Genomic DNA, 288,358 nt, shown 5'->3' on the forward strand with positions numbered 1-288,358 from the left:
GAGTTTGCCGTGTGGGGGTGGATATATTTTTATATTTTCTCTATATTATTTTAGAACTGTTGCGTAGCAAGCGTCTAGGGGTGTAGAGTCCTCTATTGCAGAGTCCGGCGTGACTCGGTAATTTGTAAAGCCTCGAGCTGCCTCGTCTGCATGCAGGTTTCCGGTGACGCCGTCGTGGCCCGGTGTCAAGGTCACAGTTTGGATGTATTCAACTGTGGGGTCCGACCCAGTCCCGACATGTATTCGGAGCGCCTGTGCTCAAATTTTGCCCCTAAATACTTTCTGCAAGCTTTCTTTGAGTCAGTGATTATTGTTAATGGAGCTTTTCACGTCCAGCCCTCTTTTATTTCGAGAGCATTTGCAGCCTCTTCCGCTTCTGTTGTAGAGGCGCGATCTATTGAAGCGCAGGCTGTAATCTCCCCCTCCCCCCCCCACGCGGTCTGTGACCACCGCTACCGCCCTCATTGCGTCTTTCCCAGCATGCAGTGTAGGATCCATGTTATTAGGTATTGGGGATACCGTGCACTCTAAGTCCATTGGGTACCTCTTTAGTTTCTTTATGTTTTTGTATTAGTGCATCGCTCCCCAACTTCTCTGCCTGTTGGAGTCTCGAGTAGGGGATTTTCTTGTGTTCGTAGCTGCGCTTCGGTTAATTCTTCAATCGTGTTGCGTAGACGAGGCGTCAGTAGCTTGTCGAAAACGGAGTCGCACACAGCGGCATGAACCCCACTTGGCACCGTTGATGACGGCGTGGTGAGCGCAGGGGGCCAGGTATAACGTCGTGGGAGCATTTCGACAGGACAACAAACTGGTCTGTATGCAGATCATCCAGAATAACGACCCGCGCTGTGCACTCCGCGAGAAGTCGGATTCGTTGCGCGCTCGCAGTGCTCAGAATAAAGCCAGGAAGGGGCGTTGTAACTTTTCGGCGTTCATGGCACAGTTTCTCACTCACAACACACACTGCGGCTCCCGTGTCGACAAGAGCTAGGACGGAGACATCTTCGACAGAGACGGCAACTACATTATATGGGGAAAGCTAGGTCTTGAAAACTTTGCGTGCGGCGCACTTCTTGCCCCTGGAACTGCGGCTGTTATAGTTTCCCACCGGGACGGGTTGAGGCCGAACGGCGACGTAGGGAAGGTGATCGGCATATATTGTAGTTTAGGTTTGTCGAAGAGAAGGAGTTCGCAGGTGGGCCAGATGAAAAATTCTGCGGTGTGGGCGCAAGATGATAGTTGTTTGGGTGGACGTCTTCACTTGAGAGAAAGCCATTCGGGCGACAAATAAGCATATGGGGTCATTCCTGCGACAGACTGCCCGAGAAACACATGTGGTGGTTGTGCTCCACGGGTTTTCAAAAGTGGTGCCGGTCGGTAGATTGAACGGCCAGCCTCCGGTTGAGGGGACGCAAGAAAACGTGCGGGCACGTAGCAGTTCTTGGCAATGGAAGGACGAGGCCTGACCGTGGCTTCGGCGTAAGTCAGCGGAGCAGCCACAAGTAACGTAGGGGCTGCGGTCACCACCTCGGCAACTTGCTCTTGAACGACGCGTCGGATCATGGAAGGTGGCGCAGATCGGGCAGGATCAACGGTACAAGGAAGAAGGGAGAGCTGGCGTGAAACCTCCTCGCGTACGTACAAACTACTTTTTCTCGCGAAGTAACCAAGAGTGATCCGCCGCAAGATCAGCAGGTGTTAATGCCGAAATTATTTCTTCGGGTGAGCAGGCGCGGCGAGTGGACTCACGTCGCCTCCCCAGCTCCTCATAGCTTTGACATAGTGCAGTGACATCCACTACCGCTTAGCATCTGGAATACATCATCTGTGTGACACCTTTCACGACGTGTTTGATCTACTCGGCATTCGTCATGGATGGGTTGACACGCTTGCAAAGGTCTACCGCATCCTCAATATAGCTAGCGCAGGTTTCTACACGTTGCTGAGCTCGTTCTCGCAACCGCCGTTCGACACGCAACTTGCGAACGGCTGGATGGCCGAAGAGTTCCGTAAATTCACGTTCTGACGGCGGACCAGATAGTAACATGTCTCGTCGTTACAGAACCACAGATTGGCGACGTCAGTCAAATAAAAGGCTACAATGTTGAGCGTCGTTGTATCGGCCCAGTCGTTGTGCTTGCTTACCTGGTCGTGTGATACGAGCCAATCGTCGACGTAACTTATTATTACAGAATTATGACACTGGCTCTCGGCTTCTACGAGTAGCGCCGGTCTTCGTCATTACAATCTGAATATATATATATATATATATATATATATATATATATATATATATATATATATATATATATATATATATATATATATATATATATATATATATATATATATATATATGTGTGTGTGTGTGTGTGTGTGTGTGTGTGTGTGTGTGTGTGTGTGTGTGTGTGTGTGTGTGTATATGATCGTGAGACGGAAATAATCAGAAGAATAAGAATGGGCTGGGGTGCGTTTGGCAGGCATTCTCCGATCATGAACAGCAGGTTGCCATTATCCCTCAAGAGAAAAGTGTATAATAGCTGTGTCTTACCAGTACTCACCTACAGGGCAGAAACCTGGAGGCTTACGAAAAGGGTTCTACTCAAACTGAGGACGACGCAACGAGCTATGGAAAGAAGAATGACAGGTGTAACGTTAAGGGATAAGAAAAGAGCAGATTGGGTGAGGGAACAAACGCGAGTTAATGACATCTTAGTTTAAATCAAGAAAAAGAAATCGGCATGGCCAGGACATGCAATGAGGAGGGAAGATAACCGATGCTCATTAAGGGTTACGGACTGGATTCCAAGGGAAGGGAAGCGTAGCAGGCGGCGGCATAAAGTTAGGTGGGCGTATGAGATTAAGAAGTTTGCAGGGACGACATGGCCACAATTAGTACAAGACCGTGGTTGTTGGAGAAGTATGAGAGGGGCCTTCGCCCTCTCATACTTCTCATATATATATATATATATATATATATATATATATATATATATATATATATATATATATATATATATATATATATATATATATATATATATACATGTCCATACATATCTCAATTGCCACTCATGTCAACACATGCGGTACGCGTTTTCATTACATTGTATACCTACAATATTTGACGGGAGAGCATTCCACTCCCGCGTGGTCCTATAAAAAATGCATAACGCGATGCGTCACCTTTAAAGGTAAATTCATGAAGATTCAAGGCATGGTCTCTCCTGCAAGATATATGATGGTAATTAATATATTTGTTCCTGTCAATGCCTGTTTTAGGGTGATAAACGCTGTGAAAAAATTTGAGTCTGAGGCTCTTTCTTCTGTCCTTTAGATTCTGCCAATGATGTCTGCACTTGCTTCCGGTGATACTGAGGTTTTTCTCGTAATTCCAAAGAACGAATCGAACCGACCTATTCTGAATTTTTTTAAAGTAAATCGACTAATTGACACGTATAAGGATGCCAGCAGATACACGCGCACTGAAATACCCAACGTACGTGAGGGAAATACAGCCGTTCTTTCAATTTACTAGGTAATTGGTCAAAACTTCGACGTAGGAAACCCAACTTTCGTGCCGCCTTCCTCCTTGCCTCCTGCACTGCCTGTCCCATCTTAAATCCGAAGCAACCAAAACTCCTAAGTATTTGCATTCCGTAACCCTACGTAGAGTAAAGTGATTTAATTTGTACTCATATCCCTAGTATCAATGTTTTCTTGTAAATGTGATCTTTAAACATCTTGAAACGTTAGGCGACATTTTCCATTTCGCACACCAAGTTGAAACTTTCTGTATATCACTCTGAAGTGCATGAAAATCACAATCACTATCAATAACCCTATACACTACGCAGTCATCTGCAAATATCCTGAAAGATGACGCAATATCATTAGGGATGTAATTTATGTACAATAAAAATAAGAGAGGCCCCAAGACAGAGCCTTGCGGTACTTCAGAGGTCACTGCAGCAAGATTAGAGGAGATGCCATTGAGAACCACAGACTGTTGTCTATGTGAAAGATATGCAGATATTCATGCAATTACATTTTTGTGCAATTTGTAGGCGTGTAATTTGCTAATAAGTAAGTCAACGTCAAAAGCTTTACGAAAGTCTAGAAAGATTCAATTAATTATTTGCGTTTTGTCTACTGCTAGGTCCAAATCGTGAGTGAATACTAAAAGCTGTGTAGTACAAGAAAAACTCGGCCGAAATCCGTGTTGGTTTGCACTTAATCATCATCATCATCATCATCATCATCAGCCTGGTTACGCCCACTGCAGGGCAAAGGCCTCTCCCATATTTCTCCAACAACCCCGGTCATGTACTAATTGTGGCCATGCCGTCCCTGCAAACTTCTTAATCTCATCCGCCCACCTAACTTTCTGCCGTCCCCTGCTACGCTTCCCTTCCCTTGGAATCCAGTCCGTAACCCTTAATGACCATCGGTTATCTTCCCTCCTCATTACATGTCCTGCCCATGCCCATTTCTTTTTCTTGATTTCACCTAAGATGTCATTAACTCGCGTTTGTTCCCTCACCCAATCTGCTCTTTTCTTATCCCTTAACGTTACACCTATCATTCTTCTTTCCATAGCTCGTTGCGTCGTCCTCAATTTGAGTAGAACCCTTTTCGTAAGCCTCCAGGTTTCTGCCCCGTAGGTGAGTACTGGTAAGACACAGCTATTATACACTTTTCTCTTGAGGGATAATGGCAACCTGCTCTTCATGATCTGAGAATGCCTGCCAAACGCACCCCAGCCCATTCTTATTCTTCTGATTATTTCTGTCTCATGATCCGGATCCGCAGTCACTACCTGCCCTAAGTAGATGTATTCCCTTACGACTTCCAGTGTCTCGCTGCCTATTGTAAACTGCTGTTCTCTTCCGAGACTGTTAAACATTACTTTAGTTTTCTGCAGATTAATTTTTAGACCCACTCTTCTGCTTTGCCTCTCCAGGTCAGTGAGCATGCATTGCAGTTGGTCCCCTGAGTTACTAAGCAAGGCAATATCATCAGCGAATCGCAAGTTACTAAGGTATTCTCCATTAACTTTTATCCCCATTTCTTCCCAATCCAGGTCTCTGAATACCTCCTGTAAACACGCTGTGAATAGCATTGGAGAGATCGTATCTCCCTGCCTGACGCCTTTCTTTATTGGGATTTTGTTGCTTTCTTTATGGAGGACTGTGGTGGCTGTGGAGCCGCTATAGATATTTTTCAGTATTTTTACATATGGCTCGTCTACACCCTGATTTCGTAATGCCTCCATGACTGCTGAGGTTTCGACAGAATCAAATGCTTTCTCGTAATCAATGAAAGCTATATATAAGGGTTGGTTATATTCCGCACATTTCTCTATCACCTGATGGATAGTGTGAATATGATCTATTGTTGAGGAGCCTTTACGGAATCCTGCCTGGTCCTTTGCTTGACAGAAGTCTAAGGTGTTCCTGATTCTATTTGCGATTACCTTAGTAAATAGTTTGTAGGCAACGGACAGTAAGCTGATTGGTCTATAATTTTTCAAGTCTTTGGCGTCCCCTTTCTTATGGATTAGGATTATGTTAGCATTTTTCCAAGATTCGGGTACGGTCGAAGTCATGAGGCATTGCGTATACAGGGTGGCCAGTTTCTCTAGAACAATCTGTCCACCATCCTTCAACAAATCTGCTGTTACCTGATCCTCCCCAGCTGCCTTCCCCCTTTGCATATCTCCCAAGGCTTTCTTTACTTCTTCCGGCGTTACCTGTGGGATTTCGAATTCCTCTAGACTATTTTCTCTTCCATTATCGTCGTGGGTGGCACTGGTACTGTACAAATCTCTATAGAACTCCTCAGCCACTTGTACTATCTCATCCATATTAGTAATGATATTGCCGGCTTTGTCTCTTAACGCATACATCTGATTCTTGCCAATTCCTAGTTTCTTCTTCACTGTTTTTAGGCTTCCTCCGTTCCTGAGAGCATGTTCAATTCTATCCATATTATACTTCCTTATGTCAGCTGTCTTACGCTTGTTGATTAACTTCGAAAGTTCTGCCAGTTCTATTCTAGCTGTAGGGTTAGAGGCTTTCATACATTGGCGTTTCTTGATCAGATCTTTCGTCTCCTGCGATAGTTTACTGGTATCCTGCCTAACGGAGTTACCACCGACTTCCATTGCACACTCCTTAATGATGTCCACAAGATTGTCGTTCATTGCTTCAACACTAAGGTCCTCTTCCTGAGTTAAAGCCGAATACCTGTTCTGTAGCTTGATCTGGAATTGCTCTATTTTCCCTCTTACCGCTAACTCATTGATGGGCTTCTTATGTACCAGTTTCTTCCGTTCCCTTCTCAGGTCTAGGCTAATTCGAGTTCTTACCATCCTGTGGTCACTGCAGCGCACCTTGCCGAGCACGTCCACATCTTTTATGATGCCACTTAATAGATGTGTTTAACTATATGCGCCATAACACAAATATATATCACGTGTTCCATTATTTTAAATGTAATACTAGTCAAGGACACTGGCCTGCAGTTCTGAACGCAGTTTTTAGAACCACTTTTGTATACAGGCCCAACATTTGCCAATTTCCAGTCGGTAGCTACGGCACCCATATCTTAGCACTTTTGGAAAAGACGGCATAAATACAGGCATAATGATTCACAACAACTAATAATAATATATAATATATGGGGTTTTACGTGCCAAAACCACTTTCTGATTATGAGGCACGCCGTAGTGGAGGACTCCGGAAATTTCGACCACCTGGGGTTCTTTAACGTGCACCTAAATCTAAGTACACGGGTGTTTTCGCATTTCGCCTCCATCGAAATGCGGCCGCCGTGGCCGGGATTCGATCCCGCGACCTCGTGCTCAGCAGCCTAACACCATAGCCACTGAGCATTCACAACAACTACTAAGCATTGCTGCTGCCATATCATCTGGCCCATTTGCCTTTCCGGGAAAAACATTTGCTTGAGAGCTTACGTACACCTTCCAAAGCAAACTTAACTTCCGGCATTTCTTCATTGCATAGCGAAAGATCCACACTTACAACCCGGAATTGAAGCTCACTAAATACGGAAGAAAAATAACTAGTAAATGCTTCAACTTTGCGCTTATCATCATCGACTACCGTGCCTAAGTATTCAAGAGGAGGGACAGAATTCTCGTTCTGTCCATTACGCCGAATATACTTCCAAAATTCTTTGGAATCTCCTACCAACCGTTCCCAAAGATGAGCAAAATAAGATTCCTTAGCCGATTTGGCTGAATTCTCAAAATCAAACTTCAGCCTCTTTAGTTCGGGTAAGTTTTCCAGGGACCTGTGTTTTTTATACTTTAAGTATACCCTCCGCACCCTGCGCAGCAAGATGCGCTGTTCCTGATGAAACCATGGTTTATCTTTATCACGTTTAGATGAAAGCATCCGCGTCAGAACGAATTTATCTCGAAGACAGAAGAGCTTTTTTTTTAAGCTTTCTCACAACTGTTCAACGCTCAAATCACCCGCTAATGTGTCAAAAGTTGGGAAGTATGAATCTAACGACTGATTTATAGAACGGTAATCAGCCTTACATTACTAGAACACTTTTTTAGGCGGTTTCTTCACCATCTTATGATCGCTCAATCTAGGCAGTGCATGAACGTCTGATACAATACCAGACCCATTACACAACAGCAAGTCCAAGACATGGCCAGTACCATCGTCACGCGAGGCACTGAGGACATATTGTTCAAATGCATGAGTGTCCATTAGATCAAAACAATAGGAGGAGAAACAACCACGAACAGAATTCCTGGGAATTGCACATGACCAGTCGATTTCCGGTATGTTAACGTCTCCTCGGACTAAGTCACGGTCATTTTCAAACACTCCAGAAAGTCAGAAAGCTTGATAAACTGATCATACGACACACTTGGTGGACGATAGTTGGAGCCAAACAATACCTTTTTTTCCCTTTGCCAGCCGAGTCCTACAAAAAACTGCCTCGATATCAAAAAGTGGGCTTGCAACGTGAACGCAAGGTATACTATTATTTACAAGCATAAAAACACTTCCACCGTGAGAATTTCGATCGCGCCAAAAACAGTGGTAGCTTGCCGGGAAAATTTCAGAATCAAAAAGAGAAGAATCTAACCATGACTCGGTGCCAAACACCACCGTGGGCTGTAGGGTACGTAGCAGGCATAAAAATTTATCAATTTTATTCTTTATGCTCTTGCAATTTATCAATAGAACCCTGAGAGGCAATCCTGTTGTACGCTTATGCGAAGGTCACTGCTGAACTACATCTTTCGTTGCACTATCCAGCTGAAAGCGCTTTCGCCGCAGATAAAGTTTGATCTGCGCTTTCGCCGCAAATCTTACTTCAAAACAGCCTTGTCCCCTTCCCACTAGTTCAACTTCACATAGCCTTATAGTTTCTTTATTTTGTCCCTGACAGATTGTGAAAAATCTTCAGACATGTTATAATTGGTGCCTTTGAATCTGCAGGCGTTCAACGGCACCGAGTGCGGATTTATAGGAACAAAATTTTGCTTTGACTGGACGCGAGTTCCCTGCCGTGTATGTCCCTATACAATGCGCACGCTCAATGCTCAGGCATGTGACACCAACCTTGCTTCTGCATAATTCTTCAATAAACTATTCAGATTTCGCTGCTGTCTCCTTCAGGATGAATCGTCCAACCCGCGGAAGACCAGATTGTTCCTTCTTTGCCTGTTCTCGACATCGTCAATCTTTTGGGTGAGAGCCATCAGTGTAGCACGGTCACCTTTTTGTTGGTCTGCCACTCTTGCGACAGCATTGCGTACGTCATCGACTTTGCCAATCTTATAGTGAAATAATACGAACTTTCAAGTCTTTGATATCTACGGTCAATTGGTTTTGTTTTTCTTCGATAGAATTTAACTTCGGCATCATTTTACTTTGACCCCTAGGAGCTTTGAATATTACGCTTTAGTTGACCCTGGGTTAACTTCAATATCCCTGCCACACAGTGTTAAAACAACAAATAAACCGCTAAACTGCCGTTTCGGCTGCCTTCTTTTCGAAGGCGACCAAGACGCAAACATTAAAAACAGCACTATATATATACATATATATATAAAGGAGAAGAAAGGGGGTTAACCGAGGCACCCGATTTTTATTATTCATATCGTAAGAAGCCAACGAACACTGACAAGAAGGATAACATAGGAGAAATTACTTGCGCTCAATATATGAAATAAAGACACGATAAATTAACGGAAATCAACGAGGATGAAAAGAACAACTTGCCGCTCGTGGGGAGCGATCCCATAACCTTCGCATTACGCGTGCGATGCTCTACCAATTGAGCTACCGTGGCGCCGTTTTTCCCTACACATTCTGAGGTATTCAGAATTATCTACTGGATCTAACCCTGGGAGTGTTAGCCAGCGGCACCACTCACAAGACTTACCGGTGTATGCGGAACATCCTTTGAGCCGCAGGCGCAACGAGGACGTGATGTTCTTTCGGGTGAAGGCAACTGGTCAATAAACCCACACATGCTACCTGAAGGCATGAATGTTGCCGAATTCGAGACCGTCATTATATAATGATTTTACAATTTCAATTTTTCCATTACAAACGCTCTGTTTTCGATACGAATGACAGATTACTTATTACAAAAACCTCCTCATTCAATCCAGCTCCACGTAATGGTTTTTTTTAGTGTGCCTTTAAAATCGCTCGATCAATACTTTCAGCGTGTTGCCGCTCTCAGGAAGGTCATGTCGCGATCTGTGTTTCTTTCACGGATGCCTTTTTTTTTTGCTCACTTAAGTGCGGATAACTATAATGCGAATGTCGCGGATAATCTTAACATCAGCGGCAGTAGTACAGCCAGAGATATCTTATTAATTACAGTGAACACGTGTGTGGGTAATTCGCCTGCTAGAAGCAAACTAGTACGTCATTCATGTAAACGAAATAAGGAAACAACAGGCCGTCTAGAAAAACCAGCTCTGCAGTGTTGTTTATCAGTCTACTACGGTCTGCCAGACCTGCTTCAATCCGATATGAAATTATGAATAAAATGTGGCCTGATGTTATATTGATTACGAATGGAAATGGCGAGTACAGTAATTATTTACTGCATTGCAGGTCATTTACTGGTAATATTTATTGTAATGCACAACTCCCAGTGAGGAAAGTCCTTAGTCAAGGAATGTACGTCTGGGATCGTATAATACGAAGTCAAAAGATAAAATGTACCTAAGATTTACGGACGCATTTGACCACGAAATACTAATAAAATATAAAGTTCGCAGGACCAAAAGAGCATTGAGCGGGTAAAAAATCTGTACTACAAAGCATATCTGAATCTTCCGAAGAAACAAAATAACGGTAGGAGAGTTAATACCATTACCTTTCCATTGCGGCAAGATGGCACTTCAGAGGAGACAACTGCTAGTGACGAAAGCATATCGGAGGCATCCTTAGCAGAAGGTGTTAATGTTTATTGGCAGGCTGTAAATCTTGAAAGCACTATGCTGCCTACCGAGTTTTGCAAGCTCTTTTAGCAATAGGGAACCAGTGTTCATGAACGCAGCGGTATCGTCTCCTGAAGTATTTGCAGTGCTTGTTAACCTTACCAAAAGAACAAAAGCCCTGATGTAGACGGTTTATAAATTATTGTATTCTTTATAGATAAGCACGGTGTTATATCTATACGAGGTCTGTCCCAAAAGTTCATGCAGTATGTTTAAAAAATTGATTTCAGAAGCTTTCAGATACATCCGTGTGGTCGCCTTCAAGAACTCTGTACGAGACAATACATTGGTTCCAGCTTTTCTTCCTTTGCTGAAAGCACCCTTGGAAGTTCCCTTGGAAGCTCCTTTCTGATAAGAGTTTCAGCCGTCATGTCATTTTCATCTGTGAAGCACCACCTTCCGTGGATCAGTTTGCATTTCAGGAACATAAAAAAAGCAGCTGAAAAGTCTAAATTTGGCCAGTAGGGAAACTGTTACGACATAGTGGCGGACTTGCTGGCCAAAAACTGACGCACTGTCGTTGCAGATTGTACAGGGGCATTATTGTACAATGACGCGGCGCGCAGGGCCTTTCAGACGCTTGAGAACCTCAACGTAGACAGCCGCATTGACAGTCTAACCTTCAGGTACAAGTTCGTGGCGCACAATTCCATGGCAGCGAAAAAACACGATCAACATCAGTTTTAATTAGTTCTTTGTTTTTTCGGCGCTTTTTTAACCTTAGCTCATCTTTCTTTTTTTTTCTCCTTGCTCTGCGACTTCAGCTCGATGTGGTATTCGAAAATCCAGGTTTCGTCGCCCGGTGCCTATCGAATGCGAGCATTCGACGGTGTCGTCTTAAGTTTTCTAATCAATGCAACATTATTTTCGACGCAACTTTTCTTCAGCTGTTTCAGCACCATCTTGAAGCAAACCGTTTTCTATTCCCAATTTTTGGTCGACTCTCCCAAACCAAGTGTGCATCATTCTAACAATTAGTTAACGATCCTTGAGCACGAGAGAACGCACGCGATTGAAGTTTTTATCTTCCCACGAGGTGGAGGGGCGTCCGGATCCTGCGTCGTCCTTGGGTTCAAACGGGTGAACCCACTTGAACACAGTTCTTTCATTTAGGGTATCTTTTCCATAAGTCTTTCGCAAGATTTAATAAATTTCTGCACCATTCTTGCCCAATTTCTCAACACATTTGGTCTTGATCGTTTGTTCCGTCTTTTCGTCGATCTCCATTTCAAAAGAATTCACTCGCGTGCCAGTTAGAGCATTGTTCTTGAAAACTGAGTTTGCGCAGCGCAAATAGAAAGGACATCTATGAACGCAAACAACGTTGCCGGATGCTGCATTTCGACAAAGGGTGAATATGGATTGCAGACCCACATAAATGTATGCCTTATCATACAGCAGTCCGGCTCGTAGTAGAGGTCAGCCGGTTTCCTTAGAGTAGAGAGAGCTTGATAAAGCGGGGCTGCGCTGCACCCTCTTCCACCTTTTTTCTGACGATTTCCAAGAATATTTGAGACAGACCTCGTGCACTCTATGCTCTGCTCTTTGTATACATATTTGAGCCAGGCCTATTATCCGAAGTATTCCATCATCTCTTGCAAATAGCTAAATCTGCGCTGTACAAAAATCACCAGATGTCAGTGATTCCTTGATCTCTGAAGTCACGTACAGCGACACACCAGCAGTGTCTCACAACAAATACTGTCATCATTCGACGTCGTGTTCATGCACTACAATATTACCTGCCGTGTCCTCAGAAATACATGCACATACGCCATGCATGCCTCTCGTAGTCTGCTTGGTGCGCAAAACAGCGCAATAATTACGAGCGCAAATGGCGTATCTAGGAGAGTAAGTTCGATCCCTTGTGACGAGCAAAGTATATTCGCCATGTCGGATGAGCATAAGCAAGCTGCATGACGGAGAGAACAATGCACGTCATTTTAAAAGCTGTCCCAGATGAAACAAATACCTCTAGCTAGACTAGCTAGAGGTATTTGTAGCTAGGTAGCTAGAGGTATAAGACTAGCTTCAGTGCTTACTATAATTTCGAAAGGCCCAGAAAATGTAACTCATACTTTACTGATTGACTTCTGTAAAAATCACAGTCCTAAGAACGGTTCTAAAAAAAAGTAATCATAGGTATACCGAGGTAGCATAGCTTGATTCAAGAGTATAAATTACACCATCTTCTGAGTGCCGGAAAGCAGTGTTCGTGTATCACCGATTTTTCTCGAGCTTTGACTGGCTGCTTCTAAAAAGACTTGAAGCGTGTGGTATTCAGAATTCAGCACGTTCTTTTATCACATTATACCTTGAACAACCATACGTCCTCGGTGAGAGATATAACCGCAAATCTCGCTAAACGTAACATTTTTTTTTATCCTCCCGCTTTTAGCCCTTATTGACGAGTGTTGTCTACAGGCAACATACGAGAAAATAATAATTATTGTTTCTGTCGAGTGTCGGTGACCAGTACGAATTTTCTGGCTAAATGTTTTCAGCCAACTCTGAACGACAGACACCAAGCCTCATTTGTTAGTTTGGAGCAGGAATACTGGACGACGAAATAGAAGTTTGGCTCGCGACTCGCTTTGTTTTGAAAGCGAAGTCACAGGAGATGCAAGTTATCCAGCTGAAGTGGTGTCTCAAACGTCAAGTCAAGCAAATTAAATGTACACCAATGGGTCACATATGGTGAGAGCTGTCTGTACAAATTCAAAACGAAGCCATAATTGGCTTGGGGTGAAGCCCACTTCCAGTTTTCTTTTTGATGTTTTTCCGGTATTGCTGGAAAAAGTTCACGCAAGATATATCTTTTTCATTTCGCTGATTATGCTTATTCTAGATATGTTTTGTACATTCCCACAGAAAAACATTTCTTTGAGGGGGAGGGGGGTATTTATATGTGTCTTTATTAAAGGCACATATAAATGTAAAATATAAATATACATATAAATATAAAATATACACACCTGCCCATCAACGATACTGTAAACGCTCCCACAAGTACAAAGTATGCTCTCTATGCTGCTGATGTAACTTCATTATTATCTTCTTACATGGTCGCTGGTATGGTTGGACACGCTGTTGTCGCACTTAGGGTTAAAAGAAATGAACGCGTTCGAATATCGATTGATCTATATTTCGGTCCCGAATGAATGGACGTCATAGAAAGTATACGAAAAGTAGATGCACAATTTAGGAGTTAACTGATTTGGGATGACTAAATGAATATGGTTGTAGGTAAGCTGTCTCGTATAACATGCTGACATTAGCTAGCTGCTAAAGCAAATGTGTTATATATTTGTATGTTCCTTACACACCTTAACTATTCTTAGATTGGATATTTATATATACATATATATATATTACAGAAAAGAAAGCATATTACGTAATGAGAGTATGCCGCACGCATGGCTTACTTCTCCCGAAGATGTCATCTAAAAAAATGATCTTGCTACAGACATAACTAGAGGCAATCCAGAGGGCCCAAGAAAGGGCGAAATATCACGGTATTCCTGCCCCGACTTGGACGCGGCCAGCGGCTTCCGCGGGTCCCCGACAGGGGCCCCCGCTGAAGCTCCTCGGGATCAAATAAAGTTCATTGTCTGTCTGTCTGTCTCACAGTTTCGGCTTAGAGCAGTGTAGTTAGAGGAAAAGGATTAATATAGGAAGGCGATAAAATGTGAATAACCTACACACTATCAAGTCTATCTTTATGTCCCATGTATAAAAGCGCGTGGCACGAACTTTGGCAGGCACAGAAATGCCTAACTAATTACGGAACTATGCAACCGCGTTTTGTTAGACAAGTTTAACTGAAAGGGTGGTGCCGATGCTTATCGAAGCATAGTTCTCCAAATTATTTTTGTCGTGTGCTAGTCACATGTGTTTCTGTTGTTTTTCTTTTCAGTCAATGCGTATGGAGTACTTGCTATGTTTCTGCACATTGGTTTATGCTACATTACACGTGCTCTCACCATGCACTGAAATTGTTACTTCGTCTTGTGTAATGTTCACCACAATCATTTGTCCATCAGCAGTGCATCTTACAGTGTAGTAGTTCATGACCGTTACGAGCTTACCTTCGTATTTCAGTCTGACCCTTGCACCATAAAACCCTATACATCATCACCACCATCATTATTCATCATTATCATCTCACCATTATTGTCATATCATCATTATCATATCATTATTCATATCATCTACGTCTATTCGCCGATGACTGCGTTAATTACCATCGTGTCACTACTAACACTGACCGATCCATTCTGCAAAATGACCTAAATTCTCTATTGACAAGTGGTGCTCACGCTGGATGATGGAACCAGATATTTCCAAATGCAAGTTAATGCATGTATCACGTAAACGCTCTATATCTAACTTTCCATACTGTTTAGGCTCTGTGAACTTACCTGAGGTCGACAGTTACCGCTACCTTGGCGTTATCATCACTAACAAACTAAATTGGTCGAACCACGTTCTACAAATAACAGCCGATGCCTCAAGATCCCTGAACTATATTAAAAGATTCCTATCCTTGTCTCCTCCTTCGATTCGTAAACTAGCATGTGAAATTTTCATCCGTACCAAATTAGAATACGCGTCTTCAATTTGGAATCCACATCAGAAGTATTTGATTGACACTTTAGAAGCTACTCCAAATCGTGACTGCCGTTTTGTCTTATCGTATTATGACAACACTATGAGCGTTACTAACTTGAAATTATCTATTGGTCTGCCCCTTTCAGTATCAAAACGTGAAATTTCACAACTCTGCCTATTCCATAAATTGTACTATAACTTTCCTGACCTTCGCTCCTCGCTTTTATTTCCACCCGTGCGCTCATCACATCGTCTATTCAATTCTTTAAGTATCCAATGGCTTCATGGTTCTACTAAGGCTTTCAACAAATCCTTCCTTGCCGTTGCAATAGAACAATGGAACTCGCTTCCGGAATCCGTTGTTGTAGAGCGAAACCCTTCGAAATTTCGAGTTACTAACCGCGCATATTTTCAACTTATCATGCAAAAACTTGTGTTTTTTGTGTATTTTAGTGTCTTTTCAGTTGTTGTTGCTTTGCACATGACAATTTCTTCGATGTTTGTATTATTATTTTGCCCCCCCCCCTATGTAATAACAAGGGAATAATAAATGATGATGATGATATTTCACCACTGATGTTTGATTAACATTTAAAAATGTTCATTTCGTACCACTGCTCACATTCATAACTTTTGAACTTTGGAGAATATCCAATTGGCTCTTGCATGATTTTGATTATGTACAGTTGTCAAGTGCGCTCACGCACTGTAGCAGCAGGTAGACTTTTTCCTCAAACGTCCCCAAAATTAGAGTAGAAATCAGTAACCTCATTTGTCGGACCACATGTTTCGATTGCATTCATCATTAGAGGTATCAGTTCTTTTTCTTCGGGTTTTTGCACTCTCTACCAAGACTAAGATCTAGCCTCGAGGGGGACACACGATATGTCTGTTTCCTTTCCGGTATCCGCTCACGGTAGGAGCGAGTCTGGCTTCAAAGCTTCGGGTCGGACAACTCTGCCACGTGGCTCTGAGGACCGACGACAGATAATGGAGGAACGCGTTGCAAATGTGCTGCTTGTGCTGCTGCGGATCATGCTGAACGCATCCTTTGGCGCTGGGCTCTGCAACGGCCCTCGTAAGGCTCGGGATATTAAATAAATGTCAGAATGAAGCTCAAAGTGTCGCGCAATCGGTAAAATAGAACTCTCGGCAACTTGACTTATAAACCGCGGAGAGTTAATAAGCTGTATACGCACCGGCTCTTTACATTCTTTTGTCTTTCTTTGGCATCATACGCACAAGGCGCAGCGGCTGAGGACATGTTACAGCCTGCCGACCGATGTTTTTAGACGACACCGGGCTGCATGTCGGTATTGCGTTTACACCGGAACAATCGAAACTGCGCAGCAGATCGCAGCGATTGGGAGCGCAAAGAGCGCCGCCATGCCACCCGAGCGGGTCTTGACGACGGTTCGTGGCCCACTAAACGAGAACAGGTGCGCGAAGCAGGACATTTATTAAGAAATGACACGGGCTGCGGCCGCAGAAGCTGGGCGGCGCCTGTGCCAGCGCCTGCGCCACGCAGCGCTCTCTGTACAGGGTTCCTCCTACGCGATGGATATGTACACACGGGCTGGGAGGAGGGCAGCGTGGTAGAAAAAACGAGTCCATGATAATACACATTGTACAAGACGACCGCTCAGCGTCACTTGGCACCCGAGGTGACGATGGAGCCGCCGTACGACTGGCCGTTGCACGTGGGCAGCGCGAACGGGTTCATGGCGGCGAAGTGGGATGGCACGATGCCCCCCATGCCTGCGGAGAAAGAGAGAATGACGTCACGGCGCGAAACGACAAGTGGCCGCTCGGCACTCCCGAGGTGCTCTACAATCACGCGACTGCACTGCGACTGTCCCACGACATTTGCTGACGTCGGCACACGACAGACCGAGTGTCGCGCAAAAATCAACTGCCCCTACCGTTGGCGACATGCTTTCAGTAAACCGAAACATATTCGGCAAGCGGAACTGTAACATGATCTTGAATTGTAGCGCGCAGTGACACATACAGAGACTAGAGGCAGACAGGACGTGCGCTCGTCCTGTCCGCTTCTAGTCTTTGTGTCACTTCGCGCTACAATTCAAGATCATGTTACCGTACCAACTCGCCCAACTTTCTATCATTTTGCAAGAGTAACTGCGTTGTACGACAAGACATACTAATTTAGATCTGAGATTTCGCGTGCTAAATTTAGGATCTGATTTTGAGGCACGCCGTACTGAGGGACTCCGGATTAATTTTGACCACCTGGGGATTTGTCACGTGCACCTAAATCTAAGTGAGAGAGTGTTTTCTGCATTTCGCTCCCAGCCGGCGGGATTTGATCCTGCCACCTCGAGGAACGCCATAGCCACTATGCTTCCGTGACGGATCACGGCATGACTTCTAGCTAGATGTACAAATGTATTTTAGTGTGTGCTACGCCGCACTGAACTGTGTTGGCCAGGCGTTGCGTTCTCAAGGGCACGGCAGCAAAATCGGATTTAAGAAGTCTTTCTGCCTTTCAGATCGACCACTGTACCACAGAGACGACGTCTACACGCGTTCATCCTTCCGAATTTTTAGATATTTGTCACTATGGTTCGTAAAACGCAACGGAGTTTAGCGAAAATGGTGCATAAAGGTAATTAAATTGTGCCATTTTGCAACTATGGAGCTCCTGGCGCCCCCCAGACAAAGGATGATACAGAGTTCAAGTCCTCTTTTTCTTCTATGGACCCACAACTTTTGCTTGGTGACGTTTTGTTGTTGTGGGCGTAGTCGCGGCGGCCACACTCTTTGCTGGCTCAATGCAAGGTGCCAGGTTTGGGACTACATTGCACCAACAACATTGCCGATGGCCTTTCTTTTCCACAATATACCGACATTGTTAGAAATAAAGCAGTCAAAGGTCCATGGATGGTGACAGAAGGCTTCGTCATCGTTGGCAAACGCTTAACTAACGATGAAAAAATGTGTTACTTTTCTCTACAGATCTTTATTCTTCTATTACACGCACGCGAAAGCAGCCGTGTACTTAGGTTTAGGCGCACGTTAAAGAACCCCAGGTGATCGACGTTATTCCGGAGACCCCCACTACGGTGTGCCGCATAATCAGATCGTGATTTTGGCCCGTAAAATCCCATTATTTAATTTTTTGCACTGCCTAAATTGTGGTTTTACCTTGGGCTCCCAAAGCCAATCGGCCTACCGATCTTTGGTTAACTCCCAACCCCGACGAGATTTCTGATTTTCAGCACAGAATGACATTTGCCAACGTCAACGCTCGCACCATTATTCCTTTCCAGATTTCGCGCACCACCTCATACCTATTGTGGCCTCAACGTGATCTATGCTTAATTATTGCTGCATTCCGCTTCCCCTTTATTTCCACATTATCTTGGTGGGTGTTTGAGTAGGTGTTTCCTTCGATATGTATAAGCTGAGGTATTTATATTGCTTAACTAGGGGTTTGACTTTATGTTGAATTGACACCACGTAATTACTAGTGTCTTCACTAAAGAACATAATTTCTGATTTTTCTGTGCTAAACTTAAGATTTGTCGCGGCGTTGACATTGATATTTGCAAGTGTCTGTAAATCTCTAGCATTTTCCGCTAGTAGCACTATGTGGTCCGCATACATCACTCCGCGGACCTTCTGTCGCATGATTTGTTCATTGCGCATGTAGGATAAATCTAACCCTAATTCAGTGTTTTCCAGTCGTCTCTATGTCCTTAACATTAGGCACGAACAACAATGAAGAAAGAGGACATTCATGATTTAGACCTTGGGGAACTTTCAGCCCTTCACTATATGTTCGGCCTTTCTATGCAATTTGTACTCGGTTGCCTCTATATACCTCTCTCAGCAGCTCCACGAAATCATCATCTATGCCTTTCTGCTTGAGATTCTCTCGTAACAGTTCGCTGTATACGTCATCGTAGGCTCCTTTAATATCCAGAAAAGCTATCCGTAAAGGGCTATCCTGAGCTACTGAATCTGTGCACGGAGCTAATAAAAACGTATTATCCTCTAAGTGTCTGCCTGGTCTGAAACCATTCTGTAGTTCCACCAGTACATAATTTTTTCTCGCGTCCATCTTACAGAAAGAACGCAAGAGGGACGGCTTCCATGACACAGTATCTTGCTGGCATAAGTATTATCCGCGGAAATTGTGAAGAAAAATTGAGCTCTCAGACGACACATACAAAAATGCACCTAGTGTACGAGCCTAACAAGAAATGAAACGTTAGAATACAGAAAACGACTTCTCATCGATATCGAACGAATGGTGCACTTGGTGGCAGATAGAATGCGGAATGCTTTATCCGTGTGTTCCACGAACGTTGCGACAGCACTGCATCGCCCATCGTCTACTCTTTCCTTTGTCTTGTGCCTAAGCGCTGTCTTTATCTATCATCCAAAACTAACCAGCCATAGCGCCTGAACATGTTGGTGACGTCGTGTAGCCGTGGCACTGCTACCGTGGTACAGACAATATATTTCAAGTTGTGAAGTGAGTACGAAATGTGCTTATTATAGCGAGGTTTCCAGAGACTATACCTATAGTTTGAAGTAGAAAGAAAGCGCCAAGCGAAGGCTGCAACACTCCGCCTCTTCCCTCTGTAAGCGTGCGGCTGCGAAAAGTCGCTCAGCGCAGCGTGCACACTGCCGGGTGCGCGAAATAACTCTGCGCGATTGCCACAGGCTCAACGTGTCTTGGCAAGGACGTCAGTTGCACGAAGACGCACAAACAGCGTCCTCGGTCCGCAGCGCAAAACTAGGGCGTTCATGCAAATGCACCACGAAATGAGGCTCGCAATACTCGGCTGGCTGCCTCACCGAGAAGGCCAGCGTGAGGGAAGAAAAAGTTTAACGCGAGCGAGAAAGGAAGCTCTGGCAACAACGCGCTGGCCGTCGAGCCGTCGGCGTCGCTGCAGCCGGGAGGCCCGCGCGAGAGGAGCACACGCACCGTTCAAGAGTCCCGGCGACCCGGGCAGCGGCCCCGCGGCGGCATACGTGGCGTTCGCGCCGCCGGCGTACGGCCCCCCGGCTGTGGCGGCGCCGCTGCTGCTGTGCGGCGTCGAGGCGTTCGAGCCGTAGCCCCGAGGCGACACGCTGCTGCTCTGCGAGCGGCCGTACTCTGCAAGCGGCGGCAGCAGTCAGTGGGCCAAAGTCCAAGCTCCTCCGCCCCATCACATCCGTGCAGCACACGCCGTTCGACGCCAGCGTGTCTCTCGCGCACGTCGTGTCTGGGCGAGGGATCTGCCCGAGGCGCGCCGAATATACTGTGCGTCTGTAGGTACGTTCAAGTGACAGCCGCTTCCTTGCACACTTAGCTCTGGCGGTGCTGCACGAAACTGGTGAGGCGGAGTGTAGCGTACACAGCGAATTTCTCATAGATCAAGGCGGGTGCCTCACATTTCTCGAAACGGTGCCGTCGCGCAATTTATGCTGCGCCGGCACTACCGGCTGCAGCACACGGAGCAGCATTCATTTGCGAACATTCAGAGCACGTGGTCGTAACGATGCTTTTCGTGACAGCGTATGGCTTCCGGAAAGAAGACACGCCGTTTTAAGAGAACGAATAACACGAAATTGCAGACAAAGTCACTCAGTCGTGGTTTTTTTGCCCTAATCTCCTAATGAGAACAAAAACCTCGCGATAAGCCTCGTGACGTCATCAGGTCATGGTCATGTTGACAGATATGCTACGACCGCTGATTATCCCAACACCTACAGAGCGGCGTATCCTCGCTTGCGCCTTAAATATAGAAAGGGAGAGACATGTCACCCAAGGCCGACTAACTGAGCTTCGTGTTGTTACCCGTTCAAGCGAGCCTCAAGAATAGGAAGGTGACAGCCATTACAATGGGCCGGGCGCTCGTGTCGCGTACTAAAGATCGCTGCTATAGCGATTCCCATTGTGATCTCGTGTAACGAGCCCATCCTTGTCTTTGACGAGGCGGACACTGCACAAAACACCCGGGCAATTTCATTAACTGAAGGCGCCTCTGGTTCGGAGCGGACCTTAAGAACGAAAGGCTTTATGAATATCATTCCTGATTGCTACTATAGGACGGCTACGGCGAATCGCAGATAAGTGTGTCATACTTATCAGTGATCCAGGCTCCGAAATTTCCTGTTTAGACTATAGTCTGATATAACGTCGCACATATGCACACATAACTGCGGCTTGGCTTTTGCACGGTCACTTATCCTCAATAAGCAGAAGGCAGTGATAACTCATACATTTCCGTCAATGTACTGGTTCCATTCGTGTTCAACCTGAAAAATAGCTAGGCGTGCAGTCATCCTAGGAACTCTCAAGTCCTCCAGACCAGAGCTCACAGAAATATTGCTCAATCCGCGCTTCAGTAACTTTTTGCCATGTTTGTCATCGTCGCCTTCTCATTTCAAGCCTCAGGTTTCGCCCACGTGCTTCTGCTGTTCGGAGAGGGTAAAAGAAAACGCGATGTTTTGCCCGTGCTGATTGCTGCTTCCCAGCAACAAAATATCCATGCTTCAACTGCGAGAGAAAGTGAAATATTGGGCTCGCTCATGGAACACCCATCTCATACCTCGCGCATTGCCTGCGATAACAGGCTGTGCTCGGCGCTGCCACGAAGCACGGCAAAGGCACCTGCACTTTCGAACCGTCTAACGAAATGTGTCCCTGAGCTGCAATGGTTCTTGTAGCTGCTGCAGTAAAGAGCACCACAAAAAGGAATTTCAAACTTCTGGAGTATTAGGAAATTAGACGGTGTTCGCAACGTGTCAGACCGGTTTATAAGTTCGTTGTGTTTCGAGATTTAAGAGGCTGATGTCCCTATATCATCGCCCATAGCACGCAAAAGTGATTCACGAGTGAAATCACAGACTGTTCAAGTTCACGTAAAAGCGAACTGCGAATGCACATGGCAACACCAGCGCTATTGACGGCGCGTCGCAAGGCAGGCCGAAATGCAAAATTTAATATATTATACCGCTGTGGGTGTAACTCCGATAATTTAACGCATGCTAAGCGTACCGGATGAGACAAAGTTGGATAAAACATCGCTGTGATTTTTATCATGCAGTTGAAACGCTGCTCTCTGTTTAATTTTACACGTGTGACTTTATGCTCCGTTAGCGAAACTTGAAGTGTGCCGCTGCTATTTGTTTTCTTTTGAGGCACGTGTTTGCAAGTGCTTTTTGTTTTTCTATATCTCCTTGCGGTGTGCGTCTAAACCGTTATTTCCTCGCTATTTCCTTCGCTCCTGCTGTTTATTTTTCTGCATATCTCTTACGCCTCTCTCCTTTTCCATTTTGTTTTAATGCGTTATCTCTGAAGAATGCGATTGTTCTCGGCTAGTTGGTGTTTCACTTTATGGATACAAAGGGCGAAAAAAAAGAAATAAAAGAACAAGCAACGTAAATAAGCACAGGTATTTTGTGCTTATTCTTACGTATTGTGCACCTTCTTACGAGTCTTTATTTTCTTCGCACTGGCATCATGACGGGAACAGATGCCACTGTCCCGGCGGCTCACCGTTTTCCTGGACGTTGACGGCCAGCTGACCGGCGGCGGCGTACGCGTTGAAGCCGGCCGATCCTCCGGAGAGCGCGGGCGAGCGCGGGCCCTGCAGCGAGAGCTGGTTCTGCCGGGGCATGCTGTACAGCGCCTCGGCCAGGTCGGCGGCCCGCTTCAGGATGATCTCCTGCAGAGTCAGGCTCCGAGTCAGGCCGCTAGAAATAATCCTGTCTCGCTCCGCTAACTCTCCTGCTCCGAAGAGCGGTTTGGCCTTTGAGAAAGGCATCATCGTCGTACGCGAGATTCCTACGACACCCAACGTTCCTGTGCTCGCAATTTCGGAGAATACACATAGGAATAGCGGCGACGAACTGCCCTTTAGAATTGTGAATACTTCAAGCACAGTCAAGTGCCGACAAGCGACGGACTTTCGCATAGTGTATGGGAACGCACCCCGTACACGCCACACGTATTCTGCAAACATCAAATCGAAGAGACAGCAGTAAAAAAAGTGGCTAAGCGGCCCTTAATTGAAAGCAATATAAGCTGGGGCTCCCACCCACCAGAGCAGGTTAGTGTGCTCTCTCGGCGCTGCCACTCGGGCATATTTGGTCAAGCGATATAATACGCGAAAGCGAAATCCTTCGATGCCGTATCTAGAAATATCAAGTTAAAAAGAAAATGTTATGCCTGTATGTGAATACCCGTCGAATATTCATTAGAATATTTTGTTTTATCAAAAATACGAAGGCCTCGTGTGGCTCTTAAAGTGGAAGTATAAATGAAAGATGTATTATTTACTATCATTTTGGTTAAGCGGCCAACATTCTATTCATTTGGCTAGCGTGTGTTCAACGGACATGCACCAAAAAAAAAAAAGACATGCAGATCCCACGCACTGTGGAAGTCGACGTAAGCGAAGCTTTATGTGCCGTTTGCTTTGAATGACGATAATCAGCGGTGATGCTGACTGCGAATGCATAATTTTCTCAGCGTTTAGTGCAATACTACAGTAGTGTTTATTTTTCAGAAATAGCATAAGCGTACGGTACCTTCAGTTTGTCCACAACCACAGCGTTTCATTGCCTTCTCGCGTCATCTTTCCCCTCTCGCGCCCTCTCCCCTGTATGGCAACTGCGAGGATGACAATGCTGTTGTTCATGCGTTTCGTGCCGGTTCTACCCATTTTCTGCCTCCTCTCCCCGTCTTATCTACAGTTCTGTCTATGTACCCTCTGAACTTGCACGTGAGTAGAAAGGTAAGCGCTGCAGTTTCTGTAATTAGGTTCACGGATAATTAGCACGGCCAAAAAACTAACGTGGTGTCAACCAGGAAGCTCCAGAGGGTGCTGTGATGGCTAGGACACTAGGCAATATAATAAGAGCTTGGTGGCGCCACCCACCACCCTGTTCCAAAGGGGATGCTCATAGCATCCATTCATCCATCCGCGATGGAAATGTCGAAACGAGTTTCTCGCGTCGACTTTCCTCTCTGCGGCACTCCTGCCATGTATATGCACGCTCCGAACCACCTCCCCACGCTGCGTGACAGACAGAAGCAGCGCAAAAGTCAAAGGAAGAGGCAAAGAAAGCTTCGCTTTAAAACATTGAGCCATACTTTTCAACATATGAGAGATGTGACCGACAGAGAAGGCTGGACAGGCAGCACTTTCTAGAAGTGCCTTGCTGCATCGCACGGGTACTCAAGTTGACTTCCCACTTGATCAGCTCCGCGAAAATGCAGTGCAACGGCACACCACCAGCAAGCAGCACGGTCTGGCGCGAAAAGCAAGAGTCGCCTGAACCCACCTTGGGAAGCTTTTCGGGGTCACCGGGATGGCGCGGGATGAGCTTCGCTAGCCGCTGGAAGCCGTAGTCGATGGTGGGCTCGTTGAGCGCTGTGCGAGACAAGCATGCGCCGGGGCGTCAGCCAACCCACGCGCGTCACTCTATTTAAGGCAGAAACTCTGGGGCAAGTAAGTCAACTCGCTCAGGGTGTGGCCACTGGGGTAAACTTACATCAAGCATGCACCAAAAAAAAACACTGTTTGCTTTCATTCCTCGGTACCTTTAAGCCACGAAACTTCTCATTCGTAAAAGTTTATTTACCATGGAGCCTTCGCTATATAATATGTCCCACATCACGACTGGCTACCATCTGTTCGTACGGACAGTTCTGGCGTAAGCACTTCTTTGTGAATAAGGACCCCAGCCCCTATGTACAAAACGCGCTCTTTGTAATATTAAATTTTCTGATGCTGTATTAGCGAAGGCTGCTAGCCAATCGGAAATGACACTATTGCCATTGTCTGTCAAAGTTTCGTCAATTCGGCTCCCGGTTCCTAGAATGTGCGCCAACTTGGCGGCGAGGATGTTTGGAGGAAGGAAACACAGGCAAGACAACCAACATAGGGAATACGCAACAGCCAAGTATGGTTCTGCCACATAAAGGTGCAAGGCGCGAGACGGCGGCAAGCAAGTGGCAGGTACGCGGTAATACGATGATTTGACCACTTGGCACTGAGCGTCCGACCTCCATTCCTTGCACTGCATCACCCTGCCCTGGTTGTCACTAAACCGAAGGTTATGCGTATGCATGCGTGATGACGAAAAGCAATAAGAAATTCAGGAGAATTTTCTTAAACACGCCGCACGTATCTGTACGGCGAACACGCCCTCTCAGCCTCAGCGCTGTCTTATGATGTCTAGAACAGGAAAACTAAACGGCACATTTCCTTCAGACGTAATTTAGTCGTCACTGCCGAAAGGAGCTCACTTGTCCAGTTATGATGGAAAGCTTTTAGCCCGGGGACTCTGATCTAAATACACGGGAAAGAAGCAATCGTTTTTCTGCGCAACCACAGCAGCGAATTTGATAAGGCTGTTACATTTAAAAGAAAAGGTTAAAATTTAATGATTGTTGAAGCGGATTTTTATTTAGGCCATCGATATTTTGATAAATGCTGCTGAAATTGCAAAATTTAGAAAAACGAAACTATCATGTTTACAGCTCGGCACCTCAGCAATGAAGAAGAGTAGCACAATTCTGAAGGCCGCATTTAATGATACAACGAAATGCGGACAAAACTGATTTATACATCCCTGGGATATGTATTACTTATTTGTGAATAGGGCTTTTGCAAAAGTCTGTTTGCAAATTGTAACAGATTCAGGTAAGCTGCAACTTATTTCGCATGTCCGCTTTCGACGCTCTAATGGATGTAGGGGCCCTATCACGTAAAACTATTCCAATATGTTTTATTCCAATCTCCTGACGTCAAATTTACGTAACCACCGACGCAAGCATCGGGCGGTGACCCGAAGAGTTGTCTCAACACACCAATCAAACGCTCTCCTCGTTTATAAGAAGTCCCTTTTGTTTGCTTTAAAAGCGGATAACACTGCCTACACTGAGCGGCTTGTCTTGTCTAATTGGCTGACAAGAGGCGAGGGGCACGCTCAAGTGGAGAGGGATTCGATGGGGCCGAGCCAGTGCACTGAAGATCGATAACCGAATGAAGAGGGTGGTGCCGGCGTCTGCGATTGGTCCGCTTTTCCTTACTTAGCTTGCGGTGGCTGGTCGAAAATTGCGGTGGCTTGCACCGGATGGTTAAGAATGTTGCTAAAACGGATCCTCAGCAAAGAAGAGTTGGCAGAGCGAGGTCGTAAACGTTCCGAAAGTGCTCGAAAACGTTACACGTTCATGCAAAAAGTTTTATTGTACGCAAATAAACCCATGCACGCCGGCAGGTGCGAGTAACCAGTGCCTTAGCGATCGGCGGCAGCCATCTTTTATTCCTTTCGGAACGGGGCAACCTGCGGCTATTCAGAAAAAAAATGAAGTTTTTTTTTCGGAATAATAACGCGTCTTTAACGCGTACACGTCACTTTGACGCAATGAGTTTTCGCGTTTTTGTGACGTCGCGTAACAGGCAGGTGAAGTAGGTGCAACCCGAACACTTTCCACCAATAGCCGAGGCCTAATGCCCAAAAAAGCGTGAAATCCGAAATAACTATTTTTGTTTTGTTCGGTCCAATCATCCATAATCGGTGTGTACACGTCATATCAGATGGGGAGCTATCGGGGTTTTCGTGACGTCGCGTGGCAGACAGGCGAAGTGAGGGTGGCCCCCCAAAAATTTCGACCAATAGCGGAGAGCTGATTGCAGAATTGGAATAGAAAAGTTTGGAATAGCTTTACGTTATAGCGCCCCGGTTTACAGAACCGCAATATCTGTTTATCTGAACTGTTTATTTGTTGCGAATCGGTGAGCTTCCTGCTTGTATGTTTCTTTCAAGCTTACCCGTTTTCGGCAATAATCTCAAATGCAATATCTCTCAAATGCAAGAACATTCAATAAAATTGGTCCAGGGGTTATTCCACAAAAGCATTTCTACATTTTACATGCATACAAGATTAGGCGGCATTCTATTGGGGCTCGAGCTAAAGCTGCCTTTTAAGTTCGGCGAATAGAGAAGATTTTTTTCTTAAACGGCAGTCTCATTCGAGGAAGGCCCCATGAGGATGGCTCAGGAATAGTTTCTGATATACCGCCGCATTGTGCTCGAAATTGGAATGGCAGCATTCCGCTGAACATTCCAGTGGGACAAGGCGATTGTCGCAGTATCCGTGACCAACCAATAAATGCGTGGTTTGCACGCACAGGTATGGTGGCGGCGCCAACGACGACCAGGCAGAACAAGCAACTCATCGAGCATAAGCTCTCCTGTGCCCTGACGTTCAAAGCACAGCTGCATTTAGCAGACTCCGTAGTTAGCAGACACATTATCAATTATTCTTTGTATCAAAGCTTAAAAGGAAAACTGCGCTCTGGGTTTCATCTCATTAACCCCACTTCCGTTTCCACGGAAGGGCTGTACCACCGCGTAGATGATGTTAAGCTTAAACGAGGTCAAGAGACTGAAATCTCAGCCACGCAATACCACGGGAAACACGCGTGCGTCCAAGCGGTCCGATCCGTCAGAGGCTCCGCGATTGCGGACACTTGTGGGAAAGTGGACGCGGTTGTTTGAGACACGACCACTCGTCGCACGTTGAAGAACGTATTCACTCTTCCTCTTTTGTAAGGTGCCAAATATAGAAAAAAATAGAAAAAACGGCGAGACATAGGACGTAGTAATTGGGAGTTATCGAACAATTAAGTGCACAGAAGAAATAAACGTGATAAAATAACATATTAATATCTTTCACAGCACATCACTACAACGCGAGAACAAATAAAAACAAACGAAAGTAGAAACACAAATTGGAAACAAGGTGAAAATAAAGGCGCACCTATTCAAAGCTGGGGTATCCGACGGCGTGCAATGCGATGAGATGACCTAAAAGAAACGTCTGCTTGATAATAAGAAACACAACAAGTGGATGTCATTAATCAACAAAGCTTGAATGAAACGTAAAATGGCAGCATGCACTGTGCAGAAAGGGTCGAACTGGCCGCAGTAAGGTGTGCGCATTCCACGGCGAATTGTGCAAAAATGCGCCCCACGCGCTGCCTTTCAGAAGTGCTGTGCATGACTGCAAGTATATATGGAACACCTAACCTGTGACGCAGATTGTTCGAGTAATTTCATTGGTCAGAAGATTAAAGAAAACGCGGTTTTTCGTCCCTTATTTTCAAGACTAGAAACAGTTGTTACCCTGACATGCATTCTGGAAGCTCAAGTGCTCTCGCAGGTACATCGTCACCGACAGTTTACGTGTGCGAGTTCATTGAGGAATAGTACATTGAGGGAAAGCTCCCAGAAAACATTTTAAATAACAAAAGAAGACTCATAAAACATAAGACAATAGTGGAATCTTTGTCACTATTTTAATGTTGTCAATGCTTTTTTTATGCGGCTCTTACATTTTCTTTTACTTATGTGGCGTGCAATGTCAAAATACTCTTGCATGTGGACTTTTTAGACACTAATGTTTCACACTGATTATTGCACAATAATTCATAATGCTCTATAAATACTACAGAGTGCAATCAAGGAGCTAGAACGTGTGTTGTAAAATTGTTTCCGCAGGGCTCAAATTTAATGAATCATCGTGCTTCGCATTCTTTAAGAAATATAAATTTTGCCTTACGTTCCTGAACAAGGTACTGTAAACGCAAGTGGATAATTTTACTTTAGGCACCATGAATGCTCAAATTCTAACGTTACGTTGTTGCATGACTTCTGGCAAGTATGCCATTGACAAGTTAATGGTATGCTTCCGGTATATACATATTATATTCAGATTTATCCACACTAAAATTTGGTGAAATTCAGGTGGCCTTCAGAAATATGGTTTTTAAAAATGCTACCCATTAAGTTACACTGGTGCATTGCGGCGAAGTGCAACAGATGGCCGCAGAGGTAAAATTCCTGGGCGTGATCCTAAATTTCTCTTTTGTGAAAAATAACAGAGACCGAACAGAAAGCTCACTCACCAGAACTTTTCTTTAAAAGAAGCAGTGTGACGACCGTGATACAAAGCGGTTAAGCGTGGTGCGAGCGCTTCTTGGTGTTACGGAGGTTACACTTTCAAGAAAAGGCCTGAGATAGCTTCTCGGTGGAGAGGCTGCGTAAGGCCGACCTATGCGCCTTTCCTTGCTCATTACATTGCGCTCGAAGGAGAGAACGGCCACAAGAAAAATTCTCAATAAGAAAGGCTGTTGGCGAACGCACCCATTATTGAGCTGATGACCATTATTGTTACGCATAGTTGTTGTGAAGGTAGGGCGAACTACTTTCTAAATTAGTTTACTTGGAACATGGCGCTTAGCTTTTACTTCGCCGAACTCTCCATAGAACTGCACATCAGCCAGCCTGCTTGACAAACTTGTCTGCGCCATAGTGCACGGAACGTGGTCGGAAGTGCGATGTACACGGACAGGAGCCGCGAGGTGGTGTTACTCACAGACGTAGACGAACCTCCCCGGCGCGCCTTTGCAGAACTGCTTGGACTTGTACGACAGCGTCACTTCGACGACGCCGGGGATGTGTCGTGGAGGCGTCTGCACCCGGATAGCGTGAGACGTGATAAGCTGCAGGGCGAAATCAATCAATCAAATTATATACTGCTGAAAACATTAATCAAGTGTCAATGTCTACCCCAGGATTGTTCTTTAAGCCTTTCAGAACACCAATACGTTTTACCGTCTCGCATAGATAATGGTGCGACACAGTCATTGGTGATTGAAAAAGACTGAATTTTCAGTACTAAACATTATATCCAAGTGGACCAATAAGATAACGCATGCTAACGTTATATGAATATCAGTCTGCAGGCAGAAATCTCGCAGAGATAGAGAGCGAACGTGACAGCGATTAACCAGCGGAGTCTTGTGGCGTCTCAGTGACGGCATTATGAAAGAGTGGGAAAATGCTGGCACTTAGATGAGCGATTTTCACCCTCTGGGGCTGAGCGGTATGCTGCGAAAGAATAGGGGAGAGAAATGGCAATCCGCACCGCCTGCCGACAGAAAGTAAGCGAGATGCGCTCGTGAAATCTGTTGCCGGCGAAAAGACGGCACTTATTAAATAATGAAGGAGGAGATCGAAAAGTAACGACTGAATGCAGCCGCCTCCAGAGCTCAGCTCATTCTCGACTGGAGTCCCCGACGCTTTCGGTTTCTCCGTATACCTGGCTTTCGTGAAGGCACAAACATCAGTGAGCATTATATAGGGTGCCCAAGAAACTTGAGCCAAACTTTAAATATGTGCAAATGCCACGTAGCTGGACGGAACCTAAGTAATGTTGTTTGCCGTTTCTTGGAGATACTCAGATTGTCTTTTCGCATTCCGTCTAATTGCATGATTAGTCTAAATAATTAATTAAGTTCTCGAATATTATAATTTGAGGAAAAGTGTCAATGAGAAAATTGGAGCGCAACATGAAAAACTCCCGATACACCTTTCTGTTGCTCAATACGTGCAACGTAAAAGTGTTTTTCCTAGCGTGACCGCGAATATACGAAACATCACCGTGCAACTGGCCGCTCGAGGCACTTTGTGTGTATTCGCGGGGTTCTCGCATGCCTGGAAAAAATTATGTTGCACGCATTGATCAACAAAAAGTTGTATCGGGTGTCTTTAATGTTGGTCTACAATTTTCTCATTCACACATGTAATCTAATTATAATATTTGAGAAGTTGATTACTTAGGTAACACTAATTAAGTGATTGGGTAAAATGCAAAACAATAATCTGGACGTCTCCAAGCAATGGCAAACGAGATTACCTTGGGTCTGTCCAGCTACGTGGCACTTCCATATTTTTAACGTTTGGCTCAAGTTACGTGAGACACCCGGTGTACAGGCCGCCGCCTGCTGTAGGCGATGACCGAACCAGTTTCTGGTTGGCGATGCTTCGTCTACTCGAGGCAGTGGAAAGACGGCGAGGGAATCTCGCGCACAGCACGTAGCGGGGTGTTCCCCTGCACTTCGTTAGATAATCTTTCGGTTGCGGTAAGGGCATCGCGATCGTTGTGGATGAGATCCTCTCTATTCAAAATGAATATAGCCACGAGACTTTATTTACTGGTTATAGCCATGACATGCGCTTATTGACCGCATGTGTGGAAATATCTGCATGCACATGATTGCTCTTCGAAGCTGCAGCTGCTATCAATAATTTCTCGCCCAAATGCGGCACTGGTTTACTACCTCTGGCTAGGGGGTGACATTTACAACGCTTGGGCGTTCCTTATCAGAACGGGAGACATGCCTGGAGGAAATACAGAGAGCGAAGGGAGCATCTTCTCCGCCTATGTCTTCATGTGGCTACGACAGCGCCACCCTCTCCGGACAGCACTAATTAAATTAAATTCTGTGGTTCCACGTGCCAAAACCACCAGCTGATTATGAGGCACAGCGTAGTCCGGGATTCCAGATTAATTTTTCCACCTGGGGTTCTTTAATTACACCTGTGCACCGTACAGTGGCGTTTTTTTGTTTTTTTTTGCCTTTCGCACCCATTTAAAGGCGGCCTCTGCGGCCGGAATTCGATCGCCCCTTCTCTGGCTTAGCAGCGCCACACCATAGACGCAACGCCACCACGGGGGGTCCAGTCGGCCTCAAACTGGTCGTACTCAAGAGCGCTTTCAGAGGCGAAAATATTTGGAACACGGTCGTACTACGCGGCGACGGCGCGGGAAGCAACTAGAGCGTTAGTTCAGTTTCTCAAGTCGATAGGTCACACCATGTGGATCTACACGCATGCGGCAGGCAGTGCTCTTCTTTCTCTCCTCTTCGTCCCTTCATCCCCGTAATTTTGACCACCTGGGGTTCTTTAACGTGCGCCCAATACACGGCACACGGGCGTTATAGCCCGAAGCCCCCCACCACGACGGCGTGCCTCATAATCAGATCGCGGTTTTGACATGCAAGACCCCAGAATTTAATCGTTTTTTATCCCATTGCTGCAGGGCATGACCAGACGGACGTGCGCCTCGTCAGCCTTTCTTCTCTTGATGCACAAAGGGACAAATAAAGTGCTTTTCGAGTAGAACGCTTGTCTGTCCACCATCACTTTTTCTCGCTTGTTCACTGAAAAACTTAAGGGGCAGCGCTCCCGTCTTGTTGCGATGGATTTACCGTTCATTAAGACGCGGCCCAGATTTTCTGCGGGTACCACGTCGAGGAAACGGAGAAACGTTTTTCGCCACAGCGAGGGCACCGAGTTGTGCTCCACCTCAGGTCATGGGTCCTCGGACGACGAATTGTAGACTATCATGCCCCGAAAAGCTACAAGAATTCTCAGGGAATTTTCGACGTCAAGTGCATCTGTCGTGAAAGTTGACCGCTGTTGTCTTGTTCGTGCGAGAGGACTCTGCCAGCAATATGCACGTGCGGGACAAGCAAGCTCTATCATTGTGTTTCGAAAACATTACACAACAAGCTTAAGGAACTGAGGCTTAAGACCAAACAGCACGTCTCAACAATTCGCTTTATAAAGAGGAGCGTACTGGGTACTCCTCGCAAAATAATGCAGCTGGACAACATTAAAGTGCGATGTCTCATACCTAATGTCACCGCAGCCGGCCTCACGTATGATATTTACGCGACTATATCGAAAAAGTACTTGCTGGGGAAACCTGCTAACAAAAGTGTCGCTACACTGCCCAGTCATGCTCCTCGGGAACACGCGCTTTGTGACGGTTAGATACGGGTACGTCTCGACACATGAACTTGGCCCTTTTAATGCGACAGCATTATAGGCGGACTAAGCCACTTTGCATGTATCCGTCTGACAAAAATGTATGGGCCCACCCAGGAGGCAGTTCAGCACACAGCGTGTCAAAGCGCCAGCTCTCACAAGGCAAAAATTGGCACGTTAGGAATGCGCCAGGCATTTCCAAGAGCGACTTTGGCAAGAGAGACGCATGCGTGCGATGGTGGCTTCACGGTTAGAGCAGTGCTCTCCAGACTCCCTGGCCCGAATGGGTGGCCGGTGGCGGTACCGAGGGTCGGCCGAGCTGAATAAAAACTGGCGAAAATAAATTTGTAAACTTAAGTAATGCCAATGGGCGTAGACTAAAACCCTTATCCCATTTAATCTACGTGGTTTATTCAAACAACTTCTTATTTTAGTTGGTTGCATTGACCTTCGGGCGTGACGTCATGGACAGAAGCAAAATAACGTTTTGTGAATTATGATTTTCCTTTTACGATTGGTGATGGCAAACGAGCTTCTCATTTGCCCTTTGCACATAGTTTTTTTTCTCGTTCACAGACATTCTATATGCACCAAGCAGATATCTACAAGACGCTGAGGTAGTCTGATAAGCGTCACCATTCTTTACAAACCGCCCTTTGTTTTGCCGGTGTGTTGCTACCGCAAGTCCGGTAGGTCTACAAATCCATGTTGACTTTTACGCATGGTGCTGACGCTTCAGTAGTGAAGATAGGCCACCATTGTCAAGAATAACATAGCGCAATACATAGGAGAATGAGCACTCGTGTAGTTTGTCTTGCTCTCTGCCTCGTGCATGGCGCCATTTTCTCCTCGACAAGGTTCACGTTCTGAGGGTTGTAAGAAAAGACGACTCGTGTAAGTTGTACAGTAGTCATTGAAAGCCAGGCGTGCAGGCACGGAAACAAGAAGTGAAACACCGACTCTGAAAATTAAAGCTCCCACATTGGCGGGAAAAAAGAAAGACACGGAACTTACACCAGCCCTCGCCCAAGGGAAGGCGGCGCTCACCTTTCAATCATTGGCACGTGCAGGTACTCGCGAAAGATGACTGTTTAGGCATGACAGTCGAATTGAATCCTGCGGTTTTACGTGCCAAAACCACGATTTTGATTGTGAGGCACGCCGTAGCGGGGGACTCCGGATTAATTTAGACCACCAGGGGATCTTTGACGTGCCACCAACGCACGGGACACAAGCGTACTTGAATGTCGCCCCCATCGAAAAGCGGGCGCCGCGGGCATGACAATCGCGTTGTACAATATTGTCGAGGGCTGGCCTGCACATGCGCTACTGCTTTTAATGCTCTGCGAAGCCTCCACCACAAGGCGAGTTCCTTCGCTCTTCTAAGTGAACAAATTTACACTGTCTGCAAATTTTGGAGGGCACTTGCAATGGCGACAGTGCCACGAAAGGGGGCAGTGTTCCACCGGTCAACAAACGCTTTTGCGTCCTCTGATTGGTGAAACGACCTGTCTGCCCGACATAACAGTGACCGCAGCTAAAAGGTTAGAACACTATGAATTAGGCCTACTAGGCATACTGCGAACTTGTTGGCACGCTATACATAACCCATGCCAGGTCTGTTCTTGCAGTATAAGCGTACTTTCATAAAATGAGGCTTGGGACTGTTGCGCGACTTGGCGTTTGAAAAGCCACCCCATTTTTTTTTCTGTTCTGTGTGACCGCAGCCATGCAGTCTGAATTGCGCTTGCAGTTTGTGAACAATAATCATTGCCAAACTGGATGCCTTGCTCCTTAAGCAGGCGAGTTGCATAAAAGGATAGCTTCAAGTGTGCACAAAAATTTTCGGATGGCACGTTAAGCTAATATTATTGCACGGTTGCACTAATAAATGCGGTTTAAAAATTAATACCGACTGAACCACGAATTGATTACTCGATACTCACTTGAATTTCCATTAAGCCCGAAAAAGTAAGCTTTTTCACTAGAGTCTTCAGGTGACATTTAGAAAGAAAAAATCTATCTGAGGCAGCTGCTTAAAGTGACTTACTTGGGGACTCCATATTTACACAATCGCCATATTGTATAGTTCTGACACAGCACACATAGAGCATAAAGGCCTTTTATAGACATTGCAAAACTCTCCCTCAGTGTTTGATGAATGTACCACGCCGTGGCTGTGTAGCCAGGCGCGTAGGAACGCGAGGCAGCCAAAGCGCCGATATCGGTCTCGAGCAGATGTCCCTGCTCGCGCTGCGCTTCGACGCGTACGATCTGTCCTGCACCCGCGTAGTTTGGCCTCAACGCTGTAGCGACACAGTTTCGCCACACACGCGCTCATCGTCCAGCCGGGTGCGCCACACCCCAGGCAGCCGCCGGGGTGCGGTCTACGCGGCGTATAGGCCTCGCTTGCTTGCTATCGCGGCAATTGCTTCGAGCGAAACTGTGGTTATTATAAAGAAGGCTGCGCACATTTCTGGACTTGCATTTGTGAATGTGCAACAAAGATGCCCCACAGCTTTTGAGAATACGCGTTTCGCTTTCGTGTTACGACCTATTTCTCTAAAAGAGGGATCAACCGATTTCTTTTTTCCTTCGGTCAACAGCTTTCTAGTCTCTAGGGAGGCAGCCACCTCAGGCGAAGAACAGCCCGGTGAAATTATTGAATTAAGTTGATTCTATCTAGGTCCCTACTAATTCACCCTTGTACGCTGGCTTTCCGCCACGAACATGCATGCCTAACAGAAAGAGCACGCTTTACAGGATGCCATGTACACATTTACCTAAATTAAAATACTTGCGCATTCACACAGATTAGTTTGACGAAAGTGCCAACAGTAGCATAATTACTAATATTAAGTCAGGCACATGCGCCGTCCTATGTACTGCAGTAAGCGTTTTTTTTAATGCAAATAGACGTACATATTCTACATTTTAAGCAGTATCGGCCAGGTATCCCACCTGGCGCATCATACGATTTTGTATCTACGGTGCTCGATCATCACTCCTCACTCGTCACCGAGATAACTTCTGTGGGCTAAGTAACCAGCTACTTAGAGAAAATTATTCAATTTCTTTTTTCTTTTTTCTTTTTTCTTTTTAAATTGAACTCGTAACATCAGAGGGGAATCGCTGGGATTGCGTCGTAAAATATCCTGTCGTTTTCGGCGCGCTCTATCGGACATAATTATATGTTTTCCGCGTTTTGCTCACAGCACGTAGAATATGAAAAGTACGGCGACACCAGCGGTCCAAAAAGGAAACGGCTAAGGCCGCGCTCTCTGGCAGACCCCACGCGGTGATCACTGCGCAGGCTGCGATCGTCACGCGGAACATGCAGCTGGCGATCAGCGGACGCCGCAACAGCCTGTCAGGCCCAGGCGATGGTCGAGTCTGGAAACGAGCCGAGCTGGTTCCTTGGAATCACTTTTGGGACCGCGGCACGTGGTTGAGTAATCACGCAGCCCATATCGTATTTCGCTATTTCGAGCGCCACGAGTAAAACGCACAAAACATTATTACTCCCAACACGGCGCGTTGACAATTACTAAATGGGATATTTTAGGACGCAACAACTTTCCCATTTGAAGACACGCGTCTCACTCAAAATTTAAGAAGTTGTGTGGGTGAGTGAGGGAGTACAAACATTCTCGAATACGAAACGAATACAAATGTTGAGTAAATAATATTCAATCAAATATCGAACAGACAAGTGAGGATCATATATGTGCCGCAGAAATGTATATATTTGACTATTCTGTACCACGCGTACACTGACTAGCACTAAAGGACAGCAAACTATCAGGGGCAACTAGGATAAGATTTAAACACAAGATCACTGTTGTTCATTAAAAACTCTGCTCGGGTGGCCTCTCAGCATCTTTAGAGCCTGGCGGCAAACAAGTTTTCCAAGAATGAATGACTGCTGTGTTGCTTGCTTTCCAAAAACGATAAATAAATGGTTGCCGAAAACAAAAGAAGAAAAGAGAGCTTGTCAAAAAAGAAAAAGGAAGCTGCCGAAGGACTTTAATGTCGCAAACATATACCGATCTAAAAAAAATCATCGGCGATGTGTCGTGTCAAACATAAAACTGTTGTCTAATTAGACTTCACAAAACACTATCATTATGGCAGACTAAGAGCAAAAATCACGGTTTTTAAGTAGGCTTCCGCCACATAGCCAAAAACACAGCTTGCATTATCCATCTTTTATCTACATTGCTTCGAAGACTTCTGTCATTGCTCTACTTCTTAAAATTTACGATAGTTTGTTTAGTAGACAGAGAACAGTGGCAAGAATCGTAGGTTGTAGCGAAATATTTTGTTGGTTTTTAGTATTCAAAAATACTCAATGATTCCTTTACGAATGCAAATACGAATAATAAATGGGAAACATTCGATTTGTATTCAAATCTTGGAATTTTCGCCTAGCCCTGGTAATTATTCATTTCTGACTAGACTGGTAATAAGTGCAATATAACTATCCTGGTGGCTGAAGATGACTAATGACCAAACGTTCTGGGTCTCATAACAGTATATTGTAGTGTGTATACATTATATATATATATATATATATATATATATATATATATATATATATATATATATGTGTGTGTGTGTGTGTGTGTGTGTGTGTGTGTGTGTGTGTGTGTGTGTGTGTGTGTGTGTGTGTTTCCAATCACGTCGTTAGGTTGGGCACCCCGTCAGTTGCGCGAGATGCCAATCGTGCTTGCTCGGAGCTGAATTTGAGGGCTAGACTTTTGAGGAAGTCGTCCTTGGATGTGTAGGTGAGATTCGCACGACATAAGGGACAGTGACCGAATGTGTCCAGCGCCCGCAGACTGCGCTTCTCCTCGCGCCTCGTTTACGGCGGTAGGCGAGGCACCGCTCCACGATCGGTCGACGCGAAGGTGCAACCAGAAAAAGGCAGCCCCCGTATCGGTTGCCCGTTATCAGCGCCAGTCTTGCAAACACAAAGCGAAAGACGAGGAAGAGAGCGCACTCACCTCACTCCAGACGAGCATGGTGCCGAAGACGACTTGGAGACCGTCGAAGAAGTTGTCTCCGACGATGATGACCGTGGATCCGCCAGTGGTCCACCCTTCGCTGGGGCTGATGGCCTTGATGCAAGGCGTGGCGGCGAACGGAACTGCGCACGGCAATGAAGTGGCATATGAGAGCCGCTGCCCCACGTGGCAGGGTCCACAGTGGCCGCGAAAATGACCGCCACGGCAGCGCTCTGCTCCGCACGGCGACTGACCGCGCACCTGGCGACGCCAGCGACGCCGAAGACGGCGGCGGCGGCAGCCAATCGGGGCCGCTTTTCCAACCTGTTGTGCGCGACAAGCCCCCGCTCTCGGAGCCTAATAGGATTTTCTCTCGAGAGATTAGGCCGCCTTCGGAAGGAGGCAATTACGCGCGGGGGTGTGTCGCGGCCCTGTCGCCAGTCGCGGCCAGCGCTTAAGCCCGCGAAACAAGGTTTGCCGGACGCCGCCGGGGGTCATCGATTTTACGTCGCCCCCGGGGGACAGACCGCCCCGGCGAGATGGACGCGCGTTCCGGCCGCAGCCCATCACGCGCTGGTCCACGCCTGCGCTGGTCTGACAGAACTGGTGCGGTGACACTCAAACGCTGACGTCGCGACGCCAACAAAAGTGAACGCTGCTGCTTTGCTCGGTTACCTGAGAGCACACTAAATCCCGAAAAACGCTGCACTGCAAAAATAAAAGTAAATGAATGAATGAATGAATGAATGAATGAATGAATGAATGAATGAATGAATGAATGAATGAATGAATGAATAAATAAATAAATAAATAAAAAAGTAAATGAAAATTAAACATTAAAAAATATACGTTTGGCAATGGGAACAACTACACTGACTCCCCATTGTTCGGTTTTTCACGGTACGTAGATGGTAGGATTGTTCAACCTATGTGCGATTAGAAACAGCAACTATGTTTCATTAATTATTATGTGGTATAAATGAAATTATTTTTATAGCGCTCCTGCTCTCTTTCTGTATCGGCCGTGAGGAAAGCAAACGCCCGCTGAATCATCGCTCAGCCCTGTCGGCAACTTGCAGACAAAGCGCCTTGCTCACCTTCAGTCGGGTCGAGTCGCTTAGCCCGTCGACCGTGCTTGGAGTTGTTGTGCACGAACATGTTGTCTGAGACTGCCAGCAGGGGTCCTTCCACGCTCACTTGATTTGAGATGACCACCTGCGACAGATTATTATCTGTGATACTTCCCACATCTCAGAAGAACGCCTGAGCAGTGGCAAACTTGCGATAAAGAAAGTAATAAAGCTCTTGCTCGCTTATACACCGCTGGTTCTGTACGGTCATCGTATACGGCACCATCAGTGCTCGAGCGACCAGCGCAAGCAGTGGCTATAAAGCAGACGACAGTCTGCAGCAGAAAGCATGTTGTGATTTGTGTGTTCCGCCGCTGTTTTCACAAAAAGCTTACAGTTTTGAGTCATTTTTGGTACTTTGAACTTCAAAAAGATGTTACCCGAAAAATTTATAGCACATTCAACGAGTTCAAAGGGCGCACAAGAGACGTTGTATGTGCTGCCATTGAAACGCACTAACAAACGAAGCCAACAACGTCAGGAAGTGTGCTCGTGAGTTTGGCAAGTTCTGTTTGCCTATATTTTTGTGTTAATTTTTGTGATATAAACTATCGCACACGCTGCGGATTGTTTTGATTTTCTTTTTCCTCGGGTTATGCTGTGTAAGGCTGCATTACCACATCTGATGCATAAAAGTGGCTCATTTTCCATCTCCTCGGCCATGTTGTGAATGCATATATGAAATGAATGAATAAAATAAAAAATAAACCAGCAAAATAAACAAAAAGTTCATTCACTGAAAAATTGTCCGAAGCCTAATGACGTCTTCATTTTCTTGTCCTTTCTATATATGTTTACATTGTCTGCTATGAGATTCAGACTCTGTATTGTTACGAAGTTGGTTTTTTGGTGTCCATCTTTTTACCAACCACACCGCGCGACGCCCAAGGGCTTGACGAGGGCTCAACAATGCTTTTGGCAAGCGCCTTGTTCTCTTCAACTTGAATAAGCTTCCGCTCTGATGCAGGAATTCGATATGGTCGGTGATGAATACTAGTATTTATGTGATGCTTAAGTGAAGTCTCACCCAATTATCGATTATTGAGGTTGAAGACGTCGCAGTAGGAAACCAAAAGGCGGCTTAGAGCTCGTTTCTCCACAGCTGTTCTCGTTTCTCCACAGCTACTTGTGCATCTCGCTATACATAAAAACATCAGCGAGATTTCCCACTAGTTGATGTACAGGGGATCACAGCCGACCCTTTCACAGTGTAGCCGTAACGTGATAAGCTTGCGATTTGCCGAAAGCAGTGAGACGGACATTTCACGCTGTCACCGGAGGAATGTAATGAGGGCACTGATGTATCCTGACCTACGTGTGCAGTTTTCGGTGCCAAGAATTTTCCGCTGGTATTATATCCAACACCTCCTGCACGTGCCTTAATTTTCTAAAAGCACATTCACTTGTCTGGGCAAAACATTCCTTGAAGTGTAACAACTTTTTTAGAACAGCAGCGCGAGACGCTGATCGTGTCGTGCACCCAGCACCATTCCCTGCATTTCTTGCCCATCTGCTTCGTATGCCACTCACGAAATGTCGTTTGCGGCGCCATCCTGCACCTTGCGACACCTGCACGGTGCCTATAGATTGACTGTTCCCTCTACAGCGCACTGCTGTTTGAAAGCAAGTGACTCAGTGTGTGAAGTGAACAGCTCTTGAGAGCCTACCTACCTGAAACCGCCGCATGTCCCGCGGGTTGCCAGCGTTCTTGAGGCAGTTTTGGTTGCACTTAAGAAAGAACTTGAGGAAAAACCTGCGGACAGAAAGAATAGAGAGAGGTGCGCAAGAAATAAGTGAATGCATGAAAACTGAATTCTTCACTAAATGCTCGACCGCAGCGACCGAATTAACACTGCGCGAGTGGCACAACACACCGCGAGTTGAAGATCTACCGACCGCGCCAACTTTAAGATGTTCGTAAATATTATTTTGCATAGTAAGTATATCTGTGAACATGAGATTAAATTTAGGAGCTGCGTCAAGCAAAGCGACATAATCTGTTCCCAAAAATTACACTTTTACTTACCCCGTCATCGCGAGAGACATTTTCTTGGGGAAAATTCTCATCAGATTCGTTTCCGCACAAAGCAGTGGACCACGCGTCGTATGAGAAGCTCACAAATTTGTTTCATTTGTAAATAAGCGATGCCTCTCATGCTACAAGCTGTTTTTCCTTAGTTGTGCTACCTTTCTTAGCTTCAAGTTGTTTCGCCAAGGCTGAGATAAAAGCTATTTCTGAAGATGCTCAAAGACGCCAAGCTGCTACCCCCCACCATAGCCTACACAATAGGGTCGCGTCTCTGGAATTTCGTTTTGCATATGGCACTAAATTGTCTTCGCCACTAGGCACAGAAAACGCGCTGTCGATTCGATGGCGGACAGTTGACGGAAATACGAGCCACCGGCGAGCTGGCTGAACAGCAGGCGCGAAGGACGCCGGTGGCCATCGCTGACGCGCTCTGCCGGCGCGATATTCAGCGCCACCCGGCCGACGGGCGAGCGCGGGAGCACCCTGCGCCCGCTGGGTAGCGCGCTCGCCGACGCGTCGACACTCATGAAACATGCATGACTCCCAGTGGCGTGCCTGAGAAGAGGCGCGGAGGGCGCGCCTAATGGCGGAGAGAACTGGTTCATTATGTATGACTGCATGGGCACCGGTTGCATATTCATTTTCGGCTGGTCCGATCGCGCGTCCCTGGCTTGCTTTCGCGCGTCCCCACGTCGAAGCGGCGTTGCGCGCAGAACACGCGGCGTGGACGTCGCCGCGAACGCCCCCGCCGGAGTCAAGGGGCGCGTGAATATTGAATGGGCCTCGAGGTGCGTACGTTTCGCCCGCCGCTCAACAAGGGGCCGGACGACGCGGGGCTGCTGGGCGAGAAGGTGAGCGAGGATCCGACGACGCCACCTTGTTTGACACCGTTGTCTCTCGAACGGTAAACGAGCCCCGTCGGTACTCGCACGAGCGAGGCTGGTGCTCCCCTATAGCGAGACGACGCCAAGGATTTCCGCTGCAATTTCTCTGCAGGATTTCTCGAGCCACCGCTGTTTACGAAGCAATATCGCATCGCCTGCTCGCTTCATCTGCCCGCACCCGGGAGATATGCGATTCCTCCGTGGGTTGACGCGTTGCTCAGCCGAATACTTTTTCATCTCATCACCAGCAATGGCATCTGCATCGCGAAAGGCTTCTCTAAATTCTACGTGAACCTTATTTATTCAGTTACCGCAGCAAGCCGGGCCAGTCCACACAGACTGCCCCGCTGCATCACAATGAATGTGGAATGGCATTGTCGCCAGAAAATATATATTGGCTCGGTGTTCAGAAGGCCTTTGGCAGAAGTAATTTCGGTGCATCTTCAGGAAACCAACTCCGTTATGATTTCCGACGCATAAAACTAGACCTACGTGATAGTTACCTATTCGAATGGCAACAGAAAGTATGCATTTAAAGAATTAGCGTCAAATCGGAACATTAAATAGGTGCGCTTCAGAGCCCGTAGCCATTTGGAGGAATCCTTAAATTGGAAGCACGGCAGCTTCATTTTTACAGCAACTGATGAAAACCACCCAGTGGAGCTCCTAACGTTTTCTTAAGTATCCCCCAACCCCACTTTTCAGACTGCTGTAGTAGCAAAAAAAAAAAAAGGAAAAACAGCGCACTCTTCGCCTGCTCTTAAGAAAATGTTTGCTTTTTCACCCAAAACTCTCTGCTTGTAGTCTGCCACCTCGTTGCTACTCAACAATAATAAAATTATTTTGCCTTCCAAATCTAGATGTCGTTTTCTAGTGGAACTCCAACAAACAGCATGCTATCCAATATTTTTAAATTTAAAAAAAAAGATGTCAAGGAGTGCTTCTACCTAGACGAAAACTACTGCATAATTTTTCTGCTTGATTGTCATTTTACGGCATTGTTCTCTAGTCTAGGTTAACTGTACGAGAACATTTGCTCAGGACCTAATAATTTAAAAAACAAACTTTAGATATCATCAAGAATCTCTTATTTGATACTCGTATGAGCCATGAATTTCTCACCTTCACATAGGGTTATAAGTTTACCATCCGGTTCTGGTCGCTTTGAAATGTGAAGTTCAAGAGGACGTCAAAAGTTTCATCGCAAATAAAAAAAGGAAAAGAAAAAGATGAGACTTACGCAACTTTCCACTGCCGCACGTCTCATAGAGCATACGACCGCATCGCGCAAAGCAGCACAGTGCGTTATGGGCAGAGAGCTACACTGTACCGTTAGAGAAACGAAAGAAAAAGCAAGGCCACTGCAACGCGTGGCTTGCTGTTTCTTTCTTTCACTTTCCCCTCGTTGCTGCTTGAAGCTCGTCTCCTGCGGCGCGATACATAAAGGGAACTTGATGGGATGCTTTCCTTAATGTATTCGATGACATATAGTTACGAGCACTGGGAAAAGGTTTATGTAGGTATCGAAGTCGGCTACGAACATCAGGACTGGCCGCTGCACAGTCATTGTTCTCCCCTTCTTTTCTTTCAGATGTGCACGTCTCTATTTCGCACTTGCACGCAACAACATTAACCCACGAATGTTGTGCAAGAAGTCTGCGGCCACCTTCCCCGCGTACGAGTTCTCGAGAGACGCTATGTATAATTCGCTTCGCTGATCTTGTCAAGGACAACGTGCAGGCCACCGTAGTTTGCCAGCAGCTTTTGGCACAAACCGCGCTTCCTTGTAGGAGTCCAAAGCCAAACGAGGTCACCAGGGTGATAGGTAACACATCGATGTCGTGTGTCGTAGCGTGCTTTGGAGTTTTCTTGCGACGCCAAAGTCCGCAGACGCGCAAGTCGCCGAGCCTCTTCAGCGAGGTGTAGTGTATCGGCGACCGTATGGTTGTCGTGGTGGTAAAAAAGTCAGGAGTGTCAAGCGTATACCGGGGCGGGCGAGCATATAAAAGGAAGAAGGGGCTGCAGACAGTTGTCCTATGTTTGGCGGTATTGCATGCTCAAGTAATAAACGGTAGAACTTCATCCCAATTCTTCTAATCCGACGCAAGAGACATGGTAAGCATAGTGGAGATCGTTCGATTATTACGCTCAGTTCATTTGTGGATGATACGGCGTCGAGCGCCTGAAGTGCGACTAACATAAACGTAGAAGCTCTTCCACGATATCCGCTGTCAGTTGACGTCCCCAGTCGTTTATAATAACACAAGGTGGTCCATGTCACAGAACAATAACGTGAAGTAGGCGAAGTAGGAATATCGGCACTTTGGTGGCAGTGGCTCATGGTATGGCCGACGTCTCGCGCCGAAGTAGTCGGCATGTACAATTATCCAGCAGTTATCCTTAAAAGACTGAGGTGGCACAGGTTGAAGGAGACCAGATGGAGCCGTGATTGTAAGTTGCAGACGTTGGCACCGCGTGCAGCTGGCCGCATACAACTCAACCGAATGCCGCATCCTGGGCCAGTAAAAGTGTTCTTGAATGGGATAAAGGGTCCCCACAATGTCTAAGTGATCGGAGGTAGGGTCGCCGTGCGTAGCCCAAGGGAGTGTTGGCCGAGACGCTCCGGTGAGCCCGTCACGTACACAGTAGCTGCTTGTTGCAATAGAACGGACCGAAGGAAAGAGTGACTCCAATTCGATGTTTTTCCATTGTCCAGCTTTGAACACATCAATATCAGGAAAAGCGGGTGCCACAAAGGCAACGAGATGATCAAACTCGTCTGCGTCGCAGTCCATCGTGGTGAGCGGCCTCCGGGAAAGACAGTCTGCGTCAGCATGTTTTCGGCCACTATTGTAGGAAACACTGAAATTATATTCCTGTAACCTCAGAGTTCTGTGCGCAAGGCGATCACAAAAGACGCAGAGGTTCACGAGCCAGCACAGGGAATAGTGGTCTGGGATGACTACAAATGGGCGTCTGTACAAGTAAAAGCGAAATCACTGAATCGCAAAGATTACAGCCAGGCATTCTCGCTCTGCCATCATGTAATTGCGTTCAGTTTTGTTTGTGCATAAGCAATCACTTGCTGACGGTCGCCATAGCGTTGGACCAGGACGGCACCTAGACCAACGCCACTAGCATCTGTGTGAATTTAAGATGGCGCTGTAGGATTGAAGTGACGAAGGATAGGTCAGGAGGTGAGCAAGAACTTCAACTGACGAAATTCAACATCGCACTCGGGTGTCCACTCACACCGTGCGTCTTTATGCAGAAGGCTTGTCAGTGGTTAGGCAAGGTCAACAAAACCAAGAATAAATCGGCGAAATTAAGAGTAAAAGACGCAGAAAACTACGAAGTTGCGTCACTGACAGCGGTGCCCTGAATGCCTCAGCAGTTGCTGTCTTGAGGGAATCAGGCAGCATACCGTCCTTGTCAACAAGATGACCCAGCACAAGGGTTTGCCGGTCACCAAAGTCACATTTCTTGGAGTTAAGAACCAGGCCAGCGTTTTTTATGCAGTCTAGGACAATATCCAGGACCGAATTGCGCTCACTGAATGTGAGTCCGAATGTAAAAACGTCGTCAAGATAGCACATACAGATGTTCCACTTTTACAGGCGCGAAATGGTGTCCATGAACCTTTCAAAGGTTGCCGGAGCATTGCACAACCCAAATGGCATCCCATTGAATTCGAATCATCCATCCGTGGTTATGAACGCTGTTTCCATCTTATCTGCCACGTGCATCGGGATTTGCCGATATCCTGAGCGTAGGTTCACTGAAGAAAAACTAGAGGTCGAATGAAGGCTATCAATTGCATCATCAATCCGGTAAAGACATCGTTCTTAGAAATGAACTTTATAATCAGCGATAATTAACGCAGAATCTCCAATTACCATCTTTCTTTGTGGAGCTGCCCAAGGACGGGAGGACTCTTGTATTGCTCCATTTTTCCACATCTCACTCACTTGTTCATCGATTACCTTGCGCTCATTAGGCGAGACGCGATAAGGCTTTTGTCTTATGGGGCGCGCAGATCCTGTATTGATAATATGGCGTGTTCGAGACTGGGGAATCAAGAACGTTTCGTCCGGCTGCGCACAGTCGAACACTGACAGATGCTTAGAAAGTATCCATAGTGTAGTTCATCCCACGTTGTGGGACGACGATTGTAAAACCTCGCTACGGTCCGTGACACCGCATTGAAAAAACACCGGTACAGGCCAAAAATTTCGATGCTGCTCAGTGAAGTCAGGCACGTTAGTGTCAACCGCATAAGCAGCAGGTGGGTCACATTCATCATGGCTAGGCATCGGCCGCGGAAAGAGTGCATGCGGCGAGGGTGTTGGTCGTATGGTCAGGATTTTGATAGCTCCCAGTCCCTCTCGTCTGTGGGCTAGACCTAAACCCGGCACCACTGATGCCGGGTTTTCGACGGCACATCTCGTGGAGCAACTCCTCGCGAACAATCTGCCGTATGGTTGACGGAAGGTCAAAGATGGGCTAATATCCCCGCTCGCCACCGTTGTTATGTTAGCCAAGCGGCCAAAGTTCGGTGTTATCCATCGCATTTTCAGCGTCTCAAAGGTTGTGCATTGACGAATGACGTCAGACACGAAATCCAAGCTTTCTTTGCGGATCCAAAAATTGTATACGTCTTCAGCTACTCCTTTCAAAGAATGTCCAACTTTATTATCTTCGGACATTCGAGAGTTAATTACAAAGCACAGTTTCAGCACTTCTTCGATATAAGTAGTACAGGTCTCGCCGGAAACCTGAGCCCTTGGCAAAAGCCTCTGTCAAGCGCGTTTCTTTTTTGCACTAGAGTCTCCGAAGCACTCTTTGAGCTCCTAGATGGAAAAGTTCCCATGAAGTGAGCGTGTCATCATGGTTCTCGTGACAGAGGAGCTTTGTGACCGTAAGGAAAAGCACAACATTGGACAATCACGCGGTTGAGTCCCAACCGTTAGACCGGCTCACGCTTCAGTAGTTCGTGAGCACTCGTGGACATCTTCTTTTCCTTCTAAAGTGTGTGGCACCCGGTAGTTCTGCCACGAAACATCAGGCGCTAGCCTCGGGGCGGCGTCATAGCCTTCATGAATCTGGCAGCCTTCTTCAGGCATGTCATGTGAGGGTGGCGGAAGCCGGGCAAGTTGACGTATTCGGCAAAGTTGTAGCAGCGTATGCTCCGTCATTGCGAGGCGTACCCCGCACCTCCACCAAACTGTTACGAGCCTGGGGAAGATGTTTATTAAGACCTTGAAGTCGGCTACTAATAGCAGGAATGGCCACTGCACGGTCTCGTCCTCCTCTTCTTTAGTTTAACATCTACACATCTCTTTTTCTCTCATGGAAACAACCGTATTAACCTAAGAATGTTGTAGAAGCAGCTGCGCCCAGCTGCCCCGTGTACCAGTTCTCGAGACACGGCCATATGGAAAAGAGTTCGCCTCCGTCGTGACGTCTCGGAAATAATCAAACGAAACTGGTTGGCGCACCTATAGGTATTATCTTTTAAGTGGACATCGCTGCTTCTTTTACTGCATTCGTAGGCCTCATTCACCCAGCCATCATCCGCCACGTCCCGTCATGGCGCGGCGCCCGTGAGGTGTTTTCTCGCCGGTTCCAATTCAAAAATGAAACACCGGCGACGTTGGGTGATGCTCTGAATGTCACTGATGTTCAATTAGTTTAAGGAGAAATCGACGCGGAACCTTCTGACAGACGCCAATGAGGTGAGAATGATAGTAAAACATTAATTAATTTGGGAGAGTTGATTCATAGTTGCTTTCTTTTTAAGTGTATGTAAGGAGATGTTGGCACCTCGTAGAGGTGCTGGCTACTTCCTCTGCTTCAACGTGGAATAAAAAGATGAACACTCTTGGGATTAGCGAAGCCGTAGCAATGAAGAAGCACTCAAGAACGAGTTCCCGCGTGTAGTTCACAAGTCGTGACACAAAAACTACAAGTTCACAAGCCAAGTTCACAGGCTAGTCGTGGCCTAGTGGTAGAGCGCCCACCTCGGCTGTGTGAGGTCGATTTCTACCTCCGCCGGGCACCCACGGGTTCTTTCAAAATGGCCACAAGCGTACCCCGACCAGGCACTCGGCTTTCTTCAGAGGTAGTACGCTTGATACAGCGCCCTTAATATTCCGTCGAAATCCTGGTTAGCACAGAAAAAAAAAGCGTCATTGGGCATCGGTCACATGATCTACGCTGACGAAATCACTGTCTGGTGCGCGGGTGGCAGTGACGTACAAGTCGACGCCGCTCTCCAGGAAGCTGTCGACAATACAGAGCGCTTTCTAACCGACACGGGAATCCGGTGCTCCCCAAAGAAATCGGAGCTCCTTCTCTACAGCCCAACTAGAAAGGGCCGCAAACCACAGAACTGGAAACCCCCACTGAATTTGACATCAATGTTTACACCAAGTGCAGAGATCCCATTCGCAAAGTCGCATCCATTCGAATCTTGGGAATGACACTCGAAGGGGCGGGCACGAATAGCATCACCATTCACAAACTAGCGAAGAAGACGGATAGCGTCGTCGGTCTAATCAGGCGGGTAGCTAACAGAAGGAGAGGCCTGAGCGAAGAGAATCTGATAAGGCTAGTCCATGCTTTCTTGTTATGCCATTTCACGTACGTAGTGGCCATGCACGTCTGGAAGAGGGCCGAGCGAGACAAGCTAAATGCCATGATAAGGAGAGGGATCAAGAGCACAGCTCGGACTGCCAAACTACACACGCACCGATAGACTCCTGCAGTTGGGTATCCATAAGACCCTAGAAGAAATTGCAGAAGCACAAGAAAGGGCATAGATTCTCAGGCTCTCCGGCACCAGGGCGGGCAGACGACTCCTAACAGAGATGGGCGTCCCCCCCGGCCACTGTCGAAGACGCCTACCAGGGCCTTCCGAAAGAGGAGAAAGATAACATCATCATATCGCCCGCCCCGCGCAATATGCATCCCCAGCGCAACGTAGAAAGAAGGAAGGAGAGAGCGTTGGCGCTTCTACGCCGCGCAACAGAACTCCCTGGCGGCAGCTGCTTCGTTGACGCGGCCCAGTATGGCAACAGCAACAATTTCACGGTAGTGTCAATCAACCACAGGGGTTCGACCGTTAACGCCGCTTCGGTACGAAGCACGTCGTCGCGTGCGGCCGAGCAAGTGGCCATTGCCTTGGCCCTCCTGGACGACAAACATGCCAATATCTTCAGCGACTCCAGGGCAGCCGTCCGCGCCTTCAGCGTTGACGGCCTGTGTAAGGAAGCCTGTTGCATCCTCGATGGCAAAAGCATCGCTGCCCACACTCTCACGTGGTTCTCCACTCACATGGGATCCATCATAGGAGGCCCCACAAACCTCAACGAGCTGGCCCACTCAAAGGCGCGAGGTCTCGCTTTCCGCGACCATGGAGAACTCCAACGCATGCCCGCAGTGGTGGAGAACACAGATCAACCGACCACATACAATGAAATTGCTCAGCACTTTTATCTCGGCAGGAAAGACTTTCCCCTTCCACACAAGAGGTTAAATAGAGCGCAGGCATTGACCCTCAGGTTATTGCAAACAGGCTCGTATCCCAGCCCGGATTTATTCCACCAAACTTATCCCGACACATATGCAACTAGTTCTTGCAGGCACTGCAATGACATCGCTAGCCTAGATTATATGCTCTGGCGTTGCCCCTCGTTACGAGACACAGAACAAATAAATGAGGGCAAGTGGCTCTCCGCTATCAAGAGCCCCGATGCCGGGGCGCAACTATGGGCTGTCCAGAGGGCCCACGATGCGGCGGTCGGGCATGGCCTGGCTATCCCAACGTGGGAGCGGCCCGCAGCGCGCTGAGTCGCGTACCTCAGGACCTTCATTAAAATTTTGCATCCATCCATCCATCCATTGGGCCGCTCCCACGGCAGCACTTTCGCATGTGGCGTCCTAAAGCACCTATTAGGTGGGGGTGCCCTCGGGTAGGGGACAAACACGCATTTTCCGAGCATTGATGCTCCATAATAGCCGAGCACCTGGCCGGGAGCGTGCCTGTACCTATTTCACCAGTAGGTACCAGGCTCTTACAGCCGCGGCGGATGCTCTACAACAAGGGCGTCTGTGCATGATTCGACAAATGGCGCGCTGACACCAAGCCTAAATATCTATATAGGACCCCCTTTCGAGATGCAAACCCCTACAAGTAGCCGAGCACCAGGCCGGGGGGCATCTCTATCCATTAGAACAACCGCTGGGTTTCCAGCGGCGCCGTGGTCTGAACGCAGTCCCTCGCGCACACAAGCCGAATGCTCTACGACTAAATCATGTTGGAACATGTTGCCCGCTGATATTAGGCCTTTTGTGATTGGTGGCCTTATTAAGGGTGCACGTCTTTACCGGCTAGGCAGATGTTTTCAACCATGACGTCATGGTGAGCAGGAGGTGGCATATTTTCTAGGTTCACGCTAGGAGTGGCCTCATTTGACAAGAGCAATGTGCGATCACAGCCCAACCTTAAGTTTCTCTTAACTGCCCTTTAAGAATGCACAGTTTTGAATAAACCCACACAACTGCGTCAAGCGAGAAATGCTGCGAAGCAAACGCAGCCTGATGCCAACCTATTCGCGCACTGCGCTAGAGCGGCGTCCAACGCTCAAACACGTATCGTTTCGAATGAATAAGCGGACACGCCAAGCCCTTGGCATTCATCGACGTCCCGAGCTTTGACTCCCCCGCTCAAGATGGCGGCTGCGTGCCCGGAGGCGTCAGGTGAAAGCGAGCGGGCCTCCTGAGCCCGAGGGGGAGTTGTCGTCGTGGCAGCTCCACTAACCGAGTTAAGGGGGGCGGTGGCGTGGACGCCGCGGCTCGGCCGGCCGCAACGCTGTTTGTCTTTGCCGCCATCAGCGATTCAAATATGCACCTCCCCCTGTTTGACTTCGGAGCGGTCCATCGACCCCTGCAGCCGCTGACATTACCCCCCTCCCGCACTCGATCGCCCCTTCAAGTCATGTCTGGGATGGCCAGCACTCCCCTTTTCCGGTCGTGCAGTCAACCAAATCGAAAGAGTGAGGGCAGGCAGCGACAGCCTGTTCTCAATTCATTACATGCGGCACTGCTTTGATGAGGCGGGCGTGATGTAACGTCAGCTGTAGGTTAAGAAAGAGGAGCTAAAGCACTCCGGATTGATTTAGACGTGTAAGGAAGAGGGAAAAAAATGCAAGGGAAATTAATTTATGCAACCTTCCGTTGAAGTTGTAATACAATGAACATTTTAAAACTATTGCGTCGAGCTTGGGAAGAAATGACGATAACAGACACTTTTGAGAGAGAATATCTTAAGCTCAACCCATACGTTATTATACCACGCTTGTTTTTAAATATTCACTTGAGTTGTTCAGGTGGAGTTGATGACGAAAAAGACAGTACATACACGACAAATTGTGACACTCAAGTAACTAAAATTACATTTTTTTATTCACACAAAATTAAAGAAGAGGTTGGCGCCTTCATTGGAGTCGGCTACTAGAGCAAACAAATTAGAACGATAATAGCTTTTTTAATTGGCCATTTTATGACAAATTTTGAACGTGTAAGATTGAGGCAAGGAAGCAACGAAAGTCTATGACTATTCACCAGAAATATTGAGGTCTGTTCCGACATCATCGTCCTCACCATCTTTGGAAGGAGGCGGTGTTCTCCTAGGTGGCGCTCTCTGTCTCCGTCTCCAGCCTGTCCTTGTGATCACCTAGCTCTCTACCACTCTCGACTTGGCTTCCCTTCAACCGATTGTGTTGCCTAATAGACCATCTGTTACGTTACATCACCCGCTCGACTCCAATTATTACACTTAATCTCTATCAACTGCAGGTCACCATCCACCTGTCTGCGTCCTGCACGCTGCCGTCTTTCTATTTCTCAATAGTAATGCTTTACACCGATCAAATCTTGGTTCTGAGCTATATCCTTGCGCTGCTAAGCACGAGGTAGCGGGTTCCATTCCCGGCCGCAGCGGGGCTGCATTACGGGGGAGGGGGTGCTGACACGCCCCTGCATTGGGTGGTCAACATTAATCCAGAGTCCGCCACTATATACGGTGTGCCTCGCCATCAGATCGTGCTTTTGGCGCGCAAAACCCCAGAATTTAATTTTAGGTTTTTTTTTAAAGCCACCAGCTTGAACATAACGTCAGCATTGTCAGGTGCTTCGGTACATCGTGCACAGCTTGGCATTGTCTCGCCCTTCCGGTTCAACACCCAGATCAACAATTACTCCCGAGCAACACGTCAACGGGCGGATGGCCCGCCGCTGTTCGTGCGGCAAAGGGCAACGCGCCAGCTCTTAGAAAGCACATTGAAAGCAGCAAACAATGGAAGATGCAGATTGGTGTGGATTGTAATTCTGAAGGTTACTCGAAGAAGCTTGCTGGCAACATTAAGAACGTTGTACGCTGGATTTATTGTGAGGCAGCAGCGAATATTATAAATGCTATATTGCAGAAAAGAGACTTTCACTTGAAACGTTCACAGCGATAGCCTTATGCAAACATAGATTGGCTTTTTATGCAGTATTAAATGAGCATAACGATGGTCGCCCTACTTCCGCAGAATAACCTGATGCGTTTAACAAAGGTCAATCAGAACTGCTGGCCCATATCACTCACCTAACGGCGCCCGAGTTGACGGGTGCCTTGAAAACGATATCTCTAAATAGGTTGGGCGTCGCCAATTCCACTTCCGCACCTAAAGACACTAAATTGAAATTACATAAATCGTTAGTCCGCCCAATTTTAAAATATGCTTCTGTGGTTTCAAAACTTCATAAAGACCTCGAAATCAATTTCTTAAAGGGCATGCAAAGAAAGACAATTCGTTTCGTTTTCCGTAAGTATACGACTGCAACTTTTCGCCTAACCTCAGCTTTCCAATCTGCAAACTTACAATCGCTTTGTTTTCGCCTGCATGTCGACACCTTAAAACTATTAGATTCAATTGCTATTCAAACTTCTCCACTCGATGACAGCAAATACGTACGCGTCTCAAACAATCCATCTACTCGTCGCCATTATGAACTGCTTTCTATCACTGCTTCCTATCCGCGCACTAATATCTGCAAATGCAGTTAGTTTTTTTTTTCCCCTCGCTCCGTTGATTGCTGGAATCTACTCATTCCTTGGCGCTGCCGAACTGTTTTGAGAAAAATTAGTGATTGTTAAGGTTTTGTCCCTCCCTGCCCACGTTCCTGTGTTCTTTTTTTTTGTGTGTGTGTGCGGCATTTATAAGATTTTTATTCTTTAATGTCTTGCACTTCTAATATACCTAATACATTTTTCTTGTTGTGCCACCTTGTCTTTCATGCGTTCCAATACTTAAAATATTTGATTCTCTTCCCACTCCTGGTATACTCCAATAAAGCTGCAGTATGCCAAAATAAATAAATAAATAAATAAATAAATAAATAAGCTTGGAGGACGCTTAAGCTTCGCCTTTAAGAGTGGATCCATATAGCATTCAAAGATCCCTGACTGCTTATCACGTTTTCCGGCAACTGCAGCTTATCTTACCGTAATGTTTACCCGGAAACGCTAGCGGCGAACTCTATGCACGAAATCGAGCTTTCTGGTAGAAATGCAGCCTCTTGCGTGGGCCGATCCCGGAAGTAGTGCCACAGCGGCGCCAAAAAAATTTACATCATATTCAGGTTACTGTTACTGTTTCGCTCATTTATTATTTAAGTCTGAGACGATTTAACATAAAAGGCATGCGCTGTCGGTGTTTTGCATCATGACATTTGTTTGTCGGCTGTTATTCTAAACATTCCGAGGAATAACTTTGTCAAGAACATAAAACATTGTATGAGCAACTTTCGTGGTAGAATGGTGCGGCAACATAACCTGCATATACCGCATGTCATATAGCAAGGCGTGACGTATCATCATCATCATCAGCCTGGTTACGCCCACTGCAGGGCAAAGGCCTCTCCCATATTTCTCCAACTATCCCGGTCATGTACTAATTGTGGCCACGTTGTCCCTGCTAACTTCTTAATCCATTCCGTAACCCTTAATGGCCATCAGTTATCTTCCCTTCTCGTTACATGTCCTGCCCATGCCCCATTTCTTTTTCTTGATTTCAACTAAGATGTCATTAACCCGCGTTTGTTCCCTCACCCAATCTGCTCTTTTCTTATCCCTTAACGTTACACCCATCAGCCTTCTTTCCATAGCTCGTTGCGTCGTCCTCAATTTAAGTAGAACCCTTTTCGTAAGCCTCCAGGTTTCTACCCCATACGTGAGTACTGGTAAGACACAGCTGTTATACACTTTTCTCTTGGCGGATAGTGGCAACCTGCTGTTCATGATTTGAGAATGCCTGCCAAACGCACCCGAGCCCATTCTTATTCTTCTGATTATTTCAGTCTCATGATCCGGATCCGTAGTCACGGACGGCGTCAGTGAAGCGGCAGGACGGACCCGTGAGCGCGGACACAACCCACCGACACCGTCTATTAGGAAACAACCATTAGCATGGATACACACTAGTTCACGTGGCGGCGGCGTTTCCGTCGACCACATGCGACATCTGGCTGAATAGAGTTTCCCGAAAAAAATTACTAAAGGCAACTCTGGCGCTGTGATAGTTCAGTCGTCATGGGCATGATTGTAGTTACATGGGTTTGTCTTAGCTTCCTGCTTGTGCCTTTGGACGTTCTTATGTCGTTGTTTACTATGCTTTATTTGCTTTTATGTGCATAAACTTCAAAGCGATCTATACTGTTTCTAAATGCAGAACACTCTGCGAACACGCACACTGGCTACAGCGGTTCCACCTGTTGAGGTGGCCAAATTGAAACGCGCTAAGCGTCTCAACGCGCTAGCTTGCTCGAGGAAAATTCTTAGGGGCGTTGTCTACCGCCTGTCATCGCACGCGTTCATGGTATAATTGTTTCAATATGGGGCTTCTGTGCTGGAATTCCTCTGTTTGAATCCAGCCATCGGACAGATTTGTTGTTTATTTAATTATTTATAAAGCGGTAGCTTGTTGGAAATTATAAGTTTACAAAGTCACGATGTCGTTTAAAGCCAGAAGGACGAAGTTTCGGGAAGTTTTTGTAATACGCCATCATTAATTTCACGTTGGGTGAACCGCGCTGCTTGCTGCTCCCGTCGACACTAACGCCACAGTTCCCTCTAGTAATTATTGCAGGAAACTCTATGCCTGCTGCACGGACTGCAGCGCTTCCAGTGACGGCTATCGCGTGTTCTCCGTCGACAATCCTGTGCAAAAGCTTTTGAGTGTAACGTTAGCAAGTCTAAGAAAAAAGCTTGCGGTATCTTTTTCTTATTCCGTGCCGGAAGCATACCTGCTGTCAACTTTTTAATGCTAAAACGTGTTCACAAAGTTGCTCCGTTCTGTTGCATGGAACAACAACATACTTGTTTTCGTTTTTCCTTCAACATCGATCGTCGCCGACAGCAACCCCTTGAGAATGAATCCGCGTGTGAGATAAGACGGTTCTTCGTTCGGAAATCTCGAATCCATCCTGTCCTACTGGGACTCTTGTTTGCTCCCCCCAGCCCGTTTTTTCCCCTTTCCAGGCTGTATCTGGGATGTGTCAGAGGCGGCGCGACTCAAGGGTGCGTGGGAGAGATATAGCATTGACCGGCGGCGTTCATTTTCATACTGCTCGCGGCGGCGCGCAGTGAAACGGAGCGTGCAGAACCAGTCCGCGCTTGTTTATCATGCAAATCGGGGAAGCGCGCAGGCATTGCCGCGAACTCGTTCGAGGAAAGCCCACTCGGGAGGCGTTCTCCCCCTCCCATCGAAAGGTGCGCGGTAATTATTTCCTCCGGTGGCAACGCGTGTAAAAAGCGCCGGGTCGCTTTGCATGACAATACCGTCGGGCCCGCAACGGGACTCCCCAGGGGAGCGAGGCGGCAGCACGCCGGCCGCGTCGGCGGCCCGGCTCGTCTGCGCGCGCGCGAAGGAAGTCGTCCGTCGTGAATCTGCCGTTCGGAGTTGCCTCTGCTCTAGTGTGTGCGAGATGTGCCTGGCGAACAGCGGCGCCCACTCAAGATGCTCACAATCGCAAGTTTCCTACACTCACAATGCTCTGAGCCATAGAAAGCACATTATGAAGGCATGATACGGGAAATTTGGTCATCATGAAAGCGACAAGCAAAGCAAACACACAACGCACATTCTTCGTCGATGACTACGACATACATGATAACTCTCGAGGAGATAATAGCAAAAAAAAAAAACAAGCGTCGATATTAAACTTGATAGTAGCCCTCCCTGAACTGTGTGGTGTGCGAGGAAAGTGTAATAATGATAACAAATTTCACTGGCACTATTTCGTAGCGGAGACTGAAGCGGAGACCTGCAGCTATAGAGAGCTCACTCAGCAGCTGTTGGAATGCCAGCCAGTTGCTCGAAGTCTGCCATATGCGAAAGTTGAAATGCGCAGCATTTCCCAAAAGTTTTGAAGCCACAGCGCAAGCTTAGCAGAGCAGGTAGATTTGCTGCACCAAAGAGCTTGCCTGCCAGTTGGCAAGCAGTTCGCAAGCGGCTCATTTTCTGTGCGAAGTGGTTTAGCTGTGGACATTTCTCACTGCAGTACAGGCCAGTAGTGACTGCTCCGAGGTCAAATAAGTTGCCCAGATGTGTTTGATGAATGCTGGCGAGAAAATCATTTGGAAAAAGCGTGCAAAACTAAGAAATGGTATGAGCTGTGAGGGAATAGCGTGGCTGACATGAAGGAAAAAGGAATGCAACTCTTCCTGCCCCATTAATAACCGGCCAGGAATGTTCCTAACTAGATGAGCTTTAGTGCTCTGTGTGCACACTGTGCTTATCTGTGGGAAAAAACAGTCTGCTCGGCGAGTTCATGGACGCAGTTGTTATTTCGTCTCGTGGAATGAAAACCTTTCAAATTTTCCATTCAATGAAAGCGCCCTGTTTTGAAGCACGTTGTGAAATGTTTTATTACATTTACGAGTAACGAAACACTGAAGATCCTCCCGCATCCCCATCGTTAAAAGCCGTCAATGTCGTCTAAAAGCGGTCGCGCATTTCCGTCTGCACAGAACGTGGGAAATCCGCTGTCGCTCTTTCGATGACCGACATGCCGACCCGTGTCGCGGGATTTCCAGCCCGCGAGTCAGCGAACGCGATTGCGCGCGTAGGTCGGTAAGCCCTGCGAATGCCCAGCTTTGCCGGAGCAATTCCCTCGGCTCGTTGACGTGCGTGGCCGGCGGAAGGGCCGGCCGCCTCGCGACGCGTTGATCCGCCGCACCTTGGCGGCGGCGCTTTACGCGGCGTTAAACTCGCCAAGCCGCCGGCGACGCCTGTTTGATGGCCCGCAAACGAGGATCAAGTGCGCTGGCTCACTTTACCAAGCGACGCACGAGCGGCTCCCGTTGAGTATCTCCCCCCTCTCACTTTATTCCCTCTCAAGTGCGCGAATTGGATGACCCCCCCACACACACACACCCAAGCGAAGGAACGCTGAAATGCGGCAGCTTGCAACTCAGGGGTAGATTGAATTTCCGAGATTTATTCCCACGTCATGTAATGCCTGCGTTTGAATGAAGCACCCTTAGCGACATTACGGCTGTGCCAGTTAATCTCGATGTTTGCCGCTGTCGTCGCAGCACCTGTGGAACGTTCTCTTATTTTGCGCACGAAATTCTTACGTAGATGTCAATGACCTCATTCGCAAAGCAACTCAAAATCAGATAATAAATCGAAGCAAATCATTTGATAAACCAGTTATCTAGCCAGGAATGAAAACCTCAACTTACCGAAAGTCGATCAGTTCGAGTAACAACAAGTCATCCGCGAACAGCGATTTATGTGAGAGAGCACTGGCTTTTCGCAAGTATTATGCAGGTAGTGAACCGAAAATTCTCCCATAAATAGTCTCGACGCGTGTTGCTTCGCAGTGCTACCACGCAGTGGTACCATGCTTTGCCGCTAGGAACCCGTCACAGACGCACGTGAATTGCGAAACGTTGGAATCTGCAGGAATTTCCAGAAATGTTGGCGCAAAAAATGAAGAAGAAAACAGAAATTACTAATGGACTGGTCATCTCAAAGAGCTTAAACAGCGCTTCATGTGTCACGAAATTCAGCAATTCTATAATAATGGGATAATGTGAAGATTGCATTCTAATGATGTTCGGTTTTAGTCAGCTGTCTCAGCGACGCTCCTTCACATTATCAACCAAATCCACCGGCTGCGAGGGGTGGACTATAAGAACGCAATAGAATTGAGAGAAATGAATCCCCGCATGATACCGATCTAAGTTTCGTGATGAGGTGAGTTTCGTCTGAATTACGTGAAGCCAGCTTGTTATTCGCAAGGAACAAAGCTGCAGTATTTAGCCGGTGAGGTGTGCAATGGCATCCACAAGTAGGTATGACAGCATAAGAATAGGTCGATCGTGCACTAGGAAGTCGATTACCGCGCGATTAGCTGTTGTCCGAGTTGTTAACTTGCTTACTTACGGTGACACAGGACTTACAATCGCGATATAATCGCTAGAATAAAAAAACAAGAAAAAAGAGAAACATTTTCTTTGATGCCATAGCCGTGGTTGCTCTGGCCATTTTTTTTTTTTTTGTCGCTGCCGCCATCCTTTGTAGTGAGAGAATAGTTTTCTCATTCTATTGAAAAAGATCGCGTGCTCCATATGCTCTGCATTCATGTTCTTAAATGATTACAGCCGAGTGCCTCTGCAGCGAACGCACCTACAACGAAATTACCTGTATAACGAATGAATAATTCAGCCCCGGTGAGAGGTGTGGTGCGCGATCTTTACAACGAAGTTACCTGTATAGCGAATGATTGCGGAGGCCCCAAGCACTTCGTTATAAAGGCATTCAACTGTACATGGTATCTTGTATGAAAACCCGCACGTTCCCACATAAACAAATATTGAGTCATGGTAGGGGGCATATGGGTCTCCTTTAATAGGCAGTAAACAGGTTGGGCTCATGTTCTCAATGCATGGTGCGCTGGCGCGAACACGTCTTATCAGCACCACTTGACATTGCATCTCAATTTGTTGGTTTATTACGAGCTTTGTATGTGCATTAGGTATACTGTGAAATGATTACGCAAGTGGCGTGAATTCTTGTCGGCTTCAGGTCAGGTCAAAGGCGAGTGGTGATTGAGAAGCATGCGTATGGTGCCTGTCACGGCTTGGACCGACGCTAGGTATTCGGCAGTGGCACAGTCTCTAAGTTGCATTTATGTTCGCGATAATATCTCGCACGTATGACCACCCGACTGCGACTGCGTGTCTCGTTTCCCTCGCGCTACTGTTCCGCTCCAGGCCGGGCCCGACGCGCAGCGTGCCGCGGCGCACGAGCGGCGTCGTGTGGCGGCGTCGCCCGGAAAGCAGCGGCCATGTCGGGGCGTGCAGCAGGGATGCTCGTAAATGTTTCCCGGGGCCAAGGTGTCTTCCCCCGCGAGAGGGACCGTCCGAGGGAAACGTGCGGACGGGGAAATAACGCCGCCGGCGCTGCCACCTAAGAAATCACCGGAGCAAAACTGGCTGCCTCGCACTGAGGAGAAGGGCGACCGTTTTCCTCTCCCCGCCACTGTGTAGCAACAGCAGCGGGGAGACGCGTTCCCCAGGGAGCCGAGGACGAGCCGCATTGAATTGCGGCCGTGCTGGACGGCTCTGCCCGCCGGGCAGATATCGACCGCGCGTTGGCCGCGCGCCTTCCTCTCGTGGTCGCGGCGTGTGACCACTCGATCCACTCTCAGGTCGCGGGTTCGCTTCAAAGAGCACTTGCGATTCCAGTTGGGAAACTCTTGCGTTAGCTTAGCCGAGCACCGCGGTTGTCTGTCTACACCAACACGGAGCTCTGGCAAAACGCGACTGTTGTTCCGTGACACATGCAACATTTCGTCTGCCAGAGACCAGAGCTGGCGGACGCTCGCCCCTTACTGGGTAGGGGAACCAATCAGACTGCAAACCCTGTGATCCACTCAAGGATAGATGTACACACGCACCTGTTTCCCATGCGCCTAGATTACTAGGGTATAATGGCCACCCATTGCTTTGAATTCTCGGGCTTTTTGTGCCAAAACCACGATTTGATTGTGACGCACGCCGTAGTGGGAGACTACGGATTAATTTTGACCGCCAGGGAATCTTTAACGTGCCCCCAATGCACGGGCGTTCGAGTTCTTGCATTTCGCCCCCATTGAAGAAGGCCGGGTTTTGATCCCGCGACCTTGCGCGCAACGCGATAGCCGCTAAGCCACCGCGGCCACCCATCGCTGACACAGCCGTGCAGAAAGTAACGAGATGGTGATGGTGACTTCCTGTACATTCTCGTAGCCATCCTTGTGGCTCACCTGCAAAGCATCGTTTTCGTCATCTCTCGACCATAAGAACTGAAATAAGGAACACAGAATGCGTATCCTCACGTTTAAATAAGCGAAAACATTAGTAGGAGGTTCAATTTAACTGGGCCACGTGCTGCTTGCGTGTGTGGAAGCTTTCAGAAACGCACTCACAGAGAGATTGCGACTCCCGTGCGGAGCTAAAGACGACAAAACTGAGCAATAAGATTGGCTTGGGCACATTCCCTTATTCCCACATTTTCACAGTTGCTTTACACGAGGCGGAGATAGACTGTCTAGAAGCACACCATCACTGACTCGTCGGTTGTTGTTTTTCTTTTTTGTTTTCGTCCACGTGGTTCCCTCTGCTCTACTCTATTTTTCTGTCATGTTCCTTACGAAATCTTCAATTGCTAGTTAGCGTTCAAGTTGCCGCCGTCTTGTCCTCGTCTTTCGTCTACTTAGTGCTCCTTTATTTATCGTGCATTACCGATTCGCCCAGCAGTCTATCCTACATAATCCTCTGATCACACGTGCGCAAGAAGGTAACATGATTGGCCGGTGCCTGTTCTTGCAACTCGCTTTACCGAACAAAGTGACTCAGCAATACCTGCGTTCGGATGAAACGCAGGTATCTTCACCCCTGTAGACTTTCAAAACAGGCCAACCACTTTTATAGTGAGTACATTCACACCCTCAAATTATCCACCTTTGCTTATAATCCCTGACGGTCTGCATAACAGTGTTCACCTCACGAGGCCAGCTACAAACTTGAAATATTCCAGCAGAGTTGGTTGAAACATTTCGGGCTTCTCTTGAGCAGCCACACTTCACGTTGTGCTCAACCCTGCGACGTCGACGAAGCAAGACGTGTACGTTTACCTCTTTTGTCCAATTATTCGTGCCGTCCTCCACGCCATTAACAATTCATCGGCACAACTCTTGCAAATTGTTCACTTGACAGGATCAACTAGCGCCTCCGGTGACCGCAACGTAAACTGTTTTTCACGAACTATTTCAAACGGCCGTGAAGATAAAAAAAAATATACTATGCGGCTTGTCGATGACCTCGCGGGCTGCGGTTCTTACTGGGCAAGTTTTGGTCAAGGCTGTGGATATGGTCGCAGCTTCGCAGAAAACAGCAAAGTGCGAGCAGAGTGTCTCGCTCAGTGAAATTGCCCAGAATCCGTTTCGGATATTTGCCGAACACTGCGTTTCTGAAGCACGTTATTCTGCTTCCCATATTATATTTTTCCAAGCGTAGTGTCTGCATCTAGCAAAAGTGCAAACTTGCCTGCAAGAAGAGTCAATCACGAGCTATAGCGCCCCAGCAGTTATGACTAACATCCCTTGCAAACATTTCTTTAAACAGTCTACGGTCCATTCACATTTGTCCGTATGATTTATAGAGGGTCTATAAATAAATGTTGTATACTATGTATAAACAAATTTGATGAAGTAGTCTATAGACACTCTAAGGACGTTTATGCTGATTTCTGTCGATTATTGTCTATAGACAAATCCTTTACACTGATCTATTGACAGTCTAATAACTTAATTTTTATCACTTGGCGTGTATTGCATGTATACATAGAATTTTCTACAGAATCTTTACAGACCCTTTATGGCATTGCGTTGCACTTTTTATCGATATTTTTTATTGTGGATCCATAGACAAATCCAACAGATTGGTCTGTAGTGTGCGTAAATCTAGCTCCGTAAAGGATGAATTGAATGGTGCGTTAAAGCTAGCACTAATTAATGGATTCGATTACGGTACTGATGTGTTATTCTCCTTTTTTTTCTTTTGCTGGGCCGTTGATTCGGTTCATTAATTTTGCATTTAGGAGGAAAACTTGGTGGAGCGTTAAACTGGAAGCCTCATTTAAAGAAACTAAGCGCAAAGCTATCTCTGTCTTGCTTTGTTATTTCAAGAGTACGACGATACTTATATGGCAACACACTACGAACTATATATTTCAGCATTTTTCAACCACATATAGCTTACTGCATTCAACTCTGGGCCTTTACTTAGCAAACCTACAATTAACCACATCATGCGCCTTCAGAAGACAGCAGTAAGAATCATAAACAGTGTTGCCCCTCGTGCACCTCCGCAAGCCTTATTTGACAGCAACCAAATAATGCCCTAGCTTCGCCTGCGCGATTGCCGAGTTGCGCTGTTATTTCATAGCCTCTATACACAATACATTTTGTCCTCCTTACAATTTACCAGAATTGCTCAGGGTAATACTCGTTTGTTTTCCTCGGGCAAATTCCTGGTTCCACTCGCCCAGAATACTTATGGCAAATGCCATTTCACATATGCGACGCTTGGAATGCTGCTGCCCCGGTGTGTAATATAATCTACAAATGTAAGCTGTGCGCGCTCAGAGCTCCCTATCTCTCCTACACTGAGACGGAAGACTGAAATAGACACAGATTCAGCGCTCAACGATATTGATTTTTTGTAGAATAATATTCCTATGGCTGTGCATGTATAAATGCCCGCAATCAGTTTCCATGGTTGTCATAGTGCCCTGTCATTTGTCTTGCTACCTTAATAAGTAGTGCGTACAAGTATAGTGCGATTATTTTTCGTATTATTGTTTTATTATTATTTAATTGCTTGACTTCTAGTTGAAACATGCATGCGACGACCCACCTTTTTCCTAAGTTCATTTCTGGCACGAATCCAGAACTAGCTGCTGGCTAAAATCCAGATATTACTGTCTGTGTATGTGTATATGTATGTATATGAAATAACGAATAGAACTTTTAAATAAAGTCAGACCTAGTGACCACGTCATTCTATGTGTCACCACAGAAATTACGAAATGTAGAATTTTACGAGTTTGGATGGATGGGCATAACGAGCGCCTAATAGCGTGGTCGCAGGGGCCAGCCAGCTCGTTCACTTTATTCTTCTACTGCACCTTACCATCGAAATGCTTGGCCAGACGGTTGAAGGCACACTAATGTTAGCGGCGCGCAGCCTGAAGAAGCGGGAAAATTCAACGCGAATGTTTAGATTACTCTGAGTGGCGCGGTGAAACGAAATATAAGCCTGAAACTATAAGTTTTTTTTTCAGTTACTGTTCAGTTAGTGTAGTGTTCTGGTGCTCACACAGCTAAAGGTGACGCCTCATAGGGAGCCCCGTAAATGACTCTTGCAAAACGAAACGGCCCTGCGCCCGTCACGAGACAAGCGCTGACACCCAGCCGCCGAGTGGCGTCGGCCGCATGGCGCACTCGACGGCGGCCCACACCGCGACGCCGAGCGTCCGCGCGCAGGGCGGCGGCCTCCGACCTTGCGCCGGCGGCTCCCCGGGGGCCGCACCCAGGGACCACACCCGAGAGCCCTGGGCGTGCCGGCCACAGAGCCCCGTGACGTCACGCCACGCGATTACGTGACGCGCCGAGACCAGGGGGCACTGTGCGGCCATTTGCCTAATGGGCTTTCGCGTCGGCTGCACTCCAGGCGTGCCAGGGCTCGACTTGCGCGATCGACAGCTTCGCGCCACTTGAGTGGTCTACCGCAGCGAGGACTCGTGGCACGAAAGCGGGGTGTGCAGATGTTATTAAGGCACGGCCGGTCCAGCTGAGCGTGGTGCGAAAGAGCGCGTGCAGCCACGGAAAACCAGATCAACGTAGGAGCGCTTGCCCCGATTCACACTTGTCCGGCAACGAAACCAGCCAACTTTGACCCGGAAGCTTCCTGTTTTCAAAGAGATCTTTCGAGTCAGCGAGTAAAGTACGCCGTCACCTAGCCAGAAAAGACCTTTTAGCGCCGGCCGGGAGGGCGACCGGGGATGCCGCCAAGATTCGCGTCGATCGACACGGCTCAGGGCGGCTTGCGGCGCCAAAAGAGTTGTGCGAGACAGTCCCTAATCGGCTTAGGACTTGCTCCTGTGGCGGCCGCTAATCCGGCGACAGCCGCGCGCCTCGTGGACATGGCCTTCGGTAATCCCGCGCCTGTACGCTGCCATTCGCTTTTATTTGCTGAATCACAGAATAAAAACCAGGAGAGGCACCGAAGATGTCCATTTTCGTACAACAAATAAAGTAACAAATACCCAGAAATATTCAATTAACCACAGCCTCGTCCAATAACCAAGCTCTCTGCCAGTCATTTACGGCAACTTTCGTGAATTAAGATATAAATTCCGGCAGCCGGAAACGTTGGAATATATGGACAACAGTATGACATCCATCAGTCCGAGGGTACTTCAACGCCCATATTTATGCGCGTGTACTCATACACCTTTTGCTAAGACTGAGTTTCGTATGTTCATAATAGCAGCGCTATCTACTTCACGAGTGCAGCCAGTGTAGGAAGACGCCATTTGTTTTATCGGTGCAGAAAAAGTACTGCTCGACCCACATACACAAAGCAATTTTTTATAGCATAAGTTTAGCATTTCCATTACACTTTCTACTCCGCAGTTTCGATTAGTCTGAGTAGCAGACGACCGACCACAAAGGCAGGCGTTGCAAACGCGTGACGCCATTTTGTCTGCGACTATTGGTGTTGTTGGTATACACATATGTGGCAACGCCAGTGAGGGTTTTGCTGCGAGGACGGCAGCGAAGGGCTGGCACCACCATGTGTCACAGGGGAAAGTGAGTGATTCTATCTTCCAAGACAAAATTATCGTACTCAGAGATGGTGCGTATACGGACAGGCTCTTTCAGATTCCGCACTGTGTTTTATGCACATATCGAAGTTGTGTTCATGCGCTGAGAATTTGCCATGTATCTAGCTGCAGTTTGAGTAGATATGCTGCTTAAAGGAAAATGGTACTTCTACATTTATTGTTCACGAACAGTTTTCAGGCATGATATAGACAGATAGAGGACGGGAAGTGAGGCGAAGTGCGAAGTGAGACGCTTGTCGTCTGCAAATCCACAAGACGACGCGCAGTCTGCTCTGATTGCCTAGAATCCAGTATGCCAGGTGCAGCAAAAAGCACCATAGCGTCTGCCCTGCATCACACACGTCTGCACGAGCGTGCGTGAAGTGCAGGTAAAAAAATAGCCTTAGTAATATATGCACCATGCTGCAACAGTTAAATTGGCTGAACGTGCGTAGAAATGCCACGAGTTCGCATAGCGGCTTCCTGGAAAAAAAGTATTTACCGTGCCCAACAGCTACGCCAACGTGGGACGGAATTAATCGATCACCTAATGACGATCAGACGACAGAGACGAAATCATGTGCATGACAGAGATCCGTCTTGTCAGGATTATTCGCTACCAATATACCACATTCAAGCTTTGTGCGTGCTGTCTAGGATGCGCCAGATGCACCCACAGGGTAGCTTTCCAGTATGTGCAAAGCAGGCCCGAGTGATAACGGTAAATCAGTGCCGAAAAGCACAACTATCCGACGCCCCACACGGTCGAGTGTCAACGATGAAGCCATTTGTGCACTTCTTTTAAGTACGACACAAGACACAGCCCTACTGTCTTGAGGGGCCCCCATTTTTTTCTTTGGTGATCGAGTCAAGGGGGTTACTAAAGGTCCATTGGCATCCCGTGCTCAAATTAGGCCAAGTATTTGGGAGACAAAGCCTCACCAATTAGTTACTAGCAGTGCACAGAGGTACGCCACGCATCGTGCGCTCACAAAGGAAAAGACTTGCATCCTTTTCTTCGATATTAAGTCCTAGGGAAAGCCTATAGCTTTGTTGGCTATATTCCAACTTGCACCGTTTTTTCTCGCCTGAGCACCCATCACAATACCTTCGCATTAGGTGAGCTCTTGAAGTGCCTTCAATAAATCAACAAGAAATAAAAAAGTGCTTGCCACCTCTGCAATAGAGCGCAAGAATAGGCGCTATCCTACAGGAGATCGAACCATTGATGCACCAGTGCGATGTTCTACCGCACTGATAACTAGGTGGGGATCTCTCTCCCCTCTTCGCAACACTCATTTCATGCAGAGCTTGCACATTGCACATTATTGCATACTTGCATATTACGCGCCGCTGATACGCAGTCGCATTTTAGCCGGGATGTTGTTTGGCGCCTCACTCGGTCGTTCTTTGCGTGCCAGGCGACGCCACCGGCTTCTGGCTCGGACAGCAGTCATGCTCTCGCGCGCACATCGGGCGCCTCAGAAATGCGTGCGCTGCTTGTGAGCTGCGCATGTTGCAGGGCGCGCAAAGGACAGCGTCGACACGGGGCTGGCTAGTGTAAACCGCGGTTCGTGTCGCGCTGCTGGACACAAGTCTTCGATGCACGAGTTCCAGTGTATATGCAGAGACTTTCGGAATTAAAAAAAAAATAAACAACATTTTTTTTGTCAATTCATAGAATTCACTTCCAACCAAGGAAGGTTGGATGTATTACAACATTTTTACCGGTCCCTAATATTCCCCCGCAGTGTGCGGCACATTTTGTGCCAACGAGGAATATTTTAGAAATACCTGATGAAAGTAAGTACCAGGCCCAATAATCTACGTTTGAGAAGCTGCATTGCTCTTTCCTTTAGCACCAGTGATAGACTGCAGCCGTGTGTTGTCTCTGGAGTGAGGCGAACGACCACCATTGCAAACGACGGGCGTGAAGAGGGAAAGAAACGGATGGACGGAGAAAACAGAAAGCAGCAGCGCCACAGAAAACACATGACGTTTTTGACCGTGTTATGCCACCTGGACACGTTGATCATAAGGCTAAGCCTGAGCATGTCTAACATCAAATTATGTATTTTAATTTATTTCGTGCACTTAGTTCGATAATTCCAGCTGAAGCTTACGAAAAAGCTTTGCTTTCTTTAACTTGTGTTCTCGTGAAATTCGAGTGCAAAATTTAGCATGCACACCTAACATTCAAATACATGTAGAATGCATCAGTTTTCTGATTAGGCTCAGCGGATTTTAATAAAGGTCATCGGGTGCCGTGCACTAGATACGCTAGGGCAGCAAGTGTTTCAGCGCGCTACCAAATACGAAGTAAGACTCCGTGGGCTGTCCACAGCACACGACAGAAACATTAAGTGTACATACATACACGTATTTTGTAATCTTCGCCGCATTGTCGGTTTTTCGAGGAGCTTCGTCGCATGTGTTAGCATTGTGTTTTAAATAGCAGGATATATATCCTTTGTTTATTTATTGAGTGCTTCAAAAGAAAAAGAAAACAATTCCGGGAGGAAAGGTTGCGCACCTAGCAATACTGAACATAACAAAAGGAAAGTTTGCGTCCCAGCTAGTTCCAACCGCCACTGGCAGTTTGTGACACAAGCGGGTTCCGCTCCGACAAAAGTGGCTCTGCATCAAAGGTCCGCACTAAAATAAAGAAGAATGTCAGACAGCATGGGAAGCGCCGCCGTGGAGCGGAAGGCGGTCTGCGAACAGGGTACAAAGGTTAAGCCAATTAAAGACGCTCGGCTCGCAAATTCCCCGGCTTTTCGAACAATCCCCCTGAGCCAGCTCGTAGCACAAGGAAAGGCAGAGGAGTTCGCAACAGAGCAACGGCGAAAGGGCGCCGGCGAAGGTGCTCTGGCGACATCCTGTTTTTGAGAGCATCGTGTTTGCTTTCCTCGACGGCTGTTCGAAAGTATCGCTCTTTCCTGGCTTTGGGGCCGCCAACGTTTCTACGCTGAACAAGCTCCGCATTTTAACTCTACCGCCAACACGGAAGCATGTAGGTCACCTGTTATCGTATTTTTTTTTCGAAAACCACAACACAGGAAAAGCATTGGCCATGGCTGTTCAAGACCTTTCCGAGAAATGTGTCCTAGAAAGAAACAAAGCTAGAAGAAGTTTACAATGAAAAAAGTATATTCAAAAAGATGTTGCCTGTGTGTAGATTCGCCTTTGTGTGTGTCTGTGCATGTGCGCGTGAGTGAGTGAGTGAGTGAGTGAGTGAGTGAGTGAGTGAGTGAGTGAGTGAGTGAGTGAGTGAGTGAGTGAGTGAGTGGGCGAGTGAGTGAGTGAGTGAGTGAGTGAGTGAGTGAGTGAGTGAGTGAGTGAGTGAGTGAGTGGGCGAGTGAGCGAGTGAGTGAGTGAGTGAGTGAGTGAGTGAGTGAGTGAGTGAGTGAGTGAGTGAGTGAGTGAGTGAGTGAGTGAGTGAGTGAGTGAGTGAGTGAGTGGGCGAGTGAGTGAGTCAGTGAGTGAGTGAGTGAGTGAGTGAGTGAGTGAGTGAGTGAGTGAGTGAGTGAGTGAGTGAGTGAGTGAGTGAGTGGGCGAGTGAGTGAGTGAGTGGGTGAGTGAGTGAGTGGGCGAGTGAGTGAGTGAGTGAGTGAGTGAGTGAGTGAGTGAGTGAGTGAGTGAGTGAGTGAGTGAGTGAGTGAGTGAGTGAGTGAGTGAGTGAGTGAGTGAGTGAGTGAGTGAGTGAGTGAGTGAGTGAGTGAGTGAGTGAGTGAGTGAGTGAGTGAGTGAGTGAGTGAGTGAGTGAGTGAGTGAGTGAGTGAGTGTGCGAAGTAGTGATGCCCCAGTGAATAATGAGGCAAACGGCATGGATAGAATTTGCACGCGTCGTGTTGCGCGAACTGGAACCTGAGACTTAGCTATTTCGGCGTATGAAGACAAACCTGCGATTACACAACGGCAGCCTCTGCTGAATGTATGGACCACTCTATGCACAGCTCTTCGGAATTTCTTTTCCCCTTCACTTTCACAGCTCAGAAGTCGCAATGCCTTCGTCGCATCCGTTACTTCATAAACGCCCCGTTTTCATTCAACGGTTGTGCTCTCCGCATGCAACTAGAAAGGTCGCGATCGGCACTGTATTACTGTTAAAACGCTGTATTTTCAGACTTCGCTTTGAATCAAAATGAAGCCAGAGCAGGTCATTTGGAAAACGAGGCTCTGCAGGCCTCCTGTCAAGCACGTATCTGCAAAAATACTTTGCGCTTTTGCTGAAAGTTCTAATACAAGACGCATGCAAGCAATAATGCGCAAAAGAGCATATCCTCCTTTATACAACAGTTATTTTATCACTATTTCACCATATAGTATATGCAACATGAATAGTCTACTAGGCCGGCAAGGAGTATGTAACCCGTAATAACGAACGTCGTTAAAGTGGGCAACATGCCTGTTATGTACAAGTCAGCCTAGTTAATGGAGAGTTTTAGAATTTGGAACCCAAGAAAATTGTGGGATATAAGTGCGCATGCACAGAACCAACGTTTACTTTTCAGTTATGTGGTTGCGTCAACCAACAACAAAAAATACAATAAAATAAAAACGGTGGGGGCGCATCAATTGCTTTCGACTGTTCTCGCAAAGGAGAAATGGTGTGGTAAGCAAGGGAGGTCAAACGCACCTACAGCTCACCGAGCGTTCGATCTTTTTGTTACCCCGAATATCCAGGGCACACATGTGCAACGGGCCGGGCGCGTTCGCAGAGCTTTAGCTTCCTCCATGCGCGGAATCAGAAGGCACATCAGCCTTCAGCGTATGTGCGGTTGGTTTAATTCTGGCTTCGCATCCAATCACAAAAACTAGTAATACAATTTTAACATTGTCTAATACATTTAATTAAGTTTGCTATACTTTTTTTCGCAGAAATCTTTTTTATTCCCCCAGCTGTGCTCCAAACCAATGCTACCTACGCTCGTCCCAATTCCAAGTCATCCTCCGTGCCCAAAACCCACAAACTTCCGACCCGGCTATGCTTGTACCACCAAAGTATTAGGTCCCGAATTCTAAAACTACCTATCGCTGTAGAAGTAAGGCAATTTCGAAGTATACAGTTTAACCTCACAAGGACACCGAAAAACCTAAAAGTTTCAGGTCTCACAACTCTACAATACCGCTTCCAAAACTATGGGGAAGTTATAGCAAGACAACGTAACTTCTTATAGCTCAAGCTGTCGCACGATTGCATTATCTCCATTTAAAACAAACATAGTTCTTCTACTGCGATCCCTTAGTTAATAAAAGTTATCTAACACGCTCAAGCGAGATTTCGCCATGAACGAAACAATAAGCTTTTTTTACCCTTGCACGATAAACGTTTATAGCAACTACATCTGCCAGAAGATATCAGGAGGCTTCGACTTCGTAAGGGCTTACGTGTGTGTGAAGTCTGCCATAGACTTGGCGGTAAATTGAAGTATGCCTGAGAGGTTTGGAAAGATATGGAAGCCTCGCCCACGACACTCCACCAACCAGTATTGAAACTATCGCAGAAGCAAGGGTACATTATGAACGCGGGTCAGGCCGCCCCCGCGTCATGGAACTTCTGCCCACAGCCAAATAATGTGTAAACCGGAGAGATTATTTCCTAATAAAACAGCTAGGGGATAAAAAAGGAGTGCATGGGCGGGGGCGATGCTCTCGTTTGTGCAGTTCCCATACGACTGCTGTCCCCGTAACACAGCGCGCGCAAGTAAAGCGTGACGCTTTCAAATTTAAGACACGTGGTGACAGCGCTCCGAGGCACGCGCGGCTACTTGCGCCACTGTCGAGCAGCGCCTAGCGCTCAAGTTTCTAACATATCGAGAGTGAATTCGCACGGTTCTTGCTTGTTTAGAAAATACGTTAAGTACGCCAATGCTAGTGGGTTTAACACTAATCGTTGTCGCAGTGATATTTTTTCTGTAGATCATGCTTTGCCTTGTAGGCACGGCGTACAAGGGAGAAGCCAGCTTTAGGAACGCGGCCGTGTTGCAAAATTTTGAATAGGATTACCAACACTCTAAGACACTCAAACACTGCAAACTATCGTCGATCTGAATTAAACGTCCCGATTTAGCGCTTTAGGGGCAACAAGCTGCCCCTGACCGAATTGTGGCTGCGACAGTACAGGCTGCCTGCAACGCAAAAATACTCAAGTGACGAAATAGTCGTCATCATCATCATCATCATCATCATCATCATCATCATCATCATCATCATCAACCTGGTTACTCCCACTGCACAACCCCAGTCATGTACTAATATTGGTCATGTCGTCCCCGCAAACTTCTTAATCTCATCCGCCCACCTAACTTTCTGCCGCCCCCTGCTACGCTTCCCTTCCCTTGAATCCAGTCCGTAAACCTTAATGACCATCGGTTACCTTCCCTCCTCATTAAATGTCCTGTCCATGCACATTTCTTTTTCTTGATTTCAACTAAGATGTCATTAACTCGCGTTTGTTCCCTCACCCAATCTGCTCTTTTCTTATCCCTTAACGTTGCACCTATCATTCTTCTTTCCATAGCTCGTTGCGTCGTACTCAATTTAAGTAGAACCCTTTTCGTAAGCCTCCAGGTTTCTGCCCCGTACGTGAGTACTCGTAAGACACAGCTGTTATACACTTTTCTCTTGAGGGATAATGGCAACCTGCTGTTCATGATCTGAGAATGCCTGCCAAACGCACCCCAGCCCATTCTTATTCTTCTGATTATTTCAGTCTCATTATCCGGATCCGCGGTCACTATCCGCCCTAGGTAGATGTATTTCCTTACCACTTCCAGTGCCTCGCTACCTATCGTAAACTGCTGCTCTCTTCCGAGACTGTTAAACATTACTTTAGTTTTCTGCAGATTAATTTTTAGACCCACCCTTCTGCTTTGCCTCTCCAGGTCAGTGAGCATGCATTGCAATTGGTCTCCTGAGTTACTAAGCAAGGCAATATCATCAGCGAATCGCAAGTTACTAGGGTATTCTCCATTAATTCTTATCCCCAATTCTTCCCAATCCAGGTCTCTGAATACCTCGTGTAAACACGCTGTGAAATAGCACACAACGGTAAAGTTGTTACGGCAGAGCCAACCTAGAATGAAAAGTATTGCACAATTACCAGGTAGAGTAAAAAATGTAATCACTATTTATTTTTTCTCCATATAACCATAACAACGTGCACAAAAAAAGTACATCAGATTCTAACATTGTCTCATGCTCTTTAAACACATGTTCATCTCTGATTCTGCAACGCATAGGGCGTTAAAGCGATGGCAAAAAAGCGCCGCTGCATATAACGTATTATTAATGCTGAATAACCGTCACCAGCTACTTAAAGGGATTCGGGCAAATGAACGTTGCTCGGATCCATCGACACGCCTGCTGAATCCACTGTAAACCAAAGAGCGATCATCATATATATATATATATATATATATATCATTTAACCCTCGTACTTGCTGTGCTGAAGCACGAGAAGTGTGCTGCGTTTTGACCTCAGTCGGTTTCGTTGGCACATAACCCGTTACTCGGCTACGTAGGCACGTGACTCCCGACCACACGCTCTTCATGCTTCTCCGAGCATCCCGCGTCAATATATCTCGGCTTTTTCTTGATCTTTGTGACGCGGCTCTAATCTTTGCTTGCGCGCATGTTCTCTGAACGGTCATAGCCTTACCGGGCGGTCGTAGTGGATCCAAGGAAAATTTATTGTCAAAATAATCTCTTCCAGCTTCATACTGCTATAACAGATTCCTGACGATACAACCACCAGTCACTCCTTACAGTATGGCATATGTTTCTGTGGCACTAATCTGGTGAACATATTGCTGTTCTGCTGAATGTTCTGAACATATTTTGGTGAAGAGAGTGATGCAGCTTTTTTTCTTTTTAACTTCCATCACTCTGCCTGGCTGTGCCATTCACAAGGCGCTGCTGCATCAATGCTGACATTCAGGTTTTCCTGTACCAGCTCTCGCCACACTGCGTCCGATGTTCAGCATGGATGGTGCCACTAACTCTACTGTCCCTCCCCCTTTTATAGGTGCTGCTTGCGCAACTAATTATGCTTGTCAGCTAGCGCAAAGCCTCACTACTCAAGTCAGACACGTTCGATAAATTTGTGCCCTTTCCTTCCAGAAAGCAGAGTTCACAGCAATGCGTGTTCCCGACGAGCGCGTTCAAATCTATGGCTAAATATAGAGACAGCAGCGATCGCGCACCGCTTTCTAGCATGAGGTTAGTCCAGTTCGGAGTACCATTCAGCAAAGCGGCAAAGAATATTTCAAACAGTGGCCGATTGAAATATTTTGAATTTTATACAGAAATTTCCGCTGTATTTAAACTGTAGCAGACAATCTAAAGCAGGATATTGTTGCGCAAGCTCCAAGTAGTAAAAAAAAGCTACAGAAGAACCAGTTCACTCAGTGACCCTAGATTCTCACAAACTTCGCGCTGTTTATGGCACCGTGGACGTCTCCAGTAAAACATTCTGAAGAAAAACGTTACAATTGCCTGATGAGGCGTATTCGCTCGGTTGCATAAATTGTAAAGGCTAAAATAATTGTGCAACAGCGAAGAGCCAAACTCGAACGTCTCCCTCTCCTACAACTTGAGAGTTAAATCTACCACCAACAGTAAGTAGTTCTGCAGATAAGTAGCCTCTATAATTATAAAAACAAAAGAAACTGACAAGTGAGTTGCAGGAAACAAAACGAATAAACTTTGTTTTATAATGAAATGATTCACAGTGCTTGAGCAGCAGGCACCAGGACCAGCGAAGCTGCAATCACAGGACTCATGCTCCTTGAACGCCTTGACCAAATCGCCAGACAGGTGAGACCGGCGACCATAAATACCATAACATTTAGTAGCCGCGCATATATGCAACTCTCGCCTAAACATTTGCCCATGGAAATTATATGGTTTTCCAGTACTACTTCATGAGCTCGCAGACAACAATAAGAGCCGCACAGAACGAAAATCACCACGCAAGCACTCCGTACAGGTGAGTAACCAGCGAAGCAGAAACGTGCGGCCCCGGTGTTTATCACTGGGTTATCACTTCATGGATCGGAGTAAACAGGCATTGTGCTATCTAAGGGGTGTTGGCTAATCGCGCGCCTCTCTCTCTCTCTGGAAGAAGAAGAAGGCGCCGACTAGTGCGGACGTGGAAAGATCGGCTCCCGCTTTCGTAAATATTTTCGGTCTGCTTTTTGTGTCACCTACCGCGGAAATGCACGCCATTCGACACGGCTTCTTCTGAGGACTTCCTTTGGTGAGTGGCCTTTGCGCGGAAACCGTGGGACTTTTTGTGTAGACCACGCCGCGGCGACGCTAGGCGCGGGTAGGCTTAGGCCTAACGCGACGAAGAGGGGCATTATGCCCGAAGTAGAAATGGTGGCAGGAGAGGAAATCTCCTCCGAAGAAGCCAACAGCCCAGGCTGGACGACAGCGTTGGGCAAGCACAAGAAAGCCCGGCAAGAAACGCCAGTTTCAACGAGCAAGAGAGCTCACGTGGGCTCGAAGGGTGGCTGCCACACGGCTGCCACGCAAGGCGTGTTGCAACGTCTCGCAGCCTCGTCGAGGCTCCCCAGACTACCTAGGGAGCACATACGAATTATTGTCCGCCCAAGGGGCGGGCTTGACGTCAAGAAGATAAGCCAAATCAAGCTGGCTCAAGCCTTGGCCATGGCGGCTGCACTAGCCCCCACAGAAACTGAGGGCGACGTAATCTGCCCTAATTTCACTCAAAACGTTCTCGTCGTATCCACTCCGGAGAAGAAGAACGCCGCCGCTTATGCAGGAATCCAGCAAATCCGCATAAGCGAAGGACTGTACAAAGTGGCCGCATACATAGCGGCCCCAGACAACACCTGCAAAGGGGTCATACGAGGGGTCGACGCAGACATCAGCGAGGCCCAACTCCAGCGCATGATCGTCAACCATCGTAACCCGAAGGCTCTGGAAGTCAAACGAATTAAGAACACCACCACAGTGGTTGTCCTCTTCGACGGCATGAAAGTGCCTAACTATGTCATGTGCGGCGTCAGCCTTCTGCGCTGCACGCTCTACAAACGCCAAACCGAGGTGTGCTACGCGTGTGGCGGCTTGGGACATCGCGCGGACGTCTGACCCAACCCCACCAATGAGGATTGCCGGGGCTGCGGACTAAGCTCACCACCCCATGACCACCAGTGTTCGCCGAAGTGCGCCCTTTGCGGAGGCCCGCATCTTACGGCGGACAAAACGTGTAAGCGGCGCTTTCAAGTCCCATACGTCGTACGCAGACGCCGACGGCGCCGTAAGCGCGCCAACAACAAGCACCAGCAGCAACAGCTGGCCAAGGAGAACAGGCCACGTGGCTCCAGCGCAGCGGGAGCCCCCAGGAGGGAGCGCTCCGTCACGCCCTCTGGTCGACAACGCAGCCTCTCCATAGGGCGCTCTCGTTCCCGAGGGCGCTCTAACTCCCGGGTTCGGATCCAGGAAACGCCAACCTGGGCCGATCGTGTCAAGTCGAAGCAGACGACGCCGGCTTCAAAGGTAACGCAGGTAGCATTGCCGGAGCATAAAGTTGATCCCAGAGTCGCTCAACTCATGCAAGAGAACGCTCGACTCAAAGCAGAAATGCAGCAGATGAGGGCCGACTTTGAGTCTTTCCGTAAGTCGTACCCCTCGCAAGTCGAGAAGCAACAGGTGCCCCCCTCAGGGGAGCCACAGGCGCGCTCGGGTAAACGTAGGGCCGCGCCCCAAGAGGGGGACGCTGACTCTATGGAGACCGAGTCCAATAACAAGGACTTAGAAAGCATGCAGCGGGCTATTCAGCAGCTCGCTGAAAGCGTGACTGTACTCCTTAAAAGGATGGCGTCCCTGGAAAGTGCACAGGCCGCGTTAGCTACGGCTAGACAGCCTTCGAGGGAGCCCCGTCGGGCACCTTTACCCGCAAGCGCCGTCCCCGTCAACAAGACGGTGGAATGGCCAATCCAAGGCAATCACCACGGCGGTCAATCCCAATAAGTTGGTTGTGTGGCAGTGGAACTGTGCCAGTTTCCAACGGCGCAAAGCTCCGCTGCAGCAATTCGTTTCGGCACAGGCGGTCAAACCGCACGTAATTCTTTTACAAGAAACTCTCGATGACGCGCCCACCTTCCCGGGATACCGGGTTGTATCGATACGGGAGGAAGGAAAGCGGGGTTTAGCAACCTTGGTCGCACGGAAGCGCTCCTTTCAAGTACACAAATTACAAATTGGCAAAACTAGGGCGGAAATCATTATGGTCGAAATTATCCCTAACAACTGGCTTAAGAGCAGTGTCTTCCTATTAAACATATACAGCTCGCCGTCGGATCAACGGCAGGCATTCGCCACGGTAATGACAAAGGCGGTGGCCCTGAGCAAGGGAGCCCCCATAGTGATAGCGGGTGACTTCAATGCCCCCCACAATGCCTGGGGATACCCCCGCCAATCCACCAAGGGCAATCTCCTTGTCCAGGCAGTTGCTGACTGATCACTGGAATTGATTACGGATGCTCAATACCCGACGCGAACCGGCACGTCGGTAGTCCGAGACACCACTCCGGACCTGGCGTTCGTCAAGAACGCCCCCGGAGCAGGATGGCAAAATTTGCAAGAGAACCTGGGCAGCGACCACTTCATTGTGGAGATTACCCTAACGATTAGCACAGCCCCTACCAGGGAATTTAATGTGACGGATTGGGATGCCTTCCGGAAAATACGGAAGGCGGACCAGACCAACTACGATAATCTCGATAGCCTGTTCACAAGACTACAGAAGGACGTACAAGCTGCGACCAAGGTGGTTAAGACCGACCTAAAGGTAGATCGTATGGACGCGCGCCTTGCACACCTCCTAGAAGCCAAAAACTCCATCCTGCACCGCTGGAGAACGCACAGACTCCACCGCCGGCTTCGTAAGAAAATTGCGGAGCTCAATCATACAATTGAAACTCATTCCATCGAACTGTCCAAACAACAATGGAATGAAGTGTGCTCCTCGGTTGATGGGCAGATGAGAACGGGGGGCAAATGGAACCTGCTCAAACACTTACTCGACGATTCGCAAACCAAAAGCAATCAGAGACTAGCCATCGATCGCATAGTTCATAATCAAAAGGCGGCGGGCGTATGTGAACACGTCCTCTTGCAAGAGTTGGCCGAAAAGTATCTTCCGCTGGGCCACTCCGGTGACGGGGATTATCCTTGTTATCGGGGGGGGGGGGGAGCGGGGGGGGAGCTCGACGCCCCCTTCACGGAATCCGAAATCTGGGAGGTGCTGCAAACGCTCAACGGTCGCTCTGCGCCGGGCCCGGATGGCATCTCCAATAAGCTCCTCCGAAACTTGGACGAACAATCAGTTGCGCTGCTCACCGGGGAGGTCAATAAAATTTGGGAAACGGGCCTAGTCCCCGACTCCTGGAAGACAGCCTCAGTGGTGCTCACCCCGAAACCAGGCAAACCTCTTGCGCCGGAGAACATGCGGCCCATCTCGCTCACGTCCTGCGTGAGTAAGGTGGCCGAACATGTCATTCACAACCGTATATCTAGGCATATAGAAAATAATGAGTTATTCCCTCACAACATGGTCGGCTTTCGGCCGGCACTCTCCACACAGGACGTCATGTTACTTATAAAGAGGAAAATCATTGATGTCGACACTAGAGACACTCGGGGCATCCTTGCTCTAGACTTGACCAAGGCTTTTGATAACATCTCGCACCGGTTCGTACTAGACGCCATCTCAGATCTGGGCCTGGGGCCACGATTCCATGCGTACGTTAGCTCCTTCCTCAGGGATCGCAAGGCTACTGTCAAAATAGGGCAAATCAAATCGAAGGAATTTACATTGGGAGCGAAAGACACCCCGCAAGGGGCGGTCATCTCTCCCCTACTGTTTAACATCGCCATGAAGGGCCTCTCGGACAGACTGGCCACAGTAAGAGGAACGGGTCACGCCCTCTACGCGGATGATATTACCGTGTGGTGCTTGGGAAGGTCTGACGCTGCATTTGAGAGTGCGCTCCAAGAGGCGCTCGACATCACAGAACACTTCCTACTAGACACGGGCCTGAGTCTGTCACCAACCAAGTCCGAACTTCTCTTGTATAGGCCCACCCGACGGGGGGTTAGGTGCTCCACACCCTTAGATCAAGTTCCCATAGCCCTCTATACGAAGGACGGACAACAAATTCACAGAGTGGATACCATCAGGGTCCTCGGACTCTTGCTGGAATCTCGCGGGGGCAACTCACAGACTATAGCCCGCATTACTTCGAAGACGGAGAATATGCTTCGGCTTATCCTCAGGGTCTCGAACCGCAGAGGGGGTTTAAGCGAGAGCAATCTACTCAGACTCTACCACGCGTTTCTGGTGAGCCACGTTAACTATGTAGCCTCCGCGTTGCGCTGGTCTAAAGGGGATGAGGCCAAAATCGATGCCCTCATGCGCAAAAGCATCAAGCGCGTGCTGGGTTTACCACTCACTACCAGCACCGCGCGTCTCATGCAACTAGGCATGCACAACACCCTATCAGAGGTGATCGAGGCCCAACGAGTGGCTCAAATAATTCGACTATCATCATCGCGAGCGGGGAGACGCATCCTCGAATCCGTTGGATGCGGTCACCAGGAAATCACGGAGCGCAACGTGACCCTATCACCCATGGTCCGAGATACGTTCAAGGTAGATCCCATGCCACGTAACGTCCACCCTCAATACAATGTAGGGCGCCGGGTAGCCAGGGCTCGTTCCCTGTTAAAAGCGGCTGCTGCCACTCCGAATCTAGCATGTTTCGTTGATGCCGCCCAGTACGAGTGCTCTGATCACTATGCCGTAGTTTCGGTTGACTCTAATGGCACTCTCATTAATTCAGCATCTGTGCGGAAGGTTTCTTCAACAGTAGCCGAGCAGGTTGCTATAGCTATAGCACTGAAGGACCCTCTACGTTCCAATATCTTTACAGACTCCAGATCGGCAGCCCGAGCTTTCGCCTCCGGGTCGATCTCAAAGGAGGCGGCGGCCATCCTCGGCAGCGAGGGGGCTGCTGGTTTTCATAGCATCAAATGGTTCCCGGCCCATATGGGAATCAATGTACACTCTGAGCTTGTTAACGCCAATGAGTTGGCCCATGACTGTGCGCGAGGTCTTACACACCGCGGCGGTTCAGGTGGACTCACGGGCGGCGACTTAGGGCTGTACAGGGATTCGCTTCTCACCTTCCATGAAATCTTGACACATTATCAACTTTCTCGGCGGGCCTTTCCGCTACCACACCCTAAACTTAATAGACCACAATCGTCGGCGTTTCGCATGCTTCAAACGGTGTCATTTCCCTCCAGGGGCAGATTCAGTCACTTCGCGCCTAATGTAGAACCCCACTGTCCAGACTGTGGGGAGGCGTACCGCTCCTTGTCCCATATGCTCTGGCAATGCCCTGCGTTACGCAGCTCATCGCTAACCACTCTAACCGACTGGGAGGCAGCCCTTGAGAGCGGCGACCTCTCAGAGCAACTACGGGCTGTCGAGAGGGCCTGCGACAGGGCGGAGGACCACGATCTTCCGACCCCGACGTGGGTGCGGCCCGCGACGGCTACGGGGACTCCCTGAAAAGGGAGGTACCCTAACGCCGGTTCCTCAGGACCATTAATAAAGTTCTTTGTCTGTCTGTCTGTCTCTCTCTCCCTCTCTCTCTATTACGTTTTTTATTTTTTGCGCATGCGCATGGGGTAGCGCAGGACGAGTTTTCGGCGTACAGGCGACCGACAGACGGACGGACGGACGAATCAGCTAGCCATACACAGCTTCACTGTAACAAGCGGATATTACGGCTGCATACACAATTTCTACTAACATCACAGCCGTAATGTCACAAGTGTGTATCGACGTTACCGTCGCTAAGCGGCGGCGTGACGACAGCGTGAATGCAATGGTTGTCACTGCTCGCTTGTGTGCGTTACCATTTGATTGCATGGGCTTTCGGTTGGCTTGTGTGACGTCATGGCTCAAGCGCCAAATAATTGATTGCAAGGGTAGGTTTGCTTGCCACTATCGCCGCCACAGAGGTGTTCGGCGCTATTACGAAGGCACCAACGTAAATAGCTACTACAATGCAAGGCGATGAGCCAAACGAGAACAAGGTGAAAGCAGAAGCCACAATGTAAGACTTTCTTGGAACCGTACTCCTTCGGCAGCCCCGTCAGCCACCCGCCTACCATGGCTTGCGAAGAGATTCACCTGACAAGCGGAGCGAACAGTTTCAATGTTTCGCCTCGTGAAACCATTGGTTCAAAGGCAAACTAGAGAACCGACTTTTCGACCCCGAATACCACGCTAGGATGAGGTTCTAACCAGTAATGGACTGTGAGAGGGTATCCGTAATCTACTCTGATTTGTAAGGCTCAAAACCAAAGAGGCTTTTCGAGATTTCGACACCCGGACGCCATGGCTGGTTTTCGGCGTCACCGATGTTCTATCGACAACGTTATCGAATATCTGGTAACCTATGTTCAACACCAAAAGACGTGTAAGAGGTTATCTGTCGCAATGTTCTTAGATATAAAGGGAGCCTACGACAACGTTCTTCATGACGCCATACTTAAAGCATTGGAATCGGTGGGCCTAGGTGGTCCATTATACTGTTGGACTCGCAGTTATTTACATAGGCGGTCTCTATTTCTTAACACTGAAGCTGGCCCAACCTCGCAGTATTATACGCACCATGGAGTTCCACAAGGCGGTGTCTTGAGTCCCACGCTTTTCAACCTTGTACTCGTTGGTCTCGTGGAACGACTTCCGAACACAGTTAAAATATCAATGTATGCCGATGCCATCTGCGTCTGGGCATCTAGTGTGACACGGCTGCAAGTACGCGCCAGGTTTCAAAAAGCTGTCACGTCAACATCGGCGTACTTAAATGAACAAGACCTCAAGATCTCGCCAGAAAAAATGCGCATTGGTCGCGTTTAGCCGAAAGCCAATGAGATCATACGACGTCTCTATCGACGGTCAAAGCATACCTTATGTCAGGACGCACCGATTCTTAGGCGCAATCATTGATCGTGACGTCTGCTGGAGTCCTCATGTGACCTACCTAAAGAAGCGCCTGACGGATATCTCTAATGTGTTTAAGTTTCTTGAAGATGTCTGGGGTACCTCAGTACATGCAATGATGCAACTGTACAGGACGCTCTTTCTTGGGTATTTGCGATACAGCTTGCCTGTGCTGACCAACACCTGCAGAAGTAATATACGTACGTTCGAAAGCGTCCAGGCCCAGGCACTTAGAGTGTGTCTTGGATTGCCGCGGTGTTCGTCAACGGCTGGAACAATTGCCATTGCGCACGATTTCCCAGCCAAGACCCATATAATCATGGAAGCGCTCAGAGCACACATAAGACACCTTGCTCGAGCCCCTGCCCATCATCTAGCCTCACTGCCAGAAGATCGACCACGTGCTTCCTTTTGTGAAACAGTTCTGCCTTATCGTGCATACCTTCCATCAGGTTATACAGCTCCAGCGAAAGTTCCGTTTCCACCATGGTGCTTGGCTCAAGCAAAGGTTCGACTAATGGCACCAGGAATACGAACAAAAGCCAAACTCTCGTCTCCAGCACTCAAGCAGCTTTCAATGCTCGTGCTGTACGAGACGTACAACGAGCATCATCATCTATATACGGACGCTTCAACCACGGTGAATTGGTCTGCAGGATCGGCGATCTTTCCTGCAAAACCTTTCACCATAAAGATTCGACTATCTCACCAGACTACATCGACTGCCGCGGAGCTTGCTGCTATTCGTTGTGCACTTCGTGCGATTTCTGAAGAACTACCCAAGAAATGGAGCGTGTTCACTGACTCCAAGGCTGCTCTTCATTGTTTGGTTTCTGCCTTACGCCGAGGACCCCACGAACAACTAGTTCTAGAAATCAGACTGCTGCTTCACCACCTCGTCGAGCAAGGACACGACATCACGTTGCATTGGATTCCAAGCCACTATGGCATAATGGGCAATCAACATGCCGACGCAGCAGCACGATCTGCACATGAGGAGGGCTTGCAAGACTCCATTCCATTCTCAAGAACAGATGCTGCAACGAAAATTCGTGTGCTTGCAAATGAAGCCATCAAAACTTTATGGAACACACCAAACTTAAAGCATACACGTCTACACCGACTGGACCCATCCCTTCGACTTCGACCCCCATCTGGACTCTCTCGACTCGAAACAGCAGTACTTTGTCGACTGTGGCTTGGTGTCGCCTACACAAGATCCTTCGCCTTCCGAGTCGGTATGGACGACAGCGCGGCTTGCAGACACTGCGGCGGCGAGGATACTATCAAACACGTGCGCCACTGTCCTCAATACAGCGCACACCGGCTGTCACTAGCGACCGCGTTGGCACGCCTTGACGACAGGCCACTTTCAGAACAGTCAGTTTTGGAATGCCGACGTGAACTGTCGTCGCAGCAAAAGTCGGTCAAGGCTTTGTTGACTTTTCTACGTGACAGTGGCCTATTAGAAAGAAAAAAATGACCCCTTTTCGTCCCTTTTCAAATTTTTTTTCTCTCTTTTATTTTTGTCACGCTCTTCTTTCCGTCCTTACTTCCCCTTTTCCTTCCCCTAGTGCAGGGTAGCAAACCTGACGTTTTAAGTCTGGTTAACTTCCCTGCCTTTCTCTCATTTGCATCTCTCTCTCTCTCTCGACACCCGAAGAGAATCTGAGCTTCGCAATAAAGGTCTTGACAGGTTTCGATGCTTAACTTGCTAAAACATTGCTGCATAATGCATCAATAAGGCCACAGCGACTGAAAAGACCTGCGCGTGACTCAGTAAAAGCACCACCTAAAAGCCGCGGCGCCACGCCAATGCCAATGCTACTAGGGCGGAAAGTGCGTGAAGAACTGTCCGCACGATTGTTATTGATGAGCTCTACACTGTTCCCGGCAATAAAATCACAACCTTCCTTGCTCGCAGACGTCACGAAAGTACCACTGGAAATTACACATCATACAAGTTGTAATGAAAGAAGACTCCAAAATTTAAACAATATAGAAACTTGTACTGCTGCGTCTGCGACCACTCTCCATGCATTGTTGTTTCGAGTTATCACACCTTAACCAACGGACATGCTGAGAAATATTCTTGAGCACGAGTGTGATATGAGTATTGCGTTTCATTCAACAAAGCACTTCGGTTAGTTCTCTATATCAATAGTTTTTTTTTTTTTACAACGGCACGTATTCTTTAGAAGAAGAAAGAAAGAGCCGCTTGTGAAGCTTGCTTGGGGCGCGCTCCTGCCCCCCGAGCATCGATAGTTCGCTCGGGGCTCCAGAGAAGCAGTCGCGTTCTGTGGGGCTGGGCGGCACCGCGTTGCAAAGTGAGGAAGAGACTGATGCTCCCGCAGTTGAACCCGCGCCGCCTGAAACGACACGCGCATTTCCCTCCTCTGGCGAGCGGAGCAATCGGGAGGTCCCCCGCCTGGGAGCTTTTTCCCGGGGGTCTCCTGGGGCCGCGGCGCATCACTCATCCCGCTCGTGCGCCTCCCACCGAGCGGCGCCGCATCTTCCTCGGGGGCACAAAAGCGCGCGAGGCGTGTTTCCGCGAGAGATGTACGCCGCGATGTTTATTTCGCGCGAAGGGGACCGAGTCCTCGCGTACGACGGTGTACATGGCTCGCCATGATAATCAAGCAAACAGCAGCCCGCAAAGTGCACAACACTTCTCGGTGCAGCTCAAAAAGCAGAGCCTCTCAAGGAGAAAGTGCCGGCGGCTGTTCTTGGCAATTTTATGTCGCCGACTCCCTCATCCTTACACACGAGCCGTAACTTGACCCGTTAGTTTTAGATCCGCAGAGACCAAATTAAAGCGAATCACGTGAACAAGAATGTCAGAAATGAATTCAACTTCATTTAAGGAAGCATTTAAGATGATTCAATTTGCTACCCGAAATCATAATCGGTTTCCACATGGGTGCTTATATGTTTACTGAAAGAGCGATTATACAAATAGCGCACGAAACGTGAACCTTTGTAGCTTATTTATTGCCCATTGGGGACAAAGACTTATACGTACTTAGCGTCGTGTACCCATTGGTACCCGCAGTAGTTTCCAACAGCGCCTCCGCTTTGCTTCTGCAGCGCCCTCGGTGTAATGCGAAGCCCAAACCAACTCAGGTTCGTTGACTCCGAGAGTTTATTTTAAATAAATGCAGTTTAAGACAAGACTCGTGATTCGCGCAACATCTTTGCTCGTCGGTTACTGATTAATTGAATTGCTCTAAATTGGAGATGCTCAGGGACGGAAACCAAGCAATTAACGAAAACCTGGCGTCACCCCGAACAACATGCACGGCGCATAGGCGGGCGCCTTGCCGCTCGGACTACGCGGCTGCAGTGCGTGCAGACGGCGCATTTCGCGTCTCGAGCAGATCCGCCTGGGCCTTGCACCCCCCAAAGCTCAGACGCTTCAGCTGGCAAGAGCAATGGCGGAGAGCGCAAAAAACGCGCACGGATATAAGCGCGTCATTTGATGCCTTTCATTAAAACTTCTTTCTGGGCGAGTTGGTGCATACTTGACATAAAAACTGTTTACAGCGCAAAACACATGCAACCACAAAGTAAGGGACAGGGCACAAACGCTTATGTCCTGTCCCTTACTTTGTGGTAAGGCGTGTTTTGTGGTAAGGCGTGTTTCCGGCGTGTTTTGCGCTGTAAACAGTTTTTATGTCTTGATGCCTTTCAGATTTCGGTTATCGCGCTTACGTACGTAAGCAAAAGTCTATCGTTAATTATGTATTTTAGACATAATATTCATTATATCGCACATAGATTTAACGTCCAAACAACTAAAGATAATGCCAGCAAAAGCAGAAATAAAAAACGGCAACTGCCCTTACCGATCGTTCCCAGCGCATTCTCGTGACGCTCAAGTGCCCATTTTTCATTCAGCAGCAAAGCAGACGTTACCCTCAATTCCACTACAGTGAAGCTAGAAGAAGGTGAAGCGGGAGCTGCTGCAAGTATTGTGCTTTGGTAGTCGCGGAAGCGAACAAGTGCAACCACATTCACACGCCCGTGCAAGGCGCTAGGAAACGACACCTCTGTATCTCTAACTTCTGTTTTGCTCTAAGTAGCGAGTTTTTTTTTCCTGAAGAAGAAATGGACAAATGAAATACGGCTTATTCAATTTTCGAATAAAGCTCAATCGATAAGGAAGACACTGAATGCACGTTCCACACAGCTTCATGCGAAAGCCTTTTCAAGAGGTGCAAAAAGAATCAACCTAGCCGTCAATACATGCATTAAGAACCATGTTGCCGCCAGCAGATGTCATTGGCATAAAGAAGTAATACTATAAAAAGATAAAAACATGAAGTTGGGTAAAAAATATTACGGCCTTTCTCCTAATCATGGAAAGTGGCCACCGACAGACACATGTTACGACTTACCCAACGTGTCGGCTCCAACAGTTAGCATAAACGGTATGTGCCCTGAGAACGCTGAACTGCTCTTAGATAGTCTGTTAACTCGGAAGATGACTCAACGGTCTTCAAAAAGTGATTGCAACAAGTTCTTTCATCAGTAAATGAAGGCAGGTATTCTTCGCCATCGCATCAAATGAGTCCACAAAGCGCCCATTTGGCCTATACCTTCTTTTACTACAATCTACGACCAGAAACTCGCTTCGACAGTTTGGTCGGCGATAATGGCCATTTTGCGAATGATATTAACGTTCTCTTCACTGGTTGCTCGTCATTCACGCCTCGTTCATTAGATATGGGTGCCAGGCTACGAGAGCTTATTTCTTCAAAGAATCAAATGATCCAGGTGCAGCTGCATCCTTTGATGCTCAGGCTGGCAGAAAATACACACGCATGTCGCCACTCTGCACTTCAGGAAATGCGCTGTTGTTGAGGAGTGTGCTAAATTCCCTGTGTCCCTGTGCTCTGATTTTCCTATTCGTAGTTAATTCTTAGTACTGCACGTAGTGGTCCCACAAGAAGGTTCCATTTACGAGGATACCGCGTCGAAAACCTCCGCCCAACTTGTATTTTCGCAAGCCTGCTTTGTTTCCGTATCCTCGGCATTGTTCTGTAACAAAAATCGAATATACACGACGCCTATGTTCTTGGACAAACAGATCAAATTCAAATAAATTTTGGGGTTTTACGTGTCAAAACCCCAATCTCATTATGAGGCACGCCGTAGTGGGGGACTTCGGATTAATTTTGACCACCTTGGGGAACTTTAACGTGCGCCCAATGGACGGGTGTTTTTGCATTTCGCCCCCATCTAAATGCCGGCCTGGGTTCGATCCCGCGAACTCAGGTTTTGCAGCGCAACGCCATAGCTGCTAAGCTACTGCGGCGGGTACCCGAACATATTGTTTACAAATGTCGTATACGGCAAAATCAGCCTGTTCAAATAAAGGGTGGCCATTTTTAACTTTTACGGAATGTTTAAAGATTGCCTGTGGCGGACAGCGTAATTCTTGTCGTCGGGCTGGATTATTAGGAGGGGCAGAGATTAGTAGCACGAGAAATCAAAACACATGTGGGAACGTATTTTAAAAATTGACAAGTTAACTACCTAATTACTTTACGGCACATAATGCAACTTACGAATTACAGCCCGTGAGTTTACAAGAAGCATCCACTCGAAGTGAATTTCAAGGATGCCACCAGTTCCGTGATATTATTTTCTAAAGTGTGGGACGAAATACATGAGCGTTCAAGTTACTGTTGTGCTTCAATGCATAAAATGGCGTTTTGTTAAAGACAGTAAGTGGAACAATGCGTTTTTACGGTGAGTTAGATGGCGCATATCTGCAAACTGGTGTCATTGTGGACATTCTACTCTAAGATTTCTGCGAAGTGGTCCAGACTTTTAATCTGTCTCATCATGTCATCATCAATCATATCGTCATATCATCATATCAATCTCATAATGTGTCCAAACGTGGATAAACAAAAAGTAAATTAGACAATGTCCTTAATTACTTACCTCGACATTGCAAGTTATGATACAAGTAATGTGCGCCTTACCCAGAAACCGACCTGAACAGACGGAACAGCAATATCTTTCCCAGGTAAGTCATAAAAAGATTATTCGAGTGAAAAAACATTTCACCGACGATTACGATACTCCCTAATGCGAAATTTGAGCGCAGCTCTATGCATGGTTTCAGTTCGCGATATATTGAGGCAACAAATTTGAGAGAGTCACCTAGGGGAATCGGCAATTGTCGAAAATATGGTGTGCGGGTCAGGCGCGTCGGCTTCTGTACATGACTCGTCGAAGGGTGCAGTGCAAGCGCTGGTACTGCGTGGCTTCCACAAAGTACTACACAATTCGCATCGCGCATACAATCGGATTACAAAACAATCGCAAATCATGACAATCGAAACAAGCGCGAACGAGACAAAACCAAGCAAAATGAACAAGCGCGAGCAAGAGCTGATGCGAGCTGTCGATAGGTACGAAACGAGCGGTCCGGCTGAGACCAGATACGAGTACGCATCGAGCGGTCGGGCGGTTCCGGATGACACCAGTTTCCGGCGTGCACGTCACTGGCCGCTCTCATCGGTCTCCGCCGTTCGCGTCTTTCGCTGTGCTCGTTCGTTCGGTTACGCCGACGCTCGCCCCAGGAACGGGCGCCTAAGAGCTGCGCTCTTAATACGAACAGTTCGCATAGCCACGCCTCAAAAAGGCACTGCAGGTGTTTACTGCAACGAAGGCACCTTCTGGAGGATTCCCTTCGCCAGCTTCGCCTTATTCTTCCGATGGCTCTTGTGCATGACGCTTCGCCACTGGTCTTCAGTCACAGAAGCGTATGTGATGCACAATAAATTTCTGTTGTGAGACAAGGCTCGTCGTAGCCCAAGAAGTCACGTATACGAATTTTTTTGTAATTTCAGTACTGAGTAGTATGTATACATTTTCTTTTTGTTTATGCTGAACTTCACATACCACTAATTGAACGCATGACTTTCTTCCTCCCTAGTTTTTAATGCGAAAGCATTCAATGGCTCATGAGGCGCAAAATCCAGCGCTGTCGGCGTGTCCAAACGATGGTCCAAATAGGCTACGAACCCTCGAGCCTTGGGTGGAAAAGAAACCATGACCTTTGGGGTTTATTAAATCTGCGAAGCCTCGACCTCTGGTAGGAGTCGAACGCACGACCTTTGGTGTCAATTAAGGCACAGTTCACTGAGATACGGTTAATTAAAGCACTCGAACCCACGCCCTGTGATGGTAGTCGCACCCGCGACCATTCGTAGGAGTCAAACACACGAACATTGGTTGTAATTAAGGATAAATTAATTAAGGTACAGTTAATTAAGATAGAGTTGATTAAGACATTCGAATGCACGCCCTTTAGTGAGAGCTAACCTTGGACCTTTGGTGGGACTCTCCCTAGTTTTTCTTGATTTATTCATCCGCCTTCTATTTCTATTTTTTGTTTTTGTTTTTCAGATTCATGCTTCTGTTTATTTGTTGGACTATAAAACCGTGTATCAGGCTAGTGCAAAAAAGAAAAGGCGAAGACGGCCGCACAAAGATGAATAAGCGCTACAGCAGAGCCAATGCCTTTTGTGCCAAATGAAGACGACTCCAAGTTATGAATATATGACCGTTTGCTGAGACACAAACTGGCCTTATTCCATTTCCAATGGCTGGCACAGGTGAGGTACTAGATAGAACAGATGGTTGCAACTGAATTCTAATGGACGGCTTTTGCGAGGTCTGCTCGCAGGTACAAACACGTCCCGGAAAGCGTTTGCGACGACATTCAGTGCTCACAGCTACCCTGGTTGCTTAGTGGCTATGACATTCTGCTCTTGAGTACGAGGTCGCCGGCGCGATTATCCAATGCGGCGCGGGCATTCCGTTGGGCGCGAAATACAAAAACGCTCGTGCATTTTGTTTTGGCACAAACGAAAACAAAACGCTTTCACTGAACTGTGTGCGCCACGCAGGGCTGTGACTTCTTTTTTTCTTTTTTTGACGTAAAAGAACTCCCGTATGGACAAAAATCCTGCCGAGCCTTAAAATAACGTGTCTCTTGTAGCCCATGCGTTGGATTCGGACGTTAAGCCCCATAATTTTATTAATTCCATGTTTGCTAGTACAACAGGGCCCCATTCGTCTATAAGATCTCCCGCATCTGCTAGCACGTGATGAATAGTGTGCTCTAGAGTTTTGCTAGTCGTTTCGGCAACGTGTGCTTTGACATCGTACTCTCTCGCACGGAATGCCTGATGGGCCCACAAAGAGCACGAGCGAATGTGTAGCCTGACGATAAGATTTCTACACCCTGGGATTATTTGACTTGGTTAGACACCCCAGAGCATTCATCAATCGTTTCGTATGATCACTAAATTCTTAACTATAACGACCCACAGTTGAACTCAATTTGTGTGAGTGAAGAGTGCGAAAACGGCTGAGCAAAACTTCGTGGACATATACTATCGTCGGACCTTAATTCCCAGCTACCATATCTCCGTGACTGTATTCACAAAAATGCCCTTAGGTTAGAACTGTTGGTTCTCGGCCCATGACGTTGGACACACTAGCGGAGGCGGCCGGCCATAGCAAACAGCATTTTTACGAACGGAAAGCATTGTGACATGGGCGCCGTAATTTGGCACCGATGCCTCCTCCTGTGGAACATTCGCGGCCGTCTCTGCCAGCGAGACGAGAAGCGGCACTCTGGGCGGCGGGTACTGCGAATTTAGCAAGCCAGAAGATATTGGGCGCTGACAATAATTTCGGATTCGCCTTGCAAGTCCGCAATAGATAACAAGGCTCTCACGCATCTCCTATGTAAGGGAGAGTAGCGAGATAGCTGAGCGCAATTCAAAATTGAATTTGAACGTCGGTCTGGGGACAAGCCACCAACGCTGGTTCACGCTGCACATTTAGGACGTCGGCAGCAGTGGACTTGCACAGGTCGCCAGCGAAAGACATTACCTCATGGGAGGTTCCCGAGACCTGTCGAAGTAATATCCTTGGATTGCATCACCAACATTTATGACAAGACTGCTTTTGGAAAGCGCATAAGAAGTTGCAGGAACATTTCACAGGGGAAAGCAAATGCAAAATAAGGACGACTGAGGGAGAAAATCGCCATTCTGCTGTACTGAAAGATGCCTTTCGAGGTCCTGTATGTATATCTTTCAAAAACAAAATATAGGAAAAAAGAAAGGGACAAGATAAGTTGGAAAATATTCACCGTCACAGAGGGTGCCATCACGCAACAGGAAAAGCCACCGCTTGTATCATATACTCGAGCATCGGCACAACAACGCGAAGGCTGTTGACAACAAGCCAGCCTTCCGAAGCGAGCAACAACGAACATTCGCGACGTCGTGCCAGGCGATGCTCTTGCTGCTCATTCGAGATATTAGGAAAACGTTTCGCGGAGGCTGGAAAGGTGCAATCCAGGCTAACTGCACCGTTCACTCGCGCACTGTTGTCTCGGGCCCTTCAGCCGTCGCCGCATCACACCTCGCGAGGAGGTCGTAGGTTCGGCCCAAACCTGCCTCCAATGTTCTTTTTCATCGCGTTCAGTTTCCTTTAAAAAAATTTCCGGCTTCGAATGGCTGTTGCTCTCTTTCCGTGTCTCAACCAAAGAAAGTGCATAAAAAATGGGCGAGCGAATACTTTTATTATTTGCCTGATGATAGCAATGCAACAAACCGACCCCGCAGTTGGTTAGGTGCCCGCCTCACAATAATTAGCGCCGTTTAAACGTGCGACTCCAGAAGGGCGCTGCGGGCGAATCTCGGCGCCCTCCACGCCAGCGGCGCTCGTATCTGGGCGCGCCAGAGTGGCGGCCGCCGTCACGGGACCTGGCTGCAGCGCCAGCGATCCGCGTCTATCGGGCGCGCGCAGCGGCGCCTGCCTCCGCACCTGTTAATCTCGGCGCCGCTGGGGCGTGGAGCCCCGGCCTCTCGAGCCGCGCGCGGTCACACCCTCGGCTGGCAGCCGAGTGCCTGAGTCACGGCCGTGAAGGAAGCCACCCGTTCCGTTGCCACTCGGCCGGCAGGTTGCGACGCGATAAGTGGCCGCGCGGCACCCCCGCCAGGGGCGGCCGTTACTTTTGAACGCCCCTTCGCGGGAATGGCGAAACACTGCAACACCGTGCAACACCGTTTAAAATTTCCCAGCAACGGCATCGTGCTGATAGCGAAGGGCTTAGTCGTGTTTCACCACCAACCATTGCTGCTGCTTCTTCCGCTGCTTGTCATAAACTGCCACGAACAACTGCACTCTTACTCACACGCACCTGTGCCACCCTAGATGGCACTGCTTTGCTGGCTGCGCTTAACTGCCCTTTCCGCTGTCTGACCCGGAACACTGCGAACGAGTGAAGGCACGACCCCTCCGGGCACCAGAATCCAGAGTAGCCTGCTCGTGGCCCACAAGCGCGTGTCGAGTGCGCGGGCCATTCCCGAAACGATGTTCTTACGCCGCAAATGTCTGTAAGAGCAGATGCTGGTCGTTCGTGCTGCTGGACAATTTATTGCCGAAGGCAGCCGGCTGGTGGTCATGTGAATTAGGCCCTGTCTTTCACTGGGAAAGAATCGAGCTTTAGGTGTGCAGGTTGCCCCAGCTAACTTTCATCATCATCATCAGCAGCAGCAGCAGCAGCCTGGTTACGCCCACTGCAGGGCAAAGGCCTCTCCCATACTTCTCCAAAAAACACGGTCATGTACGAATTGTGGCCATGTCGTCCCTGCAAACTTCTTAATCTCATCCGCCCACCTAACTTTCTGCCACCCCCTGCTACGCTTCCGCTCCCTCGGAATCCAGTCCATAACCCTTAATGACCATCGGTCATCTTCCCTCCTCATTACATGTCCTGCCCGTGCCCATTTCTTTTTCGTGATTTCAACTAAGATATTAACTCGCGTTTGTTCTCTCACCCAATCTGCTCTTTTCTTGCCCCTTAACGTTACACCCGTCATTCTTCTTTCCATAGCTCGTTGCGTCGTCCTCAATTTAAGTAGAACCCTTTTCGTAAGCCTCCAGGTTTCTGCCCCGTACGTGAGTACTGGTAAGACACAGCTGTTATACACTTTTCTCTTGAGGGATAGCGGCAACCTGCTGTTCATGATCTGAGAATGCCTTCCAAACGCACCCCAGCCCATTCTTATTCTTCTGATTATTTCACTCTCATAATCTGGATCCGCGGTCACTACCTGCCCTAAGTAGATGTAGTTCCTTACCACTTCCAGTGCCTCGCTACCTATCGTAAACTGCTGCTTTAGCCAGAGTTTTAAAATACGCGAAAGCCACGTATGTGGACCGAATAAAGTTATCGTTGTTTGCAGACACTCAGACTAATTTTTTCATTCCGCCTAATTGGATAATTAGTCTTTATTGATTAATCAACTTCTCAAACATTATGATTATATGAAAAGTGTCAACGAGAAAAATGTAGAGCGACATGAAAAACTCCCGATACAGCTTTCCGTTGCTCAATACGTGCTACATGAAAGTGCTTTTCCGAGCGGGAAAGAAGCCCGCAAATGCACGCAAAATTGGCTGGCGACTGGACGCTCGAGGCACTCCGCGTGTGTTTGCGGGCATCCTTCACGCTTAGAAAGGACACTTTTATGCAGCACGTATTGAGCAACGGAAAGCTGTATCGGGAGTTTTTCATGTCGCTCTACATTTTTCTCGTTGACACTTTTCATATAATCATAATGTTTGAGAAGTTGATTAATCAATAAAGACTAGTTGTCCAATTAGGCGGAATGAAAAAATTACTCTGAGTGTCTGCAAACAACGATAACTTTATTCGGTCCACCTACGTGGCATTCGCGTATTCTTAAACTCTGGCTAAACTTAGCTGGGGCAACCTGTATTCCACCTCGAAGCGCCAATTGACGCGATGATTTGCTCATTCGCCGTTATTAACGCTGTTTATCCACTATGTTGCTTTAAAAGCACTTATTGCATTCGCAAATATCCAGCTTTTCTGTACAAGTGACAACTGTCGCTGCCAGTCGCCTCACTACGAAGCCGGTGCGATTCCGATTATCTTTCAGACTTCGAACGTTTGTGTGGCTTCCGATGTTCCCCTTATGGAAGCTATTTATCAGCGCAAATTACGCATGTGACAGTAATTAGTCCATATTATACTTTGTAGTATAATGCTTAGGCTATCGCTTGATTTTCAAAGCATGCATTTTATCTTAAACCTTTTACGACTTTATTCGGCAATATTCAAAAGTGCAAAACAACAGTGCTCATACATGAAAATGATGCAACTTTATTGGCGCGGCTGTGTACTATTCTGGAGTAGGCCCAGGGAATAGGTTTGAGACATACGCGATACGTAAAGTGGTGGTAAAGTCACCAAGAAAGACACTGGCTGTAAATAATACACACAAATGAAATAGCCCCATGGCCCGACTCAAACAGAGGGCTCCTAGCACCACAGCACGGTTTTACTTAGTCAGCGTGCGTTCAATTCATGCTGCCACCACAGCCACGAGTCTTGTTATAATATTCTAACACGTTGCTATCGCATTCACTGCTTCACCCTTACGGCGAAACTGTGATATTCATTTTTGTGACAAAAAAAAAAGGAAAACCAGCTGTTAACACGCACACCCGAAAGCCTACCGGGTGGCGCGGCTGAGCACGAGGTCGCGGTCGGACTACCGGCCAGCACCTTGAAGAAGCCCAGGAGGCGCACATTAACCCGGGGCACCCCGAACATGGCTTGCTTCGCAATCAGGTCCTGATTTTGGCACGTAAAAGCCAAGAATTTATTTTAAGGGAAAACTTAAACCTTAAAGGAACTGATATTGAAATTGTACTAAAAAAATGCCATCATGCCTCGATACGTTTTTTCAAAAACAAAGAAATCGTCCACGATAAGGGGACAAGTATTCTCCCTGAAAAATTGAAAAAAAATATGAGCAAGAGCCGCCGAAAAATATTTACACGCAGGCTATCGTATTAGGCGATAACAAGCATTTCAGTTATTTGATACTCACTGCTAATATTATTTAGTTCATCATTTAAATCGTCAGTTAGGGTGCAGATGTCATTATGAGAGATGTGAACAGTAGTTTCATCTGTACAGGAGACACCCTGCTCAAATTGAAGTTTGGAAAATCCTCAGCAAATATAAGGAAGAAGAGGTGACCCAGAAGACACCTCTATGATAGGCCAGTCAATTATTTTTGTGTCAGACAGGGCTCCAGAAACTAAGCCGCAATGCTGAGATATGTTGCGTAACTGCGGAGTCGTTCTCGAGATGGTCCAGTTATGCGCACTTAGTCTAGTGAAACGAATGTTGCGATTAATTGTGTCAAGTGCTCTTGTGTAATCGATAAAGAGAGATCCTACAAATCTACCGTAATCAATTTGAACTTTGATCTTGTCATTGAGCGTGATGAAAGCAAGGTTAGTAGAATATCTCGGACCAAAACGAAACTATCTGGCTGTCGGGAGTTTGAACTAATTGAAGTAGTTAAACGGGCTGGTCAATTACTTTTTCTACAGCTTAAACACGGTAATATAGGCAATTTTGAACGCCGTAACAAATTAGGTATTTTGAAGGCACTAAGAAAGATGGCAGTTTTGAAGATTATATTTACAACGGAACTGAATGTTTTCACATATCTTGTCAACAATTTTCTTGGTGTTATAGGAGCATATGGTGTCTAAACCAGGACTAGTATTTTTACGATTTACGATCGTAGCACGAACCTGACTGGGTGGAGAAATTCACGCAGAAAATCCTCTGGTCTAAGTACGCGTAAGCATCGTGCCACGTGCTCGTCTCCGCCTGGTGTCAATGTTATGAAAGCAGATCCGGCCAGTACAAATGACGGCGCTGCGGCAACGCGAATCGCTGCGGACGGCGGCGCAAGGTGAGTCGATGATGCAAGGTGGCGGCGCCAGTTGCGCGATCTAAGCCGCTCCTGCTTGCGTTGTCGAACCGTTGTGCGCCGCGATGAACTCTGGCCTCTGGAAAGCGCGATCTGCGACGGCGGCTGGCAAAGTGCGGCGAAGGCCGACGCAGTTTCGTGTGCGCTGTGTTCTCGCCGCTCAGTTGGCGTTGAAGCGAGAGTCGGCATCTGTGATTCGTCTGTGGGACACTTTGAAACCGCAGGTGATGCACGTGGCCCCCCATTGTGCGCGTTACCTGGTTGGCCCGCGTGCCGAGGGCGTTCTGACGGTCACCTCTGACTGGAATGTGGGCATAAATTTATGCGCATATGCTCGCACGCATTCAAAAGTAGATATTCCTGTGTTCACTCGCAAAACAACTTTATCTCCTGTGACAGTTCCACGCAATATACGATACAAGTAGAGTCGATATGAAAGAGTGCGTTCAGCACACCAAATGTATGTGACCGGGAGTGACAGATGACGCCAAACAGCGGAGACGCGACGAACGCTGGTGCTGCAGTAATGGTCGAGCGGACGCTGTTGACAGAAGGCCGTGTAACGGGACTGCTCGAGCGCGTAGTATGATCAACGACAGAGCACCTGTGTGCTTCCTTCGTAAGGGTGACGGATATCGCGGCGCGTAAATGAATGAACATTATACGCGCTTCAACTCGGATACGAACAGATGTGTCTTGCAGTGCGCGCACGCACAGGTTGCCTCTTGCTCAACTGTTCATTCAATGCAATCAGACAGAATATGAGCAGATAATCAGCATTTTCGAGCGAGCGCGAAGTAAGAACTTATATGCGACCAGGCAAATTATGCCACTATAGTAAACCATCAACACCTCGACCTCTGCCATCACAATAGTTTAGAAAGAGCCAGTGATCAACATCTCCCGCCAGAAATGTCGAACCCTAGTCACCTTTCAACGAGTTAATCCTGATAATCGACGCACGAGCAACCAATGCACCCGAAAAGCCGGCTGTGGCACTTATTACAGAGCGCCCAGGCAATAACCTTACGTTCGCTTGAATCGCTAGAAAGCGCAAAGAACAAAACGATGTCATCTTAAGGTGTAGCGTTCACTTTTCTACCGCACAACATATCCATTACTTTAGACTTTGCACGACTACCGCTAGCTTAGGGCTTCAAAAGACCGACGGACGTACACATCTCTACAAAAATACGCGCCGCCCTTTTTAACCTCGGAGAACGCGAAAACGAGAAGAGATGGCAAAACGTGTCAGTGGCCGCTTAAGACCCTAATCCGGTGGCTCTTCTGAGACGTACAAGATAAATGCAGCCATAAGGCCACGGAGGATTTAGGCCAGCACTCAGTCACTCGGCAAATTATTCCCAGGGCGGCTTCCTTTCTTCCTACTCTGCGCTTCGTTCTCTTTAATGGAAAAGAATAAAGGAGGTTTCGAGAGGCGCTTTTTGGACTGCATGCGTGTCAAGCGTTGAGCACAGATGCGGCGGTTTTTAGCGGGCTGCTGCAACAGCTTCTATTACGTGACTTTCCTTAAGCAAAAGGCCATCTGTGTCGAGATTTAGCCAAATACAAGCATCCCTAATGTGAAACAACGCGCCATCGGCTCCTTTGTCCAGTCATACACACGTCGCAGAAAGTGGAACAAATATGAGCAAGTGCTGCGCTGCTGTCAGCCGCTCACGGAAAGCGTATAAGTTGATCCACTGCTGTTCTCTGCCCCTTAATCTATTTTGATCGTGCAGCAAGGCAACTCCACATATACGTCTGTAGCTATACAGATGCGTCCAAGCCCCGACATATTTGTTGAGCATTCCTTTTTTTTTCGTCTGTTTTATACTTTAAAGGCGAACCCTACGAGATTACCGCTCCGACTTTACCAGCCACTCTGCCCCCCCCCCCTTTTTTTTAATTGGTATCTTCTGAATGTAGCCGGCCTCCTTTGCCTAGAGTCAAAATTTAGTTATTACTTTTATTTCATTCTTACGGGGCCCACACACAGCTGTAGAAACTAATAATGAGTCATCCCCGTTTATAAAAACGTGGAGCGTTATATAAGACGAGGACAACGTGGTCTAATATACACAAGTACAAAGTTATTTGCACAATATCATCAAGCTCGCCATAACGTCTCCGACTTGAGTGCGACGAAACAAAGAGAGGCAAACGCGGAATGCTTCGACGCCGCACAGCCGCAGGTGCCTGCGGGAAAGCCTGCCCGCGCTCGCAGCGCAACACAAACGCTAGGGGCGCGCGCGGCCAATCTGGCGGCGGCACGCGACCGGCGTCGGGGAGCGAGCGGGGCTCCCGCCGGGTGACATATGGAGGACGGCGCAAGGTGGCCGGGCCACAAAAGCCGGGGGACGTCGTTATTCCCCGCAATCCCGCTAACGAACGGTGTAATGGGGAGGACGCGGTCCCCCGGGCGCTTTAATGAGCGCGCGCGCGCAAACACACGTGCCGGGAGCCATATGGTGACCCGGCCTTTGTGGATGCGACAGATGGCAGCCACCTTGAAGGCGCGATTCCCCTTTCGGGACTCACCTGTCGATGATGACCGGGTCCGAGGGCGTCTCGTTGCGGTTTCCGCAGCTCTTCTTGTCGCAGCAGCGACTGCACGGAGAGACGCCGACATGAGCGCGCGTTCTGGCGCGCCGAGCGCGTGGCCCACTCACCTGCACATCACCTCGTGCGTCAGCAGCACCCGGCACATCTCGGGGTTCTTGTCCTGTCCCTCGTACACGATGGCCTGCGGCGAGGCGCGCCCATCTGTTACGCAAACGCGGCGGCCACGATAAGCACCGCCGAACACGCTCTCGAGGGCACAAACACCAGCGCACCACTCGAGCCGAGCAGATGGGGGACTCCCTCTCCATCTGTCCCGCCTAGAGAAGCTTATCTCATTCGCCTGATGCACTCGATTGTCTATGTTCTTTTTTTGGGGGGGTCGCGCCCCGTCCCTGGCCTGACGGGGCTCTCCCCCCGGCGCGTGGCTGCCGGCGGCGCATATCTGATGACCGGTCGGGTAACGAGGCTCGGGCCCGACAAGCCGCACACTTCCCTCTTGGCTTCACCGCAGAGCGGCCCAGGAGTGAGCTCACTATACCTGCCACGTAGTAGTAGTTGGTGCCTACTTGGACGCCTATACCACGCGGTTGGCATCGCCTTACTGTAGTCGACAGCAATATACCAACCACTATTTCAACTGACTTAGTTGAGTACCATTTTCTGTTCACCGCATTTCTATGGTTATGTATAGCACATTCGTAGGCTTGTCCACTCGAGCTTTACGCACCACTACGCCCGTGAAGCAACCAAGTTCTTGCAACTTACGCACGCAATCCCGAACTGGGAGTCCCCATCCGTTCATCTCGGGAAGCATACGTGCGCAGGCTGCGTGTTCTCGTGAAATTATTTGTTGCCACGAGCTCAGCACTATACGCGGCCCCCAACGTTCGGCGCTTAGATCTGCCCGGTAGTGGGGCGAAGCTCGAGTTTGTGAAACAGATCTTGAAAGCCACTCGCGGGCTCCATTGATCCACCAACACCAGACGATCGTTATGCACCGCACTGACTACAAGTGGCTCCGTTTGTTTCTTAAGCTGATGGCGAAGTACTCGTGCAACCAAGCAACACGAACCATTACATCAACTATACTCAGTTCCTCTTCAAACAGAAATAAAACTTATGTTCTTCGAAACTTGCAAGCACATTATGCACGAAACGCTATTTCGCGGAGGTAGTATCACTCTTATTTTTTGCGCTCCTAAAGCCGAGCCGTGGCTAGGAAGTACTCCACAGTCGGTTAAATAAAAGGAAGAGAACTGAGGGGCGTCGCCTTGGACACATCCGAGTGAGCAAGGCCATTTTTGTCTGTCCCAATAAAGGAGCAGAACTTAGTCATCATCTCGCATGCAGCACGTTATTGTGCTGTTTGTGAGATGGTTTGATCGTTTTGCTGCTGCCATTTGCTTTAATACACAACTTACAGCGCATTGGGGGTACGTTAAAGATCCTCTGGTACCCGCCGCGGTCACTTAGTGGCTATGGTGTTGGGCTGCTCAGCACGGAGGTCGCGGGATCGAATGCCGGCCACGGCGGCCGCATTTCGATGGGGGCCAAATGCGAAAACATCCTCGTACTCATATTTAGATGCACGTTAAAGAAACCCACGTGGTCAAAATTGCCGGAGTCCCCCACTACGACGTGCCTCATAATCAGATCGTGGTATTGGCACGTAAAACCCCATAATTTAATTTAAGATATCCCGGTGGCCAAAATTAATACAGAGTCTCCCACTACGACGTGCCTCATAATCAGATCGTGGTATTGTCACGTAAAACCCCAGAATTCCATTCATCGCAACTTACAGCGACAACACGTGCAACAATAGACACGAATCAGCCTCGCGTCTGGCCGAGCAGTTCTCGCGAAACCTTATAAAGTGGTACGAGTTGCCAAAATTTAAATAGCGCCAACAGAGAAAATAACAGATCAATCAAGACAAGCACGAAACAGTAAAGCTGTTGCTTTTTTTATCTCGCAGACTATCGACGCGGGAGTCGCAAGGCAGCTGTTCCACGCCGCCAGAATTACGCGCGTTTTTCTCATGTGCGTGCAATAAACTGAATGTGTGGATATGTTCGCTCGTTAAGTTATGGGGTTTTACGTGCCAAAACCACTTTCTGATTATGCGGCACGCCGGAGTGGAGGACTGTGGAAATTTGGACCCCCTGGGGTTCTTTAATGTGCAATGTGTTTTGGCATTTCGCCGCCATCGATATGCGGCCGCCGTAGCCGGGATTCCATCCCACGACCTCGTGCTCAGCAGCCCAACACTATAGCCACTGAGCAACCATGGTGGGTCATGTTCGCTTGTGCATACGAAGAAACTATAAGAAAACATTTGTTTTATTTTGCGCTGAACGTAAGATTGGCGTGTACATTCGTAAATACTCTATAACCAACTTTAGAAACACTGGTTCTACTAAAGGGCACCACGTCACAAGTCTCCTCGCGCAAAGCGTTTGCGCGAGAAGACTCACGCGAAGCCAACAGTGTCTCGCCTCGCTTGGCCTAGCAAGCTAGAAATTGCGACCGTGAGCCAATATTTTGGGCGAATTTCCCCGCTGCAGGTAATTTGAGTCAGGTGACAGTGCTCTAATGTAGCGACCAGGCGAGCATGCCGTATATGTGTTCACGATGTACGAGCAGTATTGCAGGCTCTGTACGCGCACCGCGGCAAATAAAAGTATCCGCTGCGAGGCGATCCCGTGCTCACCGCCCCCCTCCTCCTCTGGCGTATGCAGCGCTTCGAAGGCGCACGCTTTCGGTGCCCCCTGCGCAATAATGTTGGCGCGAGGAAAAGCCTCGATGACCCCGGAACAAGTTTTTCAACTTAGGCTCTGCCTGAGCACCTCGTTGCGCCGAGTCAAGTGCCGTGTCTTGTCGATGATCTCGCGCTGGTGCTCCTTCGCATCGCACCGCCTCTCCTCGCGACGTCTCATTGTGCGTCGGTTCGAGCTGTCTGCGACATTCGAGTGCCGGGCTGCGCTGATGGCGTCGATCAGATCCAAGTTGCATACTTGCAGGCCGTTAGGCTGTTCACATTCTGTACGCTTTTGTGCCTGTCCCTCGCCCCTGCCAAGTACGAGCTATGTCGACTCACTGTCACTTGAGGGTCTCGATTACGCCCGAAGACGATTGCAAAGCGCTCGCTATAAGGGAACTTAGCACCTGTGGCAGTTGCCAATGTCGCGGCACGAGCTAATGATAGGTGGTACATGAAGCCGGACGTTGTTCTGGGTTTATCTATTAGTGTAGTTTTTTTTTTTAATTATGGGATCTTTAGGTGCCGAAACCACGTTCTGATTATGAAGCACGCTGTAGTGGGAGGACTCCGGAATAATTTCGACCACCGGCCGGGATACGATCGCGCGAACCTCGTGCTTAGCAGACCAACACCATAGCCACTAAGTAACAGCGGCGAATTGCAGTTTTTTTCGAAAAGCATGAAGGAGTTATCAATACAAGGTAGAAACATACTGCACCCCTTATATTTTTTTTGTTTTCTTTATTTAGAAAACACCTTACAGGCCCTGTCGGGCATTGAGTAAAGGGGGCAATGTAACAAAGAACTGTTAAGTACAATGGAAACAACACAAAAATAAACCTAAGACAACTGTACAGTGGCTGAAGTAAAAAACAAAACAAAGCACAGCATGATCAAGCATGACAGATATATAAGAGGAAGTATATTATGTAAAAAGCACACACAGTCGTTCACGAAATATTTGACGATCAGTTATCGAGACGATATCATCGGGAAGACCATTCCATTGGGATATGGCACGAGGTGCAGCAGATAAATTGAAAGCAGTGGTTTTACCGAAAATGCGCTCGAAGCTAAAATGATCATGTAATCTTGAGGACGTGCGGGCGGGTGTTTCGAGGGGTAATATGCACGGCTTATCTGAATGAACATATTTGTTAAATAGAGAGAGCAAAGCAACCTTGCGGCGGATGTCTAGGGGCTGTAAAGAAATATCGAGCTTGATCTGCGTTATACTTGACTTTCGATCAAAATTCCGAGTTATATATCGGGCAGCTCTGTTCTGGATGCGTTCCAGCATGGTTATTAAATATTCTTGGTGTGGTGACCATACAGCGGATGCAAATTGTAATTGCGGGCGTACGAACGTCAGGTATGCTAATTTACGCACGTCAGCAGATGAATTTTGCAAGTTGCGCCTCAGAAAGCCAAGCGTTTTAGATGCAGTTGCGAAAATTGTAGTGATATGCGAAGACCAAGAAAGGTTACTAGTGAAGTCTACACCAAGGTATTTGTAAGTAGTGGTACGAAACAGGTTCGTGTTATTTATGGTGTATGTGAATATGGAACTAGTGCGCTTGCGTGAGAACGATATATTATTACATTTGGAAGAGTTAAGAGACATTTTCCATGTGTTACACCAGTCGTTAATAATGTGAAGGTCATGCTGCAAGGTGGTATGATCGTTAATGGAATTAATCGGTCGGTAAACAACGCAATCGTCGGCGAACAGTCGTATGCAAGAGGAAATGTTTGAAGGTAGATCGTTAATAAATATTAGGAAAAGCAAAGGCCCCAACACACTTCCCTGTGGTACACCAGACGTGACCTCAGTGATAGGAGAAGGACAATCGTTAACAACGGTAAATTGGCGACGAAGCGATAAAAAGTTTCTAAGCCAAGACAGGGTTAGTGAGTCGATACCTAGATGAGATATTTTAGAAGTGAGCCGGCAATGGGCAACGCGATCGAATGCTGTTGAGAAGTCCAGAAAAATGGCGTCTATTTGTTGACTGTTGTTCATACTGCTGTGTATGTCGGTGGTGAACTCCAGTAACTGTGTTTCACAAGACAGACCTTTCCTGAAGCCATGCTGTTTCTTAAAGAAAAAGTCATTTTCTTCTAGGTGCCAGCAAATGTGCGAGGCAATTATGTATTCAAGTAGTTTGCATGACACAGATGTTAGCGATATTGGGCGATAGTTTTCAGGCCTATGTCTATCTCCAGTTTTAAAAATGGGGACAACCTTCGCAATCTTCCAGTCAACAGGCAAGACACCAGTCGACAAGGACTGCTTGAAGATATGATACAGAATGACAGTTGAAATGGATACTGTGTTTTCTAATAGCTTAGTGTTAATATTGTCAATACCACAGGCAGATGTGGTTTTAAGTTCCTTAATGAGGCTAACAATGCTTTCAGTTGAGATATATATGGGTGACATAAATGGGTAATCGTAATCCGGAACCACTGGAATATCGGAATGGTCTTCCCTTGTAAAAACAGAAGAAAAATATGCATTAAATAGCGATGAACATTCCCCGTCTGAGAGAGGTTGTTGTTTGTCGTCTAGCAGGGAAATTGTCGCGGATTAGTCTTCAGGAGAGAAGATAAGTCGTGAGCGAAGAACTTGTCTTTAGAAGCGCGTAAAGCAAAAGTGTACTCACTAAGGAAACTTTTGTACTTGCTCCTTGAGGACTCGCTTGCACGGTTTATAGCATTGCGGTACAGACGTTTCTTTCTTTTTTATTACGTATAGTGTTCGAAGCTTTTTATTGAACCACGGTTTAGACTTGTCGTTGGCTGCCAAAACGTACGGAATATATTTGTCTGCAAAAGCGAGTAATTTGTCTTTGTAAAGTATCCAGTCTTCGTAAACGGAACGTTGAGAAAAATACGGCAAGAATGAGTCACTGAGAAATAATGGAAGTTCAGTGTTGGTGGAAACGTAGTTAGCTTTGTTATAATCCCGATTTTTTTATGCGAAGCATATTACGAGAGCTCAACCCAGCTCCTCAGGCGCGGCGGTGTCGCCTTCAATACCACGTGACACCGTGACGTCACGACAGAGGAGAAGTGCCTTTGGCTCAACTCTTGCAAGATGGGCTGGGTGGGAATCGAACCAGGGTCTCCGGAGTGTGAGACGGAGACGCTACCACTGAGCCACGAGTACGATGCTTCAAAGCGGTACAAAAGCACTTCTAGTGAATGCGGTGTTGCCTTAGAAACGAGCTGTTTCTAAGGCTCAGGCGTGCGTCGCTTGCTCAGACGCACATTTCGTTGCCGCGCCGAACGCTGCGTTGCTCGACGCTCACCGCGTCCAATGCGGGGCGCGTAGTCGCTGCGTCGTAGCCCATTGTCTTACACCCCTTGGCGAGTCGACGGGAACGCTGTCGCGTTCCACTCTTGAAGGCGAAGCAGAGTAACGCATGAGTTGTTTCTTCGTCTAGCCGAACCAAATATAGCCAAGCAACAGCAGTTCACCAGGCTAAACAGTGGTTCAACAACTAAAATAAAGGCTAGTATGCTTCGCATCCTGGGCTTAACCTTATCTAAGCCACAGCCATTTTTTATACTGAAACACAGTAAATAACATTGGTATCTGGAGCGTCAGCTGAAGCAGCTTATGGTCACTAAAACCGTCAGAAATTAACACAGGACACACGGTTTCAGGTGCAGTAGTTAGTGCCAAATCTAAAAGGTTATTGTCACGGGTGGGTTGATTGATTACTTGAGAAAGATTTAAGTCCAAGGTCAATTCAATGAAATTGGTTGCGTGCTTGCAGGACGATGACAAGCATGGCCAATTGATTTGGGGAAAATTGAAATCGCCAAGCAGATAAACATAACTAGTTGAACATTTCTACATGGCAGTAACAACGCTTTCGCGTAGTTTATCAACAAATGGAAGGGACATTTCAGGGGGCGGTAACAGACACTAACTAATACGTTTCCACAACTAGTTTGACAGGCAGTCCCGATAATCTCAAGCGATGGCGAGGTGTCAACTTCATAAGAAGACATCCTTTTATTTATTGCAAGCAAGACACCACCGCCCTTTTTATCATTGCGGTCATGCCGATAAGTGCTGAATACTTTCTGTGAAAATTTCACTATCTGAAATATCGTGGTGCAGCCATGTTTGTGTTATCTTTCTTTTTACCACAATTTTCTTTTGATAGGACACCAATGCATTTCGCCTCTGGTTCTATAAAGTATTTATCATAAATGATGCAATACACTGAATGCCTGCGAAGTGGATGTCACTTCCTTACTTCTCGGCTTCACTTCCGTTACAGGAATAAACAGAAGGTTAATTGGCAAACTTACATCACACTGCAATTTCTTTTGCAGGTAATGTCCGTGTCTTTGAGTAGTCCAGCTGATCTAAGTTAATTATGCTGTCTGTCATAGGAAATCTTCTTCCACATGGTATATGTCGATTCACACCACGAATAAACGTTACGGTTCCTACTTAAAACAAAGCTCGTCCTTTTATGTCATATTCTACAGCGCCATTTCTGCAGGAAAGTGTGCGTATACCGCTATAAATTAGCACGCTGCTTCCTTGCAAAGCTATAGCGTTAGTCTTCTGAACAACCCTTTGGTTAATCTCCAATTCACATAACCCTTGAAATTTAAGCACACCGCCGCGTTGCCGAACGCCCCGCCAGTCTCAGAACCCGTTCCCACGCGCCTTGCACTACTTCTTGTAGTATCTCTCAGCGCGCTGTTTCACTGATATGTTTCGTTTCGATGTCTTTATTCGAAACTATTTCACTCCTTGATTTATATGCGGGCATGTATGTACGTACGTGCACTAAGTGTTTAATTTTACCATAATCTCAAAGACCCGTCAATAGTATCACTGTACGCCGCCAAGCCTAAATGCGCCGCTCTTGCCCCCATAAGAAACTGCATCTCTCTGATCATCCGTTAATAAAACGCATTCGCACATTAAACCATTAAGACGCTGCTCCCCCATCGCACCAATCAGGACAGTCACACCGTCATATGTGCCCCATCTAGTGGTCCCGCTATGAAATTCTATGGCAAAGCCAAGCATAACGAAGGGCCTCGGAGCTGTTAAATGGAGCAAGGTATTTGGGAACTCGCCGCAAAAAGCAGTTGGTTTGCAGTGAGCCGTAGACCGAGCCTTTTGTGCCTTGGAAATAGAAGGAACTTTATGAGTTCAAGGTCATCACATTGGGTCATTGCTCGGCACCCGCAACAATACAGCGTCATCACCCCCATGTTTCCATATCGTGTACGTGTGTTTCTAGACTATTTCGTGGGACGAGCTAGGAGATAGAGTGTGCGCCTTTAAATGTGCGCCTATACCGAAGGTAGCAGAGTCTAAAGCTGTTCCCGCGGGTATGTGCCTGTTCCCGTGACTATGCCACCACTTTATTCCCACTCACTCAAAAAGACAACGTCTTTGATCGACGTCAACTGCAGGTTGAATCGCCTTCCAACCTCCTTGTTTGTTTTTTAGATGTACACTTTTTCGAGTTGGTGTTTTGTTTTTCAGCACCGGTACGATGCTCTGTAGGATGTGGGGGAGGGGCTTTCAATTCTGGCGCGCATACATTCGCCCGCGTACATTGGCACGCGTGCATTCTTTATACTTTGCTGGTGAGTTCTTCTTTTTTTTTTTTTTCACCGGCTATCCAATGTCACACTAACAATATTCGGCGCAAGAGGCGCCATCATCTATCGGAACTTTCCCGAATGTTGCTGTGCCGATTCTATGTAGCCAAGTGATCTTGTCTAACAATGCTTGCGCGAAGCGAATAGTGGTGCACGTTCTGGAACGTACGCGGACACCAGCGATTACGCTGGAACGTACGATGAGTCATGTGTATTCAACCGGCACACTTGACCCGTGGATCTAACTGGCGGCCACGCATCGTTACGCAGATGGAGAAAAAGAGGTGCAAATGAGAGAAAGACAGGGAGGTTAACCAGAGTTAAAGCCTCCGGTTTGCTACCCTGCACTAGGGGAAGTAAAGACGGAGAGAAGAGCGCTACTTCCCAAATAACGATGCGAGTCGGTTTTGGTAGAGTAGTAAACGAGGGATCGAAAAGAACTGTGATTGTTGCGCAAATATATATTTCTCTATAATTCTTCCAGAGCGAATTCAAAAAACGCTGCTGTAGTCGGATACAACTTAAGTCTGCAGTGAAGCCTCGCCCACGCCCTCATAGCCGCCAGCCACTGTTCCTCTGCGAGGCTGCAAATCATTCGTACTTCAATGTTACCCAAATAAGGCGGTAACCACAAAAATAAATTCATTAGCACGTAATTTTATACGCTTTCCCTCGCCTGTTATATTGGAATGGCGAAAGCATAATTCTTCATTGAACTGAAATTAAATTCTTGCCTCGCTGCAACTATCTATTGTCAAGTTTCACTTCAGTTGGTAGTGAAGTTTCATGAGTAAAACGGGCTCAGCAGTGAAATTAACTGTACCGCAGACAGTGAAATGCTCAGACTCCCTACGCTTTGTCCATGTCTGTTGCACACCTCATTGCTTCCGCTGATTAAAAGATCTTCAAGAACAGCAGACGCTCAGCAGCTATCACGTACGACGCCATTTTGAAAAGGACGATTTTGTTTGCTTCTGTGATTGGCTGACGGAGTAACACTACCCCGCGCGGTCCGTGTGCCTTAGTAGCTAAGTGCTTTTTTTTTTTACTTGTATTCTGCTATAGAAACCAATTATTTTACACTTTCACTTGTTTGCTTGTTTTTAACAATTTTCTTCCGGCGCGTGTCCATTTGACGTGGTTACTTGTTTGCCAAGTAAAGGAGAGGTGTATCTCAAAGGCCTACCTCTGAGAGACCCCTTATTTCATTTCTCTTTGGCGGGTTTACGCGTCTTTGTGGCGAATGGTGGGCGTTATTCATATTTGTACTAGTAAAGGGACCCCCCCCCCTCATTTGCATATAAAAGTTACCTTGAGCTGCCCCTCCCCCCTCCCCCCCCCCGGAAGAAAATCCTGGGTACGTGCCTGCATCATCAGTCTCACCACATAATCATATACAAAAAGCATGCGAAACATAGCGCAACCGCGTAAGACAACGTTGACTGTCGCACAAAAGAAAGGTGAGATGCTTTTAGCTAAGCAGTTATTGGCAGGAAGGGAAGCGCGCGTAAGAACCTTCCCAAAAGTTCCGGCATACACCTTTACTAGTGCAGCACTAAGCATTATATCCAGGAGCGGAAGTAGATGAAAGAGGATGCCACGGCTGTCAAGGAAGACAGAGATGGAATATGGCGACTCAGTGATCATAATAAATGCTCGAAGGCTCCCAGCTTTCGGAGACCAGTCTGACCACCACGTTTGGTCTTTGGATGCACCGTCAGCCCACGGCCGCATTCGGAGGATCGGTGCTCAGGAGCGTGGCCTCTATTCTAGCGTGCCCATCGGGTGCTTAGTCGAGCGCCTTCGTTGGGTGCTGCCCCACGCTGCTGTGCATCGATTGCCGCGCTGCGTGTGCCGGCGTAGCGTGCCGAAGGACCGTTGCCGCGCGGGTGGTGGGCGGGAGCGCCTTAGGCCTAGCGGCTCCGTCCCCGGGGAGACCGCCTCCCATAGATTGGCCACCGGTGGGCTCCCCTCCCTCGGCCGGACGGACCCCAAATTGAGTTGGCGGGCTTCTGCCGCCGGCTCTGATGGCGCCGCGGCTGCCTTCCTCGCGATGGGGCCGCGTGACAACTTTTTGGCCGCCAAGCTGCGTCTCGCGCGCAAGCAAACAGAGAGAGAAAAAAAAAACGTGCGCCCGCTTCAATGCGATTCATTTCGGCGCGTTTCGTTGGGGTGAAACGAACGCTCCGCGAGGTTCACGGCCAAGTCCCTCCTCGGCACTCAGTGGCTGCACTCGAAAGGGCAATGTCTTGAACAAAGATGGAACCGCCGTCCTTGCACACCACTGCAACGCTTCGCGTAACAAGTCAGATTGACCACTTCATTGTCTTCACGTGGAAGGCAGCTTGTTCCAACAGCGACGGGACACGCTTGCACATTGACTCTGCGCTTGGTTTTGTGCGCGCACGCCTACCCGGAATGCTTTCCTGCTTACGGCCAATGTACTGCTGGGTCGCTTCGTGCACACAAACGTCCGCGCCCTTGTTGCCTTCGTCGGGGCGGCCTCGTTGACGAGAGCAAACTGACCGCGGCCATGTACAGCGCACACGTATTTTGGACTGCGTGGGAGTTTCATGCGAATAAATGACCAAAAAACTGCCCCCCGTCCTCTGACTTGTAGTCAGTCAAACAAAAACCGCAACTTTCATGAGCAACTTCATTTAAGGCGCGTTTAAGGCGCGTTTAACGCTTACAGCAGGCCGGAGCCTCCCGCTGATAGCGCCCGCTGAGCCGGCATGGATGGGAAGAACGACGTCCGAGCCGCCCTGCTTGGCCGACATGCTGTGCTGACACGCGACGATCCGCCGCCTTCCTCGAGGCACTTTTTGCCGCCTTCCCGCGCAAGCCTGGCACAGCTTCGCTGGCTGGTGTCACACTGTTCCTGCCGCAGTTGTCTGAACGGTTGCCATTCAGACTAATTATAAGAAATTGTTACATCATCGTCGTTTGGCCCCTTGACGTGTGCCCTAAATCCGCCCGTGTTTTGGCTCGAAGCTCGGCTGCATTCTGCTTTGAGGCGCAGCGGAGTGCGGCAGAACTTCGATCGCCATGTGCATTGCGAGCGGAGAACATGTTGTGCCGGACTGAAAGGGCCTGCACCTGCATTGACGGAAGGCTGAACGTGTCTGCGTGCAATCTAAATTGCGCAGGTACGTAGAAACCCTTGAAACAGTCTGTGTGCTAAATAAGGGATAGAATTCGAGACATAAATAAACGCCAATTATTACGGCAAGAGTGCACAATATATCACGCAGATTCTTAAACGAGGATAATGAATTTTAAAGAAAACGAGGCTGTCACGTACTGCGCCAACAAATATTTCACCAAGCAACATTATGCGCAGACTTCCCATATATTTGAAGCAAAATAACCTAGCTCAACATACTTGCGTTTACATATCACAGAGAAGGAGTGCAAAAGTGGCGCTGCATTGGCCCGTCTCACGTGCACCAGATTCCACAAACTGTGTGGTACAGCATATATGCATCATGTGAGTCAGTGAGTTAGTGAGTCCAAAAACAGACTTAGCACAGCGAAATGACCGTGGTATCATACTCCTCCCGTGTGCCTCGTGTGATGTTCTACGCAACAGAGCGTCAAATTACTACGGCAGCAAATGTGCTTGCTCTATTAATTGCAACATTATTGTGACATCTTCCAGGGGCCCTCAGATGTCGCTGTTCTTTCGGGAAATGCACGCTTGAGAAAGTGACAATATAACACCTTACAAGTGTATGTTACTCTACGGAACGTTCCTATTCGACATTCAGTTTCAACTCATCCACAACAGTTCAAGGTCGATGAACGACAGCAATATAACACAGAGAAGCACTTCCTGCATTAAAAGGGCCCCTCACCAGGCCACAGAGCAAATTTCGGTTATGGCCGATAAGTGGTTACGTGCCCTCTAGGGAGCCTTCTATCACAATAATTTTTTTAAAAGGTTCATTAATAGCCGAGATATAAACATTTAAATGCCGCGAACCCACGATTTCAGGAGGCAAGCGTCACCGCCAACATAGATACGCTCTCCACTTGCCGCCGTCAAGCCTCCGCAAGCCAAATTCTTCCCCTGCGTTCTCTTATACCAGCGCTGGAGTGACGCGTGACGCATACGTCCCAGGCTTCGGCTTCTTTATTTTCTGGCTTTTTTGCTGCATGGTGCACTTCTGCTGACCGTCTCGTGAGCGAGCTGTTGCGTTCGCCGCCTTTCGGGAAGCGCACGATTTTGCGCGCTGTGCACGAGAACACCTGACTAGCGGTATAAGTCAGTGCCACACGAACACTGAGGCAGACGCAGACAGAACATGACCGCGCACTGGAACAAGGTAGAAAGTGACATAGTTCCGTTCTCTACGTGCGCGACTACACAACATGGGAACAAGCAGACGAAACGGAAGCAGGGGCCCTATAACGTAAAACTATTCCAATATATTTCTATTCCAATTTCCTGACGTCAAATTTGCGTAACCACCGACGCAAGCACCGGGTGGTCACCCATAGGGTTGTCTGAACAGACCAATCAAACGCTCTCCTCGTTCATAGGAGGTCCCTTTCGTTTGCTTGAAAAACGAATAACATTGCCTACACTGAGCGGCTTGTTGTATCTAATTGGCTGACAAGAGGCGAGAAGAACGCTCAAGTGGAGAGGGATTCACTAGGGCAGAGCCAGTGCACTGAAAACCGATAACCGGATGAAGAGGGTGGTGCCGGCGTCTGCGATTGGTCGGCTTTCCCTTACTTAGCTTGTGGTGGCTGGTCGAAAATCGCGGCGGCATGCAACGGAAGCTTAACAATGAAGCTAAAATTGACCATCAGCAAAGAAGAGTTGGCAGAATGAGGTAGTAAACGTGTCGAAAGTGCTTAAAAACGTTACACGGTCACGCAAGAAGTTTTATTATACGCAAATACACCCATGCTCTCCGGCAGGTGCAAATAGCCAGCTTCTCAGCGATCGGCGGCAGCTATCTTTTATTCCTTTCCGAACGGGGCAGCCTACGGCTATTCCGAAAAAAATTCAGTTTTGTTCGGCATATTAATGCATCTTTATCGCGTACACGTCACTTTGACGCGGTGAGTTCGTCCGGTTTTGTGACGTCGCGTGACAGGTAGGTGAAGTGGGTGCAGCCCGAAAACTTTTTACCAATAGCCGAGGGCTAATGGCGAAAAGGGGTCGAATCAGAAATAACTGTTTTTCTTTTTTCTGTCAAATCATGCATAATCAGTGTGCACACATCATATCAGATGGGGAGGTATTGCGGTTTTTGTAACGTCACGTGACAGACAGGTGAAATGGGGGGTGGTCGAAAAAAGTTTTTGACCAATCGCGGAGGGCTGATAGCAGAATTGGAATAGAAGAGTTTGGAATAGTTTTACGTTATAGCGCCCCAGGTCTCTCTTACTACGGTATACACGAAGTAAAACAAAAACACGCAGACATACGGCTTGAGCGTTTTATTATTTCTCTAAAGTTTAATTCGTCTATTGAGGCAACAGATTGAACAATTAAGTGATGTTGCATTGCATAAGTCTCTATGTCACGTGTCACCACGAGTGACGTCACGGCATTGCCACGTGCACGCAGGCGCATTTGCGCAATCGACGCCCACTCTCCGGCTCGGAGCGCGGCGCCCGCGAGGGGGAGGGTCGTTCGGTTTGAACTTCCGGCTCTCTTACGCGGCGCGTTGCGGTGCAATACTTTGCAGACACGATCGTTAGTGAGCATTATATGAACAGTTCGAAATGGCCAGACCTGGTGGGGGCCCTTTGAAAATCTTGCAAAGAGCAGCATCTTTAGTTTGTACTAAGCCTTTATGTCAGAGTTCCACTCTTATGTATGTAGCAACAAAACTGGTTTTACATGTATCATGCAAGCGTCAGTCAGTTTCATGCATTTGTTTATGTGTGGCTATGTGTAGTTACTCAGCTGCGAAACTGCGCATGATTTTTGTCTTCCGGTGTTCTATGTTTTCAATGTTCTTTTTTAACTCTACGACAAGGAGTATAAAGACGCCAACATCATCTTCAAGTTCGTACTATAAAAATATTTTAAAAATCAGCCGACTCGAATAATCTCACCGACTGCGTACCCATTTACTGCGACAGTAGTTACTCATGTAGTCACCCAAAGTTTGCGCAACGCAATCCTAATCCTGCGGGATGTCCTCCCGATGCAATCAACGATGACGCCGACGACATTTCGGCGACTTACATCCGGACTTGTAGGAAACAAATTACGTGTAATCAATTACATTTTTACAGTCTTGTAATTGATCGATTAGTTCTTTGCGCGGTAAGGCTCACTGGAATTGAATTACTTTTTACAGCAACCCATTGCATGTAACGAATTACTTTATTGATGAGATAAGCTGTAACAGGCTTACCTCGTGAAATGATTAGAGCTTTCTAATTAGTTGGGAGCAAAAGTAGATCGCCCGCAGTCGGGCAGCAGCACAGAATCCTCCCGATAGCGCGTGTTCAGACAAAAAAAAACAAACAAAAACGCACACACACACAACGGCGGCTCTGTATTCCCTCCTCTTATAGCGCTCTACCAGGTGTTGGCGGACTAATTGAACCGGTGCCGGGTATGTCTCGACAGTGACGGGCCATTTCGAACGTTAGTAAATTGCATACAGACGACTTTTAGAGCCTTTAACTGGCCACATATGACGGGAGCGCTTTCCTTGTGGCCCCGCCACCATGAAGCGCTTCGCTTCGCATAGAAGCGTGCACCGCGGCATTGAATGTAGGCACCATTTTGTGCGCACGGTGTTCTCACATTGCCATACTGCCCTTTCCTTCGGCGCTCACATCGACCGAGTTTGCATCGTCGCTGCTGATGTTTGAACAAGAAAACGAGAGAAGAGGACCGACGAAAATACTGAAAAGCAATTGTTAGCGAATACAAGCAAGTGCACGAAGGGCTGCAGAAGGCACTCCCATAGTGCCAGGTCCACTCGTTCTATCTACTGTATGTGCGCAACGTTAACCAAAGTTGGCAGGAAAATAGCGTACAAGATAAAATGCTTTACTTTTGAGTAATGCCCTACTTTCGCGGCACAGTAATTGTTAAATGTAATCAATTGCATTTTTGAATGAAGTAATTGTAACCAAGTACTTTTTTTTTCTTTAACGTCTACAAGTCTGCGTGACATCCAAGATAGCGAAGAGCTTGCATTGCGAGATGAACGTGAATGCTGGATTTCACCAGCTATGCTGTAGGGTCTGTAAAGTACGCGGTGTCGGCGCATCGTTTCGAAAGAAGCGCCGGCAGCGTCCGAGAGCTGCTCGATATGCACTCTTAGGCAAAGTCACACCTTTTGGGGTGTATTTCTGCCACACAACGATAATCGTCATCTGCCTTGCTTGCGTTTCCTTTCTTGAAAACGCCGCGCCCGATGCTTTCCTGTCGACAATGCTATGTCACGCTGATAACGTGCATGCCGTTCGTTACTGCAAAGTACCGGGCTCACCGCGTTAAAGAAAGGCAATGCGGAGAAGACAGGTGACGATTATCGTTGTGTGGCAAAAGGGTGTGCTTTTGCTTAAGAGTGTATCTGTAGTGGTGCGTGAGCAGCGGAGTGTTCGACGTGTACGGAGAGGGTGAGCGGGTCACGACGACGGCGTATGACAAAAAGGAAGGAGACAGATAATCCCCTTTCAAACATGCTGTCGGACTAAGGTTAATGGCAAACGCTTGCATCAACGGTGGAAAATTGGCGCAATTTTATGAATCCAAGCTTACGTGGAAGTCGTTGAACGCCTCCGCGGGCACGTGTGGCCACAAAGAGTGAAGCTCGTTCCGACTGTCTTGGCATTCGAACGGCCGCTGCGCGTCGCACCACTTATGGGGGAAGTCACGCGCGGCACAATGCGCACGTGGAATGCACCACGCGCAGAGAGCGGTGCATTCCAGTGGGAAATGTTGCCTCTCCTGTCACGCGAAAGCGCCAGAGGATAATTTGGGCCCCGGTGCTGCGGTGTAGTCGGGAACGTGTTGCAAAACGAAAAGAACAGCTGCCAGACGAGGGGCAGTTAAACCACCTACATGCGTGTAATGACCGGGCTCGCTTCGTGTTCGCATTGAGATTAAAATCCTTTTAGAGAAAGGATCGAACTTGTACTGCAGCGCCATGGGACACGGAACGGTGATGCCTTGCCATCACGCCTTTCCGGTCGTCCGGAATGCGAAAAAAAAAAAAGAGCATTACTCGGCAGCTGCACCATTCGCCAACAACGTAGTATGGCCGTCGAAGAACGCGTGCTTCGAGGCCTCTTTCGCGGAGGATCGCGGGGGCGGAAAACGAGCGGTGGAGCCGACCGGCTGCGCGAAGCAGCGCCCTCTGCCGGGCAGCGGTGACGTCCACTCACTTGCTTGGTGACAGAATCGATGAGCCGGACGTAGAGGTCCTGCTCCTGCCGGACACCTGCGCCAGGAACAGACGCGCTCGCTCAGCGCACGCCGCCAGCACACTGCGAAACGCCCGCCGCCGCTCAAATGACGCCCCGTTACGCTGGTCGCGCAGCAGGCGGCCGCACTTCCTCCGCCCGGGCGCGCCTACTGTCCGAGCAACTATGGCATGCTTCTCTGCCGTGATATGCGGTGTATTGCTAGACTTGCGCAAAGCGAAACAAACGCCACTTCAAGGAGCAACAAAATTTGCCCTTAGTTTTTATTCCGCTGCGTTCGCCACCGCGCCGAGAACCGATGCGACTTGTTGAGGCAGCAAGGGACATTAACAGGGTCCCGAATCTATTCGCTGCCTACCAGTCCTAAGTGTTACTGGCTATCGGCAACTCGGCATAATGTGGACCCGCTATTAATTCTTCCCACTTGATCCCTTTCCATTAGGTACCCTTCGGCGCTGCCACCGGCTGAAACTGGCGGTGCGACAGTGGCTGTGGGGAAAAAATACAGAGAGCAGTGCAATAGGGTCAAGTTACAATTATCTCGTACTAGGGTAAGAGGTATAAAAGAATTAGACAACTCTAGGTATTCGTTTTTTTTAACCTACTGCAGTGGCAAGCCCACGGAGCTTTGGATCTTGATAAGCCCGGCTCCGTATTACAATATTCTGAAGTACAGAATTGCAGAATATATTCTGTACAATACGTTAACACTGTATTATTATTATTATTATTATTATTATTATTATTATTATTATTATTATTATTATTATTATTATTATTATTATTATTATTATTATTATTATTGTTGTTGTTGTTTGGTGTTTGAAGACAATAAAGCACACATGCAGAAGTGAGGCAGCCGTAACGCAGCACAAGTAAACCAAATAAGTCACGAAAATGACAGTGCTTTATAACGCGGAATATAGGCACGCTTTAGCAAGCCACAATCCATACGGATCAGTACCCACCCCACGACAGGTTGTCGCAGACTAGAAGTGATACATACCGTATACTGTGTAGACGGGATTATCCATCTCGAAAACTTGTCCAACACATCGAGGTTGTCAAAGAGGCCGCATTAGCAACCGGGCTACAACCGAAGATTTCTGGTATAGCGGGCAAGTTATGGAAGCATTCGGACACAACTTTCAGGAACGGCATTGATTAGAGCCTGCATCCGCGTCCAGAGCAGCACGAATCCCATTCAGAGTTTGGACTCGCCGGCTGATACTAGGCTTAGCATCCGCGGGGCGCTTGTTATGTTTCTCTCGGCTACGACTGTTCTGCCGCCGGCGTTCGGGCGCTCGTAACCAAAGCGAATACCCACGGGCCATTGAAGCCCGCCGGTCGCTAAATAGTTGCATGCAGCGCCGATTCAGCCCGCGCGAACATACAGAGCGGCTTGTCCTTGCGCAACCATCTGCAGCCTTCGTTCGTTGTTTGCATGCATCTCCGTGCGCGAGAAAAAATTCCTTCCCCAAGCCTGGCCTCGTGGGAGTGTCGCGTCCTCCGGCGCGCTGATTGGATCAGCGTTGCTGCAGCGCAGCGAGTGACGTCGCGCGGGGTGCCGACTCGCCGCGCCGTGTTTTACGACGATCGGCGGCCCCATCTGGAGGCGCGCTGCCGGAGCGCCCATTCCGGTAATCCCGCCGGAGACCGGCTCGTAAAAAGGGCGAGGGGAATTAGGTGTTGGCCGACTCACCGTTGGCGTAGAGCAGCTGGAGCCGGTAGTGGATGCCGTTGTTGGTCTTCTGGCCGTCCGATTCCTGCAACACACCGCGCACGCTCAGCCACGGCAGCAGGCCAGCGACAACCCTTCGCGCACGCGTTGCGAGTGTGAATGCGCTCCTCGGTGAACAGCGTTTGGCGACATCTGGACTCGCGACGTTGGCAGCAATATCGCCTGAACAACAGCGCCAACTGCCGCAACCTTGCAGCATTTTCCAAGCAAGTTAAGCGACTGCACTGCGAACGACTTAAAGGCAGTAAAAAGCGACGACAATAAAAGGAAAGAGAGCGAGAGAAAAAGAAGGCGCTTTTGTATGGCAGCAAGACAAAAGTGGGCGCAAGTTATTTCCTGACCCCAATCGGCGTCCTTGATAGTCTCAGAGTGCTGACTAGGGGACTACTCTTCGAGAGCAATAATAAACAAATGGAAAGCAAGACGCGAAGACCAACTCGAGGCAGCTGGCAGAAAGCAAGCAGTGTTCTCGGAGCGCAGAGTTTCACGCACACAGAGAGAGAGCTGTTCAAACAGATTCATTTAACAGCGGCCGGCCAGCCTGGCTATACCGCGGGTGGCTGCTCTTTCAACAGGTTAAGCAAACACGCCAGAGCGTCGGGTATACTGGGCCGATCTCATTCCGCGGCCAGCAGCGCAAAAGGCAGCATCGAGCCGCGTAATTAGGCGCGCGCTCCTCACGGGGCCCTCCTTGCGAGGCCGCGCACTCCGCCCCGAGGTTGCGGTTTTCGTTCTCGCGGGCCCCACTTTTGACTGAAGGAGGAGCGGCCCAATTCCTCCCGCCTCATTAGCGACCTTCCTGTTGCACCGACTTAAACGGCTGCTCGCCAAAAAACCGTCACTGGAGACGGAGCGCGTCGAGTCTGATTGCGCGCACGGATGGCTTGCGGGCGCCCACGTTTGCACAGCATGGCTCCGTCTACGTGTGCAGCCGGTAAAGGGAGCGGCCCACTTGTTCAACTGTTATTAAAGGATGATACAAGCCTCGTCAATCTTTGCCCTTTGCCATAATAAAGTGCCTTGAGTTATGCTCAGCAAAAGCTCTCGCTGATAGCTGCATACAGTATACATTCGCTGGCGGACTGGCCGGGCCGACCACATGCAACGAAAGTGGCGACGAACCAGCGCTCTCCGCTGACTCCCGACCTGCACTTGCTCGCCGCAATGCATGATTCAAATTAAGCGGCATGTTCACGCTCCTGTGACTGCACTCCCTTGACCCTCTGTTGCGTCCTCGACTGGTCTACCCCAATGCGGCTCAAGCTTACTACGTTGCTTGTGGCGTCGCTTTTACAAACACCTGCAGTTTCCGTAAAGGCGTGGTGGGCTGGTGCCTCGTGCAACTCTTGTGGTATAGCGGCGATAGTGCACATCCCGATCTGCTGCCATTTTTTGATGACGAGGAGCTTTGCGTGCTGCTTTGAGCCGACGGGACGACGGCGTTATGCAGCCGCGAACCGGTATTAGGTCGAATCTTCGCCAGTCGTTTCGGCCAATGCCCTCGCTGTAACCGCGCATATACAAACCACCGCGCCAGTAAACAAGAGGCTGCGACCAATAAGGCGTAGATCGATGCGAAGCTCGCACGTGAGGTCAACATTTGCTGAGCACTTGTTTTCGTGCAATGTAAGTGCTCAGCAGTAAATACGCAAGCTTCGTCATCATTAAGTTTACGGCAGCTCATACGATTACCGAGTGCCTCGACGAATGTACTCGCACGTTGACGCAAAATTTGTTTTATTGCTTTAAGGCCAGAATACATGGAGCGAACTTTCACGACGAAGTTCGGACGGCAGAAAATCTGCCGCTCCGCGACGCCGTATGTTCGTCGGGCTGCGCCACATGGAGCGAAGACACGGCGGCCGCCGCCGGTGAGTCGCTGCATTGTTATCGGTGTGGCTAGGCAGTTTGATTCGCGCTAAGCCACTACTTCAAATATAACGAGGCAAATGCGCTGTAGTGAAACCCATGACAGAAAAGAAAGAATTTTAACGACAACTATTATCGCTTTTGAATTGCGGAACACTATAAAAACGCGTAATTGTTTTAAAGAAATGATTTCTAGTGTTTTTTATGTGTTTGAGAGATTCATGTGCCGATGTAGTTCAAAGAAAGCGACGATGCTATGCGTTGTGGCACACTTGGCGGGTAAACAACTTTCGGCACCCCCAACTCCGCGGCTCTGTTCTGTGGCTCAACGCGCGCGCGGCCGAAGCAAGCAGACCGGAAAGTAGCGCACGGGAGCTTGTCTAACCATGGCTGTTATTAACTCATTAACCGCTTCGGATGCCATGAGTACGAAAAGCAGGAGACCGGCGTGAACGATAGAGCGGGATCGGGATACACGGACAAGCGGGGAAGCCTAGCCGGAAGTCGGGGCGGATAGTGATACCTGATTGGCTCGCTTTGGGGCGCCGCTCGTTTGCCGCTTCCGGTATCGTCGCCGCCCGACGAACTTTTCTGTGCCAGCTGGATCGGCGGCGAACGACGTTTTCTTCGCCGCCGCGCGTCGCGCGTACGCCGCCGGGCGTCGAACGCCGACTATTCGTCGCATATTCGCTCCATGTATTCTGGCCTTTACGCGTATTGCGTGGGCTCAGAAATGATCGAGTAAAGTATGCCAGTTGACCTGCGTGTGCAAGAGTGCGACGCCTGTTAGCAGCAGCTACTTCGTCGAGGATTAAAGCGATTCTATTTAGTCAACAAATGTCGTCTCTTGTCTGCTTTTAATGACTTCAAGGCCATTGCTGTTGGCGTCGCCATTCCAGAGAAGAATAATCTTCACTTTCTGCATGTGAAGTCGAAGACAGCCGCAAGGACACCAGAATTAGCACGACACCCTGCTCAGCAAGAATATTCGAAAGTCAGTCAAAGAACGCATTTTATTACCATCACTGACTGCTCGTGTGCGCATGTGAAATACTTGGAGAGGCTGCCTCTTTTGTGCAGACAAGGCAGAAAAGAACGAGAAAAAGTAACCTGCTGCGGGCCAACCTCGCCACGGGGAGACCGCGCTCGGAGCGCTGCCACTTTGGGAAAGGGCTCCGACAGGTGCATGCGTTCTTCGGACGGGAAGCTGTTCCAGTGAGTTTCTTTATTTCAGGTTCTTTGCCAAATAAACTGTTGTTGCTTTGTAAATGCTGCAAGCTATAGGTATAGTATGATAACGCTAAAGACTAAAGCATTTTTAAATAATACATTTATTTGCCTCTGCTGAAATCCATATTTCTAGCAGAGGTAGAGCCTTTTGACGTATGTTTTCTCAAGTAATTGCGCTTCTTCATCTTTACAGGCTATTAACATTTTAACCGTGGAGAACATTGTTAATTACAACACTTGTTTAAGGCAAGTAAAGAATGATCTTCCCGAGTAATTTATTGTGTAAGCCTCTCTTCAAATCCAATAGAGCACGATGTACAACTGTGGTAAGCAAACTAAGTTTTGCGTGCGACTTCATCATTCGAGAACACTTTTTGGCAGGCAAAATCACAAAATGTTCGCTCACTTGTTTCACGTATTCAACTCGTATACGTGCGCGCCGCTTTATATCGTCTGTAATAATTTTAGCGTAAAATTATAGTTCACCTTTCTTGCTCTATTGCAGTACCTGCACGATCTGCATATTCTGAATTGCCTAACCACCGCTTCACCATTGCGCGCATCTTTAATGCATTACGGACGGGCCATTTCAATGCAATCAATGGCCCTTTCTGCCAATCTGACACGCGTACAGCTTTAAGCAAACTTGAAGCTTTCATCAAGAATGGGCTCACGGCGAAAGCTAGCGTATACATTCGCACCCACCTGGCCCTTCTCGACGAATCCGACGAAAGCGGTCCGCTCGACCTCCACCGGCTGGCCGGCCTTGTCGTACAGCGCGACCACGAAGTGGAAGAAGTTGCTCTTGCGCAGGTTGGACGGCGGCTGCTTCTCGAAGTGCGCGCGGCCCAGGCCCACACTGCGCACGCGCGCCTGTCAGCCGCCGCAGCGGAGGCGGCCAAAGGCGAGCCAACATACGGGCGCCACACATGACACAAAAATATGCGAAGACGAGCACACGCGTTCGTTTGCCTGCCCTTATCGCATCCCTCTCGTGCGATACGCAAACAACAAGCTGTACCGCAATGCCACGATGCCAGACCGTGCGATGGAGCCCAACGCATCCGACATGCACAGAAAGAATGTTTCCTATGTTGCGCTGCCTTTTCATAAGATGCACAAAGTACAGTCGCCCAAATCTTTAACTGGTGTGCGGGAGCGGCGACTTTTCCGGGCGTCAGCGCCGTATGACGCGGCGAGGCTGGAAACAGCCTAGTAGACGATGGGCCCAGCTGAGCGCGCTTTGTCCGCATGCGCTTAGCGTCAGACTGTTTCCAGCCTCGCCCCGTCAAACGGCGCTGACGCACGGAAAAGTCGCCGCTCCCGCACACCAGTTAAAGATTTGGGCGACTGTACGTCCTACCCTAAAATGTTCCGTATGAACAGACGCCGGTCAAACATGATCGTTCGCATATTATTAGCAAAGAACGCCGGCCAATGATAAAATGCTCTTAGGAAAGACACCTTTTGTGCATTCGGCCCGCCATAGTAACGAGATGCACGGAACGCTGGATTAAATAGTACGTCATTTACAACAGCAACGGTTCGCAACGAAAGCTACTCTTTCCAGCCATCGGCCTGCGCTTATGCGCTTTGAGAACCAATCGACGCGCCATGCGCTGCCTGGCGTCAGCATGACAAACAGTGGGGCCGCAATAACGTAAGCATCATTTAATTTGCGTACCGGAGGCTCGCATTTTTGTCAGAATCGGCCGATCGATGATAGGAATGTTGAAAAATCAAGCGGAAAGAATTAACATTATGCATTATACCGGCATAGCATTAAACAGCCGCGAAAACAGCGTAAATACCGTGGCACCCATTCGGCCACGAATTCAGGATGTGAAAGCTAAAGCTTCTTCTAAAGTGTGCAGCACATTTTTGTAAACGAAAAATATGCCTCCAGGTCCTCCAGAAGCGGACCTAACGCAATGGTATACCAGCTCTGACAACATTAATATTGACTCATTTTATGAAGAATTACGGGCCTATGTGGTGCACTTGTACACAAAGTTGCATATCGATGAACATTGCCTATATAGGCTAACGATATATATATCATAATAAGCCAGCAAACACTGACGCCAGGGCCGCAAAAGGCAAATTATCTGCAGTTCTTAATTGACTTAAAGATATGATAAATGAATGGATATAAAGTAGATTGGAAATCCGCCCCGCAGTATATCAATTGGTAAGAGCGCCGCACGCGTAATGCGAAGACATGTGTTCGCATCCCATCTGCGGCCACTTGTTTTTTCATCCACTTTCATTGCAATGTATTTATCACGTTCTTCATTCGATTAAGAAATGCAGATAACTTCCCCTTTGTTCTCCTGGTGTCATTGTTTGCTGGCTTACCATGATATGAATAATAAAAATCGGGTTCCAGCGCGAAGCCCTGGACATCTTGTTTACATATACTGAGTCAATTGGTTTGCTCTCTAAACCATGACTCACGCGCGCCGTCTCATCAAGACTATGATTTTATTTTGCATTTACCGTCTACCTTCGTCGCATCAGACACTTACTCTACTGCTGATAACATCACACAGCATGCATTTTTCTTTTTTCGTTATTCTTCTGCCAGCCCTCTTCTAGGGCCTTTCTTCTCCTTTGTTTCATTCCCTATAGAGTGGCGTGTAGGCGAAAATACGCTGGCTAAACACTGCATTTTTCATAAAGTGTTTTCTCCCTCTTTCTCTCGGGCCCCTCGATTTCTTTTCTTCTCGCTTATAATATATATAAATATTATCTATTTTTGTGTTTCCATAAAAAAGGAGGCTACGATGAATGTAATATATATATATATATATATATATATATAATCGCGTCGTTAGGTTGGGCACCCTGTCAGTTGGCGCGAGATGCCAATCGTGCTTCCTTTTTTTCGCTGCTCGGAGGTGAATTTGAGGGCTAGACTTTTGAGGAAGGCGTCCTTGGATGTGTAGGTGAGATTTGCACGACACACACATATATATATATATATATATATATATATATATATATATATATATATATATATATATATATATATATATATATATATATATATATATATATATATATATATATATATATATATAGAGAGAGAGAGAGAGAGAGAGAGAGAGAGAGAGAGAGAGAGACAGAGAGAGAGAGAGAGATGTGCCGTGTGAAGGCCTCTCCCAATATCCCAATAATCTCGAATTTCTTACAGCCAATGGCTCCCATTCCGTTTTTCTCACACATGACCCGCTGCTATCTGTTCTGCACAGTACATGACTCACAAAACACCAGAGGTTCCTGTTCAGCTCAGCTCACTTACGTTTCACTCATAACCTCCGTAGCATAACGAGCTCTCTATGACTACTTATTTCTTGATTAATGCATGTGAAACATTTACTAACACTTTCCGTCGCCAATCACGCATCACTGAAGACAATAATACATCGTTAGCGATGTCTCCTTCTCAGCAAGAACTGCGTATAACTGTCCAGAAGTTGCCTTCGGTGGGCACAAAGACATCTATCAAACCAAGCATTTTTGTACTATGCTGTTCTCAAGGTGTAGTAGTTGATAGCGCAGTGCTCGTTTTCTCGGGAAATCCCCGGCCGAGTTAGTCTGACCTGTGGCGACGCCTTGAGCATCCTCGGAGAATGCGCTTCCCGAAAAAACTGCGGCTTTCGCCTTTGCACTTACCTGAAAAGCATCCTTTGGCTAGGCACCAGGTATTCCGAGCAAACGGCCTCCATATTTCTGGAAGAGAAAATAAACACGACCTTTCACGTTTCATGTGCCCCCTTTAGCTGGCATTTCAGCAAATAGATCTCGTTATCCATTCTTTAAATTATTTGGACACTTGCATGGTCCTCTATAGACTACTATTTTTAACCGAGTCTGAGAGTGCTTAAAGGCCTCTTGAGCATTCCCTTCATGGTTCAGAGCACTTGCTAGCCAGCATGCTCGTTTACGCTGACCAGCAGCTTAAATACCTTGTATCCCAGCGAATGTTAGCCAAGCTGTTGAAAAAAAAAAAGATAAACAATTAACGGTGCAAGATATGGTTATAAGGTTCAGAGGTGAGAGGTCGGATGACTGAACACTGTAGGTGTTAAAATTGCATCTTGCACAGTGTTTTATTAACCTTTCTTTTTTCTCAACAGCTTATCTAACGTTAGCTGGGGCAGCCTATGTATATGCGAGACACTGTGCCTTCTTAGGAAATACTGGAGCCGAATTCCCAAAGCTTTCGCCCTTTGCCCGTGGCGCGCCATCTGCGCTGATGTGACCAACGTAAGGATGAACTGGAGTTTGCTCTCCCGAACAATTGCAGCGTAAGAGCTCTTTTTTGCAAACGGGTCCGTTCTTCCTGCTATACTGTAGCTCGTATTCGCGTTACGGTAAAATTGTTAGTGAGAGCGAATTCCAGTTCATCCTTACGCTGGTCACATTATCAGCGCAGATGGCGGGCCACGGGCAAAGGGCAAAAGCTTTGGGAATTCGGTCCCTTATTGTTTAGAGGAATCTGCGAGAGAACTTGGGAAAGCAAAGCACCGGATGAATTCAAACCAAGCTAGCGACATACATATATGTTGCAGCACACAATCACACCTTATTGTTACGTAGTTCGCTAGCTGCAGCAAAATGTAAGCAGCTTAACTTAAATATACGTAATAGGTGTAAGTAGAAAGGCGACAGGATACCGAATTTTGCAATATGCGCATGACAAAGTCAGACAAGACAGACGCGCTCTCGCAATGTCCACAAAACGACGGAAAACGCTCCCTGTTTAAGCAGTTCTATAGTCCCGGAACATAAAGGTGTACATACCAAAACTCGTCAGGAGAAGTTACGTAATTCTCATGGTTTTTGCGCGTGCGTAAAGGCACCTGAACAGGCGTTTAAAACAAAGACTGCGCAGCGCCACTTTCCAACCTCGCGCTGCCAGGACTCCTCGCGTCGCCACCATGGGCCAAGTAAAAAGCGCGCGCATATATTAGGTATGCGCAGAAGATGCAAAAAGGTTGCACACTGAATGCGCGCGCTGCGCCCCGACGTGCGTTATGCGTGCCGCCGTGCGGTTCATCCGCTTAATGGACGCGTGGCGGTTAAACAGCGCTTCAGAACTGATGGAAACACTGCGGCGCCGGCCGAGCTGCGCTAAATTATGCGGCCAAATACGCCAGATCGTTAAGCGAGACCCACACACGGTGTGCGAGGAGGTGCCTGCCTATACGTGCAATCTGTCTCGGTCGACAGCTTGAACGCCGCGCGTAAAAGCGGCCGCATGAGGGTGAAAGCTGCACTGCAAGTACTGTAGGCGTAATGACACCGTCCAATTTATGTGTTGCAAACTGTGTGCAGCGTTTTTCACTCGAGAACCAAGACAGCACACCTTACTCTTTTGCGCTTGGGAAACTAAATTCAAGCATTGTAGTAGACAATTTAGGGAATAGTGCAAGTATGTTCCTACGCCGCGAGTCATTACAACAGAGCAAATAACTAAAGGACAACGTGCGTTGCGACAAATTTAGTGTTAACACGAAGGGCGAAAGAACTCATGAAACGGAAATCTCTAGACATGAAGTGGTCGTATTCAGGAAGCAGTTTATGCCCTGCTTTTTCGTAGTTAATTTCGGGGCAGCAACGGGAGATGTATTTCAGAGTTGTTGTTTCTTTCTTTCTTTTCGTAAAAAAACGGAGTTTTTTGGTGCTTTCATTTATACGGCACAATAAAATTCAAAATTTCTCTGCCTTCCTTCTTTCTTTTTTTTTGTGTGTCATTCAGCTATAACTTTGCTCAGAGTATAAGAATAACATATTTCGAAGAAGAAAGAATAGTTACAGCTGCAAGGACGTTTCTTGGTTAAAATCAAGATTTACAATAAAAGAAGGATTTATCGCCATTACAGTTTGCTGTAATATGTGAATGCATATGTCTACCAATGTTACAATTTGTCATTAGTGAGCGCCCTTTTCGATTTACGCAACGAAGCATCGAGAATGACCTTTCAGCGGTCTCACTAAATACACCACCCAGTGTGAGAGGACGGGCCAACCTCCGAGGCATCCTTCGGACATCAGCGATGTCTTGAACAGCGTACGCCAGGTGACCTTGCCAGCAAGGTAGTGTCATGCTTCAGTGGAAAAATTGCAAAAAATAACTACTTGTCCAATGCTACTGGCAGCTGAACCTTCATGTTTGGGTTGCACAATCTCAGCGTGGTACCAGAATTACACGTTGGTAAAGTCCAAGGAAAACACGGAGAAGCCGCGAGATGGAAATTCAAGACGATGAGCAAAACGAGAACAAGGTAAAAGCGGATGTCGACAAGTGGACGTGTCTTTTTCAAGGCGACATATGCTTTCCTCGGCACAGTATGCATTGTGTCCCACGTGACTTTAGCCAAACTTCAAAGACATGCGAATGCCATGTAGCTGAACAGAACGAAGGTAATGTTGTTCGTCCTCGATTCCACCTAGTTACATAATTAGACTTAATTATTTAATCGGCTTCTCAAACATTATAACTATATGACATGTGTCAACGAGAAAATTCTAGAGCGACATGAAAAACTCCCGATACAGCTTTGTGTTGCTGAGTACGAGCTGCTGACACATGTCATATAGTTATAATGTTTGAGAAGTCGAATAATTAATTAAGACTAATTATCTAATCAGGCGGAATGAAAAAACCATAATCTCAGTATCTCCTAGCGACGGCAAACAACGTTACCTTCGTTCTGTCCAGCTACGCGGCATCTGCATATTTTAAATGTTTGGCTAAAGTTACGTGGGACAACACCCTGTATAATAGGTAGGGTTCTTCTGAAGGGGAGAGGGGGATAGGGGCGCAGGGGAGGCAACAACCACTCTCGTTTTGCTCAACGCTGGTGAGACCCGCCGTGGTTGCTCAGTGGCTATGGTGTTGGGCTGCTGAGCACGAGGTCGCGGGATCGAATCCCGGCCACGGCGGCCGCATTTCGATGGGGGCGAAATGCGAAAACACCCGTGTACTTAGATTTAGGTGCACGTTAATGAGCCCCAGGTGGTCGAAGTTTCCAGAGTCCTCCACTACTACGGCGTGCCTCATAATCAGAAAGTGGTTTTTGCACGTAAAACCCCATAATTAAAAAAAAAAAAACGCTGGTGACGTGCAAGTCGTGAGGCATGTTTCGCTGCATGGCACGGCTCCACTTCACAGCAGCGTAGAAGCACTCTTGTATCCGGCGCTTCTGCCCGTGTATACAACACGTGTAGGGTATGTCCGTTATCCTAGATGCGTCATTCCGTCGACTTAGAGGTGCATGCCAAGTAGACGGCACAAGAGCTTCTGTAGCCGGTGGGGAGCAGATCGTTGCAATTCCCCACGAGAAACCTGTTTGATAAGCTCGTTCTGCGAACAGTCTGTACTTCCGACAAACACCCTCTACTTTTTTCCCACGAATGTATAGCCACGGCACGGTCACGTGAACACAACTGAGGGCCGCGAAATTCCGAGTTTCGCGTATCAATCCGGATCGCCAATTTGTTTACCGGCGAGTGCGTCTTAAATTTTATCGGATTCAATCGAAAACGCAGAACCCTAACTATACACAGCAGGTCGTAGGAACGGGAGCCGCCGAATCGCGATATAATGTCAAGGTTTGAGACCGGGTGAGTAACATCCCAAATGATCCCTACAATTCACCCACGGCCCTCAGTCCCCAGCAGCTGCGGAGCACGTGACCAAGAGCACCTGGTCAGACCTGTAACGCAGCAGAGGGTGCTAAGAATTTATGGGTCTGGACAGGCCGCCAATGGAAACTGATCCTTGCAACGTTTAACACTCGAACCCTCTCGAGTGAGGCTAGCTTAGCAGGTCTCTTTGAGGGACTATCAGGCATTGTTTGGGATATCATCGGCCTTAGTGAGATTAGAAGAAATGGTGAGGCTTATACATTGCTGAATAACGTACATGTCCTCTGCTATAGAGGTCTTCAGGATAAGAAGCAATAAGGGGTAGGATTCATGATCCATAAGGAGATAGCGGGCAACATTGACGAATTCTACAGAATTAATGAGAGGGTAGCTGTAGTCGTAATCGAACCTAATAAGAGGTATAGAATAAAGGTATTAAAAGCCTACGCTCCAACATGCAGTCACGATTGTGATGAAGTAGATCAGTTTTATGAAGATGTTGACTTAGCGATGAGAAAAGTGCAAACTCAGTATACTGTAGTAATGGGCGACTTCAATGCAAAAGTGGGGAGAAAGCAGGCTGGTGAACAACCAATTGGCAAGTACGGCGTCGATTCTAGCTAGGAATGCTAGAGGAGAGATGCTGGTAGAATTCGCAGAAAGGAATAAGCTTCGAACAATGTAAACCTTTTTCAGGAAGCGTAGCAACAGGAAGTGGACCTGGAAGAGCCCTAATGGTGAAACAAGAAATGAAATTAATTTTCTACTTTCTGCCGGTCCCAGCATAGTGCAGGATGCAGAAGTTATAGGTAGGGTAAAATGCAGTGATCTTAGGTTAGTGTTGCTAGGATTCACCTCAATTTGAAGAGAGAAAGAGTAAATTTGGTCAAGAAGAAACAGGTCAACCTAGAAGCAGTAAGGTTAAAAGCAGACTAATTCAGGCTGGTACTTGCAAACAAATTGCAGCCTTCGAACAGAGAGATGATGATGACATAGAGGCAATGAACGAAACCGTAACTAGGCTGGTTTCAGAAGCAGCCATTGAAGTGGGAGGCAAGGCTCCACGACAAACAGTAGGCAAGCTTCCCCTAGTAACAAAGGACCTAATAACGAAACGACAAAGAATGGGAGTAGCCAACTCAAGACATAAGATAGAATTCGCGGAACTGCCAAAATTGATCAAAAAGGCGAAAATGAGTGATATTCGAAACTATAACGTGAGAAAGACTGAAGAAGCCGTAAAAGATGGACGCAGCCTGAAATCCTTGAGGAAGAAACTTGGAATAGGACAAACTAAGATGTATGCACTGAAAGATAAGCAGGATAATATCATCAGCAATCTCGAAGATATAGTAAAGGCAGCGGAAGAATTCTATACTGACCTGTACAGTACCCAGAGGACTCAGGATACCTGAATTAGCAACACTAATGAATAGGATACAGACACTCCTCCTATAACTAGCGATGAGGTGAGAAGGGCCTTGCAAGACATGAAACGATGAGGTGCGGCAGGAGAAGATGGCATAACAGTCGGCCTAATCAAAGATGGAGAAGACATAATGCTTGGAAAACTGGCGGCCCTTTATACGAAGTGTCTATCGACCGCAAGGGTCCCAGAAAACGGAAAGAATGCATTATACTAGAACATTATACTAATCCTCCAAAAGAGAGACGTTAAAGAATTGAAAAATTATAGACCTATTAGCTTACTCCCACTATAATATAAAACAGTTACCAAAGTAATCTCCAATAAAATAAGGCCAACACTGGAATTTACTAAACCAAGGAAACAAGCTGGCTTTAGGAAGGGATACTCTACAACGGACCGCATCCATGTAATTAATCAGGTTATCGAGAAATCCGCAGAGTTCAATAAGCCTCTCTATACGGCTTTCATAGATTACGAAAAAGCCTTTCATTCAGTAGAGATCCCCGCAGTCATAGAGGCATTACGTAATCAAGGAGTACAGAACACTTACGTAAATACCTTGGAAAATATCAACAGAGGTTCTACAGCTACTTTAATTCTACGCAAGAAAAGTAGGAAGATACCTACAAAAAAGGGTTCAGACAAGGACACACAATTTCTCCAATGTTATTCACTGCGCGCTTGGAAAAAATATTCACGCTGTTAAACTGGGAAGGCTTAGGGGTAACGTTCGACGGCGAATATCTCAGCAACCTTCCATTTGCCGATTACATTGTTCTATTCAGCAACATTGCAGACGAGTTACAACAAATGATTGAAGACCTAAACAGAGAGAGTGTAAGAGTTGGGTTGAAGATTAATATGCAGAAGACAAAGATAACGATGAATAGCCGGGCAAGAGAACAAGAGTTCAGGATAGCCAGTCAGCCTCTAGAGTCTGTGAAGGAATACGTTTATCTAGGTAAAATAATCACTGGGAACCGTGATCATGAGAAGGAAATTCATCGAAGACTAAAAATGGTTTGGATCGCATATGGCAGACATTGCCAGCTCCTCAATGAAAGCTTACCATTATCACGGAAAAGGAAGGTGTACAATCCGTGCATGTTACCAGTGCTGACATATGGGGAAGAGACTTGTAGACTGACAAAGACACTTGAGAACAAGTTAAGGACCACGCAAAAAGCGATGGAACGAAGAATGCTAGGCATAACGTTAAGAGACAGAAAGAGAGCGGTTTGGATCAGAGAGCAAACGGGTATAGACGATATTCTGATTGACATGAAGAGAAAAAAATGCAGCTGGGCAGGTCATGTAATGCGCCGGTTAGATAACCGTTGGACCATTAGGGTTACAGAATGGGTTCCAAGAGAAGGGAAACGCAATCGGGGACGGCAGAAGACTAGGTTGAGCGATGAAATTAGGAAATTCGTGGGCGCTAGTTGGAATCGGTTGGCGGCAGCACAGGGATAATTGGAGATCGCACGGAGAGGCCTTCGTCCTGCAATGGACCTAAAGTAGGCTCATTATTATTATTATTATTATTATTATTATTATTATTATTATTATTATTATTATTATTATTATTATTATTATTATTATTATTATTATTATTATTATTATTATTATTATTATTATTATTATTATTATCTTGTTAAGTAAACTGCATTTTTTGGGATTTTGTGGGCTTTCTTACAAAGTTCTCGAAAATTACTTGAGCAACAGATTTCAGGTGGTCTCTACTGATGATAAGGGCATATTTAGTTCTAAGCTGTCGGTAAAAGCTGGAGTTCCTCAGGGGTCCGTTTTGTCGCCATTGTTGTTTAATATCTTTGTTAACGACTTCCCTTTGGCAATTTCGAAATGTTCAGTATTCCAGTATGGTGACAAGACTGTATTATTAGCGAAACACCTTTCTTATAAAACGTCCACCGAAATGTTGCAAAATGACGTGTACAAGGCAATGCTTTGGTTCTCTAATAATGGAATTGTTGTAAATGCCCGAAAAACAAAACTTGTTTGTTTTCGCTCCCCACTTAAGACTACTGTTATTAACATGCCTCTCTACTTGCATGAGTCAGACTGTGTTCATTGTAAATGTGCGCCTATTCCATACGTGGATGGTGTGAAATATCTTGGAATCTATATCGATAGTAATTTATCGTGGCAACATCACTTATTTGTTCTAAACTGAGGTCAGTAGCGTGGCTGTTATTTAATATCAAAAGTATTGCACCCTTGTCTGTAAAAAAGATTATACCACAGGCACTAGGTTACAGTGTGTTGAGGTACGGCATTACAGTCTTTGGCTTTTGTTCGGATTGTTGGAGATGCAGGGTTGACCGGATTATAAAAAAACATTCTTAAAAATGTTGCGTACAATTCTCCAATAGTAACATCTGCTAACATCTTCCGTGAACTTGGTCTACCGAACTTCCATTCATTTTTTATAGAAACAGTTGTCGTTAAACATTTCTGGAATTCCGCTTTCAAACAAAAAGTGCCGCCGCAAGAGAGCTTAGAAAACATGTCCCTTATGTAATTCCTCGTTCAGCCACAAGGTATGGCGCGGCCAGACGCTGTGCTTATGTGCCTGACATATTTAACAAATTGCCAGAAGAAATTTTTAACGCGACATCAAAAAGCACGCTCAAACACTTCTTAAAGCAGCTACAGTAAAATTACCCTCTTGCACATTTTTTTTTTTTGCATCGCGATAGTTACCTCTTGAACGTTTGTTATATGTAGATAACCAAATGTTATCTTGTCCTTTACAATTCTTTGCCTTTCGTTTATTTATTTATTTATTTATTTTTCTTCCTTTCTCATCAATTTATGTGTATTTTTTTTGCTTTGTCTATCACATTCATTGGCACGGTCCTACAAGCCAACTGAGGCTTAGACTGGCCTGCTTGTGTTGTTTTGTATATTTTGTGGCAATAAACATTATTATTATTATTATTATTATTATTATTATTATTATTATTATTATTATTATTATTATTATTATTATTATTATTATTATGTCACTGGTGGCAGTTCGCCAAGTAATTTCATTTACTCTTAGCAAACTCTGCTCTAAATTTTATAACCTGTACTGTGGTTGCTTGTTATCTTACGAGATTTTTTGAAAAAAAAATACTGGTACTATTATTTTAAGAGGAGTAGCCATCACAACTGGAGGGTGACGACATCTCTTTTTTTTTCTTTTTTTTCTTTCAGTAAAGTTAGTTCTCACGGGAACGTACAACCTTTTTTTTTTAAGTCAGCTGCAGAATCTTCCTGAGGCTATTAGCCACACAATAAGCTTAACGCTTAGTCGTACTGGCTGAAAGCCCCGGAAGCAGCTTGACAAAGCTCTGTAGGCACTCTGTAATTCAAATATATTTTGAGGGTGGCATTATCGTACAAACGTATTACAACATAACAAACGTGTTGCAAATCGAGTCAACCGGTATAGTGCAATAGCAACTTAAATTGAACAATCTGTATCGTTCGTCGCTTTAAAGAACAGCGCAGAGTCAGGAGGGAAAAAAACACGACGACAGTTTTTTTTTAGCAGGAAACAGAGAAAATAACACAATGATCCAGTCATAGACGAACCAACCTAAATGTGCATGCTTCTTTAATTATTTCTTTTTCCAGCCCACTGTAGTCTCACTGTGTTTAGTGTGTCGCGGAACTTTATGGGCCATTGATTTGTGCCTTGAAAATGTTCGAATACGTGGCATTGAACAGATATAAGGGTTCGTGTAGAGGTACAGTGCACGACATTTTAACGTTCTTAACGTGACATGGCGTGATTAATACCTGAGACTTCAGGTAAAACTATAGTGCATGGAACAAACGAAACGACTTGACGTTATCGACATGGACACTATTTAGCTATTGTAAAGCATTTGTATCCGTACCTGGTGGTTTAATGTTTGCAATATAACGGAAGATCATTTGCTGCACTATAATAATCATACTTATGTTGATTTTGTTGTATACTCCCATTTTAAGATGCAGTCAAGATTAAGTCCGAATTAAACCGCGTATATGAATACAGGCTTTGAGCGGTGGTGAGACACAACATCTGGTTAGGAGAAAAGTTAGCATATATTTAACTTAGGTTTCTCAACTTGGACGAAAATTAAGCCCCCGTTGACTTACGACCATCTGCAATATAGGTATGCTGTGAATTAAAAACAATAAAGAGGCGAGAACTGTCTATGTTGTCTTTAACCACGGGGTATAATACGTTTAGTTTTCACGAGTGCAAGCCTAATTCATTTAGCTTTTGATAATGAGTAAAGCTAGAAAGTATCTCGTTCAGCTTGGAAAATCGCTGCCATACATTTCATAGTCGGAAATAATTATTGTTGATCACCGGCCTGCATCATCATCGGCCTGTCAGCTGTCTCTGCTGACAGAAAGCAAGTTGCAAACGAATATGAATGCTTCCATGTGGATAAGGCCAGCTAATGGCTCCCCGGGACTGTCCACCCGTCAGAAGTTTTGCAGCGCTACATATATTCGGTGCCTTACAATTGCATTTCAGCACAAAATAAACGAGTGGTGCACGCGTGAGATTAGACCGTTTGCATGCCGAGAATGCCTGCGCGAAGCTGCACACAAGTTCCTCGGCCAGAAAAGCAGCCCGGCGTTGCCACTGCATCGACGAGAGGATACATAGCGACCAATACATGGGAGGTCATCCAAGAAATGCTTTCTTTGGGGACCTTCTTCGTGAACATTAACCTTCCTCTATTACGTCTTGTCGGCTATATTATAGGGAGTAAGTGTTTGTTAGCTTCGTCTTGAAGATATTTTAAAATTATGTCAATAGTTATCCTATTTTTGTCATAGCGCAAGCTTGACAAGGACAACCGAAAGGCACATCTGACACACACAGCGCTGTGTGTCAGATGTGCCTTTCTGTTGTCCTTGTCAGGCTTGTGCTATGACAAAAAATAAGATATGCCGTACCAACAAGCCCCTGTAGCTATGTTCATCGTCAATAGTTGATTCATTTTCGAAAAGCATCCATCTATACCTTACGCGGGCTCCTTAAATATACAACCAAGTCAGTTTTCACTGCAAACTTTGTTGGCTGTCCCTCTTCACAGGTTCAAATATAGGTCCCATGTTCATCGTGCATCGTGTTTTGCCGAATACAGCCGGTGCGTGCTTCAAGCTGCGCTTCAAGGATCGCGAAACGCGACTTTGTCTCACGCTGAAATTACGAGAGGGTTGGCCGTGCACAAACAAATAATACCGGAACAAATAACGTGGAGACCGTTTAATTCCGTTTAGCATAGCCAAACGAGGCTAAATAATTATTGCGCGACATAGTATTAAGCGTTGCTATCGAGGTCCAGAGTTAATTGTTTGTGCACATATAAAGATGCACTGGGGCTGCGCTTCGAGGGGTGGACGCGTATATTAAGTTCAATTCAGTTTATTCACCAGGTAGTACTGGATGGCTACCTGGGCTAAAAGCTGTGTAGACAGCTTGACAGAGGCCCAAGTAGCCGTTACAAGGCGGATACAGCGAAACGGCAAAAACCAGATACTTAACAATACATGAAGTGAATATTTAAGCATATATGCTTATAAACAAAGCCAACTAATAAAAATAACATAAAATGAAAATACGAAGAGTGCATCGTCAATACGCAAGAATCAGAAATACGAGGATTACATATATATATATATATATATATATATATATATATATATATATATATATATATATATATATATATATATATATATATATATATATATATATATATATGTAATAATTGATGCGACAAACACATCTTACAGTGCTTTTCCAAAAAATGCTCGCAGCTGCGATTTCTACATGGATTGCGTTTCTTTGTATTTGTTCAGAAGTAAAAGAAGATTGTGTTGCAGCATTTGTAGTTTGTAATCTGTGCGAGAACTTGGGAGAAACCACATGTCTGTGCAGCGTGTATTCAACACAAGCCTGTACACACATAATCTCGTGGTTGTTTCTAAGAACTGTCTAAATATTTTATTGAATTATAAAAAGATGGCAGAACAGGATAGTAATACATGGTTTTTACACGAATTGTGCTGAAGTTTTGAAAAGCGCTCACACTAGATTCACAATATTCAAAGTTTGCAACCTGCAGTATAACTTTTTTTTGTGCAATATTTGAACTTTCTTTATGTTCGTTTTAGCTGTTGTTAGCCAGATCAAACTACAACAATTAATTCGAGAAGCAAACAGTGCGTAATATAAGGAAGCGCATGACAACTCGACATCGCACCACTGACGGACGCGAGATTTTTACATAGGTTTAAGATGTGTGAATCCCACGTAAGATTTGAAGATACTGTTACGCCGAGTAAAGTGTGTTCCTGAACTACTTCAATGTCATCCCTTCCGCATCTATTGACGTGCTCTAGCCTCATAGCCTTGTTTCTGGGTCGAAAGAATATAACTTATGTTTTTGAAGGATTATTTTTAGGGGGTTTGATGAAGACCAGCTGACAAGCTTGTCAAGTATATGGTTGCACTCAACTGCCATTTGGTCACGTCAGGACCAGAAAGAAGTACGGTGCAATCACCTGCATATATAATGAACTTTTCCGTTGAATCAATGTTAGTTATGCTACTTATGGAAACATTAAACAGAAGCGGTCCCAATACGCTTCCTTGTGGTACGCCTGTTGTTATTGTTAGTAAGGACGATTTGTGCGTGCCGATACATACATACTGGCTTCTGCTGGAAAGGCAAGATCTAATTAAAGATAAAGGCTTACCACGTACTCCACATATCGATAACTTATGTGTTAAAATTTTATGCTCAAGTGAATCAAACGCCTTGCTAAAGTCTATGAATAAGGCTACAGTTATCAGTTTCTTTTGGTTGTTTATTAGTACGTGTTCTTTCAATTCGAATAATGCTGATTCCGTTGATCGACGCTTACGAAAACCATGTTGTGATTATGAAAAAAAGCTGTATCCTCTGAAAAAAGTTGTTGAGGCAATAATGCAAGATTTTTTCAAAGGCTTTAGCAAAGACAGGTATAATCGATATCGTACGGTAATCTTTAGCCCCGTTTTGTCTCCGCCGTTATACGCAACATAGACTCTTGATCTTTTCACTCAATCTGGGAATTCACCTGATTTTATCGACAATTTATATATGTATGTAAGTACGGGCACTATGTAGTCAAGTATTGTTTTGATTGGCCTAATTTGGAGGTTGTCGATATCTAATTCTCTCGTATTCTCCAGAGACATGACAGTCCTATAAATTTCTACTTCGTCTGTGGGATGAAGGGACATACTTTCGGTGCAAATATTGGCCAAGTCATCGCCGAGAAGGGGGTTTGTAGCAGGAGTGTTATTGCCAATGAAATGCGTAGGTAAAAATTCCGCCAGAGCATCACCAGTGTATAGACTGTTTTCATGCGTTATTTCTTCTGGAGACGCATTTTTTCTTTCATGGCCTAAAACTTTATTTACTGCATTCAATGCCGCGGAGAAGTCTTTGTTCGAAATGTTACCAAAAATATTTTCGTAATAAGTTGTCTTGGCTCGCCGTAGTTCCGAATTGAGCTTGTTTCTAACTTCTTTTAACTTCTTCAGCGCAGTAGGACATTTTGTTTTTAAGAAAGTGTGAAAAAACTTATCTTCGCGATTTTTTTCCCTTTTGTGTGATAATGTTACCCACGGTTTCTTTATTTTTCTGGGTGGTCTAAAGTGTTAAAGGGAAAATGCGCCATGTAAATGTTCGTAATGTCTCCAGAAATTTCAAATATGCGTCACTCACATTTCTTTTTTCATATACGCAAGACCAATCTTACAAAGCAAGGAAATATTAGAAAGCCTCTAAGGCATCATCGGAGATACACTGAAAAGTAACTGAGTCGCACTGACGTTTTCCAGTTTTCCCCGGAGCATCGTAACACGTAAAAGTTGGACAATGGTCGCTAATTTCCCATGCTAATGTACCAGCGTCACGAATTGTAGTTTCACAGTTTGTAATTAGCAAGTCTAGAGCAGACGAAGTGGACATCGTTACTCGAGTAGGTGTTTTGATTATATTAACAAAGCCTGATGAAAGTAGCCGCGTCATAAGATCACGCACAATATGTGTGTCATCCAGAACACTTATGTTGAATTCACTACCACAAATTAATGTTAAGTTACTCGAGCGAGCGTATTCTAAAAATGCTTCAAAATACTTCATAAACGACATTAGGTTGCTGTTTGGAGGGCGATACACCACAGTAGCTAGCTCAAAGCTATTTCTTACACATAAAAATTCGTAGTCATCGGTAAATGCCGAGTATTCTGGTAGGAGTTCATAGTTTTTAGAGATGTCATTGTAAAGAGCGACACCACCTCCACGCCGATTTGTGCGGTTCATAAAGAAATTTTTGTAGCCTTCAAGACAAAAAGTATCGCATTCTTCATTATACCATTTGTCTGTCATCATAACTGTGTCAAATTTAAAAGAGAAGTCACTTAGTAAGTATGTAATATTGTGTTTCCCTTGGGCAGATCGTACTAGAAAATGTCATCATCATCATCATCATCATCATCATCATCAGCCTGGTTGCGCCCACTGCAGGGCAAAGGCCTCTCCCATGCTTCTCCAACAACCCCGGTCATGTACTAATTGTGGCCATGCCGTGCCTGCAAACTTCTTAATCTCATCCGCCCACCTAACTTTCTGCCGCCCCCTGCTACGCTTCCCTTCCCTTGGGATCCAGTCCGTAACCCTTAATGACCATCGGTTATCTTCCCTCCTCATTACATGTCCTGCCCATGCCCATTTCTTTTTCTTGATTTCAACTAAGATGTCATTAACTCGCGTTTGTTCCCTCACCCAATCTGCTCTTTTCTTATCCCTTAACGTTACACCTATCATTCTTCTTTCCATAGCTCGTTGTGTCGTCCTCAATTTGAGTAGAACCCTTTTCGTAAGCCTCCAGGTTTCTGCCCCGTAGGTGAGTACTGGTAAGACACAGCTATTATATACTTTTCTCTTGAGGGATAATGGCAACCTGCTGTTCATGATTTGGGAATGCCTGCCAAATGCACCCCAGCCCATTCTTATTCTTCTGATTATTTCCGTCTCATGATCCGGATCCGCCGTCACTACCTGCCCTAAGTAGATGTATTCCCTTGCGACTTCCAGTGCCTCACTGCCTATTGTGAATTGCTGTTCTCTCCCGAGACTGTTAAGCATTACTTTAGTTATCTGCAGATTAATTTTTAGACCCACTCTTCTGCTTTGCCTCTCCAGGTCAGTGAGCATGCATTGCAATTGGTCCCCTGAGTTACTAAGCAAGGCAATATCATCAGCGAATCGCAAGTTACTAAGGTATTCTCCATTAACTTTTATCCCCAATTCTTCCCAATCCAGGTCTCTGAATACCTCCTGTAAACACGCTGTGAATAGCATTGGAGATATCGTATCTCCCTGCCTGACGCCTTTCTTTATTGAGATTTTGTTGCTTGCTTTATGGAGGACTACGGTGGCTGTGGAGCCGCTATAGATATCTTCCAGTATTTTTACATATGGCTCATCTACACCCTGATTCCGTAACGCCTCCCTGACTGCTGAGGTTTCGACTGAATTAAACGCTTTCTCGTAATCAATGAAAGCTATATATAAGGGTTGGTTATATTCTGCACATTTCTCTATCACTTGATTGATAGTGTGAATATGGTCTATTGTTGAGTAGCCTTTACGGAATCCTGCCTGGTCCTTTGGTTGACAGAAGTCTAAGGTGTTCCTGATTCTATTTGCAATTACCTTCGTAAATACTTTGTAGGCAACGGACAGTAAGCTGATCGGTCTATAATTTTTCAAGTCTTTGGCGTCCCCTTTCTTATGGATTAGGATTAGGTTAGCGTTCTTCCATGATTCCGGTATGCTCGAGGTGAAAATGTAGCACAGAGTTAAAGACGTAGGGCAAAAGGTTATCAGATTAGGTGAAACAAGCACTTGGTAATTCACCGCTATAACAGTCAGCCAACACTGTTTAAATTATCTTTTGAAGGTCATCCTCGCTAGCAATCTTTATGGCCGTTTGTGACGGCATGCTTTCGCGTGCATTTGCATCGGCATGACTTGTAGAGGAGCAGTCACGCCAAGCAGATGAAATCAGCTAGTTAAGTAACAACGGCTGTTGCATCGGAATCAAACCGAAAACTGAAATAGTAAAAGAAAAATTAAATAAGGGAAAAAGAATAGGCTATGGCGAGGCGGAAATTAACCAAAAACGCAATATCTTTCTTTCTTTCAAAGTAACGGGAAAGCTAAAAACAATATTGCCCATTACAACGGAAACATGACAATCATGTAGAAAAAGTGATTCCGTATTATCAGTTTGCCATTATACCGACTGTTTGAGCGAAGACGTTAAGGAGTTCTCAAAAACACTGCTTATCATTTTTTTCGGCGATAGATTATTCTCCTTCATCGGCAACTGTGCGCTAATTACTTAGTTACCTTTTAAGTATTACTAAAGCCCTTTATGTAACTTGAACTCAATAATTAGCTTGTTAAATATTCACTTCAAAGCAATTTTTTTCGATCCCGGACCGACGCGGGTCAGTGCTCACAATTGTCCCCTTGGTAGGAATCTTGCGACTAGCAGATATTGCGAGATATCTGCTCAGAAAACCAGCCTAGCAATTCTTTGTCGTTTCACGTAGGTTGATTTGAGAGTGCGTAATGAAGCTTGTTCAGGAAATATAATAACAGTCGACAGCAATCGGCCGCAATGCATATGTGCACCGACTGGAATAAAAATGGAGAGTTTTAGGTGAGGGTGAGTTGAGCTAGACGCAAACTTGCGGACGCACAATAGAGCGCAAAGGGTATACGCAATGAAGGTTGCATTACCGGTCAACGCTTGGGTGTCGCTTGGTATACCCATTTCGATAACTCTCTAATGGGTGTAGCCGTGGAGAAAGGTTGCCGTTATCCATCTCCACTGCAAAGTGGGTATTTACTGTCTAAGGCATAGCTCAGTGTGAAGGCATCCTTCCTGCTAAGATAGGTGCCAGTTCGCCTTGAACATGTTCCTTTCACGTGAAAGAGAAAAGAAAAACTCGATAACCGACGCTCACCGACAGGTCGCGCATTCGCATAAACCGCTTTTGCCAGCGTTGCCTTGCGGGAAGTTTGCGCCCAAACGATGAAAGCGCCCAGCTTGCAGTCAGAGCAGCGAGACAAGGCCGCGTTCCCGCGCGAACTATACGAGCGTGCTCAGAGTCCTTTGAGCCAACAAACTGATGCTGCTGGCACGTTTTGCTATATGCCGAAGAAGACGGGCAAATAAAAACGAGGATGCACTGTGCCCGGTAGACAAACTTGTGCACCTCCTGCTCTCCGCAATTTCGTGCCCTCAAGTGTGTTCCCTCGGAGGAAGTTATGAATAACAATAGTCGTTATTTTTCATCATGTATACAGTTTGCCATGCGCCATAGTAATTTCATCGACACTACGACTTACCGGTTAAGCAGAACGACAAGTACAGCTGCAAGTGAATCCTTATGACTGAAGTGTAAACAATGTGCTAGGCATATAGCCCGTGCTTGATCACTTTCGTTAAGATGCTAGGGTGGGTGAATGATCGTTAGCTACTTATTGGCGTCGATACCGTGGTGCCCTCTCAATTTTTTTATTGCTTTCATCATCGCTTACTTTTTATTTATGGCGAAATTTATATAAACTAGAGCAGCTGAAGCCCACACACTAGGCTACAGAAGCGCAACGACATTAAGCTCGAATGGTTCTGGATCTTAAAGCGAAGCTTTCTTTGCAAACGCTCGAGCAGACATTACTGCCCAGACTATCTTGCCGAATAGCTAGACGCATATCGCATAACCGTCCATGCTGCCATTATACAGTTGCGCAGGTGCTCATTCATGAATCAACCGATGAATATGGCAAACCAGTTCTGTGGAATCCCGCAAAGTGTAGGAAGGTTCACGAAAGAAAAGCACTGTCATCCCTTTTCGTGACCCTTCCTTTCTCCTCGAAGGTTTCCGCAGGACTGAACTACCATATTCAATGCCCGTGTGCTTCGAGTTGTCGATTAATTCACCCTCGCTCTGCCATCCGCAAGCTGCTCGGTCAGCTCAGGTAGGAGCGACCACCCGGGAAGGGCATTGGTCCCGGGTTCGGTCTCTCGGACCAGCAGGAATTTTCGTTAAGCTGCCCAGCTTACTTTTTGAGAAGCTGGTTTTCTTTGTAACTTCGTGCTATGCTCGGGTAGATGACAGTTCCTGCCTGCCATGAAAAAAGAATGGTACCTAAACATGCTCACTACAACAAATATTCGCCTGTGAATGCATCATTCCTTCGCCTTCTTTCATCCCAGGCTCTGGTGTGTGTTTCGGGTCGGTTTCTCGCCGAGCAAGGTGGGCCGGTCATGCAGGTAGCGTAATCAAAAGTGGGCCTATCCCGGAGAGGGTGTAATCCGTAGGTAACGCGTGCGCCACACATGCTGCCAAATGCGGTGCCGAACATGGACACGTGCGCGTTGCCAGTTAAATGACATATTTCCGGCACAAGAACGGGGATAGTTCATTGCGCGTAGCAAATGAAAATCAAATATCACGCATCATGTGTGTATTTGCATAGTATTTCATTCAAACGTTTCAATCAACGTTTCAAGCGTATCTCAATGTTGATTCCAAGAAGGGCGTAGGATCTTCCGTATTTTTTTTAAAATCTGGACCCACCTTAAACTGGAGCTCAACAATTTCCTATTAACCAGAGAAGACGCAGCAGCAAACAAACAAAAAGCTTAATTTTTTTTTATCCCACTATCATCTTGCCGAAAGACACACCGAAACGTTGACGGTGCTGTGTATAACTTTGACTGCTCAATCACCGTCATCAGTTGACCTTACACACCTTGAATTTGTTCACGCGGTGAAGTATTCAGATAAAGGACTTTGCCGGAGAATGACACCTACAACACGTGCTGGGCACATTTGAGGACGAGGCGTAAAACAATTCCGCCTCTGACGTCCCCGAACAGAGATTGCCCAGTCCTCCTTTCCTTCCCACGCCAGATAAGGTCGTGAGTGGCCCCTGCTCGCTTCCCGTGAGGTCCTGGAAAGAAGCGCCGCTAACTCCCGGGCGCCGCATGACGTCACCGAATGGGGCAACTTGTGCGACCGAGGGCTTTCGCGTGGCCAAATGCCTGTTTGCCGAAAAGTGACCGATGCGTGGAGAATAAACCTCCTGGCTGAGTGCGGTTCATCTTTCTTAGACTTCCGAGTGGCTTCAAACATCGCCGTTTCTAAGGCAACCTGACAAGGGAGGGCCTGCAGTTTTCATGTGTGGCTGTTCGCCGTTAGCGCTGGCGCCACTCGAGAAAGCTGATCAGGAGCCAGCAACGCAGAGTCGCCGAAGCGGACCACTGCGCCGTCTGCGTTAAAAATTCATTCGCCGGATTCCGCAGACGGAGCCCCGTGGCGCAGGATAACAGGCGCCGCCTTCTTTTTTGACAGCCGCTATATTCGGCGTACGCGAACCAAATGAGCACGTACAAATGAAATAAAGTTTTGCTCCAAGTACTTGTCGACAATGACAGCTCTTATTGGCGAGTGCGTTGTCTTCCGTGTGTCTGTTTCGTGCGCACGTTTGTTTTCTCGCAGCCACGGCGAGCGTGGAGCACACGCATTGTGCTTCTTGGCACGAGTGGTCCCAGAAGTTCGGGAACTCTTGCATTTAAAACGAGCTCAAGGTGCTCGTAAGCCAGCAACCTTACTTTGGGACGTCAGATCTTAATGGAGACTAAATAAACTTCAGGAAATTTGTTTTTATACGTCGCCATTACAATATGCGACCGCTTGCTGAAAGTAGCTAAAACAGCTAATACTAGCCGCAATCTGAGCATTTAGGGCATAGAAAATTATAGTTAATTACCGTCGCTCACGAGGTCGTATGAATACGTGCGAAATTATTCGAAGGGCGTTGGCACAGCACTGGAAGTCGGCACGTCCCTACGACTCTTTATAGACTCGGTGTGCTCCTTCAGAGGTGCGCGCGACAAGGTCTCTCTCGCTGTTCCCTCCTTTCTCTCTCTTTTCAACTCCCCTCCCCCAATGCAGGGTAGAAAATAGGACTTGTGTCCGGTTAACGTCCCTGCCCTTCCTTGCCAACCCCCCCCCCCTCTCTCTCTCTCTCTCCATTTGGATCCCGAGTTTTCCGTTCTGTTGTGGCCATAGCAAAATAAAAAATGACGTAGTGCATTACTTTTGCTTTATCTACTGCTTCATTCTCTGACATACTGTATATCTTTGACGGGGTGCGTAATTCTGGATTGACTGACACATATCTCAAGGACGGATTTCCAGTTGGCGTATAAATAACAGTAAAGCGGTATTGCACTAGGTGCAACGTGCTGCTGATTTAGATATCCGACACTTTCGAAACGCTTTACTTTTGCCACGATTGTGTCATTAATAACATTGTCTGTAGTTTCTTTTTTGGCTACCTATACTTACTATTGTGACCTCCGGAAGTGAAGCTTCATTCATTCTGTGGACTCGACATAGCGAGCAGAGTACAGGATACTGCGGCGAACAATTAGGTGATGCGAAAGAATTCGGCAACCTCCTCGAATTGGCATAGCCTCCGCTGATGGCGAGCTCCGCGTGACAAGGACCGGGTGGCAATGGGCGGGTGTAGCTTTTTTCCGAATCACTTTTCGGGCCGCTGGATGTCGAGTATTCGCGGGGCTCTTTTTTGTATTTCGCGCGCTACGAGTGCAGCGCGAAAAAAATACTTAAGCAGGACATAGCGCGCCGAAAACGACTGAATGGGATATTGTAGGATGCATTCCCACCGGAAGTCGGCTCTCTAATTCAGAAATATAAGAAGTTGCATTCACCTCTAGTTAGCCGCGTAATTAGTACAGAACAAAATTATCCTAAAAGCGGGACCGAACGCGGTTGGTCCTATAAGGCATACTGTGCCCGTTTCGGCAGCTCGGCTACAGTCGGGAGACCCGGCAGAGCACGCGCGGATCATCTCGGCCACAGCGTTGCCGGCCTCGGGTGCACGAAGCGCCCGCAGTCACGTCTGCCGAGTGCGCATGATGGATCGAGCAGGCACTGCACGGTGGACTCCGCCGAAAGCACGTGCCTGCATTTTGTGAGGGCGTGCACCAATGTGTGATTCGGACCCGGTTGCATGGCAGGATAACATCTATAAGCACTTGGCGATTGGCGGAGCGCCCAGTCAGCGTTATCGTCCAGAAACGATTGTCGGCGCTAGCTGAACGCGAAGGCAGAGGAACGCTGCAGCTCCCTTGAACGGGGCACGAGACGGTCGAGAGAATCAGCTCCGTATGCACGCTTCCTCCAGTGTCTTTCGACGATCACAGAAGACCAGGCGGGTCTATCTACAGGGAAAAATAAAAGTGTTTTGTTCGCGTAGTCGACCCCGATTGTTCCACTCGATGCTTTGCAGTGTCGTGAGACGGAATGCAAGGCGGGAGAGGACAGGGTGTTTATGCCGTTCTCCCGGACCGATTCTCAGCGTCCACCATTCCGTACCAGGCCGATGCTGCAGGCGATAGCCGCACCGACAGATGGGTTGCACCCTTCCCGCCAAAATGGCTTATTATTTCCGCTCATATGCGAGTGCAGGAGGAAACATTTAAAAAAAAAAAGACATGGCGCTGAAAAGGATGAAAGTTGCCTCCGCCGAGGAGGCCAAAATGACACGTAGGCAAAAACGACGTTCCGAATGCCCTTGCGATTCTCCACCGGCTGTCCGCGCTGTCTCACCAAGTGCTGCAATGAGGCATTATAACAGAATGCCGCTCATCTCCGCGCGCATTAATAATTGGCATGAGAAATTTTATTCTCCGAACGCGCAAAATACCTCTCAACGATGGAAACATGTGAGAAAAGAAGGCAGTAGTGCGCGAGGAGGAGGGAACTTGCGCGGTCAGACGACGCTTCCCAGCATCCTCACTCTCTCGGCAGACGCTCCGGTATACAGCGCGTTTCGCCGCGGAAATTCAAACGTTGCGGGAAGCGTTTTCTTCTTTAGTTAATAGCGTTGTCAGCAATAACAAAATTCTATGGCGTGCAACCGGATTCGAACCTTGCAAATGTGGTGTTCGATGATGATCGCACGACCGCTTCGTCGCTCCCTGCTTAGCCGCCTGCGACAGTGCCGGCGGTGTTTCAGGAAAGCGTCGTCAATAATCGAGCCAAGCTCACCTCCCGCCCTGTACGCGGCTCGTTACTCTCGAGTGCACGCCCGCACGCAATGCTGGCGCCAAAAGCACGGGACCCGCCGTCTCGCAATTCAAATGCGCCGCAATGCCACGATCCCAAGGCAGCGCGAACTGATCAACGAAACACGTTTCGTGGCGAAAGTGTTTCGTGGCTCCTCAGTTACCATGGGATCGCGCCGTCTGTAGCCCGGTGGAATTGCCCAATAAATGAATCTCACCAAGCACAATCGTGCACTACCAGCAATTAAACGGCAAAATAAAATAATCAACGGACAATGATAGTCTTCAACTTCACATCTAAACTTGTGCATTGAGTTATAACATTAAGCCGTAAAAATAGGTGAAAATTTGTTATCTAGCCAAGCGATCGTCGCGCATTTAGTCTGGGAAGTTGTGTCCGCCAGCTCACAATGGCTCAATAAGCTGCACGTTATGGGCGATTTTTCTAAAGGTATGTTTGACAAAATCTGTGCGAAAGTTCCCTATCGAAGAAACCCGTACGCGACGTTACTTCAACACCCAAGCATCCCATATAAATTATAAGGACATTTACTGTTTAGTTTTTATACAGGGGGATCATTTTTAAACTTTCCGAAAATTTTAAAAATCACCATATATCATATTTCTAGTCCTTGAGATGGATTATTCAAAGAGAGGCGGACATTAGTTACTCGAGAAATGGAAACACATATTTAAATAATTAACGAAATGCATTAATTAAGAACATAATTTGGGGATTTTAGTTAATTAGTTGAACATATTTTTCCTTTTTTTGTTCTGGTAATGTCCGCCTCTTGGAATATTCCAGCTCAAGGACAAGTATTATGCTATCTGCCACAGGCAATTTATAAAAATTCCGGAAAACAAAAATGATCTCCCCATATAAGAAACCATAGTTGCATACGGGATTAATAGCTGATGGAGTTACGAAGCGTATAGACTTTTTTTTTATATAGAATTCGGCTGATAAAACATCAGTTCCATGTTGAAAGACGTTTCGAAGCGCCACTCGTTGTGCACTTCGCCATTACATACCGGTAGGAGCCGATTTCTTGCAGATCAAAATACAAGTTGAAGAATCGGCATGAACATTTTATCAGCCAGTCTCGTCTAAAGTGAGTAACTGACGAAAGAGAAAAAGTCAACTAATAAAAAAAACTTACAGATGGCAGTGCGGTTCCAAGGTGCTACAACAGATTGCTACTTATTGATTGAACCGCTTACTCCTGCTTTTTGATTGTTGCACTCATAATGTATGATAACCGGATGGGCGGTTATCAAGTTCCCGCTCAACCTATACAATCGCCCTTTCTCCATACTCAAGGTGACTGCAGTCTTCTTTATTGAGCCTGTTCCAGGCACCAGCCAAGACAATGAATCGTTATGAAGCGTCATTACGTGCGAGTTTACGAATCCTTCAAATGTAAACCTGTCGTCTCCCCGATATGGCTTTTCTTCTTTAAGATACAATAGCTTTCTTCGGCTCATCAGACAAGCTTTCTTTGCTAGAACCTAACCGTATTAGTCGTTCGACCCCGAAGGCAGTGCAGTCCTCTAATACAGCGCCTCAAAGCTCTCACGAGGGAAGACAGCGAGTAAGTGGCGCGTGACATTTGGGAACGCTGGCACGAGATGCATGGCCGTGGTCCTACAATGATGGCGCTGCGGGAAAACGGAGCTTCGCTCCCGACACCAGTCACGCATCTCTTTATAGGAGTATAGGTGGACGCTTGTAAGTGTTACGAGAAAAGCCTTTTTAACAGGGCGCTCACTGGAAGCGTTTGTCTATTCGGCTATGTTTACAATCATCGTCGATGTTTTCTGCAATTTTTTTTTTTTACATGCGAATGGGCATTCCTGGCATTGTCAGAGTAGTTTTCTTTTTCACGGCCACCTATCTAAGTATCTGACCAAAAATGTTGGCCGATCCCGCAGGTAGTACAGTCGAATAATGCGGGCCATTCCCGCGGATATGGGCCGCCCTTCGGTGAACGCCAACTCGGGCAGTGCTTGCTTCGCTGCGGCGCCACCAGATGGCGCAGCGCGTCTAGAGCCCGGCTGCAGTGGGCGCCTCGCGAACGATGCGCCTCCGCTGTTCGCACGCTTGGAAAGCCGTCATTAAAAAAAAAGTACTGCCTCTTTCTTTCTTCTATTTTTTTTTTTTACTGCCATCTGCTCGATCTGTCTAACGCAACAGATAGAGCACACGGCATCCCTTGGTGGTTACCATAAATGTAGTTGCGTTGCCCAATAAATAATTTTAAGCAAAATAATTTCGAGTACGTCACATGGGGCACGCATGCAAACGTGTGGTGCATAATTGATATAGCATACGTATGCAGTTAGTTAAAATTGCGCTTGCACTGAAAAGGATGATTCCAGCAGATGTACTGAACACATAACTTGATTGTATGCTCAATCGCGGAACAGAAAAAAAAAGTAGGCAGGCGCGCAGGTCGTGACGGCGCCTCCGATCGCGTACTCGGCTCACGTCTGGCGACGAGCGTGGCGGATCGGGGGAAGCCGCCGGCGCGCTTGAATCACTATTGAGCCGCGTCAATTAGATCACGTGCAAAGTGGGGGGCAAGTACAGCTGGCCTTCAACCCGATTGCCGGCGCGAGGTTTCCCGTTGCTCGAGCTGTAGGCGGCACACGCTGGCACGCTCAACCTGCCCAGGTGTTCGACAGCCAGAAGGGACTGAACAGCGTCACGACAGGCGCACGTAGTGCATATACTGCCTTAAACGATATCGTCGTACAAGTTTGAAAAACGCGCATTTCGGTAGCATAATCTTATCGAAATCGTTGTGTATATGATTTCTTAATTACAATTCTATATGGATCCGTCGATCAGACTATGCTAAGGTTTTCGCGGTCGCGCTTGAATCACACTGCTCCCATTTCAGTTGACAGTACAACTGAAGCCATCGTTATCGCATGCGTATCTGATGTTATATGCTAGACCCCGTCGGGGGCCAACGTTCGAGCACGTAATGCGTATAAATACCTGCAAAGGAATGACACGCATGGAGCAGCAGTCTGCATGGCGAAGGACTTATTTGAAAGAGTTCACTCCCGGAATAACTGGTACGTTGCTCGTGAGAAGTTCGTGTCCCAGCGCCAGAGCAGAGGACACGCGTACGGGGTACACAGACACGGTGCCCTACGCTTTCCAACTCTCGACGGCTCTGCAGGGAGCGGCGGCACGCATGACCGACCCCGCGCGCAGCATGCAAATCACGTGTGTGGTGCCACCGCGACCGATACCCCGCGTGTGTGGAGCGGGCTTTGCGTTGCAGACAAGTTTCTCACTGCCACTTTGGTTCACATTATTTCCTACTGTTTAGTTGCCATATGGTCTTTGTACGTTAAACGCATCACACGCCGCATCCAATTCTCTCTTCAGTTGTTCACAATAGCAATAAGGGTACCATTGTTAAGGACCTTTATTTTTTCTTTCTTTTAGGGCAAAGCTCCTACCACCTGTTGTATCCATGGTTTACCGAGAATTTTGGGGCAAGTTTCCCACTTTGCACAATTCGGGTCGCCATAGTGCCGCGCAGGAGTTGAAGCGCCTTTTTGTGGCATACGTGCTTGCTTCCCATAAGCAGCCAGAGACTGACAATTCGGTTGGGATGACTACAATAAAGCGACGACGTCAGCGCAAGGCGCCAATGAAAAGTGCCATCAGGGATATATACCTCTGTCCGCATTAGTTAGATGCACGCCACGCATTAAACCGATTTATTCGGCTTTAGTGCAGTAAGCGTTTTTCTTTTATTCTTCTTTATTTTGCGCAGTATATATAGCAGGATGTAAGGTCCTCTAATGCTTGTTCGATTTACAAAGAACCGGCCGGAACAATCGTTCGATCGTCCCAACGGCGGCGGCAGAGATCCGCTTCTCGCGGTGATATTAAGCCGCTTCACTGATTTGCATGCGCAGTTGGGCTAAGCGGCCACGTTCCGTCAGAAGCACTGCTCTTCCGCTCGCACGACGTCCGCACCGAAGCGGCGGCAATCGCGTTGAAGAAATCACTTAACGCGCCAAGTGCACGCTTGTTTTACGAGCTGTGTAAAAGGTGGAAGGTTATCACCTCAGACTACATTCACAACCGACACCAAAGCGGCCGAAGTGAAATCCACAATGTACTTTCGGCAGAAAGTGAGGGAGTGGTTTTAGATAAGTTTGCAAGCACTTGAACCTATTGTGTAGTATAGAGTTGCAGAGGCCAGAAAAAAAAAAGAAAAGGCCTAATGTCAGACGCCTGCAGCAGACGAGGTACACAGAAGCAGGCGACTTGCGGAGACTGCATAGAGGATGCCCGCAATATTGGATAAGCACGACCGACGAGACGTCAGCACATCAAACAGTGAAATCAAAAGAGAAGAGTTTGAGAACATTTCTAAGGGCAATGCCCTATACTATTCGAAGCCAAATCAGGATGCTGAGAACACTGTGTAACGGGGCAAAATCTACCACTGAGTGTGTGGTGGAAATAGCGCAGAGATCACCTCGCATACCTTGTGCAGCATGTCGCAGTGTCCAATTAGATGTAAATAAGGACCACGTCGGAGGCAATGCGTTTTAAATACAGAGTCTGGATGAAGCCGCAAGCAATACAGTTAAATACGACTGGATGATTTGTGGAGTGTACAGCGTAAATACACCGTTAAAACAAAAACCTTTTTTTAACACCAATGAAAGGCTTTTAAGATTCGATACTTCAAAAGAACAAACCACTTGTTTTATGAGTCAAAAATAGACGCTAGCAGAAATATCTTGAAGACAAACATGGCTGCTTCGTAGCCCTATGACCAACGCACCATTTAAAATCGAATGCTCATCAAATCCATTCAGTTGTCCCTGGTGTTTCTTATATCCCGGAGAACAAAACGACCTGGCCAAAAGTGCGTACTTTGACTATGCGCATATGAAGATCCCGAATGTGCGCGAATAAAAGAGTGAAGACTATATTGTGCAGTCTAGCGTCTCGACGCTGGCTACGAAGGATGCTATGCGAGGGACGTCGGGCGGGAAGCATTGGCTTCGACTTTGACGTGCACCTAAGTGCACGCACAAGCGCTTTTGCATCCCGGCCCCACCGGCCGGCATTGTGAAAGACTGCGACGCCGGGCCATTCGGCTTGACTCGCGGATCTGGGGAGCAATAAAGAAGAAGGAACAGAGAGAGAGAGAAAAGAAACGGACTGGGGCTTCGATCTTTTCCGTGCACTTTTACGCTTCCGCAAGTGCGCGCACAAAACCGACTGGCACAAACGTGTATCGTACACGCATCGAAGGTCGCAACAAAGGTGCCAGGCAGGACGCTCTGGTTTCGCGAAGCAGCGACGACGCGTGTTGAGGAGCACAGTGAGAGACCCGCAATTCCTATAACGCTCGCGGTTCTTCTACGTACCGCGCTCTCAGACTGACCGTGCGTTATAGGCACACAAAAATAATAACAATAAAGGCAAAGCATAGTACGCACATGAACGAAACCAACTAACCGTGGCCGTCCAAATCCATGTACAGTCGAACCTCGTTACAACGACACGGGATATAATGAGTGTCATCCGTGTAGTTCAAATCTCTTGTAACGAAGTGAAATTGTCCAGCCAATGCATATAACGAACTAGATTTGTCTCGGAAAGCAAAAGCTACCAGACTTTTACAAGTCGAATATATAGCTTTACGCGGGATTCGACCCACATTCGGTGCAGAAGTAAAAAATTCCCACGTACCGGCGTTGAATGCGCCGTCGAGCTTCTCACCAGTGCCCATGCCAAAGCAGCGGCTCATTATGGCCATCGCGCTTGCCTCTCTCTCGGCGGAGAGACAGAAACGCGACGGTGGTGCGAGAGGCTGCGCGTCCATCTTCCCTCACTGCGCGGGCTGGTGGGCGTGGCCTCTGAGATCGCGTCGGCGGCGCCAGTGCAATCTCGGAGGCCAAAAGAGTAGCCGGCCGGGTGTGGCGAGGCCGTGCTCACCCACGCGGCGGATCGGCTGCGCAGTCGGCGCGCCATATTGTGTGCCACGTGCCCCCTTGTTGCTGCTTCATTAAAATGTCATCGCACACGCCACCGCAAAGCCGTCTTCTTCTACGCGTGTTTATTTGTTGTGCACTCCATTGGAAATCTATTGCCGTAAAGGGCAATAATGGATATAACGAATTATGACTCGCCATTGAACTTTGGCATACATGAGAAAGTTTACTCAATAATAATAATAATAATAATAATAACAATAATAATAATAATAATAATAATAATAATAATAATAATAATAATAATGTTTATTGCCACAATATATACAAAACAACACAAGCAGGCCGGTCTAAGCCTCAGTTGGCTTCTAGGACCGTGCCAATGAATGTGATAGACAAAGCAAAAAAATATACATAAATTGATGAGAAATGAAGAAAAAAAATTAATAAATAAACGAAAAGCAAAAAATTGAAAAGAACAACATAACATTTGGTTATCTACATATAATAAAAGTTGAAGAGGCAACTATTGCGATGCAAAAAAAAAGATGTGCAAGAGGGTTATTTTACTGTAGCTGCTTTAGGAAGTGTTTGAGCGTGCTTTTTGATGTCGCGTTAAAATTTCTTCTGGTAATTCGTTAAATATGTCAGGCACATAAGCACAGCGTCTGGCCGCGCCATACCTTGTGGCTGAACGCGGAACTACATAACGGACATGTTTTCTAAGCTCTCTTGCGGCGGCACTTTTTGTTTGAAAGCGGAATTCCAGAAATGTTTAACGACAACTCTTTCTATAAGTAATGAATGGAAGTTTGGTAGACCAAGTTCACGGAAGATGTTAGCAGATGTTACTATTGGGGAATTGTACGCAACATTTTTAAGAATGTTTTTTTTTATAATCCGGTCAACCCTCCATCTCCAACGATCCAAACAAAAGCCAAAGGCTGTAATGCCGTACCTCAACACACTGTAACCTAGTGCCTGTGGCAGGCACGTACCCAGGGGGGGGGGGGGGGTTTCTATAAGATATTTACCAAAATTATCTGCAATAGAATGAGGGAAACACTGGATTTTGTCAACCAAGGGAACAGGCTGGCTTCAGGAAGATATACTTTACAATGGATCACATCCATGTCATCAATCAGGTTATCGCGAAATCTGCATAGTACAATAAGCCTCTCTAAGTGATTTATATAGATTACGAAAAGGCATTTGATTCAGTAGAGATACCAGCAATCATAGAGGCACTACGTAATCAAGGAGTACAGAACGCTTACGTAAAAAGCTTGGAAAATACTGCTACATGCGTGAAGTATTTGTTTGTTTGAACGAGGCGCGTGGGCGCCATCATTCCACAAAAGAGGAGGAAGAACGAACTGGGCTCGCGCTGTGAATCTAACCGGTCAGCGCATCAACCGTTGTAAATATAATCTGTAAATAGTTTCTCGTCTTACTGACTCGTCTTTCGCGTTAGAATATCGATCTACAGCTACCTTAATTCTACACAAGAAAAGCAGGGAGATACCTATAGAGAAAGGGGTCAGACAGGGAGACACAATTTCTCCAAAGCTATTCACTGCGTGCTTAGAAGAATTCAGGCTATTAAACTGGAAAGGCTTAGGAGTAAAGATCGACGGCAGATATCTCAGCAACCTTCGGTTTGCCGATGACATTGTTCTATTCAACAACAATGCAGACGAGTTACAACAAATGATTGGAGACCTTAATAGAGAGAGTGTAAGAGTGGGGTTGAATATTAATATGCAGAACATGAAGATAATGATAAATAGCCGGGCAAAGAAACAAGAGATCAGGATCGCCAGTCAGCCACTAGAGACTGTGAAGGAGTACGTTTACCTAGGTCAATTAATCACAGGGAACCCTGATCATGAGAAGGAAATTCACAGAAGAATAAAAATAGGTTGGATCGCATACGGCAGACATTGCCAGCTCCTGACTGGAAGCTTACCATTATTATTGAAAAGTAAGGTGTGCAATGAGTGCATTTTGCCAGTGCTGACATATGGGGCAGAGACTTGAGAGCAAGTTAAGGACCGCGCAAAGAGCGATCGAACGAAGATTGCTAGGCATAACGTTAAGAGAGAGAAAGAGAGCGGTTTGGATGAGAGAGCGAACGGGTATGGACGATATTCTAATTGACATCAAGAGGAAAAAATGTAGCTGGGCAGGTCATGTAATGCGCTGGTTAGATAACCGTTGGACCATTAGGGTTACAGAATGGGTACCAAGAGAAGGGAAACGCAATCGAGGACGACAAAACACTAGGTGGAGCGATGAAATTAGGAAATTCGTGGGCGCTAGTTGGAATCGGTTGGCGCAGGACAGGGGTGATTGGAGATCGCAGGGAGAGGCCTTCGTCGTGCAGTGGTCATAAAACAGGATGATGATGATGATGATGATGATGATGATGATGATGATGGTGGTGGTGGTGGTGGAGGGTCCTCCCCGAAAAAAAATCCTGGGTACGTGCCTGGCCTGTGGTATAATCTTTTTTCCAGACAAGGCTGCAACACTTTTGATATTAAATAACAGCCACGCTACTGACCTCAGTTTAGAACAAATAAGTGATGTTGCCACGATAAATTACTATCGAAATAGATTCCGAGTCATTTCACACAATCCACGTATGGAATAGGCGCACATTTACAATGAACACAGTCGGTTTCATGCAAGTAGAGAGGCATGTTATTAACAGTCGTCTTAAGTAGGGAGCGAAAACAAACAAGTTTTGTTTTTTGGGCATTTACAACAATTCCATTATTAGAGAACCAAAGCATTGCCTTGTACACGTCATTTTGCAACATTTCGATGGACGTTTTATAAGGAAGGTGTTTCGCTAGTAATAATAATAATAATAATAATAATAATAATAATAATAATAATAATAATAATAATAATTTATTATCAAATCTGCAAGTGTAAGTACAGAAATCGGGTTCGCCTAAGCCATCACAGTGGCTTGTCACGCGAAACCCGGCAGTCAATAGCAAGACTCACCCAAAAACTGAGTTTTCTTTCTTTTGCAAGAAAAACAAAACAAAAAGACATTGAAAACTAAGGTAGCGAGTGATAAAGTACAAGGCAAAAAAAAATAATAATAATAATAATAATAATAATAATAATGTTTATTGCCACAAAATATACAAAACAACACAAGCAGGCCGGTCTAAGGCTCAGTTGCCTTGTAGGACCGTGCCAATGAATATGATAAACAAGGCATAATAATAATAATAATAATAATAATAATAATAATAATAATAATAATAATAATAATAATAATAATAATAATAATAATAATAATAATAATAATAATAATAATTATTATTATTATTATTATTATTATTATTATTATTATTATTATTATTATTATTATTATTATTGTTACTATTATTATTACTATTAAAGGTGTGAAAAAAACGTTACGCCGCGCAGACTGATATTGCACGCCTGTATACATATAGAAAAGCTCAGCCGAGACACTTGAATGTAAATACGTAATATGCAAAAAGCATGGAACGATAACGTATGTATTGTTTTTTTATCTCGAGTAACTCTTGTTCGATTGCAACCAAGTTGAGCCTAGCGATTACTTTAATACGAAACGATCCTTTTATCGATAGGCTGGTTTCATGCAGATCGACTTTGCAGCAACGGTGTGCTTATAGCCAGGCCACACTCACTTCATGAGGCGTCATGTTTCAGCGGCCACTAATTATTCGGCAAAGTCGCACTTACGGGCGCTTCAGTTCCTATATACTTCAGGGACTCTACTGAAACTGATAAATTGAAGCCTCCCATTTTTCTTTGGCAACGTCCTTTTTTCAAACACACACATGTGCGTATATATATATATATATATATATATATATATATATATATATATATATATATATATATATATATATATATATATATTCTTGCCCATTTTTCTTTTTTGCCAGATTGCGGCTGTAAGTGCGAAGCCAACAACGTATCCACTCCCAGAGGCGCACCGAACGGCCCTTAGGTGCCGGTAGCTCCGCGGCACGGCACTGCTGTCAGCTATTGAACACACACACGCAGATAGAGAGATGTCGCAGCTCACTTTAGCCAAGGTTTACAAATATTACAAAGTCACTCACATTATCTTTTGTATTCTGCTTATAATTGCACAATTAGTCAAGGTTATTTAACCAACTTCGCAAGTACCAGCTTCAGGGCAAAACTTCCAATGGGAAAATTGTAGAGATCTTTAGAAAACATCTAATTCGGCAGCTTCGAACTTTCTACCTCTCACGTAATCGTGCACCCTATGTATAAATATGAAAAAAAGAAACGGCTATAGGATTGCAACGTTGGCCTTAAAACCAGTAAATGACAACTTAATTTACCAATCTTAGATAATTAGCGAACGCCCTGCGACGGATACTCGACCATTGCGCCCTGTTGAAAGAAGCGACCAAAGCATCGGTGTACACGTGTGTTGAATACCATTTTTCTTAAATCCGTTTCCGCTCACACGGTATATACACTGTAGAATAGCTATATATGTATATGACAGCTTCTCTGCAGTTAAATACGAGCCGTTTTAGCGCTCCAAAGAAGTGCATTAAATACGAACGACAGAACGAGGCAGTGTATACGAGACCGCTGTACGCAATCAACGACTTTCTCTCTCTCTCTCTCTTTGTACAGATTTTTAGCACGTGGGCCTTAAGGATTGTTTTCCATCAATTCTGTTCCTTTCTTATCCCCCTTCCCAGCAAGTTGCTGATAGTGGCGAGACCGCGGAGGTATATACATACGTACGCCTACTTCACTGTACATTGTATATATATATATAAAACAAGAAGAAAGGCAAACGAAAAGAATCATCACATAACATTGCCGCTTCGGCATCCCAAGGATTTCCATGCTTTGTGACAATATCCCGACCACCCGCATGAAAAGAAAATGAGTTTCTAAATGGCGGTGTAGATTCATATTCACGACGTCTCTGGCACGACTCGCAGATGAAACCGAGTGGGCATCACGATGATATTCACGTCTGCACCAAAACCTGTGGGTGTTTGCAGCAATTCGAATAATGTATACAACATTTGCATAACACGTAGCCATGGCACGGCATGCATTGGTCGCATAAAAATACGATGACGTCCGTGTGACTGCTATCGCCGTCCTAAATCAAGATAAATCGCCGTTCTGAGCGAAAACACCATCGTAATTCGAAGGGTCTGCGCTGTTTCTCGTGTTGCAATCCTCATTGTCACTTTTGAATAGGCGTGAGCACAAGCGCGTGATAAATGGGCTTTCCCAGACTGTGCCACGAAGAACTGGCGCACGAACAGAACGAAAATTTTAAAATGAGCAAGTAAAATTAAATAAACAAAACACACACAGAGAGAAAGAAAGGGAGCAAGCAAGTTGTCGCGCTGCCTCGACCGCTGGCTGCGGCCCTGCTTGAAATACCGCACAAAATACGATGGCGCCTGACATTTTTACTTTTGGTCGTGAGAAACATTTGGCGGCTGCGCATACAGGGCCACAGTCATCACCCTATCAACAGCGGATTATCTGCGACACTACTCAGGCTTACGCGCGTGGATTAGCGTTGGTATACGCGAAAGTAGCAGGTAGCCATAGGGATATAACGCTTATATAGTCAACTACAGAGCAATACATGGCAGTTATTTATATTACCAATTTTCTACACAACGCAAAAATGCAAGCATTTCTTATTAACGCAGTCAATGGCTTGGCGAAAGCTCGTCTGGTTGTGGATATCATAGTCAGAGGGGAAAAAAACACAGGTGGGGGGAAGGGGGGGGGGCGACGGCAACTGCAAACGAAAACAAATATATGCAAGATGTTTCGGTTCTCGTGCCGTCATTCGTTCTTGCAGCTGAAGGGTCTCCTTTGTTTATTATTATTATTTTTTGATCGGCTTCCATTTTTACCCTTGATTACCTGTAATATGCGAAGCCTTGGTTTCAAACACAAGAACGCTCTGGAACAGTGTTGAGGCTCACAGTTACCGCATGAATGTGTATAAGGTGCCAGCTCTGCTAATGAACACCGCGCATGCTCAGGTTGCATCTGACCGGAGTGCACGGAGGGCCACAGGGTGGATAAATAAAGCGCGCGTAATCGAATGAGTGGTGGAGGGTCGAACGCTGATTGATTCCAACGTCTCCATCCACCTCTAACGCAGTTAACTAGCTGGAATACAGTTGGATAAGTATTTAAGAAAAAAAAAAGAAGTGCCGGAATTGGGGAGGCAATAAATAGGGTATCCTTAAATGCCTTTACAAAGCAACATCCAGGTAGCTCTCTAACGTGGAATGAGTTAGTAGCCTTAAAGCCTCTATGAGCTAACGTAGTTTTGCTCGTGTTGTCATTAAAAATTTACAACAAAATTGGCGTGATATAACGGGCGTCATCTAGCAAGGCCGCGTATCCTGGCGATGTCCTTTCCTTCTGCTGCATGGTTCCGCTACAGGCGAACTGCAATCATGGCGAGGCTCCTGAACTGTTTCGCGTTCTCTGCGTGCAATGCTAGCTCGTGAACGAACGTTGCTTATTTCGAGGCTGCGCACAGTCGAGAGTCATAACAATAGCAGTTCATATATATATATATATATATATATATATATATATATATATATATATATATATATATATATATATATATATATATATATATATATGTATATGTATATATATATATTCCGTTGCACACACTGTGAGAGCCTTGTTACACTTGTTGTCATCGGCGTTGGCACAGTCGTCCTCACCTGGTCTGGTCGAGCATGGCCGGCTGCATCCAGCCGGCGGCGCGCAGGGGCGCCAGCGGCTCTTCCTTGAGGCCGGCCATGGGGCCCCTCAGGCCCGCGGCGTCCTGTAGGCCGAACATAAACGTGCCTTCAGCTGCCACGCGCCGCCATGGCCCGGGGGAGCGCGCCGCCTGACAGCGCGCCGGGACCGGCCGATTTGACTCCGCCAAACCTCCGGGGGTCCGCTTTTGTGAGCACACACGCGGCCCGTAACAGGCGCCTCCCATAGGACTGCCCCCTCTGGAGACCTCCGCGACCGGGGGGGGAGACGGGCGTCCCGCCAACAGGTGACGGCAGCGCCCCGCCCCCGCGTCGGGTGGCCGCCGGGGGGCGGGACTGCGGCGCGGCCCAATGGCAGCCCGCGGGCGCCACGTGCGCGCCACGTGCTGCCGCTGCGGCGCCCGGCCGCGCGCACTCGCCGCGACGCCGAGCCGCCGCCGCAGCACGCCGGCACCCTCAGGTAGGCACTTGGGCGCCGCCGCCTCGAGGCTCCGCGCGCAGATGGCGCCACCGGCCGAGCCCGGCGCCATCCCGCGAGCGCGATCCCGAGGCCGGCTGTGGCGCGAATTTCGCGGCACGCAGTGGGTTTCGTTTTGCTCGAAGGTTCTCAGTTGGCTCGAAAGAGCTCCGCTGACGCGTCTGTGCCGAGATAATTGGTCGACACCGAACCCTTGCATAATCACCGGCTGGCGCAGTGCTCTTTTTCTCGACTGTTCAACTGCGAGATAAATGTGCACTTCTTTAAGTGTGGCTCAGCACTTCTCAATCGTTCTAGTTTACCCTGCGCTTTAGAGCCAGCTTCTAACCGCCTTATGCTTTCATTTATAAAACGGGAAACATCACGACAGCTCTTCTTTCAATGTCACTTATCTATTTCTCATTTCCTTTCATCTGGAAGACGTTGGTATTACCAGAGTCCTTCAATACTTTTCAACGACCGTGCGTGGTGTTACTTTTCGTACGATGTGCCACGAGCGTCGTTCGTGACACGCTCGAGTTCGTAGTACAGCTCCATGCTCTTTGGATTTTCGTTATGTCGCACAAAAACAATACGCTCCGCTGTTCGCATTAGAACGATTGCAGCCGACAAGGGACCGCGGGTTCGAGGCAATATCCAGTGTCTGTATTCTCGCGAACTAACATGCCCTTTTCTTAGGTTCGATACTCGAGGTTATCGAGGAAGGAAATAAATTAGGAGGGAGTATTACGTCACGCAGCCAGCCCCATGAGGTCACCCTCTCTCTCAAAAAGTCGGTATGAGGTATACATGTGGAGGAAGCGAAAGATTTCCTCCTTGCCCGTTAGCATTCGGCCCGATACCCTTGACTCCCCGTACGCTTTAACTGACGCGTGCTCGTCGGAGTGATTTCTTCCCAACCGCTGTGCGCACAATTTCTCCCGATGTGCTTGATGCAGCGTCCGTCCTTTATTGCTGCGCATAAATGGGCTTCGTCGCAGCGTGCGAACGCGGTAGCCGCATGCACGTCGGCGTCCTGTATATCTGGCCTTTCTGCAAGACCGGGCGCTTACCGGGACGTGATCACGTGCTGCGCCGACTGGGCTGGATTCAGTGTTGTTACACTTCCTCCGTCTCTTCCTCCGTGTTCAAAGCAGGGCTGTATATAGGAGAGTGCGACTCGGACTTTAGAGATGACAATCCATTAAGCAGCAACAATTCGAACTCTAAAGCGCTCTCTCTGACTGTATACAAGTTTAAACCTTGCAGTTGCCAAGTTTAAAGCATGCGAACTGCTGATGTGTTATTTTGGGCAATATTTGCCGAAATGCACGTGTATTCCCGCTTCGATTGTGATAACACGACAATGCCTCGTGAAGTCATATGTATGCTATCAAGTGATTTCACGGGCACCAAATATTCCTTGCAATTTCAATGCATACATGCCTGTCCAAGTTAGGTGATGAAATGTGAACAGCGTATACCCTTGCTTTTTGCGCTTCGCAACACTCAGCCCCCATGGTGTCTCAGGCTCCATGCATCCATGAATGTGCGCATCGTCCCTCGCGTGCCTGTCGCAGGTGCGAGGGTGACTTGATAACAGCAATAATCGCAGCAACACTCTGGAAAGGATCATCGCGGAGCGGCGCAGCATGCCACCGGCGAAATCTTGTGATCACATCGAATTATAGCAACAGTCGCGACGCGTGCCAGATGCGCACTGCATGTCGACTGGACGCCGCATCACATCCAGGCGACTCTCCGATGCGACGCGCCGGCCATAAAGACTTTAACTTAATTACCTTTTAACCGATGAAGTTTTTAACTTAAGTTTTAACTTACAAATTCTAGCCGGGGAGCTCGCAAGGCGGATCCACTTGGAACTAATTCTCGGAATGACACCCGTTTCGAGATGTTAATTCCCCAACTTCGCGTAGAAATGCACTGGTGCTCCAGTTACTTCTTCTGTGCTTCAACGCATAAAACAACGTTTTGTCAAGAAAACAAGTTGAACGACAGCGCATTTTTACGGCAAGTTTGACGGCGCATATCTCGTAAATATATAGTGCCATCCACATGGTTTTTTTCAAATGGTTATGCCTCACAGTCTCACCCGCTAGGATTTGTAAACTGCATTATGTGCCATAAAGTGATTAGCTAAATACTTATGTGGTGAATTTTTGTTAATCAGTTGATTATGAATTTGCATTTTTTTGCAAGTGATCTTCGCCTCTGCACACACACAAACACAGACACACACGTACGCACGCACACACACACACACACAAACACACACACACACACACACTGTTTCCCTCTTTGACACACCTAATGCTTACGAACTGAAAAAAAAAACATTAGCCGAACCTCCATGTATAGGAAGTATCCGAGATATTCGTAGCGTTATATTCGGCTTCGACTTGGTTCTGCTGCTGTTACGGCTGTTTTGTAAACATGTTGGAATTAAAGGCATATATATATATATATATATATATATATATATATATATATATATATATATATATATATATATATATATATATATATATACATATATATATATATATATATATATATATATATATATATATATATATATATATATATATATATATATATATATATATATATATATATATATATGTATATGTACTTACGTAGTCTTGTATTTCACATTCCGTACACGTACAGCCTTATCTTTCCGTCTCATGTGCGCTTTGTGCTAATCCCTCGAGTTTTCTCTTGTACGTGTTTGTTCCCAGTATACCGAGCAAGGGTCTATGGGTGCTGAAGCATGGCACAAACTTTAGTGTTTTCATGTTGTTGATGCCACGTATGTATACGTGATCAACGACTGCTCTTTGTCTTGCAGAAGGCACGTAGTCGTCCGTATACACGGGGTTAGATTGACGCGTAGACTGTTTTGCACCGATGTGCATAATCTTTGCGGTCTGCGCGGACAATGAGGCCTCGTCACGCCACACTTGCCGGCCGCTGTCAAGCGCGCACACAGCGGCCTTAATCTGCACATTCTCCCCCCCCTCTATTTGGCAAGCGTTCAGCGTGGGGTTGCGGTCGGCCCGGTATTGCACTATCTCTGGGATCGGCCCACATTTTTTAACAACTGACGAACTGACAATCTTTCGGACCTACACCCCCTATAATATTACACATTAATGAAGCCGACTCGGATTCACGCTCGCGCGTCAGCGTGATAGTGCTCTGAAACATATACAGGGCATTATTTTTTTTTTGGGGGGGGGGGGGGCAGTACGCAATGTTTCAAATTAGAAAAATATAAATCACCGTAACGTTATGTTTACCAAGTGTACGGATTGGAAGCCTCTAGATACAGAGCAATTTCGGGACTTACGTGCGTAATTAGGGTAGTTACGGTAATCAACTTTGTAATTATAAACAATAGGTGGTTACAGCAAATTAGTACTTTGGGGCCCGTCCTCGACACTACCTATCACAACAATCAAATTTTGAATGCTGGAATTCATGTGGGAGCAACGTGGACAGTTAGGTTCCCTTGGGAGGCTCCTTGAAACAAAAGAAATGGCTGGAAAACGAGCGCCTGTGTCGTCGATGTCTCCGCCTACCCCCTTCTTTCGTCACGTTTGTCCGGCCCTGCGAGCAGCTTTCGTGATTGCCTTGCTGTCTGCGGCGTTGCCTTAGCTCTTCAATGCCGGCGGGCCGCCAAATTTGCTTAGTCATTCCGTTGGGCACCCCGTGTCCACTTCAACTGGCGAAATACCATTGGGTGCCACGTTGACCCTCTAGCGCCAACCGCGCTCTTTGGGCTCTTAGATACTGCATGCACGGTGTCATATATCAGTCCGTACCATCGACCATTTGCTATTCCTTCCCACCCACCCCCCCTTCACTCAATGAGTTATGTTCCTATCTGTTTTAGTTTGCGCGTCTTACAGCGAAGTGGTATGCGTGTACCGCCCAAGGAAATTTTCGTGTCGTTGGCGTGGTAAGCAAATGAAAAAAAAAAAAAAAACTCCCCATGCGTGGGCCGATCCCGAAGCTTGTGGAATGCAGGCCCGACCCGCGGCGGAGGTGAAGCAGGCGCTAAGCACTCCCCGTACGTGGGCCGATCCCGAAGATAGTGCAATGCCGGCCCGACCCGCGGCGGAGGTGAAGCAGGCGCTAAGCACTGCCCGTACGTGTGCCGATCCCGAAGATTGTGGAATGCCGGCCCGACCCGCGGCGGAGGTGAAGCAGGCGCTAAGCACTGCCCGTACGTGTGCCGATCCCGAAGATTGTGGAATGCCGGCCCGACCCGCGGCGGAGGTGATGCAGGCGCTATGCACTCCCCGTACTTGGGCCGTATACCACCTTGCATACGTATACAAGGCGGCGAAATTCCTGCTAGTGGCGAGCCTCGCGCAGGAGTGCATGACCGTTTGCGACGGCTGCACGCATATGGCCGACAAAGCCGAGTTACCGAAAATTGCCGCGTGAGACCAACCCAAAGATGGGCATCGATGTAGCAGTCACCTCGAAGGAATTCCCCACTTCATATCTAGGAACTACTTATGCTCTATTTAGACACAGGCGGGATTAGTTCGTTCGCCGCGTCTTTCGGAGCAGCACGGTTGCAGCGAGCAAGGTGCAAGACAGATGGTTTTTCTTTTTTTAAAAATATCCGCTGGACTTGAAACGCGACAAAAAGACCCACGCAAGATACAACACGCCGCAAAGCAAGCAGCAGGAGCCTGCGGTGCCGACGCCGCATACCACCGACGTCCTGCGCGACGAGAGACCGAGGAAGCAGCAGCGGGCACCAAGGCCGGCAGGCGAGCGCACCTAAGCCCATAGAAGGGGAGGGGGGGGGGGGGCGTTGAGGTACGAATCCCGCGCCGGCTTCCGAGAGCGACAGGGCAAGAGCGAGAGACGCGCTGGCCACGCGGCGGCGATGCCCTCGCCCGACACCTGGCACGCGCTTGCGAGCCGCAAGGTGTTTCACCCGCTCTGCTCCGTCGAGGCGCGCTCGTGACGTGGCGTGGCCGCCAATGCGAATTTAGGCGCCGGTTCGCTGCTACAGACGCCGGCTTTTTCGTTCAGTGGGTCATTTGGTGCTTTCGCATCAAAATGGGACACCTGAAACGAACCGGGCTAAAACGCCGACCGACGTGCTGTGCAGTGAAGGCGAAACAAAGAGATGCTCCACGCAATGTTGCGATTGTGTGCAGTTCAACAATTTTTCTCTACCTTAAAACACAGTTTACTCTTTTAACGCTTTCTAAATAAATCGTCAGCAAGATGTACAATACAATGCTGATCAGGCCATATTTTTGCGTGGACCGCTACATTTTAAAGATGGAGCCCCAAATTGATTCAGTACGTCATTTTATCGCGATAGCAATTATAAGGACACTCCAGGCGCAATTCTGCCGTCACCATCGGCGTCGGCGTGAGGTTCAGCATAAAAAGCCCAGAAAGAGGATGGGAAGACGGCACCGCGGATGCGATGGCGCAGCCAGTTGTTTCCTCAGCCATTTTAATTTCCATTCTATCTTGTCGTTGGTGTCCTTGTTCGCTATATATATGCAATGCGTTCACGGCGTTGCGAAGTTTGTTCAGGAGCATATCCATGGTGTTTTGTTTTAGCTGCACGAAATTTTTACATATTGCCTATGTAAATTAAAATGTTCAATTGAATTTGTAACGTAATTACGCTAATTAACTTTTCAATTATTTACTTTACGTCACATAGTTCAATCTACGAATTATAGCGCTAAATTAGCACGGTGTATCCACTTGAAAGGAATTCTCTAGACTGCACCAGTTCCGAGATATTGATTTTCAAAATGTCCGTCGACATGCATTGGTGTTCTAGTTACTTTTGTGCTTCAATGCACAAAACAGCGTTTTTTTTAAAAAAAATTAACTCGAAAGCCAAGGCATTTCGTCGGACTCTTTGAAAATTAATATTTCGGAACTGGTGCTGTCCAGAGAAGAGAGCGCTACGAAGACGCGGACTAAAAAAACAACATGAACGACGGACAAGGCGGTTCATGAAGTATGCAAAACCAACTCGCCCACATCAAGCTTCTGCTGTCCAGAGAAGTCGTTCCATGTGAATGCGCCGTGCCAACTTAGCGGCAATGATTCGTAGATTGAACCATGTGACGTAAAGTTATTAATTGAGAAGTGAATTGGCGTAATTACGTTAATTATTATATTGACATTTTGGTTTCTCGCAGAAGTAATGGTCGCCTCATCCAGTACTTTAGATCAAGGATTAGAATTGTGCTATCTGCCATAAGCGATCTTTAAAAATTTGGTGCAGCTAAAAAAAAGCACCCTGTATATATAGTAGAGCAGACGGTCCACGCTGTGCCTTCCCGTGAGCAAGGTATTTGAGCTTCAAACCTGTTTTCAGTTCAGCAGAAAACCAGTGGGTAAATTCAGAGTGGCTAGCACCTTTTAGTGGTATAAAGTTCTTCATTCCATCGTGAATAATATTCGTTAATGCCGTGACTTGGTCATTAACATCTCTTAGTTCTACTACGGAAGACCAGCCCGCATTATTAAGATAGTGGCAAAGAGCCACGTAATCTCCGTTTGAGAAATTAAAAGACCGAGGTGTTGCTGTATCCTTTATTCTCCTGCTACTAGGTACTACGTAATAATAATAATTATCAATCAATCATTAATTTTCCGTGCCCAGGAACAACCATGAGGTCTAAGTCTGGCGCACACATACACTCGAAGACAAAAACAATAAGAACGGCAGGGAAATATAAGTAAAAAAAAACAATGAATGAAAAAGAAACTATCTTGAAAAGAAGAGTGTACATACAGCCAGGCGCAATGCGAATGTAAAAGAAACAGAAGAATGGCAGTTCAACAATATGCGAAAGTATGTGTGAAACTATGACACAACAACGCAAAGCTCGGAAAACAACAATGACAGCGAGTTATCAGAACTATCGACATCATGAAAGTAAGCTTTATAAATACTCAGTATTGTGTAAACGGTTGAGTGTTAGGGATGACAGGCACGAGAATCAAGGGGGATAACCGAGGGGCCCGATTTTTATTAATCATATCATAAGAAGCCACAAAGACACTAAAGGCAACATAGGGGAAATTGCTTGTACTTGCTAACTGAATTAAACAAATGATAAATTAATGGAAATTAAACTGTATGAAAAAACAACTTGCCGCAGGTGGGGAACGGGCCCACGTCTTCGCATTACACGTTCGATGCTAAGTACAAGTAATTTATTCTATGTTGGTCTTGGTGTCTTTGTTGGCTCCTTATTAAGGAATGACAGGCAGAAACATGGAAAGGCCTATGTTCTCTGGTGACGTTGCGCGGAATACGAGACATTATACACCTGAGGAGTTGGGGGAAGTGAGGATGCCGTGAAAGAGTGTGAAGAGAAACATGAGGTTCCCACAATTACGCCGGTAGCGAAGTAAAGGCAATGGCGATAATAATAATAATAATAATAATAATAATAATAATAATAATAATAATAATAATAATAATAATAATAATAATAATAATAATAATAATAATAATAATAATAATAATAATAATAATAATAATAATAATATTAATAATAATAATAATAATAATAATAATAATAATAATAATAATTATCTTTGCTATATGTAATAGCTCCTCCTTCGTGAGCGGCAATACAATCTTCTTTTGCTTGTTCGGTGTCTATAGTGGTGCGCCTCAAGATTCTATGTTAGGTGCACTTTTCTTCCTAATTTTCATCAGCGCTGACGAGATCAAATTATTTAAGAAGATGCAGAGTACTGAGAAATACCGCACTCTGTAAACCGACCTGTCATTTTCTGAATGGCGCCAATTAAACGGGCTCATTCTAAATTCATCTAAGACTCAGAATTTTGTAACATTGGCGTAAAACCCATAATACCGTCTTCCAGTATGTGGATCGGGCAATGTATAGGGGGTTGTTGAAATAAGCGACCTCGGTGTGTTTTGTGAGAGTACCTTAAAGGGACGGGTAATTAAAATTCTGCAGCCGATTTTGTTAACCGACGTGAAATCTGGGGCGCGGAAAGTGGTAAATAGAGCGCTGTTTTTCGGAAAGAATTGGACTGAAAGAGATTTGTGATTTTCTCATAACCTACCAGGCCTGTATAGAGGCCGCGGCGTGAAACAGAAGACCTGACGCATGGCCTTCGAGAAGGGCCGATCTGCGATCTCGGAAGGCACGCTGCTGCGCTCGTTCGTTCACCACCGCCCGCTCGGCCCCGCGCGAAGTGGCGCGCAGGCGGACCCGGGTGAACGGTGCACTCGCGCTGCAGCACTCGGTGCGAGCCGTCGCTCGCGCACGCGTGCTTTTGCTGACGAGCGCTCGACGGCGGCGCGCCATGAACGGACGGCTCCGCGGCGCCCGCTGGACGCCGACGGCGCAGATTTTTGCCAACGTGATTAACCTCCCGCCGCTAGAAAGAGCAAGCGGGCAAGCCGAGGGAGAACGTCTTGCCTGCGAAATAGCCTCGCATTACGGCTCCTCATCTCGCCAGTACATTATTTAGGTTTTTTTTTTTAAACAGGTGCACTTTTGACGTAACCTTATTAAATGAGTTACTATTTTGTGTCAAAAGCACATTACAGAGGCTCGCCTCTCCACAGAATGCCCAGTCGATGCAAGTGTCACTTTCTCCATCTTGCTGTGCAGATGTAGAGCCTAGACGTTAGTGGCACATACCCGCTCTGGGGGATTGGCCAAGAACCGGGTAGTTTCACATAACAACAGGAAATAAGTATTATAATTTAACTGCAAACAAAACTGATGAACAGGTAAACTCGAAGAAATAGATTCTCGCTTATGATTGCGACATCTTCCAAAACGCGTTGTCTTCCTTCTTGTGTACCTGATCCTCTTAAGCCTTCTTTCTACTCTGCTATCTTCTCGTATTTTCTTTCTGTGTATGTATATTCTGCCTCTCAATTTTGTGTTCTTGCTGGATTGTTTCTCATTATAGACCTGTTTATTCAGCTTTTATTTTCATTATATATATTTATCCCATTACTTTGGGCCGTAGCTTTACCTTTTCTGTTTTTCTGTGTGCCAGTATTTAGAGCTCGAGTTGTTCTCGGACACATAAGATAAAGCTCATGGATTGATTGATCCCTAATAACACCCGCTATATAAACAGGGTGCGCCAATAACGTGCACAGAGCTAAAACGAGGGCAACGAAAGCGAAGCCCTCAACGTCGCAGAAGCTCGCTCCCGCCTGAAACGATGGCCTATGCGTATCGCGCAAAGCGTTTCGCGGTCGCGGTGCTAAACGTCGCGGTGGCGGCAGCGTCGTTATCGTTGCGCACTGATGGTTGACAGAGCACTCGCTTCTCGCCTCGGGGAGATACGATGTTTACAGGACCCGTGAGGTACGGCTGCCATCCTGCCTCTCGCATTCCAACTTCCCATTCCTGGACTTGGACCCCAACCGCAGTTTGCGTCTGAGAAGTTGTAACTCGGTCACGTGATCGCCGAAGGGTACCCAACAGCGGCAGCAAGACGATTCAGAGGGACCCCGGGACGATGCTCGAGGCAAACCGCCTGGCTCCTCCAGAGTGCTCAGAGGCCTCGTTGTTGGGTAACCCAGTAAAAATAAATGCCCTTTTGTAACCTCCAGCGAGTTCGCTTTCCATATTGGCAACAGTATTTTGTTAACAGCCATGGATCAAGAAACCACTAGCAACAGTGTGCTTTCAACTTGCATTCCATCTCGCAGTGGACCGATGCCTCGAAAAGAATTGTAGTGCACACTACGTCGGCTTGGAGTGCCTGCTCTGAGACTGTTTGAGTGTCGCACCAAATGACAAGCGTCAAAGCATTATTGAACATTGTCGTAGCTGGGGAGTTGGATTCACCGCGTGGACAACCAGGGCTTCTTTTTCGTCTTCATACGGCGAAGGTGAAGATGGGGACGACAAAATGGCACAGCGACGGCGGCGGAATGGACTGACACGTTTCGAGCGTTTAATTGGCGCTGCAGTAAGTAGAGATAAACGGGTTGGGAATGGCAGAGAGCTTAGCCCTAAAGGATTCTGGTTTGCTACCCTGCACTGGGGTAAGGAGAAATGAAAGAGGGAAATAATAGCGGAGAGCAAGAGCACTAAAAGGAGGCTGCAGGAATAAAGCCGTTAGCACGAGGCGATCCCATATGCAATGCTCGCAAGTGACCAACGCCTGACCTTATTTCGGGCTTCGCCTGCTGCTGCACCTGCTGAAAAAAAAAGTCGCACTTTCGCCCACAGTACGAAGCATATGATGCCATAGCGGGCGCAGTAACATTTGCATGCACTATTTCGTGCGGTTGGGGTAAACATTCGCAAATGTGCGCGGTCAATATCCTTGCCAGGAGAAAGCACAAGAAAACAAACATCATTCATTGTTGACGCATATCGTTTGAAAAGGCGGCGTTGCCCGGTGTACGTCGGAGGGGAGAGACACGTCACACCTTTGTAGAGAGAGCAGGTGGGTTGAGCCTGCCTCCTTTCACTTCCTACTCCTGGCTTCGTTCTTTTACGTCAGCGCTCGTATCAGCCGTCAGTAGTGGCGTCATTTCGTCGAGCGCTCAAGAGGCTTGTCAAGATGTGTAGATAGCATGCGCGGAGTGACTGGAAAGTAGGATCTTCGCCAGACTGCCTCGGAGTTGCGTCTCAACCAGTACGTGGCGCACTGCCCCTCCGTGCAGGGCTGTCACCGAGGACCATCTGTCAAGGCGCGTTGGGACGCATTTAGCCGCGCGGGGGCACTCGGTGCAGACGGCCAAGACTCGATCGCAGCAACTTTGGTCCGTAGTTCTTTATTTAACTGCGGTCCCGCCATTTGTCCACGCGAGTTGCTCCTTGTGTAGTATCAAGAGCCACGCGAATTGCCTGCGACCCACCGTGGTTGCCTAGTGGCTTTGGTGTTACGCTGCTAAGCACGAGGTCACGGGTTCCAATCCCGGCCGCGGCAGCTGCATTTCGATGGAGGCGAAATACAAAAATGCCATTGTACCGTGGGCGTTAACGAAATCCAGCTTGTAATAAATAATACGAAGTCACCCTATTCTACGTAATGCCTCATAATCAGATGGTAGTTTGGGCACGTAATACCCCAGAATTTAATTTTAATATTTCCTTCGCGTTCTCAGTGTGCGTAACGAATGCACTCAGTTTCAATCGCGTTTTTGTCATCGGTTTTTTTATTTATGTCGGCAATCGCGTTCTTATAATCGACGCGCCGGAGAAAAACTGATCAACAGCAACGACTATCAACGCTTGCGACTCAGCGTCACGGCACCTGCTAGCTTCCCGTAATTCTTTCTTTTTTTTGTGCTGGGGTTTTACGAGCCAAAACCACGATTTGATTATGAGGCATGCCGTAATGGGGGACTCCGGATTAAGTTTGACCACCACGGTATCTTTAACGTGCCCTCAATGCAGGGGACACAGGCGCTTTTACGTTTCCATCTGCCATAAAAAAATTCCCGCTCCAATGCAACGTTGTTATGCCGTCTCTGGATAGGAGTTGCATTCACGAAAGCATACTCCTTCCGAAACGGGATGCCAGACACACCTACGGGGGACTCCTGCGGCATCGAAGAAAGTATTGAATATTTCCCGTGCTTTTGTTCCCGTTATAACTTCCAGCGCAGCCCTGCCCGGAAAACACTAAGCCGACTATAGACTCAAGAACGTTTTCATAAGCCAAGCTTCTTAGATCATGGCCGTGCGCCCTCACTGGCGCAGAAATCAACGAAGGCGTTGTTAGAGCACTTGCAGTTCACATGTCTCTGCAGTCGTCTGTAGACGTGGGGTGCTCCTTCGAGTGTGCGTGCGACTAGGTATCTCTCTCTTCGTTCTCTCCTTTCTCTCACGTTTTAGCTCTTCTCTCCCAGTTCAGGGTAGAAATCCGGACGTATGCCTATTTAACCTCCCTGCATTTCCTTGCCTCTCTATCTCTCTAGAGATGACAGACCTTTTGCAGAACAGACGATTTTGGGACCATCGCCTCCTGCGTCTGTGATGTTCGAAGCCACAAAAGCGCTGCACGTTTCTTGAGGTGAATTAGTCTGAATTTTTATGTGGCGAACTGAATTATGAACGCTTAAATGCGTGCTTTCTAACTGACACAATTGCGTCAGAAAGTCAGCATCCGCCATTGAATAAGACTCTACCAGCCTTAGTGCTCTTCAGGTGGACTTTATGGTTTCAGCTATTGTGTCGATAAAAACATTCTGCAGATCCCACACACTCTGGGAATCGACGTTATGTGAAATATTCTGCATGCAGCAGGCTATGTAGAATTGTTTGGGTCTCATACCCAGGAACTAGGGACATTCCGTTCAGATTCCTTTTTTCGCCACCACGTGACGCTTTGAGCTTAACGAATTCGAAATTCGCGCCGTCATGTATGCCGTGACGCACAACACAATAAAAAGAAGTATACCCTGTGACTGTCGCTTTACCTCGGTACTTCGAAATGAATGCGCTTATGTATCAGCCTTATTTCGAAGGCAGCCAGCAGCAATGGCAATGACTCGGTGATTCTGGTAGAAACCTAGCCAGGCAGCTCGTCGGCATTCCGGATGAAATGTCAGGCCGAGATAACTGCTGCAGCGAAGCTTCCGTTGGATACTTTCTTCTTCTTTCCTTTTTTATTTGTGCACCACTGTGGCCGTGGGATTTCGTATACGTCAGCCTTCTGTTTCATGGGTTTCCTGCACAGAACCGGCGTGGTGCATTTAATTAATTAATTAATAGTCCGTTCCTGCGGCGAGCGTCGGCGCAACCGATCGAACGAGCGCCGCGCAATATGAAAGCGAACGCGGAGCGCAGCGGTAGATGAAAGAAATGCCATAGCGAAGAGAGGAGGAGGAAATCGCAGGGGCAAGGGGCAGCGGAACCATGAGGCGGAAATCGGAGGAGGGGCGGCGGCCTGCGCATGGGGCGAGTTTGCGGCGGCCACGGTATCCGCAGCCGCATGGCCCACCTCAACTGGGCTTCCGAGGTGGAAAGGGTACTGTAAGGTGGGGAGGGCTACGCTCGTCTGCGGCGTCTGCTTCGGAGGTCAGCCCGTGATACCAGCGTGTGTGACGGGGATCACTGCTGCTGCATGGTGTTGTCGCCGCTGACTCTAGTGGCACGACTTCCGCGCGATCAGGAACCGCTCTCGTCGTTGGTGGAACGAAAGCGTGAGAAGAAAAGCGTAGTGCCGTGCAAGACGGGCTGTGCGGCAACGACGGCTACAATATCGCGCCAGAGTAGCGCGCGTCGCCTGTATGGCAACAAAGCGCTGCATGAGTGGAGGTCTGTCTGCGGCGGCTGCTGTGAATCGCACCCACTCGTCGCCCACGCGCTGCCTCTCGCGATTCCCCGATTAGCGAGGCAGACGCGCCACAGTTCGCTCCGTTTGGAACGTGCTGCACGAGACAGATTGTCCGCACCAGCCAATATATCGCGAAACCAAAATACGAATAGAGTGCCTTTCAAATTTTGCGTGAGAGAGTATCGTAATTGTCGGTGAATCTTTAAGAGGAAGCATTAGTTCGGGCATATCTCCGATGCCGACTACTCAAACACATGGAAAACGCAAGAATGCTTTTATGAGAAAGCCGGTGAACCAATTTGGATGTCATTCGAAGCATTTAAGAGGGAGATTGAGATCACAGTGGCTGCAGCAAACAAAATTTTGATTTAGCTAGGGCATGGGATTCTATACAAAAATCGTCGGAAATCATTAAATCTGAAAAAGAAATAGAAGAAAAGAGTTTACAAATACGTAACTCAGCATCAAAAACAAGTATCGCATTTTTATAAACTGCATCCTCTGGAGCATCTAAAGCGGATAAATTTGATGTATGAATTTACAACTTATGTGAACTGATTACGATGTTTGAAAGGGTTTTGCAAATGTCATATTCACAAATGAGTTGTGTACTTCAGAATAGCGTGTATCATTTTTATCCGCTTTACATGTGCTATTAAGTGCAGTTCAGAGAATTGCGATATCATCCTTACTTGCTTAGGTACAGAGTTATATATATTAAGTTTTGTTTCTTCAAGTCTTTCAATTTATATGAATTCTTGTAAAAAATTTTACACCTAAATAAAAGATTTGCTTTCTAAAATCGCTACATTTTCACCTTTTCTTTTAAGTTCAACCTAACTCATCAAATTCGGAGAAGTGGTTTCTCAAAAAAAACGTGTGCCGATTTCCCATTTATTTAGATAAAGCTTCGCGTTAAGTGCAAGTTAGAATAATATATTTGTTGGTAGGAAGAACAGGGGCATTCCAGATGTCCTGTTCTTCTTTAATTATTCTTAATATACGGCTGAAATATAATCGACGTATAACCTGCCAATCTCAGATACGCGCAACCTTCGTGCTACCTTACAGAATCAAGCAACATTCTCACCGAGGCTGATTTTATCGAGCAGTTGCAGTAGGAACTTTAATTGCCTATAATATAACAACATAGCTTCAAGCTTTGTCCGCAGATGATTTTTCAAGGCATGCACGCTTGAAACCCGTTTCCTCCAAATTGAAAGCCAGTGGCACGTCCCTACACCCGCCGTGGCTGCTCAATGGCTAGGGTCTTGCGCTGCACGCGGTCGCGGAATCCAATCCCGGCCACGGCGGCGGCATTTCTATGGAGGCGAAATGCGACAACACCCGTGTGCTTATATTTAGGTGCACGTTAAAGAGCCCCAGGTGATACGAAATTTTCCGGAGTCGCTACCCCCTGCGGCGTGCCTCATAATCGGATCTTGGTTTTGGCGCGTAAAACCTCCTAATTTCATTACGTGCCTCTTTTGCCAAGACGCCTAAATATAGGACTAGAATGCTTGTATAACACCATAATTAACCGATACAAATTAAACTTTGCACGCAGATCTGGTATAACCTGCGCCATTTCTGAAAATATGTATTCGTTAACTTGTTCAGCCGACCAAGGACAATGAATGTGCCTACTACATACATCGTATTACGTATGAAAAGAGGAGAAAAAGCAGTACCACTAATTATCTGCATAGCTCATATTTGACCCAGAGAATGCTGAGTTGCTGCCAGGGGGAAGCAACTGCTAATGTCTTTCGGTATGCTGGTTTCATCAGCATCCACCAATTGTACCGCTATCGATTTAGTGTGGGATTTAGACTGGATCTTAATGAATATTTAAAGTATCTGTGAAAAATTTCTTGTTCGAAAAACAAAGGAACATGGCTACAAGGCGGGGGAATGTGAAACGTGGTAAGTGCCAACTGCAGGTTTACATTCCGAAATCTTTTGAATTATTAGGAATCCGTCTATTTTGATTCGTTTTTCTGCGACTCAAGCAAGTTAGGCTGGAAGCGTGGCCCAACACAGTGCGATCACGTAAACTTTCTTCAGCCTTCATCTGTTTACTGATTATTGAGTTATCGATAGAGAAAAAAATGCTGAAGATATCAACAGAGTCTTGTTACTTTGACGCCGTAAATAAATGGTTTAATGAATGGCTCACGGAAATAAACGCTAATCAATTTAAATGTATGCGCGTGTCGCGGATTACTCGAACCTTATAATTTATTAATGTGCGACCCGCAGCACAATTATTACAGGGGCGGTACACCACGCCCTCCAGTAGTGTGTTCTGAGCAACAATGGTTCTTGGAAAAAAGAATATTCAGTGAGATCAGCCCTGGATAGGTACGGCCTACCTTTAGGTGGATGGACTTCACGCGAGGAAACATTGCGTGAGACCTTCAGATCAGTAGATTCTCGCATGATTGTGGAAGATCGAATAAAACAGCTTAAGGCGTAACCTGCTTCATCGTCCAAACAAAGGCATACAACAAAGTTATTTTTTCCCTGCTGTTGCACTTAGAAAGCGGTCTTGTATCGCCAGTACACACCTTGCCGCGACGCACTGAATTTTTTCTAATGAAATATTGTGCACACCACAACACGGATCCCACATTGGGCAACCATACTACAAATCTGGTAAAAGATGCATTTTATGCGCTGTTTCCTTTACGTCAATTCTTGCGTGTTTTAATCTTCGTTGCAAGAAGCCATAGGAATGCCCTGCACTTCTAACTACAGTATTACCACGTTCTGACCAAGAGCCATCCTCTGACAGCAGAAAACCTAAATATTTGACTGATGGATTATTTTTATATCTTCACCACTTAGCAAATACTGACGTTTGATTTCGCTAACCTTTCTACTAAAGCCAACGCGTACACATTCTAAACAGTCTGTCTCATCAGATACGCTTGCATACAATACACGATCATCCACACACAATCGTATCTGTGTTTTGATGCCATCAGAAACAGTATTAATAAAATCAAGAAAGAGAAGTGGTCCCAACACGGAGACTTGCTGCACACCAGACATAGCAGCAACATCCTCGGAATGACTCCCAGTCAAAACAACTCTTCTTCGATGCTTTTACTCAACAACACTGCGTTAGAGCCTGCACATCGCCTAAAGTTGGACGAAAACTCGTCAAGTGAGGGTGATACATTGTGAAAATAAAATAGGCTCTAAGGTTCAAAAGGAAATAAAACATACAATGACCTCTGGAGACCACTACGCGTCCCTTGTTCACAATGAAGATGAGCGCAAGAGAGGGGCCCATTATTTATGCGTTAGGTGGCGCAGAGTTCGCATGTACATCTCGGGGAGATTACCTGTGTCCTGTTGATCGCGTTTCTAGTCATATGAATATGTAAACATCTTTAGAGTAGTCTTGAAGATAGGCACTTCTCTGTCGCGATTATGCTCGCAGCAACCCAATCGACGATGTGGTTAGTAGTCATGTGATGATCCGCGAAGGCGCATTTTTGTCTTTGACGAACAATTTTACAAGCAGCGGTTCGGAATAACAATGCGAGCCTCCGTTTCTGTCGCCTATGCAAACATCGCCCTAGAGGCACTTGAAAGTTCGGAGATAACCTCGCTTCAAATTTTTTTGTCCGATTTATGGACGACTGTTTGATTTTGCGTGACTCGTCTTGGCGACGAGTCACGCAAAACGACGAGCCTTTCCTTGGGCATCTGAAATCTTTTATACCAAGTATCCAGCTCACCCTGGAAGACGAAAGCAATGGACAGAATGCCATCCTCGACGTCCTCATCAGACATTCGGCCAAAGGAATGAGAACCAGTGTGTATCGGAAGCAGACACACATGGCGGTTCGACTCTGCGCATCCCATGGGACAGAGACGCTCGGTTGCCGTTGCACTCTTCTCTTTCGCATTGCGTATCTGCTCCCAGCCTGGACTGCGCTCCAGCCGTGGCTGGGAAGAACCTCTCCAACAAGGATTAACCTTCACGGCTACTGAAAACTCAAGAATTGCGGTCTTCAGTTGCTAACCATGAAACAGTACAAGATAAGAATTATGTGTGGCTCTGCTATCGCAAACACAAGAGACCAGCGGAGCTGGGTGAAGATAAGGCTTCAGAACAATGCATGCCGTCTTCCTCTGTGGGGGGGTTTCGGCTGGGACGGTGCCATTTGAGGTGCCCACCGCAACAGAAGCGATTTCTTGAGACGCCATATGCGTCGGTGTCGTGTGCCAGACGCTGCACCGACGCGATGCGGCAACAACCGCCGCGCCTTAGCTCTATGCATGCTAGCAGCTTCGGCGCAGTGTACCTGGTAGCTTCTTGAAATCCGCCAAAGCGAGCGCACGATATCTTATCGGCGAGCAATGACGTCACACCACCTGTGTACCCGCCGCGCCGCTCCTTCTCCCCGCTAGGCTCCACTCAACCTCGACGCGTCACTACGCTGTGCAATGCTATTTTTATACTCTGCTTTCACTCTCTCTCAGCTCTCTCTCCCCCAGCTCGGCGAAGCTGCGAACGTCAATAGAAACCCAGTCAGGTTCAACAGCTCCATTATGCAAGAGAAACAGAAACGAGTGGCTGTCCCCTACGCGCAAGGAAACCAGTGAGGCACTGGCAAGAGTTTTTGGCTCGTAGGGCGTAGAAATCGCACAGGTGCCAACAAACGAACTATAAGACAGAAGCTCGTACGCGTGAAAGACCCTCTTGGGAAAGTCAAAGTTTCCAGGGATAATCTATATGATACCTGCAAGAGTTGTGACGCATCCTACATTAGTGAAGCTCAGAATTTTAAAAGACGAATTCAACAGCACCAAAACAATGTCAGGAAAGGCGATGCAAGTTCGAACGCCTTGGCGGATCATCACACTTTTAACCATATCATTCATTGTGGTTCTGCGAGCACAACATCTACAGAGCAGCACCCATCTTCCCGGCTACTCTGAGAAACTTTACGTATTCATATGCCTAGAAATGCGATTAACTGGACACGGGGTAATCTACCTAAGATATACATTCGCACTCTGCGCCACTTACGCATAAATAATCACCCTTTCTTGCGCGCATCTTCATTGTGAACAAGGGACCCCTATAGCGGACTCGAGACGTCATTATATGCTTTATTTCCCTTTGAACCTTAAATTATGGGGTTTTACGTGACAAATCTGATTGTGAGGCACGCCGTAGCGGGGGACTCCGGAAATTTCGACCACCTGCGGTTCTTTAACGTTCCCCTTGTATTAAGTGCACGGGTGTTTTCGCATTTCGCCCCCTTCGAAATGCGGCCGCCGCGGTCGCTTTGAACCTTAGGCGAGTGCCTGTTTTATTTTGACAACATACTGATATAAGTATTTACGCGTTCAAATTACCGCTAATCTCACCTGATCGATCTATATCGACATCGCTAACAATGCAAATCAAAATTTATTTATTTATTTATTTCAGTATACCGTAAAGGCCTTCCGTTGGAGGCTATTGCGTAGGCGGGATATGCAACATCATCAGAGCTACTTTGTGTTATTTACACCGCTACATTTATAATGCACCATCCACTCTCTAATTACTACTATAGAGAACTCAAATAGAACAAAATTAGAGAATGTATCCGCCGTAAGAGATTCGATCGATGGTATTACTTCATTAGAATTTCTCAAAATTACTCCACTTTAATTATATCTTCAACTTATGATCAAACCGCTACTCTAACCACAAACAAAATAAACCTTGACTTTTCAACTCCTAACTGATGCCTCCATTGCAACATATACCGCATCTTAATGATCACGTTTATAAATTACGCATAAAAGCTAGTCACACCAGCTTTCTTACACTCTTTCCTGCCTCCCACATCTCTTGAATGGGATCGCCTATACACAGAAATCTTACAGAATAGTAATATTTGCAAGTTTCATGCAACATTACATAGCGTATGTTGTGTAACACGAATTTGTTAATTACTGACTACGTTGCTTTCGAACGTTTTTGCAATATCAAGTAATACTGTATAACTGCAAAGCTGCCTTCCTGGTGCGCACTGGTATTTTTTTTTTCATTTACAGTCAGCTAAAATTGAATGATTAGAAGGTTACTTTTAACTCATTGCGTTATTTGTCTATTCTGTTCAACTCACATCCTTCTGCAATGCTTTGGAGCACTGATGGCGTAAATAAATAAATAAATAAATAAATAAATAAATAAATAAATTGTAAAAATCATCTTTACTGAAGGGTTGTCACCTCCAACGCTGTATACAATATATGAATCCTTTAAAGCTATATAATGAAACATACATGGTTAAACTCAGTTTTGCCTTCTGAATGAAGTAATCACTTCTCTCGTCTTCATTATTGAAATGACAACCTGATGAAGCAGCTTTGAAGCTTATATGGCAACTGAGGATTATCTCTGCAAATAAATTGCTTATTTCTTTTGAATGCGTCAAAATAAAAAAAATGGTGCATTGTTTCAGCAATGCCGTCTGAGAAGGGTGCTGTGAACACACATAAGTGGACAATATATTTCATATATTTTCATTTCATACATATAGCCAAGAAGTTTATGCGAACAAACATCTGTGTATTGCATGCTCAAGTGCCTGTGGTATTTCACTTACATTAGAGAAGCCAGTCTAATCTTGAAATGATTCAGAATTCGGCTTAGTTTTGCTTCGACAATATATATGAAGGGAAAAAATATGTGCATGACCAATGGGCATACACATTGAAGGACAATATCCTTATGAATGTTTGCAAATTTAACCTGCGTGTTAAAAAGCTCTAAATTCTGGTCTTTTACGTGGTAAAACCAGGCTATGAATATGGGGCACGCCGCAGCCGGGCACCTCGGATTAATTTTGGCCACCTAGAGTGTGTACCTAAAGCACGACACACGGCGGTTCCTGTCCTCATCGAAATGCCGCCGCCGAAAATCAAACCCGTCCCCTGGCGCTTAACAGCACTACGCCGAAGCCACTACGCCACCACGACGGGCGAAATATTGTGTTATGATCTAAACAGCATATCTGTACCCTCGTATAGATAAAGAAATTGAAGTGAATCTCATGCATGGAAGTTCTCCTTGCGAGTATTATGAAGCATAGGCGGAGAGTTTTCATTTTTCCGAAGGGGGGGGGGGGCTGGGGCCCGACCAGGTTACCCCCCCCCATATCTATCTATCTATCTATCTATCTATCTATCTATCTATCTATCTATCTATCTATCTATCTATCTATCTATCTATCTATCTATCTATCTATCTATCTATCTATCTATCTATCTATCTATCTATCTATATATATATATATATATATATATATATATATATATATATATATATATATATATATATATATATATATATATATATATATATATATTTGCTGAAGTGACGGCATTATATGAGAATATAGTAGGAGACAGTCCACTTCCACAGCCTGAGTCCTCTCGGTGCTGTAATCTTCCTTCGTGTAATTGTCGTGTGTAATACTTGGTTATCACTAATACTGCTTCGCCTTTCCGGCGAAACTGCAGTCTCTCTCTCTCTCTCTTCTTTTTCGGTGAGTCTGAGTACAAGCGCTGCTGCGCATATTTCGGTCACTGAGTGAACTATACAGTGCTCCTCAACTATTATGCACCAAGACTTAACAAAAGAGCAGTTGCCTTACTCGAACAAAACTTAGTGCATATTGTTTCCAGCGCAGTGGAGTAGCCCCCAGTAATTCTCTCGTTACTGAGATTAAATTTGGTACCTGCAATTAATTATCTAACTCGAGAAGTACTTCTAATTTTCAAAGTGTCAATGAGGCATTTCTAGGCACCCCAAAAAGGCATCTAACTACGGATTTTTCAGCGACGTACTAATTGCGTAATTTTTTCCGACTGGTAACGAAACCCCAGGAAAAATGAAAAATACCACGGGACTGCGCGCCCACCCGCATCCGCCCCATTATGCAGCGCCCTCAAATAAGCTGATTGAAAGCAAGTGCACCGCCTGTCGAAAACCCGAAGAGAGAGCGCATCACCTTGATAATGGTACGGAAGGAGCACCAAAAGCAGGTTTCGCGGCTTCGCAGCTATTCCTTCCTCTCATTTCTACGTCACACTTATTATCCGTCTCTCAAGGCTGACTAATCACATTGATAACAGCTCCTTGATAACGCGGCCCAAGCGCCGCTCTGACCACGCACGAAATGCGAAAAGCTATGTAATAGGCATAGAATGTTTCAAAATCCCGGCATTGCTCGCACCACATCGAAAAAGTGCGCGCGAAACTATATTTCGTGCCAGAAACTTGCTTCGGACCAAAGCCAAATATAGGGAGTGTTTTATTTTTCATGACAGTCTATATACGTGCTGCAAAAACAGGTTCGTGCCAAAAAATAAAAAGCGAAATAAACAGAACGGCAAGCGACCAACGTGTAGACAAAAGGCAAAACCAATGCGCTCAAGAACGTAAATATACCACTTCTAAATGTGCCAAATTGGCAATCAGGATGTCTGCACAAAAAAAAAGCCATCAAATTTTAGTGCGCCCTTATTATCTATGAATTCGCAAGCTCCGTTGAACACCAGCCTAGAAGGTCTCCTTTTGCAGCTACGCAGTACTTTTCAGTTATATCACATCTTCAGTGGCTTTCTTGATGACCGACGCTGGAATTCATGGCATACATGGCTAGAATTATGGCAGACATCCGTTATACTTGCCTTGAACTAACCCACCGTGGTTGCTCAGCGGCTATGGTGTTGGGCTGCTGAGCAACAAGGTCGCGGGATCGAGTCCCGGCCATGGCGGCCGCATTTCGATGGGACCAAAATGGAAAAACATCCGTGTACTTAGATTTAGGTTCACGTTAAAGAACCCCAGGTGGTCAAAATTTCCGGAGTCTTCCACTACGGCGTGCCTCATAATCAGAAGGTAGTTTTAGCACGTAAAACCCCATAATTTTTTTTTTGCGTTGAACTAACCAGACGTCAGTCTCTATCATGTAAGCACGATCTTTCACATAACCTCAAAGAAAGAAATTGAGTAGAGGGAAGTCAGGTGACCTAGGCGGCCAATTCACAGGTCCGTGCCTTGCAATCTATTGCGCATGAAAAGTCGCATCCAGCCAGTTTCGTGCTCGGCTGCTGCTGTGTGTGGGCGCCCCATCTTGCTGATACTACAGAAGTGGAACACGTTACCGCGGGACTTCGCTGAGAAACTCATCCACCACTCCTTCAAGGGTTTCGTTCACGTAACGCTGTCCGGTCAGTGTGTGATCGAAGAAGATGGGACCAATTATAGCACCCGCGTAAATTCCCAACCACACATTGAGCGACCACTGGACCTGGGGCCGATCGCGCTTTACCCAGTGTACATTGGAGTCCCTACAATAGTGGGCATTATGCAAATTTACCTAGGCGTTTCTGCGAAAAGTGGCTTCACCTGTGCACATCATGTTGTTCAAAAAATCAGGTGACTCATCGACTTTTGTGAAGACACAATTTGAGAAATCTAGACGATTCTACAGGTGCCTATCTTCCAAGCATTACTGCTGCTTAAGGTGGTACGGGTGACAGGCCATCATTTAGAATCCTCCAAACTGATGACTTGGAAATTGGATACCTGGGCCGCCACGTTCTGCACGCTAGCATGATGGTTTGAGGCTGTAACTGCTATAGAACTCCATGTGCAGGCAAGGACTCAAAGATGGAGCCCTCCACCGCTCTTTCTTGGAGCTGCCGGTTTGTGTGATGTTTCCATAATTTCTGATAATAGTCGATGCGTTTGGTCTACCGCCACACGTCCATGACAGACATATAGTTGCGGCCTTCCTTTTGTTGCCATTTGCAGCTCCCAAAGCAAGGATGATGTTTTCTTTCGGCTCATTAGAGAAAGACATGGCGGCTGGGATGAAACGAAACGCATCTTTAAACATTTGCACTGACTTTTGGCAGTGCAATTCCAGTGCGATTCGCTTTTGTGGTGATAGGATTTGTGGCAAAAAAAAAAAATATCCGTGCACTTCATCTACGCTAAGACAGCAGCTATCACAGCTTGTTTCCAACTAACACCAAACGCGACGTGTTACTTCGGCCGAGACGCGACAGATAAGGCACCTCCTCGATCACGATGTTTTTCTTTATTTTCTTTACTTCGTTCTGGATAACTCAGAGGGAGCCTATTCAAGGGCGCTGCTTAATGATCCGGGTGGGAGCGCAATCATGTGGTATTCTCCTATTTTGCGGGGTTTATTTATCAGTGGGAAAAAAATTGTACGCAGTTTGTACGTTGCTGAAAATACCGCAGTTAGATGTTCCTTGGCTCTGCTTTCAAATGCCTCATGGACACTTTGATAATTAGGATGGTATGTCTTGAGTTAGATAATTAATTACAATTACGTAATTAAATCTCCGTGACAAAACAATTACTGGCAGCTGCTCCACTGTACAGTAAACAATATGCACTAGGAATTCTTCGAGTAACGCACTGCTCTTTCTTTAAATCTTGGTGCATCATAGTTAATTTGGCCACCCTGTATATTTATGACCTTTGCATGCAACTGACGATGGTTCTATCCCTTATAAATGTTGTAAATTATTAGGAGAGTTTCTTTATGAGTCGTTAGCATTGCTCACTGGAAAAAGAAGCAATACTGAGACACACAACATTCACGTGAATTTCACACGCCATGATAAAAGTCTGTGCCGAAGGGGTCACTGAAGTCTATAGGTTTTTTTCATGGTCAAAAAAGCACGCAATTCAATTTGAAACGTGGTGAACATACAGCAACATATTCTTTCTCTAGGCATAGGGTATCCATATGTTTAGAAATATAATTTTATTTGGCTATACCTCAATCTCTTTCAAAAATATAATAAGCTTTGCCCTGTGTGTACATTGAAATAAATTGTGTGCGTGTGCATTGTGTTTACAGTGGAAATTTAAAACAATGTTGAAGTGAGAAAATACGGATGAGGCAGCCGCCGCTAGTGCTTCTAATTCGCGTGTCCTCCTATTGTCAGGATTTGGAGAAAAAAACCAAAAGTGTGAACTAGAAGTCGTGGACGTACACGCGAATATTGATGCAGTGAGCTATTAGCCCCAGTAAAATTTCAAGTGAAAAGATCGAGAAAGTCAAAAGAAAACCTCAAATGACGTGTGTGACAAAGCTGGGGTAAGGGCACTTTAGGTGTGTCTGGGGGGAGGGGGAGCTTCGGCATCGCCTGGGCGGGGGGGGGGGGGGGGGGGCTCAGCCACCCCTCCCGGAAAATTCTGGAGGGGGCTCGGGCCCCGGAGCCCCCCCCCCCCCCCCCTTCCTTTTTTCTCGTAGTCGGCGCCTATGTTATGAGGTACAGGTTTAGTTTTCTTTATTGCCATATATGTTATATGAATGTTGGCCTGACTCTGACATCAATTTAGAAATTTTACGTATAGTCTACCCTGACACTGCACTAACTTCATTTCTTGTCGTAATACGGAACACAGGCCGTCGAGTGCGGCTCATCAACACACAGGGATAATAAGGGAGAAATTGTGAGTCAATTTCTCGCCATGGGTAATATAGGAGCCCGTTTCTCGTAAATATGCCCCTTGGTTCAGAGCGTGTGTACTGAAAGCAGACTGGCAGTTCGCGCTTTCTGGGCAGCCACCCAAGTCATTGTGAAGACTTTCGCTGTTTGGGGGTTAGGCCTTTCGTTGTCATGCACCAAAAGTATACACAAATAACGCGCCCGGTCGGCCACCGAAAGGTCGCAATCATCATCTTGAGGTCGGGATTACGCTTCCACGGTTTAGTCGCATCCTTGAGAAAAAATCGGAAAGTGACAGGTTACTTTGGGACGACGGGCTGCCGCTCTTTATCACAGATGATGACTCGCGCCAACGTCCCGGCCTTTGTCGTGAAGCTGTGACGCATATTTCTTTAAGAATTACATTTATTTTTGCTCCGCGACATAACTTACGTCATCGGGGCACATTTAAAACTAGTGTCCTCACAGATCATGTGATCACACAGATGTCAGGTAAAAGATGACGATTGTCATCTGTCACCTGACAATTGGCTTTCGAACTTCCTTTTTTTGTGCGTATCATCGCTTTGTATCTCCAAATGATGTGTTTGCAAACGCTACCTGTTTATTCATGTATCAGCTGTTCATTGCAACGATTGGCACGTATTTCATTCGCCAATTTTTTTCGTTTTCCATGTAAACCGGTTGATAATGCGGCTGATATGCACATGTGTATAAATTGCACTTATGCCACAAATTGCATTCTGGTGAAGTCCAAACCCCGGCCGAAGCGCCCATAAATTGCTTCATACGCGCGTATACTGCTCTGTATGTGTGTATATAGATAAATTGGGTGGAATTTTCAAAGCTTCGTCGCATTTCATTTCAATCACAGCCAACTATATCCCTATATGCTTTCCTTGGTTTCGCTGTCTGTCGGTTGTATATATCCATGATTTAAAAAATGTAGCCGCTCGGTCTCCCTCCTTCTCTTATCTATCTATCTATCTATCTATCTATCTATCTATCTATCTATCTATCTATCTATCTATCTATCTATCTATCTATCTATCTATCTATCTATCTATCTATCTATCTATCTATCTATCTATCTATCTATCTATCTATCTATCTATCTATCTATCTATCTATCTATCTATCTATCTATCTATCTATCTATCTATCTATCTATCTATCTATCTATCTATCTATCTATCTATCTATCTATCTATCTATCTATCTATCTATCTATGTGAGTCGTGGCACTGGCTAAGAGTCCCAGGTTTAGTTTTGGTAGTGTCGGGTTTGGAGTACGGAGTTCGGGATGGAAACCCAAAACTTGAGAGGTATTTATTTTACATTCTATACAGGGAGAGGAGCGTCAGGTAACAGACGTACTGTCATTACGGGCCGGCAGCAACTCGGACGCTGCGGCCCGCGGCAAGAAGTTCGAGAGAGGTGAATCAGGGAATCAGGGCATGTCCCAGAATCCTCAGGTCTCTCTGGAAGGCTTCTTATAAGCCCTTCGAGCACTGCAAGTCACGTCATGTTTGACCAATGGGAGAGTCCACTCCGATGACGCCACTTGCAGCCAATGGTAGGCGCCCGTGTCGTGGGGCACACCTGTCGGGGCTCTCTGCGGTCTTGCCACGCAGACTGGCAAACCACTTGTAGGCTGGAGAAGGAGCGGGGGGGGCGCTCGTGCACCTGCTTCATTGTCGGATGCCCACCTGCTCCCGGTGACTCGGCTCCGCAGCGGTGGCAAATGCCTTCTTCAAAGACGAAGGGGGTCGATTGCGCTCCATTGTCCCAGGCCCCCTTCTAATCCCGGCGACGCACGAACTTGTTGCCTTAAACTTGTTTGCTCGGCCGCTTCTCTGGAATGCGCTTTCCTGCCTCTGCATTCCTCAATTAGCTGTGCTGCCACTCGAAGCGGTTTGGGGAACTCGAAGTAGCCTCAGGAACCAGCTCCATATCTAACAGCTCGTCCTCGCCCCGGTTGTTCTGAATGGCCGGTGAAATCAATTCGCTGGCCATGAGGAACGCTGAAAGAAGCTGCAGGGTACTGGGGTCGAGCCTCGTTTGACGAACTTCGGGATCCTTGGCCCTGGAGAACAGACGTCAAACAAACAAAACAGCACAGCGCTGCACCACGCGTAAGCGCAGGCTCTTCACCCCTGACTCGCCAGACTATTACTGAGTCAAAATCAACCCTGATCCTTTATTTCCCCAATTTCGACAACAGTTCCAACCACCCCTCCAAACAGCTATCCATTTCTCCTCGATTGCCGACAAGACCAGAGCACTATTGTTGTTGCAAAACAAAAGGGTCGTTGAGGATGCAAACAACAAATGAAAACAGCCGAACATAACATAAGTGGCCTAACTACACGAACAGCATGTTTCCAATCTATCGCAGTGGCGTACTTATCACACGTATTGGTGCCACTGAACAATCTGGTCAACCTCACAAGTACGTAATAACAAGTGCACCAGCCTTGCGGTCACTAAACAGAACGCGTACTTGCATTGTAGGCAAACTTTTCACTTACGCTTACTCACGTTTTTTCCCTGAAGGTCCTACAGGACACGTGACGTAAACGAACAATTAAACTTGCGGGACTTACACACTCCGCAGAACTCTTAAAATGATGCGTCTTCTACTAACTCTTTCCACGCACGTTCACTAAAGAAGTCAGAATACGGCTGCCCTCAAACACACACTAGCAACCCAGTCATAAAGTCTGCTTCCTTCCGTCCACACAGGACACGCGCAAATGGAACTAAGAACGCTTCGCCGTGCAACTTATGCACTCACTGAAAACTACGCGCTTAACCTTACAAAATTCAAGAACACTTAAAAAAGAAAGAAGGTTAAATAACACACACGCGCGTTACGATAGGCCTCTTAACAATAACCTTGACCCTCAGGTTACTCACACACATACACACAAAAAAATAGCCTATCTACTTATTAATGAGCATCTCGCGAGACTACATGTTTACTTAAAACGCATCTTTCAAATCTCGAGCTTCTCAAACGAAAACACAAACAAAGCTCATACCTTACACATTGAAAGAAATCCTAGTCTCAAATCGCGAAAAACTTTCCGATGCTCAAAATAAAATACAAAACAACACGTTTTCCTACTACGGAAGCTCTCTTGGCCTCTCATTCCAAACGCTTACGTCTGACTCATACTTTGAGTCGTACCCGGGGAGGCCGCAGTTTCAAAGCTACTCTGGCTACGGAGGAACAACAAAAGGGCTGATTCACTATCAGCTCCCCCAAGACGTTACGGTCTCCTGCCAATTTGCGTCCTCGCGCCCCGCTTTCAACACAAACTCGATTGACCGCGTCGCTACTCCCCACCTGGTCTCGTCCTGACACCTTGCGTTTCTTCGAACTGCACGCTGAGCTATGAAAAGAACTACGGAACGACGAGGAGCTTAGCTGCCTCGTGCCCTTTGTCCGCGTCCGTACAGAACATTCTTCGCGGTCCCCCTTTGACCGGTGGCTCGAACTTTTTGGATGCGTCAACATCGTCCTTGACGACCGCACCTGTTTCCTCGCGCCCTGCCCTTTTGGGTTTCTCGCCATCTTTGGCGGCGCTACATTAATTACCGACTTTCGGTTTTTACCGCGCTTCTTTTTAAGGCGCTTTCTCTTTGCACTAGCCTTCATGGCGCCTTCTCGTGCCTCGTGCTGGCCGGTACACATTTCGTCGGCCCGGATCGGCCTCTTACCCGCATTGTCTGAGTGATTTACATTTAAATCTACTCTCTCTCTGCCTCGACTGGCGGACAGCTCAACCGACTCTGGCACAATGCAGCAGGCTTTACTCGAGTAAGACAACTCGCACTCTTGCGAACTGCCCTCTACTACATTGCCCAGCTCACGCTGTGCATCGGCACACAGCCCGTCGGTATCGATCGCTGTCTCACGCGCACAGTCCGAATGATTACCAACTGAATCATCCCTATCTAGGCCATCTAGACTGGCGGAGAGCCGCACCGATCCCTGGACAATGCAGTTGTTCTCTCGTGAGCTACGGAGCTCGCCACCCCGAGAACTACTCTCAACTGCATCACCCAGTTCGCACTTCACTTCTGCACGCACCTCTGGCTCTACATGGGTGCTCGCGTCTGTCGCGTCAACAGTACCCTTTTCCTCGCTAGCAACCTCGCTAACATTATCAGCGACGCACACGCTCGGTAACTGTGCCAATTTGTTCGCAGCTGGCCTAGCTGTCTCTACAGTCATCTGTTGGCACAGCACCTCGTCGCTCTCCTTGCGGCCTTTAACGGCCTCTGTTGCCACTAAGGCATCGTTAGCAGCTAGCCTTTTCCCTTCACTTATGAATCTGCAGCTAATCTCACAGGCACTACTCTTCTCGTCGGCTCCTGGCGAAAGTCCGCTAGACACTTCCTCATTCTTTCGCTCTGTACTACCTACAGAATTCACAGACAGCCGTTGTCTCTGTGCCAATAACTGATCACAATACTGTATCTCTTTGATCAGTGCTGCCTTCTCTCTCTCATACTTTTCCTCTCGCTCACGTTCGCGTTCATTCTCACGTCCGTGACGCTCACACCTAAGAGTAAGTTCTTGAAGCTCCTGCTTCCGTTCATTCTCGCGTTCTTCACGCTGACGCTCACTCCTAAGCTCACGACGCTCTCGCAAACGTACACGACGCACACGCTCCCGTGGCTCCTGTATCACCTCCCAAGCAAGCGCAATGCTTTTGTCATCATTGCCACTATCATTAATCGCCTTTATGATAGCTGGCGTTTCCATCCGTTCGTCCGCCTCAACTCCCAAATCGTCGCACACCAACAACAAGTCTAACCTCGTCAACCTTCTAAGATCCATGGCAGCTGCCCCGACAGGTGGTTAAAACTGTTTTCCTTAATTAATTTGTGCAAATACACAGTGCAACAAACTCCCGATTCCCAGAACTATCAAAATTGAACACACAACCTTTGAGTCTGGCGAATCATAAGGAAAAAAACCACGCGCTCACTTACGGTTGCAGCACCCTGCCATCCGGTTCATTTGTCCGCTGTTCCCGGTTCCTTCCGGACTCCCTGGGTCGAAGGCTCGCTCCTTCTTCGATACTCCCAGTCTCTTCGGACCTCTTTCGACGAAGGCTCTCTCTTCTTCGCTCTTCCCGGTTCTTTACGATCTCTCTCGACGAAGGTTGATTCGTAGCGCTGCCACCAGCTGATGTATTCGGAGGCGATCCTACCGCTGCCAACCAGATGTAGGGGTTGGAGGACGGGACTTCGGGATGGAAAACTCAAACTTGGGAGGGATTTCTTTACATATTATGTACAGAGAGGTGAGCGTCAATTAACAGTCGTACAAACATTACGGGCCGGCAGCAACTCGGACGCTGCGGCCCGCGGCAAGAAGTTCGAGAGAGGTGAATCAGGGAATCAGGGCATGTCCCAGAATCCTCAGGTCTCTCTGGAAGGCTTCTTATAAGCCCTTCGAGCACTGCAAGTCACGTCATGTTTGACCAATGGGAGAGTCCACTCCGATGACGCCACTTGCAGCCAATGGTAGGCGCCCGTGTCGTGGGGCACACCTGTCGGGGCTCTCTGCGGTCTTGCCACGCAGACTGGCAAACCACTTGTAGGCTGGAGAAGGAGCGGGGGGGGCGCTCGTGCACCTGCTTCATTGTCGGATGCCCACCTGCTCCCGGTGACTCGGCTCCGCAGCGGTGGCAAATGCCTTCTTCAAAGACGAAGGGGGTCGATTGCGCTCCATTGTCCCAGGCCCCCTTCTAATCCCGGCGACGCACGAACTTGTTGCCTTAAACTTGTTTGCTCGGCCGCTTCTCTGGAATGCGCTTTCCTGCCTCTGCATTCCTCAATTAGCTGTGCTGCCACTCGAAGCGGTTTGGGGAACTCGAAGTAGCCTCAGGAACCAGCTCCATATCTAACAGTAGTAAAACATAAATACCCCTCCACAGCCACCGTAGTCCTCCATAAAGAAAGCAACAAAATCCCAATAAAGAAAGGCGTCAGACAGGGAGATACGATCTCTCCGATGCTATTCACAGCGTGCTTACAGGAGGTATTCAGAGACCTGGATTGGGAAGAATTGGGGATAAAAGTTAATGGAGAATACCTTAGTAACTTGCGATTCGCTGATGATATTGCCTTGCTTAGTAACTCAGGGGACCAACTGCAATGCATGCTCACTGACCTGGAGAGGCAAAGCAGAAGAGTGGGTTTAAAAATTAATCTGCAGAAAACTAAAGTAATGTTTAACAGTCTCGGAAGAGAACAGCAATTTACAATAGGCAGCCAGGCACTGGAAGTAGTAAGGGAATACATCTACTTAGAGGAGGTAGTGACGGCAGATCCGGATCATGAGCCAGAAATAATCAGTAGAATAAGAATGGGCTGGGGTGCGTTTGGCAGGCATTCTCAGATCATGAACAGCAGGTTGCCATTATCCCTCAAGAGGAAAGTGTATAATAGCTGCGTCTTACCAGTACTCACCTACGGGGCAGAAACCTGGAGGCTTATGAAAAGGGTTCTACTCAAATTGAGGATGACGCAACGAGCTATGGAAAGAAGAATGATAGGTGTAACGTTAAGGGATAAGAAAAGAGCAGATTGGGTGAGGGAACAAACGCGAGTTAATGACATCTTAGTTGAAATCAAGAAAAAGAAATGGGCATGGGCAGGGCATGTAATGAGGAGGGAGGATAACCGATGGTCATTAAGGGTTACGGACTGGATCCCAAGGGAAGGGAAGCGTAGCAGGGGGCGGCAGAAAGTTAGGTGGGCGGATGAGATTAAGAAGTTTGCAGGGACAGCATGGCCACAATTAGTACATGACCGGGGTTGTTGGAGAAGTATGGGAGAGGCCTTTGCCCTGCAGTGGGCGTAACCAGACTGATGATGATGATGATGACCCCAGAATGTGGACGGGAAAACGGCGCCGCGGTAGCTGAATTGGTCAGAGCATCGCACGCGTAATGCGAAGACAGTAGTTCGTATTCCACCTGCCGCAAGTTGTTTTTTCCTCTACTTTCATGTCCTCATTTATCATTTCTTTAATTCAATTAAGAGAGAGACAGAGAGAAAGCAAGCAAGGACAGGAAAGGCAGGGAGGTCAACCAAAAGAGCATCCGGTTTGCTACCCTACACTGGGGGTGGGGGAGAGGGTAATAGAAAGAGGAAAGAACTACAAATAATATCGTCTGTTCTTTCCTTCTTGTCGTTGGTTGTTAGCTTATTGTAACTTGACTAATAAAAATGTGGCCCCTCGGTTGACGTTATTCTCGTTTATTACATATATTGTGGGAACGTCCCGCTCCCTCAGTCCATGCCAGCAGGCCCCAGTCCTGGCCGGCCGCGCCCAAGAGCACTCCGCCGAGCTTAGTAACCCGCCCTCGCGCTCACGAGTCACTTTCACCTCCACTTCGACTGCTGGCTCCGATGCCTAATGACTGTGGCTACGATGCCTAAGGTAGTTACACAATGCATCTTTATTTTCCATTGCCGCCACCGATGAGATTGTCTCAGCTTCTCACTTCTCACTCTCACTATACCGGTCGTATGCATGCTGGTAACCTGCCTATTTGTTTTCCTCTACTGTGAATCAATGTTTTTTTCTGTACAAATACCTGAACGGTCTTGCAACCATTTACTTGATTTCACGACTCTATTTCGCCAGTCTATTTTACTCTTAACTTTATTTTCTCGACTTGCGGCTCTAACTAAGCGCTCGTCACCTAGCGGTCGCGCCGAAAACTAGCCGATCTAGGTGCAGCCTCAGATTGTCACATTACAGCATGCGCTGCAACGTTGTGTCGTAATTCACAAGTCGTCGTGATGCCGCCGCGAAAAAGCCCGAAAAAAAAAGTGGATGTCGAAATTATTTTGCTGTGTACCATCATGCGTGTCATCGCGGTTAAGAGGCAGCAATGTATGATTCCATTGTTTCCCTAAAGAAACAGAACACTCGCATCGGAAACCGGCAGGGATAAGAATCTTACTGATTGAGAAAAGGTGAGGGGTACTACGCTCGTTTATTCGAAACACTTCCCTGAGGACGACCTCTTTATTCCCGGTGAGTGGACCATTGCTTTCTTTTTATATATTTTGAATATGTTGCTAGCGTTTCAAATTGCGGAGTGTACTTAGTTTAGGCAGGCGCTATAATAAGTTAGTGATATACACCTAGAAGTCAAGGGTCTCACGGAATCCCATCTGGTCGGGATGGTACATGACGAAAATTAGATGGCACCAACCAAAAGAAAGGAAAGATGGAATGACGTTTCAGCTTCACCACGGTAGTTTTGCTCACAATGAGGCAGAGCGATTTTGCGTCGCTCTTTAAGTACTGCGCATGAGCGGACCCAGCATCTTGCATAGATTGTAGGCAAATTTCCGTCATTGCGATTAAGTGTATGTGCTGTCGTCTGGACGGTCGATGATTCGAGAGAGAGCCGCGACTTTCTGTCCTTTTCTTGTGCAATCACACGTGCCTCTGTCCAGTTTATGTTGTGTGCGCCAGATATCAAATACTCAGCAAGTGCATTTTGATCTGTGTACCGGTTTCTGACATCCCTTTGGTGATCGCGTAACGTTCGTTCATAGTCACCGGATTGACCGACATACACAGATGGGCAGTCTGTGCAAGGAATCGAGTACACCACACCAGGAAATTTTTCTTTCTTTAGTTTGTCCTCGATTTGGACTAGCTGATTCTTCAGTTTGCGAGCTGGTACATGGGCGGTCTGTAGTCATATGAATGAAATACACGCGCCAGGGTTTCACTAATGCCTAGCACATATGGAATGGCAGCTCGCTTCCGGGTACTTGGTGTTGGCTGGAACTTTGGACGATCAAGTTGGTGTTTCACAGATTCAATTACACGATGAGGATAGCCACAGCTAGACAGATCGCGGCACAGAATTGAAGTGGAGGTAATGGCCGGTATCTGCGGGTTTTCGATAAACGATGAACTTTACACGTGAGGATTGTCGGGAAACTAGTACATCTATAGAAAGGGGACGCGGCCGTCGGTTTCCTCTTCAACGGTATGGCAGGCTCCTAGATATTCAAGTGAATCGTAAATTCCTGCAGTGCTTCTTTTTTGACAATACAAAAGCAGTCGTTCCTGTATCTGAGGAAAACTTCGGGAGCCAGCATGAGTGATGCAAGTGCGCGGTTTTCGATGTATTCCATTGCTAGGTTGGAGACCGTAACGGAAATAGATGCCCCCATAGCCGCTCCGTGAATCTGCTTGAATCAGACATTTTTATAAGTAAAATAGGTGTTTGAGAGGCAGAAACCAAGAAGACGGGACAGATCATGGACGTCGATTGGAGTTCCTTCGGGTAGCGTTCGGTCGGCCTCGAGGGCGGTGGCGCATACTTCCATTGCAAGTTCAATTGAGACGCTCGTATAGAGGGATACTACGTCGAAGGAAACCATCACTTCCGCGGAGTCGATTTCTATGTGTCGAAACTTTTCGATGAAGTCTTTGGTGTTTCGTATATGCGTAGGGCTCCTTCCGATGTGTGGAGCCATTACCCGGTGCAAAAACTTGGATAAATTTTGAAGAGGCGACCGCGTGAAATCGACTATGGGACGCAATGGGTCATCAGGCTTACGACTTTTTTGGGAGTCCGCAGATGGCCGGGGCTGAACTATTTTGGCGTAGCAAGTAGTAGTGCAGTGAATAGTTCTGTGGGGCCACCATCCGAAACACGTCAGCGAGCAGCTTTTGCAGTCTTTTGCAACCTTTTCCGTCGGATCACGGGAGAGTCGAGGACAAATTCAAGAAAGCAAAATTTCCTGGTGTGGTGTACTCGATTCCTTGCGCCGACTGCCCATCTGTGTATGTCGGCCAATCAGGTGATCTTGAACGAAGGTTACGCTATCACCAAAGGGACGTCAGAAACTGGCACACAGATCAAGATGCACTTGCTGAGCACTCGATATCTGCCGCACATAACATAAACTGGGCAGAGGCACGTGTGATTGCGCAAGAAAAGGACAGAAAGCCGCGGCTCTATCTCGAATCATTGATTATCCAGACGGGAGCACGTGCGCTTACTCGCAATGACGGACACTCGCTTCCAATAAATGCAAGACGCATGGGTCCGCTCATGCGCCGTACCTAAAGAGCGACGCGAAATCGTTCTGCCTCATTGTTAACAAGGCTCCCGTGGGGGAGCCAAAACGTCCTTCCATCTTTCCTTTTTTGGTCCGTGCCATATAATTTTCGTCCTGATGTACACTTAAGCGTCATTTCGATTTCTTAAGTTTTCTATTCCTGCATTATCATTAATAATGCCTTAAGCAGCAGAAATAGATATGTTCTCGCTACTTCTGTCCGCATTCACGGTAGCAGCAATCACAACTAGCTCGGAAGGTCTGAAGTTTATCATGACACACGTTACGCCACGAGGCGCCATATAATTTTGATGGCATGCCTTAGTTTAACAGCCATATCATAAGAAGCCAACAAACACTGACGCCAAGGACAACATAGGGAAAATTACTTGTGCTTAATAAATGAAATAAAGAAACGATAAATTCATGGAAATTAAAGTGGATGAAAAAACAACTTGCCGCAGGTGGGAACCGAACCCACAACCTTCGCATTTCGCGTGCGATGCTCTACCGATTCAGCTAGCGCGGCGCTGTTTCCCCATCCACTTTCTTGGGTATTTATGTGTCCTAGTAGAACCCTGGGAGTGTTAGCCAGCGCCACCACTCACAGACCTTGGCGGCGGACGTGGAACGTCTTTTTTGCCGCAGGCGTCACGAGAACGTGATCTTTTTGGGTGAAGGCAACTGGTCAATAAACCCACATATGCTACCTAAAGGCATCAATGTAGCCGGATTCGAGAGCCTCATTATGTTATTATTATTTCATTTATTAAGCACAAGTAATTTTCCCTATGTTGTTCTTGGTGTGAGTGTTTGTTGGCTTCTTATGATATGACTAATAAAAATCGGGCCCCTCGGTTAACCCCCTTTCTTCTCGTTCATTAGTTTAACAATGTGAGAGAAGGCGTAGTTTTTTACTTGCTTGCAAGCAATTAAGGAGCAACTGCAAACAGCGCTCGTTCCAGATTTGGAGCATTCGACCTGGCCCCAGCGCCGCTATTTTGCATTCCGACTATGTGCACATTAGGCCAAATTACATTAAACACATTAAACCAAATCAACATCGTGCAGTGAAGTCAGCCAGTTGCATCCCTTCCTGCAAATGATAGCATCCTTTCAAGTTCGGATGGTTTCTGCACGTCCGCAGCTACTCAAGTTTGCAGACATATCACGAGGTATAAGCCAGGCCTCGTGCTTTTGTATATCGCAAATTATGTTGTAAATAAATAAATTAATAATGAATGAATGAATGAAAGAATGAATGAATGAATGAATGAAGACTACAGAAGCAAGGGTGCTAATGCCTTTGCAATTACATGTAATACTGCTTAAACTCATAGCCATATCCTGTCTTTACGGCCTGTGAAATTAAACTACCATGCAAATTGCAAGATATACAAAGACAACATGCCATTTGTGTATCTGAATCTTCTTTTTGTCAGATTGTGAGACGAAGCTGCTTACTGATGTATTCTATGATGGGATTTAATCGCATGTCTCCATCTGCAGACTCACTGGAATTCTACCCAGCCGAGCTCGCTCGGACTCATATTCATCCAATTTCCACTTAGCCGGGCTCAGACGAACTCAGCCTTACGGGTTGGTCTAAGCGTGGGTGAGTTGACTCTTGAGTGAGTTCACCGACCTGTGAATACATTACATGACATTAAAGTTGTGACCTGTGCGGTATGTAAGCAAACATTGCATAGGAGTTCGTGCTGCTTCAGATGACAATAAGTACAATTGTACACACTACAGTTAGTTTTATAGAGCTTAGTTGACATTGCATGAAAACTTCATCTCATGTCGATTCAAAAAAGTGCATTGGAATCGGCATCATATATTTTACAATACTGCTGGCTATCTTGGCCATTACTGGGTGGCAACATTTTGCACATTTCAATACAAAGCTGAATAAATGAGTGCAGTGCAACATATTTAAAATATGCTTACATCACTGCAAGCACAAAAATTAGAACACATTACCAAAGCATGTGCATAATAGGATGACCACGAATACTGAATACATTTACAGATGGAATCACAATTAGGCCAAGTTGGCCTCCAACTTTCGCAAAAAAAAGAAAGCTATCACAGGCCGACACCGCACACATGGTCGCCACCGCCGACACCGCACACATGACCACATATGGTCATGCCGCTTGCCGGGTCCATGGTCCAGAGAAACATACGTGGAACGAAGCAGTTACTGCAAGGTAGCAGCTACGGGCGCCGGCGCAATCCACAGCCGGCCATTCGACTACTTTAGACACGTAATTCAGTCTGTACACGTATTTAGACACACTTTATTTGTCTTTATCTGAAACACCTTAATGTGGTCTCGTCAAAAATGTGCCAATGTTTGGGTTCTGAAACTTGCAAAAGTAAACAGTTTTATTACATTGTTCTTCATTAAGAAAGCATATAAAGAAGCTTAGAGATATTGTCAGCGCTTAACATCCTTCAGAACATTATGTGGTATGCTATTGACATTCAAGTAGGTTTTCAGCAGCAAGAAAAGGAATCAGTCTCCCCTGTTTTGAGCATTGGATTATTGCAGGCAATTTAAGCAGGCATCAAATGTGGCTGACCCTATGTGTTCAGGTGTCAAATCTCAGTGGTCCTAACAACGTGGTTCCGGAATCTCACGCACGCATGCGGCCATAAACGCGCCTAGGTACACGATATATTTTCTGCGAAATTGAAGAGCATCTGAAACGTGTTTGAAAAAAAGTAAGAAAAAGGTTTCAGCGTTTACCGAGAAGCCCCGAGACGTGTATACGCGGAGATACATCCGTCCACGTTTTGTCGTGTCTGCCTGCCTCTTGCCGTCGTTTGCTATACGGAAACTGGCGCTCCCGGGTAAATACTAAGAGTGGTGAGACGGGTCACCAGAACAATATCAATATGTACAACATACGGCGATCAGCAAAACCCGCCGATGGCGGATAAATCAAGGGATTTCTTAGGCATGCAAGGCCCGCTGGGGTGGACGTCTCCGGGATAACGTAGCCGCGCCACCTACGGGGTTATCTCACTGAGCTATGTGTGATGCTCGGTTGCCATAGTCAGAAGTTCGAATCCTCGTATGATCTTCTTTTTTTTTTGAGGATGGTGAGCTTGACTCACTTCGTCCGGCGCACTACATCACCAGACTTGGAGTGGCACCTGACAACGGCAAAAGATGGCGAGAGCGAGTGGGGCTATACTAATCTAGGTAAAACCAAATTAGAAAGACCCACTACGCTTCAACAAAGGCGCTTCCTCACTAGAACAGGAATTGGCCTCCCTGGTGCAGTATTCAGCCACTACCCCCCTCGTGATTTCTACAATTAACACATGGCCCTCAGTCCACAGCAGCTGCGGAGCACCTGACCAAGGCGGCGGTGAGACCTGTAACGCAGCAGAGGGTGCTAAGAATCTCCGGACCCGGGCAGGCCGCCAATGAAAACTGACTGTGTCAACAACCTTGAATACCAGAACTTTGTCGAGTGAGGCTAGCTTAGCAGGACTCTGAGGAACTATCAGACATTGTTTTCGGATATCATCGGCCCTAGCGAGATTAGAAGAGCTGGGGAGTCTTATACATTGCTGAATAACGGACATGTCCTCTGCTATAGATGTCTCGCAGATAACAAGCAATAAGGGATTAATGATCCATAAGGACATAGCGGGCAACACTTACGAGTTCTACAGTATTAGTGAGAGGCTAGCAGTAGTCTTAAAAAAACTTAATAAGGGGTATAGATGAAAGGTAGTACAAGCCTGCGCTCCAACATCCACTCACGATGATGATGAAGTAGATCAGTTTTATGAAGATGTTTAATTAGCGATGAGAAAAGTACAAACTCGGTATACTGTAGTAATGAGCGAGTTCAATGCAAAAGTGGGGGAAAAGCAGGCTGGTCAACAAGCAATTGGCAAGTGCGGCGTCGATTCTAGGAATGCTAGAGGAGAGATGCTGGTAGAATTAGCAGAAAGGAGTAAGTTTTGAATAATGAACACCTTTTGCAGGAAGGACAGGCCGCCATAGGAATTTGAACCAGGCAACGTTTAACATTAGAACGTTCTCTAGTGAGGCGAGTCTAGAAGTGGTATTGGAGGAATTAGAGGGTAGTAAATGGGATATAATAGGGCTCAGTGAGGTTAGGAGGACAAAAGAAGCCTATACAGTGATAAAAAGCGGACACGTCCTGTGCTACTGGGGCTTAGCGAAGAGACGAGAACTAGGAGTCGGATTCCTGATTAATAACGATATAGCTGGTAACATACAGGAATTCTATAGCATTAACGAGAGGGTGGCAGGTCTTGTTGTGAAACCTAATAAGAGATACAAATTGAAGGTCGTACAGGTCTACGCCCCTACATCCAGTCATGATGACCAGGAAGTCGAAAGCTTTTATGAAGACGTGCAATCGGCGATGGGTAAAGTCAAAACAAATTACACTATCTGATGGGCGACTTCAATGGCAGGGTAGGCAAAAGGCAGGCTGGAGACAAGTCAGTGGGGGAATATGGCATAGGCTCTAGAAATGGCAGGGCAGAGTTATTAGTAGAGTTTGGAGAACAGAATAATATGCGGATAATGAATACCTTCTTCGGCAAGCGGGTTAGCCGAAAGTGGACGTGGAGGAGCCCGAATGGCGAGACTAGAAATGGAATAGACCTCATACTCTGGCATCATACAAGATACGTGCTCATCATACGTGCTCGGCAAGGTGCGCTGCAGTGACCATAGGATGGTAAGAACTCGAATTAGCCTATACTTGAGGAGGGAACGGAAGAAACTGATACATCAGAAGCCAATCAGTGAGTTAGTGGTAAGAGGGAAACTAGAGGAATTCCGGATCAACCTACACAACAGGTGTTCGGCTTTAACTCAGGAAGAGGAGCGTTGAAGCAATGAACGACAATCTTATGGGCATCATTAAGGAGTGTGCAATAGAAGTCGGTGGTAACTCCGTTAGAAAGGATACGAGTAAGCTATCGCAGGAGACGAAAGATCTGATCCAGAAACGCCAATGTATGAAAGCATCTAACCCTACAGCTAGAATAGAACTGGCAGAACTTTCGAAGTTAATCAATAAGCGTAAGACAGCTGACATAAAGAGCTATAATATGGATAGAATTGAACATGCTCTCAGGAACGGAGGAAGCCTAAAAGCAGTGAAGAAGAAACTAGGAATAGGCAAGAATCAAATGTATGCGTTAAGAGACAAAGCCGGCAATATGGTTACTAATATCAATGAGATAGTTCAAGTGGCTGAGGAGTTCTATAGAGATTTATACAATACCAGTAGCACCCACGACGATAGTGTGAGAGAGAATAGTCTAGAGGAATTTGAAATCCCACAAGTAACGCCGGAAGAAGTAAAGAACGCCTTGGGAGCTATGCAAAGGGGGAAGGCAGCTGGGGAGGATAAGGTAACAGCAGATTTGTTGAAGGATGGTGGGAACATTGTTCTAGAAAGACTGGCCACCCTATATACACAATGCCTCATAACCTCGAGCATGCCGGAATCTTGGAAGAACGCTAAAATAATCCTAATCCATAAGAAAGGGGACGCCAAAGACTTGAAAAAAAAAAAGACCGATCAGCTTACTGTCCGTTGCCTATAAGTATTTACCAAGGTAATCGCAAATAGAATCAGGAGCACCTTACACTTCTGTCAACCAAAGGACCAGGCAGGATTCCGTAAAGGCTACTCAACAATAGACCATATTCACACTATCAATCAGGTGATAGAGAAATGTGCGGAATATAACCAACCCTTATATATAGCTTTCATTGATTGCGAAAAAGCGTTTGATTCAGTCGAAACCTCAGCAGTCATGGGTGCATTACGGAATCAGGGTGTAGATGAGCCATATGTAAATACTATACTGAAAGATATTTATAGCTGCTCCACAGCCACCGTAGTACTCCATAAAGAAAGCAACAAAATCCCAATAAAGAAAGGCGTCAGACAGGGAGATACGATCTCTCCGATGCTATTCACAGCGTGCTTACAGGAGGTATTCAGAGACCTGGATTGGGAAGAATTGGGGATAAAAGTTAATGGAGGATACCTTAGCAACTTGAGATTCGCTGATGATATTGCCTTGCTTAGTAACTCAGGAGACCAACTGCAATGCATGCTTACTGACTTGGAGAGGCAAAGCAGAAGGGTGGGTCTGAAAATTAATCTGCTGACAACTAAAGTAATGTTTAACAGTCTCGGAAGAGAACAGGAGTTTACGATAGGTAGCGAGGCACTGCAAGTGGTAAGGGAATACATCTACTTAGGACAGGTAGTGACCCCGGATCCGGATCATGAGACTGAAATAACCAGAAGAATAAGAATGGGCTGGGGCCCGTTTGGCAGGCATTCTCAGATCATGAACAGCAGGTTGCCACTATCCCTCAAGAGAAACGTGTATAACAGCTGTGTCCTACCAGTACTCTCGTATGGGGCAGATTTAGGAGGCTGACGAGAAGAGTTCTGCTTAAATTGAGGACGACGCAACGAGCTATGGAAAGAAGAATGATGGGTGTAACGTTAAGGGATAAGAAAAGAGCAGATTGGGTGAGGGAAGAAACGCGGGAGTAATGACACCTTAGTTGAAAACAAGAAAACGAAATGGGCATGGGCAGGACATGTAATGAGGAGGTCATTAAGGGTCATTAAGGGTTACGGATTGGATTCCAAGGGAAGGGAAGCGTAGCAGGGGGCGGCAGAAAGTTAGGTGGGCGGATGACATTAAGAAGTTTGCAGGGATAACATGGCCACAACTAGTACATGACCGGGGTAGTTGGAGAAATATGGGAGAAATATGACGATGAGCAACAGAAAGTGGACCTGGAAAAGCCCTAATGGTGAAACACGAAATGAAATTGATTTCCTACTTTCTGCCGATCCCAGCATAGTGCAGGATGTAGAAGTTATATATGTAGGGTAAAGTGCAGTGATCTTAGGATAGTGAGGGATAGGATTCACCTCAATTTGACGAGAGAAATAGGAAAATTGGTCAAGAAGAAACAGGTCAACCTAGAAACAGTAAGGGTAAAAGCAGACAAATTCAGGCTGGTACTTGTACACAACTATGCAGCCTTAGGACAGAGAGATGAAGATTACATAGAGGTAATGAATGAAACCCTAACTAGGCTAGGCTAACTAGGCGCCAAGGCAACCAGTAGGTAAGCTCTCCCAATTAACAAAGGATGTAATAAAGAAGCGATGAAGAATCAAATTGTCATTTCTCCTTGTATGGTCAACAAGGAGAAAATAAGGGATATACGAAATGATAACGTGAGAAAGACTGAGGAACCCGTAAAAAATGGGCGCAGCCTGAAGTCCGTGAGAAAGCAACTTGGCATAGTACAAGCTAAGGTGTATGCACTGAAAGATAAGCAGGGTAATATCATGAGCAATATCGAAGATATAGCAAAAGCAGCGGAAGAATCCTATACTGACCTGTACGGTACCCAGAGGAGCCACGATAGCTCCATTCGAAGCAGAAATGAACAGGTTGCAAACACTCCTCCTATAACTAGTAATGAAGACAGAAGGGCCTAGCAAGACATGAAACGGAGAAAAGTGGCAGGAGGAGATGGAATAACAGTCGAATTAATCAAAAATGGAGGATACATATTGGTTGAATAACTGGCGGCTGTATATACGAAGTGTCTATCGACTGCAAGGGTCCCAGACAACTGGAAGAATGCAAACATTATACTAATCCACAAAAAGGGAGACTTTTTTTTATTGAAATGAAAATAAAATAAAGAGGCGTAGTCACCTTATAATTTCGATGGCTACTGCTTCTCTCGTAGCGGAAACAACAATATAAAACATATGAAGGAAAATGAAAAGAAATCACTTCACATGGTCAGAAATCCACAGCACAGTACTATACTCCCATGAAAATAACGGTATAAAGGCCAAATGCAAGTTTCACCACAATGAGTTCGTAAACAAAGTCACAAACACACACAAACGGCCGTGATGTAGACTTCGATGAGCATATAAACAGATGAGGAATTCAGGAATTACACAGTGTTAAAGTAACTCACGCACAGAAAAAATTTATACCACGTCATATACAAGCACTAATAATTACAAATAATAGAAGAACGTTATTGTAACATCGTGGGATTATTCAGTGCAATACCTAGTACTTGTTAAGGATGCCTGTTCATAAAATGTTCAAGTGCGTTCAATACTTTTCTCTGTGCTATTTTCGATGGTCATGGGCCCAGCAATTTTGCGAGTGAGAAAGGCCAGTGAGGATCAGTGGAGTGTAGCTCTTGTTCTAGCTGCCATCTTTTCATTTCGTATATGGGGCATTCGATGAGTAGATGGCGAACATCGTCGTGGCCACAGGCACAAGCCAGAGAAGGAGCCCATTTGATGCGATCTAGGAAATGTTTGGCGCATGCTGTCCCAAGGTGCAGTCTATGAATTAGTGTCTCGGTACTTTTAGAAAGTGCATCCAGCCGGTATTTGAGTTGAGGGTCCACTTCGTGAAGAATTGATTCCTTAGTGTTTTCATTAAACCATGTTGACATACACAAGTCTTTCTTTAGTACTCTAAATATAGGTATTGTGTCCATTGGTGATAAAGGGATGAGTTGAATTACTGCGTTTTATGGGCCGATTTTGCCAATGAGTCCGCTAGTTCATTGCCTGCTATACTAGCATGGCCCGGGATCCACTGTAATATCACTTCATGTTTCCTTTCATTAGCCTGAGTTAAACTGATCGGCACTGCGTATGTTATCCGTGCATGTGGTTGGCTGTCATCAATATTTTCAAGACATGCTAAAGCCAATAAGGAGTGCATGCAAATTAGCCACTTTGTTGGTGTCTCATATCTTTTGATAAAATGAGTGGCTTGGAGAATTGCCACTAATTCCGCTATTGTTGGTGACGACGTGGGTCCCAGCACATCTGCCAGTCGATAAGCGCACTCTACCTCTAAGGATGGTATAACGTAAGCTGCAGTTGCACTTTCTTTTATTACAGAACCGTCCGTGTAGACGTGAATATATTCCTGGTACCTGTCAAATAGGTGATGTAACGCTAATTGTTTTGCTGCTAATGTGCAAACGTCGCTTTTGTTTTTAAGCCCTTCGATTGACGTTTCTATTTTCGGCGCTTGCAGAAGCCATGGTGGGTAGCAAAGGTCTGAGTGCCAAAAAAGTGATCGTGGGAGTCGTGATTTATGCTCTTGAAACACGACGTGTATCTGTGCACCCGGACGGTTCTTTATGAGAGAGAGAAGGGGGGGTGCAAATGCTGAGCAGAAATTCTGAAGAGATGTCGGCATGTTTCCAGGCTGCGAATCATCGTGACATGCGGTTCCCGCGCTTCTGCAATAGTGAGGTGATGGGACGTAGAGGCGGAGTAAGCAATTCTCTGACGCACAAGTGCTGAGTGGACGTGAAGCAGGGATGCAGTTGTTCCACCCCACTTCGTGCCTGTGATTCTGCGGAGAACATTTACAACACAACTCATTTGGTCCTCCAGGGCGGTCAAATGAGGAGTCCATCGAAGCTGGTGATCTAAAATAACGTCGAGAAAACGATGTTTTCGAACCAGCTCGATCTCATGGCCACCTGTTGGAAGACCAATATTTCTAACCTTTCTTCTTGTGAGAGGCAGAACCGCTAATTTGGCATACGATATCTTCATGCCCCGTTCTCTTAAATAATCACCTATTGCGTTCAATGCTTCCTGCAGCCGATGCTTGACAACTTCTAGATACTTGTTCGATGTCCATATGCAAACGTCATCAGCATACATAGATATGTTTATGTCTGCTGGAAGTACTGCTGGTAGACCTGCTATTGCTGCATTGCAGAGAAGTGGACTTAATACAGTTCCTTGCGGAACTCCTTTGTTTATGGTGTATGCATCACTTTGTCCGTCATTTGTACGTGTATGTATGTATGTATGTATGTATGTATGTATGTATGTATGTATGTATGTATGTATGTATGTATGTATGTATGTATGTATGTATATATATATATATATATATATATATATTTATATATATATATATATATATATATATATATATAGTCATATCATAAGAAGCCAACAAACCAACAAGCCAACGGGACCCTCGGTTAACCCCCTTTCTTCTCGTTTATATATATATATATATATATATATATATATATATATATATATATATATATATATATATATATATATATATATTTCTGTCTTTCGAGAAGTTAGCTACCCATCTGCGAACTCGGCCATGTACTCCGAGAGTTGTGAGTCCAAGCAGAACATCAAGGTGACTGACTGAGTCAAGGGCGTTCTTAATATCAATAAACACAGCAACAGTAATGTTCCCACAACTAATCTCGTTGTCAACAAACGATACCAAGTCAAACATGCAGTCCATTGTACATCTTCACTTTGTGAAGCCAGCCATTTGATCTGGCAGACCACTACTGGATTCTATCCACCATTGCAGTCTAACATCGATCATTTTTTCCATCACCTTTGAAACACAGGTCGTTAAACTAACAGGACGAAACGAGTCAAGAGACAGTGACTTCTTGCCAGGTTTTAGCAATGGGACTACGTTAGTGATCCTCCAACTCACAGGAACATGTGCTTCCTCCCACATCTTGTTGAAGACGTGTAGGAGAGTGAACGTGCCTGTTGGGCCAAGGTTTTTCAAGGTGCAATAAGAGATGTTATCAGGACCAGTCGCTGTTCTTTGGCATGTCTTCGAGAGAGCGTGCTGCAGTTCTTTTAGAGAGAACAGAATATCCAACTGGGTATGATGTAAATTGCAAACATTTTCAATCAGTTGCTGCGTCCAAAAGATAGATTGACTTGAATTGATACAGGAATTGCGAAATTCACTAGTATTGCGCAGAACGTGTTTGCAATATGATACCGGATGGCCAAGGGCGCTTATTATTCTCCAGATTTTCGGCAAGGGAGTGAAGGGGGTAAGTGACCTACAGAACTCACGCCACCGTTGATGTCCCAGTTCTTGCACGTCCCGGTTAGATTTTCTGCGTGCAGCTTGACTTTCTTGATAATCTTCACGCCGTCTGCAACGACGAAACCGACGCTCTGCTCTCCGTCTAACCGCTCGGAGTCGTTCATAGTCTGCGTCGACACTGTATTGTCCCTCCGGAACAGTTGTGTATCGCGTAGCCTTGGAGTAATTACTTAGTACCGATGACATGAACATGTCCAAGTCATTTACTTGGTTCAGTAGCACAGAATTATATTCTCGAAATAGTTGCCAATTAGAAAGTTCTGTTACTTTGGGAGATTTTGCCGGATGCATAAGGGGATGGGCTATGAGAATTGGGTAGTGGTCACTACCCCGTGTCTCATAATCTGTGCACCAGCTAATACCGCGCGTAGGGTCAGGGTAGGCTATAGTAAGATCAAGACAACTAGCGTAATTGTAGCCTCTTAAAAAGGTAATGGATCTATCATTAAGCACAACAAGGCGGCATGAGGCTAGGTCTTTAGAAAAGCAAGATGTCAAAGAATTGAAAAATTATAGACCCATTAGCTTACTTCAACTATTATATAAACTATTCACCAAGGTAATCTCCAATAGAATAAGGGCAACACTGGACTTTAGTCAACCAAGGAAACAGGCAGGTTTCAGGAAAGAATACTCTACCATGGATAACATCCATTTCATCAATCAGATTACCGAGAAATCCACAGAGTACAATAAACATCTCTATATGGCTTTCATAGATTACGGAAAGACATTTGATTCTATAGAGATACAAGCGGTCATAGAGGCATTACGTAATCATCGAGTACAGGCCGCTTAGGTAGATGTCTTGGAAAAAATCTGCAGAGATTCCACAGCTACCCTAATTCTACACAAGAAAAGTAGGCAGATACCTATAAAAAAGGGGGTCAGATAAGGAGACACAATTTCTCCAATGCTATTCACTGCATGCTTAGAAGTATTCAAGCTATAATCTGGGAAGGCTTAGGAGTAATAATCGACGGCGAATATCTCAGCAACCTTCGGTTTGCAGATGACATTGTTCTGTTCAGCAATACTGGAGACGAGTTACAACAAATGATGGAGGACCTTAACAGAGAGAGTGTAAGAGTGGGGTTGAAGATTAATATGCAGAACACAAAGATAATGATGAATAGCCGGGCAAGGGAACAAGAGTTCAGGATCGCCAGTCCGCCTCTAGAGTCTGTGAAGGAGTACGTTTACCTAGGTCAATCAATCACAGGGAACCCCGACCATGAGAAGGAAATTCACAGAAGAATAAATATGGTTTGGAGCGCATACGGCATACATTGTTAGCTCCTGACTGGAAGCTTACCATCATCATTGAAAAGGAAGGTGTAAAATCAATACATTTTACCTGTGCTGACATATGGGGCAGAGACTTTGAGACTGACAAAGAGGCTTGAGAACAAGTTAAGCACCGCGCAAAGAGCGATGGAACGAAGATTGCTAGGCACAATGTTAAGAGACAGAAAGAGAGCGGTTTGGATCAGAGAGCAAACGGGTGTAGCCGATATTCAAATTTAAATTCAGAGAGAAAAATAGAGCTGGACAGGTCATGTAATGCGCAGGTTAGATAACCGTTGGACAATTAGGGTGACAGAATGGGTACCAAGAGAAGGGAAGCGCAGTCGAGGACGGCAGAAGACTAGGTGGAGCGATGATATTAGGAAATACGCGGACGCTAGTTGGAATCAGTTGGCGCAGGACAGCGGTAATTGGAGATCGCAAGGAGAGACCTTCGTCCTGCAGTGGACGGAAAATAGGATGGTTTGATCTGGATGATGATGATGATGGTAGTGGTGGGGGTGGTGATCTGTTCGGGAAAGCCACATTAGATTGTACCTTGAAGCTTGTGGGGATTTGGGGAATACGACGCGCCATTGCGTGGGCACATTTCACCTTGTTCTGCAATCCGTAAGCAATGCCGTCCTCGCTCCGAACCAGTTGTCAGCGGTGGCACTTCACTCGCGCTGGTTCGCGGTGAGGGCGGAGCTAGTGACGTCACGAAGCGGCCCCTGGTGGCTACTGCCGTGACGGTACTGGCTCTCTTGCTCCTTGGGACGGCGCCCGGTACGTACATGCTTCCTCTCGTCCGCTGACGCCTTTGTGACTAGGACTGAGCTCACGCACGGTGCCTTTGCCCGTGCGGGGAGTGCGTACCTCGTGTTGTTCCTATCCCGACGCTAAGCCGAAGAACGGGTGCCTAGTGCTCGCCGAAGTCGTACCACGCCGAGCCGCACTCATCGGAGGCCCAAGCCGAAGGAGATTGCCCGAGCTCTTGCGAGTTGGCCCATCGGTTATCGCGAGAGCAAGTAGCATAGCCGCCGGGACTTTTCCTAGCGGCGCGTCCCAGCTTGAGCCTGCGCTCTTGCAGCGACGTGCTACAGGCGCCCCTAGCTGTATTTTTCGCCCTTTGTGCGGGACCCCTTTGGTTCCCCGCCGTCCGGGGACCGGGCGTTCGTGCAGTGTTGGGTGCCGTTGCAGACAATAAACGGTTTCCGTCAACTTAGGGCAATACTGTGTTCTTGCGTGCATCGCTCGGTAGCCCCTTGTGGCCTGAGTTCGCGCGCAGCGGCGCTAGAGGCTGACGGCTGACGCGGCCCTGTGGCTCGCTAAGCTCGAACCCGTGGTGGTCGGTACTCCTGTGAGACCAGTAAGACCCCACAAGCTTTCGTTGCACTTCCTTATTTTGGTCGATCAATGTAGCTTTAAATGGCTTCTGTCAGCATACTCCAGCATATTCTAATACAGATTCAGTGCATGATTAGCTTAACAGATTGGGATGCTTTCTTCTTTTGATTTCTAGTGGAGGAACCATAACATCTGCTCCAGTTCCACAAGTTTTTGTTGATCTGAGGTTTTCAACCCTATTTTAAGCTAATTTGCTGAGGCAGGTAGAAGCACACGCATGTAAACAAGATTGGCTGATTGTTCCTATACATCCCCATTTTAGCCCACTCCCCTCCCACTGCCACAAAGAATACAAAATTATATAGCTCTATATTGTTATAAACAAACATTTGTACTCCTATAAACTTACTTAATGTCTGCCGCGAGGCTGCGGCATGTTGAGTTAGCTTTTCGGGGTAAATTAACTGTATACTAGCAGCGCGAGACACAGGACGAGAAAGCAGACTACACCTGTCTGTGTTAGAATGTATGTTAGAATGTATGTTAGATGTATGCTGCGTACACAAGTGATAGCTGCTCATAAGAAAAATTATGGGGCCGGCTTTTACGTATTTCGAAATAGTCAGTGGCGATTTCTATACATGCACTTGAAAAAGGGGGTACCAGTGGAACACAAAGAACGCGTACACAAGGAAATGGCGTTGGACACACATATCCAGCTTTTCTGGACACGTACCAACTAGCGCCCCAAGCGGGCCCGGCACGAAGCTAGCGCGTTTTCAATGGAACGAGCGGGTTTTTCGCGAATAACAAAAGCTGCAGGCCGATTATTGAAAAACGCAGGTGACAAACGTGTTCTGGAAGACAGTCCACACGAGCCAAATGCAGTGATCACTCTATGGCACGTAAAAATTTTGTTCCCACAGCAGTTAAAGTTTTAGCAATGGAAGCCTATGGAAACGACGAAAATTTGTGCTCTATTTTTGAGGCAAGAATGATGACTGTAATAAAACTATCCAGTCTATCGTAATACGCAGAGGAGCGTAAGTAGTCCGGAGACTCAGCTTTCGATTGATGCCTCTCTCGACTCTCCACATATGGCGTAAGACTGTTCCCGAAAGCGATTTTTGTAACACTGTCGTGAAAATTGCCGTGGTAACTATAACAACATGAGCGTACCTCTCGGCGAAGCCTCGGTAGCCGTGGCCGAGTGGTAGAATACCGAGCACCTTTCGTCCCGCATCACGGCGGCCGCGGTTCGATTCCCCCTTCACAGCGGTTTTTTTTTTTTTTTTAAGCAGCATAGGACCTAGTTTTGTAGTCTCTCACTAGATGGCAGAATCACAAAACCCAAGATTTGCTTTCGGTTCTGGTTTTCCAGTGGTGCTCTTGAAATATTATGCTTTCTGTTTTTCCTTCATAAAACGTAGCAGTATCGTGTTCATTTGTTAAGTCATCGCTTTTATGATGGTTTTATTCATTGGACAACATAACTAGAAGCTTGCGCATGGCTTTGTGTTACGAAAAAAAAAAACTTTCGTGCTTTGTAGCGTGGAACCTGCAAGAACAAGATGGCTATTCTTATTGCGTTCTTCTGGAAGGTCCGTTTTCTTCGACTTTCGGCGGTCCTTAATGGCACACACTCTGAGCGAATGACGTCCAGCTGTGCCACAATGTTACCCGGTCGCCAGTGCCATTCCTATGCAACATTCGTGTGGAACAAAGGGTCTGCTAGGCTGAGTCGCTGCCCGAACGTTAATTATTTCTAAATATTCATCCAAATAAGAAATGCACCAACTAGGAGATGTGGAGCGTCTGGATTAGTAGCTACTGTCAATGTGTTCCCTACAGCCAAGTGGTATCAATCCGTAGGTGTGGCTGTAAAAAACCATTTGAGTAAATGTCCTTCGTTCGGTGCATTTGCTTTTAATGGGCAGCATTCTTTGTCGAGTACCCGTGCAATTTGGTAGCAAAATCGTGCAATATCGTGCCTGTAACGCCAAAAGCTTGACGCATTTCCCATATAAATATATAGGTCTTCATAAAAAGTGTTGGGGTGACCAACTTGAAATTGGAAGTGGCATCAGCATAAATTTGGGCCAAGGTGAATTTAGCAGTGATATCGGAGTGGCCCTACCTAAATTTGGGGTGAAATAGTAATAAGCCAAGCTGAATTTGAGGCTGATATGGGGGTGGCCCAACCTAAGTTTGAGGTGATATAGGGGTGGGTAAGCCTAAGTTTGGGGGAATATGGAGGTGGGTCAGCCTGGATTTGGGAATGATATGGGGGTGGGAGAACCTAAATTTGGGGGTGATATGGGGGGTGGGCCACCCTAACCATGGGCGTGATATGGGGCTGGGCCAAGCTGAATGGAGGGGGGGGGTAGGGGGGCTAACCTAAATTTGGGAGTGATTTACGGTGGGCCATCCTAAATTTGAGGTGATAGACGGGTGGGCCAGGCTAAGTTTGGGGCTGATAGGGGGGTGGGCCAACCTGGATTTGAGGATGATATGGGGCTTGGCGAACCTAAATTTGAAGGTAACATGGGGACGCGCTAACCTAACCATGGGGGTGATGTTTGGCTGGGCCAAGCTGAATTGGGGGGGGGGGGGTAGGTGATGGGTGGACTAACCTATATTGGGGTATGATTTGCGGTGGGCCATCCTAAATTTGAGGTGATCGAGGGGTGGGTCAGCATTAGTTTGGGGCTGATATGGGGGTGGGTCAACCTCGATTTGCAGGTGGTATTGGAGTGGGCCAATATAAATTTGGCGGCGTTGTGGAGGCGGGCCAATCTGTATTTGGGGGTGATATAGGGTTGGTCCTACCTAAATCTGGGGGCAATCTCGGGGTCGGTCAATCTGAACTTGGGGGCGATATGGGGGTGGGCCAACCTAAATTTTGGGGTGCGTCGACTGGAATTTTGGGGAACGATTTATGAAAATTCGTGACTGGACCAACTTGAAAATTAGGGGTGGCCCAATTGAAATTGGGGATGGGCCAACTCCAAGTTTAAGGCTGGGCGAAAAAAAATCGGGCGTGGCCGACTTAAAATCGGGGGGTGGGCCAATTTTAATTTGAAGGTGTGCCAACTTGAAATTTGGGGGTGGGCCTATCTAATGTTTAGGGTTGGGCCAATTGAAATTTGGGGGGCCTGTTTACGAATAGTTAGACAACACCAGTGGTGTTTCTGCATCTTTTTCATCATCGCAAAGTATATATATTAATAATTGTTACCTTATACTCCTCAAGGTGAGCTACCATCGAGCCTTCCCAGCCCACTGGGCTGATAATGTCACAGAAGTACTCTCATCGTGACAACTGCGACGTTCAATGCGGAGATCACATGAACAAATCGCAGACTGAGCTGACCATTTTCGCACCAATGTCATTGCTAGCACTACTCGCTCGTGCTAGAGGCAAAACAAGCTGACAACTATCATAATTCAACTTTCACTCGCACGCTAGTCGACACGCTCTCAGCGCACTATTTCGCCAATCATTGGATAGAGCCTTGCTGGATGTTTTACTGTCATGTTGCGTCGTTTTTCACGAAGGCCGTCTCCCGAAAAGAGAATAGATTTTTGAGATTGACGAGGCAAGCTAGTATATAACTCAAGCGAAGCAAATGTATAAACGGTTATAGTGATTTTTCGAAAATGAGTATAAGTAAATAAGATTTCAGATGGTATTGTTTCGACCGGGCATGACAACGAGTTTTTCCCGCCTGTCACAGTGCTTTGACCGAAAACCTAATCATTTAGCTCAAACGTGTTGCCCAATACTACATGTGCTAAATGCAGAAAAGTGCGGTGCGTGGTCACAGCTTCAAAGCCAGTCTATTTTGTGTACGGTTGTTGATATTGTAGTAATGTGGAGTTTTCTTCTTTATAAGAGCACAAAAAGAAAAATATAACAGATGGTAGCTAAGCGCAAAGTAAATTGGAAGATCTGAAACCAGCAATTATTTTTATATTGTGGATTGGTCTTCTCCGCCGGTAGATCGCTGTCGCATTACTTCAAAGAATTTTGTTTGTGTGCAACTGCAGCAAAAACAAGAATACTACCATTTCATTGCCAGGACCTTTATGCCCTCCACACACACAAGAAGGACACCAGATAATTGGCAATATCAGTTTATAAACTGACATTGTTTTGCTAATTTCAGTGTAGCGTGGTGCCTGCGGACGGAGTATTTTCTCAGTATCAGTCCAGTGTTAGCAGTGAGAAGCAGTTCGGTCTACCATTCCCATGAGGGCATACTAGCCATTGTAGCGCTTTACTGTAGGACAAATTAAGTGCTAAAAACTTGGTGTGCCTTGTCCTTTCCGCAGGTCGTCCATCCATTCTGTTATGGTGACGATCAACGTTGTGTCCGTCAGGCCTCCTCCTCATTTTTAGCTTCACCATCGCGAGAGTGGACAGAGAAAGGAAGCTTTCTTCACAATCAGCCCCAGCGGGATTCCACCACTCGTAACTGCTGCAATTAGCATTCAGTGACTGGGCATGCTAAGCACATCCTTAGTTTCACAATGACTAGAGTACGCAGAAAAAGTAGAGCTTTGGTCGCTATCACTACCACGAACCCATGTCAATGCAGATATAAGTACGTGCAGGGGCTGAGTATGCTAACCTCTCCGTTACCACCTGCTTCCACCACCTTAGATTTTCCAGGCATACCTGCTTCTTGTTTTCATCGCAGACGCATGCAGGATAAACGCGGATAACTAAAAAATCTCAGTGCCCTTCCACTCTGTGAAGAAACATGACCTGCAAAGCTGTGTATGTGGGTCCCTTAATGGTGAACTTCACCTCCACCGTATGTCGGCCCCGCATTGCACTGTCTTCGAGATCGGCCCACATATGGGGAGTGCTTAACGCCTGCTTCATCTCCGCCGCGGGTCTCCCCGGCATGGCATTACATTCGGGATCAGCCCACATATGGGGAGCGCTGAACGCATGCTTCACCACTGCTGCGGGTCGGGCCGGTATTACGCTACCTTCAGGATTTGGCATTACACGCGGACGCGATAGTGGAGAAAGTAGCCCTTAATCGGAAGCTTTAGCTCTGGTGGTCCTATCTAAATAAATGTAAAAGGACAATTCGTTTTTCTCGACAGCCACTGCATCTAATTTGACAAGGTTTGTTGCATTTAAAACAAGAACTCAAAATCTAGTGTCTGTTGGTTTCGAATTCTTGAATTAGGTCATCATTTGTTTATTCAAAATTGTTCAAAATTGCAAATTAAAAAAAAACGAAACCATCAAGTTTACAACTCTCTTTCGGCAAAGAAAACTGATATCAAGATTATGTACATTGCATCTAACAGCACATCTAAAGCAGACAAAATTGATATATTACGCATGAATCTCAAAAAATTTAGTAATACGAAAATACAGCTTTTCTACAACCCTTGTTTACAACGTAACGACTTCACGTAAGATATAAATCGGCATATTGGAATTGTCTAATGGATGCTGTTTACAGAACCGCGATATCAGTTCTTGATCTGGAGTTATTAATTTGTAAACTTCGTGCTTGTGTACTTTTCGCACTTTCGAATCGTTGAATATCTTTTACCAAAATTCAGGCCCTAAATAGAAATTCCGCTTCCAATAGTCACTAGAATTTACCTTTCTCTCCCGAATCCAACAAATTTCGTTAAAATCGGTCCAGGGGTTATCTAAGAAAAGCGTTTCGGCGTTTTACATCTATTTGAATAGGCCGAGTCGGAGTAGGGCCCGTGTTAAAGCTTCCTCTTAACGACTTCGCTGTAAAAAAAAAAGAATAAAAGAATTAAAGAAAACTAAAACGCTGCATCTATCAATATCGCCGGCTCAGATTTCGTCAGGATGGCACCGTCCCCATCGGCACGGCTCTGTGAGCAGCTACCAAGCTGTTCACTTTCGTTATCTTCCTTCCCTTGGCGGCCGCGCATTGTCTTGATGCCAGCGGCGCGCTAAATCTGCACCATCATTCCGTCATGCATCGCTTCTGCGACCAAGCAAGCTTTCGGCGGCACACGTACACTGCCGCGTTGACACCAAAACTTTAAACTGCTTGCTTTCGAGAAAACAGCATGAATAAAAATGGAAGGCGACTATAAGGCCACGGGGAATATGTTCGCGGGGCCATACTATTGATGACAGCATACCGAAAGGCTAAATGTGGTCAGGTTGACTTTACAGGTTTGGAAGGAACGACTGATGATCTAGCTGCTTCATTATCACATAAACAGCGCTTGAAGTTGTTAGCGCAGTTTGTGTGTTGTTCCTCCTTTGTGTCCCGTCGTGAACTGCTGTTCTTTCTGTGGCTTTACAGATGTTCCTTTTCTGCGTCAGTTACGCCTTCCAAGAGTGTTTACTTGGAAAATGTTTGTTTGCATGGCTCTTACAGAAGCATGTTTAGTCGAAAGTTTTTCGATTGGCTGCATAATCTCGAGGACGGGCTCCAAACTGCTCATTTTCTTTAGCCACGTAAGAACCATTACTGAAAATTTAATTAACGTAGCTTTGTTGATTACGCAAACAACTTCTCAACTTACTCCGCATCTAGAGATTACCAATCTGAACACTCGAATGATAAAATGATGTTAACATTGTTTGTATCATTTCAATAGTTTTGTTTCGTGCAGTTAAAAGCAGCCGGCATATTGATGGTGTTGTAGACTTCTTATAAAGTAAGTGTGAAAGCTTGGACAGGTTATCTTGGCACAAATCAACTTCATGAGCTTAAGCACATGTGTCCAAACTTGCACGACTGCCTTTACAACCGATTCTGATATATTATACAAGAAGCACCTCAGCGCTACGGTACATCCCACAAGGTGTGCGAGAACATTGTGTGCGCTCCCGATTAAGTGCCTGAGCGTTGGTGGCATCAGGCTCGGTTTCCTGGCATCATAAGGAATAAAAACTGCTGCCTGGAGGAAAGCATTGGGTACATTTTCAGTACTTTGTAACATATGGATCATCACGGATGTGCACGTTAGAACGAAAAGTACTGAATTATTAAGATGAGGCTTTCGCTGGATGTATTTTAGCTGTCTAATGATAAGATCTAAAGAAAAAATACTGTGATCTTGTGACAAATAATGCTGACATGAAATACGAGCTCCGACACAGTAGCCGTGGTGGAACTGGCCCCTGGACTATTGGGATACATTGAACCACGATACGCTGGTTTGATAGTTCGCGCTTGAATTTCCTGTATGTCGGCGCCGCTGTGCAGTGTTGGAGGCCCTTTTTAAACGACAAGCACTATTTTTCAGCTAATATTGAAAGCAACTGTATTCCTTTTTTAGGGGGGGGGGGTGCTTTTTTTTTTAGCGTTTAACCACAGTTCCAAAGTTATCAGTTAGCTCAAGATGCGCCTGCTGTTAGATATGGAGCTGTTTCCTGCGATTACTTCGAGTTCCCCAAACCACTTCGAGTCGCAGCACAGCTAATTGAGGAATGCCGAAGCAGGAAAGCACATTCCAGAGGAGCGGCCGAGCAAACAAGTTTAAGGCAACAAGTTCACGTGCCAACAAGTTCGTGCGCCGCCGGGATTAGCAGGTGGGCCTCCGACAATGGAGCATGAGCAGCCCTCCCCTTCTCCTCGTTAGAAGTGCATTGCCAGTCTGCGAGGCAAGACCACAGAGAGCCGCCAGGTGTGACACCGCGACACGGGCGCCTACCATTGGCTGAAAGTGGCGTCATCGGAGCGGACTCTCCCATTGGTCAAACATGACGTGATTTACAGTGCTCGAAGGGTTTATAAGAAGCCTTCCAGAGAGACCTGAGCATTCTGGGACATTCCCTGATTCCCTGATTCACCTCTCTCTAACTTCTTGCCGCGGGCCGCAGCGTCCGAGTTGCTGCCGGCCCGTAATGACTGTACGTCTGTTACCTGACACTCACCTCCATGTAAATAATGTAGAATAAATAACTCCCAAGTTTTGGGTTTTCATCCCGAAGTCCGTCCTTCGGCCCCTACATCTGGTTGGCAGCGGTAGGATCGCCTCCGAATGCATCAGCTGGTGGCAGCGCTACGGATAAACCTTCGTCAAGAGAGATCCTAAGGAACCGGGAAGAGCGAAGAAGAGAGAGCCTTCGTCGAAAGAGGTCCGAAGAAACTGGGAGTAGCGAAGAAGGAGCGAGCCTTCGACCCAGGGAGTCCGGAGGAACCAGGAACAGCGGACGAATGAACCGGATGGCAGGGTGCTGCAACCGTAAGTGAGCGCGTGGTTTTTTTCCTTATGATTCGCCAGACTCAAAGGTTGTGTGTTCAATTTTGATAGTACTGGGAATCGGGAATTTGTTGCATTGTGTGTTTGCACAAATTAATTAAGGAAAACAGTTTTAACCACCTGCCGGAGCAGCTGCCATGGATCTTAGAAGGTTGACAAGGTTAGACTTGTTGTTGGTGTGCGACGATTTGGGAGTTGAGGCGGACGAACGGATGAAAACGCCAGCTATCATAAAGGCGATTAAGGATAGTGGCAATGATGAGAAAAGCATTGAGCTTGCTTGGGAGGTGATACAGGAGCCACGGGAGCGTGCGCGTCGTGTACGTTTGCGGGAGCTTCGTGAACTTAGGAGTGAGCGTACGCGTGAAGAACGCGAGAATCAACGGAAGCAGGAGCTTCAAGAACTTACTCTTAGGTGTCAGCGTCACGAACGTGAGAATCAACGTAAGCTTGAGCGTGAGCAAAAGTATGAGAGAGAGAAGGCAGCACTGATCAAAGAGATACGGCATTGTGATCAGTTATTGGCACAGAGACAACGGCTGTCTGAGAATTCTGTAGGTAGTACAGAGAGAAAGAATGAGGCAGCATCGAGCGGATTTTCGCCAAAAGCCGACGAAAAGAGTAGTGCCTGTGAGATTAGCTGCAGATTCATAAGTGAAGGGAAAAGGCTAGCTGCTAACGATGCCTTAGTGGCAATAGAGGCCGTTAAAGGCCAGAGTGAGAGCGACGAGGTGCTGTGCCAACAGATGACTGTGGAGACAGCTAGGCCAGCTGCGAACAAATTGGCACAGTTACCGCGTGTGTGCGTCGCTGGTAAGGTTAGCGAGGTTGCTAGCGAGGAAAAGGGTACTGTTGACGCGACAGACGCGGGCACCCATGTAGAGCCAGATGTGCGTGCAGAAGTGAAGTGCGAGCTGAGCGGTGCAGTTGAGGGTAATTCTCAGGATTGCGAGCTGCGTAGCTCAAGAGAATACAACTGCATTGTTCAGGGATCGGCGCGGCTCTCCGCCAGCCTAGATGGCCTAGATAGGGATGATTCAGTTGTTAATCATTCGGACTGTGCGCGTGAGACAGCGATCGATACCGACGGGCTGTGTGCCGATGCACAGCGTGAGCTGGGCAATGTAGTAGAGGGCAGTTCGCAAGAGTGCGAGTTGTCTTACTCGAGTAAAGCCTGCTGCATTGTGCCAGAGTCGGTTGAGCTGTCCGCCAGTCGAGGCAGAGAGAGAGTAGATTTAAGTGAGAATCACTCAGACTGTGCGGGTAAGAGACCGATCCGGGCCGACGAAATGTGTACCGGCCAGCATGAGGCACGAGGCGACATGAAAGCGAGTGCAAAGAGAAAGCGCCGTAAAAAGAAGCGCGGTAAAGACCGAAAGTCGGTAAATAATGTAGCGCCGCCAAAAATGGCGAGAAACCCAAATGGGCAGGGCGCGAGGAGAAGAAAGGTGCGGTCGTCACTGACGATGTTGACGCATCCTAAACGTTCGAGCCACAGGTCAAAGGGGGACCGCGAAGAATGTTCTGCACGGACGCGGACAAAGGGCACGAGGCTGTTAAGCTCCTCGTCGTTCCGTAGTTCTTTTCACAGCTCAGCGTGCAGTTCGAAGAAACGCAAGGTGGCAGGACGAGACCAGGTGGGGAGTAGCGACGCGGTCAATCGAATTCGTGTTGAAAGCGGGGCGCCAGGACGCAAATTGGCAGGAGACCGTAACGTCTTGGGGGAGCTGATAGTGAATCAGCCCTTTTGTTGTCTCTCGGCAGCCAGAGTAGCTTTGAAACTTTGCCCACCGCGGGTCAGGCTGAAAGTATGAGTCAGTCGTAAGCAATCGGGAACGGGAGGCCAAGAGCGCTTCCGTAGAAATGAAGTGTTTGTTTTTTATTTTTGAGCATCGGAAAATTTCGCGATTTGAGACTAGAGTTTCTTTCAATGTGTAAGGTTTGAGCTTTGTTTATGTTTTGGTTTGAGAAAGCTCCGAGATTTGAAACATGCGTTTTATGTAAACATGTAGTCTCGCGAGATGCTCATTAATAAGTAGATAGGCTTTTTTTTGTGTATGTGCGAGTAACCTGAAGGTCAAGGTTATCGTCGAAAGGCCTATGGTAACGCGCGTGTGTGTTATTTAACCTTCTTTCTTTTTAAGTGTTTTTGAATTTTGTAAGGTTAAGCGCGTAGGTTTTTAGTAAGTGCATGATTTGCACGGAGAAGCGTTCTTAGTTCCATTAGCGCGTGTCCTGTGTGGACGGAAGGAAGCAGACTTTATGACTGGGTTGCTCGTGTGTTGAGGGCAGCCGTATTCTGGCTTGTCTTATAAGTACGCGTGGAACGAGTTAGTAAAAGACGCATTATTTTAAGGGTTCTGCGGAGTGTGTAAGTCCCGCAAGTTTAATTGTTCGTTTATGTCACGTGTCCTGTAGGACTTTCAGGGAAGAAACGTGAGTAAGCGTAAGTGAAAAGTTTGCCTACAACGCAAGTACGCGTTTTGTTTAGTGACCACAAGGCTAGTGCGCTTGTGATTACGCACTTGTGAGGTTGACCAGATTGTTCAGTGGCACCATTACGTGCGATAAGTACGCCACTGCGATAGATTGGAAACATGCTGTTCGTGTGGTTAGGCCACTTAAGTTATGTTCGGCTGTTTTCATTTGTTGTTTGCATCGTCAACGACCTTTTTGTTTTGCAACAACAATAGTAGTCTGGTCTTGTCGGCAATCGAGGAGAAATGCATAGCTGTTTGGAGGGGTGGTTACAACTGTTTTGTCAAAATTGGGGAACTAAAAGATCAGGGTTGATTTTGACTCAGTAATAGCCTGGCGAGTCAGGGGTGAAGAGCCTGCGCTTACGCGTGGTGCAGCGCTGTGTTGTTTGGTTTGTTTGACGTATGTTCTCCAGGGCCCAGGATCCCGAGGGTTGTCAAACGAGGCTCGACCCCAGTACCCTGCAGCTTCTTTCAGCGTTCCTCATGGCCAGCGAATTGAGTTCACCGGCCATTCAGAACAACCGGGGCGAGGACGAGCTGTTAGATATGGAGCTGTTTCCTGCGATTACTTCGAGTTCCCCAAACCACTTCGAGTCGCAGCACAGCTAATTGAGGAATGCCGAAGCAGGAAAGCACATTCCAGAGGAGCGGCCGAGCAAACAAGTTTAGGGCAACAAGTTCACGTGCCAACAAGTTCGTGCGCCGCCGGGATTAGCAGGTGGGCCTCCGACAATGGAGCATGAGCAGCCCTCCCCTTCTCCTCGTTAGAAGTGCATTGCCAGTCTGCGAGGCAAGACCACAGAGAGCCGCCAGGTGTGACACCGCGACACGGGCGCCTACCATTGGCTGAAAGTGGCGTCATCGGAGCGGACTCTCCCATTGGTCAAACATGACGTGATTTACAGTGCTCGAAGGGTTTATAAGAAGCCTTCCAGAGAGACCTGAGCATTCTGGGACATTCCCTGATTCCCTGATTCACCTCTCTCGAACTTCTTGCCGCGGGCCGCAGCGTCCGAGTTGCTGCCGGCCCGTAATGACTGTACGTCTGTTACCTGACGCTCACCTCCTTGTAAATAATGTAGAATAAATCCTCCCAAGTTTGGGCTTCCATCTCGAAGTCCCGTCCTCCAACCCCTACACTGCATGTGTTTCTAATATCCAGTATGTTGTCACGGATTCAATAGTGCAAGAGCGTTATCTTATCAGATTGCGCGCGTGAAGCGAATACTGGCCTACATTCGCCGTCACATTTGAGGACTCGAGATTGCGCTGCAATGTACGATCATTTCAGTATGACGAACTAACGCCTTGATCCGTAGATCGGAATCAGAGGAAGCACTTTGCACGCAGCCATCGTTGCGCTTTGAGCGTTTTCTTTTCCAGAGCAAGCTCACTTTATAATGAGTTATATTCATGACTCACTCTTTGGAAGTGTTTTGTTCTTGACATCCCTACAATGTGAGAGTATAGAGGCGCTCCATCTTCATTGAGTGAACACTTGGAAACGGACTAGGCCTTTTCTTGCGTCTGCGTTTACACACTTACCGCATCAATTTATTTTTTATAACCTAATTTAGGAGGCTGTAAAGCACAGCAACCTTTTATTAACAGGACGTTTTAATAACACAGAAAATATAAATGCTTATTAGTCGGCTTTCACCTCATGGTAAGGAATTTCAATAAAGATATCTTTATGATAATTAAAAGCCTATCCTCCTGGCAACGTTTAATCTGAGTTCCTCTTTGCAAGCTGATACAGGCTTGCAGGTGGTTCGTATCGGGGGCCCTCAACATATGTCTAACCGTCCAACAAAGAGTTATTCCGAATGTTTAATTTCAGGAAGGCGTGTTACCCTCCTGTCTTTCATTCCCGTTCGCAAACACGCATAAGACGAAAGTGCTGCATGAAGAGCATCGTTAGTCAAAACCAACGTGCTAGCGTTACTCACCTCGCTTATATCGCTGTCATTTAGGCTTATATACGAAATATATATATTTTATATCGACGCATCACGAATCCAAAAAGACCTCTCCGTGACCAGCCCAGCTAGGTTTCTTTCATTTCGTACTTCGTAGTAGCGGCTAATAGTACGTGAGCAGAGCACTGAGTGGGGATATTGCAGAGAAGGTGTTCTATATACTGTCTCGTCACCCACCAAAAATTGCCCGCCGTGCTACTGGCCATTCCTAGAAAATTGTATATGTGACGCCCAGTCATTTGCAACACCGCAACTTTGTTCTGCGATTGGAGAGTCCAGGTGAGAGACAGGGTGGTTATGTAGATAAAGACACGCTATTTTCTGCAGTAACATAGGAAAACATGAATGAATGCCTTCATTTATTGAGAAAAAAGAAGACCAAGCAACAGTGAAACACGTCTCAGCAGATTGGGAAAGAAGCGGGGGACAAAGAGGAAAAGCTGGAGGCCGGGTGGCAGGCGAAGGCGCAGTTTAAGGGCGAGAGAATATAAGCAAGAGTTGGTTAAACCAGTTGAATTCAAGTGTAGATCTGTGATGTGGTGAGTAAATGATTGGAGTCACCGCCAAGCATCCGTCATTTGCGGTAGTATGAGCACCCGCCGTTCTTGGTAACAAACGTTTACTGAAAACCAATCTTCGCAATTAATTATTCATCAGCCATACCTCGCCACGTATTTCTTAGTGGCAGGGTCAGTGTATTTCAACTACGCTGTCGCGACAAGTTACGACTATAACGTGGCGCTTGCGGTTACGGTTGCCATACTCGTGACTCTTACTATTGCGCGAATACTATAAACATGGGCTTACTGCACAAGTTAGTGAACAGACATTTTAGAACCGCGTTTCTCACCTTACATACGCGCAACGCAATCACCATTGCAGCATGTTACGGTGCGCGTCTTTTCAAGACAGAGACGAAAACAAGAGAACGCGTTAGAAGACAGGGTACCGACTTGGGCCTCGTGCCAAACATATCCAAGCCAACAATATTTATTTTATTTCAATACCCTAAAGGCCCAATGCGGGCGTTACGTAGGGGGGGATTCATCAAAGAAAACTTAACAATATACAACACAGAATATAAACGGCTGAAGACAGGAATAAACAAGTTAATAAGCCAGGTACAAGTTGACAGGGGAAGAAATGCTAGGAACAGGTACTGAAAAAATGCACATGTAGCAAATCCCACAAAACAAAAATCGCTCCTTCAGAAGTTACAAAACATGTCATCTAACATTCCACAGAACGTTACGGCCCACACGCACACACTAAAAAAAAAACGAAAAAAAACGCACATCATTCTAGTGGAATTTTCTAAGTATGGGGGGGGGGGAGACCAAAGAGCTGTTTGAAATGATGATGTTAAATGATGATGTTCCAGCGATAGCCGCAATGCTAGAAGGAAGCGAATCCCACTCTTTAATAGCCAGGACCAGAGGTGAGTATTTGTATCGTTCTGTCATAGCGAAAATGGGTTTAGTCTTCTTCATGTGATCTACACGAGCCCGTGTGTGCGGCACCGGGAGAAGATGTGAACTTGCGAATGGTGTGTTGCTGTGGTAGAGAGTATGGAAAAAAGATAAACGGCTGAGTTTTCTGCGCATGACCACCAGAGGCGGGAGACGGAGCGATATTTTCAGTACTGTTACACTTTGATACCGAGAGTAACGGAAAAGGATGAATAGAGCAGCCTTGTTTTGATACATTCCAACATGTTAACAAGATAGGTATAATGAGGGTTTCAGATCACGGGTGCGTATTCTATCACAGGCTTGATTAGCGCGTTGAATGCGTGTAGTTTTGTATCCTGGTTGGCTTGGCATAGTCGGCGTTTAAGAAGACCAAGTTTTTTTAAGTCTTTGGTAGTAATCAGTTCAATATGAGTGCTCCAGGATAAATAAGAGCTACAATTTACACCGAGGTATTTTACCGACGCTGAAGTTTGAATGATAGTATTATTAACTGTGTGGGCATTAGGAATCGTCTTAGCAGCGGAAGTAAACTTGAGATGTATAGTTGTGTCTACGTTAATTACCATCTGCCCTACCGCACCAATGAGTTAGCTCATCAAGATCAGTCTGGAGAGCAACGATGTTAACAATCATGCCGTCGTTTTTATGCAAAGAGGTTATGTATTTAAACTTCTCGAGTGACAGTCCGATCCGCCACCTACTTGAGCGCTTGAAGCCGCCGGCGGCCATATTGTTAGAGGAAAAGGAGCACGGCTACAGTACGTGGCTGCAAGCACGCGCGACGCAACTGTGCTTGCGGTTCTGCGATGAAAAATCAAATGAGACCCCTTTAGGAAGTATATCAGTCCGGCATTGTGTGTCGCTGTTGTAAAAAAAAAAGAATGTCATGGTGGTGGGTGCCTTGTGTTCTGTGTACAATATGTTGCGAGAACTGAAAAACAGTCGTTTCCTGTTTTCTTCATTCAGTAACCTGCCGCGTGCATCGGCACTGTGATGCCCTTTCGTCGATACGTGGTGCCGGGCCATATTGACAAAACATGACCTTGAAATATAGTATCCTTATGCCATTTCTTAAAAAAAATCACTATTTGTGTTAATGAGCATTTTTGCTTTAAACCTAGAAAACAAGAAAAATATTCAACGGTAGGTCTCATTTTTGTCTGGCGTTTCAGTTCTAGCTGAAAAGAGTTGGTGAAAGCAAATTTACAATAAAGCTAAGGCGACCCACCATCTGCACGAAGCCGCAAGCCTACATGCGCTCAAATGAGGGTAACCTGCCAAAGTTAAAGTCATGCGTCCCTGGCGGCTCAAGCAATCTTAACTTTTTTTTTCGTTTCTGCATCCGTTCTTCCTGCGTCTGCGGCAAAAACGAGAAGTGGGAAGGCAGATAAACGGAAATTGTTGGAGGCAGGTGGTAGCGTAATGGTTAGAGTGCCCATCTCCCAAATGCAAGATGCTGCATTTGGGAGATGGGCTCGAATCCCGGTGGCTTATTTGGGAAGACAGCTTTCTGTGCACTCTGGTGGCTGCGACGCTCAGAATTAGGCGGCAGCCTGACGACAACGGTCGCCGTCAACGTGACAGAATAAGCGGGCGTGCAAGGTCCCACTTAAAGCCGAAAGTACATTCAGAGGAGATACGCTATACTCTTGTCGACAAAAAAAAGAAAAACTGATGAGTAACGAGCGGTGTTGTTGAGCGAAGCTGTAGACCGATAATGACACCATAGACATGACCACGCTCCAATCCCGGTGCTCAGCGGAAATATACGTCGACAGCATGTCAACTAGCGTGTTATAGATACTTCATTAAGGTCGTTGCATGTTTGTGTTGTGTCTAGCAGGAGCGAGTAGTATAGGAGGTTTCATTGGAGAGAAGGCGGTGAGCGAAGTCCGCGAAAAGTAATTGAGGATAGCCATATTGAACGTCGACGCCGTGTTGAAGAAAGCCAGCGACTTCAGTTGCTCAGCCGACAGAAGGCTTGAGTAGTAGCATACCGCTGGGCGTATTTGGTAACCACAGCGATAGACACACACTTTGCGGAAGTAAACAGAGGAAAGGGGCGTAGTGAGTTGGCCGCCCTTTTCAAGCTCTGCTTGAAAAATGCATGTGGCGAAGTATGACGCACCAAATAGTATATGCCAACCCAAATGAATCAGCGCGGTCATACTTGCGCGACATGCCATGATGGCCTGCCACCAGGACATCATGAAGTTGCAGCGATTACAGTTTGCATTGGGTACTTGAGAATTAGAACGAGCACATCAGAGACGTCCGAGGGATGTTTCTACGGTATAAGAAGACATCGCACTCGCCCTCCCCCCTCCCCCCAAATAACTAAATCATGAATATAAGCTTACGAATAGGGGCATCATAAGATCGAGCACTAGGGCGCTTGTTGATCTTGTTCAGGATGACGTCAGCGTTTCGTTCAGCGTTTATTTCTGAGAAAATGAGTTGGAGTTACGTTTATTTGCATCACAATGGTGGGCGTAATCAGGCAAAAATTGACAGCATTTCATTAGAGGGTGCCTGACTACTCTGTGGAGATTACGTTTAACAATGATAACAAACACAGAAAGCTTTGCTTACATCGATTCGCACATACGTGGGATCTGCATAATTTTGTGACTATCAATTTAGATGCTTCAGAATGGCGCTCATTAGCGCAACATTTCCATCCACAGTGAGCATAAGCGGCTGTCGTATCCACAGTAGAATTGATTTAAATGGCTTTAATCCCATGGACATATCGTCGCCAACTTCCGTGGGAATGCAGTCGTCAAAATGGAATACAGGTGACAGGGAAATCAGGAGGTTGATGAACGGCAAGAAGGCGGAAACTTGCGCATGACCTCAGGGATGTAAAATGACTTTTTGAGCAGCTTGGTCAGGGGGCCATGCAATGGTTTCCACGTCTATTAAAAATCCTCCAAAATATTAACAGAGGCCGACAAAAATGCGGGCATTTTGGGAAAAGTGAAACTGCTGGAAATTTCACGACAGCCTTAGCCTAAATATAAAAGATGACTTAAAAATAAGAAACCATAACGTTGACAGGGTGGCCAAATTCTGGCACAAATAAATCGGCTGTTGAAGCAGTTCAGCTGAAACGCAATGGTGCGAAGTAAGGCGAGAATGTCGGCAAGTATTGAACAAAGGTCAAGTAGGTCCTGTGGCCGACGCCAGCGCTCGGCAGCTGTCAAACGACTGCACGTATTAGCGAGATGCCTGGTCGTCAGTAATTACAGTATGATTCGGGTCTGAAATATTGGACGCGGACTCCATCACATTGAATACAGTGCATTCTACGGTGTCATTCTTGGACAGATGGTACCGACTCTCCAGCAATGAGGATGGGAACAAATTGTCTCACGTGCCGGCTGTCACCTTCCTCCTACTGCCAATATTCCTTTCCCTCCGTAGTTGCTTAGCTTTTATTGGGTTCGGCTGCTAATCACGAGGTCTCGGAATCGAATCCCAACCACGGCAGCCGTATTTCAATGGGTGTGAAATGCGAAAACCCGCGTACTTAGGGTTAGGCGCACGTTAACAATCCCAAGTGGTCTAAATTATTCCCGAATCCTCCACTACGGCATGCCTCATAATGAAATTGTGGTTTTGGCAAGTAAAACCTCATAATGCGTTATGTAACATTCGTTAAGGATGTCCTGGGCAGTAGCACAACTCTTGAATACAATTAAGTTTCAGGAGTTGCGCGTGAGGTCCTTGAATATGTCATCATCATCATCATCGTCATCATCATCATCATCAGCCTGGTTACGCCCACTGCAGGGCAAAGGCCTCTCCCATGCTTCTCCAACAATCCCGGTCACCTACTAATTGTGGCCATGTCGTCCCTGCAAACTTCTTAATCTCATCCGCCCACCTAACTTTCTGCCGCCCTATGCTACGCTTCCCTTCCCTTGGAATCCAGTCTGTGTATAATAGCTGTGCCTTACCAGTACTCACCTACGGGGCAGAAACTTGGAGGCTTACGAAAAGGATTCTACTTAAATTATGGACGAGGCAACGAGCTATTGAAAGAAGAATGATGGGTGTAACGTTAAGGGATAAGAAAAGAGCTGATTGGGTGAGGGAACAAACGCGAGTTAATGACATCTTAGTTGAAATCAAGAAAAAGAAATTGGCATGGGCAGGACATGTAATGAGGAGGGAAGATAACCGATGGTCATTAAGGGTTGAATATGTGGATAGCCTTTATGGCGTTCTATAGCTGCTAGTCTACATTGCGGCTATATAATAAAGGCGGAATGGCAACATGGTAGAGAATGTGGAGAACATACAAATCCCGCATATATTACTGCACAATAATTTTAAATAGCGTTCTTGCTTCACGCACGTGGATAGCTGCCATAGGAGACTACTTTGGAAACTAACTGCAAGTACTGTATATGTCGTACCCAAGGGTGTACCTGGCCTGGTGGCCAGTAAATGTGACGTAATATTGCGAGCAGCTTCGGCCATAGCATGCTAACGGATGACGACACAGACTGAAGTGACTAGCGCAAGAGTGGACAAGAGAGAGACGCTACAAGGACAAGCGCCCAGTTGGAAGTTTGCGCTTATCCTTGTCGCCTCTTTAGTGTCCCGTGTCCACTCTTGCGCTAGTCACTTTAGCATGGAATACCAACTAGCCCCCTCTCACACCCTGCGACGACACAGGGACAGTTTGCTCAACTCTTGTTTCGTGACTTTTGGGTCGAGATAAAAAACCGACATATCCATGTATATGTCTTTATCTCGATTTGCAGCTGCGGCGATAGCCCATGAGTGCGCATTGCAAAGTCGCTAGTGAAATAATTGTGCGCACCTTAACAAATTCGATAAGGGAAAATCAAAATCCATCCACGACGGCGTCTCTAGTAGACGCGGTGCGATGTTCGGACGTTAACAATGTATGCCGATTGAAGAAAGGCTGCCCCGAAGTGCTTCTGACGGTTAGGCTAGCTTCTTTACTCCGTAGAATGAAAAAAAAAGAAAAAGAAAAGGAAAAGAGAAGAAGAAAAAAGGAACCGAATCAAAAGCCCAGAATCAACGATTGCTCGTCGCGAGTAAACGCTGGATGACGAGCAATTTCCAGGCGACGAGCGAATACGCTTGATCAAGAACACTGATAACGCTGGCGGGACAAGCATTGTGGCGAAGTTCAATGCGCAGGGATAGCTTTTACTTTTTTTTATTTTTGTTTGGTTGACGTCATCACGCGTCACCGCGGGAAGTTTGAAAAGTTTAAGGTGAGTACGCCACGTGGTGGCATTCACGCGAACTAAACCCTTGTGTCCAGAAAAGCTGGATACGAGACGGACGCTGGACTTTCAACACTACTTTATTAGAACTCACTTGGCCGTACAGAACCTCCGACGCATGCGCATCAACTCCTCCCAAGACATGTGCACCGATAACACTTCAAAAAGCACATTGCCGCACGAAAACTGCCGACACATGCGCAACTAGTACTCCTCCCAAGACCCCTGCATCAATGTCAGTTTTTTTTCCAATAAAGCACAGTTGAAACTCCAGTATCCGTCCATGTCTAACGCATTTTCCTTGCGTACGCGTCCTTTGTGTTTCCCTGGCACCCCCTCGTTCAAGTTAATCATGCACCAACCATAGCCCAACAGCTTGCGCGAATAGATCTCTGTAGATATTCGCGGCACATGCGCCGCGGTAAGCGAGCCATGACTGTTCACACTGGTCCTGTTCCACGTTCAGTGTCCACACACAGATCATTTGCGGCTTCCGCCAGGGTCTTACGCGGGCTTTAGGGTTGGTGCTTGCTGCTGCGTTTGGTGCAAGATTATGGCTATAGGAGCAGGCACCGCTTATGCACCATTACGAGCAATATACGTACGTACGTAATTTCTTCACAAGCTGACGCTAAGCGCGGGTAGCGCAATGGATTCCACTGCGATGACACGACAACTTCGCTGCAGCCGAATTTCGAAAACTGCATATGCGATGAGGACAGCCATATGAGCTTCTTGGTAGGTCCTCTTGTAGTTTGCTGTAGCGTAGGCAGAACGACACGGACATAGAAGGTGCACGAGACAGCACACAGCGCGCAACTATAGCTGAACTGGCTGAACGACCAGCTGTGAACGTCCGCCATGTGTCCTCGCACTGAGCTTGAAGAACCACAGTTGCGCACTCCAGAACAAGTTTAAACTTGAAATTAAATTACAAAACACGTTTATTCTTAATGTAAAAGCCTCATGGGCCGAAAAGTCTGTTATCCGGCGTTATGGAACCAAAATTCAAGCTCCAAGTTGGCTCCAAGCTGCAAGATATGACCGACCAGCCATATTTCCAAGTTGGATTCCAGTTCACATCGTGAATGTCGAGAGCCGAACCCACGACCCTTGGTGTTGAATAGGACGAAGTTAATTAAGGTGCAGATATTTAAGATATGGCTAATTAAGGCACTGCAGCGGTGGCGTAGAGGTAGAACACCCGCCTCGCGTGCAAGAGGTCCGTGGTTCGAAACCCGGTGCCGGCAATTTTCCACCGGATTTAAAAAAAAAATCCGCGTGTTGATAAAATTGCACAAACAGGCCTGGAGTGTGGCCTTACCCCGGTGACCAGAACCGGTAACGCACTCCCTCACCAGAGCAGGATTGGCCACCCTGGTGCAGTATTTGGCCACAACCTCCTATGAACACAACAATCAAACCCCGGCCCTCAGTCCCCAGCAGCTGCGAAGCAACTGACCACGGCGGCGGTCAGACCTGCGACGCTGCAGAGGGTGCTAAGAATCACTGGCTCCGGACAGGCCGCCATTGGAATATGAACCTGGCAACGTTTAATGCTAGAACGTTATCTAGTGAGGCGAGTCTAGCAGTGCTATTGGAGGAATTAGAGGGCAGTAAATGGGATATAATAGGGCTCAGTGAAGTTAGGAGGCCAAAAGAAGCATATACAGTGCTAAATAGCGGGCACGTCCTTTGCTACCGGGGCTTAGCGGAGAGAAGAGAACTAGGAGTCGGATTCCTGGTTAATAAGAATATAGCTGGTAACATACAGGAATTCTTTAGCATTAACGAGAGGGTGGCAGGTCTTGTTGTGAAACTTAATAAGAGGTACAAAATGAAGATTGTACAGGTCTACGCCCCTACATCAAGTCATGATGACCAGGAAGTCGAAAGCTTCTATGAAGACGTGGAATCGGCGATGGATAGAGTGAAAACTAAATACACTATACTAATGGGCGACTTTAATGCCAAGGTAGGCAAGAAGCAGGCTGGAGAAAAGGCAGTGGGGGAATATGGCATAGGCACTAGGAATAGCAGGGGAGAGTTATTAGTAGAGTTTGCGGAACAGAATAATATGAGGATAATGAATACCTTCTTCCGCAAGCGGGATAGCCGAAAGTGGACGTGGAGGAGCCCGAACGGCGAGACTAGAAATGAAATAGACTTCATACTCTGCGCTAACCCTGGCATCATACAAGATGTGGACGTGCTCGGCAAGGTGCGCTGCAGTGACCACAGGATGGTAAGAACTCGAATTAGCCTAGACCTGAGGAGGGAACGGAAGAAACTGGTACATAAGAAGCCGATCAATGAGTTAGCAGTAAGAGGGAAAATAGAGGAATTCCAGATCAAGCTACAGAACAGGTATTCAGCTTTAACTCAGGAAGAGGACCTTAGTGTTGAAGCAATGAACGACAATCTTGTGGACATCATGAAGGAGTGTGCAATGGAAGTCGGTGGTAACTCCGTTAGGCAGGATACCAGCAAACTATCGCAGGAGACGAAAGATCTGATCAAGAAACGCCAATGTATGAAAGCATCTAACCCTACAGCTAGAATAGAACTGGCAGAACTTTCGAAGTTAATCAACAAGCGTAAGACAGCTGACATAAGGAAGTATAATATGGATAGAATTGAACATGCTCTAAGGAACGGAGGAAGCCTAAAAACAGTGAAGAAGAAACTAGGAATTGGCAAGAATCAGATGTATGCATTAAGAGACAAAGCCGGCAATATCATTACTAATATGGATGAGATAGTTGAAGTGGCTGAGGAGTTCTATAGAGATTTATACAGTACCAGTGGCACCCACGACGATAATGGAAGAGAAAATAATCTAGAGGAATTCGAAATCCCGAAGGTAACGCCGGAAGAAGTAAAGAAAGCCTTAGGAGATATGCAAAGGGTGAAGGCAGCTGGGGAGGATCAGGTAACAGCAGATTTGTTGAAGGATGGAGGACAGATTGTTCTAGAGAAGCTGGCCACCCTGTATACGCAATGCCTCATGACCTCGAGCGTACCGGAATCTTGGAAGAACGCTAACATAATCCTAATGCATAAGAAAGGGGACGCCAAAGACTTGAAAAATTATAGGCCGATCAGCTTACTGTCCGTTGCCTACAAAGTATTTACTAAGGTAATTGCAAATAGAATCAGGAACACCTTAGACTTCTGTCAACCAAAGGACCAGGCAGGATTCCGTAAAGGCTACTCAACAATAGACCATATTCACACTATCAATAAAGTGATAGAGAAATGTGCAGAATATAACCAACCCTTATATATAGCTTTCATTGATTACGAGAAAGCGTTTGATTCAGTCGAAACCTCAGCAGTCATGGAGGCATTACGGAATCAAGGTGTAGATGAGCCATATGTAAAAATATTGGAAGATATCTATAGCGGCTCCACAGCCACCGTAGTCCTCCATAAAGCAAGCAACAAAATCCCAATAAAGAAAGGCGTCAGGCAGGGAGATACGATATCTCCAATGCTATTCACAGCGTGTTTACAGGAGGTATTCAGAGACCTGGATTGGGAAGAATTGGGGATAAAAGTTGATGGAGAATACCTTAGTAACTTGCGATTCGCTGATGATATTGCCTTGTTTAGTAACTCAGGGGACCAATTGCAATGCATGCTCACTGACCTGGAGAGGCAAAGCAGACGAGTGGGCCTAAAAATTAATCTGCAGAAAACTAAAGTAATGCTTAACAGTCTCGGGAGAGAACAGCAATTTACAATAGGCAGCGAGACACTGGAAGTCGTAAGAGAATACATCTACTTTGGACAGGTATTGACGGCGGATCCGGATCATGAGACGGAAATAATCAGAAGAATAAGAATGGGCTGGGGTGCGTTTGGCAGGCATTCCCAAATCATGAACAGCAGGTTGCATTATCCCTCAAGAGAAAAGTATATAATAGCTGCGTCTTACCAGTACTCACTTACGGGGCAGAAACCTGGAGGCTTACGAAAAGGGTACTACTCAAATTAAGGACGACACAACGAGCTATGGAAAGAAGAATGATAGGTGTAACGTTAAGAGATAAGAAAAGAGCAGATTGGGTGAGGGAACAAACGCGAGTTAATGACATCTTAGTTGAAATCAAGAAAAAGAAATGGGCATGGGCAGGACATGTAATGAGGAGGGAAGATAACCGATGGTCATTAAGGGTTACGAACTGGATCCCAAGGGAAGGGAAGCGTAGCAGGGGGCGGCAGAAAGTTAGGTGGGCGGATGAGATTAAGAAGTTTGCAGGGACGGCATGGCCACAATTAGTACATGACCGGGGTTGTTGGAGAAATATGGGAGAGGCCTTTGCCCTGCAGTGGGCGTAACCAGGCTGATGATGATGATGATGATGAATTAAGGCACTCGAACCCACGACCCTTGGTGTTAATTAGGGCACAGGTAATTAAGGTACGTCTAATTAAGGCACTCGAAGCCGCGACCTTTGGTGTTATGTAGGGCACAGTTAATTAAGGTAAAGCTAATTAAGGCACTCGAACCCGCGACCTTTGGTGTTAATTAGGGCACAGTAATTAAGGCAAAGCTAATTAAGGCACTCGAACCCGTGACCTTTGGTGTTAATTAGGGCACAGTAATTAAGGCAAAGCTAATTAAGGCACCCGAACCCGCGAGCTCTGGTGTTAATTAGGGCACAGTTAATTAAAGTAATGCTAATTATGGCACTCGTACCCGCGATCATTGGTGTTAGTTAGGGCACAGTTAATTAAGGTACATCTAGTTAAGGCACTCGAACACGCGACCTTTGGTGTTAATTAGGGCACAGTTAATTAAGGTACAGCTAATTAAGGCACTCGAACCCGCGACCAGTGGTGTTAGTTAGGGCACAGTTAATTAAGGTACAGCTAATTAAGGCACTCGAACCTGCGATCTTTGGTGTTGATTAGGGCACAGTTAATTAAGGTACAGCTAATTAAGGCACTTGAACCCGCGATCGTTGATGCTAATTAGGGCACGGTTAATTAAGGTACAGCTAATTAGGGCACTCGTACCCGCGGTCTTTGGTGTTAATTAGGGCACAGTTAATTAAGGTACAGCTAATTAAGGCACTCGCTCCCGCGACCAGTGGTGTTAGTTAGGGCACAGTTAATTAAGGTACAGCTAATTAAGGCACTCGAACCTGCGATCTTTGGTGTTAATTAGGGCACAGTTAATTAAGGTACAGCTAATTAAGGCACTTGAACCCGCGATCGTTGATGCTAATTAGGGCACGGTTAATTAAGGTACAGCTAATTAGGGCACTCGTACCCGCGGTCTTTGGTGTTATGTAGGGCACGGTTAATTAAGGTACGGCTAATTAAAACACTCGAACCCGCGACCTCTGGTGTTAATTAGGGCACAGGTAATTAAGGTAAAGCTAATTAAGGCACTCGAACCCGCGATCTTTGGTGTTAATTAGGGCACGGGTAATTAAGGTACAGCTAATTAGGGCACTCGTACCCGCGACCTTTGGTGTTATGTAGGGCACAGTTAATTAAGGTACGGCTAATTAAAACACTCGAACCCGCGACCTCTGGTGTTAATTAGGGCACAGCTAATTATGGTACAGCTAATTAAGGCACTCGAACCCGCGATCTTTGGTGTTAATTAGGGCACGGGTAATTAAGGTACAGCTAATTAAGGCACTCGAACCCGCGACCTTTGGTGTTAATTAGGGCACAGTTAATTAAGGTACAGCTAATTAAGGCACTCGAACCCGCGGTCTTTGGTGTTAATTAGGGCACAGTTAATTAAGGTACAGCTAATTAAGGCACTCGCTCCCGCGACCAGTGGTGTTAGTTAGGGCACAGTTAATTAAGGTACAGCTAATTAAGGCACTCGAACCTGCGATCTTTGGTGTTAATTAGGGCACAGTTAATTAAGGTACAGCTAATTAAGGCACTTGAACCCGCGATCGTTGATGCTAATTAGGGCACGGTTAATTAAGGTACAGCTAATTAGGGCACTCGTACCCGCGGTCTTTGGTGTTATGTAGGGCACAGTTAATTAAGGTACGGCTAATTAAAACACTCGCACCCGCGACCTCTGGTGTTAATTAGGGCACAGGTAATGAAGGTAAAGCTAATTAAGGCACTCGAACCCGCGATCTTTGGTGTTAATTAGGGCACGGGTAATTAAGGTACAGCTAATTAGGGCACTCGTACCCGCGACCTTTGGTGTTATGTAGGGCACAGTTAATTAAGGTACGGCTAATTAAAACACTCGAACCCGCGACCTCTGGTGTTAATTAGGGCACAGCTAATTATGGTACAGCTAATTAAGGCACTCGAACCCGCGATCTTTGGTGTTAATTAGGGCACGGGTAATTAAGGTACAGCTAATTAAGGCACTCGAACCCGCGACCTTTGGTGTTAATTAGGGCACAGTTAATTAAGGTACAGCTAATTAAGGCACTCGAACACGCGACCTTTGGTGTTAAATAGGGCACAGTTAATTAAGGTACAGCTAGTTAAGGCACTCGTACCCGCGACCTTTGGTGTTAATTAGGGCACAGGTAATTTAGGTACAGCTAATTAAGGCACTCGAGCCCGCGACCTTTGGTGTTAATTAGGACAGAGTTAAATAAGGTACAGCTAATTAAGGCACTCGAACCCGCGATCTTTGGTGTTCATTAGGGCACAGTTAATTAAGGTACAGCTAATTAAGGCACTCGGACCCGCGATCTTGGTGGGAGAAAACCAGTCATAGGAAGTAACAACGCATTCGAATGAAAATGTCAAGTAATGTAATGAATGTCTCGTGGGGAGCGCGCAGGCTCTCTCTTTCATCCTCTTTAGCGTATGCTAAGGTGACTCAACGTTTTGCTCCTATTAAAGACCGGTCAATAATATCATAACACACACTTTTTTTTCGTTTGAAAAATTATACCGCTTGTGCTAGAAACCCTGGCAGCAAGCAAACCTGGGCGTCACACCAGCCGCGACGTTGAAATCACCATTGTGTGAAATGAACCTTTTGAGAATCGCATTACGATGCGTGCGACCGAACACATTTTCTTTTTCGCTCCAGTCGCAGCATGTGAAACAGGCTTAACGAGGACCTAAGCGAACCTTCCTATGCGCATCTGGTCTGCAACGTTATCAACGTTCGCTGCGCATCAGGCAGAGGCACAGCCAAAGAAAAGCTTCTCAATGCGCCGTGGTTCAGGAGACCACCACCGTAGCCACTAAGGATATGGTGGTGGGCTACTGATCACAAGGTCGCGGGATCGAATCCCACTCACAGCGGCCGCATTTCGATGGGGGCGATGGGGATTTAGGTGCACGTTAACGAAACGCAGGTGGTCCAAATTTCCGGAGTCCACCCAGTGGGCCGTCCCTCACAATCAAGTCGCGGTTTTGGCACGTAAAACCCCATAATTTAATGAACAGCTTCTGGATCAAAAAAATGAGCCAGTCAATTGATTCTTTACAAATATTTGACTCAGCTCATCCAAAAGCATTACAAACCAATACTTCATGTTTTAATCATGAAGTAAAGTCTTAAGCATACAGAAGTTTCCATTGGTTCGTCCGATTAATTTCAGTGATCCAAAAACTGGCTGTGGCTTAGCTAAGGTTAAGCCCAGGATGCGAAGCATACTAGCCTTTATTTTAACGCGACAGCGTTAAGGAGCTCGTGTCGCAGAAAAGCCGGTGTCGTCGGCGTCGGCTCAGGCGTGCGGCGCTTGCTGAGGCGCACATTTCGTTGTCGCGCCGAACGCTGCGTTGTTCGACGCTCACCGCGTCCAATGCGGGGCGCGTAGTCGCTGCGCCGTAGCAAAGCCACCTAGAAACAGTCTCTGTAGCACGCCGCAACCTTCGCTTCTCATTCCAACGAGCAGCTCTGTCTCCAGGAGGCATCTCACCTCGTGAATGTCTAGCAGAGGCAAGCGCAGCTGCTTATATTGGCGGCGAGGAGTTACGGAGTCGCCATCTATCGGAAGCGCCTCGCTGGCGTAGTATGAGGGATCACGTGGCGCGCTCCTCGTAGGTTTTGCTGTCAGCTCTCACTGAAAACACCACGCGCGAGCTCTCCCGGACATTTCTGTAAGCACTTTCGAAACGAGAGAAGTTTCTTACTGTCTAAATAATAATCTTTGGCAAACTGAAAGCACACAATCGTTTACAGCCGCTATCTCTTTACCGAATACGTACAGTGAACGCCACTGCGCGCGGTCGCCGCGGTGGAGTCTCCCGAACCGGCTTCTTGCGTGAAAGGTAGGTAAACGCTGAGAGCAGACTATGTGAAATATGTTCTTATAGTGTTTGTATAACTAAATGGAGCGTAATAGAATGAAGCCTCAATGCAGCGATCGCGCAGATTCGCAACGACCGACTGCGCGTCTGCATGCTTGTCCGCACACTGTTTCGATTTCTCCGCGCGCGCGTTTTCGCACCGTGCCATGAGCTTTAGGCCGCAGAATATGAGCATTTGACAGTATACAAGCAACCATTGTTGCGTGGGCGCTATCAGAGCTGTTCAAAAATAATTTCATTGTAGAGACTTCGACGCCTACGGGGACTGTGATGTGCCGTCGCGACGATTCAATCTTTTTTTTTCTTCTAAATTCTTTGACCTTTCAATACTATTTCTCGAGTTGCGTCGCACTGTATGTTTATCGGCGTTCTCAGCGTGCAATTCCCCGCTGCTCCTTTTTTGTAATCCAGTGCATTAATTCATAACACAAACATGACCATATGCCATGCTTTTTTTAAATGTGCTTCTTACCGCTGCCTTTCCACTCCACTGAACTTGCCAGTTTCTATAGCATCGACAAGTTCATAGACCAAACCGTCATGACATTAGTCGGGCAGCGGACTCGGGCGAGCGTCTCAGTGCGCGTTTTCAGAACATCGCAGACCGGGCGCCGTAGCAGAAATCTTCCTCGCGTCTGTGCTTGCTGCATACCCGAGTTGTAGGCGATGACTGTTTGCCGGTTTTATGTTTCGCGAGCCAAGCTTCACACAGCTTCTTGTCCTGCGGCTACGTGTGAATAAGGCTGACACCGTGCTCCGTTGCGTGCGTCCGGCATTGCGGCACCGAGCAGTAGCCTACCATGTTGTGCGCCTTCAAAGGCAGCCACTACCTATTGTAGTGCTTTCAAGCGTTGTAAAGGAGACACTCGAAGCGGGAAAATCTGGCCACTAAATGAGGACCGCAGCGTAAGAGGGAATTTAAACTCTCGTTTTCAGCTCGCTTCGGCGCTCCCGAAGCAGCCGACGCGGCCGCTATGTCCACGTGATCCCTCCTAGCACGTCACGCCGACGGTGGCGCCAGCTTTTCCAGTGGTGGAGCTCGAGGCCAATACCGCCGCGACGCCGCGAGCGACGGCGCGAGTTGGAGCCCCGTTTCTCCTCTGTCGTGACGTCACGGTGTCACGTGGTCAGCCTTGAAGGCGACGCCGCGAGCGACGGCGTGAGTTGGAGCCCCATTTCTCCTCTGTCGTGACGTCACGGTGTCACGTGGTATTGAAGGCGACACCGCCACGCCTGAGGAGCTGGGTTCATCTCTAGTAATATGCTTCGCATAAAAGTTAGACGGACCCGCCGTGGTTGCTAAGTGGCTATGGTGTTAGGCTGCTGAGCACGAGGTCGCGGGATCGAATCCTGGCCACGGCGGCCGCATTTCGATGGGGGCGAAATGCGAAAACACCCGTGTACTTAGATTTAGGTGCACGTTAAAGAACCCCAGGTGGTCAAAATTTCCGGAGTCCCCCACTACGGCGTGCCTCATAAAGGCCGATCCACACGACGGACCAAGTCTGCGGGCCGCTAGGTCACGTGATGCGACGTCACGGCCCGCCGCGGTCCGGTCCGGCACAGAGCACATCCACACGGCAGACCGCAATAGCAGACGGCAGAGCAGACCAACCAGCTACACTGTCGGCCAGAGTGTTATCATTGTTATCATTCCGGCTCGAGTCCCACAAAGCCGGGATCTGCTCAACGAGGTATACAAAATGAAAAAAACCTTCTCGTCACTCCAAGAGGACACGGTGTTTAAAAAATATATCTGCTTCACGCACGTGTAGGCGGAACGGCGGACATGAAACGACTGGCTTGACTGGCTTTTTCTGAGCCGAAAACTAGATTGGATTTGGCTGAAGACATTCTGTTGCCGGACAACATTCGTTGGCTACGCCAAAATCGCTGCGGTTTGCATGTGGTCCGCCGCCAAAACGGAAGCGGGAAAAGCCTCGGCGATTTGTTGGACCGCGAGGGCCGCGGTCTTGCGCGGGCCAACGGCGGTACGCACGAACTGGTGACGTCCTATCACGTGATGCGCGGACCGCGGTCCAAAAGAGCAATTTGGTCCGTCGTGTGGATCGGCCTTAATCAGAAAGTGGTTTTGGCACGTAAAACCCCATATATTATTATTAAAAGTTAGACGGATAATCCAGCGGGGCCAGATAGCTATTCACCTACTTCAAAATTTAGCTTTGATGATTCCTGCGCATTCTTTTTTTATAATCACAACGCAAAATCGGGATGCTCCCGTGGATTGCATGACTAACGTCAACGATAAATACTCTTTCATGAACAAGCACAACCAAGTCAATCTAAAGCGGCACTTTGCCGTTCATTCTATCTCACAAAATGCGCCTTACTCAGCCAACAAAGCGTACCACCCCGTCAGATTTTACTCCGAACAAGGGGGAAAATGGATAAAAGTTTCACTGCTTTTCTATTTAATGCCTGACAGCGAGAGATTGCGGATCAAAGCGGAGCAAAAAACAACTTCCCACCTGCGGCAAGTTTTTTTTTTCATCCACTTTCACTTCCATTATTTATCGTTTCTTTACTTCATTTATTAAGCCCAAATAATTTCCCCTGTGTTCTCCTTGGTATCAGAGTTTGTTGGCTTCTTATAATGTGACTAATAAAAATCGGGCCCCTCGGTTAACGCCCTTTCTTCTCCTTTATATATATATATATATATATATATATATATATATATATATATATATATATATATATATATATATATATATATGCCCTTTGTTACAATGTGTTGCGCAGGAGCAGCTGTCACTGGTCGTGCATTGTAATTGCATCGAAATTATCGTCGCAGCAGAGATGATATATAAAAAGCATGAGTTCTGGAAACTATGCATTAGAAATTCGAAGATACAATCTAATACACAAATGCGATGATAAAGACTGATAAAGGGCATGAAACTGTCCCTGGAAACACAGTTCACTGCATGTATCCACAAAACCTCGCAACAAGATATTTAAATATACGTATAAGTATCCAATAAATCTGCCTATCTAAGCAAAAGTCACTGTATACAGGGTGTCTCAGCTAACTTTAGCCAGAGTTTAAAAATATGCCAATGCACTCTAAGAGGGCGCGACCAAATGCATGTTGCTCACTTTTGCATGTAGTGCGTCACGCTACTTTTTGTATTTTGCTTAATTAGATTTGGTCAAGATTAACCAACTTGTGGAATAACGAAACTAGGAAAAAACTTCCAATTAGAAAGTTGCAGTGGTTTGCAAAACGTCCGAATAAACAGTTTCTGTATTCTATCTAATAAATATTAGTGTATTTCAGCTTACAGATGATTCCCGGGAAATACAAAACACCACGTGACATACGCGCTTGCATGTCGTTATTGCACTGCTCCCAAATGTTCCACACACAAATAGCCATAGGCGCGCTGCCGCTTAAAAGGCGACAGGGCAGCGACGTAGCCGTTGGCTGTGCCATTTACGCCAGCGATGTGCTTCCCTGGCGACAGTTCATTATAGCGATAATGAAGGCAGCGGCTATTGCGTGTGCTTCCAAAAGTAACAAGTCCGTCATTTCGCGATAGCTGTAAGCAAATTGAACAACCCTAAATAAAAAAACTCCGTTTTCAGAAGGCTGAATACGGTAGAATAAGAGTATCCTAAATGGGCAGATCTACGCCGTCTTTCTCTGAATTTACGTTTATTTTTCATGCGCTTTCCCAGTGCTCCCACCTCGTGCTCGAAGAGGTCACTTTTTGCAGCCATTCAACACTGGGATCTTCTGAGAAGGCTTGGTGTCGCTGCCTTGAGCACCATCGGTGAAATTCTGTGGCAGTCTGTTTCTTCTGGAGTTGTCGTTTCCTTCGTATATACATGATCCTTACTATAGCCCCACAAGGAAAAGTCAACAGGGTGGATGTTGGGTGACCTAGCCGGCCACAGGACAGGCCCGTTTCTCCCTATCCATTGCCCTGGGATGGTAACATCAAGTCATGTTCGTGCTTGACTGCAGGTGCGGGCTGGGGCCCTATCGCGCTGATACCACATTGCATCAAGCAGGGCTAGTGGCATGTTGCAGCAGAAGCCTTCAACCGGCCCTTTGAGGAACTCACATACCTATTACCGGTCAGTCTTGTTAAAATACACTGGGCCAATGACTGTGCTGTCATTCCGCACCAAACGATAAAGGACCACTGATAGTGGTGGCGGGATCTTCCTAGCCAGTGGGGATTTTGCTCACTCTAGTAGTGTGCGTTGTGGATATTTACTTGGCAATTTCGGGAAAAGTTCGCCTGGTCCGTACAGAGTACGTTGGTGAGAAAGTCGGAATCCTGCTCCTTCTGAATCTAAATCCAAATCGCAAAGTCGAGTCTCTTTTGGAAATCCCTTGACTCCTGGGCATTGATGCAACTGCAGATGATAGGGGTGCAGCCCAGCTGTTTTAAAAATCCTCCAGGTAGCTGAGTTGGACACATCGAGTTGTGCGCCACGCTGCACGTGCTAGCGTGTGGATTAGCCGCCATGAAAGAAAAAGTTGGAGCGAACCTCATTATTTATGACTGAAGCTCTCTGCCTCTTTCTTGTGAAGCTGCCGTGATTGTGATTATTGTCATCGGGCTGGGTCGCGTAGCCGGGTGCCAGCTTCGAGATATTCTTGCAGCCTGCCCTCTCTGTCTGCTTGTAGCTCCCAGGACAAGGATCATGTCTGCTTTTTTCTCGTTGGGAAAATGCATCCCCAAATTGCTCGCGCTTTAACAGCCGACGCACTACAGTCTGTTTCATCGCTGTCTGGAACTACCACCTACCACCACAACTGCGTCCGTCAGTCGCTTTACGCAGCGTAGGAGATAACGGTTGCTAGCTTAAATCGGACAGCGAACGCTTGCGTCGCTGCCCCGTCGCCTTTCAAACGACAGCGCACCCATGGCTGTTTGAGCGCAGAACACTTGGGAGCAGTGCAATCACGACGCGCAAGCGGCCATGTTACGTTGTGCTTGTTTGTATTTCGCGGGCATCCGCAATAAGCTGAAAAACACTAGTACTTAATAGATAGAAATACAGAAATTGTTTATTCGGATATTTTGCAAACAGCTCTGCAACTTTCTAATTGGAATTTTTTTCCTAGCTTCGTTGCTTCAGAAGTTGGTTAATTAATCGTAACTAACCATTTAATTAAACAACATATACAAAAACAGCAACCAAAGTGAGCAACATGCATTTGGTGGCGTCGTCTTAGATTGCATTGGCATATTTTTAAACTCTGGCTAAAGCTCGCTGAAACACCCTGTATAGTGCGGCAAACAAGGCAAATAAACATGTTGCGCAATCACAGCTTCACAAATCACAGAATCCTAAGCCCCCCCCCCCCCCCCCCCCACTTCTTCCACTCGCTCCGGTGCATCGCGTGCGAAAAAAGAATTTATGAGGTTTTACGTGCCAAAACCACTTTCTGATTATGAGGCACGCCGCAGTGGAGGACTCCGGAAATTTCGACCATCTGGGGTTCTTTAACGTGCACCTAAATCTAAGCACATGGGTGTTTTCGCATTTCGTCCCCATCTAAATGCGGTCGCCGTGCAGTAAAAAGCAGTACTGCGACAAGTGATCAAGTCAGCTGGGGCCAGGCGAAAGGTAATTATGCTTCAGGAAACCTTAGCGGACGAAATTATGCTTACTGGGTACAAAGCGATATGCAGAGACAAAAAAAAAATGGGGAGGGGGTTGGCGACCCTCATTGTCAAAAAGTTGCCATACATTCAGCATGATATTTCTCTTAGACATTCGAGGTTTGATTTTATTCTAGTTGAGATAATACTTAAAAGGAACAGAGGTAAGATGCAAAGCATTTTCTTCTTGAATATTTACAGCAGTCCTAACGACATTGGAGGTTTAGAGCACTCTTCAACAAGGTGCTTTCGGTTGCCAAAAACTCCCCGCTCATTATTGGAGGGGAGTTTAATGCTCCTTATCACATATGGAGATACACTTGGAACACCAAGAAGGGAGAGGCGCCATGGAGTCTCGCCATGGATCTGGGGTTAGGCTTGATTACGGATCCGGCGCATCTCACCCGTTGTGGCACGTCCACAAGCAGGGACTCCACACTAGATCTCACTTTTGTAAACAACTCAGGAGGAGCCAATTGGGAAAATTCAAACATGGATCTCGGCAGCGATCATTACATCCTACACATAACTATACGCATACCGAGACAGGAAATTAGAACTTTCAAATTCACTGATTGGGATCAGTTCAGGAAAATCAGGGCGAACAGAAGGGAAGTGGGGCCTTTAGATGCCGAGCAGGCGCCCCTTCAGGCATGGGTCATCCAGCTCAGAGAGGACGTCAAAGAGGCCACTAAAGAAATCAGGACAGAGGAAATTATTGAGGCTATAGACAGCAGGATGGCGCATCTGATTGAGGCCAAACAGGCTATATTCCAGAGATGGAAAACGCAAAGACTTAACAGAAGGCTAAGGGAGAAATAGCGCAGTTAAACAGAGAAATCAATTATCACTCGAAGACCATCATGTAGCAACAGTGGGATGAGATTTGTAACTCGGCTGATGGTAGACTCAAACATGGAGGTAGCTGGAACCTCCTCAAGCACTTGCTCAACGAGAATGAAACAAGGACAAGCAAAAGAACAGCTACAGCTAAGTTGGTTCATCAGGAAAGCCAGGATAAAACACAGAGGGATATCATGGATAGTCTGGAAGCCAAATATCTCCCGCTTAAACAACCAAACGAAGGAGGCGAGAGCCCCGAATATACGGGAGGCACATGTGAAGAACTTGACCGGGACTTCACTGGTGCGGCCCGCGACCTCTGCGGACCACTAAACCAAGAGTGGGTGGGGAGGGTATAAAGTTATTTCTTCCTCCTCACTGAGAGTGCAGTGAGCGCGGCTCTTCACATTCTTAATGGTGTATCGGCGGCTGGACCTGACGGAGTAAGTAATAAGACATTAAGAAATCTAGATGATGAATCAGTTTCTTATCTAACTGAACATTTCAATGAATGTTGGAGAAAAGGGGTATACTCAGAGGAATGGAGAGTGCCCAAAACTATCCTCATACCAAAGCCAGGCAAACAACTACTTCTGGACAACCTCCGTCCTATTTCCTTAACGTCATGTCTAGGCAAAGCTATGAAACATGTCATCTTAAATCGGGTCACGAAATACGTTGAGCAGAATGACACTCTCCTTTACAACTTAATCGGCTTTCGTCCAGGGCTGGCAACTCAGGATGCTATGCTGCTGATCAAACACTAACTTATACAGGCCAGCCCAGCGCATACGAAAGCTCTTTTGGGATTGGATATGGAAAAAGCTTTTGATCGTATAAAGCATAAGGTAATATTTGGCGTTCTCTCAGAGATGGGGTTAGGTAAGACTTTTTAACATGGTTAAGGACTTTCTTAGAAACAGAACTGCACAACTCATGCTGGGAGAGCTTAAATCAGAAGCTAAGAATTTGGAAAATAGGGGAAATAGTTGTTACAAAAAATGTATTTTTCGACGGCATCCATTGCCAATTTTTATTCGACTGTGGCATCTTAGGACATGTGTCATGCTAACATACACACAAGAACTATTAATACATGGAATATACCACGTTTTCGTACTAACTATAAATTACAAATGTTGTCTTGCAACATGCCCCATGTTCTAAACACATATAAACACACAATAGGATATACCAAAGCTGAGCTGCGGAAATATTTTGTTGAAATGTGATTTTATTTATTTTATGTTTTGCTTGATTATTCCTATTTATTTCTGAACATTTGTATGACCATTTGAGCGTCTGTATTTTCGATTTTATTGTTTAATTTTTTTGCAATAGATTGTTACACTCTGTATGTATAACTGGTGAATGTTTTCTCTTTATTGACTGTAACTATTGTATGTGTGTCTGATTTCTGTACCACTCGTGTGCTACTGCTTGTAGGGGTTTTCTGGACATAGTCAAGCTGGTCATGCAGCTTTTTACCAGAAATCCCTCCAGTTGAACCTGGAAAATAAACGTACTTACTTCACAAGGGGCTGTGCTCTCACCCATGCTATTCAGTTTAGCAATGTCCAAAGTTCCAAGAAATCCGGAGAAAATTGAGGGTGTAGATTATGTGGTATATGGCGACGACATAACCATACGGAGTGCCAAGGGTAATGTAGGACAGACAAAAACCAGATTACAGGAAAGTTTATATGTTGTAGAGAACACACTGAAAGATATGGAGTTGAAAGGCAAGGCACCCAAATCAGAACTCTTGGTCATCAAACATCGCAGAAAAGGTCGTAAACCAAGGGATTACATTTAGGAAGATGAGCCAAGAGTGTGCTTATACACTCGTGAAGGATCCGCAATCAGGCTAGTTGAAAAAATCAAGGTTCTTGGGTATCACATAGAAGGAAACAATGCCAACTATAGAACAATACAACATATCTCGAATAAAACAGATTAAGTCATTAGGTTACTAAGGATAATTACCAATAGACACAGAGGCTTAGGAGAAGACAGCGCTTTGAGGCTAATACATGCCTTTGCTCTCTGTCACTTCACTTATGTGGCTGGATTATTCAAATGGAAGCAGGCAGAACTTAACAAACTTGCTGTGATGCTCAGGAAGCTTGTTAAAGTAGCCCTAGAGATACCCAGTAACGCTGCAACCGACAAACTCATGATCTAGGGGTGCATAACACAATGGAAGAAATCGCGGAGGCCCAACAGCTAGCGCAACACGAAAGATTGACAAAAACACGAGCTGGCAGGAACATATTACAGGCAATAGGTGTAGAACTGAATAGATCAAGGACCCCAATAGAGGCTAAAGTAGAATTAACGACTGAAGTTGGGAGCAAGATCAGAACCAACCCTCTCCTCAGAAACATGCATCCACATTATAATAGCAAAAAGAGAAAGGCAAGAGCTAAAGCATTGTTGCAGGAAATGGAGCAGCAGAACCAACTGGCAGCTATAGTTGATGCCGCCTGGGTGAAAGTTCAAGAAGCATATACGGCCATTTTATCAATTTAGCAAGGGAAGGTGCAAGACGCTATCACTATTTTTACAAAGGACCCCACGGTGGCGGAACAAGCGGCAGTTGCTCTAGCCATCAGGAGTAATAAGTGGGCCTGCATATACAGTGATTCGAAATCCGGTATAAAGTGTTTTCACAAAGGCTATGTAGCTGGAGTTGCAGCTAAACTTTTTGAAAACACTGGGATTATGAGAACTGAAATCCGATGGTTTCCTGCGCATATGGGGAAATAGGAGGAGACTCGGGTAAACCTCAATGAGGTTGCTCATGACTTGGCACGAGGACTTGCTAACCGTGACAGTCACAACCGAGCCGTTCACCATCAAGCCAGGGAATCTAGAGATAATTTATTACAATGACATAACCAAATTTTACTATTTAGGATGCAGACAATTCCCATTGCCACATTCAAAACTGAACAGGGCTCAGGCAGTCTCACTTCGCTCATTGCAAACAGGTACATATCCCACGCCGTACCACATATCCATAAAATAAAATATATCCAGAGACAGAGATTAAGATGGAATACAACGATTGTAATGGTATCATTGGAATCAGACATATGCTGGCGGGGTGTCCCGTGACTCTCCCCAACCGAAACGTTTATTTTCCATGTTCAACTGGAGGGATTTCTGGTAAAAAGCTGCATGAGCAGCTTGAAGAATGGACACAGTGGGAGAAAAAGATTCGAAGCCCATTGTTTCAAGACCAACTAAGGGCAGTCCAGAGAGCCCAAGATGTCGCTGAACGGTTGGCCTGACAGTGCCAACGTGGTAGCGGTCGGCCTCATTAGAATAAATGTTTTCACACACACACACACACACACACACACACACACACACACACACACACACACAGACACACACACACACACACACACAGACACACACACACACACACACACACACACACACACACACACACACACACACACACACACACACACACACACACACACACACACACACACACACACACACACACACACACACGCGCGCACACACACACACACACACACACACACCTTTGGAAATGTTAATGCACCGTTTGCATCAAAAGATTGCGATATTTATGCCCACATAGTTTCGGAATTGAAATCCAGGTGCTCCGTAGATTCCGCGTCATCCGCGAGGTGCAGCGACGAGCCCGCTCGCTATCAAAGCGCCCTCGAAATTTTGTGTTCGGATGGGGCTCTTTGTGTTATGTGACTCCAGGTGCATGGGCATTGCCACGAAATCCAGCCCGAGTTCACAATCTTCGCACCGAAATGTCTTTTCGAGCGTGAAAAATACATCCTAGACAAAATCCAGAATGATTGCCGGCGCCGGGGGTTTGTTTTGGTCGGCGGTGCATGACAGCACGAAAAAAATTCCGGAGGGAGGGGTGGGGGGCTGATGCCCGATAAGCCCCCCCCCCCCCCTGGCTACGCCCTTGATATATGAGGAGGTTCAGCATTCTATCCCAAACTTGAGCACGCAATGTTTCCGCGCCGTAAGGAACCAGACAGAGGGCTACAACAGAATTTGCTACTGAGCCAAAGGAAGCTGACCACAGCCATGCATGATGTAAATGCTTAGGTACGCGTTTTAATGGTGCAAGTGGAAGCGTTTGACGCACCTACTGGTGGCGACATATTGAGCGCATGGATGCCCATGTGCACTGCAAGTTGTCTAGCAAGAGCAACACAGTAAATATTCACCACTGACACTTCGTATCAAGTCGCGAGCTCTGTTCCGCTATAGGCCCGTGCCATGAGCGTGAGTCGCATCCGGTAGCGAGCCTTCACTCTCTTTCCCTGTCGGTGCGCAGGCGGCGAGATTGATGAGCCAGGGAGGATGACGCCGGGCCCAGGACGACGGCAGGTGAGCATCGTTAGCGCCCACAACTCATCCTATCAGGCAAGACGCCTTTCTTCTGTTTTTCTGCGCTGTTTTCCCGTTGTCTGTGCTGCATGGTACGCGTTGTTTACGCGAACAAGGGCGCCTGCACGAGCCTGGTCGCGCTGTGAAGAGGCGAGCCCTGGGGAGAGCACCGCCGCCGCTGAGTGCCCGGCGCGCGCATGCCTGCATCGTTTAAGGCCACTCGTCTCCGATGCGGTGAATAATGCACGACTCGCTCCCTTTTAACTCCTCCCCATGGACATTTGCCTCATATCACGTGTGTTTTCTTTTGAACGTGTTGCTATTCATGCGAAACACTTGCCTGGAGAACAATGCTGGTCCCCTATACTTTTTTATGCTTTGTTTCTAGATTGTATCGATGCCCCCCGAAGAAAAGCTAAGTTATACACGCAATTTAAAGGGAGGCTAAAATGCAACACTAGATCAATTGCGACTCGTCAGGTATACTTCCAAAACTCTCGTCTCATTTACTTGGTGGAGTGGAGTTCATTATTGCTGGAGATTTTTGCCGATAAGCTCAAACTTGTCTCTCGAATTTCGCGTCGGAACCACAGCGCTGGTACGTCAGTTTGACGTCATGGATTTTGAAGCGTTTTCTTGTGCCTTAGTAAAGATTATCGCACGAGATCTGATGTCTGCAACTGCTATGAAGCTTGGACAGCAAAAAATTGCTTTATCTCTAATTTCCTATATCTAATGAGCCACGACAGGCATCGATCGCACCGTATCGGGGGCAATTCTGTGCAGTACATCCTCATACGCACCGTGCACCAGCTGCATGGTGCTGCGGCTCTTTTATTATAAATCGCGCAAGCACAGCGGGCAGCTGCAGCTGTGGAGGAAACAAAACATTGCATGAGGCACGAGCCGATGCTTCACTGTTACGCGCCAAGATGTTCGTGCTGCCGCTTTCGGCAGCGACCATGCACGATCAGTATCGCTCAACATTTGCACGTATCGGACACATTCTCTATAACCGATTGAGAGTGTCATACCATGAGTGCGCACTCCAGTATTGCTGCGTGTTCCGGTGCTGTTGTGCACAGTGGAAAGCTCCAGCGCCCATCAGGAACACGTCAGTACGTGCCGTCTGCTGTGCCCAACGCCGAGTGGCGGTTCAATGACTTCTGCGGATTGCGCTGTATAGAGAACTGCACAGGCTAGTTTTTCTTGCCGGACCCGAGCACGAAAGTGTCATGCACTGGCCCACCCAAACCCAGTATGAAGGTCTCAAACTTGGCTCGTATCCGACCAGGGCCTGAAAAATACATGCCTAGACCGACGCTGCCTTGTGCGGCGCGTTAGCCCTTGACCCTAACCGAAGCCTGCGTGGTCCAGACCTCAGTTGTTTCCAAGACACCATCTGCCCAGAGATTCTTTGTTGTGTCAAGTTTTCTATTGGATTTGTTGCTCACAAAGGGATCAGTGAAAGAGAAATAAAAAAATTACATCCTCTGTTCATTATGCTCGTGCGTTACTGTGTGGTATGAACGCCCGTGCAATAGCTGTGCGGCAATATACCAGGCGTTCAAATTTAAGCTTTGTGGTTTCCTTAAAATTGGGCACTGGGTGGCACGCGAACACCGCCTGCGCAAATAAGTTATGTGGCCACGGGGACACAAAGTGAGATTATAATTATCACTGTCAGCAGCCCAATTAACCAAAATTGAATACTTAACTTTTTGTGTACTGCAGTAAGTGTGTGTACTTGTATTGAAAAGTTAGAGGCAGTCACGTTTCTACACAGTGTCAGTTGGGAAAATTCTTCTAGCGGGTTTGTACTCCGAGATATCCGACTGCGGGCGTCGGCGCGTGCTAATGGCGGACGCCGCTGCTGGTTTGTGAATGGTAGAAATGCCGGAAAGAGGGTTTGTGTGAGTTTTCGCGCAACAGAATTATGTTTTCTCGTACAGTCAAATTACAATTCGAGAGCTATCATATCTGTAGGTTGTGTATAATTTATAGCTTATAATTTTTCCACGTATTTTAGCTTGAGAAACTCAATTAGTTGGGTGAATTTCTTGCATCACATGAATGGCCTGGGTATGTGTGGTTCGAAAATATTTTTGCCGATACGACGTCCGACGCCGGATTTTCTGCGACGCGGGCTCCCTAACGCTATCGCGTTAATAATACAGCGCGATGCGCGGCGCCGGCCAGACAGCTTGCCGTGGAGATTCGGATGAGAACACGGGAGAGCTCTTGTGAACCACAGGGGCGGCCAGCACTCGTTATATACTCTATATATAGGCGTGGCCCTAGTTGCAGAACGAAAAAGACACCTTCATCTTCTACGTCTGCACGTACTGTTTTCATAACACGTCCTCGGACAACTTTCACCAGAACACTGTTTGCCAAGCACGATACTCTTAGAACATATTCAAACAGGATAACAATATTGTGCGTAGCACGAGGTCATGGGATCGAATCCCGGCCACGGCGGCCGCATTTCGATGGGGGCGAAATGCGAAACCCCCCGTGTACTTTGATTTAGGCACACTTTAAAGAACCGCAGATGGTCGAAATTTGTGGAGTCCTCCACTGCGGCGTGCCACATAATCAGGAAGTGGTTTTGGCACGTAAAACCTCATAATTTTTTTAAATAATGTACGTGCACGAAGAATAGTTGACTTCGTCCAGTAGCTGACCAACTCGCATGCGCGCTTTTCGTCGGCATCCCAGTTTGATGACGGGTGCCAAGTTCTTCGCCGTGCGCTCACTGGAAACAAAATCTTCTGAATATACATGCGACGAAGCTCATGGCGTCAAGTCCTTCCTGTTTATGCTGGCAATCCAAAGCCGACCCTTGTCTGCAACCGCAGCTGCGAAGTCCACGGATTCGCCGCGGCTGGAGATGTGCTTCATGTTCACTTCCGAAAGTTATTTTTGCAGTCGAATATGGCACAGTTTAACAGTCTCGGAAGAGAACAGCAGTTCACGATAGGTAGCGAGGCACTGGAAGTGGTAAGGGAATGCATCTACTTAGGGCAGGTAGTGACCGTGGATCTGGATCACGAGACTGAAATAATCAGAAGAATAAGAATGGGCTGGGGTGCATTTGGCAGGCATTCTCAGCCCATGAACAGCAAGTTGCCATTATCCCTCAAGAGAAAAATGTATTACAGCTGTGTCTTACAGTAGTCACCTACGGTGCAAAAACCTGGAGGCTTATGAAAAGGGTTCTGCTTAAATTGTGGACGACGCAACTATATAAAGAGGAATGGTGGGTGTACGTAACGTTAAGGGGGATAAGAAGAGAGCAGTTGGGTGAGGTAACAAACGCGAGTTAATGATATGTTAGTTGAAATCAAGAAAAAAAAAAATGGGCATGGGCAAGGCATGTAATGAGGAGGGAAGATAACCGATGATCATTAAGGGTTACGGACTGGATTCCAAGAGAAGGGAAACGTAGCAGGGGGCGGCAGAAAGTTAGGTGGGCGGATGAGGTTAAGAAGTTTGCAGGGACAAAATGGCCACAATTAGCACATGGCCGGGGTAGTTGGAGAAGTATGGGAGATGCCTTTGCCCTGCAGTGGTCGTAGCCAGGCTGATCATGATGATGATGGCACAGTGGCAGACCGTTGACCTTGAGTCATCTGACATCGCCGCAATCACAGACGGAACACGTTAGAATTGCACTCATTCGCGATGACACCGCTATCGTTCCAGGTTGCCACTGGCAGAAACGGCAATCCGCAGCTACAAGTGCGAGAAGGAGAGAGGCACGGTGCGCTGGTTTAAGGCTGCGTTCCTCCTTGCCAATAAAACATTCGATATAGAAAAAAATTTAGTGTGTTCATATATTTACGCACGTGCCATGCGCGCACTTCAGGACGGTGCCGCTAGATGGCACAGCATGTGCAGTGAGAAGCGCGAAGCAGGAGCCCAACGCATACACGTCATACATGACGCAGCTTTGGCCGTGGCAATACGGCGTGTCGCTACATTGCTTCAATGCTAATCGCATTAACGTCGACATTCATCGTGAAATGGGTCCTGCCGAAATCAAATGCATTGGCATTCTTAGGGTGCTTCATGCACTTTCCGGTGACAAATATATATCCATATATGTTTGTATCTAAGCATTTTCCCGCCTATACCTGGGTCACTGGGCCTATACCTGGGTCACCTGGGTCACTGGTATCGCTAGATGTCAAATGGTTAGCGTGCAGTGGTGATAGAAGAAGGCTCTGAACCAACCGTCGGAACAACTTGGGCCACTGAGTATCTGGAAAGGTCTGCACATGTGCAGCTCTACAACGATCCTCTTTCCTCCCGACATGGATCACAGTAGATGCGGGTCTGGCACCGCTGTTCGAAGAAAATCTTTGACGCCGACATAAAGCACTGGGTATGTGCGGGTAGGTGTGTGCCGCTCTTCAATCAGCGCCTTTGACGCCAACTTGGGTAACTATGCTTGTGCCATTGGAAATGTGCCGCTCACAGCGACGAAAAAAGTTGATCTCGAATGTACAATGAGAAGGCTGTTCGACAGCGCGGCTGTAAAGGATCTCTAGAACGATTACCCATTGCGACGTAGCTTGAAAGTATTTACATGGCGACATTCAAATGCACAGTAACTAATGATTAGCCTAAGATGTTTCAACGACCTGCGACTTGACTTCCGCCACTACGTCGTGCACTTACAAAGGGTGGACCATAGAGAAGAGAGATGCACTTAACCACACTTTCGCCGCGCCTCGTATGCACGCTGCTCTTCAGCAGTCTTGACTATGCGTGACCTTCCCATTACACTGTAACAACACATATAAGTTGCTAGCGGATTCTTCTTTTACGTACGAAAGTGTAGTTGCGTCACCCTCTGCTTCGTACGCTACAGTTGCCGCTTCCCGGCAACTGCAGCTTATGCAACTGTAATCTTTACCGGGAAACACTTGCGGCGAACGCTATGCGAGAAGGCGAGCTTTCTGGTTCTTGTTGTTTCTTTTCACCGCACGGCCGGGGGCGCGGAGGCGAGCGCCATCTGCTGGTGCTGCAAGTTTTTGCCTACGGACCTGACAGACCCAGGAAGGGCTACACACCTTTTTTTCATAGGTGCCACCATGGGATTGATGGATGGATGGATGGATGTTATGAGCGTCCCCTTTGGAACGGGGTGGTGGGTTGCGCCACCAAGTTCTTGCTATTATACTGCCTAATGTCCTACCTAGGTTAAACAATGAAAAAAAAAAACACTATGAACTTCCACGCCCAAATTTTCTGATCCCCTATTGCGAACTGTGCTTTTGTACGTCTCCGTCTTTTGTCGTTTCCCAACTTTTCTTCCACCAATCCTCCAATCGCCTCTTACTAATGCCTATTGGGGACATGTTTGCTTTACCACCACTCCCGCTAACCCAAGGGCTTCAAGCAGACCAGTGGTGCCTAAATCGACCGCTGGGTAGATGTCTTCACATTATAATAAAACCTCCTCCGTCATTTCCTTAGCTTTACCGCAGCCAGCACATGCTTCTTCTTCCTTCTTATATCTCGCTTTATACGTGCGCGTTCTAAGGCATCCCGATCTCGCTTCGAAAAGTAATGAGCTTCCCTTTGAGTTATCATAAATGGTTTCTTTCCTGATTTCATTTTTTCCTCTTAAGTAGTTACTCATGGCAGGTTTCTTTTCCATTGCCGCCACCCATGAGATTATTTCAGCCTCTCTGACTTTCCGCTTCACCTTCTTTGTTGCTGTGTTACCCACCCTACAGGCCGCATACTTGCTGGTAAGTTTCCCAGTTCTTTCCCTCCACCGTGAATCAATGTTTTTCCGGTACAAATACCTGAGCACTCTCCCAGCCCATTTACTTTCTTGCATATTCCTCAGCCGTTCTTCATACTCAATTTTACTGCGAGCTTCCCTCACTTCAAAACTAGTCCAGCCCATATCACCCTGCACAGCTTCATTTCTAGTCTTCCCGTGAGCGCCCAATGCGAGGCGACCCACTGACCTTTGGTTCCCGTCGAGTCTTGATTGTACCCCTGATTTAAAGCAAACAACCGCATTTCCAAAAGTAAGTCCTCGAACCATTACACCTTTCCACATACCTCGGAGGACCTTGTACCTATTGTATACCCATTGCGCTCTGTGCTTCATTATGGCTGCATTTCTCTTCCCCTTTACTGTTATGGTTTTTTCCTGTGTTGCTATATATATATATATATATATATATATATATATATATATATATATATATATATATATATATATAATAACATAATATAAATACCTTGTTAAATGGATAAACGAAGGCAATATATATATATATATATATATATATATATATATATATATATATATATATATATATATATATATATATTGCCTTCGTTTATCCATTTAACAAGGTATTTATATTATGTTACCCGAGGTATTTCTTGGCCCTGTACCTCCACTGTCTGTTCACTGTTTTCATTGAATACCATAACACCTGATTTTCTAACGCTAATTTTCAAACCTAAATTGTTGCCTTCCTGTGCACAGATATTAGCCAGATGTTGCAAATCACTTCGCCAGACGTTGCAATCACCTTATTGCTACGCAGTGGCGCCATCTGTGGGCAGTCGGCATGCTGGCTTAGGCGAGCGCTCGGTCTTGCATGGTAGGTATACGCTCAGCGGTAGGTTCTGACGTTTGTTTTCGAGCTCGTGCGATCTATTTAGTATGACGTGCGTCTTCTACGTGGTAAACGATTCTGTGAGACGTGCTGAAGTGGTTTAAGTCGTCATGGCCGGAGTTTCTGCTGGTATTGAGGCGGACGGAGCACGCAGCGCGATGTGTGCGCGCATATGCGAGCCTTCAATCAGCCTCGCTGATCAATTGTGCATTTCTGAATGTTCCATTCGCGAATGTCACCTTATAGCAGTATTATTTTTTGGTTCTAAGTTGGGTTTAATAGCCATGAAACATATGCGACGATCGTAACAGCGTGGGTACCGTTACTGCTGCGATAGGAGCTGTGCTGTTATATTTTGACAAACGTTCAGACTGTTAGCTGCAGATTACATTTTGTGACTACTTGGTTCGGTGGATGAGGCTTCCACCCATGAATAAAATAGTTTTGGTTATTAATAACAGCATACCATACATTCTGAATTAAGATTGTCCAGCAAAGCGACCGTTTACGAACTGCGCAAGCGTCCTACACTGTAACCGAAAATAAACCCAGCTGAGAGTTTTTAAGAGGTGATGTGCCCTAGAACCTCCCCTCCTCAAATATTTACTCCGATGTATGGGAGCAAAACAGCGCCATTCCCTCGTTCCACTCCGCTGGCTAGCTGCGGGAGTATTAAGGCGACATGACGCGATTTTACTCCGCTTAAAAATCTTGTTCTCACGTGAAACTCCGACAGGGAGTTTTAAAAAACTCCCCTCCGCCGATACAGGTTGGTCACGTGGCGCTTCCCAAGAGGCTGTGCGCCTCGCCAGCGACCGGGCGCGTTCGGCGGAGCGGGCAGTGCTCATGGCTGACGGTTTGTTTACGTCTGTGAAGTGTCGTTCCGTGACAGCGTTTCGTCAATTTGTTTCCCGTATCTCCTTTCAGAAAGTGTTATAGGCATGCCTGAAGCTCACTGTATCTCAGCTTCAAGTACATCAGCTGTGATCACTTTGCTGACAACGATGATTGCAAGAGGCACGTTTTCAAGTGCGGAAAAAGGCTTAGGTATACATCGAAGCCGCTCACTGGCTCGTGATGTCGGCTCACGTTCTGGCTGTGTTTTCGTGCTGCGTCACCCTGTCTTGTATTCTTCAGTACGCGAAATGAGACTTCTATGTCCTTTTGAGTACATGCTGACAACGTCCAGTGTAGTGTTTGAAAGGACCGCGTCGCAATGGCAACAGCAGCCACTGTTCGAGCGACGACATCCGTGCTAGTCGCGCATGAATGGCGTAACCCAAGTTCGTTGCGGTGCTGTGTTGCCAGTGAAAAAGACCGGAGTGCAAGCAACTGTTTTTATTTATCTGTGAACGGATATCCTCGCCCGAAGAAAAACGGTAGGACATAAGTATGCGTGCTGCAAATAAAGCTTCTTATTGAGCGATGTGAATCGAATTGTTATCGCGCATATAGGTTTTGGTCACGTCGTTGCTTCCGATATTGCATTACCATTACGCTCTATCCGAGACACTTATTTAGACGCATGCCTGCTGGCTCCGAGTTCAGGGATTCACTCGCCAGATCAGCGATGTAGCTCTTTTTCGCAACCGAGATTGCTTGGACGCAGAGCAAGTAGTGCGGTGTATAAAATGTATGTCTGCGCGTTTTTCGGTGTCACGTCGGCTGCTGCGGGTCATGCTCACACGTAATAATTTCTTGCTACGCTACCACTATATCGCAAAAATTTAATTTTGCTATGCAGCACATGCACTTTCATTTTTCTTGCTTACTGTAACTAACGCACTACTTTTTGGCCGCGAACGCCGGCAGTGTGCGAAGTCGCTTCAGCACTCACAGAATGGCATGATAATTTTGAAAAATAACGCCATTAACTTTTTTCTCTCACTATTTTGAATTAACAGTTTTGTGTTGATTAAGGTATTCTGTTAATTTCAAAGAGGCAGATCTCGTATGAACGAGCATGTGAGTCTTAATTCTGAAAACAGCACAGCTGCTCCCTTGGCGGTTTCGAGGCACACAGTATCGTGGCTATATATACTGGCACCGTTAATTCTTGAGTATCGCGTGTACGTGGGATGTGTTTCAAATTTCTGCATTGGGCATTTCTGGAATGTTAATGTATGTCATGATGTATGTGCTTTCATTGACTTGTTTCGTCGAATTTGACGCGGTCTCGTGTGCATATTTCGAAATTTGACCAGCAGCCTCTGCATGTAAACATGGTCGCGCAAACTCACGCGATGCCTCTTATTGTACTCCCGTTGCACCTCGAAAAAACTCCGTCAATTGCAACGCAAAGAATAAAGAAAAGCCAGAAAAAACCTCCCATAATTCCACGCAAAAATTCCGCTCGTACGGAGTAAAAATTCTACTCCGATCATACGGAGCATAATAAACTCCGAACCGGGGGGTCGCTATAGGACAAGCAGTATACTCCCACCTCGGAGTTACTTCCGTTTACAGTGTAAGTAGTGATAGGTGCTGGAGTACAGATATAATTGTTCTATATATCCCATGGTGCAAGCATACGGCATCAACGTTTATAGATCTATAAACGTTGTGCGGCGTGACTATGCGAGTTCGTATTGCGGCGTTAGCCCGTTTTCTATTTCTTTTTCGAGAAAGAGGATGATAACCGATTTTTTTTTGTTGTGTTCGTTTCGTTCTCCACGACGCTCTCACATGTATTATGGAAATTTTGTCCTCAAAAATAGCCATCGCACTCTCTTTGCGCGATCCCTTTCATATTAAAGCTTTACAGGGCAAGAAGGCAATGCCGAAGCACATAGCTTATATATATGTATCATGCTGGTTCACCAACCGCAGTGATCGCTGTGTTGAGCAGCGCCATCGGCCTCATGCAGGAAGGCTAGCGTAGACATATAGTGACTTCAAGCCTACTATAGACTTGAAATGCGTGAGAACGATGCCGGTGTATCACAAAGATTTGATAGCTCCTGCGGCTTCGATGTTTCGTAGTTGCCTCAGGTTGGCCGTATACAGGAGCATGCGCTCTCATGTTTTATGTTTTAGTCTCTACGACAAGCGGTCAGATGATGAGCAGATTTACCATTTCATGCTGGAAATACAGAGACGGCGGTTCTCTTCGTTGAATTAAAACCGACATACGCAAAATAGTTCACAACACACAGACACACCGCGGCTGATAATGCGCGTCGCGTGCCCCCAAGAGATATTTCCGTGTACTGCAGTTACAGATGCACTGAAAGGCTTCCCTGACGACCTTATATGAACAGGCATTGCGTAAATTTCCCAAAGTACGCTCTAAAACATCTCGAAATCGCTCCGCAGCACGCGACAGCAATACTTTCAAGCAGCACCGCGCCGGGTCGCCCGATGACTTTGACAGCTTCGCTGTCAAAGATCGCTTACATTTCTCCTATCTGGAGCAGAATCGAACCAACGCCAGAACTGTTCCGCAAGGAGAGCAGCCCGACGCTGAGGGTGCTCGCTCTGTGCCGCTCTTCGATGAATGTATTTGACGCCAGATGCGCCCACAGAATGGACAGGTCGCTCTTCACTCTCGCCCAGTTGGGTCAGTGAGTATGTGCCACTGAGTGGGCGGCAAGCGAGGCAGCAATTCTGTCGAGGGCAAGGAAATTTCTCTCGGATACGAAACTGGTTGTCATCAGCATTACGGTGGGCCTACGTTGTTCTAATATTGGTGGCAAATCATTATTAAACGATAGAAATAGCAGTGGTCCAAGCCTTGATCCCTGAGCGACGCCTCTGTTAAATATATTAGGATAAGAGAGCAAACTATTCACGTGGACTATTTGCGGTCGTTCTGTTAGGTAGTCACGAATTAACTGCAAATGTGCGCCAGAAATGCCGTGAAATTATAGTGTGTGTAGAGCATGAGTTGGTTAATTGTATCGAACGTCTTAGTGAAATCAATAAAGAGGGCACCGACCGATAGGCTTCCGTCTATACCTAATTTAAGTTTGTCAGTGAACGTATTAAGTGCAAGTTCTCATGACAAATGCTCTCTAAAAACAAATTGATAGAATATTTAAAGCGTTAAGTTTGAATAAGTAATTGGGTAACCATTTTTAAATAAGTTTTTCAATTACTTTGCTAAATAAAGAAAAAATGCAAATAGGATGATAATTATTCAAGCATTCACAATCAGTTTTTTTAAAGATTGCTATCTTTAAGTAAGGTGATCGTGAGGGATTACTTTACCAGTTCTAAGAGATTTAGGAAAGACACCATCTTTAAATAATGTATCTATTACGCTGACAAATACCGGTGAAATTTCTTCACGCACACGCTTAATGTACGAGGGCTGGATGAGAACAACGCCAGGACCAGTCGTTTTGAGTGATGTGATGATGCAAACCTCTTGTGAAGTTGCAGGGTATAAGTAAAATGAATAAGGACTGTGTGGCAAACCACGTAATGGTGGTTCACACTGTGTATCATATACAGCACTAAATTGGTCGCTGAAACGTTGGCGACGCCCTTAGGGTCGGTGAAATTTACTGAATTGTAGCTGACACGATATGCGATTTTCAGCGGCATGAGTGTTTATAAATTCTTTAATAGCTTGCCAGCTTCGTCTGGTGTCATTCACATTTTGTCTAATTTTGTTTTCGTAGTTATTACGTTTAGCACATATTAGAGTGGCTGCAAGAACATTCGAATATGTTTTGAATCGTGACTGCAATGTGCTATCGAGCCTGGCTGAGCTTCGAGCTTCTTACGAAGGTTATCTTTTTTTCTATGGACCACATTAAGCTTTTACTGATCGAAAGCTTTCTTAGTGTACTAAGCCAACATGTCCCTGTGATGTTATTCATGCTTAAGTTAGTGTACACTCATATCTTTGCTGAAAAAGATGCAAAAGCTTTTTCTGCACATTGCTCCCGATACACGTTAGTCCAGTCAGCTACACGAATTATATGAATGAGTTTATTTAAATTAAAGAATTACCTGATGTTTTTTTTCGGTCTGGATTAGATGTTACGGAGCCTGCGCAACAAAATATGAGATAATTGTCTGTTGTATAGCAGTCCACTACACCGGTGGTGGTATTGGCGGTAGGTAAGGCGGACAAGATGCGATCTCTGTAAAGTGTTAGTGCCTCCTTGTTTACACCGGGTTGGAGTATGAATTAGTAAAGGCAATCGACAGCTAAGAAAAGTGGCACGTGGTTATCCGTTCACAAATAAGCAGGCTTCGTGACGTCGTGTCATGCTCACATTGATTGGGTTTAACGTTTGAAACGAACACCTGGGGCGACAAAGCACTCTGGGTAAATGCTTTGAAAAATTTCGAACAAGTTGCCACGTACTGCACGTTGTCAAGCGACAAAGTTTTTTTGTGTCACTCGACTGGGCTTGCTGTTAGCGTTGCGCGAAGCTTCTCAAGAATCGGCGAGCTGCTAAAATGCCATGCGCCCGAGGCGTATACTCTTGCCTGTAGGGGAAACATCGTGAATAGCGGGGGGCTCCGAATTAGGGCTCGCTGACCAAGAAGGAATCGCCGATTGTCTCTCTTGCAAGCAGAAACGAAAGCGGCTTGTCTTAATTAGTCGTCAACTTATCCGGTCTACGCCGAACGCACGTATAGCTTCGCGCCATTGGACAAGCGGCAGAGCGAGCAGCGCCACCTGTGGGAAGACCTTTCCGCTGCGACGGCGCTGAGTGATCAGGCCGCTAAAATATTTACCGCGAGAATTTCCGTGGGGCGAGTGCATCTGCGAGTGCAGCGCCGTTCATCGGCCTCCCCACCGGCGCGCGCGCACGTCGCAGGCCGGCAAGGGCTAATGAAACCAAATGTTGGGGCCAAACTCGCGGGGGGCCTAATCAAAAGTTGGGCTTCTTGGGAGCAGCCAATCCCCACGCTGCCTATTTGCCTGCCCCGGCTAATGAGCGGCGCCGATTTGGCCGCTGCGCGCGGAAACGTGACACCTTGGCCCAATTATCGCCGCTCGACCGCGTGCGCACGCAACTCCGATGGGACCTGGCGGCAAAACAAGCGGCCTGAGCCCGATCACCCTTTCGCCCCATCGTTGCTGCAAAGAACACCATTCTTGCCGTTGCTAAATTCCATGTTAAACTACATTAACCTGTACATGATAATATCACTGAAAACAAATTCAGAGTACCACAAAGGTACGCGACATGCCGGCAACGTTGGGCGGGGGTCGGCCATATCCGCTTCAGACCCGCACTGATAGCGTGCGATGGGTAACAGGCTACGTTTTTTTTTCCCGCCTGGATCTCGTGTTCCGCTCAGCGGAACTAGACATTTTTTTGTTTCTTCGAAAGGATATAATACGTGATTCTGAAACACCGATGGTTATGAACCTCTAACTATGCGGTAAGCGTCGAAACTGTAGTGTGCGGCGATGATTGCGATCCTCGCGAAATCTCTTCGTCGCTTGATGGGCCTCGTCCTGCGTCCAATGCTTTCTTCGCTAAGCCCGCGTCCAATGCTTTCTTCGCTAAGTCCAGAGCTGTATGCATTCTCGGAGGGTTGGCGGAGGGGAAGGGGCGGGTGTAAAGAGGGGAGTGTCGCGCGTTAGGTCTCGCGCAACCAAGGTACTTAGGGTCGCAGTTGCTTGTTTGCTTGCTCGTTCGGGCTATTCGCTTACATTGAAAATCATCGTCGCTAGTTCTTGCTCATTTTTATTTTTATTTACGAATGCATGATTGTAATGTTCCTACTGGTTTAATTGCCAAAGAAGTAAACCATTTGTACAACATGATCCACGTTGTAAACAACTCATTAACAGAGCTTCATCCACGCGAGAAGTAAGCATAATTTTGTATATGGGCATAAGTAAATGTGTGTGCACTTTCTGTGCTTTTATTGTGGAGTTCTGACTATTGATATTGTCAAACTTGCAGGGCATATGCAGATCTAACATTGTGTTTTCAAATAATGTGTTGTTGTTAAAGTGTCCAGTAGGTAAGCAGGGGTGTGGTTCTTTTCAGGGCATCCTCTCTATATTAGGGCGAACGCCTTAAGTGGCTAATTGCAATAGCTCATACCACCCCCCCCCCCCAAAAAAAAAAAAAAGAAAGAAAAACACGTCATCCGGTCCAATGGTACGAAAACCACCATCATTAGCAATGGCTGATACCCTACTAAGCAAGCGAAAAATGCGAGGCTCATCCCTCCCTTAATGCAGAGGCTACAAGGCCTCAGAAAAGTGCAGCGTGCAGTGTATACATTCATTAGAATCACGCATACAACGTGCACAAACGCGGCGTCTATAGTCGGGAAATAAATAGAAGCCCCCGCTCGCACAATTACGTTCTATCACCGTTCCGAACGTCTCAGAACCAAAGGAAATCGCTTCCCGACACGCAACCTTCCGTTTACGCTTAGACAGTGACTCATGCTCATAGATGGGCATTTCAGTCGGAACGCTCACAATAACGTGGTGTTTCTAGCCGCAGTGGAGCGAGAGCTAGGATTTGACTTGTTCACTCCCAAGAAGAGTGTCACTACAAATAGGGGAACGTGCATAGACTTAACGTTCCACAATCACGATGCCGTTAAATAGTTGCAGTACCTCTCCTGGTACATTACACACCATAGGGCGAAGGTTATGTCTCTAAACGTCGAGAAGCCACCACGTAGCCCCAGTGACGGTGTGTGGTTAGAGGATCTCTTACCACCGGACGACGCTAAAAATGGACCTTGCCAAATAGGCAGTCATGAGGTATAATAATGATATGTGTTTTTATTTATGTCCAGGTTTTGTTACACTTTCGTAACAGTTACTGGCGACAAGCAAGCTGCACTGTAGTGCGCTAAGTGCTCGGAAGTGACGTTGAGGAGGTCGACCTCAACGAGCGAGTGGCGCGCAAGCTCCGCCCAGCGCCCCAGCTTGTATGCGCGGATAACATCACGTCGAGAAACGCAATATAAACAACTTTGCACAACACTGCTTCGCTTTACGCGAGCACTGTCGGTAAAATTATGCCCCTGCGAGTGACAGAACACTTTACCGCAGCGCGTTGTCCAGTGACGGCTCCGCTGACAGCCAGCGATAGGGCCGGTAAGCCCAGCTCGGCATACGCCGCGGCTGACGGCGCCTGCGATCCAGCCCGAGCTCGTCGAAGAGCGCTTATTTTTGCCAAAACGATTAACACTGTACACTTAGTTCGCCCGGAGTTACATACATTTGGTTTACTCGACGAAGTCGTTGCGAAAGGCAGACGTTCAAGCCAAGCGACCAGCCTCGCTCAGACGGTCGGTGTGGACTGTGGGCTTGTACCGATGTTGCCAGCAGCTTAGTACTAGTGTACTTGGCGCTACTTTGTAGAACAGGCACAGGTTCGAGATAATTTAATGGACTGGTAACTATATCGTGCCAAAAATCAATTGTAGCCTGCAAGAAAAAAGAAGAAAGAAATAAGATGACGAGAAACCGGCCCGCCGGCGCCGCCTCTGTGGTGGTAACGTCAGAGAACGTCACATGCCAGCTGCGCTGTCATTGACTGCGGCCAAACGACGGTGTGGTTGTCGGGCGCGTCGGACGATAAGTTTGGCGTTTTTACGCTCCGCTCAGCAGCCGAGCGCGAATGCGCCCTCCGCTTAGCCGCAAGTGGGCTAGCGGAGCGAGAAACACGGTCCGCTATGCGGAACGTCGCTGCCGTCTTCCGCTGGCGAGGGTGGTCGGTGCGCGCGCCCTCTCTCACGCGTGCATTGTGGTTCGCCTGCGTAGCGCAAAGCACGTAAGTGATTTAGGATAGATGAAGATTTGTATCTCCCACGAGAGGTCACTAGCGCCGACCCATTTGAAAACCCCGCGGCGTGGAAAGATGTACTACGAAATGTGGTGCGTGCTGTGCAGCGCAAGCTGACCATTCGTGCCATCAAAGAGCGGGTGGACCTGTTCGACGGATATTTTAGGGAGCAAGGCACAGTCAATTTGAGAAAGTGAGTGCTCTGCTTTTCGTAGTACTGTTTGCGCTGTCTGTTCATAGCTGAAACGAATAGTCGTAGCGTAACCTGCTGGTTTTCTCTGTAGATCCGGCACCGAGGAGCAATATGGAGAACGCGAGCATCTGCACCAAGAAGTGTCAGATTTGATGCGGAACGCCGGGTATGTGCCGAGGACCGTGCCGCGAAGGGCAAGCTGCATGGGGCCACGGCGACCAGTCACATCGATGCCGTCGTCAACAGCGCGGCAGCGCATGACACGCGAGCTTAGGGACTCGGCCACGGCTTCAATGGCCGCACTTCACACACCCGAGCATGGGCAGCTAAATGGCAAGTGATCTGGAGTGGGCACTGGCATTAACGGATGTGTCTGTGGATTTTGTAGTCCGCAAAATTTTCTCAGCTTCCACAGATGCAATTTCTAATTGCGTTCCGACGCCGTGCAAGTTTTGCCTACTGCTTATGGAATGGCGTATTGCAGACCGGGTATTATGACGACTCATTTAGCTGAGGAATTTTCTTTGCAAGTATTACGTTTTCTGGTCGCATGTTGCCAGCTGCGCTTCTTTATGTGCCGTAGGAACTCTTCCGGTCAAAATCTTGAATCCCCATTATTTTGTCCTATACAAACTGTTCAGCTTGGATCAGTCATTCATTTTATTCTGCCTACAAAAACATAGGATATGGTTTGAACATAACTGAGCACTAGCTTAATTTGCTGTGCTACTTTAAGAGGCAAGGTTCACAAAATGAAGTTGTACTTCGAAGGTAATTTTATACTAACAATATTGTCATACCTTTACCTTGTTTTCTTGTGTGCAGATGAGAGCTCTCCCTCGTACTTGCTGCTCCCAATGTACGACGAGTGTACAGAGCCACCAGTTGGAGAAATGGTTAGGGACCCTACCCGAGACGACAGCTGTGTGAGCAGGCTGACTCAAGAAGGGGCAGCCATTCACTCACGTATGTGCAAAGAGCACTCAAAGCACATTTTATTCAGTCATTCACAATACATACAACAGGCTCTGTTAAAAAGGGTGTTTTTTTTTTATGGGCAGGGGACAAACACACATGAGAAGCAAGTGCAATCTTTCTACTGTGCTTACTTATATTCATTAAGGAGGTAGTATTTCTACAGGATGGGCTTCTCGCATACTAGTGTTTGTGCATGTGCATAAAAAATTACCATGGTGCAACACAAGTTAATTCAACAGCAAATGAGAAACACCAAAATATGAACAGAAAAAACACCAACTAACGCACATGTTAAGTTTGCAATGAATCATTAATGCCCCTGTAGCACTGGACAACACACAAGCTGAGGAGACCACTGGAGACAGCGATGCGGACCAGCAGGCTCAAGCGCCCCTCCCACAAGCCCACAAGACGGCGGCACGTGCAAGCTGTCCCAACAGGTACAGCAAATCAAGCTTGCACGATTTGTTAAGGTGTTTTCTGACGTCTAGCTCTGTTTGCATAAGACACTACGTCCGTTTTCTCTTTTTCGTTCTTATTCTTAATTTTAGTGGATGCTTAACTTTCATTGGAGAGAAATGTAGGACGGTGGTGAACGATGTGATAACCTGCTGCTGTCGCAGTGTATGTGTTGCGACACAAAGTAATCGAAGTCTGTTAACAGGAGCGCAATTTGTTTCATATTTCTTTTTGCTTTTTTCCCGTTTACAGGAATCAGAGGCCTCCAGGCTATGGGGTTTGAGCTCTTGCGAAGGAGAGAAGAGAACGAGTTTATTCTCCACCAGAAAGAAATAGAAATCCAACAGAGACGGCTTCACCATGACGAAAGGTGCCTGGGCCTTGAAGAACGGAAGCAGGCGGCAGAAGAAGGGCGGCAGAAACTCGATGCCCAGCGTCACGACGAAAATATAAAAATGCTTCGCAGCATTAAAACTGCGCTCGAGGAGCAGCAAAAACAAATTATGAGCCTTTTTAAATAAAGTGCTTTCACTGTGTGACCTGAGTTCTGTGGCCTCAAATAAGCCTCCAGCTGTGGGAGATCAACCCCAAAATACTGCGAGACCTGTGAACTGTACATACAGGTGTGACAATTTGCAAGTATAGCACCAACTTTGTACATCCGATAAACATTTTGTCGGTTCAGCTTCTGATTCTTTCGAAAATCCAGGAATGCAAACAGGTCAGCTATTTTTCCAAAATCCCATTCGACTGATTCCCTCACGGTGCTCATTTTCTTGTTAAAAGCATACTGCGGCTTGGTTATGCTAGTCCCGCCATAAGGTTTCAGCAGCAGAGGTCCCAAGAGATAAGCGGGATCACCATAAAGACAAAATCTGCGCCCACTCACAAGCTCTTCAAGCTTTTGGTATGTCTTGCTCTTTCAGAGGATACCTGAAAATATAGGAGCGCATTTTACTACAAGATATCACTGATGAGTATATTGCAACTTGCGCACAGTAGCTGGCTTGCCAATAACGACATACACTTGCTGAGAAAGCTGCCTGGTGTGATGTTTCAGATGCACACTTACTTCATGCAACAAGGCTAGTTCACGGTACTCTATTAAAGAACAAGGTTCCTTGATAATTAGTTGACAATCGAACAGGTATTTGCATTGCTTCTAGTAATGATGCTACCTTCATAGGTGTTATCCCTGCTGTCAATTTACACTGAAAACATGTTGCACAATAACAAACAAAACTGGCTTGTAGCATTAGAATGTAAATTTTACCATGCCCTTTTCACAACCATGGTGACAATCGTATTACCACATGGGACATTTGTCTCACGACGTCACTCGTAAGATGAGTAGTAGTTGAACAAGAAGTGCCGCTGAAGCAGTTTCAACAAAGGAACTAGTCAGCAAGTCTGTGCCTTGGCTCGCACGGGTGTGACTGCATTATGCATGTGTTTGAGTTGCAGCATGCAGCGATTGGCTGTGCATAAGAGGGGAGGGGAGAGGGGAGAATCATTAACTTGCCTGCATCATGTCGACTGCCCACGTATGGGCCGTTCAATTGGCAGATAATCCCGTTGGGACACATGATGGACTGGTATTTAAGGGCATGAAAACGTTCGTGCCCCAAAAAGAAGACCTTCTGATCCTTCGATGGACGGCAAATGGCCCGCGCTGTCCCGTCGATGAAACCCCAGCAATTGTGGAGCGGCGCCCCATTGGAATTAACGGCCTGCGAGTAAACGTGATACAGCTGAGTATACGAGCACGCACTGTCAGGTAGCTGATTGCACACCTGGGAAAAAGCTTCCAGTGGGGCGAGGTCGAGCCAGAAATGATTATTCATATCTCGCAGAAGGTGGCTGAACGTGCTCTCAATGTGGGCGAGCACAGCATTAGTGGCTGAAGAAATCTCTGAATAATGCCGCCCGAAGAGCGGCCCCAGTTCCCGCAGCCTGTTCCGGTACGCCAGCCGCCGCGGCGTCAGGCAGAGGATCTCAACTCCTGGAATGTTGACACACAGCGGCGTCAACACAACTTCAGGCAGTAGCAGTGCACGCTGCAGCCTTCGCACATCATGTTGCTCGAAGCAAAAGTACGTGCGGAATTGCCCGCTGTCCTTGCCGTCGATGTCGAGGTAGCCATGCAGTGACAGCGGGTCTCGGCGCGTGTACTGGAACACTTCCTGGCACAATAAATATTCTATCTCTGACCACTTCAAGGTAGACATGAGAAAGGTGTCCTCCAGCACACTTCTCGGCGGCATCACTAGTGCAAGTGCTAATAACTTTCGTAACGCAACCCAAACTTGTTGTCCAAGGAAATAAGTGTTAACAAAAACGTCGCAGGCGCATTGGCGTCAGAAAGGATGGGATTGGATGCGGAATGCAACATCGCTGGCTATCACGTGGCGTTCACCAAGTCGACGCTTTATTTTCCACTCAATAAAATGGACCGATATTGCATTACAAGTGCACGTCTAGATACTTAATGAACAAAGAAGTCATATATATCTGTTTTATTCTGGAAACGTGACAAAATGTTTTTTTAAATTTTCTTTCATTATCCTGAATTTGGCCAGAGGGCGCTGCAACTATGAAAGGTCTGCTCCGCTACTCTAAACGTATAACTAAAATGTGAAAATCGCTCGCCGCTCCGCTTTGGTTTAGCGGGGCCACCCGGAGCGGAGCGTACCGTAAAGACGCTCAACTAAAACGCTGCCCGGTTGATAGTGATGATGATGATGATGATGATGATGATGATCCAACTTTATTTATCCCTCATTAAAGGGAAGAAGACAACGGAATAGAGGGTGGGGGAGGAACTACTTGAAGTAGGCCTCCCCTATGCTCTCAGCCCACTCCAGGATGGCCTCCTGAAGGTCGGACCTCGAGCTGCGCAAGGCGGCCTCCCACTGCTCCTCACTAGTTATGAATTGCTTGAGGAAAGGGGGTGCTTAGGGCACCCCCAAATGATGTTGTTTAAGTCCCCGGTTTGTCGCATGCCGGGCGTCCGATGCGGCGCTTCGGCACAGCAAGACACCTCGATCCCGGCTGCCGTTCCGCCGCGTCGGACGCCGGATCGGACACTCGCTCTCGTCCGACGCTTTCGGCGCGCGGGTGAGTGCCGCCTGCGGCGCAGTCCCGCTTGCGCTGCGCCAGCCGAAACGCCCTCGACGCCGTCTGCCGCTCTCTGCGAAGCGTGCGCAGAACGATCCCCAACTCGCGCGCCGCTTTCGGATCCCGCCGGTGAAGCGGCGTGGCTAAGGCCAGCATTACTAGGTTAGGTTCAGTTTTCAAACTTCCGTGACTGCGTGGACCCACCACCGATCCTCGCATCTCGTGGCGCTGCTGTCGCACTTTGCTCGGTCGGTACGGCGCGGACGGGGCGGCGAAGCACTGTCCGCGGCTGTTCACGAGTTTTCGCGGCGTGTATACACGCGTGTTTTGCTGCAGTCTCGGTGCTTTTTGTGACACTCTTGTGCGTTTTCAATGCCGTGTGTATTTTGACGAGTTTACCACCCATATCATCCAATTTGATTTGATGACGGTAATGCGTATTTATGATCCGCTCCTGCAGCGAGAACCTGCCTTGAATGTGCAAGTCTGCTCGCAAGCGAGCAAAGCTCACGTAGGTTTTAGCATTGCACTTATGAATGCGGTGCTCTGATGAAAGAAATAGTGCTAGCTTCATTTTTTTTCAACCCGAAATGAAGTGCTAAGAGTGTGTATATACAGGGTGTCCCAGCTAACTTTAGCCAGAGCTTAAAGATATGCCAATGCCACGTAGCTAGACAGAACCAAGGTAATATTACGTTGACTGCCATCGCTTGGAGATACTCAAAGTATTTTTTTCATTCTGCCTAGTTAGGTAATTAGTCTCAATTAATTACCCATGTTTCTCAAATATTATATTTATATGAAAGGTTTCAATGAGGAAATTGTAGAGCGACGTGAAAAACTCTCTATACAGCTTTCTGTTCCTCAATATGTGCAACATAAAAGTGTTTTTCCGAGTGTGAAAGAAGCCCGCAAATGCACGCAAAATTGCCGCGCCGCTCGAGTCACTTCGCGTGTATTACCGGGCTCTTCACAATGCTTTCCATCTTTTCATAAATGCTAGAACATTGTTCTCTCATTGGCGAGGGTGGACATTCGTGCTGGATTCCGGGCAACGTGCGCGCCGCCGCTGCCGTCCTTCCGCAGGCGAGCGTTCGAGTTTGTGCCACTCGCTACGTATACGTTGCGGGTCCAAAGCCTCCCGAATAGCAAACGCGATCTCTAACGTCATCTTTGACAGCGGCCAGTACAGGCGGCGATGTGGGCAATGCAGCTGCCCTACATGGTGCTGATTACCAGGCTGTATAGCGGCTGATGATGATGATAACATGAGCAATGGTGGCTCATACGCACCGCGGCTAAAAGCCAAGAGCCATGCCGGCCGTGCACAAAGGGATATCGGGAAAATTCCCATGGCTGCTCGTGCAATCCTTCTGACCTGGTGCCAACATCCGGACGTGGCGCATCAGTTCAGGTCCACCTCTCAGCCTTTCCGTCAATAAACTATGTCTCTCTCTTTACTGCAATTGAAACATATTCCTAATACCTTGATGCCCTTCACGTTCTGAGTCCTAGGACCGCCTTTCACTTGTCTGGTGAACGCTGATTATGTATACGCATCGCTTATTTTCCTTTTCTGCCCGCGCTTCCCTCTACCAAGCTGTAGCGTAGTAAACAAGGTGCCACTTGGTTAACCTCCCTGCCTTTCCATTTCTCTCTCTGATTCTCACTCTAAATGTTGGGAGTTTTGTTGTGGTACAATTTAGCCAGAACTACGAATTGGAAATTTCGCTATCTGTGAAGTATATTATTATCTCCGGACCATTTTTCGATTCGCATTAATCACCTTTGCATTGTGTTTCCGATCTTTCTTCTGGACCTTTGGTGCATCCGGTGCTCCAATCCGCCTTTTGCATGACCCGAGTGCGCATGCGCTGTACCCTTAGTGGCGAGCACTGGAAAAGTTTTGTACGGCGTCGGTGGTTTGGGCCGCAGGCGACGCGCGCGTGCAAGAGCGCGCGCAGCCTTCATCACAGTCGACGAAGGCGCGAACTCGTATATTGTCGGTACAGTGCCGACGGCGCGGTACTTGTCTTTCAGTAGAAACTTGGGCTGTTCACAACGATATTCGGTTAACGTGTGGTACGTCACAATATACGCCGACACGACACCGATGTCGATGAGAAGGCGACGTGAGGCCGATGTCAACATTCAGCTGACTAGTTGGCAGACTGCGTCAGTAAGAGACCTATATTTTCATACTAGCATGACGAAGACGCGACCGACGACAGCGAGTCGTCGTGACAGGCTTCGTGCCGATCGCCGTGCGACCGGCCGCCGAAAGAGAACATCGCACCATCAACGCGAATGTCGCAGCAACTGCGCTTGTGTATCTATTTCTTGTCGCTCGAATTCAGCCGACACGTACTTCCGAAGTAGAAGTGCATGGTTTCCAGGCTTTACCAGCCGTCCACATCAAATTCGAGGAGGTGTCCATCTCGTTCAGCGCAGCTTTATTACGAGTTCGTCCACGGCGGACATGAAATATAAGATAAGCAAGTCCGATGAAGGAAACTGGTTTTATCGCTCAGTCCTGGCCATACCGTCTTAAAGTGAACCACTCTAAGCGAACATACGATGCACAGACGAAAAGTGGGAAGCGGCGACACTGCGCATGCAGTGCCAACACCCCCGTACATCACGGTACTTCATCGAAGGCTGCAGTCGGTCACATTCGCCGGCGCTTCCATGGACGAAGTACAAGTACTTAGGGCGGTGGATATATGCGTATTGTTATGCTGACAAATTTATTAGCTACCCAGAAACAGTTTGGTTCTGATGCCAAACAGGCAACAAGTATGACCCTTTCGATACTGTCGCGAAAACAACATCGCTCGCTATCACGCGAGTATGGCAGTGCGCCAGACACCGGCATTCTAGCTTGATAGCTGTCGTATACGCGCTCTCTAAATGAGCGCTTAAGTGCGCAGGGTTCACTCTAGCAATGCGCTATCAAGCACACAAACTATGTGGCTGATGAATAACGTGAAACGCGAGGACCACCTGTAAAAAACAGCAATAACCGCTCTCCCCAAAACGGCGACTATAGGTGGTCGTAAACGACTACATGCATACATTATATATATATATATATATATATATATATATAGTCGCCGTTGTGCCTCGGACGCTCATGCCTTCTCGTCTCAGTGCGACACAACGCTTCTGATATGCGCATTAGGAGTGTTGATATATATTTTGAGCACTTCGTCTTGATTTCATGCCAGCGGTGGATGGTTTCTACCGTACTTGAAGCGAACAGCGAGCGATGACCGTACACGAGCCGATGTTAACAAATGCGCCGTTCTTGTGTTGCATAACTCTGCGCGCAGTATCGTCTCTTTAGGTACGTCCTAAGGCCGCTCTGGTCAAAACTGAACTATAAAGCAGTTTTTATCATCTTATTGGCGTACGTCCAGTACAGGTCTAACGGTAGCAAGTGGATGAACTCGGCTGCTACGATACGGCTAAACTCCGCTGAGCGGAATCGACCCGACCTCGAACTTGATGCGGTCGGCTGGTGACTGCTCATGACTAAATAGAAATAATCGGAATACAAGCGTAGCTGGTGTCGCAGTCGCGTTTCGCTGCGATGTACTCGTGAAGAGGCACATCGCACGGTGACTGGTTTTGTCGGCGGCACGAAAGCCCGCCATCTTATTTCGACGGCTTGCGGTTGTAAGTCGTGCCAGAGCCGTTGCCGGCGTCGGTGTTCTGCCGAGGATGCGTCCAGTCACACAAAAAGAAAGTTACAGCGACTGACTAAGCACAAAACCATTTGAGCTCGCTTCATGCAGTGTGCCTCTCTAGCTGCGTCCACCGACGCACGGACGCCGTGCATTTTGTTTCTCCTCGAGCCCGCTAAAGTGGCGCTACAGCCCGCAGTGCAAAATGCGGATATGAAAGCGTACACATCGGCATAAAGCTGCAGGTAAATTTTCTCGTTCCTGTTCTGGGAGAGTGAAAATTAAGGCGTGCGTCGAACGGCGTATTGTTCACTGCCTGGGGGAGAGTTCAGAGACGCGGCGAATGTGCGAACGCGCGCGTGGTCGCCACCATGCCGCCCAATGGGCACAAGCCGGTCGTTTTGCCTTCTGGGCCGATGATCAGTGGGGCGGTGTTCCAGGATACAGTGGACGATCGGCTAGTCGTCGCAATGCACAGGACATTGATTTTCTTCGTAAATCAAACCGAGGAGAACGGCACAATAAAGTGAAATTGTTCAAGTTCCAAGGCGGTAATTCTTCAACAGTAGAACCATAAATGAAATAGCGGCGACTGATGTTCTGTTTTCGACAGTTGCCGAAACTGCAGATTACGCGTTCTCTTTCATATTAACGCAACGTGTGTATAATCAGCGTCTGGTCTTTCGTAAAGGTTTATACCTGGGCTCCATAGCAATACTTTTTGTCTTAGGGAGCAGGTATGCCGTTATCCAACAGTGACCTTATTGGCGACCTCTGTGCAGCGCTATTATGTGTCCATAAGTTTTCTGTCTTGGCGTTTATATTCTAATGTTTTAGTAATGCACTCCGAGAGAGAGAGAGATAAAATCATACTGACTGTAAAAAACGCAACTGCTCAAGCACAGTTAAAGCAATGACTGACAACTGCGTTTTGATTAGTCTGAAACGCGCAAATAAAAAATTCACCTACGAATATGTTACTCCCTATTACAAAAGTTGAGCGCAGCTCTATCCGTGTTTTCATTTCGCGTTATGTTGGCTGACGCGGTCACTTTGTCTCGTGCGGCACATTGCAAACGGAGCCAAGTAGGGCGCGCCTGCCTCGCTCGCGGGAGGCAGCGTGTGGGTGACGCGTGGGCGCGATTCACAGCAGCCGCCGCAGACAGACCACCGCAGCGCTTTGTTTGCATATATGGCAACGGTGGATACACTCGCCGCTTGCCATCAGTGCACAGACGACGGCGCGCTACTCTGGCGCCATCTCGCAGCGATCGTCGCTGAAGAGCCCATCTTGCGTGGCACTACGCTTTTCTTCTCACGCTTTCGCCACAACCACATGACCCGCTTTCCTTCTCGCGCTCTCTTCGCTATCATCGTATCATCGTCTATTATGCTTCGCGTTCGCTCTTTCATCATTCGCTGTCACACCGAAGGACGACGCCGAGGGACGCCGACGCTAAACGCAGGAACGGGCGCCTAAGCTGCGCTTTAAAACAGCCTAGCCCTAACAGTACAGAAAATACAGGCGCGACAAGTAGGCAGAGATTCAACACACAGTATATGAATTCATTATCATCCTCATCAGCCTATTTTATGTGCATTGCAGGACGAAGGCCTCTCCCTGCTATCTCCAATTACCCCGGTCCTGCGCCAACCGATTACAACTAGCGCCTCTGAATCACTTTGCGCATTCCTTAACTTGTTCTCAAGCTTCATTGTCAGTCTCCAAGTTTCTGCCTCATAAGTCAGCACCAGTAAAAATGCACTGATTGTACACCTTTCTTTTCAATAATAATGGTAAGATTTCAGTCAGCAGCTGGAAGTGTCTGCCGTATGCGCTCCAACCGATTTTTATTTTTCTGTAAATTTCCTTCTCATGATCAGAGTCCCCCTTGTAATTGACCTAGCTAAGCGTACTCCTTCACAGAGCCTGAAGGCTGACTGGCGATCCTGAACTCTTGTTCCCTTGCCCGGCTATTGATCATTATCTTCGTCTTCTGCATAGTAATCTTCAACCCCACTCTTACATTCTCTCTGTTAAGGTCCTCAATCATTTGTTGTAACTCGTCCCCAGTGTTGCCGAACAGGACAATGTCATCTGCAAATCTAAGGTTGCTGAGAGCTGAGATATACGGTGCTGATCCACGCACCTAAGCCTTGCCAGTTTAATAGCTTGAATACTTCTTCCAGGCACGCAGTGAATAGCATTGGAGAGATTGTGTCTCCCTTTCGTTATCGGTATCTTCCTATTTTCTTGTGTAGAATTATGGTGGCTGTGTAATCTCTGTATATATAGATATTATTCTAAGATATCTACGTAAGCGGCCTTTACTCTTTGATTACATAATGCCTCTATGACTGCTGGTATTTCCACTGAATCACATGCCTTTTCATAATCTATGAAAGCCGTATAGGGAGGCTGATTGTACTCCGCGGATTTCTCGATTACCTGACTGATGACATGGACGTGATCCATTGTAGACTATCCCTTCCAGAAGCCAGCCTGTTCCCTTGGTTGACTGAAGTCCAGTGTTGTCCTTATTCTATTGGGAATTATCTTCGCGAATATTTTATACAATACTAGAAGTAAGCTAATAGTCCTATAACTCTTCAATTCTTTAACGTCTCCCTTTTTGTAGATTAGTATAATGTTGGCATTCTTCCAGATTTTTGGACCCTTGAAGTCGATAGACAGTTCGTATAAAGGACCGCCAGTTTCCCAAGCATTATGTCTCCTCCATCTTTGAATAAATTGATTGTTATTGCTCTTGTCTTGCCGCTTTTCCCAGTTTCATGTCTTGCAAGCCCCTTCTAACCTCCTGGCTAGTTATAGAAGGAGTCTCTGTAACCTGTTCATTGCTATTTCGAATTCAGGTATTGTGGCTCCTCTGGGTACTGTACAGGTCCGTATAGAATTCTTCCGCTGGTTTTACTATACCTTCGAGATTGCTCATGATATTATCCTGCTTATCTTTCAGTGCATGCATCTTGGTTTGTCCTATGACAAGTTTCCTTCTCACTGATTTCATGCTACGTCCATTTTTTACTGCTTCCTTAGCCTTTCTCACGTTATAATTTCGAATATCTCTAATTTTCTCCTTGTTGATCAGTTTTGACAGTTCCGCGAATTCTATCTTATCTTTTAAGTTTTCATTCTTTGTCGTTTCTTTATTAGGTTTTTTGTTACTTGGGAGAGCTTGCCTACTGGTCGCCTTGGTGCCTTACCTCTCACAGATTTTCCGAAACTATGACGTTGTTTGTTTTTATTTTTAATACTATTTTGTTATTGTCACTACTGTGTAATAAGAAGTTGCTGTCACTCATATAGAGAGACCGATGTCCTGATGTCCCTGACATTGTGTTTGAACCTATGCGAGAACATACTGTGACATGCAGTGGTGAACTCAAATTACTTAACAACAAAAATGTCTCCTGTACAAATGGTCCTGATGGTACATTATTATGTGCTAATGACTGGTTCCGGCATAATTGCCCAAACCTGGTCATCTTATTTGAAAAATCGTTAAGTTCTTCCTCTTTACCTTGGGAATAGAAAGCTTGAAACGTAGTTCCCATCCACAAAACTGGCCTAACGAACATTGTCTTCAATTACAGACCAATTTCTTTAACAATTGTGTGTAGCAAAACAATGGAGCATAGAGACTGTAGCAGCGCAGTAAAGTTTCTAGAAAACAACAAGGTTTTTACCGAATGTCAGCATGGTTTTAGGTCTGGACGTTCTTGTTCGACACAGATCTCGCAATTCAGCCACGATCTTTTTCTTTTATTTGATCGTCGTGTACAGATTGATGTATCCCTGGACTTTAAAAAAGCTTTTCATTCTGTTGCCCATGTTTAGCTCTTACACGAATTATTCTTCCTTGATCTGTTTCTTTTATTGATTGAATGCATGCAGTGTTACCTACAGGATCGCATGCAACGTACAGGTTGTAATTAATGGCTCACAATCTCATTATGTCAAGGTTACTTCGCGAGTGCCGCGGCGATCCGCTTTGGGACCCTTGCTGTTTCTGGTGTGCATCGACGATGCTGCTCGGGATGTGCCGTGCAAAACACTTCTGCAGGCGGATGATTGCGTAATTTATCACTGCCTTAGAGGTTCCGCTGACCACGAGTATCTGCAATGCAACTGCGACCGTACGGTGTGTTAGGTGGCAAATGTCTCTGAACGCCAGTGAGAGTCGTTTCATCTGCTTCACGCGTAAACGCAATTCATACCTGTTTCATTATGCATTGGGTAGTGTACAGCTGTCGCGAGTGAGTGAGTATAAATATTTCGGGGTTTATTTTACATCCGGACTTGGACTAAGCAAATTGAATACGTAACCGCGAGAGCTTGCAAAATGCTGAATTTCTTCAAACGTCACTTCAGGAAAGCACCTCGCAAAATTAGAAAACTGCTTTGCTAACGTAAGGTCCATATCAGAGTAGACTGTGCGTTCTGGGATCCGCAAACTAAAATCCTTTCTAACATGCTTGAACTCGTACAAAACCGCGCAGCTCGATTAGTTTCTAATAATTTTAACTTGTAGCTTTACTACACTTAGGATGGGCTGGGAATTAGTAAGCAGGCGCGGCAAAAACATGAGATTAGGATGCTTTTCAAAATTTATTGTGGTGTGGTTATACAGGGAAACATACCATTTGCCCCATCATTTTGCATCTCGAAGACCTGATCATCTATGGAAAATAAAGAAAATTAATCGCAGAAGGAATGTCTTTCATGGCCCATCTTTTCCGTACACCATCAGTCGATGGAAGCAAGTGCCCCAACAATTTACTGAACACCGAACTGAAGTGTCGTTTCGAGCTCTGTTGCTCGGCGTATAAAGGCGTGCGCGGTCATTTGGACGCGTCAAATGGCTCACTGAGCTCAAAAGCTGGCGTCCGGCGTGCGTAGCAGCGAAGCGCACCCTGCGACGCCTCGTCACGCCTCGACCGAGCGCCGGCTGCTCCTCCAGGTGGCCGCGGCGAAGCGAGCGCGCCTGCATTCGAACCGCGCCTCGGCCAAACGCGCTCGCTGGCCCGGCTGGAGTTCTCGAAGCACTGCGGTTCAAATAGACGTTAATGCCTTCGCATTCACAACTCGCAAGAAGTGATTGGGTGTCCTCGCATGTTTTTGTTGGTGTATAACGGCGTGCACGGTAGTTGGTTGTTTGCGCCACGCCGGTCTCATACAAACGCTTTGTATCCCCCCCGCCCCTGCAATGATGCCCTCGGGCGCTGCAGGTATTTCAAATAAATAAATAAATAAATAAATAAATAAATAAATAAATAAATAAATAAATAAATAAATAAATAAATAAATAACACAACTGCACCTCTTTCTTTTCTTTTCATTAAGACCCCCCCCCCCCCCCCCCGAAAGGGAAAACGAAGATGTACCGACTTGGCCGTCAGGTACACGATGTACATTTCAAATGTGTCTCGTGCTCCTTGCCCTCGTTATCTTTTTAGGACACCGCACTTGTCGAGGAATGGCGAGCACCCATTCGAGGTAAAGCCCAGCGCCGTGATAAGCTAACGTTCCATTCCGCGTACGCACTCACACTCCCTAGATCTATGATTGAGACAACAGCTTGTGTATCGCACGTAACTCTTGCACACACCCCAGCAAAATGATCACAACATTTCGTGCATTTTGGCGCGTCTTTTTAAAAAATTTTCTCTTTCTCTTCGTGCATGCCTTGATCCTTACTTTTCTTTCTTCTGCATTCTCGCAATCCTGTTCAAGTTATTGCGATTCGTGAACACTATAAACACTTCTGTTTCTCCCATCACTTCCTAACAGAAGCTTTGCAAGAAATTTAACACGTAAAGAAAAGTGCAATAAGACTCCACCGTATCGCATTTTTGCAAGTCGATGACGGGAAGAACCAGCGCGCCAAAAATGTTCCCGCGCAGTAGTCAAGATGATGTCACGGGACGGGGAATGGAACTATTTCTCGACGTAATTTTTTAACTGTTTGCAACAATAAGATAATTAATAGTAAACTACTATCAGGTCTTTAATCACAGTTATGTCACGCAGGCTGTCTGGAAGTGCAAGTAGCTACATGCACATCACTCAGTTATTTGCTCCCACGATTATCGAAACATACAGTGATTTAAGTCAAAAGCGTCAACGCCTCCACAGAGTAACGTAATCACATATAAAATAAATAATAAGGAAAAACTATTCGCACCCCAAACACTCCGCAGAAATTCCACGATATTCTAATGTCTCAGCTGCCGCATGCACAGGACCATTCATTTACATATTCTAGCAGCCTCGTGGCCGACAAGATGATTTCATAAAGCTGTCGTTGACTTGACTCGCCGGAGACCGGTCTTTGCCAAGAATGACTTCACAAGCTTGGTGTAATACTGTTAGAGGTCAGTCCAAGGCATTAACTCAGCCTGTCAACGGTGAAGCCTCAAAGCTTTCACCGTTCTTTTGCTGATCTCAAACACTCAAAATTTATCCACTCAGGGGCCAGAGAAGTTATTTTTTTCAAGAACAATGATCAGTTCACGTTCCGTCGCTGCATCTTCATGACAGAAGAGAAAAAGTTTACTGCAAACTCTCGCGTCCGGCTACAGTGAATAAAATCGTGTGACTCGTTGTCTTTACGACTCATTACCGAACCTGTATGGCGGCTTAACGCGCTTGCGAACGACCCGTTTGCGCAAGGATAGCGCGTCCGAACTGGGCGGTCGTTGAAGAAGTGAGAGCACTCACTGTGTCGGGAGAGTGCCGTAATTAGGCAAGTAAGGTGTAGAAGTTTCTGCACACACGCCTTACCTCTTGAGATCACTTCTAGAAGCGAAATGCGCGAACAAACATGCATGGAGCGAGAAGCACGCCAATAAAGCGTACGTGTGTCTTTTTTTTTTGCTTTCTTTCTACGTGGCTCTCGCGTCCTCCTCGTTTCTTCGCGCAGCTATAGTTTGAAGTAACGAAAGTGTCACGAATCTAGGTCCATCTCGAGCTGGCCATTCGCGTAATTCACACGCCACGAGCTAGTTGGCCGGCCTCACAGCGCCCAGCCACCTGCAGCTACCCACCATCTGTACTGCCTCGCGGGCACTGGTAGACGCGCCTGCGACCTGCGCTGCTCACAATGGGTGTCCTGATTGGATCAAAAGCGCGCCACGAGATCTGCCGAAGCCGCGGTGGAGCCATCTGCCGCTCGCGGCGCGCAACGGGGTCTGCGCCCGCGGCCGCGTGGTGGGGCAACGCGACCCACCCGCGTAACCCCGCGAAACATTTGTTTTCGCGCGAGTACGGTGTCGACCCTCGTAGCCGCACTCCCCCCCCCACTACCTCGCCACTCTACCGCAGCACGCGAGTTGCGCTTTTCTCCCCGCGTCGCACTTGCCTGCCCCCTCCCACCTACAACACGCGATCTTTTTTTTGCTCTGCTGCGACAGATTGCAATTTCTCCCGCTTGTTCTCCACGGGGAGTCTAAAAATGGGAATTTGTTTCTGCTGCCGGACTACGCACCCGCCGCTGTACAATGGGACGCCCTGCTGTTGATACGGTGTGACGTCACGCGGAACGGGTATGCGGATGAGGTAATTCTTGCTTGCGCAAAGCTTGTTTCTCGCTTTGGCTTTGCCAGCATGGTCTTGCCGAGTGCGATCGTACCTGCCGTGACTAGTTAAATTGTACTTCGAAAGCAGGTGTTCTGATTGTGTGATTGATTAGACGTGCTCCCATGGCAACACTGGTCCTATGAAAGACGCCATAGTGGAGGGCTCCATTTCGACCACTAGCGGTTCAGAAAAAGGGCGTTCCTGCTCTTCGGCCGCTTTTGGAATGCGCTCGCCGCGGTCGGGAAACAAACCGGTGACCTCATTCTCAGCCGCAGAACGCCACTGGGCGCGTTGAGTGTCGCGCTCTTAAGTTAACCTGACGGCCAAAAACGACTTCCGGTGCGCGGTGAGGGAGCGCACTCCAGCCTGGGAGAGCTGTGCAAGGGGGCGGCCCGTCCCTGCTATGGCTTCCGGCAAGGTAACGTGCTTCCGCCCTGCTTGCACTGGGCGCGTTGCACGCACTGTCTGGTTTCCTATTTGCGTATCGCGCGAAACTCCACGATTTCTGCTTGTCAGTCGCGCTGGTACGTAACAAAATAGTCGTTCTCCGGTTAGCCACGTAATTAGTTGACCACATAAGTCTGAATGCCTCGAACCATAGTGATGTACGTCCTCCTGCTATATCTGCAAAGCGAGATGATGTGTTTGTGTTCCCGGCCGTAGTAGCCTAAAATCGCCGGTATGCTAGATACGCTGCAAAGGCGTCGCGCCCACTCGAATGCGTGGCTTCGCAGTTCGGAGCGCGGTAACTTAACGCGCCCACTACCGCAGCGGGTGCGTTACGAGGTAATAGGTTAGGCTCACTCGTGAGAGAAGAAAATTAAATTCTGGGGTTTTACGTGCCAGAACCACGATATGATTATGAGGCACGTCGTAGTGGGTGACTCCGGAAATTTTTCACACCTGACGATCGTTAACGTACCCCGAATACATGGGAAACGGGCATTTTTTTAATTTCGCCCCCATCGAAATGCGGCCGCCGCGGTCGGGATTTGATCCCGCGACCTCGTGTGCAGGCTCGTGACAAGTGCCCTATTAGTCTATTAGCCTAGGGTGACTTATCTAAATTATCAATTTCTGAGGAGCTTACCGAAGGCTTCATTTTTGTTTCCACAGCAAAATGCAGACCCGAAGCTTCCTTTCTCCGCAGAGTACCCTGGACGAACGTTTCACCTAACTGCTCGTGTACGCGTTGCATGACTGCGCGCCCGCTGTCAGCTGCTATCATGCGGAAGGGCGATTCACAAAACAGCTGTCCAAACGCCTACGTGCATGCTGGCGTTGTCAGGCCATCAACTGCTCAAATATATTCACTGATTTTTGCTCTGAATATAATATTTAATGAAGTTATTTAATGAATAATAACTAATTATGTAATTAGCCGCAATACAAAAATGATATTCTGCCTTGCTCCAAGTCACGGCAGACAGTATTACCTTGGCTCTGTCCAGCTGCGTGACATTTGCATATTTTTTAAAAATTTTGGCACAAGGTACGTGGGACACATGGTTTAATGCCGTTTGTACAAGCACAACTGTTGGTAAGCAATGCACCTTGACGAGTACGCTTTACGTTCCGTGTGTCCTTGGTGACCCAGAGTAATTCATTGGCGAGCAATTTTAAAAGGCCACTAATGAACCTGCCACGGTAGTGTAGCCCTTGCAGTGGCCATGTCGTTGCGCTGCTGAGTTCGAGGGCGTGGGCTCAACCCTGGTCGCATTACGGTGGCGCGTATTGGGTGCACGTTAAAGAACCCCGGGTGGCCAAAATTTATCCGGAGCCTTCCACTATCGCGTGCCTCATAACGAGGTCGCGGTTTTGGCACGTAAAACCACAGATTTGTTTTCATTTTCTTTCTTAAGAATCCGTGAGCGGTTGGGAATGACGAAACGCTCCCTGCAGTTGCCGCACCAGCCCACTGTGCCCTTGGGCAGCGGCTACTTGGTAAGGAGACTAGAAGACGCATCCAAAAGTAACCAGCTACTCACCCTGGCAAGTTTTGAGGACTTTTTATGTAGGGATAGTGGCATAGATATGTAATATTTTGCAATATTTGACTAACCTACCGGCGCTGTAGCGTTGGCGCAAAATTTAGTGAAGGAAGTTTCCCTTTCATCTCTTCATGTTATAATCAATGCAAATAAGTGAAGTTGGAGTTAGGCAAGAATACTTCACAGGTATGAACTAATTGAGAGTAGCTCGTTTGTCACCCTTTAAGTGGCTCTGAAAAAGAAATTAAATCAGAACATGTTGATGTACATTCGTCGGATAAATATTCAACCGGCCAGCGCTCAAGTTAACTGACGAATGCTTTTGTTTCTCGCCTTTTACTCGAGACCACTTATCAGGGAATCGTCTTGAGAAACGCGGATCAAGGCTGAGGAAATGCCTGAGTTGGGCGTACCACCCTGGAAGGAAAGCAGCTGCAGGATACAGTGGCATCAAAAAAAAGCCCTATGACAAGCACATTAAGCTTAGCAAGTTGTTAGAAATCAGTACAGAAAAGAGATTTCGTCAAATGCGCACATAATTAGTAAGCTTAAGCGTGAAGTGGCTGTGTTTGAACACTATTACACACGGCAAGCAATTTTTAGATACCACGAGAAGTTTCATGTTCCTCAGCCAGTAGTTCTTTTATAACTTTTAAACTGTGCTGGGTTTAGTTCCACAGACGCAAATGCATATAGTAGGGAAGTGCAAGAGGATGCACAGGGCAAAACACTTTGTTTTCAACCTACCGCTGCCTATGTTCTAACGGCACCATATAAGCATATTTACTTTGTTTGGCTAGAAAAGTGTCGTGATTCGGTGGTGGACATTGGGTGGTTAGGCACAACTATATGGATATTTATCACATGTGGAGACAGGATAACACAGAAAAATAGTGTAAAAGGTCTGTTGATATTCTGCTGGCAGATATTGCAAAGAGAGACGCGGTACACAGAGTGAGAATAATTGAATCACAGCCGTCTGACATTGAAAGTGCGGCATGTAAATTCGACAGATTGCATGTTAAATGGATAACTACGCACGCTACCTGCATACTACTGACTGCTGCTGGCTCAACCGATTTACACTCTAAACCACTAATTACCCAAAATTTTTCGTGCTTACCTTCATTTAAGCCACAGTTTAAGCTCTTTCATTAGCTGAAAGAAAAAACGGTGACTCGATGCTAAGATTGCTAAGGCGGGAAATGACTGTATCGTAACGCCTTTAGCTTAGAGACACTTGAAACGCGCTGAGGCAGTGCAGGCCGAGAAAAGCTAAGCACAGACACGCGGTAACGGTTGCACCGGCACGTTTATTGACCACCTCTTCGTCGTCGACGTGGCGATGCTGTGATTTCGCAACCCTTGAGCTGCGAAAATAATTGTTCATGTTTGATCCAGAGCCAAGGGTGTGCGAGTCCTTCGAAACGAAGCGCGTATCGCGAAATGGTCGTCGTGCGTGGGTGTAGTGCAGCGCAGAAAATCCGGTTCGCACAGCGCAGCAGAGCGCCGGAGGGCCACGGAGGCCGCGTTTCGATTGGGCGCACGCCAAAGAACCCCAGGTGGACAAAATAAATCTGGATAATTGTGCTTTTGCCACGTAAACCACCGGGGCCCGTACAAACAAAAAGTGCGCTTACGACAGAAGTATTCGTAAGATGAGACCCCAGCCAATGGACATATCATTGACGAAGGCAGCCAGCCAATACGAAAAAAAGAATTTACGAATGAAAGGCTTTGTGAATTCGGCTCCAGAATTTTTAAATTTTTTGCAACGACTTTCTTATTAACTTCCAACTTTTGCACGCCTTCGTTTCTTTTCTCTTCGCTTTTCTGCTTCCCTCAGAACAGTGTAGCCACTCAGACATTTAGTCTGGTATTCAACTTGACTCCTTCCTTACCTTTGCCCAGTCTTTTTCTTTTTTCTTTGTTTTTTTTTAGACGAGAGACTTGCAACACACACCCACGGAGTCGCGGATCCCCTCTTCTACAAGTCCCAGGTTACTCGGAACTGCAACTCACTGTCCTCGAGCAGCATTCATTAAGCTTCCCTCCTCTACCAGGTGGGGACTCCAGAAGTAGAAGCATCACGCCTATTTTGGCCTCCTTTCGTCCCCGCGTTTTTCCTCACTCGCATTTTCATGTGACGTCCTTAGCTTGCGTATATTCTACCGTGTTGTGTATTGTTAAAACGCTCGGTGATCTCTTTGCGGAAGGAACGATCATCATCGCGGAATCTCCTCCAGAGATTAATCATCGGCAGCCCATGCGACGATACTGGCGGACTACGCGACCGAAGCGCGCCTGTGGCAACACTACCTGAAGTAGACGCCCAAGTTCGTTCGTGTTTTCCTAGGTGGAAAATAGAGAACATACATGCTTCTATTTCTGCAGCACGTAATTTAAGACGATCGAAACATTTAAAGAATAACCATTCATCTACCGATCTTTGATGGTATAATTAGTTCGCCCTTTTAAATTTTAGCATAAGCCAGGCCGTGACTCGATTTATCCATTCGTCAAGGATAAAAAGGCGCCCGCGTTTTCGCCTTAAGCTCTCCTGCTCTCCTTCGTCAACTCTCCTGAGAGACTGATGACCGAGTTCGGCAACAAATGGCTCTAGAAGCCCACAAAACAAGCGTATGCGAAGTCTATGCGTAAATCAGGTGCACCCGTGCGAAAATCACAACCGTCGGCATGTGCGAACGAGTGAGCGAGCTGACCTATGGGGAGTCGGCTCTACCAACGCTGACGTCGGTGCGCGTTCTCACCGACCCCGAGCACATAAGGTGGCTTCGGGGCTTCGACGCCTCCACCCCTTTAGGCTGCGTTGCGGGCTGTTAGAACACATTCTTTTTTTATTTTGCGATCCCAAAGGCCCTTTTACAGGTATTACATAGGGGGTTACATAGCATTACATAACATATTACGGAGGCCTATGAAGAAAGATTGGTTTCAGATAGACATGCAAGTTAACTGTGTCCGAGTTCACTGAAGTAAAGGAGCTATATGCAGGCCGGAGAAACCGAAACGTAAAGCTATACCAAACTTTTCTATTCCAATTCTGCAATCAGCCCTCCGCGCTTAGTCAAACATTTTTTGGACCACCCTCACTTCGCCTGTCTGTCACGCGACGTCACGAAAGCCGTGCCAGCTCCTCATCTGATATGATTGGACCGAACAAAAGAAAAATATTTATTTCTGATTCGCCGCCTTCTCACCGTTGGCCTTCGGCTATCGGCCAAAAGTTTTCGGGTTGCACCCACTTCATCTGTCTCTCAGGCAACGTCAGAAAGCCGCGAAAACTCACCGCGTCAAAGTGACGTGTACGCGTTAAAGATGCATTAATATGCCGACCAAAACTGTTTTTCTGAATAGCCGTAGGCTGCCCCGTTCTGAAAGAAATAAAAGATGGCTGCCGCCGATCGCTCAGGCACTTGCTACTCACACCTGCCGGAGAGCATGGGTTTAATTGCGTACAATAACACCTTTTGCGTGGCTGCGTAGCGTTTTCAAGCACTTTAGGCACGCTTACGACCTCGCTCTGCCAACTATTCTTTGCTGAGGATCCGTTTTAGCAGCGTTCTTAACCTTCCGGTGCATGCCGCCGCGATTTTCGACCATCCACCGCAAGCCAAGTAGGGGAAAGCGGACCAATCGCAGACGCCGGCACCACCCTCTTCATCCGGTTATCAATTGTCAGTGCAGTGGATCGGCCCCATTGAATCCCTCTCCACTTGAGCGTGCTCCTCGCCTCTTGCCACCCAAGTAGATAAGACGAGCCGTTCAGTGTAGGCAGTGTTATTCGTTTTGAAAGCAAAGTGACCTCCTATAAACTCAGAGAGCGTCTGGATCGGGCTCTTGAGGCAACGCTCCGTGTCACCGCCCAATGCTTGCGTCGGCGGTTACGCAAATTTGACGTCAGGACACTGGAATAAAAACATATTGGAATGGTTTCACGTTATAGGGCCCCTAAACCGATATCAAACTTGGCCGGACTGCTTTGAGTGCGAATACATGCGCTCCAGCCCCCTTAGCTTCTTAGCGAAGTGCCGAAAGAACTGAACGTGGTCTTGGCATCAAAGGGACGCCCCCTCACAGCGGCTCGTCGCGCCGGCGTACTCGAAGAGCACAAAATAAATGCCACCGTCATCGTGGCCTCGTCCCCCAGCGGCCTCGGCCCGATGTGCTGCGCGCCGCAAAGTCCTTTGGCTTCTCGCGTTTCGCTCATTGGCCGCGGCGCGCCAACGAACTGCCTCGGCCGGCGCAGCCGAGGAAGAAAACGAGCTTCTCGCGCGCATCGAAGCCAGCCGGTGAGAGCTCGCTGTGACGGCAGCGCTAATGCGACGGTCACACAGAGAAGCACACGGGACAGGGGACCCTATAGCGTAAAACTGTTCCAGTACGTTTTTATTCCAATCTCCGGACGTCAAATTTGCGTAACTGCAAGCATCGGGCAGTGACCCGCACGGCTGTCTCAAGAGACCAATCAAACGCTTTCATTTATAGGAGGCCACTTTTCGATTTAAAAACGAATAACATTGCCTACACTGACCGACTTGTCTAATTGGCTGACAAGAGGAGAGGAGCACGCTCAAGAGAAATTCGATGGGGCCGAGTCAGTGCACCGAAAAATGATTTTGCCTTTACTCGCCGAGCACGTGGTCGGTTACTTAATTATTCGTGGAATCACGACACCCTTCCAGAACGATGGAGATCAAGCAGTTTGTCTCAATTCTGAAGTCTGGCAAGTCCTGACAACTGCAAGTTTATTGAAAACTGCCAAGATATATACGTTATTTACACACATAGCAAAGGTACAAATAGAGCGAAAAATAATGAGAGTCATTGCTGAGAATGGGATAACACAAGAGTCCGATGGCATGTCAGGTTACTATTCATTATAGGAACATCGCCATTTTAAGTGCCACTGATGCTTGGCTTACGCATGTGTATGCCAATTTATATATCTCAAAGAGCTGCTACGATTTTGTGCCTACGTTGGTCTCTGTGCCTTGCAATAATAGTTGTGCTTACGGAAGGGCACAACGAAACTATAGTGACGACATTGAGTGGACAGGTGGCATATTGGTCAGTCATGCTATTATACAGTTTGCCTATACCGACATTAACGCAGCGTCCTTTCTGTGTGATGTACACTTTGTCACATGACAGAGGCAAATCGTACCCAACTCGCCGCGGTGGCTTAGCGGATATGGTGTTGCGCGGCTAAGCACGAGACCGCAGCATGAAATCCCGGCCACGGCGGCCGCATTTTCATGGGGGCGAAATACAAAAACGTCCATCTTCCGTGCATTGGGCACCCGTTAAAGATCCCCAGATGGTCAAAATTACTCCGGAGTCCTTCACAACAGCGTGCCTCATAATTAAATCCTGGCTCTGGCGCGTAAAACCCCATAATTCAATTCAAACCAAATTGTACCTGAGCAACACCCGTGCAGTGTACTGATTAACATTATTAACGGATCAACTGTTGGAACACCTCCTAACATCGGGCTGAGTTCTGTGGTCAACCTCAGCACAGAACTTACTATACATTTACCCATAACACATATATCATCAAGCCTTATACGAACGACACGAGAATCACTGCACGTACTAGGAAACAAGAGTTGGGTGAAGGCACTTACGCGATAATGGTGAGCCTTGTTGGTGTAGCGGAAGGAATAGATAACTGAGGGGCATACCTGGCAGAATTTATGATATTCCTAAGTAGCCTTTCCTATCTACTAGTAATGACGGCAGTAGGAAATCCAGCGGATCGCAAACGACCACCCTTCTTACAAAACAAAGTTTATCATAACGAAAACAAGATTTGCATATTGACGATAAAATGAACGGACCTGCCAACCCGTTCTGAACTAATTTGAGTACGCAGATTAAAAATTCTGAAGCGGTTTAATATAGTGCATAGAAGGTCATAAAACCAACAAACATCTTCTGGTTGAAAGCATAAAGTGAGTTTGAAGCACCTACTCAGGAATTTCACAAGTGAGTTCCAGACCCCTTGCTCCGTGGTTTTATAAAGTGCAACAAGCTCTATGCATTAATTTATTGCCTAGGCCCTGAGGTCATGTGTATTTTCTATTTATGTTTATTATTTTTATTCATTTGTTTTAATAAAGAAGTTTCATCACTCACTGAGACCATTGCCTAAGCGCTTTTAACTCGAAAACGGTAAGGGCCACGCGTCGCAGAAAATCCGGCGTCGGCTTTCCACGTCATACGTCGTTTCGGCAAAATATTTTCGAACCACTCATAACTGGGCCCTACAAGTGGCACAAGGAAGCTATTGAACTATTTCTCAAGCTAACATACGTAAAAAATCGTAAAGTACGACTTACACACAACCTACAGACATGATAGCGTCGGATTGTAATTTGACTATACGAGAAAAGATAACTATGTGACATGAAAACTCAAATAAACCCCTTTTGCAGCGTTTCTACCATCTATAGATCGGCCACGGCGTCCGCCATTTGCGAGCGCCGGCGCGTGAGTTTGTTGGAGGCCAGGGAGCGGCGCGCCCGGTTCCTTGCAATACCTTCACATGGCGCTCGCCTCCGCAGCATCGCGGCCCACGTAAGAGGCCGCGTTTATACCAGAAAGCGGTAGCGGAGCCGGCACGGAAGAAGACGACGCTCGAGCCACTGCTGATGATGATAATTTTAGCGAACTCCGACAACGACTGCAGAGTCCGCATAAACAGCTTCGCTGCAAAACCTATGGGTTTTCAGCCTGCACTTGATTCGAGTCTAGTAGCTACCGCAGAGGAGATGGGTTCTCTACAACAATGTCACTGCTGTAATTCCGAAGAGCCTGTCTGCAGGTCTCACGCGGGAAATTTCCGAACAGAGGAGTCTCCTTCCCTAACAGGGGAGTCTCCTTCCCAAAAGTCCCCTTGCACTGGTCTAACAAAACAGACATGTCCCGGGTACGTCACCGGCGTAAGCGCAGTGGCTCTGGTTGGCAAAACACCGCCGGCTCTCGGCGTTGTGCAGTCGCGCAGTGCTTGGTGGGCGCCGCGTAGATGCGGGTATTTTTTTGTGTGTGAACCTTCACAGTTCCTTTATCTGCCAAATTAGCAGGATTGTGTGCCGGAGAACATCTATGTGTGATCAAACTGGCGTGAAGAAAATCTGGTGACGCTGGCGTTTTTACATGCGCATGTGAACCAACTGGTAGCCTGTGGGAGACTGTGCGATGGAGAACAGTGACATCGGCTTTTCCACGGAAATGTGCCGCATTTGTTGTGGCGTAATAAACTGCGCTGCGAAAAAAAGCGACGATATCCGCTGACATGTGCGTAGTAAAACGGACCACATTGTGTGCGTTTGTTGTACGGCACGATGAACAATGCATCTCGCTTGCGAAAATGTGGACGCGTGTTGCATGTAATAGGGCGAGTTACAGCGATCAGGCGGTGACAGAACTTCAGGGCCCGTCATTTTTGTCCGGTGAGAATGAATTAAATGCGATGATTAGCCATCTGCATGCACTGTGTGCAGAAAAAAGAATTTTTTGGCATATTCTGTGAGCTGAAAGGCATGACTGTAAATTAGCTCCTAGAATGTTGTTACCACTACTTCAGCATCTTGTATGCACTTGACCACTAAACTGATATCACATTTTAACGAAGACATTGTTGTTATACTTATCTTTAGAGCACTAACTTTATGCTGTGATGATTTACGTTAATATGCAAAAGTTGGGTCTTTAAATTGAGAGCAGCAAAGGGAGGCAGCAGACACGTTGGGGGCATCAGGCACAGCGAAGGTACCGCGCGACGGATTACGTATTAATGTGCGCTTTTGGTTTGTGCATTCACATGACGATGACTAACAATTAAAATTAAACTATGGTGTATAGCGACCCTAAGTGGCCCAACTGCTTATGAGGGACGCTGTAAGGAAAGGCTGTTGATGAATTCTGACCACGTGGGATTTCCTACTGTGCACATAAATGAGGGTAACGAGCCTTCCTCCTCCATCGCAATTTAGGCACTGCCACTGGAAGCCGCCGTGGTAGTTTCAGAAGAAGTGTGCAATTGGAGCACAACTTATGTACCTTTACGACAATGCAATTCAGGTTGATTTTTTACATTTTTTTTGTCCGAAGACCAGTTAGGAGAAGTGTGGTTTCAGCTCCTGAAAGCGTGCATCTTCTGTGGTAAAATGTTCACTTTCGAAGAGTAATAATATTTTTGTGACTGATCTGCAGAAGAGGCATTCTTGCGAAATGACCATATGCTGACCCAAAGGAAAAACGAGGATGGTTACATCCTAAGCAGAGTTCGTACACTTCAAACAACGCTAGTATGCCGTAATTGCCATCGCAGAAACTTAGATGCAAGTAGCGCTTGTATGCAGAGAGAACCGGCCACATGACCGTTTTCTGGCAACCAGCGCCCATTTCGAAGGTGCGACGAGAGGGGCACTCTTAGTGACGTCACGCTGTTTGAAACAGGGACAGGTCTATCCAGAGAGCACCTGCTTGACCAGCCGGTATCTGACGACGCCCATGCTTGAGAACGTGTCCAACGCCCTCAGAGGGTGCTCAGCCATAAGCTAAACCTGGCTCGACAGAAAAATCCAAAGCCCGTGCACATCGATGGTGTGTCTACAGCCACAAGTCACATGTAATATTCAAAAATGCGCCGTCATCTGGAAACATTGGCCGCGTCCGCCATGCTGCTGACGGCGTAGTTACGACATGGCTGTACGATGTCAGCCTAAACCGTCGTCGCTGTGTGGCTCTTCAGGACCCTAAATTGCAACAATCCGCTTAATTGTCCAGCGATTAAAGAGAAGAGAATTCGACTGCGCTCTCAGATTTATTCAGACTAACACATTCACAAACCTACAGAGATACAACAAAATGTACCCACAAACATATCGCGGCGTCTGCGCCTGGTACGGCAACACACACCCTACGCTCATTCACATCTCGTGGGGGTGCGGGGGCAAACCTCAACACTTAAAGACTCCTAGCACGTCATTTGAGTGGTGGGAGGTACAGCTGACCGGTGATACCCTGGCGGGACAAGAAGCTCTCGTCCAGCAAGTACGCCGAGCAGCCATAGCCAGTGGAGTCCTGGAATGAGGACACCACCCGCTCGACCTCAAGAGCAACGACCTCGATGGTCCAAATACATGTTTTCTCTCGCTCTCTCTCTCTCACTGAGCTACCATGGATCAACGAAGCCACGCTAGCGGGTTTTTACATCCTCGAATATCCATCCGGACGGCATTCTCAAGAGAGGTGCTGCTTTGAAGCCGAAACCTACGCCGAGCCACATTTTGCGGTGACTTGCGCTCGAACCTTAGCTCATGTGACATAAAAAATGGATCATTCAGTCTCAAGTTTTCGCGTGAAGCCGCGAAAGCAACCTTACCTTGCAATAGAATGCCCCAGATCCATTGCTTCCTCAAGAAAACACGTCACATGGGAAAAAATTAAGATCCGGTAAAATTGCTGCTCATCGAAGACGATAATGAAGCTCCACACACGCAAGTATCTGAGAACTGTGGTTACTCTGTTCGCTTAGGATTCTCGCTTCGAGTGTGCGAATTAAAATTCTGAAATTAAGTTGCACATGTATGACCTGGAAACACGGAAGGAAACACGGAAACACGGAAACCGCAGCACGTATTAAGTTTGCGCATGATATGTCATTGAGCTTGTTTTCTCTCCCTCGCGATCTGTGCACTGTTTAATTATCGCAATGCTTTTATGTCAGTAAGTTTCGGACTTCAGTGTTCACGGACGTTGTGGCTGCAAGCACAATTCAAAAACAGAGCAACCCTGGAAGTGCATGGCTAGACCCACCAGCGTTGCATCTCGATACCAGAGCCGAATACCAAGAAGCACAAGCTTATTAAATGCCAAAGTACGAAAAACAAACGTGCATGCGATTCCACAGCGCGCAGCGTTAATACATGAAGTAGCGACGGCTAGAGGCTAGAGGCGTCTTGCCTCTCTCTACCGTTAAGGCGTATATGTGCAGTATCAATTAACGTCCACCTTCGTCGAAACTGCTCTTTATTCCCCCGGTTGGCAAAACCTGCTTCGATAAACTTTGCAGAGCTGTCTTACTTTTTGAGTGAATAAAGGTAAATATTAACTGTTT

The 288,358-nt window shown here is 46.8% G+C and overlaps 1 protein-coding gene across 2 annotated transcripts; it reads right to left on the reverse strand.

Annotated features, from left to right (window-relative positions):
* Positions 1 to 16,564: 16,564 nt before the first annotated feature.
* kn (EBF transcription factor knot) lies at positions 16,565 to 157,575 on the reverse strand. 2 transcript variants are annotated; one of them, XM_065440631.1, is made up of 15 exons: positions 157,078 to 157,575; positions 122,635 to 122,691; positions 119,662 to 119,815; positions 115,819 to 115,882; positions 114,078 to 114,133; positions 97,399 to 97,472; positions 97,268 to 97,336; positions 40,581 to 40,662; positions 38,877 to 38,994; positions 37,780 to 37,922; positions 29,535 to 29,661; positions 24,431 to 24,519; positions 22,641 to 22,809; positions 20,082 to 20,252; positions 16,565 to 16,882 (listed from the first exon to the last, which is right to left on the reverse strand). In XM_065440631.1, exons 1-15 carry the CDS (start codon positions 157,341 to 157,343, stop codon positions 16,773 to 16,775), a joined length of 1,749 nt encoding a protein of 582 aa, XP_065296703.1. In that variant the 5' UTR covers positions 157,344 to 157,575; the 3' UTR covers positions 16,565 to 16,772. The 2 variants fall into 2 exon arrangements, with proteins under 2 accessions (XP_065296703.1, XP_065296704.1); XM_065440632.1 differs by lacking the exon at positions 20,082 to 20,252.
* Positions 157,576 to 288,358: the final 130,783 nt, after the last annotated feature.

The sequence above is a fragment of the Dermacentor albipictus genome, chromosome 1, assembly GCF_038994185.2.
Source record: "Dermacentor albipictus isolate Rhodes 1998 colony chromosome 1, USDA_Dalb.pri_finalv2, whole genome shotgun sequence".
Taxonomy (NCBI): domain Eukaryota; kingdom Metazoa; phylum Arthropoda; class Arachnida; order Ixodida; family Ixodidae; genus Dermacentor; species Dermacentor albipictus.

Excerpts from the sequence above, each read along its gene's own strand:
- kn (XM_065440631.1), bottom strand. The coding sequence starts at position 157,343 with ATGGGAGGCGCCTGTTACGGGCCGCGTGTGTGCTCACAAAAGCGGACC. Across the intron at positions 115,883-119,661 it reads GATTCGTCGAGAAGGGCCAG|GAATCGGACGGCCAGAAGAC; the intron begins GTGGGTGCGAAT and ends GGTGTGTTGCAG. Across the intron at positions 22,810-24,430 it reads ACCCCGAAAAGCTTCCCAAG|GAGATCATCCTGAAGCGGGC; the intron begins GTGGGTTCAGGC and ends CTGACTCTGCAG.